At 45.1% G+C, this 245,945-nt stretch overlaps 1 protein-coding gene and 6 long non-coding RNA genes across 8 annotated transcripts; 3 read left to right on the forward strand and 4 right to left on the reverse strand.

The window, feature by feature from the left end:
- Positions 1-24,259: 24,259 nt before the first annotated feature.
- On the forward strand, positions 24,260-108,344 carry LOC137475998 (uncharacterized). 2 transcript variants are annotated; one of them, XR_011000184.1, is made up of 3 exons: positions 24,260-24,853; positions 106,084-106,170; positions 107,181-108,344. It is a non-coding gene; the product is annotated as an uncharacterized lncRNA (long non-coding RNA). The 2 variants fall into 2 exon arrangements; XR_011000185.1 differs by having other exon boundaries at positions 24,316-24,853; positions 108,021-108,344.
- Positions 107,931-118,179, reverse strand: LOC137475999 (uncharacterized). Its single transcript, XR_011000186.1, has 2 exons — positions 117,068-118,179; positions 107,931-109,912 (listed from the first exon to the last, which is right to left on the reverse strand). It is a non-coding gene; the product is annotated as an uncharacterized lncRNA (long non-coding RNA).
- A 54-nt stretch (positions 118,180-118,233) lies between these two features.
- On the reverse strand, positions 118,234-121,281 carry LOC137476000 (uncharacterized). The gene is made up of 2 exons (XR_011000187.1): positions 119,737-121,281; positions 118,234-119,595 (listed from the first exon to the last, which is right to left on the reverse strand). It is a non-coding gene; the product is annotated as an uncharacterized lncRNA (long non-coding RNA).
- Positions 121,282-123,117: 1,836 nt separating this feature from the next.
- On the forward strand, positions 123,118-133,364 carry LOC137476001 (uncharacterized). Its single transcript, XR_011000188.1, has 2 exons — positions 123,118-124,606; positions 131,041-133,364. It is a non-coding gene; the product is annotated as an uncharacterized lncRNA (long non-coding RNA).
- On the reverse strand, positions 124,594-126,558 carry LOC137476003 (uncharacterized). The gene is made up of 2 exons (XR_011000190.1): positions 126,414-126,558; positions 124,594-124,969 (listed from the first exon to the last, which is right to left on the reverse strand). It is a non-coding gene; the product is annotated as an uncharacterized lncRNA (long non-coding RNA).
- LOC137476002 (uncharacterized) lies at positions 126,731-130,329 on the forward strand. The gene is made up of 3 exons (XR_011000189.1): positions 126,731-126,794; positions 128,116-128,209; positions 129,198-130,329. It is a non-coding gene; the product is annotated as an uncharacterized lncRNA (long non-coding RNA).
- Positions 133,365-223,150: 89,786 nt separating the features above from the next.
- IGF2 (insulin like growth factor 2) lies at positions 223,151-241,697 on the reverse strand. Its single transcript, XM_068193948.1, has 4 exons — positions 240,919-241,697; positions 233,167-233,329; positions 226,213-226,379; positions 223,151-225,764 (listed from the first exon to the last, which is right to left on the reverse strand). Exons 1-4 carry the CDS (start codon positions 241,021-241,023, stop codon positions 225,522-225,524), a joined length of 678 nt encoding a protein of 225 aa, XP_068050049.1. The 5' UTR covers positions 241,024-241,697; the 3' UTR covers positions 223,151-225,521.
- Between the last annotated feature and the right edge of the window lie 4,248 nt (positions 241,698-245,945).

Below are 245,945 nucleotides of genomic sequence, written 5' to 3' on the forward strand. Positions count from 1 at the left end.
CTAAGAATGGGGCATCCACTACCTCTCTGGGAAACCTGTCCCAGTGTTACACCATCCACGTGGTAAAAATCTTCTTCCTTATATGTAATCTGCACTGACCCTCTTTTAGTTTCAAACCATTGTCCCTGGTCCTATTGCAATAGACCCTGCAAAAAAATCTATCCCCATCTTCCTTATATGCCCCCTTTCAATTCTGAAAGACTGTGTGAGGTCTCCACAGAGTCCACTCCAGGCTGAACAACCCCAACTTGCTCAGCCTTTCCTGACGGGAAAGGTGTTCCATCCTTCTAATCTCTTCGTGCCCCAATACAGGAGCAGGACCTTGCCCCTGGCCTTGCTGAATCTCTCAAGATTCCCACTTCTTGATCTTGTCCAGATCCCTCTGAATGGCATCGTGTCCCTCAGGTGTGTCAATGTATCACTCAGCTCCCATACTGGGACCCCTAAGTTATGCATCGGGTGACAGAAAAATATATTCAGTGATTTTATCTACTCTTGACCCACTGCCATTAGCTGTGCTGAGTGAATGAAGCAGTAGGAAAATTTGGCTTACCTAATCCAAGGTGGTTGTGCTGTGGAAAATATCCTTATGGCTGGGGAATTCCAGCTTCTTCCAGGTTATCCCAATGACATCAAAGCTGGGGTTTTTATTTCAGGAGATCTATTTTACTTATTTGAATTTTCTGGCTGTAGGACAGGCTATTGCTTCTTCAGTTCCGCTGTGTTTGTGGAACAACTCGCAGAGACTGGTAAGGGCTGGAGAGAGGACGTCTGCTCAGTGTGTGCAGCAGGGCAGGGTACACAAAGCAAACACTATTTTTCCTAAGAGGACTGAAAGCTTGTAAAACTATTATCTTGACAATGCTGCTTTCTCCTGAAGTAGAGTTCAAGGACTGCTCAGAGTCCAATTTAAAGCAGTTGTCTGAGAATGGCTTTCCAGGGTGGCTTATATGCCAAGGCTTGTAGGTACCATGGCTAAAAAGGAACATTGAATGACACACACCATAAAATTTCATGCTGTACTTTCTGTGCATAGGCCAGAAACTTGTGGTTGAATGTTACCTGGAATAGATTTCAAGGTTTGAACTTGACCAGCATTGCAGGACCAAGTAATTTTCCTTGAATAAGCTGGGCCCAAACAGCAGGAAAGTCACCAACATGTTGTCATTTGTCCTGTGAATTACGCAGAGTGGTGGTAATAGGGAAAACTGAGCGTTGCTGCTCAGGAATCATGTGTTTGTAGAGAAGGGAAGTAATTTCTGTAAATATTATTTTCTTTAAATGCAAAAGGTTTTAGACTAGATAAGATGACATAGTGGTTGAGCCATTTCTTCTGAAGTGATTTATGACTGTTTAGACAGCATTTAGCTCTTTGTGTATAGTATGGCTTATCAAAGTGTGTGCTGCTGTTGCGGACACACCCAGCTTTCAGAATTTGGGAAGTATATCACAGTCACTTATTCTGTGGCTTGAGAGCATAATAATTAGGGCCTGGTCCAAAACTCATTGTTTTTAATTACAAAACAGTACTAATTATCAGTCTCTTAACCTTTCCTGCCTTCTGCTATTAGAAAATGCTGCAAATAAAAAGGGATTAAGATTTTGGGGAATTTGTGCTGTGGTGAATTAGGCAGTGCATTTTCTTTTGTGGTGACTGGGATGTTGGAGAGGTCACACATAGTGATTTAGACAGGTAGGTCTTGCTTGGGGTCTAGCCCTTAGTGCTATCTATGTTTCATTTTCCAAAGTTCTTGTTTTAGGAGTCAGACCAATGTCAGTGATTCAAGGCTTGGAAAACTTCCACTCAAAAAAAAAAAAAAAAAAAAAAAAAAAAAAAAAAAAAAAAAAAAAAAAAAAAAAAAAAAAAGCTTGGGAAGCTCCCTGTGTTGATTTGTGATTTAGAAGTGTTTTGACTCTTGCCTGTCTGTATGCACCTGGAAAAGAAAAAATTCTCAGAGGCAGAGCATAGTTTAGTGTAGCTAAAAAAGTGAAATGAGCAGCCTAGAAAGGGAATGGCTGTGATGTGGGCAGGTGTTATCCTCCTAAATGGAGGGAGAAGCCAGGGAGTTGTTCTGGATCATGTCTGTGTGGTGCATTTCTCATGAGCCCGTGCTGAAAACACAGAGCTGTTGAAGGTTTCTTAGGTCGTGAATAGAGCCTGCTGCAGATTGAGCCGTGCCAGTGCTTGCACACATGGTAATCCCAGTGTGTGGTGTCTCACAACAGCTGTCAAAGACTGGTCATCATACCCAGAGTCTCTAAACATCCTGTTTATCCTTGCAAGGAGGAACACTTGATTGAAAGATAAATAAAAAAAAAAAAAACAAAACCAAAAAAACCCTACAAAATAAAACAAAACCTAACCCCAAAACTGGTGCTAGGAACAACATTTGCCCTTGGGCTAACAAACCTGAAAACAAAAGAAAATAAACATAGGATGGAGGCAAACACATTTCCACATAAGCTCAAATTCTAAAAGGGATTTAGGAGCTGAGCTTGTTTTGGCATGCTTGAAAAAGAAAAAGCCGTCTGGGTGCCAGGATTCTTAGGGCTCTGTATGTGTGTGTGTGCATCAGGGTAAGAGCACAGGAAGAGATGGGGTGTCTGTGGTGATGTGAGGGGGAAATGGCAGACATTGGAGCTGCCAGAATGCTTTATGCAGGGTCACCCTTGGGGCATAGCTTGCACTTTTTTTTTTTTTTTTTTAATTAAACAAGCCAAGAAAAAATCTTGGAGTTGGCAGCAAGATTTTTTTTTCTTCTTCTTCTCCCTCCGTTTGTTGTTCATTTGTCACTGCACTGGAGGTCTGTTTACTTTGCTCAAGAGAATGAGGGACCCAAGAGACACTGCTCTGCATGCAAGTTTTTATGGAAGGGGCTAGAGGAAGAGAAGGGCAGGAACTTTCAAGCCTTTTGAAACAGAGGTGGGCTGTTTCTTTTGCTTCTTTGCCCAGTGTATGTTGGGCCTGATGCTGCTACTGCTTGTGCAGATGGAGCTGGGCCCTGGACTTCAAACATGGGTCCTGTTGTTAAGGGTTGATCAGGCAAATCTCTACAGGGTCAGTGTGAGGAGGCCTAAGGTGTCCTAAGACTTGATGTTGAAACTCTGAGTTGCTCTAACACTGTGGTGCTCCCCACTCTGCCTATGGGATCTCTCCTGGTAGGTTGCTTTCAAACTGGAGATGATGCTCCTCTCTCCCAGCACTTCCCTGTTGACTCTACTGAATGAAGTTTGGGATGAATTCATGAAAGTGCTATTAAAATAATGTCATGGATGAAGCAAGGCAGCCCTTCATTCCAGGGATTTAGTGTTTTGAAGGGGACTTTTCCAGAGCTGTGTGGCAGCCTGCTGCTGCTGCTCTTTGTTGCTTTTGATGACTCAGTGAACTTCTGAATGCTTCAGTTTTTCCAGATGGGCTTAATAGTGATTGTGACCTGACTGGAGATCCAACACAGGAGGGAAAGTGTAGATCTGTGTTACTTTTGCTTGCTGGCATCTCAGTGGATGAGGCTGCTTTGTCTGGCTGGATCTTCTTCATATCTTACAGTTCTGAAACATCTAGAAAAGAAACTAAGGGTGATTATTCACAAGCAGGGGTGAATGTCTTTAGATTAACAGATGGGCACATCCCATATTTTTTTGCATGTACATTCTTCTAGGTTCTGGGCACTGAGAGCAGTGGCATGTGGCCAGCAGAGTTCTGCAATGTGAGGCAGGGCAAGGGAATGGCCAATGAAAGCAATGCATAATTCCACTGGAGCAGGCTTTAGAGTTAAGTGGTGTTCTGCCATTTGGAATTTTTCTTATCCTTTTGACTGGTGAAAGAGGACAGGAGCTGACGGGTCTGCCTATGGCCTCAGTCTTGTGTTAAGAGCAGCTGTTTTCAGACCCAGATCAGTTCTGTATTGCCTTAATGCATCCCAGAGCAGAGGTTTCAATCAACAGAAGGAGTTGACTCCTTTTATCTCCATGTTCCCTGTTTTAGTTGATGGGAAAGCTGCTCAGCAATCCCAGGACATCTTTCTCTGTTGCAAAGGTTCCCTTAAATACTGGGACACACCATGTTGTTTTGGCCACTTTGTCTCCAAGAGGAGGGGGAGTGAAGAAGCCAGCTGTGATTGTAGAAAGACCCCTTGTAAAAAGACATTGAAAAGCCTGTAAAATACTAATTCTAGAAGAGGGAGAAATGAGAAGAAATTATAGTTAGAGATGGACTATGCAGAAGTCCCTTTATGATATATGGGAATGGGAACTGTCAGAAACAAAAAAGAAGACAAGATAGAAACTGACATAAAATGTTTTCACTCAACAGTGGGTCAGATTAGTGTTGTGCAATTCTTTGCCACAAAATATCAGGGCCAAGAACTTTGCTAGATGCAGACACACCGACTGTTTCTGTGGATAACCAAGATATCAGAGAGCTAATGGTAATATTAAAAGAACAAGAGTTTTGGGAAGTTGTCGGTGCCACGTGCGTCAAGGCACAAGCTGACTTCAGCAGATGGAGATGGGGATAGGACGAGACTTACTTACTTCAGAAGTGAAATAATCTGTGAGCTGCCTCTTGCAGGGTTTCTTTTCCTGACCTTTGGATCAGCCTCTGTTGTGTTGCAGAATCCCAGCCGAGGTGGAACTTGGGAAAGACATCAGGCTTGGCAGCTGTCTCAGCTACAGTACTTCCAGTTATGTGGTAGGCCCTGTGGGGAGGTAGAGCACCCTTCTGCATTCTTCAGCTGCCAGTTGTGAACGTCATGATTTCCCCCTGCCCCCAAAAGAAAGCTCGTTTCTGTGGCCTGGGAATTGGGAGAGTGAACTCCCAAACTGGGTTGGGTCAATTCCATAACATCTTTCTGCCTTCATTTTGTGTCATAGAAATTATCTAGTGGTGATCACTCTCCTCTGGACCCCTCTTGTCTTTCTGGCTAAGATCTAGGTGTCCTTAGTGAAAAGTGCCCCTCCTTTCCCTCTTTGGTGGAGTATGGCACACTACACAAAATATTGATGTACTGAGGTCGAAAGCTTGTTTCATAATTTGCTTTTTTTAAAAAGTCACTCTTTTAGCTATCTGGAAAAAGTACCAGAGCAACTTTGAACACCTTAGCTGTAGAGCTGTGCTGTTCAGAAATAACTTCTCAGTAAAAGAGCTGTTTTGTTTTTATTGTATTTTCTTTTCACTGCTTTTAATAGCTATAAACAACCTCTGTATGGAGCATATCTTGAAACTTTTGACCAGCTGGGTGAGGGGCCTTCATATCAATTTCAAGCCTGTGGAGAAGAGAGCACAACAGGTCCCTGACTGCTCCGGCCACTTCCTGCCTGCCAAGGAATGCTGGAAACAGAGGTCATTATTGCACAAGTAATTAAAGGTTCATCAGCCCTACCTCTCTGATTGCTTAAGGCCATTGTAGTAAGGGACAAATACTCCTGCTTGCCCACTGTTGTTTTCTGCTTGCTGTTTTTCTTGGCTTGAGAAGAGGAATTGTGAAGACTTGAGTAGGATCTGGGAGTGCTGTGGTCTAATGCATTTGGCTATGGCCCTGGGTATGTTGTGGATCACTCTAGTACTGAGAAATAGAGTGCCTTCAGGGCCCCCTCTCTTCCTGCTTTTCCCCAAGATCCAGACACCAGAGAGATGGCTCTCAAAAGGCAGGTCTGTGTTGCCCAGGCCCTGGCACAGGGTAGGAAAAGAAGCCCAGGCTGGGGGAGGTCTGTAGAGCTGTGCCTCAGAGTAGGTGAAGTGCATCCTATTGTCATATTAGCAGACATGGGGATTTTACTCCATCTGAGCTGGACTCCAAAAATGTGAAACTGACTTATAGTGGGAGGGTTTCCTATGAATTTTCTTAAAGGGATTAATTTCTCTTTCTGTGGTTTGAACTCTGAAGTTCACATTTTTGCATGTTTTCTCTCCATTACAGTATGCAAGAAATTACTTTGTCTTTTAAATAGACACTGAGACTCACTTAGGAGCAGAGGCCTTTTGAAAAAAAAAAAAAAAAGAAGTAAGTACCAAATATTTTGTATCTTTGACAGAATCACAGGAGCAGGGCAGACTGAGCAACACACCTTTTAACCATCTGTCCCTCAAGATCTGAAGAGTCTTTAAGGAGCACAGCCCACAGACATAGGAAGTCATGTTGCTGTCCTCCAGTTTTCCTTCTGTGGTTGAATGATTGTCAGCACTACCAAAAGAAATGAGCCCCCATTGTGCTGAATCTCCTTGTGCTTCAAGAGCAGTGGAAGAAACACCCGAGAAGAAAAAGAGAGCTGACTTTTGGCCCCTTTGGTCCAGTAACATTGTGAATGAGCCTCACAGTATAGCTGGTACAGGGTGGGCATTTCCCTCCCTCCAGGGAGTGTAAAAGGGTATTGAGCTTGGACTGCACCCCAAAAGCCTCCTTGTCTGTGAAGACATTTTGCTCCTGAGAGCCTGGCTTCAGGGCCTTGGCTTTAGGCTCAGAAACAGCTTGAAGGGCATGTGTTGGGTAGGCAGATGGAGCAGGTGATGGAGATGATCTACTGAAGAAGAAGTGTGGAATGAGAAGAGGAGTGACAAAAGGGTAGCCATGTGGTTGACCCTGTGAGAGTGGAGGAGGGGAAGAACTCATCTCAAAAGGAGCAAGGACCCAGCAGCAAGATTGCCTGGAATATGAGGCTGAGGCAGAAAAGGCTTGGTGGAATGATTAGACCTGAGGTTACTCTATGTGTGTCTGCAGAGGAGTCGAATAACTCCTTGGTCAGTCTGCAGGGGCTGTCTAATCAACAGTCCTGTGCCAGTCACAGCCCAGGATGCTCCAAGATAACACTAATCCTGCTGCAGAGCGGAGGGGTGTCTCCAGAGGTCCCAGGGGCACTGCATCTCCACACGTGAACGCAGCCCCCAGTGTGGCAGCCTTATGAGAGACACTGCATAATGGCCTGTTTTTAATTTGTATTTCATTTGCCTCCCATATGGGATCAGTTTTTCCCTTTTCTTTATTTTTTTTAATAGCGTTTTTCCTAGTCATAATAATCAGTGTTTCCCTGCCTTCTCCCCTTCATTTTTCACAGCTGGCTTTGATTGGTTTCAGTCCTGCAGATGCTCCTTCGGACCCAGAAGAAGGGGCAAAGGTTCTTTTCCTTTTCAGTGCGAGGCAGACAGCCCTGCCGGAGGGCTGGGGGAGGCTGGCGCTCCCGGACTACTCTTTGCTGTAGCCCCAGCCAGCCTCTTGTGCATCTGGTGAGATTTGCCAAATTGCAAGATAATTTCTCTGCCAAAGGCCTGGGGAAGATCACAAGTCGTTGATGGTGTGCATGCCCCTTCTCTTGTGCCACTCAAAAACAACTGTTCCTGCAAGCAAGAGGGGCAGGATCCCCAAACGCCTTGTGCTCACAGGCTGTGAATACAAAGGTCCAGAGTGCATCTGCAGAGAGTGTGCCGACACTGACTCAGACTTCTGGGTCTGTGAGCCATCAGGCTTACAGCAACTGCAGCCCCACGTGTCTGACCATGCGATGGCCACGGTTCTGCGTGTGGGGCGTGAGTAACCTGCACAACCCTGTGCTGTGCTCCACCAAAAGGAGCTGGTGGGCGCAGCGTGCATAGCACCCTGAGGGCACGAATTGGCATGGGGAAAAAAAATAGTTATTGGATGGGCAGGCAGGCTTCCCTGATTTTTTAGAGCATGAGTCAAACACAAATCGCATGGCAGAAAGGAGAAACTTCCCTTGGAGGCAACTTAATCCACAGATGCCTGATGTGGGGTTTCTAGCAACTTCCTTCAAAGCAGCTTGTGCTGGTCACTGTCGGAGATGGACGGTTGAGTTGACAGTCATTCAGCTGATCTGTTATGGCTATTCCTGCATTCCAGGCATCATCCAAGAGAATGAGACATAGCATTGCACAAGACCAAAAGAAAGTAAATGTTTACAGGCACAACACACATTTCAGCTTGTTACATGTTCCTGAGCAGTGAAAGAAATGAAACAATAATTAAAACAGGTCCCAAGTCTCAGTGCGTATCTTGGCTTGCAGCACTATCCTCTTGGAGTGCTGCCTCTGCCTTTCTCTGATCCCAGACTGAGCAGTACCACTGGGTCATTGCATCCAGGTCAAGGTCTTTCCAGTTACTCCAAGTACGTCCCCTTTCTGAGAACTGCAAGAGCCTTTTGGTGAGGTGATTTTATGGTTTGTGACTTAGTTGGGTGCTTGATGTTTTCCCAGCACCCAGTCATACTGGGATCTCCCAAGAGATGTTTGCCTTGGGTGTCCAAAGTGTCAGAGTAGGGGAAGTTATAGATGGATTTATCCCCATGGGAGAAGGGTGGAAAAAGCAGAGGAGCACAAGAGAGGTGGACATTTAAATAATTTGTTCCCTGAATGATCCCTTTTTAATGGTCTAGCTTGTCTTTGTGTGCACTCAGGGAAGAAATTAGGGTGCAACGAAGCAGATGTAGTGAAGGGCTGTGTTGGCACATCTGACAGCTGTGCCAGCTGGACAGCAGCTACCTCTGCTCTCCTGCTCTGAGCACAGGGCTCTGAGCACAGGTCACAGCACAGCTTGAAGGATGGCATGTCTCCTGGCCGTGAGTCAGGTGGGTGCAGAAGAGAAGACAGCCTCTGTTCTGGCACTCTTTTCCCAAGGAGAAAAGTAGAGGGCCAGCTGGGGGGAGTTGTTTTGCATGAAAGGGTGAAGCAATGGAGTCTTTCTCTTGAGAACAAGGAAATGGGGAGAGAGTGGAAGGGTGCCTGAAACACCCTTGCCCCCAGAGTTGCTCTGTGCTTGATGGTGCCTCCTGCCATGCTGTGAAGCTCTTGCAGCATCATCTTGGCCTTCACACCAAGAGAACTTTTGTAACCCAGCAAGTCAGTCCTTGGCAAGGAAAAAGGCCTTTTTGGTAATGATCAGCCCACCATGCACATGGCACAGGGAGACAGACCTCCCTCCATGCGTGCGTTACCCTGGGCTCAGGCGTAGACTTGATATCCACATATGAGCAATAGCTGTAGCTGCTGACTCACATCACTTTTCTTGGTTCTCTCATTTCAGCAGTGAGCTGGCCAGATATTATTCATTTTATTTGAGATGTCTGCTGAAGGTATAAATGTCTAGGTTTCCTGTAAGGAACAGATGAAGCCCAAAGGGCACAAGGTAAATGTGCAACAGGCTGTCTAAGAGCACGCCTACAGCACTGACTAGGGCCACTACGTCAGGCAGAACAAATGTCCACAGCCATTGCTGAGTCTGCAAATAGGTTGGATTTGTTATTTTGTTTGCCACATAAAGGGGTTTTTAAGAGGTGGCAGCTACATGGCCTCGTGTTTTATGTGACTGAATTATTTAAAGACCTTGTTGTTAGGGGGAAATGCTGACTTTTCTGTAAGGCAGGTTACAACCTGCTTGTATGCAGAGTTCTGTTACAGTTTTTCTCTATCCTTGGGAAAACCAGGTTTTATTTTAGACTTGCCAGACCATTCTGAAGGCAAATGACAGTACTTGAGTGAAGTCAGGGGAGGGAAGAAAATAGCTCTTCAGTCACTAAGTTATGAAAAATTATTCTGATTTAAGCATCTGATATTTGTGTTTATTCTACTCAGAAACAACTTATCACCAGCTCCTTAAAGATTTTGCATCATTAAATCTCCTTATTAACTTGGATGGTGACTGCTGTTGAGGAGAATACAAAAATCTGTGCACCACTATAAACCCTCACTCACTCTTACAGAATGTGTAGGGAATCTAGCCTGGGAGTTAAGGTCCCAGAGCTAGTCCTGTCACCAATGATGGAAAGTTTCCGTGGATATAGTACACAGCAAAACAGATGGGAATGATGACATTTCTCTAACTGAGAACTATCCAAAATCTTCCAGTAAAGATTATCTGCTTTGGTCTTACTGGTGGAGTAAAGGCTTGTGTTTGTAAAGCGGAAGAGCCAGCTTTTCAGAAGTCTTTCTTTTTACAGAATGCTTGACACACAAGCCATAATTCTGGGATTCTGGTTCCCTTGTTAAGTCCTCCTGCTTTCAGATTCTTGGAGCTAATTTTCATTGACAATAGGAACATTCCTTGAAAAATGCTGATGTAATGAAGTACGTGCTACTTGAGATTAAAAGATTTATTCAGTGACTCCTTTGTGAAACTTTTGCGAAGTGTCTTAACATTTTTATGTTTCTCCAACTGCCAACAAAATCTCATTGCACCACACAGTTTGCAACATTAGTCAGATTTTGACACAGGCTCATGCAAGAGGCAGTTTTCACAGTCAGGAATCATAAAATGTTAAAGAAATAGCTATTATTTGAAAACTAGGCACAGTTCAGTGAAGCAGATGGACTTGCTAACAGTGACTTAGGAGGTCTGTAGCACAGCTGTGTTGACACGGATTATAGACAATCAAAATTGTATATAAAGCGCATGCCTTAGTTTTAGTTTTAAGCATATTGCTAACATTTAATGAACTGTGTAACCTTATATGGTTTATGTATTTTTGTACTGTAGCTGCAAGTTATGCTAAGGCCTTGACTAAACCTTCCCAGAAATATGAATTGCTATTTGTAATGCAGGCACACAGACTGAGGGTGCCAATAAGCCTTTGATTGAATCTTGATTAATGTAAATATGTTAAGCCTGTAGGTGCCATTCCAGCCCAGGGAGCTTCTTACAGCTTTTAACCATGTCCACATCAGAGTTAGAGCCCTTTGCTTCAGATAATTTCCAAAGACCATCTGAAGAATGTTTGGACTTGCTTGTGAAGGATCAGGGATAGAGACATTTTCTGAAGCCCCTGGCTGGCTTGTTTGCAACACCACCCCAATAAAAATTAAGCCCTCAGACACAAACTTAGGAAAGGAAAGAAGAAAACAGAATTCTGATATATTTCACAACTGTACTCTGATCCCAGGAGAAAGATTGGGTAAGAAACACTGATCTTTCTTACATATCTGTCTGCAAAGTTTTCAGTAGTTCTCTTTACTAGCGAGCTCTCCTGGATTAGGTGAGTAAGTTGCAGAATTATTTCAGTGGAGTGCTTTAACTAATTGGTTCTCATCTAAGCAACAGAGAGGGGATGTAGGAGCACAGCATTTAACTGACATGAAAATGGGATATGTGGAGGGAGAAGGAAGGCACCATGAAATGTGCTAAGTTGGAGTGGGATCTAGATGGCTGAGACAGATCAAAGCGCTAAGTTCTCCTCCTGGCTCTGGTGTTTGGTAACATCTGGTGCCTTAGTACCTGTTTTGATAGTAAAATTTGCAGATCTTCATTTGCCAAGGAAATGTGCTGAACATGCATACGTGTGTGGAATGGGACAAGGCAGCTCCAGCACTGGGGCCAGCTTCTTCCAAGGTAAATCTCTGTGGGAATAACCTTCCTGATCTACTTTGCTGTCAATACTTACTTGGTAGGGATTGTGCCTCTAAGCAAACACTGACTACAAAGGTGTGTGATGAGAAAGAGCAGTAACTGAAAGGAAACATCCTTCTTGGTATGGTAATGCTCTTCAGTGTCTTCTCCTTGTATATGGCTTCTTCAAAGTCAAGATAGTGGACATAAGCATGTAGGTGTGACCTATATGCAAAATTAGTTATTTGTATCTCCTCCCATACCTTACTCTCTAGACTCCATGTCTGTGGTACTACTGCTGCTCCTAGGAGTCTGCCCTTAGCACAAAGGGAAGGATTTTAATCTCCGATTCTCTGATATTACCTGATTTTAGAGGTGGACAACTCCACCTCTTTATGTAGTGTCTTGTAAGGCATTAATAGCAAAGAGTGTTTGATTTTCTCTCTTTTTTTTTTTCCCTCTCCAGTCTTCCCTTCCTTCAATCTTTGTTTTGTTCCAGCTGTCCTATTACATGTTGGAGGCCAGGAGCCAGGGAGAGCCCACTTGGCTGCTTGACTTCTCAAGAATTGCAGAATAGGCCTGTGCAACATGAACCTATCTGTTTTTAATGGGATGTGTCCAAGGTATGGTTTCTTACCATATCTGGCATGACTGGATCACAGTTACACCTACTGGTGTATTTTCTGTATCATCATTTTTCTGCTGTTTTCTATGGTTTATTTTTCTATGCTTTATTTTTCTTTCTTGTTCCTATACTCCAGCTATTCTTGCAACACATGCAAAAAAGTGAACAAAAATTATTGCAGGACTTGATGTGGCTACATGGCCATTTTGCTGCAAATATTTTCAAAATAAAGCTATTTAATACAAAAAAAATCCTGTCTGCCTTTAAAAGACGTAGTGTCTTGATTTGTGTTTCCCATAAAATCATGTGTCTTCAGCCAGTGTTAACAGATTAATTATTGCCTTAAGTGGCAGAAGAAAAGAAAAAATAATGGAACCATATCTCTGTCTAACACCTGAGTTCAGGAGGTCACGAGAGATATCATACCTGCAGCTGGGTCCCTGTGGTCCCAGCTCTTTATTTTTAAACAGAAGTATTATCTCCCAATCTCAGCAAATAATCCAGAGATTGTGGTAATTATGATAAATTTTCTATATCTTTCCCTTGACAGCATTTGCTGGGGTTCTGACTCTGCATGTCGGAGGACCACCTTGTTTTTTTTTTGGTTTTGCTCTACAGGTCTGTCCTTTTTATTTTGAGGAGAGGGGGAACAAAAAAAAAAAAAAAAGACACATTCCAACAGCCTTAGAGCATGGCAAAGCTGATGCTGCTGCAGCTGGAAAGGTATCTGATCATACTTGGTTAATAGCCTAGCAGAGTTTGCTCAACATGCCCCAGTTCCTCCCAAAGATTCAGTCCATGGCATGGTGTAGCCCAGGGAACAATACTTTTGAAGCCCTAATGTGTAATAGCATTGCAGCCTGTACTAGGGATCCTTAAAATCAGTCATCTCTGTATCATGTAGATTTTTTATGGTAAGACACAAATAGCAGAGTGTGGATGAGCTGAGTCGTCCTGCACGTGATCCCTTCTTTGCTTTTCCTGCCCTGTTCAGTGTAACTCGAGAATTTGATCTGATCTCCTCTGTGGCCTATAAAATCATAATAAGAGCTTTAGTGACGCCTCTCTAATTAAAGTTGAATTGAATTTTGTGCTTCGAGCATGACTTAAACATTTATTACTCATGAAAAATTATACCATATCCTCTCCAACTTATGCCAAGCATTCTTTGAGTACCAAATGAGAATTTTGTGAGATTTTTTTTTTTATTTCTTACTTTTGCAATAGGAATTAAAAAGGGATCTGATATGCAATCCATGCACACAGGGACAAATTTTAAAACCAGTTTGCCTTAAGCCATTAAGAAAATGTATCTCCAAACCTTCTCTCACTGTGCTATCTGTCCACTTCCTGGATTTAACTCCAGGCTTATTGACTGTGATGGGAGGACTCCCAGATACTTCACTAACTTTGATTGCATTGTCCTTCTACCATTCAGCTTTCCTTTGCTGCTGTGGAAGGAACTGCTCTAATTTCCTAGTCAAAGTCCAAATTTGAGACTGAAATTGCTGTGTGAGCATTATACTCATTAGAGGTACCCAAAAGGAGCCTGGAAAACCACGCTGTTTGATTTAGAGATGGACAGTGATATGGTTGGCAGCAGACACAAGTTCCAAAAATATCAATTTGTGTTAGATATTACGAAAAAAATGCCTGTCATTTCAAGGATTGTGGAACACAAGAGTAGGAGCCCACAGACGATGTGGGATTGGTATCCTTGGGGACATTCTGAACCTGAATGGGCAAGGTCTAGTACAAACTCTTCTTAGCTGGCCCTGCTTCAAATAGGATGTGGGACTGGACAATTTCAAGAGATCATTTGTGACTTGGAATGGTCTCTGATACTAAGGTGTACCCCTTTTTGGGGTGTAAGGGATGAATCTGCTGAGACCACAAATACTCCTTAATTGCAAAGTTATACAAGGTTCAGTCATGGTTGACAAGCATGAGCACTGGAAGGATGTGAGGGAAAGAAACTAGATAAACAGTTTTTGACCTGTGTTTGAAAAGCCTACAGTTTAGGGGTGAAAGGTTGACAAAAAAAGTAAATCTATTGTCTGTGAATTTCGATCTGGAGAAGATGTGTCTACTGGAAGAACCTTTAGCAGTCAAAAAGGACTGAAACATTGAGTAGGACTCTTCAGGCTGAGATACAGTGAAGATGCAGCCCAAATTACCTTGGTAAAGTGGGGGAGACTGTTCTTATATCCTTTTTTTCCCCGTGCACATGCCTGTCCCTGATGAGTTTGTGATTTGACTAGGGGGACAGGGAATAGAGATGAAAAAGTAGAAGGTGTGCTTTTGGCTGAAAATATAAAACTCATGAAAACTGCTCACCCATGTTTCTCTGTTCAGGGGAAGTGTGGAAGGAATTTCTGTGGCAGTGCCAGGTGGACGTAGATGCAGGAGAGAACTAAGATATTAAGATATACATGCATTAAGCATGGCTGAGAAAATGCAAGGTTAATCTGCAAACTTAAAAGATTAATTTATTCCCATTATTTCTCTTATTTTGCTAAATGCTTACTGTGTGCCTTTCTTGCATTTGGTCTCTCCTTAAAAAAAAAAAAAAAAAAAAAACAACTTGTAAATTTTTCTAGTGACCTGGAAGATTCGTAATAATTTTTTTTTTCTTTAAAGAAAACAGTCTACAGAATAATCTTCTCTTCTAGGCAAACAAATGTCGTCTTCAGAATAAGACATGCATACACGAGGAAATTCCACTGAAGAGGGGGAAAAAAGCTTACTTGGCTTGGGCCCCTTTCAGCATGATCTGATATACAGTATGTTATCCTTAGATGATCTGTTATTATCTTCCTCCCCATGAGCCACGTGTCAACAACCATATGTGTGTGAGCAGCTGAAACTGTGCTTTGGACTCTCCACTGGCAGACTGACAGCGTGGGCAAGTGGACAGCAGGCTGGAGTTCAGTGCAGTACCTGTCCAAGTGGCTGACCAGCTCTGTCACCTGAGGTAAGTGACTCCAAGTCCCTGTTCCCTTTGCTGGCCCTTGCCTGTTAGGTGTGATCCCCTGAGCGCCTCTGCCCGCTGCAATGCGATGCCAAGGTGGCTCCAGCCCTTGGAGGGCTGTGCCTGTGTCAGCGTGACACCACAGCCAAGCCAAACAGCTCAGGAGGCTGGCTGAGCTTGGCTCTGGGCCATGTGGATGTGGCTGTCCTTGCTCTTCAGAGTAATCTGGTCTCTTCACTCCAGATGGATGTCCCAGCTTCTTTGGAGTCAGCTCAGGGAATCTCAGTGAAGAATTGCTGCTCCTGTGAGCTGAGCATGTGTATCCCTGGTGGCCAAAAGTTGCTAGGTGATTCTCCTGAGCTGTTTATTTCTTGGCTTTGTCTTCCAGACACATATATATACTAGGCTTGATGCACCCGGACTCATCTCTTCCACATCTGCATAGCAGTGAGCAACATCAGGAATGTAAATTACCTTTACCCTTGTGATAACCGTAAATCATACCTGAAATTTCTCTGTATGCCCATTTTGTAAACTTTGTTTAAATCGAGAGCAGCTGCATAAAAACATTGTCCTGTATTGATGGTTAGTGGGGGTCAGCAACAAAGGCGGTGGAATGACAGCAATGGGCTCCAGCCAGACATTTGTCTAGTCATCTTTTGGTAAAAGGGGTGTGTTAAGTCATGATCAGAAAAGTCATAGCTACTGTCACCTAAAATCTACTAAAAATGATTAATAGCCAAGCGAGAGTGTTTATTGTTTTTTGTTGAGCCCACATCTATATCCCTCAGAAGCCATTGTTTTTACTGAAACCAAATTATGACAGTGGACATTGCAATGCTGCGTGTGCGTATAAAATGCTCAGCCTGGCAATGATGTGTGTCTATTCTTTGAAGAAGGCTCTCAGCTATGCAACGTACAGCATTTTCCTCACCTTCAACTGGGCAATGACTTGCATGGAGTTGCATTTATGGAGGCACTTACTTCTTCATGGACTTTCATCAGCTGCCAACAAGATACAGCCAAACTTCTCATGCTGGTGAGGTGTTTCCTTGATGGCTGCAGGCCACGTAGGTCTTTCCCAGACACTTTTGTTAGTTTCTTTCTTCAGAGCAGAACTAAGACACAGGCCCATTAAGATTGCTGCAAATTAGTCAGCAATTAAAATGTACTGGATTTTATGCTAGTAAATTAGCTGGAAGGACAATTTGGCATTTTTAACAAGTGGCAAAAATTCCTTGGATACTGGATCACTTTTATTGGCCTGGCTTGCACACATTTTCCAAAAAACAAATCAAATAATTTACTGCCACTGTTGCATGGTTGTTTTGGTTCAGGAATAATTGCTGTCCCCTACTTTCAGGGAAAGATCTGAGAGTTTGTGCAAAAATTCATAATGCTCTGGGCTGCTGCCTTTAAAGCAATATAACTTCTTTTCAAAATGCAGTAACACCAGTATTTCACTGAGAGTACAAGTGTGGTCTATGTGTGCTTGGGATGCCATCTTTATACTAGAAACAGATCTACAGCAGGGTATGCAACATGCAGAGACCTTTCCAGTCCAGACCAGGCACTGGTTAGAATTGACCTATACGAAAACTTTCATTTGTTAACTGGAAGATAGTAAAGAACTCAGTTAGATCCCTGAGTAATACTCTGTTGATGAATCAGGAAATGGTTCAGGTCAAATGGACCCTGCAGACCCTGCTTGGATCAGTCTTTGCCCTGATGTAACTGAAGCAACATGAACTTCTGCATTAAGTGGTATTTGAATTAATGGTTAGATCATAATACATGTGACCATGTTTGAACCTACCTGGAAAAACAAGGGGGATTACAAACTACAGGAAATGTCAAAGGTTTTTGGCCTGTTCAGCTTTGCACCTATGTTATGCTTTCATTGTGCTGGGACTCCAGTGCAGTTGCCTTTGCTTTGGAGCAGGGGAAGCGGTTAAAAATTTGTCTGCAATGTGTGTGTTGGGACCCTGAGGTTTAGCATTCCCCATGGACAAGGGCTGCCAGACAGAGCTGAGAGCAGAGTTGTCCAGTTCAGTGAGGACAGAGACCATCTGGGCAGGGGAGGTGACTGTTTGTGGAATGCCAGAGATGCAGGGGAAAAGCCCTCTGTGGCACAACTCCATCTGCTTCTACTTATTTCTTCCTTTCATATTCCACAGAGCTTTGGTTGGTGTTTGCTGTTCTTGTTGTCTAGACCTTCCTCTAGGCTTTTTAGGCACTGGAGATGCCACTCCCTCGGTGTTTGGGAATGCTCCTCTCCCTCCAGCTGGGAGCATGGCATGTTTCACCCACTGTGACTGGGGACGGGAACCTGCAGCTCTACCAGGGACTGGCATTCCATCCTTTCCCCGGGAGACCAGCCATATTGCCTGTGCATTTTGGTGTGCCTGGGAGGGGACATCACTCCCACACCTACAGAGCTCTGTGGCTTGCTCTTGCTGTGCCTTCTGCATTATCCTGGTCCAGTGTAATGCTCTTCCACTTGTATTTCAGGGTTTCCCCCACCTCTTCAGTCTCATGAGTCACTTGTGGAAGCTGTGGGTTCCTCACGTTTCAGTACCACTGCTTTGGGGTCCTGTACAAGTTCCACTGAAACCTGTGGAGTGCTTTACATCGATGGAAGCGTTTTCCATTGACAGCAGTAGGGGTCAGTGAGGCATTCGAGCAGCAGAGCCAGTCAAGGGAGAGCTGGTGGGTGCTTCTGAAAAATAAGATTGTCTGCATGCTTTGGTGAAGTGAGGAGAGACTGACAAGCGGCTTGAAACATTTTTGTAATGAATACTAAAGGTCTTCCCCAGACACCAGCTCTCTCATCTGGGATGAGGAGACCCTCTAGGAATGAGGAAATTCTCACAGATTGCCAGAAGCAGAGCTGAAATGTGAACAGCAGCCTGTTTTTAATCAAGGTCTCACACGCACTCTGGCCCAGCTGCTCTCGCAGGATGCAGAAACTGCCCTCCACTGCAATGCCTTTTGGGTGGGCTGTTGGAGGCAAAGGCTATTCAGTAGCTCCTGCTCTTTGTGGGCCAAAAGTTCTTGCCTACACTGTGGTCTTCACTGGACCACCCTCCATCACATGCCATATTTTCCTAAACATGTGTATTGATTACCTGCTCCGTCTTTCTGAAGTGGAGGGTGTCCAGTGCCTGGGCTTAGAAAGGCAGGCGAGACTTTCAGGAATCTCAAAACTCTTGTTGTATGTTATCTCTTTATGGGTTTCTCTTTTGTGATGGACAAGCCCACTTTGTTCAAAGCTCTCCACACAGGTGAGGTTGTCCTAAATCTTTGATTGTGTTGTTTTCCTCCAGATTATTTCCTGTCAATGAACATCTTTTTGGAGTTCACTGTCCTGAGACTAGATGAACGCTCTGGCTGGGGCCTTGCCATGTGGACCAGAGAAGAAGGGCATATGTTTTACAGGCTGGAGTCAGGCTGTGTGTACTACCCAGGACATTTGTCTTTTGACTGTAGTCATGAGACATGGCTGACTCCTATTAAGCTTGCAGTTCATCTCAAAGCTCTCCATAATTTTCTGAGGAATTGTGGACAGGTTTTCCCTATCCTTATCTGTACTGAATGGGGTCCAATTTTTTCAGACATTTTCCCCACTGTCAAGATCAGAATTCAAGCCTGTCTTCAGGCAGTTCTTCCCAGCTACATAGCAGCTGTGTATTTTACAAGCATGCAATCTATCTAATGGCTCAAGTTGTTAGAGAAAACTTTGAAGAAATCTGGACTCACAACAAACACAGTACAGCTCTGCTGGGTTAATCCCTCCATTTTGACAGTGACCCATTGATAGTTAGCGTCCAAGTATGGTATTTCTAGTCACTTTTGCATCTGCTCTGTGAAAGTTTATTTGAGACCATTTATTTAATCTCTTAGGAGGATGTTATGCATCTGAAGCTTTATAAGTCAAGACATGTAATGGCCTCTCTGCTATCCATGTGGCCTGTCATAGAGGGAAATTAGCTTAGCTGGATCCAAATTATTTCTGATTAAATCCATATTAGCCTAAGACTTTGCTTTGTTATCTTCTGTGCTTACGAATACTTTGCGGTATTTATTCATTATTTATTTATGTTTCAGACTTTTCTCCTGGGAATTGTAGCTAACCTGACTCCTCTTCCTTTTGCAATCCACAAGCTTATTTAATTTTAGGCATAAAGTTTGCTTTGTTCTCTCTGTCATGCACCTCAGAGATCCTTGATAAGAGACAAATAGGTAATTGCTAATTGTTTCAGCCAGTCCTACAAATCCTGTAAGTTAAAGTTCATCCACTCTTGCTTATTCTCCACTTTAGGGAGAGGTACAACCTCTCTGCCATGGGTTTTAGCTGTGCTTCTTGTACCTGTCTAAAGATAGCTGCTACTAGTAGTCCACACACGTTTCAGTGGATGCAGAGTGGGGGAAAGTTGCATGAAAAGTTGCATGAAGGGGGGTGCAGTGCAGCTTCTTGTCACAGTGTGGAAGTCAGGCAGCTCCAAGAGATGGAAAAACCTCTCTTGGAGCAAAGTGTATGTAAACAGGGAGTAGCGGCCTCTTCTTCCAGGCTGGAATGCAGTAAGTAAACGGGGCAATGCAGGATGAAGGGGAAACCTGTAGCAGCCTTTTAGTTGGAGGTGCTTACACATGGTAATGACACGGGAGACTGTCTAGGGCTCTTGCTCCAGTCTGGAGAGGGAAGTTGAGGCCTGAGAGTCCAGACTCGGGGATGAACAGACAGAGCTGACTTGAGTGTCTCTTACAGCAAAGCAGCCCTGGATTTTCTGTGAGAGACTGTCCCTAGTGTTGGTCTGCCTGGGCACTTTTCTGATTGCTGCAGTGATCAGAGGTTCTGTTTAGCCTGGAACTCTCGATTGGAGCCCCTAGTCAGAAGGAGTGAGAGAGCACTGGGACAGCAAAGAAGCACCTCCTTTGACTTGTCTTGCTGTTTGAATTGATCTGCACTTCCCCACCTCATTTGTTATCCAAGTCATGATGGCTGGAGCCAGATCTTTTATTCATCAGGGGATATTTGCAGGGCCAAAAACTGGATCTAAAAGGAATGAAGAGACATCTACAGAGCTCCTTCTCAAAAGGTTGTCTGGGGGTTTGCACCACACCCATTCTTTTAAGAGCTGGAATAATATATACCCTGACAGGCTGTAAATCAAAGGCCGGCACAGAGAAAATCCTACCACACACATTTCTTTTTGTAGATGTAAGAACTTTTGGCCTCTTTCTTGCCTTCTTGTACTTCCTTGCTCTTCCATGCAGCTGGTGACTTTGGGCTCTCCTCTTTGCCTCCACTGCCACATCCCAAAGCCGTCACTACCTTTGCTGTGGCCAGGCAGAGAACAGCTCTGGGGGTAAGGTGTAGGATGGCCTTTGTGGCTGAAGGCTTACAAGTCTTTCTTGGGAGTTTGACCCATCTCCAGTCTCAATTCTTGTGTTTGGCCTGTTTCCAAAGCTAGTGGGGAAGGTCCAGAAATGTGGTTGTTGCAAAGCTGAGGGCCAGATAAGCAAAATAAAGAGATAACCCTTTAGGAAGAAAAAAAAATAGAAAACAACTCAGTTCCATGATTAATTTTGCTCTGGGAATCCCTGTAGTCTTAGGTTTCTAGGCCTGGCCTTGTTTCTACTTCATCCTCCCTCTCTGAAGAGGCTTTTTGTCTTTAATTGCAACTATAAATAAATCATCATAACCAGAAGTAGTATTTTTCCAAGTCTACAACTCTAGTGGCCAAACCCTTCAGTTTCCAGGAATTCGCTTCACCTTACCCAGAACTTGCGACAAAGAAGTGAAAACCACATTCTGCCTGTATCATGTTAGCTCCAGTCTAGAGAAGTTTTCCTCTGGGTATTTCTGTTCTGGATTCAGACCTGACCTGTAAAATAGAATGAAGACCAGCTCATTAGCACCTGCCTGGACCAGTTGCACCCAAAGCTTCCAGGCATCCCTGTGGGTGTGTTCAGGCCTCTCTGCACCTCTTCCCTGTGGGCATATCCTCAGGAAGCTGACAAACATTGACCAAATGGAACAAACCACAGCAAATCAACTGAGCTGCCGAAGAACCCTGCCCTTGTGCTACCTATGTGTGAGCACATGGACTTACAGGTAAATTTAGTTTCTTACCCACTGTTAATTAAGGTGATAATGGGGGGAAGCAGTGAAAAAAAAAAAAAAAAGAGGGTGCAGTCACAGCCCAGATGCAAAAATATCCAGGTGGTCTTGAGCATCTTTTGGATAGAGCACACTGGTCTATGCTGCTCTGGTTATCTGTACCGACAGGCGTGAGTCAAAATTTGTGAGTGAGCTCTTCATTTGGCAGTGCAGGGTGCTCTGGACTGCTGCAGAAGTCAGCCAGTCTCAAAGAGCTTGTCCCAGAGGGGACAAACAGTCTTTCCTCGGGACTGAAACAAGTCAAAAAGGAGCTCAAAGCTGAGTTTTCTGTGCATGAAGCTCAGTTAAATGATCCAGGACCTGCCCTCAAAATGCTGCTGGAGCTCTGCTCTTCGGTTGGCCTTTCCCAGCTCAGAGGAGAGTAGTGAATACTGTGGACAAGACACAACCCAGCTGGGAGTGAGAGAGGAGACTGAAATCTTTTTGAGTGGTAGGTGAGTGTTTAGAGATCTTCTGGGCAAACTGGACTGATACCAGTCATAATACTTTTTCTTTTCTGCTGGTGGAATACTTCATCATTGATGCACAGTTTGCCTGCTCGTGTAAATAAGTATTTAAGTAAAGAGGGAGCTACACTAGAAGTGAAAACTGCCTTGTAAGGATAGCATATTAGTCTTTGTTTCAGCCTAATTCCCTCATTGTCACAGGAACATATGTGATGGTGGTAGTCATCCTTGTGGATTGTCTGCTTGTTCTTCAGAGATCATTAAACACAATTACAGGAAAAGAGATCTTTGTTTCTGAGCAATACTCAGCTTTTATATAAGTGTTCCACATTTTTTTCAGAATGCTTTACCAATTGTAACTAATTTTAACCGTTTGGTTGGCATGAATATAAGACAGCCCTTTTCTGCCAACTGATTCTCATTTGTTTTCATGGGAATTGAATGTCTGGGTCCTTAAGTCACCTTTAAATATGCCAGCCTCAGGTCATGTTTGCTTCATGTAGCTTTCTTGCTGTTTAGTGTCTCAGGGTGAAAAACCTCCCCTTTTGGACAGAGATGGTAAATTCCTAGGGGCCTCTGTGAGGGCTGGATTTCTTATGTCCAAATGGAGAAAGGCTCTGTGTTAATGAAACCCATCTACTTTCCCCAGCTCTCCTGATGGTCTTCTAGTTGATTGTGGACAAGTAGTTGCTCCTCCACGGACCTCAGCTGGCCCATGTGTGAGGAGGCGTGGGACAGCCTTCCCCTGCCAAGGGTCTTTCAGAGCCAAGAGGAAGATGTGTTTTGGAAGGATTGGACTTGGCAGCACAATAAAAAGGAAAAAATAGGGAGTTTCAGAGCCAGAAGCAGAGGGAGGCATGGTCTGGGCAGGGACTGGATGAGCAGAGTCAGCAGCAGCTGGGGTCTAACTCAAGATTTGTCCTGCAGCTTATATATGTCCAGGCATGGACTTGTTGCCTGTATTCATTTGTAAAGTACCTTTCTGAGCCACAGGGTTTTAGTGATGGTAGTGTTGTCCAGCAAAGGCCTCTGTTTAGACGTGGGCTTTCTAAGCTAGTTGAGGCTATGAAAAAATAATAATAAAAAGGTATTAAAAACCTGGTAAGGCAAAGAGAGGCAGGGCAGAACTGGCTGGAAAGTGGAAAATATTTTCCATGATGAATTATTAACAAAAAGAAATGTGTTCCTGTGCTTTGAAATTTCTGCAGCATTTTTTTACCATCAGAAATGCTAAAAACTAAAAGAAATTAAGTTAAACAGAAATAAATAAGATCTTAAGCAGCTCCTGCCTCCAGGAAATGAGCTCCTCCATATCCCTTTTCTATGAAAATATGTATTTAGAAAATAAACTGTTTTTCTGTTTGAAATTAAACTATCAAATATAAAAGGTTGACCAACTCTAGGAAAGTCTGGTCTTGCGCTTAAGGTACTGATTTTGGACTGAAAGACCTGGGTTTAATTTCCACTTCTGCTACAAACTTTTCCTGTGTGACCTTGGGCTAATCCTTTAATCTCACTTTGCCTCTGTTCCTCATCTGTCAGATGAGGCTATGACTTCCCCACCTCACAGGGGTGTTTTGAGAGTAAACACATCCTCCATGCCCTGCACCTCACCTTCCAGCCCGCTCCTCTCCTGGGGCAGGGGGAAGGGAGGGATATAGTCCATGCTTTGGGAGCCACTGAGATGGCTCCCTCCATGGCCATCAGACAGACTGTGAAGGCAAGGCTGAGTAGGACCCCCAGCAGATCCTAAGTGTCCTTGGAGAGTGACAGACAGGGAAGAAAAACACTAAGCACGTGTGAAATGTGGAAAGGAGAAAATTGTTGTGTTCTGTCTTGTTTTGGTTTGTTTTTTCCTACTATTTCCCTGTGCTTTTTTCCACCCCTCAAGCCAGCACTCACAAAGTGTCCATAGCACTCTAACAGCACAAAAACCGGCCCCGTGTAGGGCTGGCTGCTTCCTGAATTAGTCTACATTTGCAGCAATTACCTTCTTTCCTTTCTAGCCAAATGTTTCTCTGAGCCTGAGGCCCAGCTAATTTTTTTTGTCAGCTCTGGTTGCGCTGGGCGGCCCTCCCTTCCATACGGGAAATATAGAGATGCCATTCAGGCACCTCTAATCCTGCTTTCACTGCTGCACTCATTAAAACATTCCTTTATTTATTTTAATTTTATTCTCTCCTCCCCACCACCTTTTCTAAACAACCACTTGTATTATGCTTTTAATTGCCTTTAGATTTCCCTGGTGTAACTTCTCCGGCGTCCGCATAGCCGTAGGCAGAGCACGCAGTGCTGGGAGCCTTGCACATGGTCTGTGGGCTCGCTATTGACTCAGTGGCATGCTGTGAATGAGTCAAAGATCCATGGGGATCGCTGGGGGTGGACAAAAGGGTAGTAGGATCGAAAGCAGGGGTGGAGGGGGGACGAGAGGGAAAAGCCAGCGAGACAAACATGCTCCGCGCTCCCTGCGTGTTGGTGGAGCATCTTCCCTTGGCACAAGGAGAACAACTTCAGCTGTGGACTGGGAAGCTGGGCTGGGCTGCCTGTCCTGCCAGGGTTGGGGGGCAGCAATGTCTGCATCATGGCTCCGTGAGCATAAGCTATAATGTGGCCTTATACAGGCGTGACTTCATCTGTTTCCATAAGATTGCTTTCTCCCTCTCTCTTTCTTTGGCTGGTAATTGAGAAATGCATGAGCTCACCTCCTAGGAGCGGGAAATGAGAACCGCAAGAGGAAACGAGCTGGAAAGTATACATAGGCCGGAAAAAAAATATAGATTAGGTGGGGGGGAAGTCAGAGATGTTATGGAGAAGAAAAGGGATTCCTCCTGTGTGGGGCATTGCCATATAGGGCTCACAGCATCTTCCTCTGCACTGCAGGCAAGAGCAGGGCTGGGGCAGTCCTGTTGACATCTGTGCAACTGTGCTTATCTTAAGAGTATAGTCTGGGCACAAGGGGCCCAGAAGCAGGGTGAAAAGATGGCGCAACGTGATGGTGGTACCTTGTGTATTGTTTCTTGATACAAACACAACCTCTTGCTCATTAGTGCAGCTTAAGGGACCTGCTAACGAGGAGGAGTGTAGCCCAGGTGTAAATGGGAGCAGAGGATGAACCCACACAGGTGTAGGGCTTTAAAGTGCTTGATGGAGAAGGGGGAGGAGGAAGGAGTGGTGTTTTAGGTGGAGTTAATCACCTGAGCGAGTTCTCTTGGGCTGGCAGATCTCAGGATGAGGGTTGTAGGGTGCTGGGAGAACTTCTCAGTTAGGCTATGCTCTCTGCTGTTGGATCTTGCTCACATGCAGGTAAGCAATGTCTGTTGCCAGCATCCTATTTCTTTGTTTCTTGTCTCTCTTCTCACCTAAATTAACTTTCAGGATTCGGAGACAATGCCTCTGGAGGTAGGTTAGTCTCAGTTTGGTTTCCACTTGATTGCTTGTGGATTTTTTCTTTTGAAATGGAGATGACTGATAGAGGACGTGGTTTAAAGGGGTCAGATTGGTAAAGAAAGCCTTGCTGCCTTGTTCATTCAGCACCTTAAGTTTCTTCCCTAGTGCCCAATTTTCTCTTTCATTGTGTGTCCACTGCTTGCTTTTACTCCCTGCACTAAGGATGTCTCACACCTTTCCCCTCTGCTGCTGTCGAGATGAAGTTTGGGAAGAGACCAGCTGTCCTCTCAGGGTTACCTCTTGAACCTGAAGGACTTGTTCTTTAGTTGATGAGCCCTAATATAATGTCACCTATCAGGGGGTCCTGTCCCCAGAGGGATGTAAAATGACCACTGCTAATTATCTCTAGAAAGCTGAGTTGTTGGAAGTCCTACACACAGCCAGGTGCAGCTGAGGGCGGGAGAAAGCTAATGAACCAACTGTGGGAGCTGTGGAGGGTTTGCAGCATGTCCTGTTGATGCAGAAGGCTGTAGTGATTCACCCAAGGTGGTCTGGAGCTTTGCAAATTAGTTCTCTATTCTTGATCTATATGGTCTTGATTTCAAAGTCTAAATGAAGACAGGTCAGTTTAGGACCAGCTGTAGTTGGCATGTATGTCCATTACTGTTGACCTGGTGGGGTTTTTTTCTGGGGGGGTGGTGGGGCGGGGGTTTGGTGTTTTTTTGGTGTTGTGGTGGTTTTTTTTTTTGTTGTTGTTTTTTTTGTTTTGTTTTTGGTTTTTTTTTTGTGTATACCAGAGGAACTTCTAGCTGACGGGAAGCCTGTGCAATGTTTTAGGGCTTAGAGGATCTGTGCTGGCACAAGTGGGGACCCCATATACGTTATACACTATTTGTGTTTCCACTGGATTTTTTCCTCTTCTCTTCACATTTCTTTTTTTTTTTTTTTCACAGTTTTTCCTAAGTGAAATACTAACACAGTAATGTTCAAACCCACAATGTTTGAATGGCCTCTGAAATCAGGCAAAACAAGCTTGCCCAACCCTAGTTGAACAGACTGGACTCATTTTCTAATCCATGCACACTCTGTTCATTTTGGCCTAATAAATACATTTCTGTCCTAGACCACGAGCGCTGGGGGACCTTGGAAAATTTGACGTTAGCAGGAGAGGGGCAGGTGACCAGGGGAGAAGAGGAGAGACTGGATTGGTACCCATGATTCCTCTGGATGTCTAATAGGAAAGGCCATGTATTCCAAATTGGTGTTGTGTGCAAAGAAACCCATGTTGGAGATTCAGTAAGAATCAAGTTTCTTGGATGCCACTCTTGTTTTTCAAAGGCTTGTCTTTGACTGGGAAAACCCAGCATGTACTGAAACTACAGCAGTTTGGGGTCTCTGAGAACTAATTGAGGATGGAGTGGGTTATGACCCAGTTTTAGGTCTTGGAGCACAGGTCTCACTTGGATCTGATTGCTTTTTTCTTTAATGCAGAGTATCTAAGCACCAGCAAAATTGTTGCCTTCAATGCATGTCACTCTTGCTGTAAGGAGTGAATGTTTTTTGTTAAATTGAGTTTCTTGGGACTCTGAAAAGGATGAAAGGACTGCTCGCACTTCCCCTAAATGCAGGCGCTGTTGTAATAAGGCTTGTAGCTGTGGCTTGTACCCATGGCTGATCTTAGAAGAGGCTCATGGCCCTGAAAAAGCTGTGCATCCCCGTCCTTGTGTGTGCACTTAAACTGACCCATGGACGCCACTAGTACTTGTTTTGCTGTTCTGCTTCATGCAGGTTGCTTGGAAGGTCTGTGGCCCAGACTTTGCAGTCATCTTTCCCGCTGTTAACCTGGGAGCAGGCCACGAAAAAGACAAATTATTCTGGCAGTGGGAGATCCCTTCTGACTGACATCAATCCCATGGCGAGAGCAGGCTGTGTGTTACTGGAGTGCTGTGAGCTCATGTTCACACCTGATTGTGGAGCATTATTAATCCCATTGCGGAGCCATGGAGGGGTTGGGCTACACATTGGTTTTCTGATGTGGGGGGAATGCTGCTTTGCCTATCCTAAAGGGTTCAGCCCTGATCACAAGTGTTTTCTAGGGTTCAGATGCTTTAATTCTAGCTATCCAGCTCTCCAAGAAAGATACTAAAGGGCTCTGTCTCCCTTGACTTGAAAGCTGATATGGGTCAGTTGTTGCTGTTCAGCTCTTTATCCAGTGGTGACTTGTTTGTGGGACTTTTGCTGGAGACAGAATGCTGGTGTGTCCTTTATGTCAGTCATGAAAAATAGTGTCATTCTGGAGGTGTTTTCTCCAATGGCCTGGAGGAAGCAAACACAGCTTTAGAGTAAGGTGTAGGTCTGTGGTGTAGTCACTACTTGGTGTGACCAGGTCTAGACTGATGATGAACTTATTTGTCTCTGTCTGGGCTCATCGTGAACACCCAAACTTTTCCGTGAAGCACAGCAAACAATAGCATGGCCTAAAATAATTATTTATTTCTGCCTTCCATGCCTGTTTGCCCTGCCTTTCTACCTTCAGGCTTAAGAATATGATTCAGAACCTGTTTGCCTGGCATTTTTCATCTTTGCTTTCCTAACCAATGTCTCAGTGCTCTTGGTTTGGCCCTGCTTTCCTCTTCCCAACCTGGCATGTCCCTGTTTGTTTTTTGTCAGGCCTTTTGACTGGAAAAAGCAGGCTGTGCCTTCTCCCTTACACACCTGCCCTCATCTGTGTTGGCCACTCTGGTATTTTAATTTCTTTTTCATTGGCCCATTGCACACGTGTTGATTGGCTTCACAGCTGAGGTCAAGGAATTTCCATGTCGTACTTGGAGAGAGGGTTTCCCCTTCACAGTCACTGCCTCATCCAGGCACTGCTTCATGTAGAAATAGCTTGGCAGCTCTTGGAAACAGGTCTGTGTGAAATAATATTGTCTCTTCGAGGTCAGGAAAAAAATGCCCTTCTATACAGTTATGCGTACACTCTTAAAAAGAATTCCACAAAGCTTGGTCTGTTTCCCCCTCTTGCACTCTCCTCCTGCCTTACCTTTTTCCTAAAACACTGGAGAATCCAGTCTTGGAGTCTGACGGCACTGAGCATACAGCATGTACTGTGCCTTTTGAAATGTTGGCTGCACATAAAAGCCTTGCTTAACACTGTACTCTGTTGCTTTATTATGTTGTGTGCATGGTATTTAGGTGGTGGGGTTCCCCACTGGGTGGGGAAGGAGGGCAGGTGGGATTTGGAGTAGGAAGTGTGGAGAAAAGCAGCTGGAGCAATCAGTGATATGTGCTGGGGCTCCTGCTTCCCATTAGGAACAGGCAGCTGATGTTAAAGGTTGTGTAAGCAGCCATGGCATTGTGTGTTTTGCATCATTGTTGATTTTATTTCTGGTTGTGAGGCTTACCGTGCTTCCTGGGAGAAGGGTAGGTGGAGGGGAACCCTTGGGAGGGAAAAGCAGAAAAAAATGTCCTACTTCCCCAGGACTATAGGGCAAATTCTTACCCATCTGCTATTTCCAATGCTAAAGAGTGACAAGGGCCATGCCTTTGGGAATGGATGGTCTCATTTCAGGACTAGGACTGCTGCTTGATGTGCTGGTACATCGACTACCATAAATCTGTGTGATTGCTTGCCTGGTGTCACATTTCCAGTTTAGGCCCGTGCCTGGCTAGGCATCTACACCACGTCATGCACAGTAGAGTGAAAAACCCCAGTGCCAGGCCTGCATAAGCACAGGAAAGCCCTGCAGTGGGCATCCCATGGGCACATTGATGAACAGAGGAGCAGGTGACCCTATAATATATGAGTAGTCTGGATGGGCCCAAGTGCTGTGAGGTTGTGCTTTAATGCTTCCCATGTGTTCATGTTACCACCCCAACTGCTCTTGTACTGCAGCTGAGGAGAACTTGAGTGAAATCCCTGAACATGAAGGAAAAATTGCTCTATTTCAGTGGCCTTAAGGGTGCGTTTCTGCTGTCCTTGTCCATCTGCTTGCTCTTGAAAAGGAAATCAGAGCCATGTGGAGATCAGGATGACCCTCATAACAAACATACTGTCTGAAGACGTTTCCTAGCCCTCATAGTTAAGTACCTTCTCAGATTGTGCTCAGTGATGTGCATTTGCTGAGTTGCAGGCACCTGATGAGGCTTTGTTTCTCATAAGTCCCTGTGTGGTGGAAAACCCCTCAGCTCTACACATACTAGATACACTTAGACTCTGAGGCTCCAGGATGGCTGAGCTGGAGGCACAGTGGATATCATAGGAAAAAAATATTCTTTCCTCATGCTGCTCAAAATGTGCACCACTGCAGCTGGTCTCTCTGTGTCAGCCTAAATCAAATCATAGACTGAAAACACTCAATACTGCCTGAAATTCCCCACCTGCAGGATATTCAGATGTTTATTTTTGAAGTTTGAATGGTGAACTGGGTTGCAAAGGGAGCGCAGTACTTGGGGATGGGCCAGGATGTTGGTGTTTGGAGCGTAGGCTTGAATGGGACAGCTCTTCATGGCTTGGCTGCTCTGTCTGCAGCCCAGCTGGCTGCAGCTGTAAATATTCACCTGTGATCAGCATCTTTGATTTTTCCTTTCATCAGAGGACTGGAGCATATGCTCTGACATGGCCTAGTAGTACCTTAAAAAAATTCCCCTCTATCACTTGGAGACTGAAAGATGAAATCCCACAAAACACCTCCCTTAACCTTTTTTCCAGATTATTACATTAACTTTATCTCCCATTCACCTTTTTCTCTTCAACCTTCTCCTTGCATTCCTGCTAGTATCAAGTTCCTCCCTGGCTTTCTTCATTGCCACTGGTTTCACTGTCTCTTCCTAGCCCAGGAGTTCAGTGCTTGCCCAGGCACTTCAGCCAGGATGTGAAGAAATGTGTGTATCCTACACGTTTCATTCACTGTTTTGTGATGGCAGTGTGGTGAGAGCTTTAACTCTCAGACATCTTGTGGCATCGAGCTCCACGTGTTAACCGGGTAATCTGCAAAATATTGACGGGCTTTCTTTTTCCTGTTGCAAGAATGGTTTTGGAGTGTTTTTATGTGGCCACCATTTATTTAGCCTAAGAAAGTGAAGGTTTTTCCATTCACCCTGTCTCACTCATAATTTTATCATTTTATACACTTCTAAAGCAAGCTATTGAACCATTTGGTCCTTGATCTTTCCCATAACAACCTTGGAAACCTTTCTGTGTCTCTAACAATTTTTTGGCATCCTTCTTTGGCCTCTGTTCCAGTTATCCCTGCTCTGAAATGGGTGAGCAGGCTTCAGCTCATTCTCAAAGTGTGAATGTGTCATTGATTTATGTGGTGGCATTTATAACGTTTTTGGTATTGTTCTTTATCCTATTCAACCTAACATTTTTTGGTTCTTTTTTTCCTGATGGCCTCTGTGCACAGAGCAGATGTTTTCATTGAGCTGTCCGCAGTGACGCCTAGATCTTTTTCCTGAGTGGTTACAGTTAATTTAAAACCCATCAGTGTATTACCTCAGCAATCCCTTGATGTCACTGGTTAGAAGATCCCAGCTGGCTGCTGCTCTTAATTCTATTGCCTGTCTGTTTCCTATTATTTTTTATTATGCTTACATTTACTTGCATGCTGCGCCAGCTTTTCAAGTGAGGTGGGCACACTCATTTACAAGTGGCTAACACAGGCTCTCAAATTCTTCTGTTCACGTTCATAAAAGTAATGTTCATGCTTAGGTGTTTTCACAGCACAGGAGTGCTTCCCCCGTAGCAGGTACTACTGAATAATGCCAGTACAAGAAAACAAACGTGGCATATGTTTGCACATGTCCATTTTTGAGAGCTCCCCTCACTGCTGCATGAAAGAGAAGCTTGTCTGCTGTGCCTATCTGGATCGTGCCAATGAGTAACCTGTGCTGGGCAGCCCTGAATATTTGGCACCATGCTCTTTCATGTAAAATTGTGTGGCTTCAATGAACTAACAGGGAAGGGGAGGAATTCTGGATGCATGGCAGGTTGAAAGCTGTCAGCACAGGCTTAGGCAACATAACGGTGCCCTTTGAGATCTCTGTGTATGTGTGGTTTCATTGTTTATCTGTTGGACAGTTTTGAAGACCTGTAAAATACTGTGTGATACTTTCCAACATGTGAGATAACCTAAATAACACAAGGAGTCCTATGGTGCTGAAAGTAGCACAGCGAGGGGGTGCTGCGGTCTGCTGTGGTGCTGGTGAAGTCGCATAGCCTGGAACAGGGCATGCAGGGACATTGCACCAGGTTTGCATTAGAAAGCTCCATCCTGGAAGCCAGAGAAATTTCACTTGGCTCCCAGAGGAGCAGTAGTGAACCGGTGTTAATGAGAGATACTGGGAGACTGCAGGAAGGAGCCAAATGCTGTAACTCTGCTTACTGATGGAAACATTGTGAAGTCCCTCTTGCTTTTAATGGCTTTGTAAATGACCTTTGGCAACTGCCATCTCCTGTTTCAGAAGCCATGCAGCTCCTCTGCCACTGAGGACAGAGTCTTAGGAAGATGGGATGGTTTAAACAGGAAAACAGACAGCTGCAGTATGACCAGTTTCCTACTGTGAGGAAGCTGAAACCAGTTTAATTTTGATGAACTGTGATTCAGTTCAGTCCAAATATTCCAATACCATGCAGTAAATGTTACAAGCTCCTTTGAGGAAGGGGAAAAAACCCTCTGATTCAAAGGCAAGGGGAGGAAGTGCCCAGCAAGGGACAGAGATGAAATTGCCAGTAATGATGGATGGGGAAAGCCCAGTAGGGTATTGCCGAGCAGGACCTGCGAGCAAAAGAGATGAATGGCCCTCAGTGACCAGGCCCCACTGAAGTCTGTGATGTGGATAAGAACAAAAGCCAGCCACACTTGTCTCCTTGCTGTGAGGAGGGCATGGTGATGCACTGTTGCTTCACTCCACAGAGCTCCTAAAGGGGTGATAGATGACATTCTTGAAAGATGAAGCTGCAGTAGATTCTTCAGCTCCTGAGACCAAAACTCAGCTGTTCCCCACCTACAAAGGGCAGGTGGCTTGTCTGGCTGCATTGGTGAGGCTTGTGCCAGAAGTGATTGTGAGCAGGGTGTTAGAGAATTGCTCCTGTTGTTATTAATGTAGAGCAAAAGCAACATGTCTGTCAGGCCAGAGGTGAGGGCACATGCATAATCCTAATGAAATGCCACATTGGAGCTGTGAGTTCCTGCAAAATTTCTGAATGTGGTGGGGCTAAGCAGTCCTCTAAGAGAAACAGATGCAAAAGTTTTCTGCAAGCACTTCAGTCCTTGATGTGCCCCAGCACACAAGTGGTGAGCTTGGCAAGTGTGGCTGGTTTGTAAGAGCAACCCAAAAGGGTGGAATATCCTTTCCCATTTATTTCCAGTAAACTTGACAAGTGGGTCAATAGTGAATGCAGTGAGGACATACAGAAGCTTATTGCCTAAGCCAGATCTTAGATGGCAAAAAGCTGGAAATGGAACTGACTGCTACAAAGAGTATAGGGTTACAAGGAGCATGTAAAAAAAACCCATGCAATTCTGAAGTGCTACTGATGTGGCAAGAATGTCACTGAAAAGCTGTGTATTAGGGAGTTGAAGTACCCTGGTCTTCTGCAATGACGGAACAAGAACGGCTGTGCCTAGCAGGTAAATGAGGGAGGAAGCCAGACTCTGGCAGCAAACAGGGGGGCCAAAGAACACAGAAATTATCAGAAGAAATCCTCTTGCTCTGCTTTACAACCACATTTCCCACTTTTTCACTGCCTGAAGGAAACTAGCCTGAGCTAACCAGGCTGCCCATCCACAGGGACAGGGGAGAAACAGATATGCAGTCAAGTGTGTATGGGAAGATAAAAGGTAGTGCAGAAACTTGGAGGCAGTGCTGGCTTGTAACTGCACTGGAGGGAATAAATTGGCTTCCTTGCTGACAAAAGGCCTCCAGCAGACCAAGCAAACCTATGCAAGAGGTATCAGACCAGCTCTGGCAATGATGAGGCTAAACTATGAGGATACAAAAATCAGCTGAAACTCTCATGCAGGCCTAGACTGTGCAGTGGGAAGCACTCTGTTCACTTCCAGTCCAAAACTGGAATAAATCAATGGTCCTCTATCAGCTTCCTTTTCCCACAGACATAACTGATTTTGCTGTGGCAGTTGTTTTGCAGATATTACTGTACTGCAGCACACTTTCCAGTTCCTTGTATTAGAACATGGGCTCATTTCTCTGTGAATCAGCCCTTTGCTAACTGCTTTGTAAACTGCGGCAGAGCAGACTATGCCTAGTACAAAGCCAGACTCCTCAAGAAGTTCTCTGGTTGATGACCAAATTCAGAGGCTATTCCTTTTTGCAGCCACCAATCTCTGTGCCACCACAGTATTTATTGTCATTTTCTTGCTGAGGAACTGCTCATCAATCCATTCTGGGATGGCAGCGGCCATTTTCAGCCTGCATTGGAAAGGTAATGTAAAAAAGGTCTTGCTGTGCTGTTCATGGAAGCAATTTGTCCTTTAAGGATATCTTTATGAGCCCAAATCCACGGGAACCTCTCTTTGTTCCACACCTTTGTCCTCCTACTTGATAGGAGCCCTCAACCCCAAAACTGTGTGTGTGCTCAGCAAATGAGGGTGTAGAGATGCAATGCCACTGGGAGCAATGTGAATCAGGAATGTACTAAAGCCAGAGGCGTTGTAACCTAGAGCTGCACTGAACAATGTGGAAGAAACGTTGTCAAATCTGTGTCTGTGTGAGCTATTATATCCCCTGCTAGCCCCCCTCCAAAAGTTTGCTCAGCATGCTGACTTTCCAGGAGCTTTCTCAGTGCTTGGAACAAGTTAGCTATCTCCTGCCAGAATTGAGAGAGGAACACGACTGGCTGACGAATACCATATGTTCCAGGCTGGCCAAAGGAAACCTAATTGTGTTTTGTTTAGCTTGTGTACTTAACTGGGTTTCTGTAACAGGGCTGAGTTGGTTGGGTTTGGCTTTTATTTTTTTTCCTTTCCAGATAAATGAGGTTGATCCCTTCTACACTGTCCTGTGACAGTTCTGTATTTTGCCCTGGAAATGTAGGGCACAGCCTTCTGCCACTTCCCTAATAAAAGGGATAAGGGGAGAACTGAGCAAATGGAAACACAGTTGCCAGCAAGAGTGATCCAAACTTGCAGGACGAAAATCTCATTCTAGGCAAGGAACATCCAGTTCTGAAGAGAAAACAAAAATGCTTAGGCTGACCAGAAGGTTCCCCATCCTTTTTTACAGGTTGTTAGGCCATCACAATGGGAAAAGTGCACTTGTGACCTGGAAGTGGGAACACAGAATTCTGGATGTCTAATATCTAAATGTAGATTTGCTATGTTAAAAGCGGCTTAAAATTGGAGCTGCATCAGGCTGCAGAAACTAAAGGCTGATTTCTCTTCTGAGATCACCCTAAAAGGCACAGATTGCAGCTTGCAGAAATTGAGGTTGGACAGATGCTGAGCAAGGTTCAGTTCCTAGAGACACCTAACCTTGGATGGAGCTAGAAGAGAACTTATTCCCACTTCTTCCCTCTGTTCCATTACACTACATCACTTGGAGTTGATCAGTCCTCCCTGATGTATTTTGTTCCCTCTAACTGCCCTAGACGCTTAGGAGGAGGCCTCATCTATCACATGATTTTCCAGCATCTACCATAACCTTTACTGGAGGAGATGGGAGGGGAGACCACTGAGTTGTTGTGTTGCATATAACAGCTCTGGCTCTCCTGAGACAGGAGCTAGCTGGAAACCTTGTACCCAGTTATTCTTCTTCAAGATGTTGGAGACAACATGTATACTTTTTTTTCCCCCAGTTTCCTGGACAACCTTGGCTGTGGTGTTAACAGCAAGCTTTGCATCAGCTGGGAAAGAGCTGTAAGTAGTAAGTGTATGCTGTTCAGACAGGTGAGCAGAAAAGGGTGAGAGCCTTGATTTCTAGCTGAGGAGAAGAGGTGAAATAAAGCTAAAAAGCAGCTGCCACTTTAAATGGATGTCTTTGCTCCCCATCTCTTATTTATCTCATACCTTCCTGTTTACACTGTCATTGCCTGCAGTTCCCATTCTGCTCATTTAGAGGTCAGGTCAACCCAAGGTCTGCCCCATTTCTGAGCACCAAATCAGCGAAAGTCTCACCATCTGATACCACCAACAAGATACAGGCTATTGCCTGCTTCTCCCTGTAGGCTGCTGGGCCACAGTGAAGTGAGGGAATGTTCCAGATTTAATGGAAGACAGAAGTTGGCACAGTTCTTGACTTCTTCCTCCAAATACGTCCCCTGCTTTGCTGTGTCCTTTCACTTCTGACACACTTGTTTATCCACAGGCTGCTTGTGTCCTGATATTCTGCCATGTGCTGTGCTGCCCACACAAGCATGCTCAGCTGCGTGCTCAGCGACCCACCTATCTAGATATTCATATGTGCTGAATCACTCTTCCATGTACACTCATAGCCACGCTCACAGATGGACTTTGTGAGCCAGACTGAAACTCTCCTTCAATCTGCCACCCCTGTGTCTTCCACACAAGGGGTGCTCTTCCCTCTTGGAGGAAACATAGATCTTTGTAGTGGGTTTATTTAATTATCTGTTTATTCTCAGGTGCTTAGGGAAAAGATGGTTGGGCCACCAGCCATGTGGAGGGAAAGCATGAATGTTGACACCTCATTTCTCTAGCCTGACCCCTGCTCTGAGATCTGCCCTTCAAGGTTTGGCAATATGTTTGAGTCCAGTTTCTCCTTTTGTCAGGCTAAAAGACCATCTCATCACCTTTTCATGGCTGAGTTTCCAATCTCCTTGCTTGGCCTTGCCCCCCTGGCTACTATACTAAGGTGTGTGATGACCACCTTGATAAACTTTGAGTCCAAGCCCTTGCTGGAGGCTATCTGTCCCATACAAGAACCCAGGGCCATGCAGGGTCCTGCTGATGCTGCAGCATGAGCTTATTGGATAAGACACTGCCTGATCAGAAACATCTTCAAAGCCAAGCATCCTGTTGCATGAATGTCCCTTGTTCAGTGTGGAGTGTGTTAGCTCCCTCCCTGCCCCCCACTCTGATTCCACGTTGGACCATTTAAGCATTAATGAAGGCCAGATGCATGTTCTGCAAATGTAGGATCTCTGCATTTTGGAGTAGAAGCTGGCTTGATGCCTCTGTGTCCTTCGAATCCTTAGTACCGCTAATAACAACCAGAGGCAGCCTCCTCAGTCTGAGGTAGATCCCACCTCAGCAGTGACGTCCCTGTGACCGCAAAGGATTTCTGAGGGACCTGGAGGGGGACCAGCTTTCGACTGTGGAGCCCCAGGATCTGGTTTCATCTCTCACCAGCACTGGCGGGATGGATTTGGAGTGACTGAGCTGTCCAACAAGAAGGTGGTGAGCTAGGCCAGCACTGGATTTCTGAGGGGAAAGGAAGGAATTAAATGTATTTTGGTGGATGTAAAAATAAGGGGTGGATCATACTAGTGGGAGCTGTCCATGTGTTGAGATAATGGAGCAGTTGTGCTGCACAACTATTGCAGCCTCGTGCTACCAGGCCTCTTGTGAACTGCTAACCCTCCAGGCAGGGATGAGTCAAGATGGAATGTTGCTTTCCAGACTCAGATCTGACCTGCTAAAATGCCATTGCCACAGCAGCTGTGCTTCCTTGCTGCACAAGCAGAGCTTTTCTTCTTGCAAAGTGTCTCAGCCATCTCTGCTGGCCGATGGATCCTGGAGGTTGTTGCAGAGCTGTTCTCTGGCTGTCTTAATGCAAACACATGGCATGTGCTGGGGGGTGTCTGGCTTGGTGTGGATATCTCTGTGCATGTGTGTGAAGATATTAGAAAGAGGGTGACTTCTACTGGTTGCAAAACTGATTTTGTTGCTCCCTGGACTGAGAGAGCCGGTAAACTAAGTTTTTAGCCCTAAGATTTGTTTGTGGAGTAAGTTTTTGCACATGACTTTTATCCAGAGGGCTGCCCCTTGGCAGGATGCTGGGGATTGGTGGGCATAGATAACCAGTAGTGGAGTGTGATGCTGCATGACTTTACTCATCACATCTCTGCCGTGAGCATTCAGTAATGATTGGGGCAGTACCTCGTTATATGTTAATGACCCTAGTTTGAGCTTGCAGTGATTTATGGAAAATCCTGTGGCTGCTTGTAGCAGTTCATGAAGGATATTTCCATCTCAGCCTCTGGCATTCTGGGACTCGCACAGCTCCCTAGTAGTGGTAGGGATTTCTGCAGGAAAAAAACCTCATCCCCAGACAAGCCCAAACTTCTCAGATCTTCAGTACAGAACCTTCTCTCTTTTCCCCTTCGCTCCCCATCCCCTTCAAACATACCTGTGGGTAGAGGTGGTGTTATTGGAGCAGCCTGTTTGACTGCTATAATATTTTCCACTCAGATCCATTGACTTCTATTTCATGTTTTCTTTGGATCAACACCTTTTGAGAGCAGTTGAAGCTGCATGAATTTGCATAGTTGGCGACAGTGTGTCACACTGCTATCTCTTCTTGGTTTCACCTCTAGAAGGCAGTGATGATATGTCTACACACAGTTACCCAACTGCAGTGTGCCTCTATGTCCCTCTCAATTGAGGTTTTTTTATCTGTATACTGCCAAATGTGCCCCAAAGAAATACAGCATGATTTTAGAGTGTGTTTACAGCAAATGTATAAAGGAGGCAGGGATCACCATTTTTCTAAACCCTTTTCTAAGAGGAAACTTTGGCTACTCTGATGACAGGAGGGAAAAAAAAGAAGTTTGTTTTTCTAAATTGTTTTGTGTTTTTTTTCCTCCTTATCTATGATAGTTGGCCAAAAAAAAAAAGAAAAAACTAAAAATAAATATTTTTGGGCAGTGCTGGGAACCATGAAGCTTCCTGCTAAAACCACTGTCTTGTTCTGACCCCCTAAAGGCTGGGAGGCTCAGAAGAGCTTGGTGTTTCTCCCACTCAGGGTCTCTGTTTCCTAGGAGTTTGCCCTCCTGTCCCCTGTCCCTATATCCATCTTCTGTTGGCTCAGGAGAGAACAGCCTAGGGGCACATAAGAGCTGATTGAACAGTAGTAAACTAACAGAAAGGATAAATGTGGAAGTCTTGATGCAGCTTCTCATTAAGACCATTACTTGGGTTTTTTCTTCTGTTGAATTGTTTGTTTTCATGAAGCATCAGGGACTAAAGAATTTCAAAAGCAATTAGCAGATAGATAGTATTACACCCTCTGATGTATGGGAAGAAATTGATTTGTTTGTCTGGAAATAGAGTCCCTACAGGAACAGAAAAACAGTCATTGAATTCGAGGTGAGAAAAAGAAAATAGAACCAGATCCAGTGAGGTGGGAATTATCATTTCATGCTTCTAAACATTGGCATCCCTTCATGAATATCATCGTGAAGCTTATGGTGTTTGTGGATTTTATTTGAGACTTGTGGTCTTTATTTGAGCTCTTGGAATCAAGAGGCTGAATGAGATTCTCAGCTTTCTATTTATTTTTATTTTTTCAGACTAGCATTTCCAGCTCTCTTGATCCTAGAAGAAAACAACTTCACTTGAAAATATGAAGCCTCAAGGGTCCAAATAAGAAAACAGATGAAAAATACTCCAAATACTTTTGGGTTGGTTAAGTCTTATTATTTTGAAGCCTATATCATTCTGTTCTAGGGCCACACACAACATTTTTGAAGCTGAAAGCTGGCAACACTTATGCTTTTTATCCAAAGCATTTTAGAAAGTGGGTGAATGTTGGTGGCTATGGTGAATGAGAATGTGAGGGGGTGATCTTCCAGGCGGTGTCTCACAGCCCTGTGGGATCCTTGTGCATGGCAGTGGGAAGTCCCTGCCCTGCAGAGTTCATGAACTAGTCATGGCAGGCAAGGGTGTCTAGAGGGGCGCTTTCCCCCCCTTCTGTTTACAGTTATCTGTCTGTAAGGAGGCAGTCAGTGAACTGCCCGTGAAGCCGAGGAGAGAGGGAGGAATGTAAATCCAATTTGCCACACTTGGTTATATATGTGACCCTTGACAAAGTGCTGCTGTGGCTGAGGGAAGAGTGGGAAGGCACATAACAACAGGAAGGTGCCTCATCCTGTCCTGGGACAGGACACACGGAAGGACATTGTGCGGGGCAGAGCAAGGGTGAGAAGAGTTCCTGCACACGGATTAAAACAGGGGCTGCACAGCGTCAATCACAGACTCTCCTCCTCGCCACGGTGGTTGCTGTTGTTGTTGTTTCTGCTTTTAAAACAATATGCAAGGAACCATCCAATATCCTAGGGATTTTGTTTATCTAGATTTTTATGAGGAAAAAAAACTGAAAAGAGGAGAGAAAGAAATGAGAGAGGAAACACACGCATTCTTTCCAACCAGAAAGTCATAAGTTTTGATTCAGTCTAATTACACAAGTGATATTTTTATAACCTCTGTGAAGTCTCCTTACTTTCTTGGTGTGTCTTCATTGTTTATGTGAGAGTGGCCAGGTAGCCAAGGCAAAGTAATGTTGCGAGAAAAATTCCCTTGGTCTTCAAATATGCTGCACTCTCTTTTTGGCTTCATAAACAAGCCTGTTTTCCTGGTTTCAGACCTCTCTTAGCTTCATTTGTTACCTCTTCCTCTAAACTAGGGTTACTCATGTTCTGCCCAGCTGTGGGCCATGTTGGCAGCTTCATAGCATCCCTTAAATATGCACAAAGTAGTAGATAATGGGGCCAGACCTCCAGTAAATTAAATCACTCCTGTTCTGTGTCCCCTTCTGTTTGTAGCAATGAAACAAAGCCCATGTGGGCCCCTCTGCAGGCTGGTAAGGGCAGCACCTGCCTAGGTGTGGCTTTCTCCACTGCAGTGGAGAAAGGACTCTTGGGAGTCCTGCTTGGACACCAAGCTGTCCATGAGCCATCGGTGTGTCCTTGTGGCCAAGAAGGCCAATGGTATCCTGGGGAGCATTAGGAAAAGCATTGACAGCAGGCCAGGAAGGTGATCCTGTCCCTCTGCTGAGCCCTGGTGAAGGCTCACCTGGGGTACTGAGCTCTGAGCTCCCCAGTACAAGAGAGAGATGGAGCTCCTGGAGCGGGTCCAGTGGAGGACTGCAAAGATACTTAAGGGTCTGGAGCATCTCTCCTATGAGGGAAGTCTGAGAGAGCTGGGCCAGATCACTCTTGAGAAGAGATGACTGAGTGGGGGCTTCATCAATGTCTGTAAATATCTGAAGAGAGGGTGTTAAGAGAATGCAACCAGGCTCTTCTCAGTGGTGCCAAGCAAGGGGCAGAAACTGATGCACTGGAAGATCCACCTGAATATGAGGAAGAACTTCTTTACTGTGCAGGTGACTGAGCACTGGAACAGATTTCCCAGAGAGGCTGAGGAGTCCTCCTCCCTGGAGATACTCAAGAACCATCTGGACACAATCCTGTGGAATGTGCTCTGGGATGACCCTGCTTGAGGAGGGAGGTTGGACCACATGATCCCCTGTGGTCCCTCCAGCCTTACTCCTTCTGTGCTTCTGTGAATCCTTGTATGGGTGGGACCAGGCTGTCTGGGAGGCTGCAGGGTTAGATGGAAGGTGTGAGGCATGTCTTTCTGAGCAGCCAGAATGTAATCAAAAGGTAGGAGTCCAGCTTCTGCTCTGCCCACCCCAATCATGCATTTCTTGCTCAGTTGAGCAAGCTTCAGTGCTTACTTCTGTAGTAACAAATAGCCCAGGTGACAGTTGCACACTGTTGCCTCCTTTGGAGATCTGCTTTGGTGTTTTTGGAGATTGAGGTTTCCTAAGACAGTTGTCTGTGCTCTGAATCAGAATTTAAAGATGCAGAACAAATCAGGCTCCAGCAGTGGCACAGCAGGGGCCTAGAGAAGGCACCATGTGGAGCAAGGAATTGAAGAAGCCGCGGCTTGGGCTCATGGACAGACCTGATGGAAAAAGGTGGATTGAGCTGTCAAGTTGCCACGTATTCTGAGTGCTGGAAATAAGTTTTGTTTGCTTTGACTGGTCTCGTTTTTTTGGTGGTGTTCACCAGTACCATGAACAGTGCTGGCAATGGCTGTGAGTTGGCTCCAGCTCTTTGGCATTATTTTTTACCTTCCTGTCATGCAGGTGACTCTGGGATGTGGATGTTCAGGTGACTGGAGCTGCATTTAATCACCACAAGGCAGTGTTACTCTGTAGATGTACTGTGGGTTTCAGAGGACCTGGTACAGAGGGTGATAGGAGCTGGAAGGAAGATGTTCATCATTGCAGATAGCCAGCATTTATCCCACAGGCTGGCTGCTGCTTGTGTGATAGTAGAGAAGTTGCAAGGCTTTTGAAAAGGGTTTCAAAAACTGGCCTTGATTTTGGTTGTTCAGTTATTTATTATAAAACCAGTAATAAGTTGCATATGCTAGTTGCCTCATGATTGTTGCTCTTGAGATACTGCCTCTTTCTTGTTAAAAAAGACCTTGCTCAGAGACCCATCACTGAAATCCATCCCTCAGTCATAGAGATCCATCCATTCCTCAAGTATTTGAGCACTGTGATCACTTTGGTGATGTGCTGCTTGGACCATCCTGATGGTGTAACCAGTGTGTTGCTGGGAGATTTGGAGAGTTCAAAGGTGAACTGTGCAGTCTTTATGCATTTGTCTGCAAGGTTGCTTTGCCAGCACTGCTGTGCACCAACACCAGAGCAAGCCTCTCTGCCCCTTCCAGGTCTTGTGAGAAATGAAGCTGAGGTCCCAGCTGGTGAGTGATTAGCTCTGGTCTCTCTTGCAAGGAGACTGTCAGTTCCAGTCTAGCACTCATGAACTCTTCCCACATCCATTGATGTTTTTGTGATGGGCTGTCATCCATACATTTCGTGTTTGGAACAAGCGGTACTAACTCTTCTCTTGGGTGGTGTTTGAGATGATGTGGAAATAAGTGCATGTTCTTCAAGTGTAATTTTGTCAGCAGTCTGCCTGAGGAATGACCTGAAGCTTTTAGCAGAGACATGGGGAGCTCAGGAAAGAGACTCGGTGGTTGAATGGTTGAGCCCCACTCAAATGGTGGGCTCAGGAAAGAGACAAATAGGAGAAGAGAAAAGAGATTGGTAAAATGCCAAATATGACACTTGGGTTCTTGGGCTCAGATGTGAGATTGAAGGTGTGTGTGAAGGAAGGCAAAAGCGCACTGTGGAATATGGCAGAAGGAGACTGCTCACCTGGGAATGAGAGTGCTCACTGTGAGGGGTGCACAAATAGGAAGATTTGAAACAGGCCATGGTGGGGAAAAAAATGGAAAGGTGGTGTGAGTCAGAGGCCGGGACAGCCAAATTCAGCACCACTTTTAAGTAGAGGAAACTCCGCTGACATCTTATAGCTTCAGGCAAGGACCAGCAGAAACATCTGGGCTGGATCTTGAGCAGTGTAAATCTGCTTGGGGGCCACTGCCTTCAGTGGTGCCACACTGATCTATGCACATGAAAGCTTTGGGCCTCTGCTTGCCTTCCTGCCTTCAGTCTTGCCTGCTTTTTGGGTCCTGTGGAGCTCTCTGACTGAATTTGTGGGTGTCAACACAGGGGGTTTCCTGATAAATGAGAAAAACGCTGTCCTTCCATCCTGCTTCATCTGCCTGGGATTTCCGACAGAAAGGCACTGAGTAATTCCATCTGGCAGGCTGACCATGCTTCAAAGACTGCAAATCCCAAGACTTTTAACTTACAAACAAAACCATGCATTAAAAAAAAAAAAAAAAAGAAAAAGAAAAAAGACAGCTCTCCCCAGGGATAGTCTCTGCAAAATCCAAAACAAGGTCTCAGCTCCTGCCCTGGTGCTCTGGCTGACGCCAGTGTTTTTTCTGTCCCTTTTAAAAGCAAGCTGGAGTGTTCCTGACTCCTCCATTTGACACCTCTGGCTCCCTTATTCCCTTTGGTGAGTGGGGTGGGGGGGAGGAGGCTGGAAGGGAAAGGCCAGAGCAGAGGAGGAAAGAAATGCCTGGTATTGATCCACCAAGGCTGGCCAGACTGCAAGAAATTCCGGTTTGTGAAAAATGTTGCGGTTTAGAGCATTTGTTTTTGTTCCACAGTGGGATGAAACCAAGACTTTCTGGAAGGAGGGAGGAGCGGGGGGAGAAGAAAAATGACTTTTTTTTTTTTTCGGTGGTTGTTGTTGAGGAGGAACAGCCTCCCTGCGGTACAGATGCCCACACTGCGTGGCTGGGGAGTCCTCTCCCGACAGCCTCTTGTTTGCAGCCTGTGCCCCTCTAGTAGGGTAGTGCAGGTATTGAGATTAAGCCCCTGCAGGAATGGGTAGAGACCTCCTTCTGCCTCCGGCTCATCGCATGCTCTGGATAGAACAGAATCAAAGGGTGGCCTTCAGGACAGTGACCTCCCCTGTGACAGTCATGGTGGAGCTTGGCCACAAAACTCTGTGAGATCCCCTGCTTTGTGACAGTTCTACCCTTGCTGAGTTTTTATGCACTCAACTGGGCAAGTTTCCAGGCTGGTGTAGGGAGCAAGCTGCAGTTTCTGGAGGATGAAGAGGGTCCCTGACTTCAGCAATGTGAAGTAGGGAGGCTCTGACCCAGAATTCATACAAAGGGGAGTTTGGAGTGATTACCAAAAACCCAACACCTTAAAGATGTTGCTCTTGCCTTTTAAAATGAGTGTGCTGGCTTTCCCTACAGCCCCCTTGTCTTGCATAATGACAATTCCTCTTAGGGAAGTGTAGAAGGACATAAGAACAAGAGCAGATCTGGGAAGATGTCAAGAAGTAGGACATAGACATAGCATGTGGGTCTTTTGCTTCCAGACAACTCTAAGAGCATGGTGAAGTGTTATCTGGGCTTACCTTTAGGTGAGGGACCAGTGCCTTTGAGCAAGGCAAGTGGTGATCTAGCCTTTTTGTGTCTCTCCCAAAGCCAGGGAGAAAATTGGCCAGCAGAGCTGGGAAGAGGATGGACAGTGCTGCCCTTGAGAGTACCATGAAAGCTAAGATCTGCGGAGAACCTCTCGGTGGCCCTGTGAGGTGTTGGTCAGTTCCTAGATCTCAGCATGTGTGCTTGCATGTGCCTCCCAGGCACAGCCTGTGAGAGCTTGCTGCACTGTCTGTAGAACAGCTGTGGCATTCCAGTGATTTCCACCCTATCCCCACACACCCACACCTTGTCACTGGTTGTTGAGACAGGAATGGAAGTTATCCCATACTTGCAGCTGGCAGCCCTTGGGAAATGCCCTGTCTTCCGGGAGGTAAAAGCCCTTTTCTGAATGTTAGTCAGCAAACTATGCAGGGGAAAAGGAGAGAGAAGAGAAAAAGAAGTGTCTGCTGTCAGAAAGAGGGTTCCTCTCGAGGCTATGGGATTACAGAGAGGGTGGGGTGAGGCTGCAAAACGTGGCTGCTATAAGCAGACCCACATTCCACCAAGCCACAAGCATGAGGTATTGGAGCTCACAGGCCCAGGAGCACAGTGGGATCTTCATTAGCTCTTTCCAAGACAGGAGGGCTTGCAATAAAACCTGAAGTGTCTGGTAATTTGATTGTCAAAGGCCACATCTTCCAAGACAAATGCTTTGGACCAGATACAGAGTGTAGAGCCAAGGTTGCTAGGGGAAGGCTGCTAAAAGAACAGGTCTATTCCTCCAAAAGGGATTTCTTGGCAAAGGTTACATCCAAAGCTTTTTCACTAGTTGCAAGATTGTCATGTTGGCAGGTGTTCCCCTCTCCCTGGCATCTATGGCTTTCTCCCAGCACAGCTCTCTGGACTTTTACCCACACACCTGTTGCCTTGCTCTGTTATTCTGAAGCAGAAGTGTTTCAAACCTGCCATGAGCCAGCATCTAAGGATTTCCCGGGCTCTCCACCTTCCCCTGTAATGTTGTTGGATGTGCCTTCTTATAGAGGAGGCCTTCTTACTGAAGGAGACCAATAGTGGGTCTAAGAGCTAAGAAGGCTGGTTAGCTGAGTCTTGGCTGCCAGAGCAGCTCGTAGGCAGCTGCTGTTGAAGGTCACGGCTGTCCTGCCATGGCAAGGCATGTGTAAAGCTGTCTGATATTGGCTGATAACATCCAGAATCAGCATGTTGCGGACTTTCCATTTCCTCCTGGTAACAAGGGATGCATACCCAGTGAAGACATGGATAGGACTCACCACAGTGGCTAGGTGTTTTTCTGGGATCATGCCTAGTGCCATCCCAATGCACAGAAAGGCAGCAAAGAGGGCTCTTCCTTGCTCTTTGTCTCTTTTGAATTGACTCTAGGCGTAGATTTCCCATAGCTTCTCCTGGCTAGTGCTTGTGTTGCCAGTGGGCCACAGTGCTGCAGAGGAAGGCCAAATATCTGGCAAAGCCATTGCCAACAAAAAATCTGAGGTTAAGGCTGGAATTCCTCTCCTGGTGAAGCTGAAGGCAGGGGTGGGCTTGCAGTGTTGCATTTTGTTACTCACTATACTGACCTAGCTCAGAAGGGAGTAAGGAGGAATGTTGTTTCCTTGGTCCTAAAAAAGATAGTAATCTTTTAGTTTCATATAAGAAAAAAAAAATCACTCTTTCCCCTGTACTGAAATATGCAGATGTGCTGTGCACCTCTGCAGGCTGTGTTGGAAGGAGTCACTGTGCTCTGTTTTAAATATTTGACAACCCCCTCATTAATTGTTGGAAAGACTGCCTGATAATTTGTTGGAGTCTGGAGCCTGCAGAATGTTACTGTGAGTGATATGTATCTGTATATCCTATAGCTCTGGAAGAACTGTTGAATACTGTGAAGCTCTTGGCTTTGGAAAATTGCTTTTCAGGCACATTTTTTCCTGTAACTGAATTCCAAGTTTTTTAACAACTCTGCCTCCCCTTTCTCTTCTTCATCCCCCTCTCAAAAGGGACATTTAAAGGAAGATACAACCATCTTCACACCATCTTCTCTCTGAAGGGAAATGGAGCTGACATTGAAGAAGAATTGTAAATCAAAGCAAGGGAGAGTTGTCTCCTTGTATCCTACTTGAGGTGCAAATGGGACTAATATCTCAGGAAGTTATTCAACACTTATCATAAGACCCTGTACCAATTTACTTATGATTTTACCCATCTCAAACTGTTCTCACTGTCATTTACAGTGCCATACATGTGACTCAGGGTAGATTTTTCTTGGGATGGTGTAATCTGAAATAGTTCACTCATTTCCAGGAACAAGATGAGGAGAAAATTCCATTATTTTTCTTTTTGTGTTTAAAGAAAGACAAAATGCAAGATTATTTTTTTTCTTTTGTTACTTCACTGAGGCAGCTGATTTCTTCTTTCTGAATGAGTCTGAGACGTTGTTGAGGAATCACTAGGAGGTAGAGCTCACCTATTTTTTAGTGCTGGCTGCTTTTTAGGCATTTGTTCCATGTAATTTGTCTGAATTAAGCTTTCTTCATCCTCTGTGGAGAAACATGAGGGTGTTCAATCAGCCAATCTGAAAATAGGTACCTAATAGTAGTGAAATGAATTGCATCCTGGGGGTTCATGACAGAGGTAGTTAAGAAAAATTGTTTGAAACAGTCTCCTCATTTTTAGACAGATGAGTTCAACCCTCTGAGACTGAGGAAGAGCCTGCTGTTTTTCCTATGAAAAGCTGATTGTTTTCAGCTGTGTTATATGTTTTGGAGAAGAGAAAACCCAAAATATATCTCAGTCTGCTCATGGTGGTGAGAGTCTGGTTAATGCTTTGATGAGTCCACTTGAATGGTGCATCGCTGTGGCACTTACCCCAAAAGCAAGAGAGTGCATTTCATCCCTGAACATTCCTAATGACTCTCATGGCACCATGATTCTAGGGAGGTGGTGAAAAAGCTGTCTGTCTTTCCTGCAGTCTTGGTGGCTTCAGTTCTGGTAGTGCCCAGGAGGCAGGGAGGAGGTGTGCAGTCCAACTTCAAATGCAGAAGGACTGCTGGGAGCTGAATGTGCGGGAGAAGGCAGCAAAGGGAGCAGCTGGACACAACAAGTGTGGCATGGGAAGACAAAGGGAGAAGTGAGGACCAGCAGGAAGCCTGGGACTTGAAATACTACTGAAAGTGAGGAGACTGATACTGGGAAAGACTGTACAGATGGAAAGTGAGATGGGAATTGCACATGTGAGAAGGGAAGGCAACTGAGGCTGTTGATGGGGCAAGGAATTTCAGGATGGTAAGCAGAAGTTCAAAATTCAAGAAAGACCAAATCCTAGAGGATGAGAAACTAAGTTGTGGAGGTAGCTGCACAGGATGGGGCAAAACAAAGGCTGTGGGAGACAGGTAGAAAATTTTGGACTTGGATGGGCACCAGGGAAGAATGATTGAGGGTGTCCTGTAGAAAACACTGTGTCACAACCATGTTCAGGGAAACCAGTTACTGCTATGTGAATAACCTGGATTTTGGCACTTATGGGACTTCTAGCTCTTGGGATATAATGTTCTCTGTGGATATAATACTGTATAAACTGAATATATATTTTCAAATGGATTTTTCTCTCTGCTCTATTTCTTGTGCTAACCTTTCCTTGTTGATTTTCTCTACTGCTTTTTCTAGCCTTTCATGAGCAAACTTTGGGCCCAAGAAGGTTTATGCTGAACTCTCAAACATAAGCTGTTCAAATGGTTTGAAATACTGAGTGAAGCATGTTCATCTTTCACTAACTGGAGTAAAGGTATGTATGAAAATGATTTCCAGGAAAAATACCCTTGAAAGTCTCAGGAAGAGCCTGTCACTTCTTTACTAGGACACAGTCATTCCTTTCCAGCTGATAGCCTTGTGTTGGTTGTCAGCATTGTGCCTGGATCTTCATCTCAATGATTATCAAGCAAATGGTTAAAATCAAGGGGATTTTAAGAGAAGACCTGCCCCTGATCATCCAGCTCAATGAGACCAAGTGCAGCCTGTTACAAGGTCCAAGGTGCAGCTTGATTTTAAACATCTGCTGAAGTGCTTTTGTACTTTGAGTTGCTGGGAAAAAGTTATTGGTATTCCTGGGTGGCAATCTGTAATTCACACCCTTGCAAGGGATCAGCAGAAATGGGCAATGTGCTTCTCCTGGCCTTGGAGCCTACAACTTGATCTTGATGTCTGTCTGGCCACGCATTTTGAGCCCCAGCCGATATTGCGTGTGCTTCTTGGACAATCCCGCCTTTTTACGCACTTGCTGTTCCCTGACCCGCTGGCAGAGCCGCTTGCCCCCATTATTCATCCTGACACACTTCCTAATGCACAGAGCCAGCCTGCAGCATCCAGCCTGCAAACTTCCCCAAGGCTGCAGAAGGGGGAAAAAAATAACCTGCAAGCATAAGGACATGCACGCAAACACGCTTTTCATGTGTTTTCACACACTATGTGTGCGTGCAGACATTTCTGCCTCCTCATCTGCACACACATAAGCATTTTTTGGATACTTGTATCCCACCGGATGAAAACCCGAGAGTGGAAAATGTGTCAATAAACATAAGGGAGCTTTTCAGGGCCTTTGATTTGAAGCTGCATCTTGTAGCAGCTTTCCAGTGTTAGGATAAGATAGGAAGAGGAAAGAGAAAAGGGAAAGCAAGAGGCAAGGGAAAAAGGAACAGAGTAGAGGGAAAAGAGCAGGGGTGGAGAGAAAAAAGATGGGGGGGAGAAAGGAAAAGGAAAAGTACAGATAGCAATGCTGCAAGAGTTTGTATACCTTAAAATCTGAAAGGTCTGAAAGTTCTTGACCTATATTCCCTGTTGCAGAAGTGTAGTACAATAACACACCATGGTTTGTTTAAAACATGGAAACTTGACTTCATTCTTATGTTTTGGAGGAAGATTTCGCAATGGTGCTGAGGAGAGAAAGCAAAAAGATTTAGCTGTTCCCCTTTACAATTTCCCTCCCTCTGCCTTTTGGTGTGCTTGTAATCAAACCCACTTGCTTCTGAAATATTGTAGCATTGCTGTTTTGATGGAGCTAGGCTTGAATTAAAACTTAAAAAGAAAATCAACCTCAAATCCACCGGGACAGGATGCTGGTATTTATAATAAAGTGGGTTTATAGACTGAATGGTTTGACATCTCATATACAGTCTGGTGGAAGCACATGCTCTGGAGTGGTCTGCAAGGGGACAGCTATCACATGGTGCTCTGACTCATTCAGATGGATTTTGGTTTCTCTTTGCTGCTTTTTTTTTTTTACATTTCTTTCCTTTAATTTGGAAGGGACAGAGTCAAGTGCTCCATTGCAGGGTCTGGTGCACTAGTGGAGTAAACAGTATTGTGGAAATGTTGGCAAACTCTCAATTTGACTTGGCTTTGCTGGTCTCCAAAGAGTTTTATTATTGGTTAATTATGAGTATGCAGATGACCTTTGGGCAGTGGGGAAAATGTTTATGAATCTAAAAGGCTTTGCAAATTCTAGCACAAAAGCGTTTTTTGTCCAAAAAAATGTGAACTGTGACTTCTTCATCATTCAGCCTTGTTTGTTCTCTTATATTAAAAGTCTTTGGTCATCCATTTGCGCTGTAGAATCAAACCATGTAGTGCAGGTGAGCAGTCATGTGCCCTGAATAGCAAAAAGTAAAAATCCAAGTGAAAATGGCACGTGAGTAGCTCCAAGAGAGCAGCTGGGTTTGTTCAATGGGCTGGTGAAGGCTGGGTTATTCAAAGAAGTCAAAAGGACTTAGGTGAAGCTGACCCATTATAGTTGTGGACTTCCTAATCTGCAAGGATATAGTTTTGAAATCTGTAGATTTACTTGAGCAGAATTAGGATCCTTTTGTGAACAATCTGTAAGTGTAAGAAAAAGCCCAGCTAGTGGCTGAATTTCCAATCAGTCCTGCTGATAATGAATAAGTTCTGCAGTTCTGCTCTCTGAATCAAGCTTTGGGTTGCCCATTTTTTTTGCATGTCATGTCAGGAAGTTGAAAATAGATGGGGAACGTCCACCTCATTCACTTTCTTTTGAAAGTCATCAAGGTTATTGTTTTCCACCCTTAATTTTGTTAGTTTTTTTACTTTTCTGTTGCTAATGCCACAGCATGATTTGAGTGCTGTTCCAGGATCAGGATTTACAGCTAGAAAAACAGCTCTCAAGAAGCAATTAGTGCATCCTACTTGCAAAAGTCTGATTCCTTTTTACATGCTTTCTGAATATGCTGTCTTTGCCCATTGTATTGAAGCCCAAAGTTTGCCATACTGGGGATTTTTGTTTTGTGTTTTGCTCCCCCCAATGAAAGCCAAGAAATGCTGGCTATTGAACTTGCACCTGGCTTCAGCTCTCAGAATAAATCAGAGCAGCCTAAAGCTTATTATAAATTACTCCTGGTTATTGGTGACTCCTGTAGAGTCAGGCACAGATCAAAGAGAAACAAAAGAAACCAGTTCAGCCACAGCTTTTCTTTTCTGTGGCTGAACTAAGTTTAGGTATCACAGTGACTCTGTGCCTTTTTGGTTTGTTTTTTGGGAGGATCCTTGACCTGTGGAATAAGACAGTATCATGTGTCTGTTTTGTGCTGTCTAGGTCTTGTTACAACACTTGTCTCTAAATTTCTGAAAATGGACTGCAAAGTTTAGGCAGGGCCTAATCCTGTTTAAGGCACATAGGTGTCCTGTTTGTGGCCAGGTTTAGCAATGTTATCCAGGGCAGAGTGGATTTTATGCTCATTGTACCAGTGTAAGGCTGGACAATTTGTGGAGCTCTCTGATAGGACAGTAGTAACAGTGAGAGCAGAGTCCATCTTGATTTCTCCTGTTATCTGTGGTGCCATTGCAATGCTGAGAGGAAATTAGGCACACCCAAATACTAAGAGAATGTATGCAGTGTGCATAATCTTATCATGCATGATGTGTCTTGAAATAGCAGAAGGAGAGATACCCTTTGGGTGAGCATGTCAACTTCATTATTCTGATGTATGTCCATAAGTGTTCCTCTTCAAAACCTTGTCCCAAATGCCTTCCCCTCCTAGATAGCTGTGGCCGTATGATTAGGGCAACCTGTGACCTGCTGTCAGAAAGATGCAAAAAAATTTATTGAGACGGAAAATACCAACATGGGTTGTCAATTCTGGGGCAATCTTCCTGTGTTTGATGTTTTTTCTTCTCCAAAGACTAAGTTCCTGGGGTCAAAAGATTTATATGAGATCTGTACGTTTGAGTTCAGAAAAAAAAAGCAACCAAACCGCGCCTCTATATATGCAGAGTTAGATGGCATAAATCTTAAAACCTCAGAAAAACAGATGGCAAAGAAAGGAAGGTCTGTCTTTTGGGGTTTAAAATAATAAAGGGCTTGTGATTATTTAAAGCTGGCCTCTTGATGTTTTGAACGTGTCTTGTGACGTTTGGATGGGTGGAACTGGCAACGCTGACCAGGCACCTATAAAATACCTAGATTGCTCCCTAGAACATGCCTTGCTATAGGTAGTATAATAAAACCCAGGGTATAACCCTCACCTATGTTTCAAAGCTAGATTAAAAAACCTCTCATGTATTCAGTCATGTTTTCCATGAAGGAGTCTCGCTGTAAAGCCATTCAAGCATTGGGATGGCTTGTTTTCCCTCTTTTTTAAGGAACCATCCACTGACTCCAAGCTCTGAGAACAAGAGCAAGGAAAATCAAACAGGGTGGTGAAAGAGTGAGAAGAGCCACTGTTTCTGCTTGCTTGCAGCAGAGGGTGGCTGGAGAGGGGAAATGCCCTTTGCAGCGGTCCTTGGGGCTTGTGCCTTTGGGCTTGTCCCCTGGGAGGAGAGCTGGCTTGCTGGATGGAGGGCTTTGATCTGTTCCTGACCACTGAGATATGCTTCCTGATGAGGGGGGAGGAGAGAAGCCAGAAATGATTGGAGGGAAAGGAAAGATGTGACAATTTCTCAGGGTTGCTCTGGCTCTCCACAGCCTCTGCAGTTGGGCTGCCCAGACCTTCCTCCCTTAGCCTTCAGCTGGCCATGGCTGGGCTGTGCCTGCTGTGGGTCTGAGGTCCAGGGCAGGAGTGTAGATCAGAGCAAATTATCTGATTCTTTATTTTATGCTGGTTTTGGTGTTGCCTAGCACTGCCAATATATTGCACACAAGCCTCTTCCCCTCCTAGCCATTGTCTCCACCTCCAGGTAATGGGCAGCTACTTCTTTGCCTGTGGCCTTTGAGGGACAAGGAGCTGCTGGCTGCCCTGAGTGAAAGGATGCAGGTTCTGTGAGTCTGCTGTGTGCTGTGCAGCTGGCATGTGCTCCTAGAGCATCTCTTCTGCATTGCTGAAGTGGCTCTTGCCCCACTGGTGACTGGAGAGAGCAGACTGCTCTGGGCTGGCAGCAGTGCTTGGGTGTGTGCATGGCTCAGAGTCTTCTCCTTTCCTTCTGCCTGCCTGAGGTGGGAGTACTCATTGTCCTGCCAAGTTTTCCTGGTGCTTGCTGCTGTCTGTGCAGGTGTTCCTCACCAGGGAGGTCTTGTGACACTTGGTTATCTTGCTTCATGTTTGTGTCCCATACCACTACAAATAATTTAGAGGATGTTCTCTGCCTTGCTGATTAGCTGTCATGCATTACAGTGTCATCAGGTCTGGATTCAGCACAATTTGTTCCTCTTTTCTCCCTGGCAGATGCTGCTGAATGGTTTTCAAATGTTAAACCCAGGCCTGTAAACTTGTAGCATGGTTGAAATGGCTGTTGTCAAGGCTTTTAGTCTGTCTGACTCTGTCAAAGACTTTCTGCTGGTAGTTACTCAGGAGACCCCTGGAGGAAACCATCCCTCACTTTCCTTTCAGCCCCTTAGTAATTCTTGGTATAATAAATGTGTTAAATAGCTGGTGTCTGAGAAGCATGACATTTTAAGTGCTTAACTTAACTAAGCCTGCTTCATATGATGGCAAGGTCTTGCTGCATCATTTGTGGTGTTGTTCTAATACTGGGGTGACACTGCCAGGTGTCACATAAATGCCACTGAAGTGGCGTCTACTTGAAGCTGACTTGCATGGTCATTCAGGGAAAGATAATTCAAATGTTAGCATCTGAAATGAAAACACTGGCCTTCATAGAAAGCTTTCACAGACCAGGAGGTATCACGACCTCAGATTTACAAAGACAGCTATGCCTGCCCTCCCTGATCACCTTGCACACAGCACTAAAACCCAGGAGAAGAGAGGTTTTTCCTACAGCAGCTTGAAGTTCCTATACAGCAGCTGAGGAAGCGATCTGTCTTGTTTACAGGCGAGCGAGGGATTTGGGTGCGCATGTGTCTGACTGGCTGCTGGTGAGTGCATCTCTTGGACTGCTTGGCAGGGCCATCTTGGAGCAACGTGCTTTTCAGGCACAATTCTGCTTTTTATTAGCGCAAACTGGCAGGGAAGGAAACAGGGATGGTATGTTACGTGTTACTGGGGTAAGGCAAGGGAACTGGTGGTGATTCTTTCTTTAATCGAAACCAGCTTCTGAGCAGACAGAAAAGACCTTGATAAAACTTCCTTTCCTACAGAGGACCCTGTACAGCCCTCCTCTTGGATCCAACCCCAGGTTTTGTCACACTTGAATTCTGGAGGCTGTTTTCTCCTCCATCCACCAGGTCTCATCCTCATTCTTCACCACAGGGACTAACACCAAGGAAAATTTTATCTAGCTCTACCTTTGCTATTTAAACTTCAGAGCTCAGGGTCTGTTGTTTTAGTATTTCTCAGGGCAGTTTTCTGCTTGTGAAGTTTTGGAGAATTGCAAGTCAGGTGTCTTCAGGCAAATGCTTTGCAAGCTTTCTGCATGGATTCCCATTACCTCCCTCAGTGCTCATCCTCATGGCCAGAAGTGATCACAAAGTATGATCATTTAGTCTGACACACTGAACACAGAGGTGTGTGTTGGGATCAGGCAGTCTCCCCTCTGTTTCTACGTTTGTCCTGGGCATTTGACAGCTGGGCCTGACAGAAGGCTTTTTAAACCTCACTGTTTGGGATCCTGATGGAAGGATGCTGTGCTGTTGTAAGGTAAAAGGGAGAAAGAGGTGTGGCTGGATAGGTTACTGCTGCAGAGATGTTGAGATAAATCTGGGGATAGCAGGCACCCCTCTGCTAAAAGCCAGCATGGTTGAGGTCTTTTTATAAGGCCCTCTTCTGTTAGGGCTGCATCTCCCTGCACCTGCATGTCCATTTCTTAAACTGCTACCAAATCCTCTCCCTTTTCCATTCTTTTCACTTCCCAGGATTCTTTTTTTTTTTTCCCCTCCCCTCTGAGAGCTGTGTAGAGCTTAGCAACTGGTGTCTCTTCCCTGAGCACAGGCAGGCAGCAGCCAGGGCAGGCAGGTGAACCACTGAAAGAGAGATGGAGTTGTTCAGTCTGGGATGTTATTAGTGGAGGCAAGCAGAGAGGGTGCTCAGGGCTGAGGAAGGGGAAATGTCTGTGTTAAGATGGAGCAGCTTAAATGAATGGGTAGAACTGATTTTTCAAGGTTTTAATTTTTTTCTCTCTAAGGAGGAAAGTAGAAACAAAGGCTGACCTGTTTGTCACCTGTCCACCACTCTCTAGGGTTGTTGGAGGAATTAGGACCTGGAAGTCCTAACTCTTGTTTTAGAAGGATAGAGGGAAAACAAGGATTTTCTTTTTTTTTTCCTGGAGGGAGCTGAAGACAAAAGGGTCTCCAGGAAAACCCTTAGTGGAGAGGGAAAAAGGAGGAGAAAATTGTTTCTGGTAGGGACAGGGAGAGGTGAACTCTTATCCAGCTGTCATGGAGCTATCTGTCTTGTTTTTCTTTGTTCATTCCAGTGGGAAATCAGGGTTAACAGCACAAAGGGGGACAGCCCATTCGATGGAGTGGAGACACTCATCCAAACCTGACAGCTGCCTAAAAGGCACTGTTCAGTAAAGACAGCTGGGTGGAGAATGCAAAATCAAGTAGGAAAGGGCTGGAGCTTAGGAGGGGAGAAGTGGAAAATGCTTGAGCTAATCCCAGCTTCACCACTGGCTGCCTGTGGGATATTGGGTAAGTCACCTCTGTGCCTTTCTAGTCTGTTCTCCCTGACCTGTCCAGAGAGAAAATCAGTCTCTCAGTTTTTTGGGGTGACTGAGTATAGCATGAATGTAAGTTTTTAGAGATGCTTGACCAGAAATCTGAGAGAGAGGGCACAGAGTTAGTGTGGATTTCAAGGCAAAGTTGGTGCCCTGAGATTCAAGGTCGCTAAAGGGCTAATTAGTTATAACTGACAAGGGGTTTGTGTTCATTGGGGTACAATTTCACCTACTTCTGCATCTGAGCTCTGTCTACACAAACGTTCTGGCCCCTTTCTTAAACTCAGCTTTGCTTTGTGCTAAAGCTGCAGCTATGAGAGAGGAGCATGAGGACATGGGGTACCATAAAATTGACTGAAGTTGTGTACCTCTGGAGGCAGGGGAGCATACTGGGGGTGGAGTAAGCCCATGTGTGCTTTTTTCCTTATGGTCTTTCCTCCATTTCTGTTGTTGACCACCATGGAAGATGGATATGTAGCTAGAGGGACCTCTGTGCTGAGCCAGTGTGGCTGTCCCTTTGCTGTTACACACCAGTGCAATTGTAAAAGTCTCAAGTACTTTGGACCCTGCATGCCCCAAATCTCTAAAGCGAGTCTGCACCCATTGACCCACAAAAGGGTTCTGGCAGTCTTAGATGGAAGTGTAGATTTTCCTATCAAAACCTGAAATTAGCTGTGTTTGCTTTTCCAGAGCCCTGCCAGCCCTACTGATGGGCTCAGGCACAAGTCATGCCCCCCTAGCTGGGTTGCTGAGCTGAGCTGGCCACCCATGTCCAGTTCAAAGAGACTCTGGAGGCCCATGTCCCTTCCCCTGAGCTTGTGGAGTCCACGCTGACGTTCCAGAGGGTACTGTATGTGTGTGGGGCTCTCCAGCTGCACAGGGACCGAGCGTGGAAGAGGATCATTTTGGGAATGTAGTCCCATGACTGCAAAGGGTTTGCTGCCCCCCTATGGATTTGACTGGCGCGGCCTGGGCCAGGGCACCAGGGTGGAGGAGGTGGTGGCTGGTGGAGCCAACTGCTCCGTCCTGCCATGTCCTTCCCGTTTAGGCTCTCCCTGTGCTCTGGTGCTGCTGACAGGTTGGGGCCTGGGCTCCCATTCAGCTGATTGCATAAATGTAGCACAACAACAAGGTTTCCCCAAAGCAGCTCCATCTGTGCAGGGCACTTGTTCCTCAGGACTCCCTTGGTCATGCTGTGCTTTGCTGGAGTTTGTGCCAAACCCAATACCCGCAGTTTAAAAATAACATTTGGGTGTGACAGCTCCATTATTTACCCAGGATCCAACATTGTCTGGTAGGCAAAGCCAAACAGCTGGAAGTCTGGGGCAAGACATTCTCTTCTCATCTACCACTGTGCTGTATATTACCTCCTGCTGCCTCAGTTTCCCTGCTGATGAATCAGGGATAATGAAAAACAGCTTATGATAACTTCTGCAAGGCTTAGGTACTTTAAAGATCTCAGTTAGGACTCTCCTGCAGAACCCATGAGCAATAGAATGCCAGGGCAGACCAAACAGTTGCACTTCTTTGTTGGTGACCAAACTTTGAAAGGAGCTATTGACACAGAAATATGTAGTAAAGGACATCCAGGAAGGCCTGTGAGAGTGGCATTGATATGTTGCTGGCTTGCCCTTCACCCCTGGAAAAAAATCATTGCACACTTTATTCCCTTTAATTTTCAACACTGCTGCCTCTGTCTGTGCTTTCACTTCAATGACAGCTCAATGACAGGCTTTCTTCCTGACTCTGTACATTAATTATGTCTTAACTGTGCAAACAACTATAGCATTAATGGAGAGTCACCTTGTGTAGTCAGTCGCTTTATTGTTTGTTGTTTATTTATTTTAAGGAAGTCAGACCTTAGAGATTTTCTTTAGTGTCAGAGAATCCTCATTCAAATAATCCTTCTCATCATGGAAAAACGTGGGTTAGGAGACATGAAGGTTGTGACAGCTTCACCTGGGGCAGTACAAGCTTTAGGAGATATGAAAAAGGTGACACCGAAATGTTTTGACCTTTGACTGAAACTGTAAGTAACACAATGTGATTGGCACTGTCCTGGCTTAAAAATAGCTGCCTCAAAAGCCTTCCTTTCTCCTCTGCAATCCCCTTAAGGAAATGGTTCAATATCATGGGCATGGACTGTTTGACAGATCCTCAAATCATGCCGCTGATACAAGAAGGGGGGTTCTGTATTTCTTTTCTTCTTTATGATGTACAGAGAAATGTCCTGTAAATTGGATTTTTCAGTTTCCAGGAAAGAGAATCTATTCGCTCTCTGATGGAGACAGAGTGAGCACAACTGGGGCTGAGTGCCCAGATGATGTGCCTGGTACAAGTGTCAGGAATTCAAGCTTGCTGGAGGCCTTCTTGGAGCTCTCTCATGGCTACCAGGAATATCCTCCCACTCTAACCTGAAAGCATAAAACTGCTGAATTTTAATCAATAGCAAGTTTTCTGTCAGCTGTCCATTAGATCCTGAAATGCCATGAATTTTTCTGAAGAAGGCTAGAATCTTTGGTGATGTCAACCCAATAGTGGTTTTACTGATTCTTGCAGCTAAGCTAGTTTTCTGCCAGTTGGGAACCATCCTGAAGAGCTTAAAGTAGCCTGCCTACAATTCACTCCAACTCCCCCCATCTTGTGATGACAGGTTTCCACTCATATTTCCATTCTGCAGATGGCCAACAACTTTGGGGCCAGACAAAACTGGAGTTTCTAGGATAGCTCAGATCAGACCTTGACTTGGAGCCAAGTCCTACAGATGTATGGGGCTTAGGCTTGGGCCATCCATAAACAGAACTACCTACTCAATCTGGAAGAAGCAGCAATGTTTGAAGGGGTTTGCCACCTGATGGACAAGCAGGAGGACAAAATGGTACCCTGATATGTCCATTAACTCTAAAGTTATGGAGATGGGCAGGCCCCTGACATAGGACAAGAGATTCTTGAGGGAGTATAGATTTTTTTTTTTTTTTTTCATTTAATGTTTTTCTGGGTTCCCCACTCCCCTTTGTTTTTTTTTTTTTTTTTTTTTTTTTTCTTCTAACCAAGTCAGGGAAGGGAAAAAAAGGGAAAGAGATTCCAGGGTGAGGAGGAAACAGCGAGTAAAATTAGCCAAGAATCTTCCAAACAAATGTGTGGCTTACACTTAGGAGAGCTTGGTTTTGTTTACTGTTTGTTTTGAATTTCCACTCTTTGCCCTCAGATCAAGCCCCAGGAGAAGGGAGAGCCTGGAAGGAGGCCTCAGTTGTCTGCACAACTCTTATAGGCTGTGAAAGGTTAAGGCAGTGGGATGGATGATACCCAATGAAAGGCATGTGTAGCACTTCTGATTGCTTTTTGCTGTGGAATCCTTGTTTCCAGAGAATCTAATCATCCTTGTGATGGTCAGGAAAGGTGGTTGTGAGGGGAAAGCTAATGCCTGTTAACCTCTTCAGTGCTGTGTTTCCCAGTGTTGTCACCTGCACCATGGGGGAACTTAAAGGCTGAGACCAGGTGGTCTGTATCCATCTGTACCTTGTATGAGAGGATTCATTCTCATCTATCACAGGCATGACAGAAACATAAAAACACAGAGGAAAGTGCAAGATCCCTCTCGCTTGTTAAGCAGAATCCAGACTGGATGATTTCTTAGCAATGAACTGATAAACTTTTAACACACTCATTTCCCCATTGGAGCTGGCTGCATGTGTAAAAATAAGCATAAGCAACATAAATACTTAAGTGATTTGCAAGGCTCAGTGAAGAATTCTGATGTCTTAGAGCATAAGTCAACTCTGAGAAGACTTAGAAATAAGCAGCCTGAGAGGGTAAAATTTTGTATTGACTCCCACAACAGGATTTTTGCATCTCTTTTTGTTTACAGACTGCTTAGTTTCTGGTCTTGATGACTGCTGAAACAAGTTTCCTCATGTTGATCGCTCCCTGGTTTGAAGCCATGTGGTTGTTCCAGTATTCTCTGTCCTGTAAACATCTCTAAGAATATGGCACAACACTTTATCTGTCTCTTGTTAAGTAGAGAATGTGATTGCTTTTTTGCATGGAATTGTCAAACCAATCTGGTGTCTCTAGACTTCATCAAGGATCGGGCAGTTTCACCAAGATGCCATCTTCTTCTTTACAGCTGACATAGAGAATGCTAAGAAATTAAAAAAAAAATTAAAAATACTGTACACAAGCAGAAGTGCCAAAATGCAGGCGGAGTGCATGTCAGGGGATTATTTACAGTGGCTGAAGTTAAAATATCAGCTGGGATCCCAGCCCAAGCTTGGTCACAAACGGAACGTGTCAAAAAGTGCTCAGGAAATGAGCAGAGGCCCTGCTGAGCAGAGCCAGCTCTTCTGTGGCTGCTCCTTCCCTCCTGGAGATCCAGCAGAGAAAGAAAAGCCCTGAGAAGAGAATGAGAACAGCTGAAGGGAGCAAGTGTCATTGCAGTGCAATGTCCTCTGGAGTGCACTGCTCAGCAAGTGCACTCCAGGCAGTGATGCCCCGAAGAGCTGAGGGCCCTCGCAGCAGAGGCAGGGAGGAAATCTGTGGCAGACCTAATGTCTATCTCGCAGTTATTGTGGGCAGCAAGAGGGTCAGAGTGCATTAGAACCTCAGGTGAGTATTGCAGCTGGTGTGAATTGGTGCTTCTCCACTGGTGGTGACACTTCCATGGTGGGACAGACTGGATGATGACCTGGTTTGTTGGCAGCGCCCTGTAGAACAGCTCAGACCAGGTGGGACCACCTGAGGACAGACAGTGCAGATACAGAACTGAGAAGGGTGTGTCACCTTGGTGGCAGTGCCTTTGGCACAGTGGATGGTGCATGTAGAAGTAGCTTTACAAAGGCACTGCATAGGTGCACACCAGTGATGTAGCTTACCAAACCCAAGCAGGAGACTCTGTTGCTTGTGTGAGAGCATGAAGCAAAGGCTATATGGGGGGGAAAAAGAGCTCATCTTGTAGGTTGCCTGCCTGTTGTTAAATTGACAGAGAAACACTGACTTGTTGGTCTTCTCGGGCTTCCCTTTTCTCAGCTCTTCTCTTCAGTGTGTGTCCTGAGACAGGCGATAGCAACATTATGTTTATCTGCTGCTGCTGTTGCCTGAGCTTCTGGTGTCATCCTCCCCACAGATAAATCCCCTTTCCTTGAGAGAAAGGCAGAGATTGATAACAACCACGGACCAGCATGTGTTCCTCGTGGTGGAAAGAAGAGTGGGACCTCTTTCGTGATGACAGCACATCTGTGATTAGACCTTTCCCTCTCCAGAGTTAGGCAGGACTTGTGCAAAGCACCCTTCGTGCACAGCTGCTTGAGCTTGCCTCCTCCTGGGTCTGGGAACATGTCTTCAGGGCTAGTAATGAACAAAAGTGGGACTGTCTCCATTTCCTGGTCTGCTCTGGTCACCCAACACATGTGCATCTTTAACTGACCTGGATAAGAAGCAGGAGGTGGTCGATTCATCATGATGGACTCAATGGTGACTGCTGATGCCTTTCAACCTACTCCTGTCCTGCAATAAAGCTGAATAGAGATTCCAAAATGTCTGAACTTTACCATAGTGCCTCTGATCCGTCCAGGGGCTTTTCCTCTGTTATCTTCACCTGGAATTGGAGAATACTCTGTGTGTAGGAGGAGTCAGAGATGCCTCCCCATCCACATGCATGATGCCTTCCAAGGAATGCTAGAAGGAAGGCCATGGAGTGCGGTGCTGTGTGATATGGTGTGGAGCCCTGTGAGCTAAATGAAGCATTTCTTCTCCCCAGGGAGCACTCTCATGCTGTGAACAGCAGCAGCACTGTGAGGATAACCCCAGCGTGGGCAGGGGGCTGACTCATCTCTCCAGAAGATTAACACTGTTTATTAATCACAGCTCCTTTGAAGTGAAAAAATGGAGAAAACCTCTTGTGGCCAACGTTGTGATCAACCATCTAATTGTTCTACTGGTATGTTTGCTTAAGGGGTTTTCTTTGCTCTGTGTACACTAAGAAATAGTTTCTCATCCTACCGTTGTTTCACCCAGATGATAGTCATTAGCAGTGTACCAGACATACCCATTGTATAGGCCTTGTCTTGACCTTTTTTTCCCGCCCCCTAAGTCCCTGGGTCCATTTTCAGTGTTGGCAGAAGAATGACAGCTCTTCCAAGTAAAGTCTTCTGTTCCCAAAACATGCAGGGAGTCAGTTCATGGAACAACCAATTCCTTGTCCCTTCCAACTGACCCTCAAGTCATCTTTTTCATCATGGGAGATGGTGCCACAAGTGATGGAGAATGTCTCAACATTCTTTTCTGGGAGAAGACCCATCAGGCTGAGCTGGAAGCGCTTGCTGAATTGCAGAATCACAGCCTCTCCCACCAGCTCTGAGCATGCACGTTCCAGATAAGGCTGGTATTAGAGCACAGGATTTTGGAGGGGGCTGGCACACCTAGCCCTAGCTCTGGGGGTGTCTTCTCTTCAGTGCATGTGGGTTTGCAAAAGGGCTTAAACCTTGCTGATGCTCTGTGTCTCCTAGACTCTGCTTGTCTTTGCTTGAAATATGAGATCAGACTGAAGTCTTGGAACCTGGCAGAGGACACATGGGTGAGCTTTAGTTTGATCTGCAGTACAAATAAGTAAAAAAAAAAAAAATTACTTTTTCTTTGCCTGCTTTGATATTTATGTATCAGTGAATATGGGAAATCAGGAGATGTGCATCTTGGCTAGCAAAATGTAAAAGAAAATGGGATTTGTGGAGGACAACTAGTTCTGGAAATTTTTGTCTAATTGTGCATTCCAGACCAGGTTCAGCTAAATGTTCCATTTCAGGTACAGATTCCATGAAAATACATTTCAGTAACTTTTCAAGCCATTTCTTACTATATCCAGCAAAAAAAAAAAAAAAAAAAAAAGAAAAAAAAAAAAAAAAAGGAAGCTATGAAATGAGAAGTATCTTAAAGCCAGGGAAGACTTATTCAGTCTCACTGACATTGCTGTTTCCTTCCATGCACCAGTGCATGTGGTGAGCTTTGCAGAAGCACACATTTCCTTAACCCTGCTCCTGTGAAAGTCTATGCAAGTGTCGGTGTGTTTGACACCAGACCCCAAAGCACCTCAGATATTCCTCTAAATATTCCATTGCTGTGCACAATGCAATGTGGTTGAATTCCAGAAAGGTGTTTTCATGCCCTGGGCACCTGTGTTGCAAGCGTGGCGAGAGGCTCCTGCACTGTGTGGTGCTGCGAGGCTGTGGGCTGCAGCTAGAGGGGGTGAGCAGGCAGAAGATAGTTCCAGCTAAAATTTCACACTCAAAAGCTTTTCATCTTGCCCCTCTCTTTCCTCCTTCCCCTGATATCGGGTGGCATCTGTGTGCCTGCCTCCAGTGGACTTGTACACATGCAGGTTTATGTCTGTGTGTGTGTCTGGGCATGCCTGGTGTATCTCAAAATTATCATGACTTAGACTGGTTTGTGGCCAGGCATAATGTGAGGTCTCAGCTGGTGGCTGAGGCTGAAGTGCGTGAGGTGTTGTGCACATGTCATGAGTAAATGGCCCTTTCCTCAGAGATCCTGAAGTCCAAATGTATGGTTAGGAACAACAGATGGATTCCACAAACACACAGGCGCTGTGGGTGGGGGAGGAACACAAAATAACACTGAGATATTAAGATGAATGATTAATGACTCAAATGGGTAAGAAGGGGCCAAAACACACTCACTGAATATTTGCTGGTGATGCTTCACAGGAGCCTTGGCAGAGGTGGACAGTGGATATACAGTATTTTGGACTTGCTCATCATTCACGCAGCTAGATTTCTCAGTCCATGCTCATGGCAGTTCAGCTGTAACATTATGTTGTAGTTATGCTGTAAGGATGGCATATTCTGTATGGAATGCAAATCCAGCACACTGAAACACTGGTCCTTAAAGGAATTTTGATCTCGTAGGATTTGGCCCAACGCCCACTGAAGTCAGTGAGCTCTCGACCCTTATGGGATTTGGGACAATCCTAGAATATTCAAGTGGACTCCAAACTGGGCAAAAAAATTGAGATATGTATTTAAAATAATAAGAAGAAATGCTTTGTATGAAATGCATTTAATATATTTGTTTGCACGTATGTATTTTTACTGTATGAAATCAGATTGGGTTTATATCTGCTGCATCTATCTTAACATGTGGTGTATGTTACACTGGACTGATCAGTTATGTGATTAAAGTACACTGTAAATACACAGTGTGCTTAGCACTAGCAAGGTTTTGAAGGGATTTTTAACTCCACTCTCTTTGGTTTTGTTGATGTTTGTTTCCTGAGTTGGCTTGGTTTGTCTCATGAAGTTCCTTCCATTATTTTTGTGGTAGTTGAGTGGCCAGCTTGTGCTAGAGATTGTCCCCACTTGGACAGGTTGGATGTTGGTAGAAGAGGATCACACATGTCAGCTCCCCTGGGTGTGGATGAATGCAAAATGTCAATGTTGCTGGGCTGGCAGGTTCTACCACCATGGTGTTCCCTCAGAAGTAAAGAAAGCGGGGAGGAAGGATGCAGAAGGTGCCAAAGCAAGATTTCCTGCTTCATCACACACAATTTGGTTGTGTGTCTGCTCTGTGTGAAGGCTTGTATAGATGGGTGACCAGGTGGGATTTCAGATCATTTGACTCCGCTCTGGAGAGGGTTGTGTATGCACAGCTTTGGACTGCTCTCCTGAGTGAGCTCAAATTATTATAAAGTCATTTCCAGTAAGTCTTTACCTCTAAGGCCAGGGTTGCTCTGACAACCACTCTGGGTGGATCATCTGTGGGAACTGAACCTGGAGCCTATGGATCTGAAAGGACAAGACTCCATTGTTAGAGCTGGAAGTGAAGTCCTTTCCTATGGCAGTAGCAACTGCCTCATTTGTGAACCCCTCTGACATTCAGAAGGATGAAAGCTCCACCTGGGCAGCATGAGTTATGCTGCAATAGTTTACAGGGACTGGATCCAGCCTGATGTCCACAGGTGCTGCATCTGTGCTCACTGTTTGGATGGCCAGTTGTCTCCGAGGTGAAAGCTTTGTGTGTAAAATGGGTGCATGTCCTCACAAGGAGCTACTCTGACTTGCACACTTTCTTCAGTGTACTTCGTGTTTGTTGAATCTATTATCACAGCTTATATTTTCACATACCTGGGGGTCAGTGGAGATGGATTTGTGTGCACATGATATACCAAAGGGGAATATTTACAGCTGTTGTCACACACATGCAAAAAAATCTTGCGCTCCTTTTCAAGCAGAGCTTTTTAGACAGCCAGACTCGGCATGAGGATTCAGAGAACGATGCTGGCTCTGATGCCAAACTTGTGGTTTCCTTTAACTCATTTTGCAGGGCCTCTTTCTGCTGGCTGGAAAGCCTTCACTTGAAATGCAATTACCCAGATGTAGAGAAGAGGCAAAGCCCAGCCATACTAGAAAAGGGGAAATTTCCTCACATTACCCCTTCACCATCAACAGTGGCACATTTTCAAAGCTTTCCAGATTCAGGGGGAAAGCCTTGGGCTGGACACCTGTGTAAATGCATGGCTGCAGATATCCACTGACTTGATCAGAGCTTTGTTCTGAGTCCTCTGCCATAAGGAAGAGTAGGTAGATATATGGTCAGGTGTAATCTCAGTGCAGTGCAAATTAGGAGTTTCATTAGAGTCAATTGAGAAAAATCAGTGGAGAAGCTGACTTTTTGTATGCACCTAATTGATGGTAAGAGTGTAGTGAACTTCCTCCTAAAAACTGCCTGCTTTTGTTAGCTCTTATATTCATTCTGATCTGCTATACTTTAAAAAAAATCCTAAAAAACTCTATTTTTTGTGATGCATAGAGAGGCTGGTCTCTTTTGAGATGTTTTCGGCATTTCTGGTTCTTTCTTTCACCTGGTTCTTTCTTTCACTTGTTCCATTCATTCAGAACTTCACTTGTGTTGTGTCTTAATTTTTTCCCATGCTTCTCAGTACCTCTTCATTCTTTTACAGCATTCAGAAATGCAAGATTCTGGAATTAATTTAAGTGAAATATTTCTATAGAATGGACCAACACATAAATCTTTGTACTGCAGAGTTTTTCTTAACCCCATCATTTTTCCTCTCTGAATCCTTCCTGGGTCTTCATTCAGCAATAAATTTAGTGGTTACTTCTTCACTGGGGCTGTCTAAGTGCCCATCCACTCTCAACCAAATCTTGAGAGTAGGCTGTTGACAGTGGAGAGCCATGCCAGGAATCGGGAGCCAGGGTATCACTTTCTCCTTTTCTGTCTGGAGATGCTAGAAAAATAAGTACTGACTATGATGATAGTATTGAATTCTGAGTATGAGTCAAGAACACCATGGAGCTGGAAACAGTCATTTTCCTTCATCTCTGTAAACAAGAAAATCAGTCTAGTTCTGAACTTCTGGATGATGGAGTGGGTTTGAGCTGGTGATCATGGTGGATGATGGTGCTCTGTGGTCTGCAGACAGCAGCTGTTAGTGGAAGCAGAGCTGGTGTCACTTGTCCTCATTCATTCACAGGGGCAGCTCTGAAGGCCACGTAGAAACATGGTGTGCACAAACTTGTGCCTGTTTGCTCAGGGAAGAGGTGTCCCTATCACAGAGGGTACTGCTACCTTTCTGAACCCTTCACTCCCTGCCCCCAGCCCAAAGGGCCTGTGAAGCACCTCGTGAAACAGAGGTACCTCCTTGTGAAAAGGGACTGAAAGTTCCCATATATCATCCCAGCAGACTTCAGCTTTTCTTGCCTTTTCTGTGGCAGTTGGAAGTAGAAAGATCTCCAGCCCATGGGAGCCAATGAGCTGGTTAGGAAGTGGTGCAGTGTTTGGGAAGGGGGCTGGGTGGTCTTTGCTCTTGGGAGCAAGGAGACCATCCTAGTTTAGGGGGTTAGACAGGATTGTCACAGGTCTGTCTGCCAAGTCTTTGGAGAGGGACAGCAGCCTTACTAGTGAGGGACTACTTTTGCTCCTGAAATGAGCTTATTTAAGTGGTGGAGCTGACCCACATTAATGTTTTTCATCACTGACTAGCCAGAGGTCATTGAGGGTTTGTGGCTATGGGAGTAGTAGTTGAAGAAGAGGATGATGTGGCTGTACCTCTGTTTTCAAGAGAGGGAGGTAATGGTTATTGGGACAATTGAAAGGCTGGTGAAGCACACAGGCATAACTGGAGAAAGGTACTGTGAATGGATATTCCCTCCTACTGAGGGTCTCTGGAAGAGGCCATGTAGACCTGGAACAGCTGGAGCGCATGGGAGAGATGATTTGTAGGCTGGAGCTGCAGCTGAGACAATTGTCTTCAGCTGATGTATTAGAGAGGCAGTGGGGCTGCCAGTGTGATGGAGTTCTCCAAACAAATAGGAGACTACAAAGGGTAGGTGTGCACCTTGGGTGAAGGACCTGTACTTGTGTAATTATGGGGGAAAGGCATTGCTAGGAGAAGACCTAAAAATAAAAACCGGTTTTGCTGAAGAAATGAAAAAAATGGAAACAAAAGAGATGTCAGTAGAGAGGAGCAACTAGTCTCCACAAGAAGAAAGGTGTAACCCACAATGAGTGCTGAAGAATGGTGCTAAAGAAGGAACACAAACACAGAGAAACTGGGGTGCTGGAGACAGAGCAGAGTATCTATAGTTTCAGGAAAGAAAATCAAGTAAATAAGCATATAGTAATGAATATGTGTCAGCAGGTAGAGGAGAGAAAGAAAGGACTGATGCTTATTTGCATGGGTGATATGTAATAAAATAGTGCCTGCTCCTCTTGGGATATGGAGTTGGCGCAGCTAGAGACAGCTGAAATATTCCTATGTAAAATGTTGTGAGTCTGTAAAAAAAAAAGTAGGAGCTTGAATTAATCATATCAGTTGCCAAAGTGAGCATCTTGGGGTAAAAGAAAGCAGGGTGAAACATAAATCCTGTTGAATCTGATTGCTTAGTCAGGAAAGGCAGAGATGGAATATAATCATATCTGTGTATGCAGAAATATTGCTATATTTTGATGAAGAATCTGTTAAGGATAGCATAGGTTAAAACAGGACATGTGTTGGTCAAAATAGTTTTGGCTATGAGTTTCTAGCACTGAGGGTGTGGTGGCTTTGATTTCTCAGGTATAGATTGAAAAATTACAATAAACTGTTAGCAGTAATGGCTGATGAATTATTTCTTCAGATTGTTCTTCCACCTTCAGTCAGCTTTGGTACTGCTTCTTTTTGGTGCAGAAACTAGAAAGTTGTAGAATGGACCATGAGTTGATTGATTTTTAAATTAAATGGAAGAGTAAATAAAACTATCCTTGCAGCTCAGTTTATTGATTTCAAAAGGATGAACTTCTCAGAGAGGTTAATGTGCTCAGCTGGGCTAAGGGGATTAGCCACTCAGATGTGGAGGACTTCTCTATGTACAGGGTGCTGCAGCTATTGGGAATCTGTGCATCAGGAAAGGGCAGGGGGCCAGCCAAGCAAGGGTTTCTGTGCTTAAATTAACAGAAAAGGAAAAAGCATGTGCTGGTTAGCTATGAAGAGTATTTGCCCAAGACAAAAGGATATGCATGAGTTTCCTAAACAGTCAAGAAATCAGATTCTGGGATTGTTTGTTGACACCAAAACCAGTTTTTCATTTGTTCTTTGAAGAAAATAAAAATCAGGGAGGATTATATGGTAGTTGGTTCATACAATAGACTTCATACAAAAGACAGAATTTAATGACCCAAGACCAATCTGTCTGTCTGTGGTCTTAAGATGAAGAGATGTTTGCAAATATGCAAGTTGTATGGTTCAGGATGGAGACAATGTTTAGGCTATTGTGTACAAGGGGGAGATGAAAGTAGACATGCATAAATAAAATCTGTTGGGGGGTCCTGGCTGAGCATTGCCTGCTGCAATCATTCCTCAGCCGCAGGCAGCAAGGCAATGCTCAAGACTCAGAAGTCTCCCTGGCTAGCAGCCATTTTATTAATAGATGGGGCCCTCAGCTCTACTCTATCTGCACAGAATTTTTTTTCTTGATCCCCTTTTCGTCTGTGTTTGCTGTGTGACTCAGTACCCCACATCTGAAATGGCTGCAGGTGCCCCAGACATGCTGTGGCTGTTTGAAGTCAGGCAGTCTCTCAACAGACTATACAAAGATGAAGGCACTTCTTTTACAGAGAGCAGTTTGTTCCCACTCTCCTCACCACAGCAGGGTTTTCCCTCTGGGAGGAGCTTTAAGAGAGTAGTCCATACAGGCCTCCTGCGAGGAATGGGTGATGAGTTGTCTCCCACGAACGTCTGCAAAGTAGCAGTTGTGGCATCTTCTGGATTTTTCTGAGCAAGGCCTTTAATGTGACAATGATGCACAATGTGAGATGGCAGAAGGCTAGAGGAAGCTGTTAGCCAGTCACTGTTTGGTCTTGTGGTCCCTGTTGTCATTGTTTATTCACACATCAACTTATTTTGGGTGAAGAAAGATCTAACTCATGTGAGTGCAGCATGTGCCAACAGGGGAGCAGAAGCTTGCAGTGTATTTGTGCTGTGTTTGCATTTTAACTTCTTGCACTAATCTTTCTTAAGAGGTTTCTATTCTTCTCTGCCCCGTTTTCTGGTTCCTCAAGGAACTACTTTAATAAAATACATGACCCAGAGTCAGTCCTACATAGAGCAGCTCTGGCTGCTCTCCATGAAAATCTTCATTTCTCGTGAACTGTCAGCAGGGGAGTGTGACAGATACATCTGTCACAGGGAACTGGTCTGCTCCTGGCAGCTGCTGCTGGTGGCTGCCATGGTTTGGATCAAGTGCTTGTTCCTCTGACTTGTGCACCCATGTCTATTGTGTAGGTGTTTTCAGCATACTGAAGTGAGATTCAAACTGCTTGTTGACATCTGGTAAAGAATTATGAGAATGGGGAATAATTTCTTGGGAGAATCTATATTCTTGGAGTTTTCCTGGGCTCAACTCATAGTATTGCACCTCTTGCAATTGTCTTGTAGTATTATTACATAGCTACAATGACTCATCAGGGGAGATCTTGCTGCAAGTCCTTGGTGTTTCCTGGTCCAGCTTATTTTCTGCTAGAAACCATTTAGAAGGTGAATAGGGAACATGCGCCAAATATCCAACTGTATCCAAGTCGATCACTGATGGGGAGAATGGCCGGTGTGAAACTTGCCTGCTATCCCTAAAGCTCTTGTGGATTTCTGATCTAACTTGGAGTGCGGAGGCTGTTCAGGCATGTGCTTTGGGCTCCAAATTGGTAGGAACTGGCTTTAATCACCAACAAAGTTTCCCAAATAGTGGAATAGGTGCAGCAGAGGACTTGCCACTCTACAAGTGTGTTCAGCTAACAGCTGTGACTGTGTGTGCCCTAGAAGTAGGTCATGAATACATCTGCTGTGTTGAAGTCTCCCAGGAACATAGATTTTTGTGCTGCTTGCCTTGGAAGAGGTGAGGTAATGTATCCTATTTGTGTCAGCCAGTCTAGTTTGTAACGTGTACCATGGTGCTGGAGTCCAGGTGTCCTGACTGGAATTCAAAGGCTGCTGTTCCCCAACAGGTCAGCAGCACAGAAGCACAGTTTTGATCCCTGTCTTGTGCAGAGAGAAGTTGATTATTTAAAGCATTCTCCTGGGTCACAACAGGCTCCTTTTGCTGCAGCTCTCTTCTGTGCTGTTCTCCTTTGGCTTTGAATAACATTGCTTGCAATTTTGCTGGCCTTCACCTTAGTGCTTCACAGACTGTCACATTAATGCTTGGCCTTTGAAAAATATAAAAAAAAATAAAGTCCCTCAGTGTTTCTTATCTTTTTCCCTTTGATTGAATTCTAGCTAAAAGTTACACTGAAAGTTTAACTGGAAGAAAATGTGTATGTGCTTATGCAAAAAGATGGCAAAAAATAGCATTATTGATAGATTTGCTGTCTTCCTCATGTTAAGGTTGTATTAGCAATACTTCGTATCTTTAAATCAATGAGGAGTTTGAATGCATAGTCTCAGAACAAACCTGTATTCTCCTGCCAAAACACCAAAATGTGGAATGTGTTCCTGCCAGTTACATGATTTCTTTCTGTGTCTTTGAGCTTTATAGTATCACTCATTGTCACGATATGGTATCCTATTCAATTCCAAATAATTTGGCAGGCCTGTAATCACTGGCTTTTCCTCACTCTTGGATTATAGTGATGTTGCTTGGAGAATGTGCTCTGTCTAGTAAAAGTCAAGTACTCCCTCCTTTTAGTTTGTCTCCAGATGTGATAAGAGATGGTTTTCTTTTATGTTCCTGCTTGCAAAAGTCATTCTGTGGTGATGGTGGTGGTGTGGGGGAGACCACTGAAAGGGTTAAGTGGCTTTGAGTGCTCGACGAGATCCCAATTCTAGGTTGTTCTAAGTGACGAATTCTGGGTCACTTACAATGGGAATTGTTCTGAATAATCTGATAATGCTCTCCTCGGTTGTATTGCTTTGTTTCAGGGTGTTGTCACTTCATATCTGTCTGGAAGTGAGGTAGTGGAAGGAGTTCTGGAATAATTCAAAACTTTTCCTTTGCTCTTTATCCAAAATCTTTGGCTTGTGCTGTTGTGTGCTGGGATGCCCAACCCTCCTGAAATGCAATGGGAATTCATTCTCCTTTCTCCCCTCAAAGAACTCAGGCATCTGAGAGGTAGCTTTTTATTGAACTTTCTTTTCATTTGCATGCATCTGGCCTGTCAAAGCAGTCTGTGAATGACAATGTTCTGTGCCAGAGAAACATCATCTCTGGGAAGGAACATAAAACATGTGGTAAGTGCCACAAACATCTACTAGATCAGACAATTCGTATGACAGTCCTTTAGGGAATACTTCTCATAATTTGACTCTAAAGAATATGTCTTTGTTACTTGGAACCATTTGATATCTCCTCTAATCCAATGATTGTTTTAAACTTCAAAAGCTCTTATATTCCACCTGTATGGGAAGGGTGGGAGTTTAACCCTTTTGTCTTTGTGCAGCACTTAAGGACAGTCAAAATGCTTCCCCTGTAACCTCTCTCTGAAACCACTGGCTCAACCAGATGCATCTTGAGTCTTTTATTTATTTTTAGTTCATGTGACCCTGAGGCCTGGTGGCTTCACAATGGGCAAAGGTTTTGGAGTTCAAAAGGCAGACCTGTGACTAGGGAAAAAACCTGTCAGCTGAAGGCCAGATTTTTCCCCTGCCCTAGATGAATTTTGCACAGTAGACACTGCCAATTTACACAATAGGTTTGGATCTAGGACAAGTTGTTAGCCATTGCACTCAAATTGCTGAGAGCTTTTGCAGCCCTTCATGGAGTGTTTTCAGGATATATAACTGTTTTTTGATGTAATTATCTGGGTGTGCAACTGAGAGAGTTCAAGTTTTGCTAGGGAGAGGAAAATACAGGAGAAGCAATCTGATTTACAGGTGGTTTTGGCTGTCCTAGACATGAATTTTGAGTGCATTGGAGTTGTTGCATCTGAATGCTTTATTGCTTGTCAGCTGAGCAAAGGTAACTGAGCCCCAGGGGTGAGGCTATATGCACTAACTCAGTTCTCACCAAAGCCCCTTTCCTCCGAGTTCCCTTTAGGTTTGTGTTAGAAGCTCTAAATCTTTACTGGTCTATCTGCCCTCCCGCACGCTGCTTTATGGCACTTAGAACCAAATTCTGCCCTTGATGCTACATGTGAGCTTACTACAAACTTAAGTTTCTCTTAGCTTTGCTCGCTGGAAGCTTGGCAGATTATGACCTGCCAAGAGGCAATATGAACAGACCTCAAAGCTTGGACTGTGCTTTTTTCTTCTCTCAAGAAAGCATAGAGTATGGAAAGACAAGGGGGAGTCATGGATCTCATAAAATATATCTCCCCTTTGGCTTGGATTATAATAACAACATGTCTGAGTCACCACATGGTACACTGATATGAAGCAACTGCCTGCAGAAAAACCAAAGCCATGCATTTTTTCTGAAAAATGAGGGGAAAAGAAGAAGAAAAAAACCATTTATTTTCATTCTTTTGGCTAGCCTAATTTTCTTCTATTTCTCATTAACCTTTAGAAAATAAAGCTAGCTTTCCTGAGGGAAAATAGCACTTCTTTGCCTCACCCCACTAGAGCTGCCCTTCAGCAGCCAAATTTAGCTAAAGGCATGCAGTGGTTTCTAGGCCCACTGAGTTGAATCTTGCTTCTGGTCTGCAGGGGTCCTGCCTGTGTGCCCCACAAAAGCTATTGCTGAGGTTATGGAAAATTGTCCATCTCTTGAGCCGGATGCAAAGTCCCCTGGAGGACAATGTAACCACTAGGAGTGCTGAATGGATTTCTTGTTCAGATCCCAAGACCAAAAAGATATACCATATCCCTTCCACATTCCAAGCATGGAGTTCTGTTCTAGCCTCAAACTTTGAAGTTGCTTATCTGGGCTCTCTGCCCTCTGAGGAGAAGGTGATGTGCACCCCCAGAGGTTGATTTGTCCCATTTTGCAGGAAGCATCTAAGCCAATTTCCTTCCGTTGGACTTCATTTCTCCAGAGCCTGTAACGGGAGACAACCATAAATACATTTATCACCTAGAGATAGCTGTGAATGCCATACAAATTTGGTGGCTTCTGAAAGTGGTTTCTCTTGTGGCTTAGTGATCAGAGGTCTCCTTATTTTGTATCTTCACAGAGGAACATGGATTTTTAAACTCCAGTTTCTTTATCTCCAGATAACTACAGGTGTGTAACAGATGGCTGGATTTTCATCTTGGGTAATGCAAAGAAATCAAAGAGTAGAATCATTTGGGTTAGAAAAGATCTGTAAGGTAATTGAGTCCAACCATTAACCTAATACTGCCAAGTCCACCATGAAACATAAGTGCCACACCTGCATGGCTTTTAAATACCTCTAGGGATGGTGACTCCACCCCTTCCCTGGGCAGCCTGTGCTTGATGACCCTTTTGACAAAGAAGTTTTTCCCACAATTTACCTTAAACCTCTCCTGGTGCAACCCAAGGTCATTTTCTCTCATCCTATCACTTGTTAGATGGGGGAAGAGGCTGATATCTATATGTAAGCTTTAAAGGAGGCCATCAGAAACATGCAATGTAACTGTGTTTGTGTACAGCAGTGTGAACAAGTCTGTATTTTGTGCTTGAGATTGTGTAGAGAATTTCTCTTCTCCCCAGAACAAAGCAGCATGTGTTTCGACAGCCTAGAAATTTTGGAATGTGCCATGAAGATGTGCCAAAATGACACTTTAGATATATGATTTGGTTCTGGTACTAAGCCATCATAATGGCTTGGTTAAAATGGGGAAAGCTGCTTCTGGAGTACCTGGAGAATGCAGTCTAGAGTTAAACTGTGTCCTCTGTTTGCTTCAAATCTGGCCTTGCCTGGTGGCATTCAGTGTCATGCACTGGTAGTACTTCATCTATTTGCATGTCTCTGAAGTGTGTGGTTGCATGTGATATTTTAGGAATGGCCTATGTGGCCCCAGCACAAAGATTTGAAGAAGTGCTTGGGCTCAATTGTGGTCTAGGAGCACCACAGCCATGTTAGTGGAAGACCGTCCCTGGGATGAGTAGAACTTTCCAGAGGTACCCATGTTGATGTCTCTCCCCATCTTTTCTTGAAGAACAGGATGTAGAGCTCATCAGAAATACTTCAGCAAACAGAGGTTTTGTCAGAAATAGCAGACCTGTCTTTCCATCGAGGACCATTTCAGGACTATTTCAACCTGAATGATTTCCAGTGAGGCAAATGGAAAAGGGTTGACATAGGCTATCCCAAGGGCTGCTTACTGGCCAAGCTTTCCAGAGGCTTTCATGCTTGCTGGGTAATTGGTTTTCCAGGCTGTGGGATCTCATAAGTAGGATTCATCCTACCTGTCTTTCTCCTCCATGCAAAATGATGGGATGCATCAACCTCTGGTTCTATCTGTCTCCTTATACTAACTACACTAGGAATTTACCCGGTTTACAATAGTCACCTCTTTTCTGGGCCTTAAAGTAAATCACAGATCTCTCACCATGTGCTCAAATCCTGCATAGGATTGGAGATGGGGAAAAGGGGGATGAGGAAGAAGTCAGTATTTGCTTGCAAGGAGGGATGAACCTCAGTTTTCTGTGAGTCAGAAACTTGTCCATGGTTGTGGTTGTGTAGGTGCCTAACTTGCTTAAGAGCTGAATGCAAGAATAATTTGTAATATGTTGTAACAACAACTTTATTGGTCATCAAGCTTGCAGATATATGACAGATGGTATCTTCCCTGTAAGCCACTAGATGGTGATATTTATATTTGTTAGCCACGTGCCTAGGTAGGCGAAGACACTACTTTTTATAGAAAACCCTTTTAAATTTTTTTTTTTTCACCACAAAGAGACCTCAGTGCACTTCCTACAAGGAAAGTGAACATGGGCTCATTTGGCTGAAACCAAAACAATCTGCTCTTACTGTAAGAATGGAAAGTGAAATTGCTTTTGTTCAAGGTTTGAATGGAGATGAGACTGGTGATCTGCTCCCATCCTTCATCTGCAAATCAGGCTTTGTCCATTTAGAGTGTCAGAGTCATGTGAAGTGTGCTGGTGGTGGTCTGCTGGGTTCAGCCATCTGGACTGCCCCTTTACAGGGTCTGTTTGGGTGCATATGGTGGTTGTAGGTTCACACACAACACCTGGAGATTTAATGCATTCAGAATCTCTTATTTTGGCTTGCCTGGGTAGTTACCCTTGGGAAGCAGACAAGTAGAACTGAGTTTGTTTTAATCAAAAGGTAACCATGGCAATGTTTGTATTGGAAACACCTCAACAGGGGTGCCTCCATGCTGATGTTTGTACTCAGACCTGAGGTGCTGTATGTATCTTGGGCAGATTCTGATGTGGCCTTCTTGGTCACAGACTAATACAGGTTGGAAAGCAGCTCCAGAGGTCACCTGTTCAAACCCCTGCAGAACAGGGCAAAATTAGTTCAGGTTGCTCAGGGCCTTCTTGCCCAGTCCAATTTTGAGCTTCTCTTGAGGATGGAGATCCCACATCTATGAACAGCCTGTTCCAGTGCTTGACTGGCCTTAAATGTGAATCTTTTTTCCTAAAATCTGTCTAGATTTTCTCCCATTCTGACTTGCACTGTTCAAGCAGAAAACTACCTCTGAGTAACCAGTGCATAAATTTTAGTGTCTGATGTAAATGAAATGACATCTCATTTCAGTACCGTAGTCACTTAAGTTTAAAAGTAATGTTGAATTATTGGCCCTTCTTAATGGGAGGCTAAGGATCTAATTTATCATCACCCTGTACCTTGAGGCATCATTCGTAGCAGTTGAAAATATTTGTGGTGGCAGATTATAAATGCACCATGTGTCAAGGAGACAGGGCAAGAAGCCCTGGGAGAAGCTGCGGCAACATTTGAATCCGTACCAAATTTCACAAAGCCTTGGGGTGGGGGGGAGTTGAGGGTTCCTTTGTAGAGTGCAGTGCTGTTTGCTGTATTTTTCCATGATGTCTGCTTTTTCTGGTTCTGGTCCAGGCTGTATGTAGAAGTTGCAAAGTAGCACAAATGTTATGATGCATCTTCTTTCCCCAAACTGGTGGCAGACAGTAAAGGGACTGAGAAGGATGGTGCCAGCTAGTCTTGTAGCACAAGAGGACAGTGAGGTTAGCAGGAGTGCTTGTCTGGGGAGGCCTTTATTTCAAGGCAGCAACACTGAGTAGTAAGCACTTGGAGTTCCTGTCTCTTGACCAACCTGTCCTGTCAAGCACTCCAAGGGTGCTGAAGCCCAGCCAGAAGTGTGGCTGCATCACTACACTCCCATATGAGGTGAAAGCCAAGGTTTGCCAGGGCTTGCAGCAGTGGCCTTAAGATTTGTGTTGTTTCTTGGAGGAGAGGGCAATTGCTGGAACACTTTAGAGAACACATCAACCTGCGAGATGCCTGACTTCTCTGGGTGTGAAAGGTAGTGGAAAACTTGATGGGCAGCCCAAAGAACAGGCTGGCCTGATCCTTGTAAGGTACATTGTCTCTCCAGAAGCTTTCCAACTGTATTTCTGCTGAGGTACATGTGTAGACATCTATAAAGGAAGGCTTGTTAGCTCTTCCCAGGCAGATGGATGTTCCAAAAAGCTTGCCTCTCCCTTCCCCCACACTAAGATGACTAACCTTATTCCAGTGAAATCACGGTCAGTGTGACCAGAGGAGATGTAACACAGCCAGAACTAGTCTGGTGTAGGTAAATCTCAGCCAGCACCCAGAGCCAGTCTGTGTGAGAAGGGCTTGTATGGGCCTGCACCAAACTGCATCCAGTTTGTGGCCTGAGCTGTGGCACACAAAAGATTTGGCCCTCCAAAGCACCAGCCAGTTATGACTCTGTTTTCTCCTATACTGTCAAACCAAAATGCTGGAGAAAGGCACTAGCTTAACATTAAACTGCCTCAAGCCAAGCAGGAGCATGATTCCTAAAGCCAGCTGACAGATAAGCCGAGCCCAAGTCTGTTGTGCCAGCTGGGAGAGCATCAGTCACTCCATTTTAGTCAGGGCCTGCCTGCCACTTTCTTGTCCCTTTTGGTTTTGAGGATGCAGGACATGACAAGGCTAGAAGTGCTGTTTCTAGGCCCTGTGGTTTTCCTTCCCTCCGTCTTGAGAGAGGAGAACAGCGACGCTTCAGCAGCTGCTTGGAAATGCTCATAGATGTATTTACACTGGGATGATGACTTTGCCCCCAGAACCTCCCCTTTCAAGCTGTTCTGCTCTGTGATGGACCACAAGGTATGGCTCCTGAAACCCTGGGCTTCCAACCTCATCCCTTCCTTTCCTTGCTGTAGGTTTGCTTCGCGCACTTTCAAACACGCGTGCACACACACATGGACACGCTGTGTGTCTCTATACACACCCCTCTGGGTTCTTTTTTCCTTTTTGGCTTCCTCTCACTGTATTGTTTTAAGCTGGTGCCTGGGCTGACCGCCAGTTTAAATTTCATCTGCCTCTCTCCTCCTCCTCCTCCTCTGCCCCCCTCCTCCTCTCCCCCTCCATCCCCAGAAGTGATACTGTTTACTTTCTCTGCTGCTTTCTCAGTGTCTTTGTATGCACTGCAAGGGATATAATCACCAGCTGTGGAGAGCTTTCTGAAACTCGAACTTACTCCTCAGTGCCCCCAGTGAGCGACCTCGCCATTAAAAATAAATAAATAAATACAACAATGCTGTAGTTAAAGACAAGAAAATGCATGTTTTACATCTCGAGCTGGATCTTGAACAATCATGCTTCTTTTCTCCCTCCCTCATGTGGAATCAGTGGGCTTATATATATAGAAGGACAGCTATTTTGCTAGGCGGGAAAAAAGGCAACCAAAAAAAACCCCAACTTCCCCTCCCCCCCAAAATAAAAAAATGACAAAACCCAGCCCCTGCGAGCAGCATTTTCCTTTTTTTTTTTTTTTTTTTTTAATTCCGCCCCCCCCCCATTTTGTTGTGCTGGTGTTTCACTTTAATTTTCTCCTTGGACAAGAGGAGGAAGAGTCCAGCATGGACGTGTCAGACTTCGAAGGGCACTTTGTCTGCCGGACAAAGCCTCTACAGCACTAAGGCGAAGAAAGATGAGAGGATAAAAGTGTTTGCCAGGATCCCCTCTTCCTTTTCTCCTTCCTCTGTGTGTGTGCGTCTCTCCCTTTCGGGGAGGAGGTGAAAGGGAGGTCAAACCGTGCCTACTGACCTCTGCCCCTTGCCCCCTGTGAACCAGAGCGAAGCCTTTGAAGTCGTAAAGTGCCCACAAAAACAGCAAACCAAACATGCCGCTGGCTTTTCCCTCCCCTTCTCCCGGCCGCCAGCTGCTTAATGGAAGGTGACAGTGCGGAGGCAGCGAGACGGGGGCTCGGCGCGCCGCACCTCCAGCCCAGCCCCGGCGTGCACTTAATTGGCACCGTAAAAAGCCCACACACCCCGCACAAGGGAGAGCAGGCACCACCAAAAGGTGAAAACAAGCCCTTGCTGTCTCTCCTGCTGGCACTCTGTGCAGCCGCGATGTGGCCGAGGGAGAACTCATGCCTGGGAAGTGTTGGGTGGGATGTGCTGGGAGGCCACTGGTGGCTGGAAAGAGGTGGGAGAGGTTCTGTGTCCCTGCTGGCCTTGTTGTGGCTTCTGCTGGCACAGGCAGCAGCACCTTTGTGGGTGCTGGTGTTGCTCCTTCTGCTGTCACAGCTGTAATAGGAGAGTCAAGGTTCCATGAGAAACAGGCAGAAGAAACTGAAAAAGTACTGGCTTCTCTTTCCCTTGAAATTTGGGCCATTTCTGAAAGCTGTCCCAATGCCAACAGCAAGTCAAAGTTTGTCGTGTGTTGTCTTATGTGGCAATAAGTAGGGCCCCTGAGTACAGAGTATATTAGCCTTGAATTAGAGGTGGGATTTTTACTCTAATACTTGGGCCATGGCACCTGTGTTATTTTTGTTGTTATCTTTGAGGTCTTCATCTTAACTCTGGGAGGTGTGACCTGAAACATTTTGGATGCTTTGAAAGGATAGGGAGTTTGTTCTCTTTTATGCGTGAACACCTTCTCTTGTTTCCTCCTGGACAGAGGGTTGTCCCTGTTGGGAGCTGGGTGGCCAAGCCCCAGCAAGTGGGGTCTGTGAGCCTCCACCTGAGGGAGACTGAGCCTGGCAGAGTTCTGCTGTGAGCCCTGATCTTCCTTCTAGCAAGCCAGTGCCCTGTGTGAGATGCCAGACTATTGCTTTGGCAGATTGCTGCTTGCTTTTAAAATTTTATGATTTGTTCTAGCAGCTCTTTTTTGATTTGTATCTAAATTTTATTATTTGTGTCTAATAGTGCTTTCCTCTTGGTGTATTGCTGGGGTTTGCTGTTGCCCCTCACTCACATGACATGGGGCTCCTGCCCCAGGACCTTGAGAACCTCCTCCAACAGCAGGCAAGTTAATCTCTGTTGCTTCATGCACAGGGTAACACTCTCATATACCAAAAATGATCCCTAAACCCCCAAAAGTCTGGCTCTAAACCTCAGAAAACAAGGCAGGCTATAAGCTGAAGAAAAAAAAAAACAAACCCTAAAAAACCCAAAAAAAACCCAAAACACAACAAAAAACCAAACCCAACCCCCAAAAAAACACCTCAAAAAACAAGAGAAGAAAAACCACCAAAAAGGAAAAAACCCAAATTGCCCATCAGCCACCTTCCTCATCTACTGCAGGTATGCTTATGCTGGCTGCAAAACAATTGCAATCATGAGCCATGCACAAGTTCAGTAGTTTCAGCTGCCTTTTTCCTGTGCTTAGTGTAGTTTTTACCCTTGGATGCTAGGCAGGAAATCCCAGCCCAAATGAAGTCAAACTGAGATTTGTCATTGACTTTGTGGAACTTGGGACTTTGCTCCTTATCTACAGCAGCAGCATTCAGGGATTCATATAGAATAAAACCCCTCTGGCTCTCGTTCTTCCCATGCTTCTGAGTGCCCAGATAAGCCCTGTGGGTTCCAGCTGGCATTTCTGATCTCATTCGTTTGGGGCCTGATAAGGTGTTACAATGTCCAATGTGCAAAATCCTGTTCTGTAGCTTTACCTTCTCTTTTCCTGTATATATATATATATTTATATATATATATTTTTTTCATACTGGACGAGAATGTGGCATTCGTGGCTGATAACCTGCAAAGAATGCAATGGTTAACTACAGCAAAATAATTAATGTGCTGTGTGGTACTAGTAACTGATGCTCGATACATCCAGAACTGAAACTGCTCTTTTTTAAAATATAGATTCAACCATGTCCACCACAACTGTTTGTATGGGTTTAGTCAACACCTTTTAGTCCTTTTGAGCTCAGTACAATCTTCTGTTTCTTGTGTATAGTTATTGTATGATCTCTCCATAGCACCTCTACAGGGGATCTGATTTTATCATCTGGACTAGCAGAGCTTTTACTCCCTCTCCTTTTGAAAACAGGGCTGTTTTATGTGCATGTTTAGTGATGCAGAATCTAGAAGTAGATTCTCTCTCTTCCATCTTTAACGTGTGCTAGACTTCATCCAAGTTCTAAAATAAATTCTTTTAAAAATAAAGAAAAGTAGTGTTTGTTACAGCTTTGCCATTCCAGTCTATGAGGCAGCATCAGGTTCCCCATCTCAGATTCTGTTATTTCCCTCTGGGCTCATACCATGCTTACCACATAGAGAAGATTTCAGGAATTTGCTGTCATTGTGTAATAGTCACCATTTAGTGTAGGGAACTTATGTCCAGCTGCCTAAACATTGAGTGTGGACTAAGAAGAGGGGAAGCCACCTCTGGGGGTGGTTTGGACCACATAAGTAGAACAGGAGCTAGGTTCCTACCCTCTGGGCTCTGAATCATGTTCAAAAAATGACTGCCCGCCTCTCTGGAGTTTGCAGGGAGTCTCAGTTTCTAATTTGGCTATCTCAGTGCGGTCCACATGGTGAAATAGTGTGAGGACCCCCCTGCGTGTTTACTTGAACATCCATTAGAATAAGGCTGTGCTCCCAGTGTCCTCGGGCTCCTCTTTGAGGGGAGCTTCTCTAGGAATGACTGCTTCTAAATGTATTTTTCACCTCAAGGTCCAACTTTGAAGTAGGACCTGCTTTCACAGATCTGTTTATTTGTATTTGTGTCTTTGTTTATTTAAGGGGTAGCTCTTTTCTGTCTCCTCTTCAGATTTGGTTCTCTTTGCATATGATGAAGAACATTTTTTTTTTGCTTGAGTAAGTCACTTTAATTTCTGTAACTGCCTGCTCATTGCAGCATTGTCAGGAGCCAGTGTCTCCGTGGGTCTCTGCTCCACATTTACCCTTGTGCAAAGTTTGACTTTGCTTCTTGAAGAAATGTCTCATGCTTTAGTGCCAGGTGTGCTTGAGTTCCTTCCCTGCTTGCCAATACCTTTGTTTAGGGAGGGCAGACAGTGCTGGCCCTCGGAAGGTTCTGCCCATGAGGAAGCCAAGTCCATCTTCTGCAATGACTTAGTTTGAGCCTGAATTTGTGTTACAAATTCACATTCCTAAAGAGTCTGAGTATTCCCACTTTTATGACCCCAAATTGTGGCCTAGGATGCCAGGAGACTAAAGGGCCGCATTTTTTTCTGAGATCAGAATGTCAAAGCTCCTCCCTACTGGTCTCTGGTTTTGCTGGGTACTCTTAGGTAAAAGATAAATTCACCCCTGCCTGTCTTTGTGTGGCTGGCTGCTGTGCAAAACAATAACATTTCCTTTGCAAAATCCCCTATGGATTACAGCAATGCAAGTATTTTCCATTTAAAGAGTTTTCTTAGTATTATTTCATAGTTTTGCCTGCTATGACCATATTAGAAGGTGAACATTGCTGTGAGTGAGCTAACTCCCCAATAAGAGAATGGACACCTTATTTTCCAAATGTCTTTGTTTGGCAGCTTGTGATCCCCTCAGTTGTCCTACAGTATGGGCACCCCTGCACTGAGGGTCTCAAGGGTTAGCTCCCATGCCAGTTCTAGTCTGCATGGTTTCATGTAGCACTTCCTTCCATTTGCTGCCCTTTTCCCACCCAGGCGTTTAGGCAGCTTCTCTTGTTCCCTTTTCCTTAAACACTGATTTCATCTCGGTAGCCTGCTAAATAAATAGAAGTGCTGCAAATAACTTGCCTTTGGGGGATTTTTTTTTTTTTTTTTTCTGGGAGGGAGGCTGTTTGACCAAGCACTAAGCTAAGGATGTTAATCTCAGATAAAATCTCTAAACCATCCTGATGATGATCACATCAGTATCTCCTGATTCCAAAAGGCTTTGTGTAGTCTTTGTCTTTGCTACTTTTGAGGAGTTTGAGAGATGAAAAGACAAGCACCAAAACCTGCTCTTCTGATTTTAGTTCCTTCAGATGCTTCTTCTAGTGTTCTAGAGACTGTGTGATGTTGCAAAATGCTCAAATATTATCCAAAAAACATGAAGGCCACATGGCTGGGGAAACTGGATGCTGATCTGTGATGCAAAGGCATGTTGTGATGGTATTATTTTAGCAGGTGTTTCTCAGCTGCCTCTCACTTACCATTTTGGTACCTGTGGTGTCATAAGAATGTAGTGGGTGGGATAATGTTGTCAATGTTGTCGTAGTATGACTGCAAAATCTCCAAACACCGGACGTTTTATCTCAGTGGACCAATGAGACTCCTGCTAAACAGAGGCCTGGCAATCTGTTTGCCTTGCCTGATACACACTGCAGTCTACCTGGCATGAGTCTTGGTGTTGTCATGCTACTGCATGATTTGTTTTTCTTCAAGTTTGCAGCTGGAAACCAACCCAGAAAAGCACATTTATCTCTGCTTTGTATTTTTTCCTGCAGATGACATTGAATTCATAATTGACAGCTTTTGTAAAATAGCTTTATTAAGCACCAGATTTCGCTATCTCTTTTCCCAATTTATATCATGATCATAAGGTAGACAACAGGGGTTGTAACCCCAGCAGAGAGCTTATATTTCAGTATCTAATGCTGGAATTCTTGTGCACCAGACAAACAGTGCAAGCTCTGGGACCAGCTGTAACGAGCACAATTCTGGGAAGCATTGACTGCACCATTTTTAGTGTCCCTGAATTTAAAGGGCAGGTTGATTTCTGCTGCTCGGCATTTAAAGGACAGATTGATTTCTGCTGCTTGAGATCTATCAACACGTAATCTGGTCAGCCCGTTCTTTGCTGAAATGTACATTTTTATTTCAGGTCTTCTCTAAAGGGAACTTCAGAGTATGCAGACACAACAATGGTTTCACTGCCACACAGGTTCCCACTATGTGCCACTCCTGTACTGAACATAAATCTTTAATTCCCCTTCTAGGAGTGACCTAAGCAAGCCAGAGCCCTGTGGTTGTACAAACATTCATACACACAGTCTGAAACAAGCCATCAAGGATTATTCCTGGAGTGATTAGGGACAAGTCCTAACAAGCCTTCATAATAATGCAGACTATTTAAAGCTTCTGAGGGCCAGGATCATATGGCAAAGGGCAGGGTAAATGAAAGCAGGGTAATTTCTGATGCCATGAACATGCTAAAATGGGAGGTGGGGAATGTTTCTGTGAGTCTGTAGGGGGAGTTGACTGGAAGGAGGGGAACATTATAATAATAGTTAGCATTTATGTAACTCTTCACGTATTTAAACCACTGCACAAACACTGACTAGGGAGGAACTGGAATGCACTGCATGATACCCAAGGCAGAGCTATTTTATTTTTTTTCTTTTTTAGTGTTGATCTAGGGTAACAAGTAGCTCTAGTGAGGGAAGCAGCAGCATGGCTTGCCTGGCACGTGAATGGGTGCCACTTTTTGCAGCAGGGCCAGAGGGATGCAGAAAGAAATGGGTGTGGCTGTGGTGAGTACAGCTCTGGGGAACAAGGGGGAGAACTGTCTCTGCCATGCCTTCTTGTGTGCCCTTACAAAGGTGTGAAGGCCTTAAAGTGATATGTAATTCTCCTTGACTGACCACATTTTGCCCTTGACTCACTATTAGCTTGGAAAAAGTGAACCAATAGATGCAGTTATCAACAGTTGTGATTTCTCTCCCCATTGGGTCAAGGCCAGGTTGGGGGATTTGAAGTCAGATGGAAAAAGGCATTTCCCCATGGTTATGGTGGCACAGTGAGGTGAGAACAACTGCAAGTCCAGCCCTACTAACAGCAGGCCTGTGGAGGAGCAGCAGGATGCTTGGCCACCCTCTCTTAGGACATGTGTGTCCATCAGGCTGTCTGCCCTGCACTGCTGGGAGAGAATCTGTGATGGTACAGCCAGGGAAGCAGCAAACCCTAGCACCTACAACAGGCTTTGCTTGTGCCTCATTTCCCAGAATTAACCCAGGGTTTCTTTTTGTTACCTGCAACCTCTTACACATTTCCCAGAAGGTTTCTTTTGGTTGAGAGGCTTTTGTGAGTTCTCTTGTGCATCCTCAGTTCCAGGATGCCTGGATACAGGTGCATCTGCTTTTGAGATGACTGGGAATTGGGTGGATGACTGAAATGGCAGGGAAGTTGGGAGGAATCAAGCAACTTTTTCTGGCTTCCTCGATGAACTGAAAACTTTGAGGACTTCTTTTTATTTTTTTTTTCCCATGCAGAAGTATTCAAGGCTCTAGACTTAACACAAACAAAAAGAAAAGTGTATAGCAAGATAAAAATCTCATTTCAAATGGAAAATTCAGCTTTTCTTAAACAAAACTGAATGGCTTGATTTTTACTCACTTATGTTTATTTTCTTCCAGAATGAACCAAGTCACCAGAATTACTAAGGTGGTTGTGTTCATCCACTGTTTCAAACCTTTGGTCAGTGAAAACATTTCCCTGAAATATTTCTCTTAGTGCTCCCTCTGAGCATCTCTATGTTCATCATGCTTTCTTCGTGTAGGATGCAATACTGGGCTCATGCTACCCACTCCTTCCAAGATCCTTCTTTTGATTTTGATTTTTCTGAAAGATTTTACAAAGGACTGCCAAAGGAGTTGGGAGAAATCTTCTCAGTTCCAGTCTCTCCAGAGGAGAGGAGAAACCATCAATTTAATTTTCTGTTTACAGCTCCCATTTCTTGTGTTGTCTCCAGGGTGGAGATGGATTGAGAGGGCTGCTCTGGTGTACAGTCCTGGGTGGAGGTTCCTGTATCCCATGTGCCTGGATTTATGGTAGATCTTCCTTATTCTTCCCAAGTGTCATCTGAGTGCTATTTTACATAATGTTTCCTCTTCTCATTCAGGCTGTTGTGCAGCACTTGGCTGTTCCTGCTGACTCTCAGTTATGAAATATCTTCTTCTCTCTAAATAGAAAGTCCTGTCATGGTTCTTGAGAACTTTCTGGGATGTTCCTACTTGTGGAGTTTAAGTGCTATGCAGAGGCCTTGCTCTCTGCAGTCCAGTTTTTTGGCTGTTGCCAGAGAAGAGCTGTTGCCTCGAGTGTTTTCTTGTGCCAGTGCTCTGGGCTGTTGCACACATGAACTGAACATTTGAGGGCTGCCTTTTCGTGCCTTCTCCTGTGTGCTCCATTGTTTGATACCCAACCTAGTGGCTTGGAATCCTCACAAGAAGTGCCTTTGTCTTATTGATGGACTTGGCCCAGGTTGCAAATGTCAGCCCAAGGTGTCAAAGTGAGTCACTGCACACACGCGCATCTAGAGAGGATTTTCCATGCAACATGATGAAGTCATTGACAGCCGTGTTGTGCAACTGTCCATTATGAATCACAAGGATCAGTGGCTGAGGAAGGCTCAGGCTGTGGGACCAACTCTTGTAATTATCTCTAATGACATGAATATAGACCAAATTAATTAATAAATGGCATGTTCTTTCCACTCACTTGGCCCCAGTTGTCCCATTGGGCAGCCTAATGTTTTGTGTGTGTTGCTGGCAGGCTCTGTTAGGTCTCCACTTCTTTTGTGGGAGAGGTGAAGGAGTCTGTTCCTTGCCTAAGGGAGATGTCAATGAATCTGGCTACTGGTAGGTAACTATGGAGCAGCAAGTCTTCCTAGTGTGAACTGCCTTTCATCCCCCTTGCTTCTTTGTTTTTTGTTGTTTTCTTTTTGCATCAGTTTCCTAATCCATATTCCTCTCCTGCTTGTTGTCCCCTTTCTTTCACCCTGCCTTCACTCTTCCACTTTCCTTCTTCTGTTTCCTTTCCCTTTTATTCTGCACAAAAAAGAGTTGTGCTAGAAGATAGTTTTTGTGTTTGTCAGCCAAAATTCTGTGCTCTCTTCCTGTAAATATTTCAAATTCATCATGAGACAGCATTAGTTTGTTAGCATTTTTTTTGACTGAATGGGCAACATATTCTTCTAATGTTTGTTTCTTCTGAGAAGTTTTTCTGGTGTTTTTTAATGCCTTAGTATTTTATTAGCATTTCCTCTTGCCAATGTTTTGCTGTGGAGTGCCGCCTGGGCTTACTATGAATGTTTTGGTATGAGGCAAAGAGAAATCATATTTCTAGACTATTTATTCCCTTGGTATGTGTTTTGGGCAAAACCCTGTCTCCATGAATATGCCAAAGGCAAAAATTCTCATGGATTCCTTTGAGGAGGAGGACTGAGCCTTGCTTTTGCACCCGTGGAGGATTGCTGTGCCCCACATGAGTCCTTGAGGGAGAGGGCTGGCTTGGGCAAGAATGGGTGGGACAGGGCTCTGCTGAGACACACAACAAACCTGACCTGCTCACAGCACTGAAAAGCTCAGCATCACAAGCTTAAGCCCCCACTTTTTGTGTAGTAAATCCTCAAAACTTCTCAGAGCTCACGGTCAGTAATGCCAGCCTTGGCAACATTAAAAAATAATGAGTCAAGTCTTGAGAAACAGTGATGCTGAATGGAAACAATCACGAGACTGAAATATATACCTGCTTCTTCACAGCTGCTGCCTGGTTTGGGAGCCTATAACTGCATTTAGATGTTATCTCTGAGTTTCCCTTAGCATGCATGAAGGCAAGAAAATGTTTTTCATTAATAAAAATTGTACATTTCCCCTGATTTCAAGACCTGGAGTGTAAGAAATGGACTGGCTCTTGAAACAGTTGGGGTAAAGCAGGGAGGGCTGCCATGTTCTGAGGTGAGCTGGCATCCTGGGTGGAACACCAGTAGTGCAGGGAAGTGATGGAGAGATGCAAGACCTTCTCTTCACCTGTTTAACTTGGTTCTTTGGGATGGAAACCAGGGGGCTGAGTATGTGTTTCAGCTGCTGATAAATGAGAGAAGGAGACTGAAGACTGTGGAGACCTGAGGCTGAGCATAATCTCTGCTGAAGTTGCATTGCTCTGAGCAGGGTGACTATGAAAGAGGTAGGGCTGGTAACAGGAGGTTGTGGCCATGTGTTATGGAGGCTGATGGCTCCTCTGAGATTCAGCATTAAAATGTTTTACAGAAAAACAGATAGCATGGGGTATTCAGTGAGCTGAGCGCTTGGACCACACCTGGGCTGGAAAGAATTTCTTGCATGCATTGTGTTTGTGTGTGTGTGTGTTAAGCTTATCTAATAGTGTTTCCTGCTTTTGAGCCCAGTTCAGTTTTCTCATTTGACAGTAAAATGCAAGCAAGGCAAAAAATGAAAACCATCTCAGAAAAGCAGTAGAAAACAGCTCTGAGAGCTTCCATTTTTAAAAGACACAAATGAAAATATTTGGTAAACTATTCTTTATTTTTTTCACACACCTTCTCATCATTTTTTATTCTGTTCTGCCATGGAAAGTGAGGCAACAGAGGAAGAATGTAGAAAAACAAAGCTGGAGAAGTTTCTTGCATTTGTGGGAGTTTTTACTTAAAAAGTAGAAAAATTTGAGGAAGGGTAAGAGAAAATGCTTGTAAATTTATTTTCTTTTGAAGAAAAACTACTGTTCATTTTTTAAAAAATGTTTTGAACAATTCAGTTGTTATTTGAGTAATTCCGTGCATGGAGAAAGAAGATTGATTTCAGAATTCAAATTCTTCAATTCAGAATTTGAGTTTAGGATCCTTGGTTCTTTTAAAATACAAATGTAGGTAAACATATATGAGCTAGAGCAGTTCCTGCAGAATAATGAGACTATTTATTTGGAATAGCCCTTATTCCCCAGCTACTTATGATGTGTTTAGTTTTCAGTGCCTAACTGGAATAATGATTAAAAGCTCTGTCTGGACAGCAGCCTCTTGCCTTCAAGGCTAGTCTAACTTCCATCTTCACCATAAATAGCTATATACAGTTTGCCATGTTTCTTCGAAGAAGTTTTTTGGACAATCTTAACCTGATTTTCCAGGAATTTCCTCTCCCTTGTACTTGGAAAGTGTTATTAAGTGGTGCCTTTCTCTTTCCATGGCTATAATGCATCCCAAGGGTCCAGATGAAAGGCGCGGTCCAATGATTCAGCGCTGAACATAAGCACAGTAACATCAAAGAAAAGAGAGGAGCGAGGAAAGAGTTTATAACCAGAAGGCTGCTGAACAATGTAGACTCCTTCATGTGCATCCAGGTGTGTTGCCTCTTCCTAGGTCACTTTGGCTTGGAGCTAGATGACAAATTCATGGCGTACATGAGGACAATCCTAGCTTTTGGTGTAGTGCCAGTATGTTGGGTTACCATTCAGGAGGGCCGAGGTGGAAATGGAAGCCAAACTACACGTGGCTCTTGGGTGTCTCTCTATATGAGAATACAGGTTAGAGAAGCATCTGCTTTTGAAGCCCTCAAATAATCATCCTCTCCTCCACAATTCTCAATTAATAATCCTTTTCTTTCTGTCCCAGTGGGGTGCACTGCACCATTTCTCAACAATGCATGTATTTTCTTTCCATTGAAATGCTATGGTTGGTGTTACAGTTTTCAAATTAAAAACTGAATGTGTTTGAATATTTTTTCCCACACAAACATTTATTTGACTTGCAAAATTCTTTTCTGTTAAAAGTGTCAGAGTGGATTTTTAACCCATTCTAAGAAAATTTCTGCTGTCAAAAATGACTAATGTCCTAAGCTCTCTTAATAATTGTTTGTCCCCATTTTCCTTGCTGAAAAATTATGATTTCTGGAATTGTTTATTTTCTTTTTTCTCCCTTTAGTATCCCTGTATAGCACTAAACTATACAGGGATGAGAAAAGAGTGATTTTTCTGAACATGGAAAGCAAAAGAAATGGCACAGTAGTTCAGCTGGGATTAAAGTAGTGATTTAAGCCAAGCCTGATCTATAGGGAGAACTTTTCTGGAACCAAAATGCTCCTACAGGTTTTTCTTGCGCTTAATAACTTTGGAAGTTCAGCGTACACTTCTACAAGGACTTCCAAATGGATCTTGTTTGCTAATAAATTCCAAATAATTCTTGCTGGCTTTTGGGCTTTTTCTCCATTAGATTTTATTATAGGACTTTTTACATAATGGGAGAACACAAACGGGAGATTTGGAGCCACAATTTCAGAGCTCTTTGTTCCGAGGTTGGGAAATCAGTTTCCAGATGTGGACCATGTTGGAGTGTTTTTTTTTTTTTTCCTTTTCTTTTGTGTGTGTATGTCTTTCTTCCTCTTTTGGCCAGGAGTGAGAGAAAGAAATTAAGATGATGAATGAAATAATGAAAATAATAAAATAACAATGGTCAAAATCTCCTTTGTTCATGAGTCGTGACTCAGCTGAGGGCAGCAGCAGGAGTGCTGCTCTGAGCCTCCTCTGATGTCAACAGCAGACATCACTATAGGACACATTTAGGTACTTTGAGTGGAAGAGGTGGCATCTGGGAGATGCATGGAGAAATATGCTATGGACTTAGAAGGATTCTTAGGTTCCTGTTCTCTCCCACGCTCTAATTTCTTTGTGCCACTCCGCAAAGACAGATCTCCCCAGCTGAGGGTTTTCCCAGCATGGGGTAGTCCACAGATGGCAAAGTTGGCTTCTAAATTAAATTCCCACAGCACAGGGTGTGGAGGGGGTGGGCTGTCACCAGCCGATGGGGGAGAGAGCCACTCTGAAAAGGACTCCCAAAAGTCATGACAAACCCTTCTTGTGTTAGCAGCTCTCTAGTATTAGCTCTGGAGTCAATGCTCCAGGTGTTGGTGTGAGTCAGGCTCAGGCCGTCTCCTTTCTCCCTCCTCCTTTTGTCCTCCAAGGGAAAATTAAACGCCACACAGAAGTGACATTGTGTGCTTACCCACCACAATCCCCATGACTGGCCACTGAAAAGGCACCCCCAGTCTGGCTACTGAAGAAGAACCCGGGGCTGGAGATGTCTCTGTGACAAAGCCCTTTGCCAGGGCTGCATGGGTGAGGACACTAGGAGTAAGACACATGAGTGTTGTACGTGCTGCTGCATCTGTCGAGGCAATCAAATCCTCGTCGATGCTGTCGCTTCTATTGTTCTGTTTCATTCCAGCAGGGGGAAGGACACCAAAATGACTTCTTGTTAGATATCCATTAGCAGGGCTTTAGCCAAGGATCTCTAGGAGTAAATTCTGAGACAGTAAGCTGAGACTGAGGCTTTAAGTGTAATGGGAAGGAGCTGCATTGTGTCTCTAATCCATCCACGTGCAGATGCTTCCGTGGGGAGCTATTGAGTCCCCTGGAACTGCTGGGTGTTGCCTGAGTTGATGACCTGGACTGATGCTGAAGGAGAGGGAGGAGAAGGGGGACTTAGCTCCACTAGCTCTAAAGGTTTTTTCCCTTCTGAAATCGCTGCTTTCAAGTTGTGGACACATCTGGAAGTAACAGCAAACATGTGCAGCCTGTGGTTTTTGAGGATAGGAGATGAGATTCATATGCAAGGGTGGGAGGGGTTTTCCATCCCTGTCCTGACAGTATGACCTTGGAGACAATTGGAGACAAACTGGAGGTAGAGGAAGAACTCCCCAGATCAAAGAGAGGTGTCCATCAATCGCTGCCATTCCCTCGGGAAGAGCTGGGAAGTTATTCTTGAATGTAATGGACATGCACAAAAGATGTAGCACATGACTCACTCTGGTGGTTATAATGAGATTTGCACCCCCTACTTGGGTGATGAGACACAAGGCTCAAGTCAGGTGGGTGATGAATGCCCAAAATAATCATGTGTCTTTACAGCTGTGGTTGCAGCTAGGATATTTGTCATAGTCTGGGAATAATAAACTCTTTTACCTACACTGGTCATTTAAGAATATGGCCACAAAGAAAGTACAGCTCTAAGCCCCTTCACTGACTGTAAAGATTGTTGAGCTTGGGAGGTATCAGGTAGCTTTGATTTATCATTAGCTTTTTTGTTTTAGTCCTTTGTGGGTTTGGTTTCCAGGGTTTGAACCAGATTTTGGCCATGACCAGACTGCTATCTATCTGCCTTTACATTAGTTTGACTTGACTATCCATCTTTACATTGTGTGAAAAGCTTTCAGCTTCAACAGTGGGCTGAACTCTGCACTGAAGTCCCTGGTCTGGTCCTGCTTTTGGGGGATTTTAAACTCTGTTTTGTAGAAAATTGTATTAGTATGCTGACTTTTTTTTTTTTTTGTACTTATATTCTGTTTAGACAGGATTCTTTCAGGAGGTGTCTTTAGGATTGTAATTTTTGTGATAGAGGAGGGAATGTGAGCAGGACATCCTTGTTCTTGCAACAAAATATTCATTAAATAACAAAGTTTTTCTCATGTCTCCTCCTGATGCTTGAATTAAAGGGGGCATAAGGATGGAGTAAAAAGTAAAAGGGAAGATAGTGTTTGACCTTTCTGTCCCAACCTTTCTCTGATAGGGGTACATGCTATCTCATGATAAGATGGACAAGTATCATGAAATGGAGAAAAATTTTCCTTTAAATGTTTCTGTTGGAATAGCAAGAGTATGCTTCTGGGTTTGGTATCTTAGTGTCTTGGGAACAAGGAGGAACCTGATTTTTGCTGTGTCAACGTCTGTGTTTATTTGAGTTCTTTCCTTGACGTTGTTTCCTTTTGATTTTCCAATGCTATGAGAGAAGCCAAAATAGCAAGGGAAGCAGAAGTGGCAATTCACGAGGTTGCCGCTGGTTTCCAGCTGAATTTTTGCGCCTGGTATTTCTTACTTGACAGGCACTTCCGAAGAGCTGTTGCCAGCAACTGGGAAACTCTGCTTACATGGAGTTTGGTAATATTTAGGCAGGCTGAATCTGCATTTTCATTTGTGAGGATGAGCTGACTCCTAGAACTGGACTACTGTGAGTTTCAAAGGTTTTTGAAAATTGGGCCTTAAAACCCAGGAAGAGATGCCAGGTTTCCCTTGCTGTCTTGGTCGTGCAGCAGTCAGAGGAAGAACAGGTGATGCTTACAGACCTGGGTAGGTAGGAGTAATTCTTGAGCTGGAAAAAAACCAGAAGGCATCTGAGCAAAGATATTCATGTGGCATGGGCCTCCTTGGATCTGTAGCCAAAAAGGAGTTGTCTGCATTTCATTTGTCTCATTTGTATCCCATCAGGGCACATTTCCTGAGAATCTGAATGGAGAATGATTTCTCAGAGGAGCTACTATTCCCTAAGTCATATAAAACAAGACACACAGTCCGTGTCGATGAGCAACCCAGCTTGCCCTTTAAGCATTTTCATGAATCCTTTGTATCTTTGAGTTGAATAGCTCCAATTGCATGGCTGAACAGAATGCCAGAATGAATGAAGAGAAAAAAGGAGGAACAATAACCTAAACCAAGCACTTATATTGAAAACAGGACCCAGGGAAGAGCAAGTAACTGCTGGCTTCATAGGCCAGCTCTCTCCCTCCTGCAAATCTCTTTCATTGATGAGACAATGTCAGAATAGAACAGAAACATCTTTCAGATTGCAGACAGCATGTTGGCAGAGGAATGGACATAAGTATCATAGATTACATAACTGGCCTTAGCCTACAAATGTTACCTACAGGCTCATATTCATAAACAGACTGCTGGTAGTTTGTTTAAGCAAGGAAAGTGAGTACATTTGTCACTCCACCAGCAGTGCAGCTGTGCAGGGCTTGCATGGGGTAATTGTCCTAGCACACAAATCCCAGATGCTGTCAAAGCCCTGTGTTAACTGACTGAAAAACTGTGGTAGCACTGCTTAAGAAAACAGAAAGGGAAGGGGAAAAAAAAAAAACCCAAGAAAAACGAACTAATTGTCTTTAAAAAAGATAATTACTTTTGATGTCTGCATGGCCAGCTGTGACATCCGTCTGCTTTTCTCCTTCACAGCATGCTCAATGCTGCTGAAGGTATGGGTGAGAAATCCATGTGGTGGTTTCAAATTCAGCATGTGCCTTGAAATGAGAACTCAGATGGGCAATATCAATGTGGTTGTAGAAGCATCGTTTCTTTAGCCTCGGTAATGGGAAGACAAAAACCTCATGTGTTTCAGTAACCAATTGCTAGTTAACAACTACTTAACAGTCTTATTTAATCCTCGAGTGCTACTAGAGGAGCAGCGGCATGATTGTTAAAAAACCACAGTCTTTAATTAAATATATTTTCTGAGGTTTATTAATTGAGAAACAAATGCATCTAATGGGTCTTAAATAATGAATCTGGGCATAAAACATACAAAATAAAATGTATAGGCCAAATGCCACCTCTGGTTGTATTGTGTAACCCAATGGAGAAGATATGTGTAAATGAGAACAAGACACAGCCCTGTAATTAAAATAATATAGAGTCATAGAGAGCTCTGACCACAGAAAAGTCACTGAAATTGTCAAAATCCTGACTTCATGCCAGAAACCTTGGGGCTGAATTTGACAACCACTGTGATGTGTTGTTTAGGGAGAGAACTCAAAGGAAGAAATGTACCTCTGTCCCGAAAAGCCCTGCCTTGAGCTAGGCCAGCTGCCCAAAAGTGGTGTGCTGTATCACAGCATCTCAGTCTATCCCACCGCATTTGTGCTCCCATGGTTTTTATTGATGCTTTGCCCTTTTTCTTCCTCCCCTCAATGACTCAGTCTTGAACCTACTACGATGGTGGTGCTACCGCCTTTGAAGTTGAAGCAAGTCCTCCTTTCTGTCAGTTCAGGCATTTTATGCACAAGGCACCTGCGGGTTTCATGCCAATCCGGTGCTTCCTCTGCCTGTTAGGGCACTTGAAGTTTGGATCCCTGAAACCACAACCTTTGCTCATTTGTCTCAGTATAATGGTAGGAAAAAATTTGTGGTGCTACTCCCTTAAAGGCTGATGCTGGCAATGAAAAGAAATTCCTGGATTTGAATGCTTGTCTGTTTACTTATTTATTTACTTTTGTATTCAGCAGTGGGAAAATATTTTCATCTTTCTCCTTGTCTTGTCAAAAACACTTTATTCATCACAGCAGGCACCAGAGTACATAAGAGGACTGCAATTATTTCTCCTCGTCCTGGATCACTCTTGGTCCTCAGTGAAATGCTGCAAGGCTGGCAGAAGACCTATGAGGCATTTCTGAGGATGAAATGGCCACCCTCATTCTGCAAGGCCACCCCAGCCAGCTCATTCCTGCCTTGGGATGTCGGCTCCCTGCCCCGGGATGCCGGTGTGCCACACATGGTGGATGGAGCTGCCAGCGCTTGCCTTGCCTCTCTGAATGGAGAGGGCATGCCCTGCCACTTCTCCTGCTCATCCTGCCTCCTGCTTTATCCTGTCTGTGAACTCCTGACCTTGATTGCTCCCTCTCCTGCCCGTGCTGCCCTCCCTCTTCCAAGCTCCAAGATGGTTTCATGTTTCTTGGAATCCGGCAGCATGAGGGCTTCTTGTTGATTGGTATAAACAATCTTAAAGGTCACATTTCCCCCCCTCCCCCTGCAGAGGGAGTTGGGGTGTGTGTGTGTCTAAAATAAAAGGCTTCTCTCAAATTAACCACAAGGATGTAAACATGGAAGCCAAAGGGAGCTGTTCACTACCAGTGTGGACTGTGCCAAAGAAGCCCCTGAGGGCTTCCTTAGGAAAGAAAATGTGGGCACAAGATGTGGCATACTCTTGCAGCTGGCTGGGAGGGAGAGGTCAGGGTGCCAGGGGATGGTGGCAATCATGCCCTGCGTGAGTGGTGACATTGGATTTGAGCAGCTTTGTTTGTGCCAGGGCTGGCGCTGGTCATCCCGCTAAGCTGGGGGGGAATGCAGAAGTCAGGGTGGCTTTGAGCTGCAGGGGCAGGAGCCTGGAGCTGTGAGACAGAGGATAGCATTTCACTCAGGCAGGGTGCCATCCAGCTCCTAGAGCCGGTCGGCTGCCTTTGTGGGCTTCAGTGAGAATTGGGTCAGAGCCCTGTCTGGGGAGAAGCTTGTGGGAAACAAGCAAAAAGCAAATGTAGGTGCTCAGAGCTCGTGTCTGCTTTGTGACTGAATCACAGCCAGGTCTCTGCTCCAGAGGTTTACGCGCTTGGTTACGTGCGTTGAAGTCCAGCAGGGAGTCGCAGTTTCGACCAGCTTGGTTGTGCCAGGAAAACGCTTTGTAGGTGCAGGCTACATTGGGATGAGAATCCTTTAGCTGCTTTAGTTTGTCTAATCCAGGGAAAGAATTTAAATACAAAAGGGCAGCACCTATTCACATCTTCATAAATTGTCAAGTGTCTGAAAGACTGTGGAGGCTTAATGCTTTCGAACCCAGTCCAGCTTTTGAGGGTTGTTAAAGCTGCTTTGCTCTGTGCTGCCTCTGAGATTTTTCTCCTGTGCTACATTGCAGGAGACATAGCCCATGTCTTCAGGAAACACAGCAAAACTTCATATCACAGCAAACCTCTCTGTCTTGCAAGTTGACATAAGCTCATTGAAGAGAAATCTGTAGAGATTGCTGTTTTTGTAGTGATCTCATTCTTAAGAAGTTGCTGAGTAAAAATTGTTGGAAGTGAACCCTGGAGAAAAGTAGCAAATATGTCTGCTGAACTTTATTCCTCCTCTTGTGGCCACTTCTAGAGACAAGATACCCAGTTAGCTAAACTTTCAGTCTGGCTCAGTAAGGCCACTCTTTATTTTCTACATCTACCTCAGCTTTTTGATCAAGGGCCTGATCCCCTTTCTGAAGAAGATAACCAGGCACAACTCACAGCAGTGTGCATTAGTGGGCATGTTCATAACCCTGTCACTTTGGGTGGTGAATGTAGGCAAACAGAACAGATCTAATTCCAGCACCCAAGACCTGAGAAAGTATTTTGCATGTTTTTACTGGCCAGTTTTCTAAGGAAATAAGTTTAATGTGAATGTGTATTGTGCATGACCTCGTGATCCTGCTTGCTCCTCTATCTCCTTCCTAAGGACTCTTTAGCTGATTCCGTCCTAATTTGTGAAGGGAGTAGAGATTTCAAAGATAATCCAATTTCTACAGACATAATGAAATTTGGAGCTGATGAAGAGACATTTCCCTCTAATGGGCACTAATCTCAGAACTTACTCAAACACAAAAAATCATAGAGAGAAGATATTAGGAAAAACTCATGGGAAAAGCTTCCTGGTCTCAGCAAACATACCAAGGATACCATGTTTCATTAGATCTTCTGCTTTTTTTTTCTTATTTGTGTTATTTCCCTGAACTTCTGCTTATCCCAGCTCAAGTCTCAAATCAGAGCAGAATCTCAGAAAAAGCAGAAAAACTTTTTTATTTTTTGAATGGTATTACAATAGATCTTAAGATGCCCAGAGATCAGGTTCCCCTTGTTCTTTGCATCTCACACACAATAAGAGACAATCCCTGGTCTGAAAGGTTTAAAATATCACATGCAGGCTGATAAGTGAAACTGGATCACCAGCTCACACTCCTGGTGTGCATCCAGGCTTGAATTTGCTTGCTCTTCCTGATCAAGACTCCTTGGGGCCATGTGGTTCCAGCTGCCCTTCTAAGAACTCCCCAAAATCTTGTCCAGATTGTAATTGAGCTTATGATGATCCTGGTGATACTCTCATCAAGTTAATGTTTAAAAAATTATGGGCTGAGTATTTGCCTCCATGTCTAAATCAGAAATGATTGCCCAAATGCCTCCTTCTGCTTCACATAACTTTTATTAGATGACAAATAGTCCACTTTTATCTTCTGTAGGGTGGGAAAGGAAGGGAGGTGGCAGGTTTGAGAGATATATTAGTGTTTTAAACTGTATGGGTATTTTAACTATTGTCTACTATGTTGGTCTGTTGCTAAAGGACAAGAAACTTCACGCCTGTTCCCAAATGTTGCATGGCTGGGAGATGAGATCACACTGTGTGAGAGTCATTTGCTGATACACCACCTTTGTTTAAATTCCTAGCATGTTATGTTTCCTAACCAAAAAAAAAAAAAAAAAAAAGAAAAGTTTCTGAAAGAGCTACTGGTGTCCCAGAGTGATTGTAAATGTTGAGTTTGTCTCAACACAAGTTTGAAAACTGGGCCAAAATTCCTCAAATTTGAAGTTTTGCTACAATTTCAGGCCTGACAAGGACTTTGTGGGTTCCTAAATGACAAACTTTTCTAGTACCTGAAATACTAACCCCAGTCACATAAGCACATGTCAAAATTTGAATTAGTTTCAGCCAAGACTGCTGAAGTGCTTTTTATGTTTTCTGAGTCAAGCCCTTGTAAGATGCTCCAAAGTGAGATCCATAAAATGGCAATTTTCCATGTGAAGGAAAAAAAAAGAGGAAAAAGACCAAAAACTGCTTTTGTGAAGCACCAGTGTATTTTAAGAGATATACAGAGAAGAAGACTAGTCTGAGATCCTTCTCCTAAAGGATATGCTGGCTCTGTAGAGGAAAGAAGGAAAAACTTCATGCCCAGATGATATGAACCATTGTGGGGTTTTTTGCCATTATTTGAATCTTCAGTTTCAAGCAATCAGGATAGATGATACTTTCTGTGACACATCTCATCAAACACTTTATTTTCTTTGTGTCAAAGATTTCCACAGGAAATCTCCAGCCAAAATGTAATATTAGGCATGATTCTTCCCTCGTTTCCACTGCACTAACATGGCTTGAGTGGCAGGGCTAAACCTATTTTTTGTTAACATCTCAGACTGTCAAGAACTGATCCTTCTGCCAGAGTGGAGCAGGAAGCAGTTTGGAGAAGTCTGCATGCATATTTTCATAAGAGATGTCACGCTCAGGGGGAAGTTTGGATCCGCAGGATATGGAGGCAAGGCAGTCCACTTCCCCCATGGCAAAGCTTCTCTTTTTTCTGAAAGTGTCCCTCCCCTGTGTCCTGGCAGGACTTGGGTCATGCTCAAAATTCCATCCTGTCCCTCTGCTTCCTGCCTTTTCACCCATCATCAGAATGATAAAACACCCATCCGAAGGCACTGTGGAACTGATTGCTCTGTTATATTTGCAGAAATTAAAAGTAACGTTGCAAAAGCCAGTTTTGTGGGAAGTTCAAAGGGACCATACTGGTGCAAGCTGCCCAGCATGTCAGGACTTCTGGTGTCTGAAGTCTTTTATTATTTGATGAAAATTCCAGCCTCAATGCTTAGATTTTGATTTTGCATATGTTGCTGTTTAGCAACATGAGAAATGGTCAGAACCATCATGTTTGCACTGACAAAAATGTCCCTCAAGGAGCGGATCCTTCAGATTTGAGGTTTTGGATTGATAAACTCAAGCTGAGAAACTGGACTGCTGGCTTGATGGGAGCAGAGGATGCTGTCCCTAGGAACAGATCACCACTCAGATACAAAAAAGCTGCTCACTTTGAACAGCTGTCTCTTGAAGTTCACTGTATTGATCTGGGCAGCCTGCTCTATGTGACTCTGCTTGAGTAGGGCAGATTGATACCCTCAAAAGGTCCCTCTCCACCTCAACCATGCTTGATCTAGTCCCTTAGCATGGAGTGTATTTCTTAATCTGCAGTGAGTTTATCTGGCTACTGGAAGCAGTGTATCTCCAGGAGTACCACAGAACTACCTTTTATTAACCTTTTTATGTTCTACCTACCTAATTTCCATTTTTTCTCATTCTATGCTTCAGTTCTAAACCAGGCAGCTAAGCAGCGTTAGGAGGTGATGTCCTGCAAACATATCTGGCAGCCACCCCTTCCAGGTCATCCCTTTGGAGCAACTCCTGCCTGTTTCTCAGTGCCATCCTGTCTGTGGCCCTAGTCGGGCTCAGCATGCCAAAGGAGACAAAGCCTCCTCCTGCATAGCTGGGGCATAGCTCAGCCACATTCTTCAATGGCTGTTTTTCCCCAGTGACCTTACTCTACAGCTCTGGTGGTCAGTTGACTATTATGCTGCGAGCTTGCCCGCATTCCTCCACCCACTCAGGCAAGCTCAGCTCACTGGGAAGGGGCGGTGAGGCAGGGAGGAATCCGACCGTCTGGAGACTTATTCAAAGGAAACAGAAATTTCAGGCCTCTGGGGCTGTTTTGCCCATCACTTCTCCAGCAACAGGGAAGTTGGAGTAGCTGTGTGAAGAGGGTCTGACCACTGTGGTTGCCACACACCCTGCAGTGAACAGGCATTCCCGTGGCAAGCCAGCAGGCTCCGCTTGTTGCCACACTACTTGGCCCTTTCCTCACGCTGAGAGGAAACACCAAGGAAAACAGCCTGGAGAAACCTTCTCAGAGCAGTTGCCACTTGTCATGTTTGTGTGAGCCTTGCAGTAACAGGTTTGGGTGCTCAGCTCCTCTGCTTTGAAGGCTGTGAAGATTGCTAAGCTAAGGATCTTTAAACACAGTAAATCATGCAGCTTGTCGGTTTTGAGAACCTTTTAATTTTGACCACTTAATGTGCAACTTCTAAAATAACAGTTTCAATTTCTTATATATGTGTGTGAGAGAGAAAGAGAGACTAGACATGAGCTAGATAGGGAGTTGCAACACATATGGTTTTTCAACTCTGGAGCCAACTTAGACATATTACAGTGGGAGAAAGGTTTGTACAGTAAGAGGAGAAGGTTAGAATCCTGCTAGTTTATTACTGCAGTGGTTAGATTAGAAATGTTAAGGATTTGTGAAGAAGTGGCTGTCAGGAAAATTTATGATTCTCATCGCTCACTCAGCCACTCTGCACATCCTGTATATTTTCTGACATACTTCCAACAGCATAAATATTAATAGAGTAATACTGACATTTAGGCCTGATCCAAGTCTCATTAAATTCAGTGGAAATGCTCCCATTGTCTTCAGTGGAAGATGGATCATGGTCTTGAAAAGGAACAAAGGAGGTGAAAATACTAAGTGGGGCTTCGTGGGGCTAAATAATGTTGTTATTAAATCAGAACTCCTCAGCTTCCTGACTGAGCATTTCAGTCTGTGACCTTTAACGTTAAATTATTGCCAAAACAGGAAGAAGAAATTAAGGCTTGATAAGGGTTGAGATGGTCACAGATTTTACCAGCCTCACTGATGGAATGTGACAATTTCTTCAATGGGAATGAGTTGGGCGTGAATTGTTCATCAGTCGTTTTGATTTATTCAACCTTTCAGCCCCAGAGTTTGCGGCGGCAAGGATTACTAGAAACTCGGCAAAAGAAATTCTTTCTCCCACTTAGTTTATAACCTCTGCAGGTGCATGAAGTGTTACAGAGAGAGGATTAGGTATTGCAAAATGGCTCCATTTACTTCATTGACGAGATAGCCCAGAATTGGCTGTGTGGATTCCATGTGAGAATCTATTGCAAAAGCTTTTTTGGCACTCAAATATCTCTCTCCTTTTCTAGATCAAAATCTTCCCCCCAAACCTTTCTGCATAGCAATTAGTTACAGCTGTGTTTTGCAAAGCCACCTAGGGAATTTGGATGTCCAGTTCCCATAAAGTTTTATGTGAATTAGGTTTCCAAGCAGCTTTGAAAGTTCAGCTGAGTTAGGACTGGAACTTCATGGTTTTGATACGGTTCTGTGCATGGAACCCCTACATCTCTGGATGAAAAAAAAAGGATATTTTGAGTTTTTGTCATCACCTTGCAGAGCTCCAGTGAAAGAGCTGCACTGGAGCTTGCAGGACCTGCAAAAGCTACAATTTGTGTCAAAAGAAGCAGAAGTAATTTTTCCAGAGTTTTTCATGATTGTTAAGACCAGATTTCCAAGAGAGTCCATCTTTGCAAGAAAATATATGCCAGGTTTCCAAAGGATCCTTTTATGAAACCACAAATGTTACATCTGAGTGCACTGAGTTCTCCTGAAAATCTGGTCAAGGATGAAGGGATGCAGAAGACTCTGTACTCAGGAGTACCTGGCAAGTTTCAGGCCAGAACAAGCTGTAGGGTACATTTTCCTGGAAAGCTTATCAGTGAATGTGTGAACTCTGCCAACAACTGTGGCCACCCCCAGAATTTCCAGTTCTTCCTCATGTCAATTAGGAGGTTCCTGTCTGATCTGTGAAGTACAAGCACAGGCAGACATCTACTGCTTGAAGAAAATATACACAGGAAGTAACAAATAGAAATCCAAGTGAAACAGCTCAAGAATTGCAAGGGTGAAAGTTTGACTTGCGCTATGCATCACATGACAGTCTCCTTGCTACCAACACCTACAGAGGTGATACCTTCTTTATCACCAAATTATGGCTTAAGAGAGGTGGGGAGAAGGGGAAGAAGAGAGAAGCCAACTAGCTGGTGCAGAAGCCTCATGGAAAGAGATTGGTTATTTAAGCTGCAGATTTCTCAGCAAAGGAACACTTCTGAAATATTTCCTGTAGCTACACCAGGGGTCTACAAATCTTAGCCAACAATCTGGAGCCACACTGGTAAACAAACATGTACTGAAAAAAACCCCAACCCAACATATTTTGAGAAATAAGTCCAAGGCAACTTGGATGACTAGCTCTCCAGTGCTAGTACTCAGTGGCCACAGAGCAATAAACCAAAAAGATTCCCCTCTTAGTTAAAAACAGAAGCAGCTGTTTATGATCAGTCCTATTTGGAGCCTCCAACACTGTAAAACTAAACCTGCAGTGACCTGAGTGAATGTAAAGATTTTATGGGGCCACAAAGTATATGCATGTTTGCAGTGGTGTAGTAGAAAGGAGAAGCCAAACTGGAGGATTTGAGCCAGTCTCCCCACATCTTCTGTTTAAAAGTTAAAGTGCACATTAGCTGTCAAAGAACAGGAACAGAATGCTGCATTTTTTGAACTCTTGTCCCACTGTTTGCAATACTTGTCTTCCAGACTTTTTACTTTGCTGTATCTCTACCCCCTGAGCCCTGGAGAAATCATGGAGTTCCTCAGCTGCTGTGAAATCAGCAGGTACTGAAGGAAATGGTGTTGGGTACTCAGGGGTGGCTTTCTATTCAGGCATGACCTGAGTAAAACAATTTTATGGTGCTGGTCAGTCAGATGGAGTACACCAAAGAAAGCAGAAGACTTGGACCCCCTTTTTTGTCATCTTTGATGACACCAAGCTATCACCTACTGATATTTTAGAGGGAAGGAATGCCCTCCAGAGTCACCTTGAGAGATTAGAAACCTGGGCTTATGTGAACCTCATGAAGTTCAGCAAGGCCAAGCATAAGATCCTGCATCTGGACCAAGACAATCCCAGACAATGCCTGGACAGGGCAATGAGTGGATTGTGAGCAGCCCTGCAGAGAAGGACTTGGAGGTGCTGGTGGATGAAAACCTGGACATTAGCTGGCCATGTGCGCTTCCAGCCAAGAAAGCATCCTGGGCTACATTAAAAGCATTGTGGCCAGCAGGTCAGGGGAGGTTATTCCCCTCTCTACTCTGCTCTCGTGAGTTACCACTTGTTACCATTGTGTTCAGCTCTCAGGTCCCCAGTGTAAGAAAGACATGGACCTGTTGGAGTGAGTCCAGAGGAGGCCATGAAGATGACCAGAGTGCTGTAGCACCTCTCCTCTGATGACAGGTCGAGAGAGTTGGGGTTATTTAGCCTGGAGAAGGAAAGATAAGCCTCTGGGGGAACTTGATAGCAACCTTCCAATACCAAAAGGAGATCTACAGGAAAAATGGGGAGGAACTCTATGTCAGGGAGAATTATGAGGAGTAAAGGTTTTAAACTGAAAGAGGGTAGATTTAAATCAGATCTTAGGAAAAAAATCTTTACAATGAGGGTGGTGAGGCATGGGAACAGGTTGTCCAGAAAAGCTGTGGATAATCCAAACAGTTTATTGATTTTGATGGCCTTCACATAAATAATTATGGTTGGATGATGTTGGCCAAATCCTGACTTTGATCATTTGCATTATCAAACACTGTCTTACCCTTTAGCTCTGAAAAATGTCTTTTTTGTTCCCTGCAATTTTATTTTTTTCAAAATTCTTTTCTTTTTTTTTCCAAAATGTTTTCAGAAAGTTGTTTTTTCTGTTTTGTTTTGTTTTATTTTTTCTCTGAAGTGCTGCTTAATGTGATCTGGAAGTTGTCAGGTGAGTCCAAGTGCTTGTAAGGCTTGACCTACCACAGAAAAAAGATAAGTGTGTCTTAGGTAAACACACATGTCTAGCTGAGGGACGTGGTGCTCGGTGGCTTTTTGTTCAATTTTCCTCAACTAGGAAAAGCTCTTTAGTCTTTAGAGAGCTAGGATGGAGAAAAATAAGTGGAGTGGTGTAAGGAAAAGGTGCTCACTTCCTGAAGGTGAAGCTCAGTACAGCCCAGCAGAGGTGAGCTATGGCTTCCTTTGCCATGCATCCCTTTTCCTCTGCATGAAATAAAAATTCCCTCTCCCCATCCCCCTTTGCTTTGTTTCCTCTCTTCTCTTTTTTTCTCTTCCTGTCAAATATTTAAGCAGATATTTCCTTTTTGGTGGTGTGCCAGGGAGCATTCCAGCTCTGCCCCCTTTGAAAATAAAAAGGCTGACCCCCATTTCCATAACCAAGGAAGGGACAGGTAGCCTTTGTTTGTGTTCCAGAGCATGACTGTTTTTCTTAGATTTGCACCAAAAGAAGAGAAATGATGCTGTTATTCAGAGGAGGAATTGGTCAGTGACCCCAGCAAATGCAGTAGCAATTGCAGCAAAATGGGTGGTATGAGCTGAACGCTTTTTGGTGATGAACCTTTGGCTTTGGCCAATTCCTTTTCTTGCCCTCTTCCTCTCATCTCTTTTCTCTCTCTCTTCAAGATTTCCCTATTTTCTTGTGTTTAAGACACGTCAAACCCTGGAATAGCCCTCACAGGCGTTAGTCACCAGTGATTAAAATAGCCACTAAGCAGGCAAGAGCCTGCAATGATTTGTGCTAAATTGGGTGTATCACTGTTTGTAGCAAGGGTTGCTAATTTACAAACCTCCCTTGTTATTATCGTTGTTTTTATTAATAGCACCAAGGGGCTCCAGCTGACATTAAAATTCCATTTCATCCTCTGCTATACAACAGTAGGGAATAGAAGAGTTTGTCACCTTGATGGGCACTGTAAAAATCAGGAGAAATGAAGGACTATCTGGTCCATACAGCTGAAGAACAGAGGTCCAGTTGGAAGAGAGGGAGAGGGAAATGGCAGACCTGAGAAAGGGGCTTAGGTCCCCCTGGCGCTGAGCAGGTTCTCAGCTGGGTGACTGTTCATTGGCTCTCTGCTGGCAGCAGGGGACTTGGTGGCCTGGTGGTGCAGACAGAGCAGCTGCCAGAAATGGGTGCTGTGCTGGGAGCGAAGAGGGTATTGCTGGGAGGCCACAGAGTAAGCAAAGATGGAAAGAATTCAAAAACACCAAGCAGAAAGGCCACTTTGCTGGGGATTTGTGACAATAAACTCAATTGAAAGGCTGGATATTTCACCTTGATCCAGAGAAATATATCCAAAACTGCAATTGCAGTTGTATACTTGCCTTTTCTTACTTACAGAATGATGACAGTAGTGCAACCTCACAGGAACTGTGTGTGGTTTAAGGCTCCAATTTGATACGTGTGCATGACCTTGGACTGCTCCCGGTGACCTGAGTGCAAAGTCCATTTTCTACTAAGGATGACTGCTGTAATATAGTGACTGAACTTATTGATGTATTCATTAAATACATCAGGCTTCCCTCTAGTCGAAAGTATCATTAGTGGTTCAGGTTTTCACTTCTAGCACCTAGAGGAATCTGTAAGGATTTACCCCAATTTGGAGCCCTTTAACTTCAATAGCAAAAAAACCCCAGCCCTGTGGTTTTATTGCTCAAAGTCTTGGGTTCTCTCCCTGCCAATGGCTCGTGGATAATACATGACTTTGATGCAGAACAGAAATTGGAAAACTTGTAAGAACTACTGGGGTCAGGCTGTGAGTATATCAGAAGGAGTTTTCCCTCTATGTATCTGCTTCCAGCTGAGAGGAAGTAACAAAGAATGTGTTTAAAATCAATGGAATTAGACAAACTTCTTTGACACATAATAAAGATCTGGATTTTTGGAGATTTTAAGTGAAGTTTTGACTATGATTTTGTCTGCAGTAATCATGAATATTGTCTGCAGTATCTCCAAGTGTAAGATAAACTACAAGATCTAAGTAGGATTGCTAGAGGTTTGTGTTGCTCTGCAGCAAGCAACACTCCAGCTGCCCACACTGACAGTTACAGTGGTGGCTTTGCAGACAGGGCACATTCTAAGTATTGGCTGTCAACTTGTGTGTTAATGTGTGGTGAGTTGAGTTAAGCAGAGAAATCAACCTGCAGTTAGTTTTAATACAGCAGTACATAATTTGGGGCAGCTGTCACCAGATTAAAACCGTAAGCATTTTTGCTCCTAGTGAAGGGGATCCCTGGTTTGGGAAAGCTGCTAATGAAGCATTGAATGCTGTGATGTGATTAGTCTCCTTGCCATTGACAAGGCTTGAGCACTGAACTTCAACTAAAGTGTGGTTTTGGAGTGAGGGGAGAGTGCGTGGGAAATGTTGTACCAAGCTGTGAGTGTGGAAAGCCAAGGAAGTTGAGTGATGAGGTTTAGGAAGGCTTCAAAGTGGCTGTGGATGGATGTGCAGCGGAAGGATGAAGTGAGGGTGAGCTGTGAAAATTACTCTCAAACATCTCTTGTCTGCAGCCAATTTATTTTGGTTTTTCTGAGAAAATGTCGTGGAGATAGAGAAAGGACATTTGGCTGCTGGATTCTCCAGCAAGGAGTGTGGTGGTTTGGGTTTGGTAACTCCAGGGGGCCAGAGGTGAAAGTGGAACTGCTGGGGCTGGCTTTTCCCAGCTGTAGGATCTGGGGGGACAGTGCTTTCCAAGGCACTACACTGATGCACTGACACTCTTGCCAGGTTGTGCTATTGTACCTTGGACTGTCCCTTTTATCCTGCTTGGTGGTTTTACCTCTCACTTGATTACTGAGAGGAAAGGATGCAAAGAATCTGTGAAGCAGCAAAGCTACCTTTCATTTTCAGTTCCAAAGAGACAACCTCAAAATATTCTGAGAATCTGCCCTGGGGGAAGGAACTCTCCAAACCTCCTATTAAGATACCACCACAGTACCTCATTTTAGTGAGGTAAGAACTCTCATTAGATCCTTCCTAAGCCATGTCTGAGCTACAGGCTCTCTTTCGTGGGTGCACTAGATAGAGGGGAGAGGGAAAAAAAAAAAAAAAGAGAAAGAAAAACCCAGCCCAACTCATTTTCCAATGCTGTTCAGTCTACACTGATTATATAATGTGATTGATAAAGTTGAGGAGTGAGCTGAGGTCAGAGCCCCAGGATGCCAGCTTCTCATTCCATGAAGGAGCTTTTTGTGTGTATGTGTATGTGCATGGCGGACGAAGGTTGTGTTTGTTTCTTGAAAAACCCTCAGACGCTCTCCAAAGAATTCCAAATTTAAAGCAGTGTAAAATGCTCCATCAAACATGTTTTACAGTCTTGACATTGCTGCCTGTGAAATCTACTCCAGTGACTGTTTCTGAGACTTTTTGAATAATTTCCTGATTGTGCTTTACTTGCTGTTGGGCAGAGTCATTGTGGAAAATGGGGCAGTTGTTTTATAGTCCTGTCTGGATGGGGAAAACTTGGAGGAAGACTGTTTCACCCAAGGTCACTCAAGACATGAAAAATATATTCTGCCTCCAAAAAATAAACAAGATAGATACGTATGGCTGGGCTAGGGGATGAAGCAGGAGAAAATGAGACCTCTGAGGCTGAGGACTTGCTATCAAATTGAGCACAAATCACAGCGTAGTGGTCACATAGGGATGTTTTTCTGAAGCTTTTCTTGTTTCTCCATAGTGCCCAGGAGTGGGACCAGTCACAGTGGAAGCCACAAGGGAGATTTCTGTAGATCAGATGGGAAATCACCGGATGCCCTGAGGACTGGTGAGTTCCTAGAGTTAGTAACAATGCTGTTAACTTACACAGAGCTACTCCATCCTGGGCCCTTGCCAATTGTCTACTGTTCGTGTACTAAAGGGACACTCTAGTGGCTCATTAAAGGCAGCTCCATTGTATTTCAAACATTTTTTTTCACCTGCTTTGCATCATGTATGAAATATCCAAGACTAGGACTTTCAAATCTGCCCAAAAGACTAGGGATCAGAACTGCCACTGGTTGATTTGGTGTAGGTGTGGTACTGGTGTAGCAGAGTACAAATGCACTGTGATAGGACAAGATCTCATCATCACTATGCCCAACAGGAAAATAAACATTTTGTCTCTGTCTCACTAATAATTTGTGTATTTGTTCCAGTAATATCTTGACTCTGGATTAGCCTTTATGTAGCAGCATAAACCCATTATTCTGTGGCATTTCTTCCTTTCTGCAAATAAACAGAATGGAAGAGAGAGAAAGAGTGGCAAAGCTATAAACTATAATGTTAGGAGCAATAAGACAAAATTAGACATGGCAAAATCGCAGTTCAGTCTGAAGGAAGAAGAGTGTAGCACTTTGCCTGTGGCCAGGACTTGACAGTACTGTCCTCATACAGAGACAGTTCCTGCCTTGAATCATTTACAGTCCAGAGAGATGACAAGTGATATATGACAAGCAAGCCTTCCTTTCCAGAGGAAGAATTTGGGCACACAGGGTTAATTGTTTTCCTTGGTAAGTCAGCAGGATCTTTGCTGCAGCCAGGAATAGAGTTTCACTGTAAGTTGTTTGGCCAAAGTGTGTGTTGCAGGTTTGTCTCAGTGCCTTATTCATCCTTCTGCAGTCTGGTCTTCACCTCTAAAATGTGAGTGATCATTGTAAAGTTACCTAAAGTTACCTAAAACGAGGTAACCCAGGCTTGAGCATTGTGCCTGATGTTGTGCATTTCTATGTTGTCCCTCCTCCCTTTGTGTGCTCAAGCACTATGGCGCTGCAGGCAAAACCGGTGGATGTGCTACAGCCGGCAGCAGATTGTCACTCCAGGGCAGAGACACCCTAAGCCACCCTCAGCTCTGAGGAACAGGACATGCTCTGGGAAAGCCCGTGAAATATGGGTGCAGAAGGGCAGGATGGCTCTCACACTTGCGGCCAATTCGACCCTTATGTGTTGTGATTGTGGTCAAGTCCTTATGCCAGGGAGCAGGCTCTGAGCAGCACGGCAGCTGTTATCCGAATAGTTTGGGACATTTTCATGGAGAAGTGTCTGGTGGGAATATGGAACTCGGATCTTGTCTTTCAGCACTAATGCTCGCTCCCGGGCTGGCTGGCTTGAGGCTGGAGCCAGACTGCAATTGCCCAAGTTATTTCTGCAATGAGGAATATATGCAGAGTCAAGCAGAAAGCATCCCGGAAGAAATGAATTACCAGCCAAATATAGATTATTTCATTTTGAGGGACGTCATCCAATCTACTCAGGTTCCTAGTCATTCAGCAACTTTTAATGTCTATTAATGCCTATATTTATTATAATCATGCATACTGAAAGCTCAGCCTGAATTACATCTTTATTGCTTGTTCCTGGCACATAATGTTAGACAGGGCAATACCATTTCTTTTTCTTTGAGGCACTGAGTGCACAAACTCATCATGTGTAAGTATTTCCCAAAAAATTTACCTCCTTTTTGTGTAGCAATAGGGTAGGAGAAGTTGGAGACACTGGGGTAATTTTCAAAGGGAGCTACTTTCTTTTAAATGGATTTTCTGACACTGATTCAGTGAACTGTACATGTATTTATTTATGATAGATTTGATGGCATTTAAGCATGGGCTTGATCTTAAAGGTAAGCTTTGTACTTTGCAGAATATTTGTTCCAATGCCCCGTTCGATGGTGCAACAGTCAAATGGCACAATTGTGCATGCTGCTTGGGCCAAAGTGGTATGGAAGAAAAAGACAGCTGAACTCCACTAATTACAAGCCCTGCATAAGTACAGCAAAATTCACAGGCTCCATAATAAACTTCTTAGAAACCTTGCTGAAAATTGGTAGTCACCAAGTGATAAAATACGGAAACCTTTTCTTTGATAAAGTTAAAATGCGGTGATTTTTCTTCTGAAATACTCTTGCAGAAGCACTGACGAGATAAATGTATTTATGTCGTGAGTAAAACGCCTGATGAAAACTAATCTGAGAGACGGAGTAACTGATTGAAGAGGGCCAGGATTGTCAGTGCTTCCCATCTGCTTTGCATCACTGAGCCGGGCAAAACATCAGAGCATATTGGTGAATCTGGCAGATGTCATGTTATTTTTATGTCATCCTTATTCTTCCAGGGCCTGATCCAAGCCTCACTGAAATCCATAGAAATGAGTGGACTTTTCCTTTACATCAGCGAGCTTTGAATTGGCTCCTTCCTCGCTCACTGGTAATGTCAGAAGCTTGTGATGGATCTTGGAGGCATTTTGACAGAGCAGTCGGGCACAATGGTGCTTTCCTTTTTAATCCTGCCCTCTGACGATCTTGTTATTGATGTATGGTGATGGCTGGAGTCCCGAGATAAAATGAAATGGGGAGGGGGAGCATAACAAACTGGAAAATGCATACTGATTTAGAAGTGAATGAGACCATTCCCAGAAGTGCTGAAATTCAATGGGATTTAGAATCCCAAGGACCCTATTATTTAGGAAAATGGACCACATGCTTTCAAGACATTTGGGCAGCTCTGAAAACTTCATCCATCACTTCTATGGAGAGCAGTGTAGACCTTATGTAATATCACAGGCAACAGCCAGAACTGTTGAGAGTAAAACCCACAAAATGGCTTGATCTTCTATTGTTTCTGAAGGTGTGAATTCCTCTTTTCCTGATATTAAATAACTTTTGGGTGTTGTCCTTTTCTGTTAAAAAAGGAGTCTGCTGTATATTAAAAAGATGTTTATAAATTCCCTCACATGCCTGTCAATCCAGACATCCCTCCTTATTCTCATTATGTTTATTTATATAGACACATAAAAAACTAACAATCTTCCACTTATTAATCAAGGTGATTCAGCCATGCCTCCCACTGTCTTTCTCTGATTCCAATCTTATTCCAAAATACAGCCCTAAATGTCACTGAGGTTACTCATAAAACACAGTGTTGCTCTGCATGAGTAAGACTATTTGAATCTGGCCTGGAGTAAAGTTACTAATTCTCAGTGAGAAGCAGAGCTAGACAAAGATTGCAAAATATTGTCCACTAATCTGTTCTTGAATTTTTAAACATATTTTTTGGTCTCTGTTCACTCGTGGATCTCTGAGCTAATGAACTTGCTGACAGGAATGTTCACCATAACAACCCATTTACAGCAAATATTGCAAGATCTTTGCACTCTTCCCTTCATTCAAAATAATACCAGTCTCCCTCCCCAAGAAATGACCTTCCTGTTTCAGAGTTTTGTCATTAATTGTGAATATGCACATTGGTAAGATGTTTTGTTTGTTTTACTAAATCCTCTTCCAGCAAGAAAACAAAATTAAACAAATTGAAGTAGAATTTAACAAAGAAAGACCTCTGAGCTCTGATGCTAAGAGAAAGGATAGTCATGAAGCTGGAGCTGCAGGGAGGTGTGGAGGTCAGTCCTCAATCCACCAAGGGCTTCACTGCTCTCTACCTTGCAGCACACTGAAACGTGAACAGCTTCCAGGACCTCAGATACGCTGGGGTGTGCACGAGGGATGCATAATACTGACAAATCATCCGCTTGTGACCCATCTATAAAAAAAAAGGTGTAGAAATGATTTAGTTACAAGTTCTTTACCTAAAGATGTCCTTTCATCTGCTGGTGGATATATTCTTCGAGGAGATTATTCATGGAGCAAGGTTCTAAAATAAAAATTGAGGAGGATGGAGCAAAGCTGGGCTTTGGTGAATACATCTAAACCCTAGACACATTGCAAATAAACTGAGCTTGTTCCCAGGCAACTCCCAAGTAGAAAATAGGCACAACTGTTCTGAACGATTTTCTCTACGATTTGTTTACCTAGCTGTAGGTTCTTCTTCAAAGGCAGGCAAAATCAAGGGAGAGACAGTTATTGAACTCAGCTTTCTTTGAATCTGGTTTGTAATGAGAGCTATAGCCACACCAAGTTTCAAATTCCAAGCAGCTTGATGTGGCCTTTTACAGAGAAAAAAAATGGTTAGAATTTTTCTTACAATAAGAATATGCAATTTTTCATTCTCTCCTCATTTCAGAAGGTCTGAAGGGATTTTACTCAACTTCCTCTTCTACCTTCAGGCAGAGACCAAATCTGAGAAATTGCAGCTCAATTTTGGAAAGTTCTCAGGATGTGAAAATCAGGAAAATGGGAAGCTGCTGTTCAATACAGTTTGTTGTCATGAGCACTTATGGGAATCCTCTGCAGACCAGGTGCCCCCTTCACCCTCACTTGGTCTTGTTTTATATCCTTCCACCCTTTGATCAGAGTGATTTAAAAACAAAAGTGTCTGATCAGAACAGTAGGTTTTGCCCTGTTGGGACCAAGATGGCTAGAAGGTAGTCAAGATCTGGCCTTGCAGAGACTGCGAATTATCTAGCATCTTGTAGAGTGTAACATCCAGCAGATGCCTGAAACTCGGCAAGGTCAAATGCAGTCTTGCTGTTACTCTGGCACTGAATTTAGTAGCCCCAGACAAGACTGCAGGGGCAGTTCAGGGGGGAGGAGAGAAATAACACCTAAATTCAGGGGTTCTTCCTTTAGGCAAAGTCTTGAAACTATTGTCCAGGCTTTTGATGATGCAAGGTGTAATAGAGTTAGTATTGATCTGTTCTTGCAACGTTCAGTGTTTAGAAGAGTGTGGTGTGCCCTTATCAACTGCAAATGTGAACCTTGTAAATATCCGAATGCAGCGGGTATTATTTTCAAGCACAATTTAGGTACCCTTGTTAGACATTTTAGCAATATTCATCAGCAGAATGGAAGAGAGTCCATAGAACTGGAAAATTTTGCTGTGAATTCTCTGTTTTTATATCCACCAATTTGGAAAAAGTCAGCGCAAAGGCACAATCCTTAAAATAAATAAAAGAAAATGTCTCATAGCTGCCGGCAGGCACTGGAGCTCCCCAGCAGAGGCTGCCTGGGAGCAGCACAAACTGCGCACAACTCCTCAGCCCCAGTAAACAGCAGCTTGGTGTTCTCCCTCCCTGGGAGAGATGTGCTCTTTGCCATCAGGTTGCTGATGCTTCGATCTCTTCCCTGGCTATAGACACCTACTCCTAATTTGTGGTCCTGTGCTACTCCAGGAAGAGCTGGAGGAGACAGAAGGTGTGAATGGACGGCCAAGACCGAGCAGAGCCAAGGGACTGGCTTGGCTCTGGAAGGCAAAATGCAAGCTGAGCCATTGGAGCCGGCTGTACACAGATGAGAAGGAAAATGCACAAAGTGATAAATAACTTTGCTTAGGCTGCCAGGAAGGGCTGCCAGAACATTCTCGCTTGGCTATGCTCTGACTTGGCTCGCCTGCCGCCGCCAGCCCCCCTCCTGCACAGACGAAATGCCGGGCCAGAGCCACGCATGCATCTCAGGGCTGGCTCACCCCATCCACCCACTGGCCAGCCAGCCCCTCGGGCAGCCGCCTCTGCCTGTGCTTCTCCCGTTTGGACCCCACCCTCTGCCTGCAGAGGTGCACATGGCAGGAAGGCACTGAGAGAGAAAATCGTGAGGTGTTCCATTAGCTTGGGTTGTTTTTGGAGGAGCCACCTCTCCCAATGCCTCCCCAACAATCTGGATGGCATCTGCCTCTAGTGTCATCCTCTAGTGCTGCCTCCATGGGCAGCAAAATCCTTCTTTCTCCAGGGGTCAGCTCTACACCCTTCCCTCCCAAGCACACATGGGTGGTACGGATGGTTTCATCAGAGGTGATCAGACACCTGCACTCCCACCCATGAGTGCTTGGCAGTTTGCAGAGCAGCCTCAGATGAAGGGCTGGAGTCACAGCAGGGGATGTGCGGAACGGGGATGAACTGCCAGTGCCACGCACGGCAGCATGCAAATCAACACAACGCTTTCTCCAGTGCTGTGTGGTGCTACCAACTTCATGCCTCATTGGAGTGGAAGGAGAGATGGATATTTTAGAGGATTTATCAGGCAAAAAGAAGTGTCGGCATTTCTCAGTTTCAACTGGCAGCTCCAGCTTGAGGAAAGCTATTGTTGCAGGATTTCCAAAGTCTTGTTGCCTTTCTGATCTGTGGTGCACATTGAACATATGTCTCTGTTTAGTTGCCCATTATTTAACCTAGATTTTCCCCCCCTTGAGAGATTACAGTGAATTCAGGACAAATGAATGGTGTAATTTATCATTTTCCAATATAGACTGTCATGCACTTACATATAGTGCAAATAATTTGTTGTCAAGTTATCCAGTTACCACCTCATTTTATATGCTTCATAATAAGCTATTTGTAATGATCCATGCTCGTCAGAAGTCTAAATAACCAAAATATTGCCATCTCACTACAGATAACTACTATTTCCAGCAGCACTGAATCATCCTGATCCCTGGGAGATCTATGTCCACATTTTTACAGAAATGGTTTGCTACCAGAAAATCCCTTTTCAAGAGTGCCCAGTTTTCTTTTGAACCCCTATAGACTGTGGAAAAATTCATTTGAGGGGAAAATGCTATTTTATTGTTTGGTTTTTTTTTTTACGCTTGTTCAAAGTTACATTTTTTTTCCTGTTTTCCTCTTACTGTCATGTATTCCCTTCTCAAAGGGTATGTCTTTATGTGTGACCCTCCTCATAGCACTAGCACGGTGAAGGTTATGGGCATGCCCTTGTGGTACATGCAAGCTATTTTTCTAAAATATTAGAATGCCTAGAGTACTCTGATTAGCACCCTCCTTGTCACAAAATCCCCAAGATCCTTGTAGTCACTGTTAGAAAGCGGTTCATCCCACTCCGGGACCCAGATGACCCTTGGCTATACCTGTCCCACCTCCTGACAGCTAAGGTGTGTTAGCCTCCTACTTAGAAGATGCCTTCAATTAGGCAGATCAGTTAGGTGCATAAAAGTGGCTTAAGCTGAACCTGGCTCAAACCCTTCTTTTGTTCCTCTGTTGCTTGGTGTTAAACCATTTTCCTCCCCTGCAAGCCGGAGAGCCCAGCACCATTTGTGCTTTAGCGTTGTGTTGTGTTCTAATCCGCCAGCCTGATGGGGTAGCTGCCCTCAGGGATTTCAAACCTAAGTTATTTCTAGTGTTATTTTATGGCATGACTTCGCACGATGTGACATCCCTGTTAGGCTTGAACAGGGCCCAGTGGCTTGGACTGCCTGACAGACGATAGTCAGAGACTAATGACTGCCTGCATACTGCTAGGAGGAACCCCCTGGGGCAGCAGGGGGACCGCTGCCAGCTCTGCTCTGAATTAACATCTTCACTAAGGAGCAGGCAGGGAGATTAGGCAGCCGAGGACAGAAGGACAAGTAACACCAACCCCCCTGGTGTTCCAGCTGCTGAGAAGTCAACCTTTTGAAAATACTGCGAGTAGGTTGTTCAGGTCGATCAAACAGATAAATAATCAAGGACCCACACTGTTCCCCAGGGGGTTTTAATGTTTCAGATGGATGTAAACATGGCAAGTTGTTATCAGAGAAATTGCAGTAGCTGAAACTGGACTGAAACTGTTTGTACACAGAAATGATCTCTAGAGCATACAGTTAGGATGTTTATAAAGTGATGAGCTGCTAGCTGCAGTTTCTGTGGCTTCCTAAACAAAATGATGGGCTTAGGTGGAAAAATCCCTGCCCTGCATATTCTCAAGCTGCTAAAACAAGGCTGCAGGATAAAACAGTAGTGGAGAAAAAAATGGGGGGGGGGGGGGGGTGGTTTGAGAGCTTCTTTGAAGCAACTCTCTGGAGGAGGAGCACCTCAGAAAAAAACCCAGGGGACAAAAGAGCAAAAACTTAACACAAGATAAACTTTAAACTTGAATCTTTCTGGTTTTCTAGCTCTTCTTTTGCAACTGTATTTCAAATCTTGCAATTAAAAAAAAAAAAAAAAAGCTTTGTTCCATTAGAACATTAGAATAACATTGTTTTTCTTCTTTAACCTTGAGTGGGCTTTTGAAGGAATTCAGATAACTCTGGAAAGCAATAGGAACACTGGGTTTTTTTTAAATATTTCTGAAACCAGAAACACTTTAAAGGGTTTTTCTTTGCAGAATACATCATTATTCAATTTTCTGAAAAATGGGTCTTTTGAACCCTTTTGAATTTGCTGTTGTTTGTTATTGTTTTTTTGGTTTTTGGTTTTTTTTTTTTTTTTTTTAGTTGGCTGGATGGGTTTTTTTTTTTGCTTTCCAGATATTACAGTCAAATTACATCACTTGACACCGGAGGGGGACATATAGCCCTCCAAAGGTTTGCTTTGGGAAACCTGGTGTGCATTTCTGAAGAGTAACAAATGGTAATACAAGTGAACATAGGAGATAAACCAGGGATCTCCTGTTGTTTGATCAGCTGTGGAGCACTGGCACAGAACACCAGCTCAGGGGTGTTGTGGCTTTCTTGGGCATCAGTGCCATTGGACAGGAAAACAAACTTGGACTGGAAACATCTTCAAGAAGTGCCATGGATTTGCTGTCTTGCTGATACTACACAGGAGGTCATGCTCCAGTAAATCAATGCTGAGGCTTTGCAATATGGTGTCCTGGAAACTTGGGCTCTTTTTGTCATTTTGCTTCTGTTTTTTTTCTCTGTCCATGGTCCAGTTACTCCATCAGCTATGGGCGTGGTTACCTCTGTCCTTTCTTTGAATTATCTGACCAGGAAGTGTTCCTAAACTGTTCAGGGCTGGAAATGCTTTTTAACTTCTTCAAGTTATGCACATCAAATTTTGATACTCGGGAAGCTGATGGACTTTTACAGGTGGTAGTTGGGCTGTTGCTCCTAATTTTGTCAGGTATTTTTCTCACTGCCTGCTCACATATCATGCCTTCCCCCAGTCCAGCCCTCCTTGCAGGGTTCATGAGAGGTGTGGGGTTAGGGATGCTGTAGCCACCACCTTTTTCCCAAAATCTTCCTTAGGAAGATATGTACTGTAGTTGAGATAAAGGAGAGATGTCACACAGCTGGTCTGCACCTATGAACCCTGGTCAGTCTCTGTGTATTTATTTTAAAACTGTAGCTTTGTTTTTGCTTGACTTGTCTTCACTTTCAGGCAGAAGTGCAGTTAACATGACCTCTGTTAAACTGAATGTGGGTGTTATTCATATATCAAATTGCACTCAATTAATGAAATCACTATGAAATAATGTCTTGAGTGATAACGGTATGAACTGGGGTAGCCCCAGAGTGATGTGAAATAACCATAGCAATAGTTAAGAATTCTGTGCTGTTGCCGTGGCTACTAGCCTATTTGACTTACCATTGCAGTGGAAGAATATTAGCCAGGAGACAACTCATTTCTGAGACTCCCACATGACAATAACACTTTCTGCCAAACCTCCCTCCCCCCACCCCGCTGGATTGAAACAAGGCAGACATCAAACTGTTACTATTGTTGATTCTTGCAATGTGCCCCAAAGGGGAAGCTAGATTTTCAAATGCCATTAGAAGGGGTATTTGAAGTGATATTTGAAAATTTTCACATAGGTTGCTCTTTTCTTAAAAAGAAAAAAAAAGGTTTTTAAATAAATTGATTAGTTGTATATAAGGGAGAAAATTGTTAACTTTCTACAGAAATTATTTATATTTTCAAAAATATAAACTATCCCAAACTGAACTATTTTAATCAAAAATCTTAGCGTATGTTCTACAAAGCAGCACTGTGGTGCCCTTTTGAAATTCAGTCTGAACATTCCCCTTATCTCTCATGCATCTGACCAGGTGATCTGAGGAGCTCTCCCAAAGTGCACTGAGATTTGGTGGTTCTTTATTCACACTGTCAAATGGTTCCTGTTAAATTACAACCTAGAAACATGTCCAGTCTGCTCCAGTAGTTCAGAAATCCTTGTGATTCTGGTGGCTTTTTCCACTCTTGGTTCAAGATGCCTAGGAGGAAAGCTAGTAGCAGGAAGGCACCCAACGTAATCTGAAAATAATGTCCTTTGGATAAGTAATAGGGAACCCACTCAAACCACTACCTGCTGTTGAAAATCTAGACCAGGATGTTATCTTGCCTGTCTGAAAGGACTTCTCTTTCAAGAACAAGTCACCATGCTTTGGACATCAGTTATGAGGATTTCCTCAGATGATACTGATGGAGATGATGTTGAATATATGTAGTTGAATATACATAGTTAAATATATGTAGTTAATTTTTTTTGGCATAAGACCATGTGCATCACTGTAGCTATAAAGCCTCACAAAACTGCAGGGCTGAAGTTCCAACAGCAGCATTTTAGGGATTTGAAAGGAAGAATGAGAATCGCAATGCATCCTAGTATCCCAACATTTTTACCACAGATAGGTCTTGTGCTTTAGATACTTTGCTTGGCCCAACTTGTGAGATATAGGTACACAGCCATAGAGTCCTGCATCCCAGCAGTCAGAGGGCTGGAGTTTGTACAGAAATGCCTCCAGCTCATGGGCATTTGCAAAGCAACTACTGGAAAAGACAGCAGTCTTCAGCTTTCCCCTTTCTGGCTGCTCCTGCCATGGAGACCTGTAGCTGAGATGTTCCTTGGTCTGAGTGAGGCTGAAGCAGGTGCCTGGTGTGGAGGCAGCAATAGAAGAGCTGCAAAAATCCTCCTCAATTAGCCACTCAACATATCTAGTGCAACTTCTGAGGATGCCCTGATCGAGAGCCTAAAGACAGTGAGTACATTTGGATGACTCAGTGAGGTGGGACAGGGTGGAGAGGCTAATCCCTGTCTGCTCCTAAACAGTACAAAAAGGAAGATCCAAAACAAGCAAATCATCACCAACCTCCAAGGAGTCAAGGAGACTTGCTGGTGGATAGCTGGTGCCTCTCCTCCTTCGTGTCCTTGCAAGGGATCCTGGACTGGGTACTTGGAACGCACATCTTGATGCCTGCTGATGGCCTGGCTGCTTGGACACGGTGAGTATGCAAGTGTGGGGAAATAATTTTTACTTTAAAATGCAATCATTTCCCCCTCCTTCAAGATCCTGCAGTGAACTTTGCTGCACTGTTGCAACACTATTTCCTACATTTGTTCAAAGAGGAAAAGATAGTTCAGGACCCTGCTTTAACCCTAACATGAGTCAGTCTAGTGTGCAACCTCGGTCACATTGACTGGTGAATCCAGACCAGCACTCCGGGAGCTGGAAAGAGGGGAGCAGTTCAGGAAGGAGCTGAGAAGAGAGGATCTGATAGGGGGAGGATAAAGCTACTCCCAGCCCTTGAAGTGCCTGCAAGGAGGTGAGAAGGTGAGAGATGCTTAAAATCCAGCGGTCAGCTCTCTATCCCAGTGATAGCTTGAGAAAACTGGTATGCTAGGGGTGGTCTCTGCTACAGCAAAGAGCGTGTCTGGAGCCTGCTGAGGAGGAATGGCAGCTTGCATGTAGATTTGTGGTGGTGGTGTTGTATAGCTGAATGAAAGCATAAATCAGCTCTCCCCTCACCCTGCCTCCCCTCCTCTTTCCATGTCCCTTAATACATAAAAATAAGGATCCTTTATGTGAATAAAAGTAGAAGGCGCCTCCCCTAAGTATGTTTTACAAAAGCCAAAAATAGTCCCGAAGTCTCAACCAAAAGCGAACATAGCCAGAATTTCTGTGGAAAATGTCTGTAGCTGAAGTGGAGTGTGTGTGTGGGGGGAGGAATTCACATTCAAGCAGGGGCTGCCTGTGCAGCTGGGCATTTCTCCTTGCCCCCAGCCCGGCTGCCTGCCCTGCCCCCCAGCCTGCCGGGGGGGCTGACCCAGCGCGGAGCCGGGACGGGGTTCTGGCCGGGCGGGCGGACCCCGGGAGGCAGCAGAGCCTCCGCTGTGGGATTCCCTGTCCTTCCTCTGACAGTTCTTGGCAGCTCTGGCGCAACGTGTTGTTAACAGCAGTCCTAATTAATGGGGAACATGTGTGTGTTGCAGAGACCTTTTTTTTTTTTTTTTTTTTTTTTTTTCCTTCCCCCCCCACTTCTTCTGTTTGGTGGAAATACCGTAAAACTGTTTATATCCACTATAAAAGGGGCGGGGGAGGGATTTACTATCTTCCTATCCCAAAGGTTTCCTTTACCTCAGATCAACCCATTTTGGGAACAGGCACTTCTCTAATCCCTGGGTGCCTTTTCCTAAATGCTTTCACACATCTGCACCACTCTGTCCTGCATTCCTGCCATACCATCATCTTGTCCTAATGAAAAATAGCAGACTTCAACCCTGCCAAGTCCCTCTTTTTTTTTTTTTTTTAGGACAAAATCCTGTTTATAAAAAAGAATTTCAGAAGTTTGTTGATTTTTTCCATTCATTAACTTAAATTTTTGAAAAAAATTAAGAAACTTTTGCTTTCCCAACTGGTTTCCCTTCTTGAGTAATAAGAAAACAAATGTTTATATACCATCTGCCACCAGCATGTTCCACAGATGATGTGGTAGACTCGTGTCTTCAGTTCACCCCTAGCTCAAAAATAAGGGTCCCATGTCATAGGTGACTTTTTCTGGAGCTCAAAGAGTGTTTTGGTTGGCTTAGGAATAAACACAGGAAGAGCAAAGCAAAGCAAAGCATAGATCTGTCCTCATCTGGTGCTGAACACTGAGAGGACAAGTGAGCCCAGTGCAATGCAGGATTTCTGTAATGGCTTGTGAGGGTTGTAGGGCTCAGGGGACAGAGGTACAGTGTGGCAGGGCTGTGCTGAGATAGTGTACTCTGAGTGAGCTGGACCTTGGCAGCCCTTTGTGGTGCCCTGTTATGCAAAGCACACAGACCCACAGAGTTTACTGCAGCCAGGCCTGGAGCAAGGACCACTTCCAGACCTCTCCAGGGTACAGGATGATGCTACAGAACACCCCTATAAAGCTGTGCTTGGCCTTTCCTTGATGCTCAAGCTATAGTGACACCTGTAGGAATCCTTTCCTAGAGGGGTGTAAGTAAAACCTAAGACATAGGAAGAGAGCCCTAATTAATCTGATCTTCTTAAGGGAGGCAGATATTCCTGCTCTTGTTTTATAAATGTTGAAGAAGAAGGAGAGATGGACTAAAAAAAGCCCAGCTGGTGGAAGTCTGTGGAGAAATCCATACTCCACACCCATCTTTTGAAGTTTCCTACTGCCAGGATGAGGAGAAACAGCTGATAACCTTCTGGATTTCCCCGAGATCTGGAGAGGCTTTCACATCTCCCGTACTGGAGCGTCATCCTTGGGTGGGTTCTCCTGCAGCTGGATAGATGAGGTGGGCTGCAGGATCAACAAACAGCACAAGGGCTGTGGAGTTGTCCTTTGGACTTCAGGTTGTGTGCGTGCACTGGTAACTTGGAAAAAAACCTGTCATATCCTGACAAGTCTGGAAGGAAATATTATCCTAGACTGTAACCAGGTTCCTGAATGTGTTTGCCGAAGGTCCTGGGAGACTGGATATCAACAAAGAACAGCTGTCCAGTCTCTTCTGGAGAAGGGCATTTCTGAGCAGAGATGTGGGGAATACCTGTTTTGGGAAGAGTGGCTTCATCCAGCCACTCCTTGAACTTTGATTGCCGTGGTAAGCTTTTGGAGACGTATAGAGTACATAGGAGGGGAGCAGAATGATGAATAGCAATCAGTATGCAATTTTGGCTTAGGGCAAAGTTAAATCTTACATTTTCCAGGAGAATGTTATTTCTGGTGGTTTTGGTGTTTTGCGTTAAAGAACAAGTTCTGAAATTACATAGATAACACTTTTTCCTACATTTGCCCCAAAAGGGGGAAAAAAGAGAAGGCCATTCATAAAGCCTTGCCCTTTGTTTCTTTGGAAGACAGCAGAAAATTTGAGACCAAAGCATCAAATGTTTCACTTCTCATCAAACCCATGGAAATGTCATTTTTTCCAGGTTTACCAGAGCCACAAATATGTTCACATAAGCCGATACTACCAGTACAGCTAATGGGCAGGTCCACAGCCAGAAGTAGTTGGCACTGCCCTGGGGTATACTTGTTACCTTAGCAGCTTGCCAGCCAGGGTATCATTTTCCAGATGATTTGCATGGAGCTATGGCAATTTGTATCCACAGAGGACCTGGCCAACTTTGGTCATACCGACCCAAGAGGACTTGCTTTTGCAGAGCTTTACCCTTATCTTCTAAACCAACTTGCCTGAAGTGACTCACCTTTTTGTCAGGTCCTCAGCTGACCTGACATTTCCTGCATGAAATTATATATTTATATACGTGACATTTCCTCCATGGCAATGCATTGTGTGGCTTTGTGACATATCTGGCAAAGCCCCACTGGAAGAGTCCAGTCTTGGTGAAACTCCTGCGAAGGAACATGGCAGGGGTGCTTTGTTTTCCAGGATGAACAGGAAAAAAAAAAAAAAAAAGGAAGAAAAGCAAGCAAGTGGATGAAACCAGTGGAATCCTCAGATGAAAGAAGAGATGGGGTCATTGCTGAATGACTATAACAGACCTTGTCTGAGGTTACTGATCTGTGACAACATTGAAATCTTATAGATACTCTGTTTTTTCCCCACAGTCTGCCAAGACCTTGCTGACATATTCAGCATAAAAAAAGAACCAGCAAATGCTGGTTTCTGGATAACCCTCCTTTAATGTATTTAGTGCTTTAGCATGCAGAAAGAGAAGGCTCCATCTTTTTGTCTTTTATGAGAAACCAGTTAGTCCTTCTTATCCCCTTTTGGTCCACAGACTGAACCTATCCAGTTCCCATCCTTTGTGCCTTTCAGGAAAGGGAAGCTTTTCTAAGTTTATTTTGCCTTCAGGGCTCATCCCAATACACATATACATGTAGTCTGTAACAGCTTTCAAAGAAATACCCTTACCAGCATGACCCATTGTTTTCTGGACACTGGTGTCTAAGCAGATAGTGTTGCCAACTTCAGGTAAAACAAACTGCATTTGCCTTTAGGAGAACAAGGCAGGAAAAGTTGCTGTAAAGTTGGGAATTAAAAGATAAGTACCACTGGTGGGCTGAGAAAGCCACAGCATCCTAGTTCTCAGAAATGTCCACAGCCAAGCCTAGGTTCATCTCAAAGAGGGTTAATGTCCAAAACGGGTGGATCTGGGGAGGGTGTACTCAAAGAGCAGAACAAACCCACCCATTCTGGGTTTTCCCACAGCTGAGAGTGTCAAATCATGTGTGTGCAGAGTTACTTCTCATCACCATCCCACACAAGCCTGCCTGTCCCCCCTGGTGCTTCCCTTCTCCATCAAGGTGTCTCTGCTGCGGCTGAGGAAAAGCTCAGTGGGGTGAGGGACCTGCTGTTCACAGTGACCATGCACACCAGGGGTTGTGCTGTAGCATTTTCTCACCAAGTTTGGCTTGTTTCAGCTATGCTTGTAGCCACACATGCCTTTTTTTAGTGTTTTGCTGGACACTCACCTGGAACTCCACATTATTTTTCTACTTCAATTCTCTTGACAAATGACTGTTCAATCTAGGCCTCCCCGTATCCCCTCTCTGTTTCTCTTTCTCTTGGATCTTAGCCACTATTGGGGTTTTAACCAGGGTCTTTCACAGACATCTTCAAAGCAACCTGTTTCCATATTCAGCTTGAGATCAGTTGTAAGTTATTCTGTGGCCAGCCTTTTTTTTAATGCAATCTCTGCTTTAGAGCATAGTGCTTATATGTTTCATCTTTGTGGGTAGAGAAAAAGGCATTCTTCTGATTTCTGGCCTGTGGTATCAGAGCTGGATTTCTCCCTGCCAGGCACCTCAGGACTAGCAGCTGTCAGACATAACTTATGTCAGACATAAGTCTTATGTCAGCCAGTCTGACTTGTCCCACAGTCATCCTATAGCTTTCTAGGTGCAGCATGGAGTACTATAAAACTGTCCATATTTTTAGTATTTCAGCCTTGGTAAAACATCTGACTACTTTGTGCAGCCACCAGCTATAGCTTTTTTTTTTTTTTTTCCCTCTTTATTCTGGTGTTCAGCAACCACCTAGCACTTTTCATGGTCTTTAGATAAACCTGCCTCAACTACATCTCCTCCAAAAAAAAAAGCAACAGACCTTGCAAAGGCAGCTCCCTCTTTGAAAAGAGAGGTGTAGGGACCCTTTGAGAACCTGGTACATCCCATCTGGACCTGTTTAGGGTGGTGAGAAGGGGTGGCACTTGGCATTAATAAAAGGTGAAAGAGGCACTCAGCAGGGCTTTTGGATGCCTATGTGATCTCCTATGAAGGAGGGTGTTAGATAGAAGTGGGGTAGAGGAAGAAAGCAGAGGAAGGTCTTTGCTGGGAAAAGGATGAGGGGTGGTGCTGTGTCAGAGGTGTTTCTCTGAAAGCTTCCAGAAATCAGGGCTGAAGAAGACTGTTACAGTCAGTAGAAGTATTAGGGTATTGTCTTTCTAAATTCATATAGGCAGGTGAGGAAAGGTAGGGAGGAGATCTCCAAAAGTTGCCTGTTTCCCTCTACCATGAGAGGAAATATACAGGGAGGCTGGATGTTATAAAGAATTAAAAATAAGGAAGGGCTCTTCCATTATTTCTTTTATGCAAATCCACAAGGTGAAGGCTGAGCCACTGAAGGCAATCTCTAGGTAAAGTATTTAAGGAAATTGTTGTAGGGAAGAGCTGAAGTGACTGATGGCACAAGAGATGGCAGATGAATTTGGGAGATAGCAGGAGATGTGAGAAAAGTCAGATGTTCATCTTAATGCACACCAATTGGAAGTTAAGTAACACAGGATAGTGAAGTACCATGTTTCTGGCTGAGGGCTGTCAGTACTCCTCTGCAGCCCAGGGGCAAATCAAACTCTCTGATTTCCTGTGCTTAGAGGGGAAACTTTGGACAGATGGCAGGAGGGGTGAGAATTGCAGCAATTCCAGCAGGATTGAAAAACCGAGTGACCTAGGAAAATTTGAGAAGGCAAATTTCTGAACCTCTAAAAGCCTATGTGATTACTGATTTTCCTTCATAAGTCTGATTCAAACCTGCTTGAATTGTGTTAGCTCTTGTTATTTGTAGTCTGCAGCTTGACTTACCAAAAAAAAAAAAAAAAAAAAAAAAAAAAGGGAAAAAAAACAAACCCTGAGGAGAAGAGGAACAGACCCAAATCCACAACACATCAAGTGGCCGTGTAATACCACATTGCAAATGGGTTCACCATGGGCTTGCAGATGACTTAATAGCATATAACGGCCCACAATGCTCCAGTGACTCATTGCATTTGCTATATCTGTTCAAACTCACCATTCTGAGTAAGAGATCTGCCTTCAAAAACAATCTCTAATAAATTCTGTTGCTTTGAAATATCCCTGGTGCTTTCGAGAGTATCATGGCATATCTCATCCTCTGAGAACACCTCAACCCACTCTGTGGGGCTCTGGTAGGACATGCAGGCAGTTCAGCCTCCTTCAAGCCAGATTAAAACACACTTTGAGCCAAAAGGAACTTGAGAGGGTACCCCACAATCTTCCTGATGTGAGCGAAATAGATGATTTGGGATAGAAACACATTGAGGTGTACTTTTCATCTCCTCCTGCTAGCCAAGGGATGGGAGATGCTGCATTTGTTGATTCTGGGCACTGGGCAAGGAGCTGTAGAGCAGTCCCATGCCAAAGATGCCCCCATGCCTGTGGGCAGGGTAATGTGTGAACCATTACCAACATCCAGCCTGTTCCCCTGTGGGGCTTCCCACTGCATTGCTTGTGCTTGATTACCTTGGACTTCAACTTTAGTAAGGTTGTATTGGTACAGCCTAGTGCAAACTAAGATCCTAATTTCCCTACCTTCCTCTCTGCCTCATAAATCCATTTACCTGTATTTATTGGATGTATAGCAGCAAATTAGTCTGTCAATAAAATAATTGCACCGGTAGCATTGGTGGAAAGAGCACAAAGTCATGTCAGTCCTGCTGTGCATGATGCTACAGATACATGCACAACAGGTAGGATGCCCTGATCTACAAGATCTTGGCTGTGGAAACAAACTTCCTAAAATAACTTTTAAATTAAATGTTTCATTTTCACAATTCAGCCCAGACTTCCTTCTGCCAGCTTGCTTTTTTCCCAGTAAACTCTTTAGCTGCTCAGCTGAATTAATTATCACAGCTTACCACAGGTTCTTAGTTTTTGCTAATTACCAAAATTGGCATTTTCCCTCTGATGTCAGTATGGCTTTTGCCTGTGGAAGGACTAAATGAGACCCTCAGGATTACAGTGCTCCGTAGGTTTTAGGAGAGGGGCTTTTTATGTTGCTTCAGTGAGGGTGTGTGAGAGGGTTTGATAGAAAACTTTCTAGCTCAGCTCTCTTTGGTTACTTTTTCCATGAACGGTAACAGATGGTCATTGTGACGTGAACGTTATTCCAATATCCACAGAGGAGGAAAAAGGACCAGTGTGATCCAAACTTACAGGTTAGTTTATTTTAAGTTATTTTTTGACGTCAATAGGCAGTGGTATATATAGCAAAATATTTTTCCTCCTTACTGCAGGGCCTTTAAAAGGATATCTTTGTTGTCTTAGTTGCCATAGCAGTGACAAATGTGGATATATATCCATATGCACATATATACAAGCGAGGAGGGATTCCCCAACCCTGGGGCTGATTGTGTTGGCTTCTGTGCTTGTATTTCCTCTTCCTTCCATTGCTTTAGGTGCTCCAAGGCACTAAGACAGCTTGTGAAACGTCCCCAAGTTGGAAAATGAGTATTTTCAGTCAACCATCTTGAAGCGTGGGCCTTATCATGTTTTGCAGGGCTACATTATTTTGTGCTTATCTCTAAAAACAGGTAGCAAAGGCTGGGTAGAGCAGAGCTCCTCTGGTGCCAGGTGATTGGTGTGTGAAGGAGATGGCGGAGATTTGTGGTGTGATGGGGCTCCATAAATAAATTAGGAGGCTATTAGTAGTAAATGTGCTGTTTACTATTTAGATGGTTCACATGTGCCCAGATTGTGCTGAAAGGCCTTTGATGTATTTAGCTCATCCTCACCTTGGAATAGATTTTTATCTCTGTGCTCATGTTTCAAAACTGTTCCTCCCTTTCAGCAACCTACTAACATACTCCTGAGATATTCCCTCAGCGATGCCTGTCACTGTTCTTCCCTGCATTTTCCCTGCCCTGAGCTCTGCATTGTGTATACAGCAGGACTGTGATCCAGACCTGAAATGGTCTCTGAGTGCAGCTCTTAGGAAGTGAAACACTTGCAGAAGGTTTCTTGGTCTCCTTCTTACCAAGTTCAGTTTTCCCTTAACTTGAGGCCCCCCTGTGTTGGTGAAGGGAGAGGATTAATACACAACACCATCCCAGAAAGCAGAAATAGGGGAATCTAAAACCCCAACCAGCCTACTTTTTTTTTTGTTTTAAACTCTTGCTTCCTAATGTTTCTATTTCCCCAGTGATTTTCATACTGGGCCTTTTTCACTTTACCTATCCAAACCTACATTTCTGAATGCCCACAGCCTGCCAAAAATCAGCTTTTCCCTTTTTGCCTGTTTTTGTTGTTACCAACAAGTAAGATGCTGGAATGAGAACTTGGCTGGCCACTATGTTGATGACAAATGAAAGAGAAGCAAACACAGCTTGCTTGTCTGCAGCTTCAGTGGTTCAGCAGGGCTGGCAGTAGTAAAGACATGTTATTTGTTGATAAAACACACAGCACCAAACTCTGAGAAGGAGCTGAGACAATATCTCAGTGCAATCATCTGCCTGTCCTGCCTGCACCTTTGGAAATCCCAGCTTCTTGTGCTGGCTGAGCCTGGCGAAGTCATGATGGGGCACGGTTCCTGCTCGGTCAGGTCAGGAGGGACACTCCATGAGGAGCTGTGAGCTCCTGACAGGTAGCACAGGGCAAATCACAACGTGCCACTTGCAGCCGTGATGCGCACGTGTGTGCACATTCAGACTTTGTCACTTTAGCCTGTGTGTCCACATCCATCTTTACACATATATAAACATGCACACACATATGTGTGTGTGTCCGTGAACATGCATGGAAATGCCATGCAAGGAGTGAAAGCACCACGTGCCCCGGTGTGCAGTGCAGCTAATTGGTGCTCTCTGAGTTTTAATCCCACCTTCACCAGTTCTCTACCTGGTGATCTCACTAATACCATTTAATCTTCTCCCCTTTGTGTCACTTCCCTGTTGAGACCGAGAAGTCTTCCTGCAGGGACTGTCCTTCCATGTGTGTATGTCCAGTGCCCAGCATGGGAGGCCTTACCCAGAGATAATTTTGCAGCTACTGAGCAAGCTGCTGCCTGAAGGCATTTGAGGATCAGCCTTCAATGACATTTTGGAGCTGAAGCATGACCTGTGCTCTTAGTGGTGTGGTGGCTCCTGGAGTTAAGGATCCTTAGAGCAAAACAGGGAAGGTCTCGTACTTTGTAGAAGTCCTGCCTCTGGCACAGCTCCTTTAGAGAGGTTTAACTCCTGTTAAGTAAAAGGGTGCTAGTGTCACACCCAGACATTCTCTTGTGTTTTGGGCTATGCTGGTCAGAAAGGACCCTATGACTGCATGCAGTACAGTACTGCTTGCAAAAAGGTGCATGCATGCCAGGCTGCAAAGTCAAGGCATTGCCAGAAAGTTCAACAGCCTTCTGAGGTCAGGGATAAACCCTCGCCTTACTCAAGCAGTCATGACAAATGCATGCTGGGGCAGAGGTGCACCTCAGGGCAAACCCCTCATATTTATTGTGCTTTGAGAGCATACCTTTGCATTGTTACTGCTAAACAGTGACTCCCTGGGTTGTAGTCCCTTTGAGGTGCTTCTGGTGGGTGATGGGGGCAGATTGTCCTTCACAGTGTGTGTATGTCCCAGGAAGGGATGGTAGAAGCTGGCATGGTGTCTAGCAGAGGTCTGTGGGAAGGGGTGCTGGAATGCAGCATATATCAAATTCTCATAATTATGGTGGTATCTAGAGCAGTAGGAGACAGGCTTGGACCATAAAGCTGGCAGCCTGAATAGCCAAGAGGCGCAGGATGGCAAGGAATGTGGAACCATGGAGGGGAAACGTGACTTTCCAAGGTTACGTGGTGGGGTGGTGAGATAGCCATGAAGAGTGGCCTGACTCCTAGGCTACTATCTTAGCAACATGACCACATTCTCCTCAGTAACAGGAGCCACGCTGAACCTTTGCCAAGAACCATCTTTGTTCTGCTTTGAATGGTCACCATTTTTGAGGGTTTTTGAGGGGGAAAGGAGTTAAACAGTAAATAAACCCATTCTTTTCTACTTCTAGAGGTAGTAAAAGCAGTAGTGTTGGAAGCCAGCAGTATTACTGGTTTTCTTAATTGCCCCAAACCTTCTGGGAGGCACAAACCTTCACCTCTGCTGGAGTTTCTTCGAGGGCTGCTGTCTTTGCTTTGAAGCATCCCAGTTGCTGGGTGCTTCTACAAGACATCTTTTTGCTTTTTGGTTTGCTTACTAGACTTAGTGGTGGAAAATGGGACCATAATAAACCTGGTTCCTCACCTGTTTAAAAAGTTGCTTTATAAGTCAAGGTCCTCCAATATGCAGAAGTCAGTAGTATCCATCCATCCATCCATCCATCCATCCATCCATCCATCCATCCATCCATCCATCTGATTTTACTGACTTGATAATACACAGCAACGACCTCTAACTTGAAAATAAAGCATCAGACCCTCAATTACTTTTACATGAAGATAAATAGATTGGTATGGAGTTTATGGATGTTAGGGACACTGGTCCAGGCTCTGAACAACAGAGCCCATTTAATTTTGAGAGCTGAATCTCCACAAAATATTCACAATAAAGCCCCAAACTAGGTGCAATAAACCTAACACCAGCCAAGTTTGCAAACCCAAGCTGAATTGCAGGGAAGCCCAGGGCCAGGTTTCCAGTCAACTTTGAAGCCACAGTTTTAAAGAGGGTCCTGATCATGATTTTGGTCTTCTCACAGGCTGTACTTCAAGCGATTTCCACCAGCCAGGATTTGAGCTCACTGCTGCCAAATCCCAAACTTGCTTAGGATGGAGTAGTGGCACTGTCCAGAGGTGAGTTTTAGCCATTCCTAGCACGCAGTTTGGTGTAGGACTGGTGCCCTAGGGAAGGTGCTCTCAGTCCAACCAGCAGCGTGGGCAGGGCTGAATGGCAGGCAGCTTCCCCTATAGATTGTAATGGTTTCATTTTCACTGGGTTTCAGCACTTGGCATTTTGGGCTGAATTTCACGCCAAGTTTTAAAATCCAAGAGGCCCACAGGCCTTGTGGACATGCAAAACCACCAACGTAATGAAAATTGGTTTAAAATTGATTTAGTTAAAAAGGAAAAAGAAAAAAAATAATTCAAGCCACCATGTGGAAACATTTAGAAGAGTCAGTTATGAAGTTTAACCAAATGGAAGTGAATGCCTTTGAATGTGTCCATACAAAACACTGGCACTGGTGAAAGGAAATCTATTTACCATGAATTTTAATTAAACCAGTTGAGCTCTTTTTTAATAAGAAGTATTGAGTAAAATTTAGCAAAATACCTGTACCCTTTCTTAGACTTCCAGAAATGCATCAGTCTCGCAGTCACCTTTGTAAACTTTTTCAGACGCGTAACATATTTTTTTAGGGGGCTGGGCATTGGTATTTCAGTCCAGGTCCTTGAATATATTTGCTAAAATGCCCAAGCAGCACTGATTTCTAAGAGGATCTAATGCCTCTGAGGATCTTGGCTTGCAGACCTCATGCTGGTTAATCTGAGGAGTGGTTTCTGCCCACCTTGGTCAGCTGAAAAGCTGTGACTGGACTGCAGGATCCTAAATGACTTAAGTGCAGTGGCAGCTTATTCTGTCTTTAAGGTTTTGAGGCTATGAAGGACTGTAATCAAAACACATAGGGCAGGGAGATGCACTGTAATCCCAAGGTTTCCAACCTCTCATGGGCTTGTGGAAATCATCTTCGGGTTTGGCACTTAATGGTCCTTAATGGTCGAACCTGTTTGGTCAAGGCATAAGGTTGAGTGAATATCTTTATTTTGGATTGTTTCTGTGCAGACTGGGTAATTTCCCATTGAATAAAGAGAACTCAGCAGTCCCTGTACTAGGTTTCAACACAGCAAAGAGCCAGCTTCAAATTTCCAGGTGGGTTGTCCTGACAGCGGCATGGAAGAGATTTGTGGCTGATGTTGCTGAACTCTCACAGCAGCACCAGTGGTCTTTGTCCCACAGTTGTTTTGTTCTGTGTATTGTGGTTTCTTGTTGGGTTTTTCGCCTTGCTGGAGTTGTCCTGCAAACCCTATCTGCAGTGCCACAAGTGCAGGATACTTTTGCTCACTGTCTTTCCCTTCAGCATCTGCCCATGCGCACAGCTCTGCACATAAACACAGCAGTCTCAGAAGGGATGTGATCAAAAGGTTTTAGAAGGGCTCTGCATGTTATGAAATGTTTTGAGGCTCAGAGCCCAAAGAGGGAACTCCATCATGAATTCCCCATGTATAACTAATTTGGGAAAAGGGATTAAAATGCGACAGAGCCTTCTGATTTTTCTCCTCCCTCCTCGATGGCCCCTTTCAGAAAATTAGGGGGCCCCTCTCCAAGGAGAAACTGTTGAAAATTGCACACTGCTTTCCCTTCCCCTTCCTCCTGAACATAGCCAGAAGAGCAATATACATTTCTGAGGTTTGGCAGCAGCATCTGAAAGCATGTTTTTTTGCCAGAGAGGACTGGCTCATGGGGGCCAAAGTGCATGTGGGTTGGGGGGACACTTGGGGAAGAGAAGGGAAGGCACCTGTACCCTCTCTTCCTGCCACTGCTACTACAGATCTTGTTCCCACCATTTCCCAGTTGGTACCTGATGATCATGTTTATTCTCTGGATTGTATCATTGGCTGCTGGAATGAGACCCATCAGGCAAGATTTGTGCCTGAACTTCAGTTTCATAACAAAAGCAGAGACAGTTGTTCTTGCGACAGACCTCTCTCGGACTGAACAAAAACATGTACGACCCATGTGCAGTCCATACAACTGAGAAATATGTTAGCTAAGCTAGTCCAGAGCTAGTGATGATCCTGTTTTATGTTAAGCTTTCCTCTGCTGTAACATCACTGCCTTCCTCCTGCCAGCCCCATCTCCCTCCTGCCTGATGCAGCACCAGTCCCAGCAGCTTGTTGAAAGCCCCTTGGTCTGCTTTGGTTCTGGTTAACTGCAATGTCTAGACTGGTAACTGGTGCTGCAGCACACACTCATGTTTTTAGCACCATGCTGAAGTGTAATGATGTCATCTCTTGTGGCTCAGAGGAAGAAATTTCTATATAATTTCAGAATTTTTATGGAAGGATTTGAAAAGTTCGGAAGGGGGGTGTGTGGAAATTTTGATGCCCAATGAATCTGAAACCCAAAGTGTTTTCATGGCTCACAAGCTCAAAAGCCCTTCCTGCACTTCCTCCTCTGCACCTTTCTTTTCTTTAAAAGGAAAAGGGAGAGGAAAAACAGAAGAGGACAATAAAAGAATTTTTTCCCCTTCTGAACTGCACTTTTGAAATGTCATAAATGAAACCTTCTCTGACCATTTTGTTAGCATTAAAAAATGATTATTTAGTTAGAAAGAAGCCTTTATTTGGCAAGAAGTCCAGACTATTTCAAATTATTAATATTTACTATAAGGGCACAAACCTGTCTTTTGTTGTGCATTTTTGATGTGGAGGTTCTAGGGCATGCTCAAAGCCCATGCAGCAGCAATGCAAACTTACAAATGTTTCCTTATTGTCTGCCGTCATAATTAAGAGAACAAATAGGTACATTTAGCTTGCCACCTTCCTTAGCTTGGGATGGGAGGAGGCATTCATGCTCCAGTGATCTATTGTCCTGTGGTTAAAGTCTCCTAAACTTCCTCTGCCAGTCCACAGCAGAAGGGTAGATGGAGTTATTTCTGCTGCCCTCAAAGTTCAAGCCCCCATCAGAGGAGCTGCAGCCATCAGCGTGGGAGAGGAGAGAGGGGCTGCTGTTATTCATGTTTTTCACATGGCTGGGTTCCACTCTGGCAGACGGGAGAGACTGAAGTCTGAAAGCTGTGGGCTGATAAGTGGTTTTTGAGAGATAAGATATGAAATACTCTGTAATTCTGGAAGAGAGTGTTGAGTAGTTTATATGTGTAAGTCCAGATGTTCAATAGAAGGAGCTGTTCCAACCCTTCAGCTGAGAATGTCTGCTTGCACGTGTATGGTCAGATGTGCTCATGGCAATGGCCAAGCAATGTGGTCCCCAGCAGCAGCAAATGGAGCACTGAGATCCCTGTGGAACTCAGGGAAACCACAGGGTTAATTTTCAGGTAGTGTCCCATTTCCATTTTGCTTTGACAGATGTATTCCACTGAGAACATGAGGATCACAGGAGCTGCACACCTCTTGGTCTCAGGGGCTGCCTTGCTGGTCCCATGGGATTCTAATTTACTACTGGCCCATTAAATGCTACCCACATGTAGCTGGTGTGAATGCCTAAGTCTTCCAGAACACAGAGAGGCTCAGGGATGGACTCCCTACTTTCTCCCCTGAGTAATGAGCAAGGTGCAAAGTAGCTCTCCACTCACATCTGATGGAGCTAAGGTGAGAGTGGCCACTGCAAGTCAGAAAGAGGGTCTGTCCTTGCCTCTAGTGTCAGGCTTTGGAGCACAGTTCTGGGATTTCGGTATATAAGCCGCTTAGCATCAAAGCTGTGTGAGATACCTCTTCCAGAAAGTGCTTTTCTTGCAGAGGGAAGGCTTGTGTCCATAACAGCTGGACCACTCAACTGCTCTTGAATGTGAATCATAGCTGAAGGAGGGCTGCATTTAACTAGAAGCGTATCTTATCAGCAGCCCATGTCTCAAACATGCAGTCACAGGGTAAAGGCTGTTTGAGTCAGAGAGAGATTCAGGGCCAGGTTCCCAGGATCTGTCAATTGGGGATAGCTTCCCTAAAATGGATATAGCTGTATTGATTTAAATAGGGTGGTAATTTAGCCCTGAATATTCTGCAAGTACATGAACTGTCATTTGCCACAATTTTTCCAAGGAGGCACATCGTTTTTTATCGTGAGCAAGATCATTGCAGACAGGGAAACAGATAAGCAGTTGGATTTTCCTTTGGGCTGTGATTTTTGGAATAGATGCATTGGTTCATCTAACATGGGCTTGCGTAGTTGGTGTTTGAACAGAAACAGAAAACATCCGTACTTAATGAAGCCTCTTCAGAACCAGACTCCCATAATTTATCTATTTGTCTCTTAGAGGAAATTTTATGTGGGGCCCTTGGACATTTTAATTGGTAGGCATCACCATCTTGTTCATATGTGCTCAAGGGCAGGTTATCATTCACCTGGAAGATCTAAGTGAGGTGGTGGGGATCCCTGTCTTCTCTGCAGGGTTGGATATCCCCCACAGGGGCCTTTCCAAGTTTTGCCTGCTGCTTGCATGCACAGCCTGCTGACTGTCCTGTCCCCACTGGTGGAATGGTGACCCTGACGGGTCGTGTGGTGAGCAGGGGGGGGTAATGGCCTCTTGAGCATGCACTGTGTGTTGGACACTCACATGTCATGTAGGGGCTACTCTTTGCCTGTGGGGATGCCCTTATGAGAGCCAAGTAAAGCATGGTAGGCTCATGTGGTAAAGAGATGTGTCTGCAGGAGCTAAGGCAGGAATGGTTAAAATGGGGTGGGGAAAGACTCTTGGCCTGAGAGTGACCTGGTTGCTGGAGCGTGAGCAGCTCATGGTGCTGTGTCATTGTGTCCCTGTACAGCAGTACTCTACCTACCTCCTAAAATCCTCCTCCCCTGCCACAATGCCTTCAGGCACCACCAGCTGCTCCTGCAAGCTGCAGCTGCAGAGGAGCCTGACCACAGCACTCCTCTGTTCCACATTACAGCCCGGGATCCACCTCTGTTGCCATTAGCGTGCATTCCTCACTCTGATTCACAGTGGCATCTCTCTCTGCTTCTTATTCATTACCCAAACATCTTGGCGAGCAGCAGCCTGTTAGTGGCTTTGGTCACTTGGCACAGGCATTGGAATCTCATGGTAAACCCAGAGACACTTTATGGAGGTGTAATATCTTGGTTTTGGTTCCCATTGCATTTTTGTAGCACAGAGGCCAAAAACACATCAAAGAAGTGAGTCTGGCAGTGAGCACCAACCCTAAATTCATTACACTCCAATTAGGCTGTTAAGAAGAGATAAAAGAAGCAGCAAAACTGAATGTCCTCCTCAATTTCTGTTTGCTGAGGTTACTTCTCTCTTTTGTGGTCTGGGTCCCTGGGTATCTTTGTCCACCAGGACCAGTGGTGGTGTGTGCTTAGGGGCAGCTGAGGCATCCTTCTCATTAAAGCCATGATTGAATCAAAGTGCTTTAGACAGTCCCCAAAGAAGAGTAAAAGATTTTTCTTTTTGTGCCTCCCTTTGGGACGAACAGCTTTTTCATTATTTCACTTCCTTGTCCTGGTCCTCTTCTTCTCTCTGCAGTTTGTGATGGATGTGGATTCCTTGCTGCAAAGCACGAAGGCCAAGACTTTGGGCAGCTGAGGCAATGGGCATTGTCTCTTGCAGCATCCTTTGCTTGGATGGAGTGTCTACAGCTGTCCCTTGGTCAGGGTCAATCCTCTGAGGACAGGAACAAAGCAACAATTATTAAGATAGGGATATCAAGAAAGAAAATCAGTAGCTTGGTGCAGCTTGGGGATTTGGGTGATGAAATATCGCATTCCAGTAGCCCCTCTCAGTGGTTTATTAAATTGGCAGATCTCTTTAAATTGTGAACCACTGCTTCTTCCCATGGCACCAAGTACCGGAACAACCAGGGCTTGAATGGCAACAGCATCTATGGCAAAAGCTGCTCTTGCTATTAGCTCCTGGCAGAAGTAGTTGCAAATAAGGCAATCTTTTTTATATTTACCAACATTTTATTTATTATCTAGATACCTAAATAATGGTCAAGTCTTCTGTAGAGAAACAAAAAAGTTTTACAAGCAAACAAAATTGCACCTTTTAACAAACATTGATTTTTGCTGTTGAAAGTAGTGTCAGTTTCCCCCCACATCTTGAAATGTGAAAACTCCCTATAGTCAGGCAGAAAAATTAGGATTTCCAAAAACATTCAGAAGTGATTTGTTCAGTTCAGGAAACCTGATAAAACCTGTGAAAATTTCTTGACAGCTTTATGGATAACACCAACTCTATCCTCAAATGGATCTGGCTTTGATGGATAAAGAATATTTCTGTTTGTTAAAGTGATCTAAAAGTGCCTTTTCATAAAAAGAGAAAAACATCACAGTAGGTCCATGGTCTCTCTGTGGGACCATCTGGGATGTCCAGAACTTGACTAGGACAGGGAGGTAAGGTCATCAGTGGTCCTCAATAAACTCCTGCATGTAAATTATGCATCCAGATGAATCTCTCTTAACTAGATGGTGTGTGACTGTGCCTCAGCTCCCTGACTTTTCTTCAGGGCACAAACCATCTTCTCCTGCACATGTCGTAGTGGTCATGGGAAGGAAACCTGTGCACATGAGTTAGTCTTCAATCGTATCCTCTCTCCTGGCTGTCTATCATGGCAATGACCTCAGGCGACAGCACAGCATGAGTGTGCCATGCAGTTTAGATATGGCCCCAAAACCCATCTCTGAGTCCAGGGACAGTCTGTTCTTTCTGTTCTTACTGTGTGACAATAAGGTAACATATCCACTGCATGAAACACGTTGGGTAACAGTTTCCTTAATGGCTGGGACAACTGTCAGTTTGTCAGATCTTATTAGGCAAAGAAAATGAACAATCCTTCTCTCCTTTTCTTTCTCATCCCTTCCTTTACTGTAGCCTTGATGACAAAAGCTGGCTTTGTCTTCACTGGGAGAAAATGGGGTGCTAAGTAGCAGGTAAAACAGAACTAAAGCTGTAACTCCAGAGAAGTCACAGGAATTGTATTTTTGCTTCATTTTCCAGATCAAGAAAATGCTGTCTTTGAGCTGCCCTGTTAGCTCATCTGAAAATGTGTAAATCATCCTGTCTTTCCAAGGCATTTACTTTAATATTTTGTTTTCATTAATCTTAGCTGATGCTCTTTATTCCCAGTACAGATCAGTGTCTATTGTCCTTCTGGCTGGAGACCACAGACAGAGGGACCACAGATGTCAGCAGGCATACAGGTGATTCTTCTCCCTGCAGACACAACCAGCTCTTTCCTCTGCACCACAGAAGGTTTATAGAGAACCCTGGTTTAGGCCCTGGTCACCAAGAAGTGGGCAAACCTGTGCCCTCAAATAATAGAAAGCAGTTGATGTCTTGCGGGGAGCCAGCACCAGCAGTTTTCTCTTAGCTGTCTGACAAGGGAGGAAAAGGCTGCAGGAAGCCAAGAAGCCTCAAAAAGATCCCTGAGCACAGCTCAAAAGGGATTTCCTAAGCTCACCGCAAAGCCACAGGGGAGGACAACTGTTCAGATGCTTTTGATTCAGCACACTGTGGTCCAAATCCCACTCCCTACATGTGCTTTTTCCAGAGCAGCACTGAGCTTCTCCACAGTGTGTAGAGCCTACCCTGCCAGGACTGGCCTCTGTGGTAGCATCAAGGCTGAAGGAAGGGGGCTTTGGGGTACCTTTCGCCTCGCTGAGGAGAGAGCAGGGTTCAGAAATGGGATTGAACACTTCCTTGGATGGCTTGCAGTATGGCAAGTATCTCAGGACAGGAGCTGCTGACTAGCTGATAAAGGGAAGAGGTGGGAGAAAGCTTACTTTTCCTCTTTGTTCCTGGGGCCACATGATGAGCTAATATACAAAGGCACATTTTTCTCCCTCTTGCCCTGATCTTTGCTGTGCAGGGAAAGGACAGCTGCTATGAACAGGCACCAGAATATGTTCTGGGTGCGTGGGGGCCCTGGACCCTCATGTGGATAGGGGCATTTCCCAATCATTCCATTTGTTACTGGCTCTCTGAAAGTCTGCAAGACAAGGAAAGAACTTCTCTCTTCCACCCCATAACCTTTTTGTCTTTGAAGCTTTCAGCCTTGTTGTTGTTGTTGTTGTTTGTCAAAATGGTCTCTGAAGAATCTCCCCTCCACATTCACATACGTGATCAATAAAGACTTCCAGAAGAAATTTGAGTTTGGCTGGAAATTTTTTTCAAAACCTTTCCGTGTGGAGGAAGATGAAAATATTCCTACAGAAGGTTTTCACCTCTTCTGCCAGGAACTTCTTTGGATTCACTTGAATGACCCATCAACTTCCCGTACTCCTGGCTCAATCTGTGTCACCATTTTCCAGCTAACAGGCATCCAGTGCTCCAAGAAAGAGCTGTCAGCTGGGTTGCAGCAATGTCAGGAACTAAGGACAACCCCTTATTGGTAAGGCATTTCAAAATCTGTGCCTCACATGTTGATAGTCAGAAGCTTCCTGATAGGCCCCCGAGGTAGCTCTTCTGCACGCACCTTGACGTAGCTCTGCCCACAGTTGGGGAAAGAGGTGCCAGGGCATCTCCTGCCCTGCCAGCAGCAGCCAGTTTTAGCCCCAGCAATGAAATCATTAAGCAGGTGTAAGCCTTGCTTCTTCCTATTTGTAATGTCTATGCTAGAATATTTCATTAATGAAATCACTGATGTTTATTACCTACTAAATGATCTCTCTCCCCAGCAATCTCTGAGGGTTATTACCACAAAGACTTGCACAACAGATGTTAAAAGCCATCACTTTAAATCAACATATACTTTTATTAAAAACAAAACCAAATGTTTTTTGTTTTTTTTTTTTCTAATCCTTGCATTCCAGTCACTAAAGCTGAGATAATCTTCTGGAGAAGCTAATGGATATTGTTAATATCTGGATTGAATTTATAAAGAGCTAGGAGAGAACAAACAGGAGAGCAGAGACAACCTTCAGCAGCAGCAGCAGCAATGAAGACAATCTGTTGTGCTTTGCTAGCAGAGCTTTATTTGTGCCAGCCATTTCATCCATTCAGGATGAAAGTCAGGTATTTGTAATTATGCCTTGCACTTTTTTTTCCTGACTCAGGATCCCAGATTTAAGGAGTTAAGCAACTGTAATGTCAAGAGTGTGAGTTTTTGTCAGCCATTTTTCATTCCTTGTGGTTTGCTACAGAAATCTAGACAGGCTGTTGTTTGTGGTCAGTTTAATGCAATTTGAAACTTTTGTAAAGGTGACTAAAGGTCTGACATCTTCAGTCGAAGCTTATTTTTTCCCCCTGCTCATGAATGGAGCCAAGTCTAAGCAAGAACAGCCTAGGTTCAAATCTTTCTAATGTACTGGTAACTGCTGAGGATGAAGGATTTGCTTAACTGCAGGAGTGACATGAGGAGCAGATAAAAAGCTTTGGATCCTGATTGCATTGAGTGGAAATTGTCACTAGTGAGCTCTAAAAAACCAGCAATACCTCACAAAATTGAAACAATTGCACTTTACAGTGCCAGTGGTGGTGCATAATCCATGCTAGTGTGAATGGTGATACAAGATAAGCAGGGCGACATAAATGTTGGTCCAGGTGTGCCCTTGTTCTCCAATTTCCATAAAAAGGTTTCAAGTTCGGACTTATTTATGTAGGCGACTTTCTCAAAGATCTCCTGTGAATTGACATGTTTCCAGTTGATCTAAACTCAGAAATCAATTCTAGCATGCAGACTTCAGTGGAAAATTTTGTAATAAAACCCATTTTATGACATTTCATCAGGTACTGGAGAAGAACTTTCTCCAAGAGACTATTGCCCTGATGCTTTCTTTTCCCTCACTTTGGGTAATTTTGTTTTAAGACCTGCCGTGAGTCATGTCCATCGTAGTGGATTAGGAATGGTGCCTTTGGCATGTTTCAGAGTACTCGGTTTGGAAATAACGTTATGGTTTCTGCAAACAGTGTAAACTGAAGATGTGCAGAGCGCTCATTCCTAGAGCTTCAGAGTGCCCCAAGGGATGGCAGGGCTGGCAAACATGCCTCCCTGATTTCAAAACACAGGGGAGGCAATCTAAACCAAGGGTGCTCTTCCCACCACTCTATCCATCTGTAATCACATCCCAGTCTGACTGCCCACCATTTGCAATAGCCATCCAATCTGCCTCCCAAGAACCTCCTTCATTGTCTTCACCTTTCTTAGATTAAATAACAAGTGGCAAACACTGTTTTTCTCTTTTTGTCCTCTTTTCTTTTTTCCCCCCCTTTCCCTTCTCCATTCCTTAGCAGAGCCTGATGTCACTCTCTCAACAGATATGTGGGAGGTTCACGCTGGGATTTTCCTCCCTGGGATAACGCACAGTGTTTACTGTCTGTTGGCTTTCCGGTGGTCTCCCGGCCTCCAGCAATGGGAGTCACGAGGTCCTTTCCCCCCCCCTCCCATGGTCTGTGGTATCTGTTGTTTTCTGAGCGCTGGAATCTTTGTCCCCGTTACGTAGCCCCAAACCTGACCTTGTTGGAGACCACACACGGGTGTCTCTGGATGAGAGGGGAATGTATGGAATGTTTTTCAATGAGCAGTTTATGAAATTCCTTTCCTATATGTTTCAGAAATTCTTTAAGTTAAAGAGCACAAACATTTCTCCAAGGAAACTAGAGTTCGCAGGAGCTCAAATGCAGGCACTTGTTTTTAAAAACATTCTTTATTAAGAAGGGGGGAAAAAAGGAGGGGGTGAAAGAGAAAAGAGAAAATGTAAACAAGAAAGCCTAATTCCCCGCTCTGTAATGCACAGGCAGGAATAACAGCACAGTGGGGCTGCACTCCTCTGAGGCCTGAGGGCCTTCCCTCCAAGTGATAGAGATGAACCGACTCTGTGTATGCCAGAGAGTGCAAGGGGTGAGACCCACAGAGCCTCATCCTGACCCACAAAATGTGGGGAAAGAGGAAGCAGGCCAATGCTGATTGTGGAGATGCCCGAGATAGGCAAAGGCAATACTGAGGACAAGGGGATGCCTTATATGCAGAAGACTCTCTTGAAGAGGAAAGCATATGGCTTTTAGGCATGTTTTCCTCAGACTGTTTTATATATTCACACATTGAAAATAGCAAAATCAGGTATTTATACAAAACTTGACAGAGGAAACCAGGGCCAAGATCTATTTTTTTTTTTTTTTGCATGCAACTGAAGTGCAGGGGGAAGAAGAGGAAGGGCTCTGGCCAGGGCACCCTCTGTAGTGCAGGGCTGAGTGCTCACGAGCTGAGGGAAACCAGCTTTGCCTGGGTGTGTGCTCCAAGCACTGAGCTATTGTATGATAAGGTGGTACCACCTCTTCCTCTGTTTGTGCTTTGGAAGAAAGTGGAGTTGCCGTTGCATATTTGAAGGGCCCTGGCTTTGGTGGCCATGCTCCAGGAGAGCCTGGGGAGGTATGGATGAAGGTGAAGAGGGGATGTGGGCATGGAACTGCATGTCAAAGCTGAGGTGCTTTCAGGCATTCTCCAAAGTATAATTACTGATTTTGAAAACTCAGTGGTTTCCAGGGACTGAGGAGGACCTTTGTCTGGGCCTCACATACCTCAGTCCCACTTTAAGTACCTAGGTACCTTTTTGGATCTGGGCCTAATCTGCTAATTCAAATCCAGCTTGCATGCGTCAGAACTGTAAGCCAATATAGAGTTGGCAGGAAATGGCTTTCCTATCCTGTGAATATTTTCAGGACTTTTTTAACCAAACTTGGGTTTAAAAATTGGGCCAACAGCCAGAATTTTGAAAATTTTTGCAAAATGAAAACCCAAGTTCTGAATCCTTTTCCTCTAACATCAGCTAAAACATTTGATTTCAATATTGACTTCTGCTTTGTGTTTTGTTCTTTTATTACCAGTGGTTTAATTTTAAAAAGAAAAGTGGAATTCAAAACTGGAGGGAGTTGGTTGAACTCTCTTGCCCCATCAAAAGTCTTGGGTTTGACGGACTGGCATGTTCTGATCTGAGAGGCACTTCATCAGAAACAACCGTAGGCCGATGAGCTGCAGCTGTTGGCATCTGGTGGCAGTGGTCTGCAATAAATGAGTATGTCAGTGTAGTGCAACAGATGAAAAACATAACAGCTGGTGTACACTGGCTATTTCAGCAGAGGCACCATCTCATAGACACAGGAGATGATTTTCCCTCTTAAGAGGCGTAGTTTCTTATCTGCTGGTTGAGGAACTGGTGCTGTGGCTTGTAGCATCACTGTATGGATCATGGTGTGATGAACAGGGTTTGGATCTGGGACATTGCACCACTGTATACCATTTATGCAACAGATCCATAACAGTATCTCTTAACAATTTGCAGTATGGCTAGGACTTCTCCTGCTGTAAAAAAAAATTGAATTTTACTTTCTGTGCCTTCTTTTATGTTACCCTCTATGCCTGGCGCCAGTTCTTTCTCCCTTGGTTCTGATCCAAAGACCACTGGAATCAACGTAAGTCCTTCCAGCAGCTTCAGTGGGCTTTGGAGCAAATCCTTTGCACGCTAAAGAACCTTTGTCTCACCTTTCAGAATCACAGAACATTCTGAGTTGGAAGGGACCCACAAGGATCATTGAGTCCAACTCTTAAGTGAATGGCCCATATGGGGATCGAACCTACAACCTTGGCATTATTAACGCCATAGTCTCACCAACTGAGCTAATCTCAGGCATTTCCTGGAAAATACACTTCTTTAACAAAGATTTTAAGCATGGCTGATCCCATGTAACTTTTGCATTACTTTGCAATAGACTTTCATCCACTAAACTGTATGTGGGTCAACTGAAGGAAAACCAGGGTTCACTGATCAGGGTTGCTCTGTGTTTGCTCTGTCAGAGCACACAAGCAAGAAAATAGGTTGTTTATCAGTGGATCAAACTGAGGATGAGTTTAAAAATGTGGTAAGTGCTATCTAGAAACACGTGTCATAACTCTTTCACTGTCATATAATATTCTTGAAGAGATTTGCAACTTCTTTCCCCATGATATTGAGAGGCTTTTGGAACTAGAGTATGGAAATGTAATAAAAATGTGTGGGTGTGGAGTGGCTCACTTCAGTGTCTTCTTGATTCCACTGGCCAATAAATTAGAAGTATATTGCAGTTTAAAAAATCCTGTGTGCAGTGAAAGCCAGAGAGGTGTCAGATCTGTAGTCTTCCATCATACCAGGTGTTATCTTTCCTTGGAGGACAGTGAATGCTGTTGGCTCGCCATACAGCAGTTCTTATCTGTCCCTGTATGACATTGTGCAAACAGACCCGTTCAGGCTGTGCTGACAGTTTTCCACCATGTCTTTTCTATTATTCTCCACCCTCAGCTGTTCTTAATCCCACAGACACTCACTTTGTGTGCCATTTTTTCCCCTCTCCTGCTCTCTGTCCCTTCTGTCTCCATAATGAGTGCTAGTCCTACACGATGTTAACTGGCCCAGAACAGCCTTTTGGGTAACACTGATGACATGCAAACACAAAATAATTGTCCTTGCCCTGAAAAGACTAGACAGCTGGAGAAGAGGCATCAGATTCAGAAAGGTGCTTGTTCAGGACTGAATGTCAGGTTGAAGAGAGAAGCCCAACCCAGTGACATGGTCACCTTCTTTTACTGTTACCTAAGTGATGGTTCACCGTACCGTGGTCAGTAGAAATATGAATCAAAAGGATTCTTACACCTGGGGCCAGCCCCTTTGCACCTTCACGGTGTGTCGAGCAGACATGAGGCTGATATTCCTACCTTGAGCAGCTGGTGATCTCCTCAGGTGAACCACAGACAGTGACGTGGGGAGCAGAGCAGCCTCCAAGAGCAGGAAAGAGCAGGCAGGCATTCCACTTCAAGGGAAGGTGTGGAGAAAGATAGTTATTCAGAATTTCCATAAGAAATAGAGCTGTTAGGAGGACTTTTAAGAATGGAAGGAGGCCCCGAAGAGGGTACCGAGCCTGACCAACTGTATGGAAGTAATGGAAGGGGCAGAGAACAGAGACTGACACTGTCTGGGACCCTGCTGAGTTTAAGTTCCAAGACCAAAGCAGAACATCCTGGAATTATTGAAATAAAGTATAGTAACTGATATAACTATATTTGCTGGCTTGAAAAATGTTGGAGGTTTAGAAATTCCATCTTCTACATGGCAGGAAGGGGGGGAGGGGGAAGGAGTGGGTGGGGGTTGGAGTGGGTGTGAAGAGAAATCAGAGATACTGGAAAAAACCCACAACCTACTGATCTCACAGAATAACATCATTTTTGAGGGTGACAGAAATTTTGTTCTCACTGAACTCCTACCATACAAAAGTTAATCTTGTGGACATTGCAAGAGCAGGAAAGGCAATTGAAAAAGCCCTGTCCAGACTTGTCTCTCCTCTCCATCCTAATTTGCTTTCAGATCTAGCCAGTTCTGTCCTCAGTATGCCCTATGTCACTGCAGTGGGATTTTTGCTGTACAATGAAGTTGCAAACCTGAAGAACCGTGACTTCCATCCAGTTGTCTCTGCAGTTTTCCAAGCCAAAAAAGAACATAACGTGACCATCAGTCTATCTAAGAGAAGTGAACACAACTTCACTTTTAAAGCCATCTGTCAAACAGCTGGCTTCAGAAGGAAAATTTACCAAGCAGGAGTGTGGAGGAACTCATGATTATTGTTTTGTTTTTTCCCTTCCTTTCATCTGGCTAGGATTAAGTATTTTGTTTTCCTCTTCTATATGTATCAACATGCCACCATGGAACTATATTACTTTATACACAGATGAACAAAAGAAAAAAGAGTTACCGGTGCTTATATGGAACATCAGTTGGGTTGAGGTAGAAACTGCTCAGGGCTGAAGCAGAGGTGTGAGAAGCACAGCACTGGCTCCTAGGAAAGGGAGTGAAGTCAGTGGCTTTTTCTGCATGTTGGGGGAGAATGTGAAATTTCAGGTCATTCCAGAAGCACGGGGGTGAGTTTAGAGAAGTGTTAGAGAATATGGAAGGGAAATTTTGCTAGCTGATTCAGGGTTGGCTTATTACAAAATCATGGGAATCAGGGCTAGAAAAGAAAACATGTTCTATTAAGTCATTCTATCCGGTCCCTGCAACCAACCAGTGTACACTTCCTCCCATGGGCTTTCCAGGCAAGGTTAACCCTTAGAGAATAATGAATGATCATTGCTGAAGTACAAAAGGAAATTGGCTTCTGGATTTCTTCCCCCTCACTCCCCTGGAAAGGTATCCTTTCCTCTTTCTGATTCACATCTCCTCTGCCCTTCCCACCCTGCTGAGAGTCCTCAGACAGATGTCTTCTCCCAACTCAAAAATAAAGGTCAAGAAATACTAGTATCAGAAAAAAGAAAGATTTAGGAGGTGACTTAAAAGATGGATGGTCATAGAAGTTCTTAATCCCTTAAGAGAGATGTTTCTTTCTTTTCCTATTCTAAAGAAATCTCCTTCCTGCCCTCCTACCTGCCTTTGCAAACACTTAGAAAAGATGATGATTTACCAGTTGTTATCTAACTTGGAGCTGTCGGTTTCCTGAGGACGAAGGCCCAGTGCACAATACAACAACAAGGTCTTACATTTAACTGCAAAGTCCCTTGACACTGCAGCATTCCAGCACAGCAGGCTGGAAATTTTGTTGCAGCTCTGTATAAATTGAAGGGGGGGGGGGGGGGGGCGGAAGGGGGAAAAAAAAAAGAAAAGAAGAAGAAACATAATTAATTAAATATAGAAATGAATAATATACACAAGTATAATCTCCTGTGTGTCATCTTGGTATTTAATTCCATTTATTTTATGTTGTCCCTGCATGATTGACTTGCACAGATTTATGTGTAATAAATATGAAACTGTTTTGTTGAGATTATTCAAAATAAAGCTGGAGGCTCAGCCATGGAGGAAGAGAATAGGAAGGGTTTGTAGGGCTTGGGAGGGTTTAAGAAGCAGCCCAAGAACAGAGGGAAGCATGTAATACTGGCGTTTGTTGCTGGGGTAATTGCAAGGATGCACCAACTGCAATTGAAATAAATGCCTTTAGGTTTTGCTAGACCACTGGCTCAAAAAAAGGAGAGATCCCATCCATCACAGCTGCTTTTTCAGGCTGACATTATTTTAGTGTTTATGAGGATATCTAAATCACAAAATGAAGTTTGAGGTTTTCAGAAGAATGTAGAGCTTCTGTAGTGCAGAAGACTCAGCTTGGAGTAATGGAGCTGTCCACCCTCATTCTCCATATGTGACTTTTACTACTTTGACATAAAGATGTGCAGCTTGATTTTTCTCTTCTTCTTAATATCCCATTATTTCTAGTGTAGGCTTCTTTTTCTTTGATGCCTAGGTGAGAACAGACTGTGGTGAATCTCTGTATTTTTCTTCTCGGGTATAGTTAGGTTGCAAAATGTTTTTATAGAAGCTGCTGTGGAGTGAATTCTTTAGGAAATATATTGATCCAAGAACAGGTTAACTTTAGCTGATGAGTTACCATGCATCAGCTGCTCTGCAGTAACTGTCCAAGCACATGCTTTTAAACCTAAGCACTCCCATGTAATCATGTGTGCCAAAGTGCTAAAATGTCAGTTTGTGTTTGACAAACTCCAAATGTTTTGTGATTTCATTACATGTCTAATATTAACTACCCGCACAGTGAGGAAATCGTATCCTGCTTCACAGTTGCATTTGTTTAACATTAGCCTGAATTCTCTCTGCATCTTTTCGTGTCTATTGGTGAAAGACTTGAAAAGTCTGTAAGGCATCTTTTCCTACATATAAAAATATCAAGCCACATTTTGACTAACTGCAGCAGATTAAAGGTTTATACTCATAGCATTGCAAGACTTTTTTTCTCTTGCAAGGTCATTTTTGTGACTTTACTCGAACATTGAATGTCCATATCCTTCCTGAACTGGGGATGCCAAGACTGAAGATATAATTCTTCTAATGAGTTTAAAGTGGCCAGCTCAGGGACAAAACCACTTCTGTTTCTACTTGGTAAAGCCTTTTTTTTACACCTGAGTATCATATTAGTCATCAAACACTGTACTGAGATCTCATGCTGAGGTGGTTAATTTTGATGTTCTTTATGCACAGATTTGCAAGACAGATTTTTCACCCTAAACACAGGGCCTTGGCTTCAACCCTTCAAACTTCAGTCAGATTTTCCTGCTGGAGGTGCCATCTTTTCTTCATTGACTACAGAGGAAGCCTAAGCCAACTACGCTCTCACTTTAAATGCTTATAGGGGCAGGAGATGGGTGGAGTTGAATCTCAGCCTTTTTTGCCAGGTGTGATAAGTTTCACTTGCCTTTAGTAAAATGCACATATTGCATTGTGATAATTTAAGCAAGTACTTCTTGTACCCCCTCCCCAGTCCAGCCTGTTCTCTTTCTTCTTTACTATCTCAGTAATTTGTATACTACCTGCAAATCTCACTATCATAGATTTTGTGTCATCTAGGTTATTACTGAAAATACTAAATCTTATTGGGCTAATAACCAGTTTTTGAAAGTATCTTGCTAGTAATGGTCCTATTTACAATAATGCTTCCCAGTTAATAACAATATGTTGAAAGCTGTCACTGAAACATATGTTGGTAGGTCTAGTACATGCCATACTATTTCCATATACTGCAAAGTATTTGTGTCTTAAGGTCTCATGAGATATCAAATTACACGCCTTGGAGCAAAACAAATATTCTCTACTATTGCCATTGCCTTTACCAAGATAAACCTTTGTTCAAAGAAAGGTGACAGTCCGTGTTTCTCATGAGTACCAGCACATTTTCACACCTCTGTAGGTCTGTTTCTAAGAGACATTGAATTTGCTGGCAAATGGTGTTTAGCAAAAGTCCCATGGCAAACCTCTGGAACTCAAATTTACTGCCTTTATTCCCCTCAGGACATGTTGGCATTCATGTCCTGTTGTTGTTGGCCAACATCTCCTCAGTTGTCCATATCTTGCATTTCAAAGAATGTGACCCTTTCTTTGAGGAGGTATCATATATCCTTGAAATCAAAGACTGTTCCTTTCTCAAGGTCTTGAAAAGTTCAGCCCATGCTTCAGATACTTGTGTGATCTACCACAATTCCCAAAGCTGAGGGATTTTCTTATTTACTTCCAGATACTCAGTGCAGGATGTGTTGGCAGAGGACAACCTGGGAGGGCAGCTTGCTCCCACTAATCAGTGCTGGATGTATTTTACCTCATGTAGAGCCATTACTGTTCTTCAAAATGATGTACAGGCAATAAGGAGTTATCTATGTGTCATTTGTCAGATGTTGTTTCTCTTGGAGCCCATCTTCCCAGGGTTTGCCTGTCTCTCTCTGTCATGTTTAATTCTTCTTGTAAAGGGCTTTGGGATGGGGACCTGTGATTATTTTTTTTTTCTCATTGTAATTGTAAGGGCCCATAAAGTTGCAGACCTCTTCTAGTATTGAGTAAATAATAAACAATGCTAATTCTTTTCACTCAAAAACTCAGTCCACCGATTCTTAAGAGGGAGAATAGTGTCAATGCAATCGCAAAAGTGCACATCATCACCAGATGGAAATCAATACATGGCATCACTGTGAGAGTCCACATGGTAGTATTTGTCAGTAATTTTCTTCAGTCTGTCAACACAGTACTCCATCACACAAACAGGAGGAGCACGTTGTGGGTTTATGTATTTGAACCTCTCTGGGGACACCACTAATATAAAAAGCATTGCCACCAGAGGTTTCTTCTGCACTTAATGAAAGGAAATACATTTTCCTTCATTCTCTCCTTGAGCTTGTGGGGGCTTGGACTCACAGAGCACAGCTATACTTTTCTTTTGTGGACAGCAGCACTGCAAGAGTTACTAGCAACTGTGATAAGACTCCTACCCCTACAGGCTGAGCTAGGACCAGGCTCTTGGTTCCTGTTGGCAACATCTGTAAAAAGCTTTAATACCAAGCCTGCAAATCCAGGCACTGGAGCAATGGGATGATATTGCCCATGCATAGGACCTCTAGGCCTTGCCTGGTGCTCCTGTGCTTCGCCCCTTGGAGAAGAAATAACTGCAACTTGTAGCGGCCCATTCGGTCACAGCAGGGGCACAAGTGCTCAGCCAGCCATGGGCACACAGCGATGGAGAGACATTCTGGCAGCCCACAACTTACTAGTCAGCCATCTTTCTCCACTGGTCTCCAGTGGGAGCTCTCCACAAGGTGGCAATGTAACACCATGTATCCCATCATTTCTGCTGGCACGTGAGGCCTGGTTGAAGTTTCCCTCACCCCAAGAGTGGTGCCCTTGGTTCTGTGCACCCATTGCAGGCATGAAGGCAAGCCCAGCTCAGATTGAGGTGAATACGGGTGGTCTTTCTGAGGGTTCTCTGTCATGTCTTCAGGGACAGAGAGCCAAGTCCAACTTCATGGCTTTGACACTACTGTTGGCCATGGGAAAAGGCAAGGCATGAGCCTCTGGAGTCACGAGGCTTGGAAAACTATGGTCGTGCTCTTTGGGCAAAATGACAGACTTTTAAGAGACCAATTCTGGTATCTCTGTCTTACTAAATTGTACCTTCTTGAAAAAGTAATCCTCCTGCAATATGTAGGATATCTGTGAAGCACAAGACGACCTTGACATGAATAAGCAAGCCAAAAAGTGTCTCTCCTAGCTTATACCTGTTTCCCATTAGTTTAAAAGCAGCCAGGAAACACGGTAGCTGAAAATGAGATGTGATCATTGTTAGGTTGCTTATATCTGCATAAATCTAGCAGGAGTAACAAAAGAATTACAAATGGTAGATACATAATACTAGCTTCCTTCTACACCACAGGCCAGGATTTTGTGAATTATCCCAAGATTTCAGTACCTCCCCTCCAGCTTCTGTTCTGTCTCTTACAATAAAGATTTGCTTGCCAATTTCTTTGAACAAGGGAAGTGAGCCAAGCCAGTCCTGGAAGGGATTGATCTGTGTTTGTTGTGCTATGTTTTGGGAAGCCCTTTTTTGATACATGCCAATGTACTTTGTCCCCCTTAAGTCTCTTTATCCTTGTTGGGGGGTCTCTGTCCTTTAGCTGGCTGATGCCTTGAGAAACCCTCTCAGAAAACCTGGGACAGTTCAGGGTGGAAGTGGGAAGGATGCTTTGTCAGCTCCTCACAGAGAAAGGACACTGTGTAAAGCTGAAGTGTCCTGTAGCTACTGTGCAGTCGTGTTGTCCTCTGAAGCAACAGGTATTGGTCATGGATGGCAAGAGGAGAGCAGATTAGATGGATCCAATGAACTCATCTGGTATGGCAGGCTTTAAGCAGTTTGAAGCCTACAAGGGCATTTCCATTTCCAAACCACAAATTATTTCCAGAAACTGGGAAACAAGAGGAGGGAAACAAGAGGAAGGAAAGCTTGCACATGGCAAGCTCAACAGAGAAGAAAAATCCTTTGCAATGAAGTCATTGGACAGAAAGTAAACTGCCCACAAGCCTTTTTACCAGAAGAGTTTGGATCGAGAGTCCAGTGAATAGGAGAATTATATGTAACATGCAGTATATGAACTGTCTGAACAATAAAGAAGTATTGTCCATGGATTGGTCTCAAAACTTCCACTGAAGCCTTTATTGCATGAGTCAGTCCCAGTGAAGATTGGTATATATTACCAGAGCTAGGTTAGAGGAAAGGTGGAATTTTTCACAGAAAATAGTTAACGCTTTGCTTAATCAGGCTTGCTAAACTTTGCTTAACTTGTGCAATGATTCCTGGCTCCTCCATATGGCCTTCACCTTTGAGTGCTATTGATTAACTAATACCTAGTTTACCATATGATCTGAGTTCCTCTTAAACACCTTTGTCTTCTTTATTCAATGAAGTTTGTTTTTTTAACCCTTTGACTGGGAATTTACTCACCCAGTAGGTAGCTGGTACCTCTTCTGAAAAGCTTTGTGTTAAGGAAGTGAGTGAGAGAGACTGAAGATCCTGTCAATGAAAGCCAAACTCTTTTGAACTCTTTAGGCTCTGAACTCTTTGTGTTGTGGTAGGATGTAGTAGGAATTCTTCAGCTAGGAGAGGGGGGCCTGCTCTGAGACACAGGACCAGCACGAAACGAGAAGGCTGCTCCCGCTCTAAAGAACTGCAGCCTGAATAGAAAATACAAAGAATGGGAAGAAAACTAGAGGAACAAAGAAAAGAGATTACTTGGCCAAGATTGAACAGTAAATCAGTGGCAAAACTTCGAAGAGTTCCCTTGAGTCCTAATCTGGTGACCTTTCCAGTGGGGCAGGCTGCCTCTGGCTTTTCACTGAAGTGTGCAAAGCGTTGGCTTTTGGTTTGCAAATAGATTAAAGCATACAGCACCTTATGCCAAAATACTTCAGCACAAAGGTAACATTGCCTAATGGTGTCTCGTATTGTTCCAGAATGCATAGAGGATTAATCCTCAGCACAATGTGAAAAATCAATGCAAATTTAAACTTCTGAAAAGTAGGAAATATTGGTACACTGTCAAAATAATCTTAACTCTTCCCTCTTTGAGAATTGCTGCTATAATTGCTTGTACAGACCAAATCTCAGGGAAAATTCAAGAAACAAGGCACATGAAGGCATCCAGTACAGATTAATATTGTCTTTGTCAAATCCCATAATGAGAGACGGAACAGGCAGCAGAGAGTTCTCTTAAATTTCTTCATAGTCACTTCCTTTAAGTTCACAGACTTTACAGCCAGGAAGACTTCCCTAGAACATCTGACCTTATCTATAACAACTCTCAGACTCCTTTTAATTCCTTTGTATTGAGCCAAATGTACTGACATTGTCCACAACATCTTCAACAAAGGCAGGTCTTGAGTGCTGAAGTAGTTTCAGACAGAGAACCTATTGTCTGGGGGCCTTGGCTCGGGTCCTCCCCTGCACAACCATTGTAAGGTTGGCTGGCTAACCTTGGCATGCTCAGCTGAGAGGATGCATTTTGGGGTGTTGAGGCACACTGCTTTGAGTGCTTAGAATAGTCCACCTAAAACAGGAAAGTGATGCTTGGTATTATCTATAGCAGAGCTGGGATTCCTCTAATACCTGGATGAATTTAATCTAGTGTCCCTTTTCCTTTTGGGGTAAAAGGGGTCTAGCAGTGACGCAAATAGGTTACAATTTAGAAAACCGTTTGGCTCTTTGGGCCTTACAGTCCCTCCCACCTATCAGCAAGGTGCTAACAGCTCAACTTCCAACACCAAGGGCAAATAAATACATTTATTTAGTCAGGATGCTTTCCCACAGAGGGAAAGGGCTAGTAGGGGTCTGGAGATCCAGCAGCACCTGCAGAGATGCTGTCGGTATATGGCTGCAGGGGACCTGGTGCTGGTAGGGTGGCCAGTGCTCCCATCATAGCAGTGAGGGACTGGGTGTGGGACCCCCAAATCACCCTTGGACCTTGCTGAAAGCACTGAAGCCCCATGTATGCTTCAGCTCCTCACTTAGCAACACTTCTGCCTTTGCCTATCTTAATTATTCAGCTTATAAGCAATTTGGGCAGAGCGTGGGGCTCACTCCATATGCTCTGGGTGTTACATTTAAGTGTAAGATGCTCAAGTCTGCTATGCTGTGTATATAAACCCTGGTTTTACTGAGCTGGGAGGAAGAAAAATCCTCTTTTCTTATCTGCAGCACACCAAACTCTTCTTACCCTGTGAGTAAGAGCTGGGAAGGGAGAGCTCAGGTTCTTGCGCCATTTAATCACATCTGATCTTACAGCCCAGTGAAATGTTTATGGGGGGGCCATTTATTAGATGTCTTTTCCCTCTATGTGCTCAGGTGCTTTGAGGAACTTCCTGAATTTACCCCTTTGCAACACTCAGTTGAATCATTCCTCCAGACAAGTTTCAGCCCCAGATTAATAGCAACTTGAGTCCAAACATGATTCACTCTTTTGACTGGATGCTGAAAGTCTGGTATTCTCTTGCCTGGACAAGGGCAGCTGTTTGTATCTTTCTTAAAAAGAAGAAATAATGAGTAAGGGAAAGGAAATAATGTACAATGAATTGCAGTCAGGAGTTATTTGTGTAATGAACAATGTCTTTGCAATGCTTCCATGACACTGGGACTAAAATCCAGACGCCAAAGGGAAAGTGGCTGAAAGGGGACGCCCATACAGCCTACCCATCTGGAGTGGTCCCATCTGGTCCTCATCCCTCACACCTCAGGATTTGTCAGTCATGACATGGTTTCATTTTCTCCATCCTGCAGTGATGCAACATCTGTATGTCATGGTGGGAACTGAGGCACAGGCTAGATGAAATGTCTTGCCCAGTGGTTAGTGGGAGGCAGACTCCAAGTCATTTATAATGTTTTCTTCACTTCCACTGGGCACATTCTCCCAGTGACTTTCTTTTTTTTTTTTTTTTTTTTCTTCAGGGTGGAAGGAGGTTCCCTTATGTGCCCTGGTATCTCTAAGGGACATGGACACCCCTTTTGTTTGGTCTCTATATTGCTGTTTTCTAGAGGCTAAATATCTGTCCATGCCCTGTTCTTTACATTTGTCCCTGAATACCTGTTACCAGTTACTGTCACATCCAAAAGACTGCACTGCTTGGACATTTGTTCTTATGTAATGTAGCATTCATGTTCTTATGAGAATTGGGCACTTCCCTGTTTTTCATTGTGGTCTCCACTGAGCAGGTAGCATGCAAAACGACCCCAGAAAATTTGGTGTCAGTATCTTTCAGACATTTTCTTTCCCATGCAGTCCTACCTCCAGTGGGGTTGGCAGTTGACTGAGTTCTCTACCACTCCCCCAGAAGGATTTTACCAGGTATATATTGTGTGTTCAACAAGGAACTACTTTTTCCAGTAGTGTAACTAGGAGTTGTGCAAGCAAAACATGTCAGATTCTGGAATCCTGATTATTTTTAATGGCCCAAGGAGCTGCTACCATCACAGAACCTGGACCTTCAAACCAGCCTGAAAAAGTTTTACTCTAATTGTTGCTTTGGTCTCAGTCACTTTTGGTTGTGAGTGAGAAGGCACACAGGTGCCTCCTGAGCAGTTGCCAGGAGATGGGATAGGTGTCTGGCACAGGAGAGGGCAGCAGAAAGGAGCAGAACCACATTGCAGAGCCAAGGTGATACAGTAATGGCCTTTTGACAGGGATGTGTCTTCCAGAATCTCCCTCTATTTCTGGCAGAAGATGTCAGGGCCAATGAATTCTGGAAGCTCTTCAGTGCAAGTCTGGATATGTTCTGCCTCCGTGTGCCAGCTCTGCTGAAGGAAAAATGACTGCCACACCACTGTCCCATCCCTCAGCAGCTATTTGGCAACCTCACCCCTCCATAAACACAGCAGCTGGCTTGTCTGCTATCTGCTGACCCTTTTCTTTTGCTCAACCCTTGTGCCCTGAATGGATAAATTTTTTGAATTTATGAAGAGTCAGATGTACAGCTGAGAACTGAATGTGGATTAAAAACTTCTGGGAAAACAGGTGGGGGTTGCTGGAAAACAGCATTATTTATCCCCCATGGCAAGCATCAGGTCAAGTAGCACCTCTCCTGTCTCCCTTGCAGTCCTTTGAGCCCCTGCTGAATTTGATGCTTGTTCAAGGTCAGCTGGCCACTTTTGGCTCCTGGCTCTGTGCCTCAGCCCCATGATGGGTGTGTTCTGCAGCATGATCAGCCAGGAAAGAAGGGGCAAACCACACAAACCTCCCTCACTGGCACAAGTATTTTTGTTCAGTTCAGACCCTCTCTCTTTCCTCCATCAACAATCTTGGATCCACCAGTTTCTTTGACAACATCCTTGGCTCCAAGCAGTTTCAGGGGCTGGGCAAAATCAGAATTTTGTTTTGGTGCATATCTCACCTTGAAAAGTGTTACAAAAACATGAAGTCACTGCTAGAAAGGGTTAGAAATTTAATTTCACTTTTTTTTTTTTTTCTGTCACAAAAGACAAATATATTCAAACTGCAATTGTTTGTGGTAAATGGGATGGTTTTAACAAATTTTCCAGCTTATAAAACTGTTACAAGTCTTCTAAACCATTTTTTTAATGATTAGAAATTTAGAGGTTTTCTACATTGAAATAACATTTCATTTTTAAATTTAATTTATAGTAGAAGAAAGACATTAAATAGCAAGGAAAAGTCCATATCAAATATTTCAGAATTATTTTTATCTGTACCAATTTTTGGTTTGCCTTGCTTTGTTTTTTTGGGGGGCTTTTTTGGTGTTTGGTTTTTTTTTTTTAATTATTTGCTCATGGTCTGTGAACAGTTCTGAGATTTCCTTCCAGTTTTCTTTCTGATGTGGAGAGGAACATCAATTGAAGTTTTGAAAACTTTTATAAGTAAGGGAAAGTCTTCCCTGCCAAGCTCTAGCTACAGCTTGGATATGTCTGAAAACACTGACTGTCAAAAGCTGTGATCTGATTTTACCAGGAAGAGTTTTCTTATGTTGTCACACCCCTGTGTAGCCTCCGAAGAGTGAGTAACAGGGAGCTATTCCTGACAGTTTCCACCTGCGCAAGCTCTTAAACTTTTCTAAAATAGAGTATATCATGTTTTGGAGATGGAGATGTGTTTAGATGCTTGGAGACAGCCAGAAGGATTTGTAAACAGAATTATGTGAGACAGGAGTCAATGGATAAGAATAATGACATGTAGGAAAGGATTGGGAAATAAGTTAGGGATGACTCAGTGTGAAGGTACACAGCAAACAATCACCCATCACTGACAGAAAATGCATGAGAGAGCTTTGAAGCAGAAGATTATCTCCAGTAGAGACTCCAGCTTCTACAGGTTTGCAGCTCAGGGATTCCTTGAGCAAGGAGCTTCATCCCTTTGTTTAAAGGCATGGCTAAGGCATCTTGAAATACAGTGTGAATGCACTTAAGAATCTAATAATTGTGACTTTTTCAAAGTTGAGTGGAACTGCTCACTGGAGCCTGTGGAAAAGATCCTGTGTCACCTTGTTTGTTAGAGCATCTTTCTTTTCCCCACATTTCATTTATCCATTGTTTGATTTCTAGAACAATCATGACAGTCCTGTGTTTTTGACTTTTACTTTTGCCTGAACATATTGTTTTTTTGTATAGTAAGCCTCCACCCTTTCTTCCAACAAAGTTTCAATTAAAAAAATAAAAAGTCAAACTGCAATTTAAATCTTTTATTCCACCACAGTTTTAGCCTTAATTCGCTCCCTAGCAGAGTAGTTAATTGGAGAGATTAAGCACTCGGGTGGCTTTGACCCTGAAGAACATCATCTACTCTTTCTTCTTCTGCACATAAATCTCAGTGGTGCACCTTGCCCTTTGCAGCACGATAAGACTGAGTGACCAGCACACACTCAGCAGAGGAGATGAGGAGGGTGTAAGTGCAGATAGTTTCCAAATGACCCCAGAGAAGTGTACAAATTATGTTGCTAACAACCATTCTCTACATGGCAGGGATCCAGGGCTATGGAATTAGATATGAATATTACAGTTGGCTTCAAAACACTATAGAAATAGGAAATTGCTGTCTTTTGGGGAATTGGAACATCTTTTTATTGGATGTGGGGAGAGCAGATTGGTGGCAGGCTCGTTGCATGTTTTTGTATTCCAGGCAGTTTGCCTGCTTGAGAGGAAGCTATTTATTGATCTCTGACTGTGAGGGTTAATAAATCTCTGTTCAGACTAGTTCAAACTCTGGCCAGGTCAGTCTGAGGCAGATGATAACTGCTTCTTAACCAGAGGCACTCTCTGAAACTGCCTTGGTCTGGTCTGCAATAAGAAACCAGGGGTTTCTTGATCTTCCCTCAAGCCTCTAGTATTCAGGTAGTTCGGATTTAATTCACATGGAGTTCTTTTGTTTTTTTTATTGCATGGCATTGAGGCCAACAGCATTTTTTCCCATCCCTTGACATATTCCATTATATATCCGTGCCACTTTCAGTGGGGGTGAGCGTCTGCTTGGCAGACAGGCTGGTTTCATTACCCTGTCTCCTCCCCTCGCCTCCTGAAGGACATCTTCATTAGGAATCTCTGTGTGTGGAAATCAGCTTATGCTCCACACAATATGTGAAAGCCCCCTGGAAGGATTTTATGAGAGGTCACACGCTCGAGCACTGCCCACCCGGGGGTGGCCACCCCACCCCGCCGCCTCCCCGGGACTTGCCCTTTGATTCCTCACCCTGAGCAGCGAATGCCTCCGCTTCAATAGACCTAATTTCCAATTGTCTCCATGCGCTTTGGAAGTCTCTCTATCACACCCTGAACAAATATGCCTTTTTTTCCCCCCTTTTTTATTTGTTGTTCTGAGCTCTCTGCTGAATAATCGGTTCTTTCCCCCACTTCCATGTTTCTGTTTTAATCAAGGACAGTTCTTGTGAAAATAGATTGGTCTTCCCACCCCCCAATGTGTGTATGTCTTTTTTTTTAATAATTTCCTAGAACTGGTAGATTTGGCTGGCCCTCTGGTCTCTTCTGCTGTAGGAGGGTTAAAGGGAGAGCTGGGTGGCCTGTTTGCTTTCAACTTTAACTCTTTCATCATTTTCAGAGAAAACCCTTTCTCCTACCCCCCTCCTTAAGAGGGTCAATCTAATGTGGTGTAGGAATCCCCACTGAAACCTTGTCACCAGCTTTGGGCTCAGGTAATGCCTCCTACCGGCTGCCTTGAGCAGCTCTGAACTATGGGTTGATCCTGAGAGGTGCTGGATGTCTGTTGGATGCTTAGTGCCCTTGGCTCTCACTGGAAATGCCAGGACTAAAGTCAGGGACCTTCTTCTCCAGGCTATGAGCACACCTTGAAGTGTGGGAGCTCTTAATGTTGAGTTTCATAATTGAGGATATTGCATTCCCTGAACTTCTCAATTTCCCTGGCTTGGCCTCCCACTGAGTGCGGAAAGCACCAATTCTCACCTTCCCTCCAGGATGCTGGATGCCTGGCAGTGGAACGGCAGGGCCAGATCAGTCGCACATCTAGAGGAAGGTGAACTTCTGCAAAACCTGATGAGGGCACTAGAGAAATGCAGAAATGTCAAGATGGGGACTCAGTCAGCCGGTGCATGTGGCTGCCATCTGCAGAGCCCACCGCCTCTTCTGCTAGGCTTTTCCTGGGAGGGTGAGGTGAAGAGGTGGGGGGGAAAAGGGTTCTCAGACAGTTTTTTATGTTGTGAAGCATCTAAGGTCTTATCAACACTTTCCTCCCCGTCTGATCTGTGATTACTGAGCCTTCATGTGTACACACTGGCTGTGTGTGCATATAAAAATATATGGCTGTATAATTAGAACCAGCCAAGAATATTTGGCTGAAATGGTGGTGAAGGGGGGGTGGGGATCAGGGAGTGTCCAAATCCGATTTACTGAGGCCAGAACTCTTCATGGGAAGTGTCAGGTTTGATGAATTTCCCATTCAAAAAAAAAAAAAAAAAAAAAAAAAAAAAAAAAAAAAAGTTTTGACATATTTTAAACATTCCAGTGCAGTGTTTTTAAACCATCACCTCCCAGCCTCATTTTTTTTTTCTACTTGCAGAGGTTTTTGAGATCATTCAGAATCAGGCAGAATAGGGATTTAAAGTGTGGCCAATGTCCTAAACACTAGGTAAAGAGCATCAGTCAGTCTCTTTCTCTCCTTTTCACCAAGAAATTCTTCCTTTTAAAACTGATTGAAACTGAAATGGTCCACAGGAATATGTCATCTTTAGCCAAATAGTATATCTGACTAGTGAAGGGATAGCCACCTCTATTTAGGATGTTTCCATTGTAAAGTTTAGTGTCTCTTCCCCCCTTCAAGATGCACCTACCCTATAGCAGCTTTTTGACTCAGTCCCCTAACTGTGCTGGTTTTTCCCTACTCTCCTCGTACGCCCACATCTTTCCGTCTTCCCAGAAAGGCTCCCTGCTCCCTCACTAATGCTGCAGAACCTCAGCCTCACCTCAGCAACTGGAGCTCAAGGGGGTGGCAGCTCTGGCAAAGGCAGAGACTACCATATATCAAGATGGTGTGTGAAACCCACGCAGTTCAGAGAGACTCTGAGGAACTGGGACCCACCTATTGAGGATCTAAGCCATTATTAGAACCACATCCATCAGGGGAGCTGGCCTGAGGGCCACGTGGCCCGTACTTTTGCCCAAACTATTCCTCATGCTCATTTAGGTAGAAAGTCCTTGCACTGGAGCCCAGATCTTCAAAGGTTTGGTTTGAGCAGAGAATCAAATGCCTAAATACCTGTGAGGATTGCAGCTTTAGTCACTACATCGACCGCCAATTTTAAATCCACTCTGGAGAACTTATAAATGCTCCTTTAGAAGCCTTTCAAGCTGTACCTGACTCTGACTGGCTTTGTCCTGGTGACACTGAGCACCTCAGCTCACATCCTTGCTCTCTCTTCCCCTTGCAGCAATTTCTCTGGGGTCATGGCCACTGCTCTTCCCTTCCTCCAAGCCCTAGAGCAAAGCAGTCACCTGAGCCACTGTTTCAGTAGGTCACTGTGGGTTGGACTAAGCAAAGGTTGGCAGCTGAACAAAAAGGTAATGTAAATTTACACGTCTGTTCACATTTAAATAATACATAGATAGCCCTATATGCTTATACATATTTAAATATACATATTATTCTCATGCTGCTGTTCCAATACCTTGAACTAATTTAAAGTCAGGCTGAAGAGCTGGGGACAAAGGACCCATTCCCAGTGTTCTTCCCACAGTGTTGTCTTCTGAGTGACACCACCGTGGATGACAGCAGCTTGTCACTGTACCAACACCTGCACTTGGGAGCAGTGGGAGGGACACTCAGCATCTCTGTTTCCTTACTTGGGACATTGGAAAATAGTTACTCCTGTGGGTCACATAGGAGCTGCCATCTGCAAGGTTTTCCGCACTTTCCTTGCCACCATCAGCCAGAAGCTCTGGAACTCCAGATTTAATTCAGCTTGAATATCTATTATTGTCCTTTTTTTTCTTTTCTGTGCCATCCATGTCACCTTCAAAGGCTATTTATCTCCCCCATGTTCTTTTGCATTAGTTACAAAGGGCAATCTTGTTAGATATGGTGATAAATAGCAGCAAAAAATATTGCAAGCAAGAAATTATGAACTGTTAAGAGGGCATTACACTGTAAAGTATTCAAATGTTAATGGAATACTCGTAAGTGTTGACAACCCTTCACAATCCTGGGAGTATTTGAGATCAAAGTTTTAATTTATCTATTTTATATTGTGGCAACTCAAATCTAAACCCAGACAGAGGTCAGAGGATTGATCTGGTAGCATCTGAACTGAGAGCAAATCAAAGTGTTGCCATACTGGGAAGCATTCCCATGGGAGTACCTGACTGAACCCAGCAGAGCAGAGCTTGCCCCACTGATGTGCTGGCAATGGTGATGCTTCCAGGGGAGCCTGGCCACCAAACCTCTGCGGGTCCCACAAGCCAAATAAGCTCAGCATTGCAATGCCAGCTAATTGTGTCTCCATACAGGAGTTGGACTCAATGATCCATGTGGATCCCATTCCCACTCAGAATATTCTGTGTTTCTGTGAATACCTCCCCCAAAACACCATCAGTCTCTGACCTACTTTTGTCTCCAACAAAACCTTTTCTATTCTTATTTTTCCTGCTCTTTGCCCTGGTTTTCAGCTTGCTTTCCATGCCATGACTCTGCATGTACATTCAAGGCTTATACAGCTTTTATTGACGTTTTCTTGTAAATATAGGTTTGGGCTGCAACCCACCCATTACACATTCAAAGGGTGCTTGATTGACAAGTCTCTCCAAATCAACAGAAAAATCAGCTGCACGCTACTTTTTTATTTTCTTCTCCAGAGATCTGCTTGGACTCCCTCCTGTACTGTGCCAGTGCTCAGGCCTGCCTGCTCCCCACAGACATTTTAGGGGAGCTTTAAGGCTTGCCTGCATTGATTTTTATGTCCCATGAGCTGTGTGAAGCAGAGGGCTGGCATTGCACTTTACAGTGGGGATGCGAGGGCTGCCCTGGAGCTCTCCTGTGAGATCTGTGGTGGGGCTGTCTGTGCCAGGGGTGGTGCAGCCCTGCTGTTGGCATGCATGCAGCCACACCAAAGAAAACACTGCAGCCAACTCTGTCTCCAGAGCAGGAGAGCATCCCCTGAGCTAGCAGAGGCAGCAGCTCACATCTGTTCAGGCGGCCACACGAGCTGCACAGCCTTAACACTGCTGCTTCTCATTTGTTCACCTGCCTTTTTTTTCTTTTTCCCCCTCCACCCTCTTGCAGACAGATTTCCCTCAGACAGGACCTCCCCGTGGCTGTCTCTGCATGTGTTCTTCCCTCTGCTGAGTTCTAGGCCCTGCACAGGGGTGGGCTGGGGGCTGAGTTTGCCCGAAGGGCATGGCTTTGTACCTACCAGATGTGCTGAATTTCTCACTCTGGCTCCCTCTGAGCAGCCCCCTGCTTCCTATTGACCTTGCTGCAATTTAGATTCTCAGCCTTTTGCCAGTCCCTGCAGCTGATTTATTCCCCTGGTGTTTAATGTTGGATTTGCCTCTTTGGAGAAAGGTTATAACCACCTTGGAAATACTTGAAGAGCCAACCTTCTCTCTTTTTTGTTACTTTTTTTCCTCACTCCTTGAGAGCAAGCTCCTGTTACGGTGTGTGGTAGCCTGCAGTTTCCCCACTAGCAAATTCTCTGCTGGTCAGGTCTCTATGTGAGCATTTGCGTTCTATCATTAAGCCTTTAGAGATCTTGCCAGCCACTGGTTTGGCATGAAGTCATTCTCAGCAGGACTGGTTGCCTGTATCCTGTCTTTAGCTAATGCTCTGTCAACCACAGGGGAAACTCAGCCAACAAGATCTCTATCAGCCTTTCAAGGACCAACCGTTCTGCCATGTGGACTGAAGTCGTACGCTCTGGCCTGATCTATTTATTAAAGAGCTCTGCCAATCAGCAGACCTTGTCAAAAATAATGTTTCCCCTTATCCTCTCCCTCCTTCCTGGAAAATGTTGATGTGAGTGACAAAATGTTTGTTTTCATTGACTTATTCCATGGAAATTTACAGGTTCTGTTGGAAAATGAAAGATACTTTTTCAGCTGCTGAAGATCTTTTACTTTAAGGCTTTTCAGATTTCCAGTTGAAAATTTTCAAGGAAAGGCACTAATCACTTGTTAAGACATGGATTTCACTGAATCTCAGCTTTCCACCAAGACTGCTCTTTGCTTAGGTTGACCAGTGATTGAAGAGTTTTCCTATCACAGAGGTGCTCCTGCGGGATGGTGCTGAGGCTTGCTGTGGCACACATTGCCACTTGCTCTTCTAGGCAGTGTTGGCTACCTCTTACCACCCCCATTATTGTCCTGCATTGCTGGTTGACTTGACAGTTGTAAAAATGGTCTTTTTTCTTGATGGAGTCTGCTGGCTGTCTGATCATCTAGATGGCTTTCAAGCATTGTTTCAGAAGAAGTGGTTTTTGTTTGGAAGATAGGTGTAGTTGTGTGGCTTAAATTCTTCTTTGTGTGGCAAAGATCTTGATCTTGTTACCATTTCTTTCTTCCTGTGTGGACTAGATGAGCTATAACCAGAGTCTTGTTCATTCCTTTGTGTTTGGGAGACCATGTCTGAACGGAGGGGGAACTCTCTTAGACACTTCAGACCCAAGACAGGGGGTTTCACTTCACTTCACTTCACTTCACTTATTTTTTCGATGTGTAGAAATCTGTGACAAAACCAAGCAGTTCACACAGGTATCTTGCATTTTGATGACTACATGATCCTCTCTTGCTCATCTGAACACATCTGGTCCTGCCTTCCCCTCCCATCAGATATTTACCTACTGTTAACCTTCCAGACCTAAACACACACACGGGATCATGTCTTTGTTTCTATTCAGGCCATGGGCTTCCTACGTTGTGGATCAGAGAGTGAGGCATTGCATCACATCCAGCTCATTAGGCTCTGCTCTGCTGTACAAGCATGAAGGAAAGTGGAGAGGGTTGACCAAATAAAGCCTGGAACTGCTCCATTAGTGAGATGTGCTCACAAAGCCACTGTCATCACTGGAATTAAGCTTTAAAGTACTCTGAGCAAATGCTGTATTAGCTGAGCTCTGAGAATTGCTGAGTGTGCATGTGTGTGTGTGTGTGTGCACATCCGTGTCTCAGCCAGATATTCTCAAGCTCAGCCTCCCTGAGCTTGGCAGAGAGCTCTTTCCAGAAACTTGGGCTTGTGACTTCAATGCCTAGTTGATTCCTCTGAGCTGGCCTCCAGTTTGTCTGGCACATACTGCCTTGCCATTTAACCACATCTGGATTGGTAGGAGAAAGCTTTGGAAATCAAAGAGCCTTGCCCATCCTTGTTGGCTGGGGGAGATGAATCTCTCCCTCTTGCCTGCCCAGCTCTGGAGGTGCTGTCACTCTGACACCTCAGTAGTACCACGTAAAAAATCACCAAACAGCTGGTAGGGCAAACACAGGAAGAGAGGGTTTTCCTTTGGAGAATGCAGCTCTGTCAAAACTCCAAATATCTTGAAATATTTTCAGTATGAAAAGTGCTATTTTTAAAATCTTGAAACAACTTTTTTAAATGTGATGTAATAGGTTATATGAAATATAAAGTAAGTCCAACTAGTCTTGTCCAGTTTAAAAAAAAAAAAAAAAAGGTTTGTTTATCATAGAGAATTTAGTCATATTCATGCTTTATCCTGGCTTTGAAGAGAAAACCCTTCTCATCTTGAATGAGTCCAAATTACAGTACCCCACTTCTTTTGAGAAACAAAATACTGGTTCACAGTTAAACTTAATGGGAAGATTTTTCTTTAGGATCAAACCCTATTTATGCTGCACAGCTGAATCATTCAGCTGGAGTTCTCTTACAAATGCCTCAGTCCCTCACCTGGAAAACAGGAAAAGCCCCATGTAGCTAATGTGACCGATCATAACACATGCACATTGAATTAAGCATGATAGCAATGAGGAAAAAGAACGACCCTGTGGGTAGGGCAGTGGTCTTGGACATGAGATCCTGGTTCCTTGATCCCTGCAAGTGCTCCCTGTGGCCATGGCCCCGTCACCTGAGATCATCCTTGTTAGATAGCAGTTATGGCTTTGGCAGTGGCTCTCAGGGTGCCATTAGGACCGATCAAGTGCACTGTGTGCGCAAAACCCCAGCCCGATGACGAAGGTGGCCCGAGGTGATGGAGGTGATTTGGTGCTAGGTATCAGCTCCTTGGTTATAAGGAAACATGCAAACCTTTTTCCTCTTGGCTTCTATTGCAATGCATTTTCCTCTTGGCTCCTTGAGGGGAGCCAGAAAAATGCCACAGTTAGAAGTCTGCTGGAAGTTCACCAGTTGAGGGGCTGGTGGCACACAAGACCTGACAGACTTGGGAGTGAATAGGAGTAAACCCAGCAAGGGTTAGGTGAGGCCAGCAAGCTTTATTTTTGAAGAGGCACAGAGAGAGAGAGAGAGGGAAGAAAGGAAGGAGGAAACAGCTGTAAGGACATTTTTGTTGCTGACTGGTCCAAAGGAATGTGTATAAACAGCTTTAGATGTATTTTCCTGAGCATGCTAAGTGTATTTACTCCCTGCTCTAATTGGTCCTGCCTGAAGTTAGCCAGGACTAAGAGTTCCCATGGGAAGTACGCCTCACTGACTCAAACTGTCTGCAGACTGACTGGTGTTCACAGTGCAACCTGTGTTTGTGATGGCTCCCGAGCTGTCCTTTCTCACAGCCTCCTGCTGGAGTGCCCAGGGCCAGTGCAGATTTGGCCCTGCCCAATGGTGCACAGGCCAGGTGTCTTTACTGCAGGGCAGCAGCAGGGCCTGGCTGGCACCAGTGCTGGATCTGGCAGCACAGGAATGAAGGGCTGCGTCTCCCTCCCGAGGAGGCCAGTCCACATGGCTGAGGCAGAGGATGCTTGAGTTTATTTCATGAGCTGGCTGCAGCTCAATTCTTCACTCAGTCCAAGCAAGTTGCATGTGAAGGCTCCATGAGCAGGAAGCCTTTCCTGGTGTGTGCATTGCCATGCAGGCACCAACAACCAAAGGCATTTTTGCACGTGCAAATGCCCCTGGATGCACACAAAGTGTTTGTTCCCAGTAAAACCCAGACAGACACTTTTTCTGAAGAAAGTGCAAACAGTCAGCAAAAGGGGGGGGAAGCATAAACCAGTTTCTCATTGCAAAATGTCGTTTTGATGGAACTGACATTTTTAGCAAAGCCAGTATAAATTTCAATGTTTTGTTTTGTTTGTTTTAAAAAAACAAATACAGAAAATGTCCAAATATGTAATATTGACATTTTCAGAACCAAATGTTTTCCTATTCCATCCCAGCACAGTTCTTAAAATTTGAGTTAACTTTTTCTCAAAAATACTACAAAGAGACCAAAGGAAAAAGAAGGTTTAAGTTCTTCTGAAGTATGTGGGCTTTCCACAAATATTATCTTTTCATTCTGACTCAACACTTGAGCCCATCCATCAAAGTGAAAATGAGATGCCCTCTTTTGGGAAATGCATATTTTACTCCACTATCTAAGCCAGTTAGTTGTGAAAATGTTTCCAAAGAGCCCTGCCCACAACTGGTGATCTTTTGGGCTGCTGGCATCCTCCAGCCAGCAGACACCTGTAAAATGCATCCTTGGCAGGGTAGCAGCACAACTGCCCTTCCCATGCAGGGAGCCTCAAGGCAGAAGCAGGTTACAACCTAGGCTATCACCTTGTCCAAAAGAAAGATAAACCAAAAATCTCATCCAGCTGCTGGATTTCTAAAAATTGCTTTCCCTGAAGGTGCTTGAGGGCAAGAGATCTTGAGGGAGAGATATTTGGGAAGTGGTGTAGGGCGGGGACAGGGAGGTCCTGGGTGCAGAATGATACAAAATTAGGATGTGGGAGCTGCCTCTGCCTTGCTGTTTGCCAAGCTGTGGAGCCAGCAGAAGTTGTTGACAGGAAGGGAAGCACTGGTGTGGTTCTGACAGTTTTTAAGCACTGTGTAAACACTGGTGATAAGGATTGATTATAACTGCAATTCTCCTTCATCCATTAGATTGCTTTGGATCTACACAGAGAGCCTACAGTGAGTGAAAAACTGAGCAGTGGGTTTGAGTCTGGTGATCTTGGATGTTGAGTTGGGCTTGGGATCTCCAGCAACATTTGTTTCATAAACATGCTGAGCCTCTGGTTTCCCTTCTCTTTCACTTCCACCTTTCCTTTAAAGCTCTCTTTCCTTCAGTGTTTCCTAAATCCCACCAGCCTCTGATGGGTTGGACACAGCTCTCAGGACCTGGCAGCAGAGCCTCCCCATGTGCCCAGTCACATCTGTCATTCAGAAGAAATTGCCTACAAATTTACTAGAACTGCTGAAGGGAACCAGTAGCAGAGGAGAGATGGAAAAAATCAGCCCCCAGAAGAGACCAGATTGCTCCCAGCAGGAAAGCTGACCTTCAGGGGGTGCGAGGTGTAAAACACCAGCAACATGCAGTGTCATGCATGATACACGTGCCAACTCTCTAGGAGTTTTCCAGAAGCATTTCCATTTTCCAGGAGGTTTGCCAGTTGAAGTAGAAGTTGATGCTCTAAGCCCCAAAGACCTCCTATTCAGTCCCTCAGGACATAGGCTTGCTGCCCATGGCTCAAAAATTCTCACATTTTACAGCTGGCTGGAGGGGTTATGAAAACCTGGATTAAGTCCAATCTGCTTTTGATTTCTTTTTCCTTGAGATGGCTCTTTCCATGGCTCTTTCTTTATCTTGCTGTCCATCCCATGACATCTCTCTCCCCCTTCTCCTGTGGCCCCACACCAAAACCAACTCCACCCTTCCCATAGTGTCCCAGTTAGGAAGCAAAGAGGTAACTACGTGCCAGCTAGTACCTTCTTATCTAGTCACAGTATGTTCCCCTAAGGGAATTTTTGGCCTGGGATTGTGTGTGTGTGTGTGTGTGTGTGTGTGTGTGTGTGTGTGTGTGTTTTATATGCTTTATTTTTATCACGGAAAGGATAGACAGTACATTATGTCTTCAGTCCAGGAGGTTACACACTAGATAAGAGACAGACAGACATACTACAACTGCTCCAGTCTGTGGAGTTGTGTTCCTGAGATAGCACTGGCAATGTAACAGGTAAACTATTTCCAAACCCCCACATTTGGGCAGTGGATTTTGTGTCAACAAATCCAGATCCAAGCAGAGATTTCAATGTTGATGTTCCTGCAGACAGAGAATAAAGTCCACAGTGCTTCCTCCATTTCTGCCACAATTGAACCTTCTCCTAGGCATCAGTCTCTCATCACCCCATCCTATCCGCTCCTCCTCTGGCTTCATTCTCACCCCCTCTGTCCATCTCCAGTCTGGGTGTGTTATGTGGTTCAGTGATCCCCTCGGGTTCCTCCAAGAGTACATCCAGATTCAAAAGGAAATGGGGAGTGTGTGTGTTTAGGCAACAGTGGTGTCAACAACCTCATAGTAGCACCTGTAAACCAAAGTTGGGAAAGTAAATAAAACAAAAAAACGGTATTTTGGTATTAAAAGCTAGAATCGGAGATGGTTTATCTGTGCCTACTTCTTGCAATTTTTTAAACCATCTGGGCTAGTTATAATGCTGGAGACTGTACACTAGTTTTTAAAGGGTGAAGGGTGAGCCACAATAGTGGGTGATCCCCTCTACAGTGATCACCCTAAAAGAGTGATCCCTTTTTATTCTATCGTTTCAATAACAGTGTCCTTGCCACTGAGCCACAGCTGTGGCAGGCTCCAGTGGGCATCCAGGGTCTGATTCTCAAGCATCATCACTCCTCACAAAGCTCAGGTGCACACAGCCACTTCCATGAAGCCATTCAGCAAGGGAGGTGTTGCAGAGCCTTTGAGTTACCCCACAAAATCCTGCCCTCCTTCACCTCCCCCCCAAAGCCTTTGTCTTATGTTGTGAAGGGTAACAGCATACTGCAGCATCACGGTCCTCCTTTGGGGATGGTGATGCTGTGTTTATTTTCTCAGGAGAAACAGATAAAGGTGGCACCAGCTACTTCCCAACACTAAAGCTAAATTAGTAAATTTATTGTTCTTTCAAACCTGATGGACGTGACAGGGACTGTTTTGGATTTTGATCCAAAGCTTAGCAAAGCTGTGACCTTTGTATCAGCCTGACAATGAGCAATTGTGGCCGTGCTGCCCCAGCATCCATCAAATGCAATGATTTAGTGGCTTGACTGGCATTGCAGAGATAAAAGTCACTGTAACTAAACATTGTCACAAGATGGATGTCTCCCACTTAGAAAATATTGTCTTAATTTAGGCTTTAGTTTCTGGATGTTTCTGTGAGGTCTTATCCCAGTGTCTGCATCCTTTACAAACATTATGCAGACTTTAATGAATGTATCTTTTTGGTTTACCTGTGAGATAAGAGCAAACCATCATCCTAATTTCAGAGTGAGGGAAATAAGGCACCAAGAGATTATTAGCAAAGTGCAACCACTCCTTGTGTTACCTAGCAAGAACCATATAAATTTCAACTTTCCTGATTAGCTTTTTTGTAGCTCTTTATGCATATTCAGCGTGGCTCTGGCTGGCCCCAGGTCCAGTCCAAAAGGCTGACAACCTTCACACATCCTATCTCTCATGTCTTGCACTTGGCAACTTGAAATGAGACATATACAACACACATCTCAAAGCTCGAACTCCCTAACTGTGGGATCTTGACATTGCCTTTTGGGTGTCCTGATGCTTCTGTTCATGCCACAGATATTCTGTATACACTTAAGTTTAAGGTAAAGCTGACATCACCCCTGCAGTATTATTTTCAAAGACTCCTGTGGTAAGGCTAATTAGGCCATTAACAGTATCTTGCAAGATTTATAATCACTGGCTATATCAAAGGAATGTATCAAACAAATATCAGATTAAGTTGTACCTACGTCTCCTTCACCTTCCACAAAACTCCACACTGATTGTTCTAGTGCTACTCATGCAATATAACTGCAGGGCAATGTGTTTTCTCAAGGTTTCAGATGAGGAAAACCAGAGCTGCTGGAGCCCAAGTCAGCAAAATCCATGTAGTTCTTACAGCCTTCTGCATCTGCATGTGTCCTCAGCCTCAGCCATCTGCTGGGAGTTTGCGGGTTGGGGAGGTGAGGCAGGAGGATGGTCCCTGCCTCATCACACTGATGGGTCCAGTTGAACTTCTCTGCAATAGCTACACTTCTACTTGAGCCCTTTAGCAGCATCTCACCTCCACTTCCAGGAGATGTGGACAGAAGGAACTGATTTGTTTTTGATTTTTCCTTCCTACCAAAGTGCCCCTTTCTGGTTCAGCTTTTGGCACAGTTTTTCGTTGGCTGATGATCAGCTTGGATACCAGAACACTTTCAAGGCACAAATGAGGTTCTGAGCAATGGCTTCTGCTACTCTTAATGCTGGCAGCTAGTCAGAAGCTTCTTCCAGGTCCCCCAGCCTCCCAAAGATCCTCCTCACCCACTGTGAGGTTCCCTGTTGCCAGCTCTCACTGTATGGCAGGGCTTTGCTGGGGCAGCATTGCAGAGCTGACAGGCCCACAGCCCAGGGAAGCCTTTCTCCTCCAGTACTTTACAGCTCTGAGACAGTTAAAGCTTGCACATTCCTGAGGCCCAGCATCTCACAGTGGTTTTGGGAACAGGTTATTCTGCCTGCCTCTGGCTTGCTTTTATATTTCCAGGTTTCCCAGCTGCTCTGCATGGGCAGTAGGAGGGCTGGGGTCTGCTTCTTCCAGTGTGTGTGGTGGGACTGGGTCCCTGCTCTGCCATACAAGCAATAATTTATTGCTCTCCTGGGTGAGGAGAGGCTGGCTGTATGCCTGGGCCGTGGGGCTGGGACCCAGTGGGTGCTCTTGCCAGCCAGGGTGTCAGGCAGGGTAGCAGAAATGCTTTCATTCCAGCTAAGTGGTGTTGGAAAAGTGTTTTCTTTTCATCCTCTTTCTAATTTTGGGCTCTGAACTCAGTGCCCAAAACACACATACACCCGAGTCTAAAGTCCAGCAGGCCAAGATACATGTGTCATTATGGGGACTGTACAAACAGGAGCAGGATGGGAGGGAAGGAGCCAAACAATGGTGTCTCCCTTCTTTCTGCCCAATATTTATTGTGATTTCCATGTGCCTGTTCCTGGCTACCCTCAGGCATGTCCATGGCAGGTAGGGTTGAGCTGCACCTTCCTTATTTAAGCCAGACCTCCTCTATCCACTCCATTTGACTGTTTTTTCCCTTTTTAAATTCATTTATCAGATTTTCCATGATGGAAGACAACACAGGGAGCATCACTGTGGCTGCAACACAGCACACTCCTGCCTGTTTCCAGGCTAAAGTCACTACACCTCCCATCATCTGTGCAGCACAAAAAGAGGACCAGAAGCACAAAAACAGGACCAGAGTCCTACATGGGGATGAGATGAGGAAACAGCCTACCCATCTACAAACACAGCCATCTCTGCCTGAAGGATGTGGCCCAGGACAGGATGCAACCAGGCAAGTAAAAAGCCAACAATTCATAAATATTTTGCAGACAGACTCAAAGACATTTTTAAGTTCTAATGGAAAATAATATTTGATACATTGCAAGTTTGTAATAATGTTTTATCTATGTGACTTTTTCTGCAAGACAGGCAATGATATCACATTATCGATGGTATTCTTTGTACTCTGTCCAATGTCCTTATTTGCCCCATTTTCCATCTCTTATCCCAAGCACTCATGAATTGCTCATTCATCCAGCCACATAGTTAAATGGACAAGAATACAGATCAGTTGGACCTTGAAAATCAAGGGGTTTGTATTTAATATATTTTCACCTTTGAAACAAGACGGTGATATTGGCTGAAAGTGGGTACTTCCACAGTAAGTTTCCTTTCTCCATATTCCCAAAGAGACCCCTACCCACCATATTTCACCACCTTGTGTGTCTGCACAGGCACTGGGTATTGAACAGAGGCTGTACTTGGAGCAGTGCACAAAATATTATATTCAGCACATACAAAAAATTAAATTATCATGTCATGAGAAGTTCCCTAAACATTCTTAAAATAGATTTTTCCATCATTTAGGGTCTCATGCAGAACCCTGGTTGATGAGATCTGGGAATCTGCTGTTAATTTGCTCATTAGGAGGTGTTTTTACAACAGCTTTCAGCACTCATGAGTTTTGTGCGCTTTCTAAAGCACTCACTAAACCTCCAATAGCAAACTGCATGAGGAGACGAATGTCCTCTTGGTTGATCCCACTGATCCCCTAAAATCAGCACTAAATCCATACTCCCCCATGGTCTCCTTCTGCCAATATGGTGCCAAGGAAAGAACCAAACATGTTCACATCCCCAGATATGCCATGACTGGAAAGTCCTGGGTTCAGAATGGACCTGAAGGAGCTTTTACCTGTCTATCCCAGGAATGCATCCACTGCCTCTGCCAGCCTGCATGTGCGCCAGCAGTGAGTCCTGGGCCGTGACGTACACGGAGCAGCAATGTGGCTGGGAGTGTGCTGGGGAATGCCGAGGATGCCACAACAGGAAACACGGAGACATAACATGTCCAAGTGGGGTAACTGAGGCAGACGGAGCAGGAATGCGATTACATGACCCCCGCGGGATTTGGCTGAGCCGCCAGGGCGTGCTGAGCTCATTCCTCCGTCAGAGGGAGGAAGAGAGTAGAGCAGGTCTTGCTGTTTGTGTTTTATCAGATAGAACCAAACGGCATCAGCAAACATTGTGGTTTGGGGAAAGATGGATTCCAGCACATTCCCCAGTTCCCACTCTGTGTCCCAAAGTACAGCGAGAGCAAGTGAAAGTTTCCACTGGTGTAGGAGAGAGATCCACCTGCCAAGGCTTGCCAGAAAGCCAGCAGATGCCAGAGGGTCAGGTTAATTCAGTGTACAGGCTACAGGGCCCTTTTATGTGCTCATTCTTCAATGTGATCAGGAGTTTGCCTTTGAAAGAGTTTCAGGTTTTTAACTTGAAAATACCACTTTCTCCAAAATAAAACTGTCCGTGGGGGGGGAAAAAGTTTCAGTGTCAGCTAATGCAAATAGTCCCTTGTCAGTGGTTCCAACTCTGGGGAGTCCTGCACCAAAAATATTTTAGGTTCAGTAATAGTATTATGAATATAGAGCACATGGAGTAAAAAGACCCTGAGACCCTATTAATAAATCATCTGAGTGTTCTTTTCTAAGTTTTTCAGGTATCTTAAGTGTTTTATATGAAGCTATGAGAAAACAGAGCTACCAGTCCATCTGTGTAACATGGCTTGCTCATTCTTCTTTCTGAGCCCAGTTTGGGATTATTCCTATCAGTCCCTTTGCATTTTATGCACAACTTCTCAAGTTCCATCACTTTATTAGGAAACAACCGTGCCCAGCGACACTGGCAAGAGCAGGAGCAGATCTGAGGTGCTCACAGAAAAGCTGGGAACAAAATTTTCAAAACTTTGGAAAACAGTTCTCATAGCAACTAGTTTGGACCAGTATCTGAAGCATCCCTCATGGCAGATCAGAATCAATAAAGGGGACCTCATCAAAACTACTTTGCCTCCCAGATATATTTCCTTTGAATGTTTCCTGCTCTTCCAAGGTTGAACACAGCTTATAGGTTAAATCAAGGTAGCTTTTTTATCCTATCTGGCAATACTGCAAGTCTCACATGGGTATCTGAGCAAGAAGTGAGATTGCTTTCAGTCTTCTATGCAATCAGAAGTCAGGATGTTTATTTTAGTTTCTAAACTATATGGACCATGTCAGACCTCTAAACTAGGCTGGTATTTCTGAAATGGTTGATTTTGGGTTTCAGTTCACATTGGAGAGGAGGATTTAGGTGACTCTTGGTGCATTTGGTGCATTAATATTCCTGTCCTTGTCCTTCCTGGTTTTAAACTGTCACCTGCCAAAAACATGCTGAGGTAAGGATTCAGCTGGTGGCCTGGCTGGTGGGAGAAGCAAAAACTGGCCTGAACTTCCCTCTTTTAGCTTAGCCTGAGATTGGGAGTGCTGACTTTAGTGAAAACTTGTTTTTATCAGTCTTCAAAGCTGCTTGCTTGTTACTCAAGGGGCAGAGAGGCAGTAGACTCCAGCTGGTTAAAGTCACTTCTCTGACCACAGACTTTGACCCCTCCCCAAAATGCTAATTTCTAGTGCCAACCCAAAAAGCATTGCTCAGCCCCTCTTCCCCATCCCCACCCCTGCTCTTTGACAAATGTAGATATTGCAAGGTTTTTTTTTTTTTAAATCAATCTATTCAACAGTCTCTCTTGTTATGTAACTATCAATACACATACAATCCAGAAACACCTCAGAGTACCTTATTTATTTTTGTTTTACTAACAGGCTGACATTCCTAAACAGATGGCTGAAGAACAAACCCAGGCTCCAGGCTTTAGTGCTGAGTTTTATTGTATGGACCCTGGGATGTTTCTGAACTGGTTTCTTTGAGAAATGAGGGAAGTGCCAGGGGTGGTTCTGCCTGTGACCAGTTCTGCTGGCTGTCCTCCTTCCTGTGCAGCCACAGCCAGGCAGCCAAAGGATCAGCCACGAGTACTCTGAGTCCTTTTCCCAGGAGGGACTGACGCAGGTGGAGGTAAAGGATGGCAGGAGAGGCTGCAATGTGCCTGTGTCCCCAGTAGCCCTCAGCTGAGTTCAGCTATGCAGCTGGATGTGCATGACAGTAGCCTGAAATGTCTCTTTCTGCTGACAGTTGAAGCTGATGATGCACTGGGCCAGACATTGCCTTTGCCCAAGCACCAGTCAGTTTGGCCAAGATCTAAGGCAGGCCTTGAGGCCAGGCTGAGAGAAGAGGCAGGGCAGTGCCCAACTGTGCAGCCCTTCATCAGAGAGCCAGCATTTACCACCCTGACCACAGCCGTGCTCCTGCACACAATAGCCAAGAAAACCTGCAAGAACCATAGGCTTGAAACATGCCCATGGGGAAGATGATTCTCCTTTGGCTCATTAACTCCTGAAAAGACTTTAACCAGGGCCAGCTTGCAAAAAAAACCCAACCCAAGCTAAATAAGACAGGGACAAGAAGACAGCTGGTTAGCTATAACTAGTGTATTTAGCTACTTCCCTAACCATTGTCCACCCTTATTAATGGTTAAACACTTTCTGTGCCATTGTTTGCTGTTTCTGACCAATTCAAACTCTTTCAAGTGGGAAGAAGAGTGAAGTGTGGAGGGAAACCAACACCAAAGGCCTGCTTGCCCAATTAAATGGCACCTCAGGTTACCTGTAAGTGTCACTTGCTTTCCTGTTAAGGGATATTTATTGGAATTCAGAAATGCATGAATGAGCAGAGTTCTTAACCTTGCCTTGAGATTGGTGAATGCGTATTGTGCCTAACTCCCATCCTTCGTACTTATATCTTATCTCCCTTATCTCCACAGTATCAGAGAGCTTCAGTTTTCTGCTTATTTATCTCCATAGTGTCCTGAGGACTTCTTAAAAGAATGAGCTCTGACTAACTTGTCCAAAGTCACACAAGAAACTAGTGGCAGCACAGAGGATTGATGATTTGTTGGCATGGCAGGTGGGTGACCATGAAGTCCTTCTAGAATACCTCAAATGTCACAGCAGCCCTATGGCCTTGGGCCCCTGCCCTTCTTGCATGGGAAGGGTTGAAGCTCTGCTGGCTTCAGGCCCTCGTGGCTGTCCATGCATGGCACAGCTGGAGTCATGGGGGCTTTCCCTGGCCATGGGGCTAAGGCAGGTAACTCACGTCCCTGCTCAACCACTGATGTCTTGGTCCTCCACTGAACTGAAACTGCTGAGAGTGGCAGATCTGCTAAACCATGTATTTTTCCTCTTGCAATCAGATGTTCAATAAGGATTAAGCTGAATTTACTACCTTAATTTCTTACTTCCTCACTTCCTACTCCTGCCCAGTGGCCATGACATTGTGTTTGAACCAGGGTTGAACCTCCTCTGGCAGATGAAGCCCCATACCCAGCCTTTGCCTCAGACTTGAACCAGACTTAACTTGACTCTTCAATTAAGTTTGAAAAGTTCTTTCAACATTTTTTTCAACTTTCACATTCCTCTGCCCTCTTTGGGATTTGACTGGAGGTAGAGGCACCAAAATACCCTGAGGAATGCTGTCTTACATTAATTTCTGACCCTGCTGATTAACCAGTCCTTCTGATCCTGGTTAGCTCTGCTCATTTACAGGCCAAAAACCCACTTGGGCAAGATTCAAACAAACATCCAGGCCAGCAGCTTCAAGTGCTCTCATTCACAAGCGATCAGTCAGAAATCTCTGCAGAGTTTGGTGGCACCAACATCAAAGGTACAGCACTTTTCATTGCATGACCACACTGACGTCACCACTGCAAAGCCTAATGGAGGATGGAATGAGCAGATCCTGCCAGTTTTCACTGCCTGGATTTGACAGCACACAGAGGTTTTGTGATGAGCTCCACTGGAGGTGAGGTGATGTTGGACAGCTGTGACAACCCCTCTGTCAGATGTGGCACTCAATAACCTGACCTCAGGGACAACACTCAGACTGTCTGGGAGTCCATTACTAAACTGTCATGCTATGTAAATAGCTCTGTGCTTTCTGTTTTTTGTTTTTTGTTTTTTTCTTCTTCTTGCTCTTTTATCTGACAGACAGCCTGGTTCACAGAACAGTATGCTGGGAAGATGGGCTGATATTTGCTCTTCCATGCAAAGACATCCAATATTTTCTCTTGGGCTGTCTTTCCTATTCCAGTGCTGATCTACTACCATACGCTTCTGCAGATGCTGCTGTGGTCCTTGTCTTGCCCTGAGAACTTAGTGAGGCTTGGATGGGCTGAGGGAGGTATGAGGGCATCAGGACCGCCCAGTGCATGGCTGGCACATGTCCTTACAGCACTCAAGCATCCGAGAAACAAAACATTATGCAGGAGATAATGAACCTTTTGCAGACAGTTTAAAAAAATCAGCCAGTGGCATTTCAGCCAGCCAGGATGGCTTGAGCAGCTTCCACCTGCCTAGATCTGCCATTGAAATAAGGCCCAACTTGCACTGCACAAAAAGTAATTGAGGGGCAAGAGGGAAGTGGTGGTGAACATTGTTATGTTTAACATCTGTCAATGAACCAACTGCAAAAGCAAGAATGGTCACTACCTCAGCTTCCTAAACCCATGGTGCCACAGCACTTCTCAGAATTGTGCTCCCTGTAGGACAACACTGCCAGGATGAAAGGGAGTTTAGTTTTAAGCAGATTACTGCTTCATAGCACAGGGGGTACAGGGACTTCAGGGCTTGAGTCTGAGCTTGACAGCCCCTCCATACACATATCAGATGTCCTAGTCCAGCCTCCAGCCCTCCTTCCCTACCACAACAGCACAAGGACAAACCAGCCAGAGTTATTGCTTAAAGGGAGAGCTGGCTGATACAATTTAGATGGTGAAGTACATGCACCTGGATGGATGCTGTGTACAGCAGGACCCTCCGTTTCCTGAGAAAGAGATGAAAGGTCAGTTATGGGGCATGAAATTAGTGATGCCTCCAGTGGGACTGAGAGAGCACTAGGTTCCACAGCTCTGCCTCAGGCAAAGAACAGGCGAGCCCTTAAGGAGGCTGCTTTGCTTCCTTGTTGGTTTTTTCCCTACTTCTCAGGGGAGACAGGGTGAGGTGAGTCCCAAGATTATCATCTCCCTGCAAGCAGCAGCCACATCACCTCCACCATGCTCTGAAACCAGATGAAGATTCCAAGTGCATTGCCTGGTTACCCTCACAGAAGTTGCCTCATAGAAGCCTCATCAGCTCCTTCATTTCACTCCATAGGAAAATCATGATTTCTTTATCACACAGCTGTTTCTTTATCTCAACTGACTTCTCTTTCTCCCTTCTCCCTCCTGCCCAGGTTGTTTGTTGGCATCTGCACCGTAGTGTCAGTGCCAGTGTGCAGCAGAAGGGCATCTCATCTCTGAACCATGCTGGATTAGGAGGTGGGAGTCAGCACTTTTCTTCCAGCATATACCCTCCAACCTTGACCTCCACCATCCAGATCTGCAGGTCAGTGCCCCAAAGCAATCTTCCTCCTTGACTCTGATACTTCTACCCAGATGATCATTTTAGCTGGTAAAGAATTTTTCTAGCATATGAAGAAACAAAGACCTAGAAAATCAAAATATAACTAGTGCCCAGCTGCCTCTTTATCTGGCTGTACTTTATTTGCACAAGCTGAAGAACTTCATGGTGCCAGGAGGGATGTGATAGAAGTTCTTTGTCTCATAAATTATTTCGGTCCAGTCTTCCCCCGGGAGATAGGACTTGAGAGCAAGAGCTGGCAGCATGGGTTTTGCTCCCAGCTTTGGCACTGACCTGCTGCGTGACCTTGGACAACTCACTTCACCTCCCCTGAGCTTCTGTTTCCCCTCCTCTCCTTTGTCTGCCTTGTTTATTTGGACTGTCAACTCCTAGAGAAAGGAATTCAGCCTCCCTGGCAGCTTGAAGATTGCATAGCGTGACAGGAGCCCAATCGGACTCGCTTCTGGGAGGTACTACAGTAAAAAAGTTCATAATGATGACTAGAAACTAGCATTTGCTAAACAATTGTATGGGAGTTTTTGCTTATTAAGGGGCATACATGAACTAGCAGAACATCTCTGACGGTTCAGAGAGCTTGTCCAGGGACAGCAACTGTTTTTGTTCCTTTTCCATGGCCACACTGAAGACCATATCTACCAGCCCCATAAATATTGACATCTTCTCCCTGTCCCAGCTGCATTGTGAGAGGAGTGGGAAGCATCTGCCAAAGAAAAGGGAATATTTGTTGGAGGTATTGAAGAAGGCTTCTCGTGGAGTCCTCCCCCTCACACACATCTGGACAGATAACAGCTCTTGTGAGAAAGGTTGAAAGAGCTGGGGAGGCCTCCTGGAAAGGGCAGGGAAACATTCCACTTTGGAGCTGGTTAGCACCAAGGGCAGAAAGGTGGAGAGAAGCTGTGGGGTCTAACGCAGGCCCTGTCACCCAGAAGTAAGGGATGGAACAGACAAGACCAAGGCCACCAAAAGCATATGGGGTAGATCATCTTTAGGTGAAACCACAAGAGCCTTGATTCCAGAATACACCACTTTCAGGCAAGTGCTGCAGCTTTGAAATTCATTTTACGCTCTGGATGGTATCAAAAGGCGTAATGAAGGGCTTGCCATTGCATTTGTGGCTCTTGAGGAGACTCCATGCTCACCCACTGCCTTCTACTCTGCTCAGAGTCCCCCTGGCAGTTCCACGGCTGTCCCTTAGCCAAGAGCACGGCCTTCTCTTCCCACTAAGTGACCCACAACTGATACACAAGGACATCATGGTAGGACAAGAATCACATTGTTTGTGCTACACGCCACTCCACAGATATAGCTAAGGGCAAATTGTTTCTTTAACATACCAAGGATGCTTTCAAAAAACATCTTACCTCACTACCCCTTTGGCAGTAGCCCTGCAGCTTGATAAACTCCACTGGAACGTTTGTCTGCTTTTAAAATGTCTTGAATATATTGCATGTATTGGCCTGTCATTGGTTTTCTCAAGCCCCAGTGATACAGAGGGGTCTGCTGGGAGCAGCGTGGAAAGCAGCTCCTTAAGTGATGCTTTCCAGTTGACAGGACTGGAGGGCAGGCGCTACCTGCTGTTAGGGGAGAAAGCCAATCCAGTTATTAATCCATCAACCAGAGGCAAATGCTAAATTGTTCCTTCCAGTGCTGCTTTTCAGTGCTTTGTCCATTCATGCCTGTGCTGGTGAAGGTCCTTCCACTGCCTACCCCCTCAGAAGCATCCTTCTGGGATGAGTTCTTCCTACCCTGGCAATGCCTGGGAGTGCACAGAGGCTTTTTCTGTCTCCAGATGTAGCAGGTGGCATAAAGAAGGCACAAAAATAGGAAAGATGATCTAAAAGAATAAACTCCACCTGGCCTTAATTCCCTACTCCCCACTGCAACAGGAGCTTTGGAAACTCAAGAGACAGATAAGCACACATGGAAGAGTGATGTTCAGGCTCAGAGCAAGCAGGAGTGAGTGAGCAGTGTGCATTACCACTGATACTGTTTACAGATCTGTGTTCTGCCACTGCATCCATCTTGCTGCACAGCCCGAGGCCATCACCACATGGAGCAGGTAAAGTGTAGTGGCTGCATATTTAAGGGAAACATAATAAGAGAAGAAAAAGTCTGTTTTTCACAGCTTGCAGGTTGCGGTTAAGTAGTTACTCCTTTCCATGGCAATCACTGGGGCTCAGAGACCACCACAGACATGCAGTTGCCAGGGTCTGAAGGGTGAAATTCCTATGTCTCAGTCTCCAAATTCTTCAAATAGTCCCTCCAATTTTTATGTTTTCATAAAGGCATGGCCTGCTGCCGGGTGACCTGGAAGAGGCATTGCAGTGCTTTGTCAGCACACTCGCCTCACTGCAGAAGCTAAGGACCAAGTTGTCTTATTAATCATTTAAAAAGTGGGGAGGAAAAAAAAAATAAAAGGCACAGTTCTGGCTAATTGTAGGGGGGGAAAATGAGGTCAGAGTTCATTTTTTTCTCTGCTGTCACTTCACAGTTCACTGGCTGACAAGGAAAGCAAGATAAGAGGAGACTGGAGATAGTTCAGGGAACTGAACTCCCTCTCCCAAGGAGAAGTGGGGGAGTTCAGGTTTCTGATGTGGATGGAGAGGCAAATGTGCTGGATGTTGAGCCACAGGACTTGGCAGAGGGGATGCCATAAGCTACTCCAAGAGGGAGCGGGGGAGTTTGGCATGGTGCTCATGGAGCAAGCATTTCTCATTTTTTGCCACCCCATAAACGTACTGACATTGGTGCTGCTCGCAGATAAGTCTGACCTGAGAGAAACTGAGAGTCTCCTGCACTAGCAGCCATGCAGCATTTCAAGCAGATTAATTTGATTCAAACTAAGCCTCGGGGTTTATCCACTCTCTGTTTCTTTTTTTATTTCTTTTTAATTTAATATTTATGCAAAAGTATAGATTGGAGGGGAGAGCAGAGCCCTGGTGCTCCTTCCTGCTCTGACACTGAGCTAATGATACAGCAAAGCCTGCCAAACCACCCTTCCCTCATTCTGTCCCCTATAGTTGCTCCCGCTATGAGCAGCAACTGCTGGAGTAAGCGAGACCTCCTCAGGAGCGTGAGATCCAGAATCATTCATTTTATGGGGCCCTCCTGCGAGAGCAAGGGATTTGTTACCCTGATTCCTGCTGGGGAAGCACTCCCACAGCCACAATGTGAAACACAATACGGCACGGACTCTGACATTCAAGCTGGGTTATTTGAGGCAAGTTTGTTACACGGGGCCTATGCAGCACAATTCCAGCAGTAATTATCCAGGCTCCTTGCACCATTCTGGCCAGTTCAATGCTAACTCTGGCCTGAAATCGCAAAGTCACGGGAAAACCCAATGTGCCGTGCTTGGCTTTAGGGATCTAGAAGAAGAAAAGGGATCAGGAGAAGGAATCACAACCAGGGGCTGGCTGTTTAGTGAAGACCCCAGTGATGAGGACATGCTCTAGGGATGGGATGTTTGCCTCTGTGAGCATGAGCAGTGGACTATGGCAGGTGGCCTGGGACTTTCTTCAGCAGTGCACTCATGGAAATTCCAGTGTTAATGAGAGACATAAGCTTTCTGCTTACAGAAATTGAAGTGATGCCTACAACTCTGAAGGTCAGGCCAGGGGCTCACAGCAGCTTGTGAGTCTCTGTCCCAGGGCTATTTAGCTTAAGGAGACTTATCTGCAAGATGTTGCCTTAAGGTAGGATCAAAACTTTTTCCTTCCTCAACTGAGCACGTGCCGAGCAAGCAGGGATTGCAGGGGAAGTGTGAGGTGAGAAAGGTGTTGTCAAACTCTTGTGAGAGGTTAACCTGCTTCCTGAAGGTTGCACAAACCCCCATCAGCATCACCGGTGGTGTGGCAGAGCTGAAGGCTGAGCAGGTAAAAAGCAGGTGGGCCATTTGTGCCAGTCCCCAGGCAAACATGAATAACCTCCAGCACAGCCAGTTCCACCATGCTTCGAAACAGAAAACAACTTCAGAAGAGCCTTGGAAAGCTAAGACATGTAAGAAGGAATAGTGGATAAAAAGAGCTGAACAGAGGACTATAAACATCTACAAAGATATGTTCCCTTGCCTCTCCAGCCAGGATACCCATCCCTTCCCAGCCCTATTTTCCACTAATGCAGGATAATTCCTAATTGCTTTTGCTATGGAAGTAATGAGATGTCAGGGTGTTTTCCTTTTTTCTTTTTCTTTTTCTTTTTTTTTTTTTTTTCTTTTGGCAGGGACAACAATCAGGACCCTTCTGCATTTAGACGTGAAGGAAGAGAAGGAAAACAGTCTTGTTTTCAATAAGACAGGGTCTCTTCCTCCATTGCTCAACTGCCCATTTGCACAAGGCTTTCTGGCCCCGTAGTAGCCTGTTTCCCTGGAGAATACAGTCAACATGGGGAGGCAAGGCAGTGTTGGAAGGTAGCCTGAGGATAACAGGCGTTATAAAGAGGAATTTTTTTCCCTGCTGTTTTTGTTTGTTTTACCACAGAGGCTCAGAGGAGCTGGCCAGGAGCCTCACACAGCAGGTGCTGCCTGGGAATGCAAGGGGAGCAAAATTCCTACTAAATGGAAGCATTATTTGACACCACTGCCTTTCGCAATCTTTTTCTTTTGTTTTAGACAAACTCCAAGGCCTCCTGGGCTTTGTGGTCAAAGCTGAGTTGGACTCTTCTGCAGGGGAGGAAAGGGAAGTAGTAAGGGTGTCCCCAAACATGCCAAGCACTTGGGTGACAGAGACCAAGCCTTCTGGAAACAATGCTGCTGGGTTCCCACAGAAGTAGCAAGAGGGCCAAGAAAAAAAGAAAAATCACCTTTGGCTCCCTCACAGCAGTGTTATACTTTTTTTTTTTTTTTTTTTTTTTTTTTTTTTTTTTTTTTTTTTTTTTTTTTAGTGAAGGAGAGGCTGAGCCTGCACACCCACACCAAAATGCTTTTGATATTTGGAGATCTACAGGAATGGGTCACTACTACTCTGGCCAGCTTGCTATTGTCTACCATGGCTGTTGCAAGACTCGAAGAGAGAGTAAGTGTGGCTAAAGGAAAGCAGGATAACTCCTTCCTTTACCAGAGGCTTCCCCTGTGGCTCAGTCCTTCTGCTCCTCTAATTTTCTTTTGGACTTCAGCTCTTTCCCAGTAAAACTGGCCGAATCCATAGGGGAGGGGTCATATATCAGCAGCATGGGATGTGTAACTATTTCATAAATGATGGAACAGTGTTAAAACCCAGAAAGAAGGAAGTCAGAATCTTCCAGAAATGGCAGGCTTTGCGACAGACTTTACATTCTTCTAGTTTTTGAAAAGCAACCAGGGTGCCTCTGTCCAAATGCTCTCTTCCTACCAGCAAAAATTTAGTTTCAGAGAAAGCCTCATTTTTCATAGCCTTTTGGATACCCTCAGTTACCAGAATGACCCCGAGGAACTGATAGCTCGTTTCCAGAAGCCTTCAAAAGGTGCAGTAACTGGCCATGCCTGTGTGTCCATGGTTGTCCTCGAGCAAAGGGACGGTGTTCTGGTTTGCTCCACACCTTGCATGCTGACATTGTCCTCCCTGATGGAGCCCTGGGATGCTCCTCCAAGGCTGGTGCTATTAATATGAATTATTTTATCCCCCTTCCACACTCTGTGGTTCCTGGGGGGCCAACAGCCCCAGCCTGGATGCTTTTAAACAGTGCTGTGTGAGACACAGCCGCATTCCTTAGCTGTAAGTCCTTAGAATCAACCAGCAGCTCTCCAAAACAAGTTCAGAGCACAACTTGCAGCCACAGTTCAGAGCACAACTTGTAGATGACGTGGCTCTTCAGGCCCAGAGGTAAAACCTACAATATTAGCAATACAGTGGATAGGTGGTACCCACATTCCACTGGCATTTCTCCCTGCCAGTGTCCAGCTGTTGCATTCCTCAGCCCAAAGAGCAGCTTTCTTGAATTTCTGGTACTGCAAAAGATGGAGAAATCCATGTGAGACGAGTATCTGATGCTTCCCTGTTCTTCCACTGCTATTTATTGAGTACCCTAAAATTAATGAAAACCAAAGACACTTGAATGGAGTGCAGAAAGTCATAGAGTTCAGAAAATGAAAATTGAAATGAGCCTCTTTCAGAAGACCATTTTTATATCATTAAAATTTCTTCCCACTTAGAAAGGGGAAGGAAGCAAAACTTAAAAGCTTCTGTTGTAAATTTGCAATGGTGAGAAAAGTATGTCCTCGACAAATAGCCAGAAGGACAAGCTGCTGCCAGGATCAAGCTCTTCAGGATCAGGAGTTCCAGTGAACGGTATAGCTACAGAAAAATAGAAAAGATGCAGAATAAGGCTGTACAAATAGTTTCAAAGATGAAAAATATGCCTTGATGGTGTGAAACACAGATCTATCTCCATCTCCATGTCTAAAGGGGATAGGGAGAGTGTAGTAATATGCAACACATCTGTGCAGAGAGATGAGTGAAGTGTTCAGAAGTCCTTTGGCAAGGCTGGTCAGAGCCCTTGTTTCAGCAAGAAATGTCTGTCTGGTTTTTACATCAGCAAGTTCAATTTCTCTTCATTTTTCTAAATGAAAGTAATTTGAAAAATATTTTTAAAATATCCCAAGTGATTTTTTTCTGTATTAGTTAAGGACAAATGATAATGCAAACAACAGTGCAAAAAGTTTTTAAATAGCTAAAATTGCAGTAAAATTGACTCACAAATACTTCTGATATATCAGCTTTTTGTCCAGATGTCAGGATTAAAAAAAAAACCCAACTCCAACTCTTTGAAGGCTGTAGGGTGCCAGGCAATGCCACTCAGGTATGAAGCAGAGAAAAGCTGATGGCTACATGTGAAACCAAACAAAAGCGGATTAGAAATGAAGAACATTTTTAAATTAATGTGAGCTTCGAAATCAAGTAATTTGATGAGTCTCCAACTTCTGATGTGTTCATATTCCAATATATTGGTGTGTCCGGAGCTGGATGTTTTTCTGGAAGATGCAGCAAAGCTACTGGGCTCGGTACTGGGCTAATTGACTGCAACTGAATGGCTTTGAAATATAGGAAGTCATACCAGATGTTCTCTTGGTTCCTTCTGGCCTTAAATGCTGTGATTCTATGAATGAGTTTCTGAATCTGCGAAATCCGAAGTCCTGAGAATACAAACATATGAGTAGAGTTATACTTCTGGCCTCCACATCAGAAGAAAGATATTGAATGTGCATTGTTGCGATAAATCAAAGAAGCAGCTAAATCAGAGCTGTAATAAAAGTCAACTGCAGATCTTTGTGCAGAAATTGGTCATATGTCATGTGAGGACAAGTTTTGGAGATGAGATTTCTCAACATTTGAAATTACTTCTTCTGGAAGCAGCCCCTTCCAAGCACTGTGGTGGAGATCCTTCAGACTCTCCACAGTTTTCTGTGCCACACAGGAGCTTGTTTGACAAGTGGCAATCAGTGAGGCACTGAATGCTGCTGACCACAGAGTAATTGAGATGAGCATCCCTGCCACGAAAACCAGCAGCGAGACATTCAAGCCAAGAGAAAGGGGTTTTGTTTTGCTGGGCTTCCTTAAGGGGAAGCATATCAAAACTGGGGAAACTGAAATCCATAGTCAGCAAGAAAGCTTACTCGGCCATGGTCTAAGCACAGTCACACCAACCATGTATCCACCCACTCCAAAAAGTGTTTTGAAAAAGGAAGAAGAGCAGCAACAAAAGGAAGAAAAAGGAAGAAGAGCAGCGGCAACAACAACAAAAAGTCTCAGAAGAATTATGATACTTCTGTGTGATTTGAAAACATATCTAACTGATTTGATTAATTCTGGGAGGAAATCCTCTGTATACCCCCTAACTGGATTCAGATGACATGAATGTGCATATCACCACTGAAATTCCTTCTTGCCAGGCTCTGAGCATTTCTGGTTTCCTGCCCTCACCATCTCTCTCAGCTGTATCTCTGGCTCTTGCTGGAGAAGGCAGCAGAGTGGGCAGGACCCACCTGGGAACCAACATGTCTCAGCAGCACAACATGAGGTGATAAGATGCATGGTTGATCACTGTGATGCAAATCTCCCTCCTTCATGCATAGAGGGTTCTGGACTCTTGCAGCATGGGCCCATTGCTTTAAAGAAAACCTTTGAGAAACAGAGACTCGGTTTGAATGAAACGCTCAGAAAAAGAACACGTGCTGCCAAAATTCACCAGTGAAGCACACTTATTATATAATACCAGGCTACATGTGTCATGCAAAGTGCTGTCTGTCATTTGCAGAGGGGTCGTTGATGCTCTAACGTCACCACCAATGTCACGCAACACTGGGTGAAGCAATGAGCGCAGCGATGTCACCGGGAAACACATAATGCCAATGACAGTGGAACTAATGTAGAGGCGATTATCCTTACATTATTCAACAGTTCCAATTGCTCTCTGGTTTAAGTGGCTATATGATGTAATAATATATTAATACTGTAATGAAGGGTTTATTTATAGCCATCCTCAGCGTTACTGGTGAAAGTATTAATGCGTTTTTCCCACGCTATGCTCATTGACCGCAGCCGTGCAACCCATTTTCAAGGGACTATGTCAAAAGAGTGTTTAAGCCATTCCTCAGTCAGAGGAACAGGTGAACAGCTAATGCAGCAAGGGAAGTAATCAGCTTCAAAAATGGGAATTAAAAAAACCAAAAACAAAGCAAAGAAGTGTGGGTGAAGAGAGGACATACCTCAAATGGAAAAAGAGGGTTAAAATGTCTCTAAAGCTGGCAACTACTTTCCAGCCAGGGGACCAATGGACTCCATGGAGAAAAAGACAGTTGCACCTAGCTCTCATTTAAGACATGAGAACTGATGGAGGGAGCAGGGGAGAGTGATCAGACCTTGGACCAAAAGCAGCTTCAAGTCTTAGAAATATGGAGTGATGCCATTCACACTGCCAGAGTTGCTCTCGATTTCAGTGTTGGCCTTAACTGATCTTGTATTTATGTATAATCCTTCACATCCTTTAACTTTCTAAACCACCCTGGAGCCACCAGTAGCTTCCAGATGGTTTTTTTCCTTCTCCCTGAGGACGGCGTGGAGAGAAAAACAGCAGGTCTTGAATGGTTGAAGGTGCAGGATTTCAGAAGGACTATGTAGCTCTTTCAGAGACACACAGCTCTCCCATTCCTACGCCCCATCTGCAAAGAGACTTCCCTTTCACTGTAAACACAGTAAAAATGGGAAAAAGCAGAAAGGAAAATTTTTACTTGTGGGAGAAATGTGTGATTTCATCATTGCAAAGTGTGGGTTTCTTGGGGTGTGTAGAAGAATCCACAATTACCTGGAGAGACAAAGTGGTAGAGATGGGGCTTCTGGCTCTCTGGCCTGCTTTCCTCCTGTACTGCAGCAGGTCCTGACTCACTCCTGAGCCCCTTCTGTTACTGCAGCTCCATTGCTGACCTAGGAAGAGATGCTTTTCAGAAATTCATCTGATACCTGCATTTCCCCTATTTAAGGAGGGGCTTTCCCTGTCTTTGACTTGGCTCATCATTCCTTGCAGGGTGAACCACATATTTCCTTTAATGGCTCTTTGAGTGGTGAAAACAGAGCCAGGCTTGTAGAGAAAATGTCAAAATTTCTCCACACAGATTAGGACTTCCCCATTCATCTTTCTTAAAATTTGCCATTCCCAGAGCATGAAAATCCTGTGTATCCATGTGGGCTTTGAGTGTGAAGCAGAGCAGGAAATGGGGCAAGAAATGGAGTGACAGCAGGAGGGGATGTATCTTCCTCCACTGCATTGGCATGCTGCCAGCAAGTGCAAGAATCTGCCTTTTTTTTCCCCTGTTTCACAACAGAGCTGTGCTGTAAACAGCATTCATCACACAGGGAGTTCCACTTAGAAATGGGTGAATGCTAGAAAAATACTATTTACAAGTCCTCCCTCAAATAAAAACCATGAGTTTATTTTGGCACTGGCAGTGATTCTCCAAGTGATTGCTTCTGGCAAGCACTCAGGCAGGTACAACAACACTTGCTGAAATATTCAGAGGATGGGGACATGTTGCAGATAGTGTAAATGTGAACTGTGGGACAAACGCTTGTGCAAATCTGTGCAGTGAGGGGTTTGCATAACTGGTTTTGATTGCTGCTTGTGGGTTCCAGACTCCTCGAATCAAAGCGGAGAAGCTTTGCCACATGACGGAGGTAAACAGGGACACACGCAGAAACTCATCAAGAAGAGTACAAATAAAAATTAACAAAAAAAAAAAAGGCAACAACAAATAGTTGAACTGCAGTCAGGCAGCATAGTTTACAACCAGCCCAAAGACTGAGAAATGGCCAAAGAAACCATTCACGTAATAACGGCATGTCAAACACATCTGTAAAGTTCCTGTAGCATTTGCAAACAAGCGGCCTAAATTCAACAGGATTTACTTGGAGCAGTTCATGAGATTAAAATCAAGAAAGCATGCAAATATCTTACTGGAACAGGTCCAGGAGACAGGACTACAATTGCATGGTTAATTGAATTTGGCAAGCAGTCACCCAGATATATTTCCCCGGGATTGACATGTGGAGTAGATCGATTGATACTGGAAGAATTAAGGATGGGGATTGCAGTAAAAACGAAGATCTGACTGGGTGGGCTCACCAAGGTGGGCAGATGGGCTAATGTTCAATAGGTGGCACCTACAAGCAGAGATCCAAGGCTGGTGTCATCTCAAATTGCCCCCCAACCTCCAAACACTTCTCCTGATGCAGACAGATTTAACCATATGCTGGCTGTAACTGGTGTGTCCACATGTGAAAGCAATTGCAAGGCTGGAAGGGCTTGGGTTCTGTTTTGTTTGCGTTGCTCATTATCTACAAATGCAATTACCAAGGGATAAATTAAATTAAGTTGTAGCATTATTTTGAACATCTTTTCTGGTTTGCTTTACTTGAGATTTTCTGAGAGGCCAGTATTTATAGTTAAAAGTACAACTTGGCAGAAGTACAATCAGGAGTGAGCAACACATACCACAAACAAAACCATTAAGACCATTTAGAAAAATTTTGCAAAAGACAATCAAGTATTACGGGCCTAATTTCCCACTTGGTCACCATGATTTTATGTCAACATTAACACCATTGACTTCAGCTGAGCCCTACAGGCACAAAGCTTGTGTGATGGGGTGGGAAACTGGCCCAGTTTAGGATTATGTATATCATATTATTTAAAAGACAAAGAAACAAATCCCAGGAGAGTGTAAGTATGCTGAAGTCTCTGAATGTAGACTTTTCCCACTGAAATCAAAAGCAGAACATCTGTGTACTGGGAGGAGTGGAATCAGGTGTCCTCTACCTGCTATTGGCAAGGCATGACCATCAACAATGAACATTTTGGGGCTGGATGTAGAGTGTAGGACAGGATGGATACTCTGGAAAATAGAGAGATGACTAAAGAGAAAGGTGTGTCTTCTTCCCTGAGAACCTCCTCCCCCAGTCCTAAATACCTTCTTATTTCTCATTACTTCATACAGTAGGATCTGTTTTTAATGCTTCTCAAATTAGTAATTTTTTTTTTCCATATGTGTACAAATATAGAGATACATAAACCCAAAGAAAGACAGGAGGTGTTTTTTTCTACCTGGTTGATCATTGTTTTGTGTTTTTTTCATTTTAGGTCTTTTGGAAGCACAGTTATATTAGACATGCTGGGCTGGCCACTAGGATGAGTAAAACAGTTTGGGAGAAGAAAAGGTTTGTGAATATTTCAGGATAATTGCTAACAGTTAGTCCCAGATCCAGAAAAAATATTAAAAAGAAAAAGAAAAGCAAAGAAAAAAGAGAGAAAAAGAGTTTCGCCTGTTACTGATTTCCTTTTTGGTTTCAGGGGCCATTGTTTGTTTTAATGACAGGAAAAGAGAGCTGTCAGAAGACATTTGCATAGTGCAAATAGGGTCACAAATCAGAGGGGCTGTGGAGATCATGTAGCAGTGAGCCGGCACCCATCAGTGTGCAGCTACGAGGACGAGGTTGTTTTCTGTAGTAATGGGAAAAAGCTGATAGTTTTTCCACATGCAGTTGAGGGCTCAAGCAATTTTGGGGAAGAAAAGCTTCCCACTTGCAGCAGGGTCTGCTGGGCTCTCATGAAGGCGTTGCTGTTTGTTTTTTTTCCTAGCTGTGTTCTTAAGATGCATTCTTTGAAAATTTAGCTGATGGGTCTGTTTGTATAGACTGCACTGCTGGTGAGTTAGACCAGGGGTTTGTGTTCATTTGGGAAAAGAGAAAGAATCCTGGCCATCAGAAATGTTTACTATATCAGGAAATGAATTCACTACTTGAGGGTTCCAGTGGATATAAAACAAAAATTAAAACAAGAGCCTTGTATAAACCCACTTTGTATTGTCTCCTCCATAAACAACCCCATACATGACAAAGCTCGGAGTGAGTGAGAGAGGTAGTTTTATTAGGGCATGTGGAGGTGAGTTAATTGCTGTTGTTTTTTGATTGGTTTTTTTGCACATATTGGTGAGTTTGAAGTGAAATCTGGTTGTCTTTTCTTTCTCCCATTCCAGGGAGAGCTGAGCCTTTGCTGAGAAATAACACTAGGCAAAATGACTTCAAGCTGTCACCATTACACAACCTAAACTTTATTTCTTCATTAATGCATTACAGAGCAAAAAAACAATGAGAGCATTCCTCTGGAATGTGTGTTTACTGAGCACAAAATGATATGTTTACTGAAATAGCAGTTGCTGCCGGGTTACCCAGTGGGAGAGAGCTCTCTCTTACCACACCGGTCCGAGATCCTGGTGTCGCTCTGCTCCCCGGCCTTCGACGCCGGTGACTTCCCCCTTGCCAAGAGAGTCCTGTGGGAAAAAGCATTGGTGGTGCTGGCCAGAGCTGAGGCTCTGCATCATCCAGTGGCACCTTTCTGGTGGCTCCTGCAAGCCCTGGAGGAAAGGGGGAAAAGGAGGGGGATTTCAAGGCATCTCTTTCTGGAAAAAGCATGAGTCAGAGGAGAAGGGGAGTGGGAGAAATGCCTGGGGCAGAGGACAGATGCTGGTGCCATGTGGATGAAGACTCTCTCCCCAAAGAATGGGCAGAGGTGGTGGCTGGGGAGTGGCAGAGCAGCTCCTGGGTACAGCATCATTGGGGGGATGTGCCACAGGAGGAAGGATGATATCCTTTGTGGTCACAGTAAGGAGAACACCATTCCTGATGGCCGGGATGAGATGGGCATGTTGCAAATGCCCCAAACAAAATCAGCCAGGGAAGGGAAGAAAGGGAGTTAGACAAAGGCAAATAAAATCAATGAGGGAGGTTGCTCCTTTTTCCCAAGAGTTAAAGCAAACCATGTGTCTATTAGTACATGTGTACATATGCAGGTGAACACACGCACGCCCTCCTATGCACCCAGTCTCCTAAATTCAAAGGTAGTTTGTTCTTTTCTCTTTATTCCACTAGGATTCAGACAGCAAAAAAACCCAATAATTAAGAAGCTTTTGCTCAGTACAACTGCCAAGCAGACATCAGGTTGGCTGCAGCACTGTTTGGTGTGGATATGGCTCTCCAGTGATTCATAACCAGCCCAATCGGAACAGGGTTCATCAGTGCCCCAACCAACAAAAACACAACTGCAATGTTTTCAGTTCTTTCCCTTCTCCTTTAAAGAGAAATACACACACACATGCAGAGGAAAAACAGAACTAGAGAATGCTTTCTAACCTGGTACAGCATATTACACTGATTTGGGGATGCTGTTACTCATGCATCATTCGTGACCCTGCCAAAAGTGGGAACAAACAGTCCCTATAATCTTGATCGGACTGTCTGAGCTGAACTTTGTAAGTTTTCCAATCTGAAAGAGCCCAAATAGGAAATATCCTTCCCCACTGCTAGCTCCTGTAATTGGCAGCATACCAGGCAGTGTCCTTACCCTGATCTGCTTCTCTATTGATATTTTTGTTCAGTGGTGACTGCAAGGCAGATGAAGGGATCTGCAAATGTCATGAGCTGTCATCTTTCCACTGGGTTGCATCAGAGACTGCAGAGTCTCCATGTTGGGTCAGCTTCCCCCACGGTAGCAAAGTCCCTGGAAACGAGGAGGAAGTTGAACCCGGACATCACCTCTGCCCTGGAGGTAAAAGCATCTCCTTGCTGAGAAGGCCTTTGTTCTGGTTACTGTGTTGTGCATGCTTTTTGGCACCTTGTTCGACACCACAAGGGCAGGGAGGCATTGCTGCCAGGAGAGCCAGAGGCATCTTCTCCCCCAACATTTCTTGGTGAGGAGAACAGAGGAAGTCACAGAATCAAAGAATCATTAAGATTGGAAAATACCTTTAAGATCATCAAATCCAACTATCAGCTCCTTCAAGGTGTCTCCAGCCGTGGCTGAGAGGGGCGAGGAAAATGTGCTATTTGTATACGTGCCATGAATGCATCTCGGCACCACACTGAGAAGGATTGACAGGAACTGCAGAAAGGCTGAGTAAAATTTTCCAAAATACCTAAGTGATGTGGAAGCCTCCTGTCCTATTTTTGAAATGTGACTGTAGCACGTGAGACCCAGAGCCTTAAAGGTATCTCCCTCTGCAGATAGATCTTTAGAGCTGGACACCTAAAAGAGCACCTCCATCCCATTGCCCTAGTGATCCATCCTCCCCAGTCTGGGGTCCTATCCCCTCTCAGTCACATAATTTCAGACTCTCACAACCAACAGGAGGTTGCCTCTTCTGCAAGTCCTGCAGGGACCTGCACAGACCTCTCTGTCCATCCCACAACAGAGATCTCCTCTCTTTCCTTCACTAGTCCCACCAGAGAGGCATTGTACTTGGGTTTTGCTTCCAGCCATGCTGCCCCTGGGGTTTTTTTCCACCTTCTTTCCTTTGCTTTTGCAGAAACCCCTGCCGGGTCGTAATTCCTCTCCAGCCCAGCCAACTTCCAGCTGGGACCCAATCCTCCCAGCTGCTGTGTGTAGGCACATTGCTCACAGCAAGACTTGTAACTCCACAGTAGAAAGCAAGGTGACTTTAGCTGTGTCTTTTCCTGCTGGCCAGTGGGGTCTGTGAGCTCAAGCCCGGATGGCTTGGCCCAAAATATCTCAGGCTGCTTCCTCAGCAATGAAATGTCTCCTATTTATTGCTGCTGATTATTGCTAATGACAAAGACAGGTGGCTGGGGACAGCAAAAGGAGAATGGCAAGGCTCAGAGAGATTGGAGAAGATAAAAAGGTCAAAAAACAGTTATTTTAGCTGCCGGCTTTGTGCAATTTTGGAAGCAGAGGACTGTTTCCATTAGATGTAGAAAGCACAGGTTTTAGCTGCAAGAGCACACTCTTCCCACTCCATGTTTTTGCAAAACTTTCTGCCTATTTGTAGCACCTCCTGCTGTATTGCTCACACCAGCCCTCCTCACTCAAGAAATGTACTGGAGCCATACGTTGGAGCCGTATGTCTCATCGGCATAGTGAGACTTGAGCAGAATCTACTGCCAGAGGCAGAAATATTCTCATGGATGCAGCCAGTAGAATAGGTGGAAATTTTCCAAATTTCTTTTTGCAGAGGGAACATTTATCCCCGTGAAAAATGTGGAGGGACTGAAGGGAAGGCTTAATAATGACTTTTATGACATGTCCTTTCCCATTTCTAACTTTTTTAAATTGTCTTTTCTATCTTACAATGCCCTTGTAGAGCCCCTACTCTCTCACTGATGTCAAAGCAGGAACAGTGAGGAAAGAAATATTGTCACCCAAGCTGCGGTGCTGAAAGCTCCTTCTTGTCAGCACTGATACAAATAACCATATAGATACCAGGACGTGCTCCTAAAGTTTCTGTCATTGCGCAAGGGCCCTTCTGGCCTCTCAGCTGCTTCTGCAGTGCAGTGCTCCTGACATTCCCATGTTTCTCCTGAGAAAATCCTTTCCCTATGGACCAGGAGATGGCATGGAGGGTGCTGCTTCACAATGATGCTGCTGTTGGTTAGGGTAGAGGGAGAGGTAGGTAGGAGAAGATGAAGGTTTGCAGAGCACCAGCAAAAGGCAGGCTGGGTGCTGGGAGCCTGGATACTTCAGCTGGCACTCAGCAGGGGTGCCCTCCAAACACCATCTCTACAGTGCGAATTCACCTAACTTTTAAATGCCAGAATGTCTATTTTGCTTTTGTTTGAAGTTGCATGATTCTGTTAGAGCCATCAGTGATTTGAGCTTGTTTCTCTGCCACCAGTCACCTGCTGAAACCTGGGGACCACCACACACCCTTCAGGTACCATCAGGTACCATCAGGTACCATCACACCTTCTGGTGTGATGCAGCACTGGCCCTCACACCAGGGAGCTGCGGACATGTGGAAGCCGCGGCTGCTCAGATGAAGGCCTCTGATAATTATCCACCCTCCCACTTCCCTGCTGCATGGACCAGATAGCTGCAAGCCAAGGCCATTACTCAGCGTATCATCAGGTGTGTAGCTGTGTCCTGAGCACTCCAAATTGGCAGGGAGATGACTATTGGAAGGAAGCTGAAGCCAAAAGGGCTGTGGAATCTGGCCAAATCTGCTGTCGATTTTAAAGCTGATTCCGCTGTTCCTCCCATGGAGCAAAACAGCCATAATTTTCATTTTGCAAAGGACAAAGCTCAACAGGGCTTTAATTTTTTTTTTTTTTTTTGCTTTTTTATTTTTGGTTGCGCTTGCTAGTAATTTATTGAATGCTGTTTCATTATTCTTCTTGATGTCAGGAAAGAGGCTGACTGCCCTCCCAAAGTTTGGCTACTGAGCAAGTAGGCTGCATGGGGCTTTCTGGCTACTGGTGAGGCTACTGTCTTAGATGGTGGCCTATGAGTGTCCTTCAAACACTTGGCATTGAAAAGCTTTGCCATCAGCCTCTGGAAGTTCCCCTATCAGTGGGAGGTGAGTGGGTAGTACAGCTTCTGGGCCCAAAGAGAGCAAAAGACAACTACCATAAAATCTGTAACAGAACATCTGCTTTGGTTTATACTTGCTTTGGTTTGCTGGTCTGCATTTCAACCTTGGAGAGTGGCCTTGAGCTGCTCGGGATGTGTGCTGCATGGGCCAGGGCTCTTGGGGAAGGTGCCCCATTCCCTGGCACTGTCAGCTCATCCCACAGGCTGAGAAATGCATTGTCCTTTGATGGGAAATTTGTAAAGCTGAAGCCTCCTTCCCTATTCCTTCAGTGGCAGGCATGGGAGGAAAAAGCCTGCAGTATTTTCTTGGGATGGGGATGAGCAGCAGAAACAGGTTGTGAGAAAGGACAGTAGCATTAACAGAGCAGCAAATTGCACTCGTCTTTTACTCCTTCCTCCTAGTTATCCACCATGATTTTGCACCTGACCCATCCACCTCTATATGTAACAAAAATTTTGTGCTTGGCCACCTGCCAGCCATCCTCTTTCTGTGCTGGAGCTGGTCTCATTCAGGGGAAAATTCCCCTGCCCTGGAGAAACCAGAGCGAGAAGCAGTTTCCCTGGGTTTGTTCCATTATTCATTGTTATCCTCCCTTCAGGCCGCCCTGAACAATTTCCTTCCCCTCCCCTCCTTGTACACCCTTCAAATGGTTTTAGAATATGGCACTGAAAAATAAAGTTTAAAAAAACCCCACCAAATACCCAAGGCATTGAAAACATTCAAATATATTGCTCAGCTCTTTCCTCCCTGCACCATTGTCTTAGGAGGGCTGGCACGGGACCAGACTTCTTTCTTATTACCAATCTTAACTATTCCACTGGGCATCGAAAAATAAAGCCCTATAAAAGTCACTAATTAAATAAGTTCTCCCATCTGACCTAATACAAGCAACATGAGAGGTTGCATGATTTTTTTTTTTAGTCTTTTTTTTTTTTCTTTTTCCCTCCTTTCTGTAGAGCCCACTTTTCTGATGGGGATTCGTTGTTTTTTCTAGTAGGGGAGAGGGATTTCAAGGTCATGGAATGAATAAATGATGATAATGCGTGGCCACGGGGAGAAGCGAGCACAGCGAGTGCGCGACGAGCACGGCAGCAGCCGAGGTGCTTCCTGCCTACCCGGTCCCTTCCAGCGAGGACAGGCCTGCAGTTGTCCCTCCCTGTGGCTGCTGAGAGTGTGCTTGTCCTCCCTGCTTTTGTTTGCCATGGTGGCTGCTTGCTTTTCTAATTATCATTATTATTTTCTTCTCTTGAGACTCAAGAGTGGATGATTATCTCATCTGAATGTCGCCCGCCCCAAGGCTCTGTGGGGGTCCTTGGCTCCGGGCCTTGTGGGATGTGGGCTCGCCCCAAAGCAAGCAAAAAAGAAAATGAACGGCTGTATGTCCTGTTATTCTTGGGAATTTTAGATGGATTCTTGAAGATAGATACTCGCCATGCTCAGCCGTGGTGGTTCCAGTGCTGTGTGCCCATGCTCACTCTTTTTCTCTGCTCCCTGGGCGTGAGCCTATAGGGGGATGAGTTGGGCAGCTCCATCTCACTGTCCACGGCCAGGGCTGCATGGGGCAGTGCTCTTTCCTTTTCTCCTGACTCACTTGCTAATGAGCTCTCCTCTTGTGAGAGCATCCTGAGGTTTTCTAATAACAGGAAGCGGTGCACTGCCTGCTCCGGGGTCCGGCCGCATGTGGGAAGAGGTGTGGCTGCCTTCAGTTTCGAGGAACACCAGTGTCATGACCTGCCCCAATCACAACGTGCTCTCCACTTGGCATCTGCCTTGCTGCCTCCAGCACTGTTGTTTCACTTACTACCTGAGTAACCCATGGGATTACAACCAGGATTGGCCCTGCAGAAACAGCTTGGGGGACAGGGTTGCATCTGATGAAAAGTGACAGGTAGGGGTGGGGATGCTGAGTCCAGGGAAATGTACAAATGTACATTTCTGCTGTGGCTACCCTGGATCAGGTTACCAAAGGTCCTGAAGTCTTGTGAAACAGATGTTGAAGGGTTCAATGACCACCAGAGGATTTCCAAGTTCTCTTTCCCTTTTTAAATGGAGGATCTCTGGCAGTGTAGGGTCTCATCCTTTAATGAAGTGATGGATGGGATCTGCCCAGCCAGACAAGCTCTTCATCTGGAGAGCCAGGCAGCGCAGATCCCTGGGGACGCCTCCCAACAGTCCTGATTTAGCTTATTCTAGGCCATGCAGGGAATTATTAGCTGCAGAAATCTGCCTCTCTCCTCTCCTCATTGAGACTCCTTTTCCTGTTTTAACTTGGTGCTTCGCTTTCCCCCTACATGAGCTATTTATTCTATAGCTTTTACACTATAAAATCTAGGAAAAATAAACAGCAGCTGAGAGGGGGTTGTGGCTATCAGGGAGGGCAGGGATGTGTGCATGGAACTCAGAGAGGGTGGTAGGAGCCTTCCCTAATGCTACCTCATGGAGTATGATCCCTGAGCCAGGGATGCAGCATCTGCCTAGCTTTATTCCTGCAGCTGTCGTGGTTAAGCACAGCTGTTCATTTCGAGCCCAAGGTAGAAAAACAAACCAGAGTCACCTCATGGAGCCAGCAGGCTCATTGCTTAACCCATGGAAAGACTTCACATGATTTTTCTGTGACCAGTCACTTCAAATCTTCCGTGAAATGCCCCCTGGCCATTAGCGTTACGTGAATATTCCTGTGTACTCATTTATTAATGAGAGGCCCGTGGAAATGACAAACCCTAAACAAATGCAGGAGGCTGTTCATAGAACAATTATATTTGCTTTTCACCAGCTTGTGGCCTGGAAAAAACATTGCTGAATTTGGATCATGTCAATCTAGTCATGAGACAAATATGTTGTGTGACTTGGCTGAAGTGATGGGGCTCTCCACTGGCTTTCCAGGGGTTGGTGGTCGCTTTTGGAACTCAGCAAGTTCCAATTCAGTTGACACTTCACATGAGATGCATTATTTTTCTCTGTGCACCATCTGTAATCTCAAAAGGCTTCCTGCCTCATGGGTCTTGTGCTGAATATGTGGTGGGAAAAGTATCAAAGATACCTGCCCAGGCCTCTTAGGAGATGGTTTCCAGAAACAAAAAGCAAATAAGCTGCAGACCTAATGCCAGGATAAGGACAGCATGGAGCAAGCTCATTGCCAAGCTTCTTAAGACATCCTGGTGAAGGCATTAGCAGGATCTACGTGGCGTCTTACCCTGCAACTCATGGGAGGAACCCTTCAAATTTCCATGTTCTTCTCTATGAAAAATAAGAGACACACGCACTGTTGCCAATTCGTTGCCTCAGGAAAGTTGATTAGGAGAGAGGCCAAGTCTTCAGCACAGAGAGGAACAGTCCTCCATCAATAGCAATGATCACTGATTATTTAATATGATGTTCAGCATCGTAAGATATCTCAAATGTGAAGATCTGTGGACTTGGCCCTCTCTCTGGTGACTTTCTCTGGACAGCTGAGGACTCTTGTTGCTATCTTACTTTATGAAGTTCCCTACCAATATCTGTGTTCCTGCAGGCTACCCAGTGGGAATGACTTCTATTTTTCCATGGGCTTAAGACTGACAGCAAGAATTGGTGTTTGGAGGCTGTTCTGGGAAGAGGTGGAGGAAAGTCACATCTCTTCTCTAACCAAGAAAGGCCATGGATAAAAGATAACAATTCACTTTTCTGCAGGTGATTTCTTTGGGAGGCACTGCCTGTCTCCTGCAAGTTCTTGTGCTTCATGGTCAGTGCAGCTCAAGCTGAAATCTTTTTTGGTGGGAGAACCTGGCGCTGGGTGGGGTGGAATGAATTAGTGTTCTGCAGAGCAGGAGAGGGCTGCAGGGCTTTTGGTAAGTAAATAAACCATTTGTTATTGAGCAGTAAAGAAAATTTTAATTGTCACAAAGCTTTTTCTGCAGGAAAACATTGTCAGCTCATGATGGACGGCCAGGTTTAAGGCAACAGGGAAACTAAGTGGATCATAAATATATTCTAGCTTACCCTCTAACAACAAACCTCTAGAAACAGCTTTTGGGTGGTTGGTGCTTAGGGACTTTAAAAGACAAAATAACTGAGATGTCTCCTACAGAAGGCATGCAGATGAATCAAACTATATTACAGTTGTGTTTAAAGACCTCCACAGAGAGTACAGAAAATGGGGTATTGTCTGGTATTCATGCATACCTTAAATACATCAGTTCAGCTGTGTATTTGCATCCAAGTAAATCTGTAATCAAAGGCTCGGTAAAAGGGGCTTGTCTTGTCTTCTTTTTCTTTTTTTCTTTTTTTCTTTTTTTTTTTTTTTAATGCTTCAATGAAAATACCCCCATGTTTCTAGCTTGTTAGGACACAGTCAAGAAGGGAATAACTCATTACACACTTCATTATTTTCTAGATAGCAGAGGAAATCTCCTAGGAATATTTGAAATATAAAGGGTAGTATAATGTCTAAAATCAAATTACATGAAATTTGATAAAGTGTCAGCATTTGCAACTGATAATGCTAATGCTGATTTTTGGGGAGCCATTACTCAATCTGCATCTCAGTAGCAAATTAGACCAGGACTGCCTTATGAACAGAGCAGCTGCTTTGTTCATTTTCTAAATAATATACAAAATATGGTATAGATGGATCCTTCTTTTTTACCTTTCCTTATTTGCAAATCAAACCTTTAGAATTATCCCTGATATTTTGCAACATGAGCCTCTGAGATACAGAAATGCTGAAGCAAATCCCTACATGCAAGCAGCATTTGATGGGCTAAAATATTCTTTATGATAGTCTTAAAACTAGAATTACCCAGTCCAGTACCTGCTGAAATTTACAGTGGTGCATTAAAGCTACGACAAACAACCTCAGACAAATAATTTGGTCATAACTCTTATTTCAGTACACATTATGGTGGAGCAATGTAAGTGGAAAAAGATGCTGTTGGGTAGCAATGGCACCATCTTTCAGTACCAGACTCCATATTTCAACTTCAACAAGCAAAATGATCTTAACCTACTTTATGCTTTTTTTTTCTGAAAAATAAAAAAAAAAAAAAGAAGAAAATAAATTCCTGTTCATTTTTTTTCAGAAACTCTCTATTTTATAATATGTTTGAAACTTGAGAAGAGACTGGATATGCTTTGTCTCCATGAGAACTACTTCATTCTGACAGATTTAGTGGAGAATGTGTCTATGGTCCATGAATCTTCCCCTAAGAAATAGCTGAATGTATTGTTTCCAAACACTAATTCTCTCAACTTCTTAAAATCCCTTGGCACTTATTATATTCATTCCTCACAAGCAGTAGTGAAAACAAATGTTCTTTGTGTAAACAGATTTTGACAGAATGTGGGAAACTTAAATAAATATGGTTATAATATGGTATAAAAATCAACTTCAAATTTGAAGCAAACTGAAAGTGCATGGGTAAAGAGTCTTGTCACTCATCTTCAAAAAATATCCAAACCCAAATATATCCCGAGATATATTAAAACAGGTAAATATCAGCTCTGAGGCTCCCAACTGCGTCATATGTTTGAAGACATATTTACATGAGAACTGTGTAAATATACAATGTTAAGTAAAACAGTTGCTCCAAAATGTCCTTTCACATAGAACATGCTCTCATATGTGTTATTCCGCTCCAAGAAAAATGAGCATCCTACCAGTGGTGTTTTCCTCAGCTGGCCAGAGGTGTGGGGCGTAGCTCTTCCTTTGGGGTGGGCAATGATGTCATAGGACTGATGGAAACTAAGGATATTTTGAAACATTTACATGGCTTATTTAAGTTAGAGGGAAAAAAAGAAAAAAGTACTCAATCCAGAAAGCACAACTGGCCACAAAGAGTTTCTATGAGATTGGATACCCTGGGTGGTTTTCTGAGGCATGAGGCCAAAGGCCAAAAGAGCAAAGCCACCCAAAAAGTGTCATAATTACCCTTTGGGGCAATGGCTGCATGAAATGGAACTTATGAATAAAGACAAGGAAAACCCATTAAGTAATATTATTGACATGTGTCTGACATCGCCGATAGCCAATCAGCACTTGCCACTTGTGCTCCGGATTTCTGAAATCATTTCTTAATGGAATAAGGGGTTTCTAATTCATAATGTCTTTCTACAGATGCTAGAGGATGCAGGTTTGCCAGCTATTCACGTTGCCAGCCTACATGCTGTTAATAAATTCAAAATGTAGTTGAAGCAGGGTAGTAGTCCTCTGTTAAATCAGCATTGCGAACAAGTTTCAGCTTCATGCAATAACATAAAATTGCCATATATCAGCATTTCCTAAGCACCTGTCCCTGACAGTGCCAAGCCACTTTGAGAATTACAGGGGAAGAAATGAGAGAGACCATTTTCCATGTGAGATGTAGTGCTGTGGCGACAAATATACCTTTTGATTACATAGTGCAAACAGACTTCAGTGCCAATTTCAGAGGCAAAATGAAGGAAAATAGGGTTCAGACGATGCTACAAGCCTGAAAAATGTGTCTGGACCACATAAGAAAGGCATAAATGGAAGATTTGTGACTCCTGAGGTTTTTAAGCTTTAGGGTCCAAACAGCTGCTTTACTTCCATGTTTAATAGCAAAGCACTTTTAAGGGGAAGTGAAATCAGAGCTGAAAGAGGATCAGCTGAGTAATGCAGTTGTAGAACCAAAGCTGGATACACATTTACTGGAGGGTGATATGGTGGTCATGAAGAGGGAGGTAGTCCTGAAACAGGCCATATCTCCCCTCCAAAAGCCCTTCTCCTCACCTGTGTCATGACATGGACACAGGTTCTGTTGGGCTGGATGTGGAGAAAACATTTTTCTAGAGGACAGCATATAAGCAAATTATGCTCCCGCTGCCTGGGCTTAGGTAGGAAGTGGACTCTTCTCTCTTTTTATGTACAATGAGGTGTGAAGATGCTGATGGCTCTAGAGAGTTGAACCTTTTATTTGAATTTTTTTTTTTTTGCAACAATGAGACTCTGCTCCTTTAAAAATATTTATTTTCAGAACTCAGAGCAAATCTACATTTACTTAATTTAAGGAAGTTGACTGCTTTTGAGAAGCAATAGAGTGTTAGTAACTCCAAAATTCAGATATTAATCACAGCTAAAAATGACACTTCAGAAAGTGCATGACTGTTAATCTTTCGGAGGTGTTTTGGATGTGCATCTGCTGGATGAGTTGTACTTTACAACTTGAGTTGGGATGGCCAGTGAATCACAGATGCTATTTCCGAGACTTTTACTTAGCCTTCCTTATACGTATGTTATACCCATTTTAGCACTTATCCTGATGGCTTTACTGTGTCTCCTTTTGATCACTGAATCAGGCTGCATGATCTGATGATGTGTAACTCACCAAGAGCAGCTCAAACACAACCTTTCTGTCTTGCCTACACAGTTGTGGTTGGTGAGATGGCTGCAGATTGAGTTGGATGATATCTGGCATTCTTTGTGGGAATTTCTGCTCTTCCCTGTGTGCCAAGTAAAACAAGCTAAGGTCCCTTCATGTAGTCAGGCATGCAAGGACTCAAGGAGGGACACAGCCCTGCAGAGCAAAGCAGATGTGGGTGTGAGACCTTCCCTTTTCCTCCACAGGGATGCCCAAGCAGACATGGATCCCAGATTTTCATGCCAAGACCCTTCTCTGCCTTTCAGGGACTACACAGTGAAAGGTGGCAGCTGCTCACCCATCAGTACCCCAAAGCCATCCTTCCACAGGGTTTCATGAAAGGGAAGGGTCCCTTGAGGGAGAAGGCTAGGGCTGCCTGGCAAGGTGAGGAAAGCCAGCTCTTGAACCACCTCATGGTGGGAGGTGGACTTGTTTATCAGCAGAGCTTGCTTGGTGTCTCCCCTTTTCTTTTTGGACTGAGTCAACCCTCCAGACACCAATGAATATGCTCTTGTAAACAAACACAATGGGTTGTTCAGTTTTTGTTGTTGTTGTTGCTGCTGCTGCTGCTGTTAAATGTTTTTCTTCCTTTTCCAGATAAAACTGCTTTGCCTTTAGAAAACAGGGCAACATAACCTTTGCAGACACTTGAGCAACTTTTGAATGTTCTTGGTTGGGGTTGGAGCCTTTGCTTTCCTGGTGAAAAAGGCATCACCATGTGCAGTAAACAGCTTTGGGACACTGGAGAGGACACAGTGAAAGTGCATTAAAAATACAGAGACTCAAAACTCTTCCTTGGCCTCACCATCTTTGGTGACGTGTGGGAAGAGGTGCAACAGGGGTGTCTAGTGAAGTCCACAATGTCTTGTCTGTCTCTTTCATGTTCCCACTCTATTTTCCTCTTTGTTAAGTGAGGTTTTTTTTAGTTAATATTCTGCTCTTCTCATGCTTGTGTAGCCCTGGTTGTACTGATAGCTTCCCTTTGCCCATGGTTGAGCATTAGTTGTTAACAGCACAGCGTGTCCCACCAGCTGGTGTATGGTTGGCCATGGAACTGATGGCTTTTGAGGGATGTAGTGTCCCCTTCACTGTCACCAGAATGGATAGTTGGATGCCTCTGGCAGCAACATTAGTGCAAGTCTTTGGTTTTCCCATTTTGTCCTTTCCAGCTCCCTCTCTCTGATCTGGTGGCCCAAGAAAAGAAGTAAAAGCTGTGTCTTGCTCACATGCCAGAGGCTGCTCAGCAGGGGGAAGAACTTGGTTTTGTTTCCCAAAATGCCTGTGCATGCCCTTTGCTTGGTCAGAACAGCAAATTGGAAGTGGTGGGGCCATCTCAAAAATCAGAGGGGATTTTGCCTCTGCACATCAAATTTTGGGGGTTGAGCATTATGAAACTGCAGATGACTAAACTGATCTCATGGGATATTGCCTTCCCTTGGGTGAACATGCTCCCAAGGGCTTGTTTCACTCATGCATTAAATTGAGTGACTTCACTGTTGTTAACTGCAAAAATACAAATTTTTCTGTGCTTACTGCAATAGCTCAGCCACACACTGGGAGTTTTAGTAAAGAAGAAATTACATTTCACTTTAGGGTCAGCCAGAAAAGCTTCTTTGCCACCAGCTTTCCTCTTTTTCTTTTTCCAGTTTTTCCTCTCGAAGCCATTGAAGACCAAGATCCCCAGTTCACACAATGCTTTTGGCATCAGTGGACTCCTCCTTGCCACGCATCAAGCAACCCTGCAGCAGCATGGCAGCTCTGCATCCTGACATAATTAAGAGTGAAGGTGAAGGGACATTGAGAAAAGCAAGCTGCATGTTTCTCCCCCTTTGCTTGCCTCTCCTAGCACTACAAGACACAGAAGTTGAAAGTTAAGCTTTTGAGTTACCAGAAATTTCCACTTTGGTGCATTATTTACTTTGCTGCAGCACTTTTATAAGCCTGTTTATAAGACAATAGACAATGGGAGAAGTTGCTGAGGCTCCCAGTGGACATATGTTGACAATAAACCCCTGTAACAGAGGTCAAATGTGTGTTCCCAGAATAGCAGAGGGTGACTTGCTGCCTGATGAGTGTCACAGTGCAAACGAACCAATACAGAAGAGAAGTCTGATTGTTTGAGCCACTGAGTCAGCTTGGCCCAAGAAGACTAATTTTCCAGAAGATCTGATCTCTTTACTTGCTGCAAGGATGTGACAACATGTCTCTCCCATTGGTAATGCTTATGTGTATGCAAAGGTCCCTGTAGTCATAGATATAAAGGTGCTTGAAACTATTTGAAGTGTAAAGAGGCAGCACCACCCTGAATGTCATGTTCTTGACCAGGTGCCCCCGTTGGTGGAAAGCCTCTCTCCAAGTGAGACATTAGAGTGAATCAGATAACAGTTTCATGCGGGTGGGATGGTTCTGCACAGTATTGAGGGAGTGAAGAAAATATAAAATGCTGTGTCCTATTTTTAAGAAGTTGTAACTTAGCTTTACTTTTTCCTCGTATGAAGTTTCCTTGGGCAGGAAAGCATTTTTCACACATGGTTTCCAAAAACAAACAAAAACAAACAAACAAACAAACAAACACCAAAGACAAAAACAAACAAAATAAACCAAACCAAAACAAAAAAAAAAAAGGCTGACCTAGTGGAGATTTCATCTTTTGTTGGCCCCTCCAGCTCCTTGCAGTTTCCAAAAAGAATTCAGAGCTTCTTTTTTTCTTCCAGTGGCTGCAGGTACACTAACTGTGCTCTGATAGCCAGAGGAGGTAGGATGGCTGCCTGAATAGGACAAGCCATAGTCATTTGTGTCAAAGACTAATTGCTGGCAGGCAGGCTGCTCAGATTGGGTTTCATGTTTTGGAAGCCTGTCACACCAAGCTCTCCCTGGTGCTACAGGAGCTGTGCTGTCTGCAAGGTGTTTTGAGTAGCAATGTGAGCACATATGTGAGCACTGGGTGGATGGGATGGTCTGCACAGGCTGCAGAAGCATTTTGGCAAACAGAAACGCTCTCCTCAAAAAACATGGGTGTCAATCTACAGAAAATACATCTACAAAGTGATCCAAAACTGTCTGTGGGACAGGCCAAGTCTCCTCTATGTGCCATCTCCACAGCAGCAGGGAAGTGCAGTTGCTAGCATGCAATGAAAACAATTGTCCTATGTTTAATGCTTATTTTTACTCTTCTTACCTCAATTTTTCCTGGCATGTGAATGGCTGAAAGCAAAGGCACTCCACCCTGGTGTGGTGAGGGATATTACAGTGGGAACACATGCCAGGGTTACAATTAGATCCTAGGTCTCCCTTGATTGCACCACAACAATTTTGTGACAAACTTTGTCTTGCAAGCATCCAAAGCTCTGGGCCAAGAAACAGGTGTTGGTGTCTTTTCGTTCTGGAGCCCTTTAGTGAGCAGCAAGCAGTGGAGATTGGAAGCAGCTGCACTGTAAAGGTCATGTTGGTGGGCTAAATACATTCTCTTTTTCAGAATATTGTGTTGCTAAAGCCAATGGAGTCACTTAAAGACCCTGAGACATGTAAACTAGGACCACATGGCCAAGCTAGCAGAGGCCACTGCATCATGGCCAATCCCTCATGCTGTTGCAAGGCTACATTCCATTCATCTTGCAGACTGGGCCTCCAGTTCAAAAGGGGAAGGATCAGGGTGTGAAGAGTGACAGGGTTAATGGTACCTAGCAGAAAAACTGGAGGGATAGTGTCTCCAACCAAACGTGTGACTTCACTATTTCCCAACCAAAATATTGGTTCTTCCTGGTTATTGAATTTCTGCAGCCAAATTCACAGCTCACCCATCCAGCTCAGTACATTGACATCTTCACAGCAAATGGCTCATTTTGAGCAAAGCTCTTTGAGGGCTTTTTTAAAAATTATTTTCAACTTTCTGGCCTAGAATATATAGGTAGTAAAATAATGATTGCATACCTAGAAAGATGCATTTGTTTGCGGAAATCTTCTTATAACTTCATGAAGTCCACTGCCAGTGGTAAGTTTTGCCTAAAAAAAGGAAGCTAGCAGTGCCAATCATGACCAGGACACTCTTTTGCTGGTATAGTAACACCCTGAAGGTCTTGATTAAGGAACCATTTATTTAGGTCTTTTAAATTATCTACATGTCTGTTTGATGGGGTCATTCACTTCCTTGAAGGTTTTGCTGTCCAGCCACATAACACACTTCTCCACTCTGTGCAATCCATGGGAGAGGAAAACTTTTACAATGCCATGCAGTCTAGTTACAGCAGGTAGCTGACAAGTCTTCACATCCTCCTTAGTTTTTATGTCAAATCCTTCACAAAAATGCCAGAATTCTAGGAGGAGTGGGAAAAGTACCTGTTAGAAGGTCAAACAAAGCAAGCAAATTAGCATAGCAAAATAGCAAAATACCATCTGAAGATCCAGCTAAAACAGTGTCCTGAAAAGGGGTTACCCATCTTCATCTTGTCTGAGTTGGAAATAATATCGAGATGTTTCTTCTCCATTCCCTAGCAAAGAGGTAGCAATGAAAATGTTTTGCAGTTATTTAGACATTAATAACCTAGAGAATAATAGAATTGTAGTATGGTTTTGGTTGGAAGAGAACTTAAAGATCATCTAGCTCCAAACCCCCTGCTGTGGACAGGGGCTTCTTCCACTAGAGCAGGGTGCTCAGAATCCATCCAACCTGGTCTTAAACACTTCTAGAGATGGGGCCGGAAGTGAAGCACCATCAACAACTTCTCTACAACTTCTCTGTGCTTTTCCAGTGTCTCACCATCCCCCAAGTAAACAATTTTTTTGCTAATATCTAATGTAAACCTGCTCTCTTTAAGTTTGAAGCCATTGCCCCTTGTCCTGTCTCTACAGTCTATTCTAGAAAGTCCCTTTCCATCTTTCCTGTAGGCTCCCTTCAGGTAGTGGAAGGCTGAAATTATTCATCCCGAAGCCTTCTCCTTTTCAGGTTGAACAACCCAAATTTTCTCAGCCTTTCCTCATAGGAGAGATCCTCCATCCCTCTAATAAATTTGGTGGCCCTCCTTTGCACTTGTTCCAATAAGTCCAAGTCTTTTCCTGTGCTGGGGACCCCAGAGCTGGATGCAGCACTTCAGGTGGGGTCTCAGCAGAGCAGAGGGGAAGAATCACCTGCCTCACCCTCCTGGCCATGATTCTCTTGATGCATCCCAGAACACGATCCCTTCACCTGTGTCGTTAATGAAAATATTAAATAACCATTGTCCCCATAGCGACCCCTGAGGGGCATTACTTGCCACTATGTCCCTTGGGACTCTGAGCCACTGATGCGACCATACAGTCATCTTCTTATCCATTTTACAGTCCACTCATCAAATCCATCTTTCTCCAGTGTAAAGAGAAGGATGTTGTGGGGGACCGTGTCAAAGGCTTTACAGAAACCCAGATAAATGACACCTGTATCCCTTCACTTGTCCAGTCACTCCATCATAGAAGGCCACTATGTTGGTCAGGCAGGAGTTCCCCTTGGAGAAGCCATGCTGGTTGTCTTAATCACCTCCCTGTTCCCCATGTACCTTAGCATTTTCAGCAAGGAGTTTGGAACGTCTTTGCAACCATCTTGGAGGGGAGAGGTGAGCAAAGAAAAGAAAATTGGTAAAATCAGCACTGCATCATCTACTTTAGCCACAAGCATTACACTCACAGGTCTCTCTTCTTGCATCCAAAATGGACTCCACAGATATTTTTGTTTCTGGGACACTGCTATGGGCAGCAAGTGCCCCACAAAAGCTACTGATTCAGTTGCCTCGTTGGCTGAGCTGCCCTGTAAATGAGAAAAGCAAAATCTTACTCTACCCAACCAACGCTTTACAAAGTTGCCCAGGAAAAGTTGAAATGTAAGAGGCGGCAGCAGTCTCATGTTAACTCGCAGATACAGATATTATACAACCTGAAACTTTCCTTGCTGCCCTCAATAATTCCTGCCTACACTCACACATCGAACACTGTTGCACACATGTGCAAAATCCAGGGTGATTTAGCCTTTCTTTTATCAAAATGGAATGTTTGATTTGCAGTCAGGTAGGAAAAAAGTAGTTGCTCCTGACAGTAGCAATTACTTCAAACCCAGATCACAGGTCTCTGATATTCAGTCTCTTGGAGAAGAGGCAAAGGGACCTGGTGTTAGTGAACACCTTGCTGAAAACCAGCTTTGTCCACCACTGGTCAAGACTGAATATAAGTATGCCATTCAGCAGTGACCAGTGACCTCATCTTCAGCTGCCTATTTGAATTTTGCTTAAGAAAACACAATTCTTGGCTTGTTCAGCTTAGATGCTCCAGTACATTTAATGTAAATTAGCTGATCTGTACCCATCTATGTCATATTATCCCAAAACCTGTGTAGCTGGTTATGATAAGGTGATCCTCCCAGCTGATCAGACTAAGCTGTTCCTCTTTTCTTCTCCTCCATTAGTAGTGGAAAAAGTGAGGAAGACGATGGGTAAGGCTTTCTTACACTTATCAAGTGAATATGAAATATTGTTTCTTGAGGAGTTTTGCAATTTGAACATCCTAAGTTGTGGCCTAAACTGGTTCTGCATTGCCTCTCATAGGAGTAGCTAAACCTTGGTTAAAGCAGATTCTCCTTCCAGGAAACTGAGCTGGCAGCAAGGTTTCCACAGATGGAAACTGGAATGCTTCATGGTCCATGAGCCATGATATATTTGGGTGAACTGGTTCCTATTGGTTCTTTTGCGGCTGTCTCAAAATCATCTAGTTGCCTGCTGTGTTAGTTAGCATTTGGCTGAAGGCATTAGCCCCTCTATTCTGTCCTCACCTGCATCTCACCATTGCCTGTTGGAAGTTATTATCCTTTTTGATGTCTGAACTGCCTGGGTGGTTGCTTTCTGAGCTACTTTCAGTTCCTTGCCAACCAATCTGAAGGGGCAGCATCCTGCAGCAGGAGAGTGGTTCAAGATAGTAAGTTGTCCAGCTGGCTCAGTTGCTTTTGGAAGATGTGTGATCATGCTGTAAATAGAACCATTTCCTGTGTTTTTCCTCCCAGACTTTATCTTGTTTATTCATGTGAAAGGTACCTGGGGAATAGCTGTGCCTGGCCTTGGCTTTAATTTGTCTGTAATTCAGCAGTGTCATGTCATTATATTGGTGCAACATCAGAGCTGGAGGAAATTCATGTGGGCGACCTATTCTTGATAGCCCTTTAAGTGTGGCCAGATGGAGCGTGACCCGCTGGTGGCCACACATTGCACAGTGAGGAGCAAAAGTTACTGTGCGTGGCCGGGAATATATCAGAACTCTCATCACAGCTTGCTTAATAGAGGGTTTGAAGCATGAAGCATAAGGCAGAGCAACCAGCTAAAGAGCTGTAGGGTGTTTCTTGGAGGTTCTGGCACCCTGATCAAGTGAGGAGCTGCTCTCTGCCTCCTTTCTTCCAGAGATGTTTGGGGAGGCTTAGGTTAAGCAGATGAGCTGGAAGCATGACCCTCTATGGCATCTGCAGTGTGGCTGCATGTGCATGGAATTTCTGCTCTACTTTCTTGTCCCCAAGACAAGAAAGGCTTGTCTTGTGGCTTTGGAAAACTGCATTTGACTGTGCCAGTTCCCCATGTGTCACCTGTAGCACTTGGAGCAAGAAGTAGCCTTGCATAGCCATATCTAAGGCACCCACTTAATTAGCATCTTTCCCGCAAGGATCTCAAAACACTTAATACAGGGAAATTTTCTCAGGTTTTGCCAAAGGGCTGCCTAGAGCCAAAGGACAAAGTGATCTTTACAGGAACACTTTCAAACCAAGCTTCCTGAATGCTTTTCCAGGACCTGTTAAGGAATAGTGCTTGCATCCATCAGTCTCATCTAGTTCTGGTTCTTGTGACCACTAAATATTTTTTCAGTGTGTGACTGAGAACCCTCCACTTTAGGACTTAGGAGAATACTTAACTCATTACTGCTTCCATGTCACTGTGTATCACCATTAAGTCAAGGCAGTACAGGAAGAAAATGTTCTGAGCCACTCAGATGGTTAAGTGGGAAGCTTTACCAAATATTTAACAGGGGCAACCCAAAGAGCCAGAGGATGGCCACCACCCACTTTGGGAGGCAGCAGTGGGGTGGTGAAATGCCCAGAGCTGCTGAAGGGTGCCCCAGTACTGAGGCAGTTAGGAATGCCTTCACTTAATATTAGAGGCTCAGTGTTAGAAGCAGGCTGGTTTATGGGGGTGGTCCTTGTGAGCATGAGACATGAGATAGACTTGGATCACTGTTTCCCATTTCATTACCACCTCATATAAAATGTTTTTAAAGAAAACCTAGTTTTCTCACAGCCATTTAATAAAGCTGTAGAAAGGAAGATAGAGTCTTGCAGCATGTTGGGGAGATGGGATTAGCTGATATTCAACCACTCCAGCAATCCACTTGGCTCAACACCTCTCACAGCCTTACATGATTTCCAGGGCCTGAAGATCTCCTACAGCTGGACCTATCACAGAGGCTTGTCCCAGGTGATTGTAGCAAAACACGATTTCACTTTCTAGGATTAAACTCCGTGATTTCCTTGCTCTTAAACAAGTTGCAGCTCTCTGGGGTCAGCAGCAACTCGGCCAGATCCTGCTTTCAATTGCATACAGATGTAAAATGCAGGGTAACGTGGTGCTCTGCTATTCCCCCTGGGCTGAGCTGCTCTGCTGGATGCTGTGCCTTTCCCTACCCATTGGGAGGCCGGACAGATCCCCTCAAAACAGCAGTGACCCACTCCCCAGTGTTGCACTGGGACACTGTGCGCCTCCATGCTGTCTGGCCTGTCCACGGCTGGGAAAGACTTTGGATGGAATTCATTCATTGCAATCAAAACCCAACAAGTACTGGAAGAAAGTTCAAATGTATGTGAAATAGCTTGTCCAAAAAGCTGGCAAAGGCAGCTTATTTTTCCTGTCTTACAAGAAGTTATGCAATCAAGTGATTAATTACCCGTGGCACAGTCTGAGGGGTGAAAGATTAATATTCCTGGAGACTGCTGCTGTTGACCTTGCGTTATACCCAGCATGGGAATAGCCTGAGCTTCCCAGCAGAATAAACCTTGCCCAATGGTGAGATTGTCTTCTCACTGTAGTTGAGTGAAGAGGTTAAAGTTTTATTTTTCTTCTAAATTCTGTCCATCCAGCAGGAAATAGTACCATCAAAAGTCTCCCGCCCATCTCCTGGAGAAAAAATAAAGCTCAAGTCTTTTATAATTCCAGGGCTGTGCCTCAGCCATCTGCAGCAGTGGAGTGGGAGCCCAGCCTTGGACATGGGTGCAGTTGGGGAGTGTTGCAGCAGCATTGTATGTGTTAACCAGTGTCCAGACAACGCTGGGAACCACCACAACTGGTTGCAGTTAGTCCTGGGGGGACAAACCTCAAATTCAGTCACAATTGTAAACACTGCTTCTTGCCTGCACAGAATGCTCATTAATGCACATTGTAATATTATTTCTTTCCTGGGGGAAGAAATCCTGGTATGTGACAGAAGTTAAATCTGTGTGTGGTTGCAGCACTCATTCATTCATGCTGCTTGTCATGTGCAGCCCAAGGGTGCCACGTTTCTGTGGCGTAGGAGGATGTGCCTTCTCCAGCACATTGCTCATTCCACCTTTCTTCCTCTACGCAAGCCCATGTGCAGCAATCACTTTCTGCTGGAAATCCTGCACTGGCTTGCTGTCAGCAATCTTAGCTTACACCAAAAGTTATCTGGGACTTTTCCTAAAAGGTTGCTTTTCAGTAGCTTTTAACTTTGCCAGACTAAGCATTCACTTCAAGATGAAGTTAATTCACCAGGGAAGGGTGCAGTAAATTGTCAGTCATTTTAGTCACTTGATGTGCAAGGAATAAAGTAGCTTTCCCTATATACAAAACCTTGTCCACTTTGTTATTAAGTGTTTTCAACACCATTCTTTGGAGTATATCTTATCATATTCTGCCTCTCATGACTGAATTTGCAGTGTTAAATACTCTTCTAAGAAAACAAATGCTCATTATTCAATTTTAAGCTAATCTCAATATAGAAAGAGGGAGTAGAAAAAAGAGCTTGTACAATTTTTCTTTCTAAAGTAGTGGTTTCCATCAAAGTAGCTGTGCATGTGAAAGCTCTTAGTGAAGGAGAGAACCAAGCGTAAGAAGGGAAACCAGAAAAAACAGGGCAGGGGGCAAGGGGTTACTTCATGTGCATTAAAAAAAACCTCCCATAATCTTTGGTCTTGTGAAAAGATCTATAGTGCTGGTGCCAAATAATTCCTCCCAGCAGGAAGACTGGACAGCAGAGGGGCTTCTGAGGCCAGTGGGCGCCTCTCAGCTAAAACAAATGGAAGGGATGAGGCCAAAACAGTGAGATGGTGACTGGGGGCTGGGTGGAGGGCTTAGTGTTAACAGCCTCCAAAAATGATGTAACAGACCTGACTTGGTGCAAAGTGGAGCTCACAGCTCCTCACGTAGTCAAGGATGGTGTTGGTGGCATGACTTGAGTCTCACTGTCAGTCTAGGAGAGCTTGTGCCCATGACCTCTTATCCTGCCACTGGGCATCACTGGGAAGAGTCTGTCTCCATCTTTCTCCCCCATCAGATATTTATTCATAGTGATAAGATTGCCCAGAGCTTTCTCTTCTCTGGGCTCAGCAGCCACAGCTCTCACAATCCCTCCTGCACATGATAGATGTTGCAATCCCTTAATCATCTTTAGGGCTCTTTGCTGGACTTGTTCCAGCACATCCATGTTTTGTACTGAGACACCCAGAACTGGACACAACTCTCCAGGGTTGGGAGTGGTCATCATAATGAAGCCTAGGATGTTTTTGGCATCTTTGCCATGAGGCTATGTTGCTGGTTGACAGTCAGCTTGTTGTGCACCAGGACATTAAGGTCTGTTTCTGCAGAGCTGTTTTCCAGCTGGCTGATCATCTCCTAGTCCATACTTCTGCCTGAGGTTATCCTTCGCCATGTTCAGGACATCACATTCCCCTTTAAACATTGTGAGATTCCTGTTGACCCATACTTCCAGTCTCCTGAAGTCCCACTGAATGGCACCATAGCCAAGTGCTCTGATCCCATAATTTCAGCCAGATTTCAAGCCACCTCACTATCCATTTATGTCATCCATATTCCATCAGTTTGTCTGTAAGGATGTTATAGGAGACAGTGTTGAAAACCTTGTTAAAATTGGCATAAATAACATTTACTGCACACCGACTCCCTTATCTCTTTGTGGAAGGCTATCATGATGGCCAGGAATGATTTCAGTATATCAAATTCACCAGAACATGAGGTTTTGAGAAACTGGAGAAAGGGAACCGCACCTCATCTGACTCCGGCCTTGGTTTTCATAATAGTTGGAGGGAAATTAGTGTTTCAGCTTTTGTTGTAACTAAGAATGTCTGCCTCCTTTCTGGGGAGTTTTGTAGGAAAGGCAGAATTTACTGTAAAAGCTTAGTTAAGTGTGCTAGAATTTTAGTCTCTGCTTTGGCATGGATTTAGAAAAATAATAATCATTTAAAAATAAACCTAGCTATTGTATTTAACCTTGGCCCATGCAGCCAGTAATATTTTGTAAGACGTTCCAGCTATCCAAAGACTCTTTTCACCAAAGCTTCCCTTCAGGAAACAAAATAAATTAATGATACAAACAGGAAGCAGCTGTCTTTTCCTAAATAATAATTAAAATGGGGTCCCCTTAGTAGAGAGAGGAATAAGTGGGAGGGGAAAGACCTGAAGTATTGTCGGTTTAATTTTGACCAGCCTTCAGAGGACAGGCTTAGAATAATGACACAACCTGTAAGGCTGGGAGGACTTATTTTCTTATGAGCCATTTTTAGATTTGAAAAACAGATAAAGGTCTTTGCAAGGGGCAGATGGGCAAGACAAAGGAATGTTTCTCTCTCAAGGCACATAATCTGTCCTCTTTCGGTAGTATTCACATGGAAAGAAACTTTAATCATTGTAATCATCGATGCTGTTCTTCAGCGGCTTTCATCTGCTATCAGCAATCACTAGGAAATTCCAGAGTGTTCCTGGATGTGCTTTTTTTTTGTTGGTGTTTTTTTTTTTTGTCTTTGTCCCAGACTGTTGACTTGACACAGTTCCTTGAAATTCCACTTTAAGAAGGAAGAAGGACAAGAGAGATGGAAATTCTTGTCTCCTTCCAGCTGGCTGGGATGAGGAGGTGGTGGCAAAGACTGTGGTGGCTCCTGCTGTGGCCCCAGAGCTTGGTCTGGTCAGGGCTTCCAGATGTGGAGGGCCCCTGCCCCTGTGGGCTTAGCAGCTGAGCCTGTGGGTGACCGCAGTAACATATTGGCCAGAGAAAGCTATGGCCAGCAAAAGCCACAAGCAGCACAAGAGCTGCCACTTTTTATCTGTCATTACGACTGGGTGAAGCAGTACATTGATAGAACATGGCAGTGTTGGGGAAGGTGCATTTCTTAACACGGTGAAATCACACTTTATTAAAAATTGAGTTTCTGTTTGCTCCGTCTCGGGAAATAATGTTGGTGTGTAACCATGCAACATGGCCCTGAGAGATGACTTGACATGCACCTGCACTTGGTGTTCTGCAATTGGCTTGAGTAGGTGGGACTGGGTGACAAGTGGCTCTGGTTATAAAAGGAGTAGCTTAATGCCAGTTTTTATGGCTGCAACCAGAGAACCAATGCTAGAGATAAAACCTGTGCCATTAACCCAGTGAGTTAGCCAGTGTTACCGCCCAAAACAGAAAGTGGGTGGAATAAACAAGGCTTAAGATTTATTTATAAGATTTCAAGAAAGAGCCTTCTGTCCACTCCCAAACACATCATGGAGTTGCTGGATGAGGCAGGAATTTACAGGTGAATAAAGAAGATGGCAGAATATGGGTGACATGCCTTAAGACTCCTTCTGGTATTTGAAGGTACCATCAGACTATCTTAGATCTTTAGAGGCATGGAAACTCCAGAAAGGCCTCATGCCAGAGGCTTTTCTCCATTAATTAGAGTTGCACCAATTTTGACTTAAAATGTTTTAAAACTGTTTGCTTGTAAAATGGGAGGGCAATAAAGCGTCTGGGCCTGAAGAAGATTTTGACGTGGTCTGTTTACTCTGCATTTAGCTACCCTAATATCTATACAACTTTTCTTCCATCTTTTTCTCATTGTATCTTGTCCGAGAAGCTGGTATTCTCTGAGTGAAGTGAGCAGTAGTATATGTTCATTTTTAACTGGGCACAGCAATCTCCTGCCAGTCATATGCTTTTGACACTAATGGGACAGAGCTAATCTTGTGGCAAAATTGCAAATGCTTCTTTTAGCAGCACAGAACTTAAAAGTGTAAGAAAGTTCAGCCAGGACTGTCCGAGACTCTTAACAGCCTTCACTAGTTTACAGGGAAAACTTTTCCATGGAAAAATTTATCTTGAGTTACTTTCAGATAAAGATGGTGTATTCAGTCACCAGGAAAATTCCCATTGATGTTCCCTCTGTGAGAAGGGAAACCTGTTATGGGCCTCTGAAGGAAAACATCACATTTCAGCAAGAGGTTTTTGCGATTCTCTAATGGCAGTACAGTCCTGTCGCTGCTGTAATATCCCATAGTAGTTAAGATACAGACTCTGCATCTTTCCTGCCGTGAGGCACACTGGAAGAATAACACAAGCCAGGGATTCTCCTTCAAGTGCTCAGAAGGAAGGCAGGTGAGCTGATGTGTTATGGGCAAGCACAGTTGTTAAGTCAGAAAACTTCAAGGACAACAAAAGAAGGAGTTAATATTTCCCTATTGTTATGGCAGTGCCTCCACAGGGGCCCAAGAAACTGAGCAGCTGGCAACGTGATCACCTTTGGTTTTGCAGATGCTTGCACATGGCACCTGCACAAGTGAGATTCCTAGTAGTGGTAAACTTCTAAATTTTGGGAGGAATTTTCGAGAAAACACATTTTAATCAATGTTTAGATTCACACAGCACATACACCAAAAAAAGAATAGTATTAAAAGGGAGACATATGTCATTTGAGGCTTCTCGACTCCCGACAGTACATATGCCCTCATTTTTAATTTAAACTAAATTAATCTATTAAGGTACAGGAAACCTAATTTCAAATCTGACTCTTCTCAGGCAGATGCTGGAATACCAGAAAAGGCAGCTAGGTCTTTATTACAATGTACAATTCAAGGGAAGTGAGAGGTATTATTCATATGGGTGTGACCTTATGGCCATGCTGATTCACTCTTCCACTCCAAAACCCTCCCTGTCCTTCCTATGCCTTGCAGTCCTTGGCGCCTGCCCTTACAAGGGTCCTTATTTGGTGAAGAGGGCTACATATTTTGGCCTACTCTCTTTCCTCCCTGTTACAAGTTATTGTTGTGGAAATGGCTCACAAAGGGGTTGGGTTTTGTCTTTTTTTTTTCTTAAACCTTAGGGTCCAAGCTGCTAAGAATACCTTCTGCCAGCAGCAAAAAGTAATAGGAGTATCAATAATGTGAATCTCACCTGAGGCAAGAATCCCACTACTCCCATTGTGATAGTAGTCCACCTTTGGAGATCTCCAAGTGGTGCTTGGCTAATTTTGAAACTTCCTCAGTGGGGATCCACAGTTGGTGTGATAAAAAGGATGGCAAAGTTAGGACCATAATTCTGCATCAAGTAATCCCTGCAGTGCTGCATACATGCTGATACTTGGACATCATCGACCCCAGCAAGTTTTGAATTGCAAGGGAGCTAGGGGTTTTTTTTTTTCCACAACAGATGGCTTGCTATGAAATCCCAAAAATCTTCATGTATTCATCTCAGAAGATAGTTCTTGCTGTAGCCATGCATGCTTCTCCCTCTAACTGACTGGGAGAGAGAAGAGGGTCAGCAAGCTACAGGTTTACATATTTTCTCACGTTCTTTCTTTTTCTCCAGACCATTTTTTCCTAATTCCCCTTCAGAAGTAACTGCCGTTCTTCTTGCTTTTAGTTTACAGCAGTTTCTCAAAGCCATAGTGAGAGACCCAGGACAGGAGAGCAGCTGAGAAGAGGTGAAGGGAAGGCTAACAAGGCCACTTGGTTGTTATTCAAAGACTCATCTTTCAAATACTGTTTTTCAGGGAAGAGAGGGGTGAGAAAGGCTCTGACTGTTATTGCTACAAATAAAGCCTTTAAAACATATCCCAAGTAGGATGAATAAAGTCCTAAAGCAGTTCATCTGAGATATGTGCAGATTTACATGTCTTGGCAGCTTCAGCAATTTTTAACACAGGTGTCAATAAGGACTCAATTTCCATAGCCAAACTTGGTACCAGGTGGTGACCAGAGCAGAATTATATTCACTGCAAACAAAGAGTTGAGTTCAGAATAGTTTTGAAACTTTTTGCTAAGGTGGGAACAAACAGGGCATCAAGGAAGTGAGAGAGGTAGCAGTGACCAACATTGATATTATTACCAAACACTTGATAGCCTCAAACCCCGAGAGCAAGTGCATTTCAGGCATACAATCCTTAAGCTGTTCAAAAAAATCTGTCTGCCAGCAGTCAGGATCTTCAGCTGCTCAGTCAAATGCAACCTGGAAAAAGGTGTGCACAGTGCTTGAGCTGTGGTGAACAGTGGGTAAGGGTGCTTGAGGGTGGTGAGCTTTGGGAAGGCACCATGCAAGAACCCATCTTGTCCATATATGAAGTTACATAAGGACATAAAAACAGCTCCACTGGGTCAGACTAAAGGTCTGTCTAACCTAACATCCAGACCCCAACAAAGCCCATGAGTGGAAGCCTAGGGAGAGTAAGAACAAGAGCAAGCATATACAATACTTCCCCTCAGTGTTGTCCCAGACTCCAGCTATTTTCAGCTCAGGAACTTCCTGAGCCAGAGAGAGTTTCTATGTATTTAGTAACTCTCAGAGGATTTCTCTTCTGTGAACTTTCCTTGAATCCATGTGAGTTTCTCATATCCACAACATCCTTTAGTAAGAAGATTCACAGATCTACTGTCTGTTGCATGAAGGGCCATCTCCTTCTGTTTGTTTTTCAGTCGACTCCTACTAACTTCCTGTAATGCTGCCTGTTCTTGTACAGGAAGGGACAGCAAAGCTTCACCCATCCCTGCTCCCAGGCCACTCACAAGCTCAGAAACCTGTCTCATATACCTCCCAGTCATTCCTTTTCCAACCTGAAGATACCTGGCTGAGTTGGGAAGGACACTAAACTGTAAGGTGGAACTTGTGAAGGACTTGGGCTATTTTATTTTCCAGCCTCATTTGCCTTCAGACTCCAAAGGATCTTGTTGCATCTTGCAGATGTGAATGAAAGCCTCCAACTTGCTCAGGGCTTGAGTTCTAGCTCTAATGCTGCAAGCACCATGCACTGGCAGATCTTTGAGAATATAAATAATAGCCTGCACTCAAATTCCAGGCAGGAACTGTTCCTAACCATGCCGTACACATGCACAAGCCATTCCTGGAAGTTTTCCATGATCCCATCCTCCCTTACACCTCCTCAGTTTTGCCAGCAACCCATACTCCCAGCTTCTCTTCCAGGGGTCTTGTGAGGTTAATCATGTCTACAAGCTGCACTTTGTAGACAAAATTGTGGCATTTCTGGCAGTGACCAGCAACTTATCCTTTTCTGTCATTGTGCTGGCATGTAAATCCATGGTGAGTGCCCAGGGAAACCAAGAGCCTGCCACCTGCATAAACATTACAGAATACCTACCAAAAGCATAGCATGCTCTCCCCTCTGTGTGTATGTCACAGTGACCTCTGAGCACACCATCTAAAATAACCCCATGCATGGAACCAAAAATAGAAAGAAAGGAAGGATGCATTTTATGTAAATGTAGTCAGAAAGTCTGCAAGACAAATTGCTTGAAGTGGTTCGAAAGATGAAGAAATATGACTCACTTCCAGAAGGAACTGTTTTTGCTGGGCTGGACTGAGCATAGCATTGTGTCTTAGGCATGTACATGGTTGCCGTTGGGGCTTTACTGACATCCACAGGGACAGGTTGGACACCCAAGAAATTATGTGATGGACATGCAGAGCAGGTGTGCTTCGTGAACAGGAACATGAGGGAGCTCTGCAAGCAGAGGATGCACTTGTTTATCTGCAGTGCAGTTTTACACATAATATTGCCAACCAGTGGTACTAACATAAGGATTCTTGTCATGCTCTTGACAGAAAAATTTCTGCAAAGCACCTTTGTCTAGGCAAGTAGAAACCGCCTGAATGGTTCAGAGCGGTGCTGTATTTAATTAAACACTGTAGAGGATGAGGTAAACGTGTTCAGAGACTAACAAGCTGCTAGCAGAAGTCTCCTCTGCCCCCTAAGTTATCATCACTTAGCTCCCCTGAAGCATGAGGGTTTAGTGTTGTTTATCAACACTTCCCCTGCGAAACACAGCTCTGTGTACCCTTATTTGTCACACAGGCAGCGTTCTCTTCCCAGTGTTTTTCTTTCACTAACTCCTTGCAGCAACGAGCGATTTCACTGAATTAATCTGTGGCTGTTGACGACATTGGGTATTTTATTTCAGACCATCTTTCCTCTCCATGCGTCACTGCCTGCTGAAACCAGGGTTGCTGTTGCATGTAGGAGAGCTGAGAGTTCTTCATGTGCAGCTCCATGGCATGTCCCTGCCTCACTGTGCCAAGGGGACAGCAGGGGCAGGTCCTTCCTCCCTGGCCAGGCATGCGGTTCTGGAAGCCTGTTTTGGCTCAGGTGCGTGTCTGAGCAGGACCCAGCTATCGTTAATTGCCGGCTGCCTTGAAACAGACCAGATTCTGAATTTTCCAAAGTCGTGCTTCCATCCATATCCATTGAGTACAGGAATGCAAGTTCACCTGGAAACTGCCTTTCCCTTTTAAGTGAGCGCATTTTTGAGCTGGTTAGGTATTTCCCATCTCTAGATGGGAAATTTTTTCCACTGACTCCCCAGACAGCGCCAGGAGTTTCAGTGAAAGCCTAAATCCATCAGCGCACCAGGAAGTGCAGGAAGCCAACCACCGAAGCTTCTCATCCCATTTTCAGCAGAGGGGTCAGAGCTGTCTCTGCCCTGTGGAGCGACGACCGATTTACCGTCATGCCTTCGGTGCCGGGACAGGAAAGCGCTCGCAGACGGACTCCGTCCCCGGCGCCCCCATCCCTCGCAGGAATCCCCGCCCTGGCGCGGGCGCAGCCACCGAGCTGCCGGCGCTGCCTGTCTGAGCGCGGGGGTTTTTCCTTTCCCTCTTCCCTCTGCCACCTCTGAAGATGATGGGTGAGCCAGGCTGTCCCGCACATGCCGGGGCCGGTGGCAGGGTGGCACAAAGCCGGCATTGTGCACGCTCGCCGCCCTGAGAGGCGAGCTAATTGTCTTTCCCAGCTCGGAGCAGCAATTTGCTGGCAGCCAGGCTTGTGGCATTATATAACTGGAGATAGTCCGACTTGTAAACGGATCTCCAGAACATGTCTCTCTTCCCTTATTTTGGAAAAACAATAAACTCGGGGCTGGCTGACACCTTGATGCTGCTTGCAGGGTCTCTCCCTTAAAGGAAGAAATTCGTCCAGAGTATCACCTCCTCTTACCCGAGGCAATGGGAAGTCAGCAGGGGAATCCCAGGAAAGGCAGGAGCTTTAAAAATAAACCTGGAGATCTGCAGGGCTCCTTCAACTGCACCTCATGCAATGCAGCATGCTTTCCTCCGGCTGGGAAAGGAGCTGTGCAGGGAAGGCTTTCGTTAATAAACCTGGAGGAGCTCCGAGAGCTGAAGAGGAGGAATCTGATTTCCGTGCTCACTTTCCCTCCTCTCCCTGCCCAGCTCTATCCTATGCTAACCGGCTGGCCATAAGCAGGTGAGAGAAAGACAAAAGCCATCCTCACCTACTTGCATTTGCATTTCTATGCATGACTTCCACGATGGTGAGAAATGCCCAAAGGCATCTCCTCCCAGTGTCTGCCAGAGTTGAAGGGCATCATGTTGTCACGGTCACTTGTGCTCCTTAGGTTCCTTTACCTCCCACATTGTGGTTGCTCTGCACTGGTGCCTGTATCCTCCTCGGGGAAAGAAAAAAAAACTGGTCTCCCTTTCTGAGTTTCATCTTTCTGTGCTTCTGCACATGGTGATATTGGTGGACAAAATTTATACTCTGAAAAACTGTTTCTCACTGACTTCAGGAAGCAAATTAATCTTCAAGTTAACTTCAGTGGTGGGCTCCCCAAACAGCCGTTTTGCTGACTGAGCCTGAAACAGGGAATGAGGATGGGGTGTCATTATTTATTCGGCTGGAAACTCTGGATTTTCTGTGTAAAGACTAAAATGGTTGAGAGAAAAGGGCTGCTGGAGCCTGGTAAGAGCCTGCCTGAAAACAGGTGTCTGCGTAAGGACTACACCTGAGCATCCCAGCACCAGAAAGGGGCTATGTACCTTGCAATGATTCCTCCTTGTCACACCTTTCCCCTGCTCTCGATGCTAAAGCCTATCTCTACTGTTTCTCTCTTCTGCCTCACTTTCCCTGGGCCTCCAAAGCTCTGATCATCACATCCCTCCCCCAGGAAGAGGATAGAAAAATACTGGGAGACTGCTCCTCTATTATAACTTGGCAGCTGCTAGCTCTGTGCGTCCATCTTCCTCCACTCCTCTCTCCCCCACTGTTTGATTCAATTTCATAAATAAATACCCTGCGTATTGACGTCAGCATAGGCCTTGAGAAATAATACTCCTGCCGCTTTCTCTGCTACGCACTGGGAACAGAGGGGACAGGGAGGAGGAACAGAAGCAACAACGTCTTGGAAGATGAAGTCTTAATATTGTCTTAATTGCCTTCCTCCCTTTTCAGCTATGCCCCAGCTGTGAAGAAAACAAAGATTATCATTATCAGTGTGCCCTTCTGGCTTGAGACAAGACAATCAAGTATCCAAAATTCCAGTTCCTTGTGATTTTTTTTTTTTTTTAAGTGAGGGGGGATAATGAGGAGAAATCTGTCCTAGAAGCTAGAAAACACCATAGGTCTCTGTGCTCCTCACATGGAGCTTAAGAAAAGTGTGCCCAAAATGCTGTCACCTTGGTGAAATGAAGGAGTTGTTTCCTTCATCCAGGGAGAGAAGAAAGAAGACAGGGTTGCCATTGGAATAGGTGTGATCATAGGTGGCTTCATCTGGCATTTAGGAAGTAGTTTCTTCCAACCAGAAGTGATAAGTCACCATGGCCCTGCCAGTAGAGGCAATGAGACAAGAAACTTGGATGCTTTGGGGGAAGACATCTATTAATAAATTAGTTTTCAAAATAGTATTTGTTTGCAATGACAAGCTTTGTAATAAGCTCTGGACTGCCTTTCTAAATCAGTTGCTTTCAAGTTCGACACAGCTGAAGGATGTGGTTGTGTACAGAAGGAGCACAACCTTCATTTAAACAAGCTGGTGAGGGGACAGGGAGGCAAAGAGCCTGTGCCAGTACTTCTCCCATCGAAATGCATACAAATACATTGTTTTACATTGTAATCATTGGTATTATTTCACCTCAGGGACTTAAATTTGTGAACTATGCTCTTTATAAAGCTGGCCAGCAAGGAAACACAAGCATGTTCAAGAACACGATGCAAGAGCATTAAAAAGTCAGCAGAAGCTGAATTAATTCCTAGTAATTTTGAAAAGTGAAACAGGTATTTTACCGCCGGTGACAGGGTACAAGTTCTGCACTTACCTTGGTTGCTCTACCTGTGAGTTACTCAGGTATTGGAATAGTGTCTTTTTGCACCTAAAACTGTGATATGCTTAATACTTTCTGGTCAAAGCTGTGTGTCATGTTGCCCTTTGCAGAACACACATGAAGATGGATGTTCTACCATGAGGCTCTCCTCTGATCACTGTTGCATGCTGTGCCTGTCCTGAAAACCTCAATCCAGAGCTGCAAGCAGCCAGATGAAGACCAGAACAGCCCCTGCTCTACTAGAAAATGGTAATTTTGTGTGAGCCTGTGGAGGTGAACACAAGAAATACCACTTCTGTTTCAGAAAAATCAAATATAAACTACACAATTGGACTTAGATTTAAATACTTCTCTGTGTTACAGGTGACAGCTGAGAGTATACATAATGTAGACAGAGAGCACCATTTTGCATGTCAAGTTTGACCTCCCATGCTGCCTAAGTCAAAAAAAACCCTAGTTCAGAAATCTCCTGCCTTCAGGCTCTTGCTGGTCCCTGAGCCAGAGCCTGGCAGGTTGGAAACCTCAGCTTTCAGTCTGCTGTTGGCAGGTACAAGAAGAAGGCAGGGAAAGAGGCTCTCGCAGGGCTCTCTGCAAACTCTGACATGATTTTAATGAGCAAGTGCATTCCTTGGGTCGTGCACTGCTGGGAGTGCAGCAGCAAAGCAGGCCAAGATTCCTGTGAGGACTTGTGCCTTTCCAGCAGGTTGAAGTTAGGTCTGCCACTGCACACTGCCTGCTGGCAGTCAGGGCATCCTTCAGCAACCTGGGGGAGGGAGAGCCAATGCTGGCACCTTGGTGGCAATGACAGACCCCTCCTAGGACATGGGATCTATTTATCTTTGAAAACCAGACTTCCCTCTTTGTCTGCACTGGGAGCAGTGGAATTGCTCTGCTATCCCAGCCTCAGGGTAGTTTATGACTCACCTGCTCTTCTGAAAATAAATAAAGTGGAAGGGGAAAAGTTGTCAGCTGCCAGGAGATTGTTAGAAGTGCTTTGCTTTATTGATGCTGTGTTACAAATGAAAAGCACAAAAGGTGCAGAAAGCATCTGAGTCTTGCCTACTGCTGAGTGCATGAATGAAATAATCCGTGGTACAACAGTACCTTTCTCAGGTCTCCTCCCAGCCACGTAAAAAAACGGTGGACAATTATAGATGCAACAAAGAAATCAGGTGATTTAAAAAAAAAAAAAAAACATGTTTTTTCCCCTTTGCCTGGTGCAGGTAGGTCATTCACTTAGTGCAGCTAGGTACATCACTGAGAGACTTCTGAGAACAGGCAGGATTGAAGGGATGAAGTTGCTCTGGGACACAGAGGAACCAGTTTGGAGGCTCAGTCTATTATGATGGCACTAGTACAACTCACTGAACGCTAGGTAACAGCTCATCTGCATTCTGGATTTAAAAAAAAAACACAAACCATAAAAACCCTAAGAAATAATGTAAAATGGGGAAGAAAAGGGAAAAGTATCTGTTGGTTAGTGGTGGTTTTTTTCTCCTGTGTCTCCCTCTATCCAGACAAATCCAGAGACACTGATTCATATACCTTGAAAATACTGTAGCCACTGTGAAAATAGTGTAGCCACTATTGTAGCCACTAGTGTAGCCACTAGTATACCTTGAAAATAGTGTAGCCACTTCCACACAGCAAGTTGGATCTTACCTCCTTCCCAGTATTCCTCTGGGTATCACCTGGGAAAATGCCCTCTAAAGATGTTTTATGAAAAAAAAAAAAAAAAAATTGTGCTTTGCTGCCTGCAGAGCTACATAATAATACTGAGACCCAGGGGTCAGAGCTGGGGCTGGGCTAGGATGCAGGGTTAGCTCTACCAGTTGTTCCTGGATCTCTAAGCAGCATTTAGAACTTCTCTGCTGAAACTATCCTTTGCCTCCCCACCCTCTTGCACGTCAGCAGGGCAGTGGGTGGAGGTCCCTGGACCAGCTGGGCTGGATGTGGAGGTGCATTAAAGCTCAGACATGCCAGCTGTGCTTCCCCAGGGATCACTGCCCCTCACTGCTGCAGACTGCCATGCTCCTGCAATCCAGCAGCTAAGCACTCAGAGCTGTGCGTGAACACAGAGGCATCATTCCAAAAACCAGTTCTGCCCATCCATCTGAGAAAACATGGCAGGCTTGGGTTTGTTCTCAAGCCTGCTGTCTGAGATTCCCAGACTAAGCCCATGACTTACCTCCCGCCTTGAAAAGAGCCTTTGCAGGCAACAGAAGACACTCGAGACAAAGCAAAGGTGCAATTTCATCCAGACTCCCACCCTCTGGCCAGGATGATGTTCAGAGGCAGCTTCTGCCTTTCCTTGCAAGTAAAGGCAGTCCTTGACAAACCAAAAGGCAAATTGGCACATTTTGAAGTCTCTTGATATCCAAAGAAATTAGCTGCTCTGGTCTGGCCCCATGGTGACTCCTGATAGGATAAGGCAAAACAGAGGGTTTAGGAAGAGCCATGCTTGGAAACATCATCATCCTTATGGTGCTTCCAGCTTTGCTGCTTTCCTTCCTGCTTCCCCTTATGACAGTGGCTTACACAACAAAGAGCAGAAAAAGACCAAAGTTCCCAAAAGCAAAATTTCCATCAGTTACAACCAGAAGCCATGATTAAATCAGTCCTCACTCTTCATAGGGACACATTTTAATATGAACAAAACCTGTGCCAGGCCTTGGAACACGGTCAGAAAGGCAGACACATCTTTTCTCCACCTGCAATAAAGTACATGTCCAGAGGAAGCAGTCAGCCCTACATCTGTGCAAAACCCTCCCTGACCAACCACAAAAATCCCAAAAGGAGAAACTGCGTGAATTTTTTTGTTGTTGTTTATTGCAAATTTTTAAAAGAAATGGTGGGAACTGTTTTACCTACAGTTGTTCTTTTACCAAACTGGAACTTCAGTGTTCTACCTTCTGTTTGCAGCGGTGCATGATGGTTGTATGTGATGAAAAGCAGATCTTTGGGATTTCTAAAAATGTCAAGAGAGGCTGTATCTACCCCGAGAAACCAGAGAAGCTCCATCTATCAGGAAATCTAACCTAGACACTTAGTTCTTTGTTCTTTTTTGCCATCTTCAGTTCCTATCCAGCTTTCAGGGCTCTGGGAACAACCCAAACTGGTAAAAGCTAAGCAAAGCCCAACAGCTGCTGGGAAACAACCCCAGATCTCACCAAGAATCACTGAGCAGATGACTGGGGGCTTCAGGGGGGCATCTGCCACAGGACCGAGGTTTCATGTTGTGTTTAAGGGTACTGCACGCTCTCCTGCAGTTTTGAGCTCCAAAATAGGAGCTGCAGCGCACCCTGCTCCTCCACAGGGAGTGGCTCTTGGCGTGGCCTTCTTCCCACCCAACTCTCACCCCAGGAGCAAAAATAAATGAAAAGTAAAAGTCAGGCTTCATATTCTGGATGGATATTTATTTGCTTAACAGGTTTTCTTTTTTTTTTTTTTTTAATTTTTTCTTTTTTGGTACAAAGCATCCAGGAAAGCTTTTACTTCTCTTTTTAAAAAATAAAAACTAAGTTTAAAAAAAAAAAGACACATGAAAAGGAAAAAAAAAAGTCAATTATTTGCAATTTCTCTGTTTTTATTCTGCCTTCCCACCCCACCCACTTCCCTTCCCCCCTCCCTAATTTGGACCGATTTTCATTCTTTTCGATATATATTTAATAAAATAAATAAAGGATTTTCTTTGTTGTGTATTGCAGTGCCATTTTTTTAAACAAAGGCTTCATGGCTCAACATTGCAAGGTAATAACAAACAAAAGGATTATACATTAAAATCCTCCCCCTCTCAAGACTCCCCTAGCCCTCCCCTCCAAACCACGAAGTAGAATACAATTCAAGTAGTCTTTTTTTTTTTTATGTTTTAAATGTATGGATATATAAGACAAAGCAAGTACAGAACTGGTTAACAGAGTGTCCCCATTTTATTAGCAAGTGAGAGTATATTAGGGAGATGTAATTGATTCTCCCCCCTTTTTACGGTTTCTAGACAGATAATATATACCATTTTAAACCCAACCTATTTTACAGCCCTCTGCCCACCTCTCAAACCCATCCGCTCACCGAGTCCCGAGCCTCAAGGCAGAGACTGGCCTTTCCCCCCACCCCGTGCAGCAGTCCCAGCCCTGCAGCCGCCCGGGGACAGGTGCAGCCCTTCCTCCTGCGCGGCGCCGCGAGGGCAGCAGGGCAGGGACGCGAGGGTCCGGCGAGAAGAACGCAAAGGGCAAGAGAAGGAAAAGGAGGTGGCAGGGCGTGGAACTGCTGCTTCTGCAGGGGCTCGGTGTGAGGGCTGCCTGCCAGCCTGCTCGCTGGACCATCGGCACTCCAGCAAGGACACGGAACAGCAAGATTCCCCTTGGCTCAGGAAGCCAAGCTCCAGGGGGTCCAGGGGGTCTCCATGGCCAAGGGGTCTGTGCAGAAGCAGGGCCTTGAGTTCTAACTGGCAACACCTTCACCGTTCAAAATAGTTAGTCTCCAGAACAGTTCCCTTTCAGTCTAAGTTGCGGTGGTTGTGTTGTTTTTGTTTTTTTTAAACAAAAAAAAAGGATGCGTGTCGATGTATTCTGTGTGTGCGTGCATCTGTGTACATGAGTAACAGCCAACTAGCTCATATGGTCATGACCAAGCTATATTTCAGAAGAGAAAAGAAACACATTTATCACACTTTTCCTAAAACGAAAAGCTAAAATTTCAAGTTCAGTATTCGCTATCTTGTCCTTCCCTCCCCACCCTCCCTTGCTATTTCTGGGTTTTTTCCCTTCCAACTTACTTTAGCACCATAACACATTTTAAACATTACAATCCCTCTTCAGATACTACACAAAATGTCCCATAAAAATAGTGCTTTTTTGCCAAAAAAGTTATATAATATATTATATATATAAATCAACTAAATCCGTGGCAAATGTGCAATGCAGACGCCTCCTCCATTTAAAGTGAGCATCAGCTCACTTTTTTCTTTTTTTCTTCTTTCCCCTTTCCTTTTCCTTCTCTCTTTTTTGCTTTCTCTCTCCTCTTCCTCTCTTTCTCCCGTCATCGGTGATTTCAAAAAAGGTGCAAGTCGATTTGGAATCTTGTAATGAAGCACACACACAAAAACGCAGATGGGGGCTCCTCGGAACATCTTCTCAGGTACGTTTTTCTTTTAAAGGTGCAAAAGAAACTTATAAAAATAAGAAAAACCGAAAGAAAAAAATAAACAAAAAAAAAGAGGAAAAAAAGTGGGATGGGAATGAGGCAAAAAATTTTTATCCCTCAATGTTTCTCCCCGTTCTATTGTTTTTTTCACTTTATTGTCAAGAAAGACATGGAATGGACGCTTCTTGAGAAAAAAAAGATTAAAAAAAGGATTTGACTTCATATCCTTTTTTCCTCTTGCTCTTTCTTTTGTCTTCTGGCGTTGACACCGGGGATGTCATGCAGCACCCAGCAGCAAAAAGTTCAAGTGCCAGACTGTCCCTTCGCAAGTACAGGTTTGGAAATACCAGGGGCACAGGGAAACGAAACAGGTGTGGGAAACGAAACGACCCTCCCCCCCACCCCACAAGGAAGATGCCGTGGGAGCGGTGCTACTCGCCACCGCCGCCGCCATCCCCTCCTTGCTGTGTCAGTTGTTCGGTTGGGGCCGAAGCGGCGTGAGGGTGCCCCGCCGCCCCACTCCTCGGCTCAGCAGCCCTGGGGACGGAGGGGCTTGGGGGTCAGGAATCGCCAGTCCTCCTGCCCTCCCCCAGGAGATCAAAAATCGAGACAGCTGGTCAGGGTTCATTTCTGGGGGCCAGCCGCTTCTGGGGAGGCTTGCGCCGCTGGGGGCCTCTGGCTGGGCAGGGAGATGAGGGGACGGTGCAGCGCCTTGGCTTCCTCAGCCGCTTGCAGCCCCTCTGCCTGCCACCGGTACCGGCGAGCTCGCAGGATGTTGGGCGCGTCCCGCTGCCGCCGCTGGGAGCTCTTCTTCTGCCACACATCGTACTTGGAGTACTTGCCATGCGAGGGCTTCTGGAAGCTCTCCTGCAAGGAGAGGGACAGCAATATTAGCCTCCACTCAAGCCTGCCCACTCTCTAGATAGGGATTCCCTTCTTGGACCTCCATCCCTCCCATGGAAATATTGCCTCATCCCTGGAAACAGTCACAGAAAGGTTGGACAGGGCCCTGAGCAACCTGATCCAGCAGATGCTTATTGCAGGGCGGTTGCACTAGATGACCTTTAAAGGTCACTTCCAACCCAAACCATGCTATGACTCTGTGACTCAGCCCACCTCTGGTTCCCCACCTCACTAAGAGCTGACTTTTGGCAGGCTATTTCACGCGACTTGCCAGTGGTGGCTGTTTCTCAAAAGCTCTGCAGAAACATCAGACCCTGCAGCTGGGGTTTGTTCTCTCCACCCACGGCCTTCCCATCTTTGCTCTCTCTGTTTATTTCAGAGGAAGGCCACCAACCCTGCACAGCCTCCTCACCTTGCTGAGTGCCGGCAGGCCTGCCAGGGAGGTGGCAGAGAGGTCACGCTCTGACTTGACGGATTTGGCGCAGTACGTTTCCAGCAGAGCCAGGTCGCAGCTCCGAAAGCAGCACTCCTCCACAATCCCTCGGTTGAACCGCCGGTTATTTCGTCCCACTGGTCTACCTGCAACAGCAGAGATCCTGGCATTAGCCATCAACCTGGGGTGGACCCTCTCCCCATTTCCTTGTAGGCATCCCTCCACCACCAGCCACCAGAGACCGGTGGGCTCCACGTCCTTCAAACACAGCAGCGCTTCTCCCAGACCAGCTGACACATGCCCGCAAACCAGCCAAGTCTCATGTTAAGACTTTCCCAGACAAATGCTACTGATGCCAACACATGTCTCCAGCAGCAGTTTAAAGGCACTTTAAATGATGGGGGTTTATCTCCCTCCTCTATCTCTGGCACGGGTGGCCTTCTTGGGCCCAGCTGAGATGAGGAAGCTCAAGCCCAGCCTGACTGCCAGTGCTATGCTGATTACTGCGACCATCTTTGATGTTGATCCTGGCAAGCGAATTTTATTAGAAAGAAGCAGCACAGCATTGTGGCTGCCAACCTCCCTCCGCCGGATCAACACTCAGGCAGGTGAAGCGAACCAAGGCAGCTAAATTTTACCAGATGGGACAGCTCTGAGACAGCTGCAGAAAGAATACAGGCTCCTACACCCGCCAAGAATAGCTATTAAACTTAATCTTTTAATAAGGGTTCCTCTCCCATTTCTGCCTGAAGAAGGATGCAAAAGCCCATGTCTGGTGCAGCAATGACCAAGTGCATTTCATATCACTGCTTAATGATGGCCAAACTGCTCCAGAGGAACAGCTTACATCAGTTTTACCATGTTTCCTCCCCCTCTCAAAATAAAAGAGATGGGTAAAGTTGAATTTCTGATGCAAAGCAAATTTGCTTAGGAATTGTGCCTTCCAGAATGTAAACTGGCCCAAAACAAAAGGATTTTCTCCATGCTTTTGCACGTAGCATGTTATACTCTTGTGCTATTGTGGGGTTTGCAGCCAGGCTTCTGCACACTGCCACAAGCACCTCTTCCCAGTGCAAGGTGCTCCGAGGGAGGGAAGCAGAGGCCAGCAACAGTGGGGCTTGCAAACAGGATCCAGTACCACATCCCAGCCAGGAGATTTTGGGCATAGGGAAAACAGAGTGAGTGATGTAAGCGCAATGCCTAGCACTGCTCACTGTGGCATGCTGAGCCCTCACCTCCCAGCTGGCCTGCAGGAACGCACACCACTGTCCACACCAGCCCTGTTCATGACCCATGATCCACACCCCTTGCACTCCCGATGAAGCAGGCACCCGAGCCTTAGGCCTTGCCGAAGACCTAAGGCTAGCTTACATGGAACTGACCACTTTCCCTGGAGGGTATCCCACCCTGGATGCCCACCCAAAGTGCATGGGGACAAAGGCTGTAAAGCACAGTTCTCTAGGCATACAGGGCAACCCCACATGTGAGAAGCAGCCCCAGATATGCAACACATGACTGCACGTGGGATGCAATTCTGTGGATTCAATGCAGCCCCGCATGTGCAATGGAAACATGCATATTCAACACAGTTCTCCATGCACAACGGAGCCCCATGTGTACAATGCTGGCATGCAAAACACCACAAAAACACCTCGCTGCTGCCTCTGTAATAACCTGACAGCAGAGCACCTGCTCTCTGTTAAAATCAGTCGTGTACCCATAGGCCAGGAGCCCTCTGGTCCATGCTGGTGCATTTCCACCATGCTCAGAAGTCACACAAACAAAACACAGCATCAGTGTGCTGCTGGATCGGGCAGCTGACCCATACCATGAGACCTGCCTGTGGGAGTAATTTCAAATGCTTTGTTGTCCACATTCATCCCCCTTGTGCCACCACCTTCCTTTTCTTTTTCTCTAGAAGAACTTCAGGCATGACCTTTAACAAGCCCCACAGGGAGATAAAAAGATTGGTTCACCCTTGGCAAAGATTCATTGAAGGGATCACTTTTAGGAGTTTAATTTGCTCTCTTGTGGTCAATAAATACTGGATTGGGCCCTCCCTTGAAAGGTAGGGCAGATGTGTTGGGTGCCCACAGCTCAAGTGATGCCAGAGTAAGCAGTTGGGGTGGTGATGGCCAAATGAGACCGGGACAGGAGCCAGCTTAGGGCCAGCTGCATGTTTTCTTCTCTGTGCATGCAATGCCCAGTGAGATACGTGATAGAGGTGCACTCCAGCAACACCCCACACCACACATGGCCCCTGCTTAAGTCCTAACAATTCCAGTGCCCAACTCAATCCATGGCAGGCTGCTGAAGCATTAAGCTGCTCCACAAAGGCATCCTGATATGGGCAGAAGGAGAGTTCAGAAGGGAAAAAGAAAAAAATTAAAGTCACCCCCTCTTGCTAGCACATTCCCTAAGGGCTACATTCACACTCCCGCTGAACAGAAGGTTGCACAAGTGATGACACACATGGTTTGAGGAGAAGTTGAGGTTTTCAAAGGTTACATATATCCTCTCAAAAACAGAAGTTTCCCACTTGCAGTTATGTGTTTGTTTGGAAAGAAGAGGGGAGGAGAAAAACAATAAGGAAAACGGGACTATATTCACCGCTGCGCCTTCAAGGGCAATTTCTGGCGTAGGTACACACAGGAAGATCACGACAGCATTTGTTTGCAAATGCCCGTGTGTGCCACCACCAGGGTGAGCTCCCAGCAGGGACCACCACAGTGACACAGCCTCTTCCTCCCTGATTGCTGCCCCTGCCTGGCCATCGAGTACCTGTGTGGCCCCCAGCCCCAATGTGCTGCCCTTTCTCTCCTGCACGAAGTTGCTGCAAGCTGTTCCCCTTGCCGGCACCACTGCCAGCTCCACCGTGACTCTCTGATAGGGCACGTTTCCATTACATAATAGTCCGTACAGACCTTGCCAAATGCCACTACAATCCTCCAGGGAAGAGTTACTTTAGGAAAAAAAATAAGCAAACATAACAAACAGGGATTTAGTCTCAGAAAGCACCTGGAGACAACAGGACATTGCTGGCTAACAGCAATATTGCTGCTGACCTGGATTGGGAAGAGCGTTTGTTCTGTAACACAATTTACACAGGGACTAAAGGTTGAATTTCCTGGCTTTTGCCCATGGGTGGCATCTCAATGTATCACACTGCAAAACCCAGGGAGGGTTTTGACACTCTGTCCCTTGCCCGCAGGGGAGAACTGTGTGGGCAGCAGGCTGTGGCATCACCGGGGCACGCGAGCCACTTCCCATCACAGCAACGACCTCCTCCTCCTGAGGAAATGCGCTTCCTCTTGGCCTTCAATGAATGGCTAGGCTCCCTTTTTCCCAAAACTGTGCTTCACCGAAACCTTCTACAGCACTGCTGAGGGGACAAGCCCTGAGATGCAAAGTCCTGTGATGCAAAGCCTGGCAGTGTGAAGCCCTCCAGCTGCCTGGGGTTATTCCTGCCTAGGTACAGGCTCTCTTGACAGGGCATCCCAGAAGTGGCACAAAGCCAAACCCATTCCTGGGAAAACCCAGAGGCCGTGTACCTGCAGCTCAGCTACGCCACTGTGCCATAGGAGGCACAGTGCCCACTGCCATGAGGAACAGGAGGGTCCCTTCCCTAGCATGAACACCCCACTGCTCCTGGCTCCCCACCCTCACTGGGGTTGAACAGATGCTGCAGAGAGAGGTGCACGGTGCTGGTGCCACCCTGGCTGGGTCCCCTCTCCTCCGGTCAATCAGGCGATCAGCCGAGTGGAAGGGGACTTTGGGTGTAAACAGTCCCCATGCCCCTGTCGCAGGAATGTTGGGAGCAACAAGGGGGCCTTTGTGCAGCACCAGGCCCCGTCCCAGTGCCCCCGGCCTGGCCCTCCCCCACCCCGGCACCGCACTTTCCCCCCTGCTTTTTCCTAGTATTATTCGCAGGAGCGGCGGGTGCACAAGAATGTGCCCCGTCAGCACAAGCGGCTGCAAAGAGCTAAATTCTTATCAGCTGTTGGAAAGGAGGAAACAGGAGCTGTTGTTTACAGAAAAGTCGGCCGCCTCTCCCCCTGAAGCCCCTTCTCCCTCCCTGCCAGCGCTGCATGACAGCAACTTCAGGGCTGAGGCTTCCTCTTGACCTGCCCCGCTTTTCACTCCCGGCTGGACTCGGCATCCCTCCGTGGGCTGTGCCGCTGTCCCTGGGTGGGTGCTGGGGAGCAGGGGTACCAACCCTGCCACAGTGCCAGGACAGGAAGCCACCATCTTGACAGCAGCTACCAGCCAAGCCAAAAGACTTAAAAGGCACAGAGAGGAAGCATCACCAGTGCAGAGTAAAGCGTGCTCAGATTCAGCTCTAGCTTGCCCATGCATGCCTGGGATAGAGCTGGCATCACCATGTCCACCATGTCCCATGGCTAGGTAACCAGTGCTGCCGGCCCTGCCCCTGTTAGTGCGGCTCTTCTGCAGCCCCAGCTCTTGAAGGCAGCCTCATCATTCTTGGCCCTAAGCACCTGCCAGCGTGGTGCCTCCCAGGACCACCATCTGTGCATGCATCCCCCTTGCACTGATGCAAAGATCACTGTATTTCACAGCCAGCTTCGCTAGCAAAGTGCTCTCTTGCAAGAATGCAGAGCATCACAAGTTCTTAAATAATTGCTTCAACAGAAAAAAAAAAAAGGATTTTCATACCATTTTTGTTTTTTTCAATATTACCAGCCTGTCCAGCAAGCGGGCCCTTGGGTTTGCACAGGACGAGGCTCCCCAAGTCATTTCTTTCCTGTGTGAACAGCTGCTTTAGCACAGGCTGCTCATCAGGTCATACATCCCAAGCTGTGAGATACTCAATACAAACCCAGGCCCAGTTTTAAGATGTAAACCCACGATGGTGCAACACAATTTTGACCTATTGCATCTACATGGTCGCAATAGTGCAGCCATGTGGGTTTAGGCGTGAAGATGAACATGGTCAGAAATAATCACTGATGAGACCAACTGATGGAGGTAGACGGGGAAAAATTAAGTGAAATGGGGATGTCCAAAACCTTCATCAAGTAGAGGCATTGCCCAAACATCTTCAGCCCTGCATAGCACAGGCTGGTCAGATCCTGAAAGGGCTAAAATATTGGACTGTGTTTCACCCCCAGTACCTGGTCTCACCAGAAATATTCAGAAAGGTGAAGACTGGAGAGGACAAAAAGAAATAAAGCAAGAACCCCCTTCCAAGCACCCGACTGGCCACTTGGCACCAAGAGACTTGTCTGCCTTCAAAAGTGTTTTTATTTTGGCCTGGGCAGCTGGGTTATTTGAGGTGAAAGGAGGTCAGTTTGACCTTAAAACAAAAGCCCCATTCCCTTTCATCCCCAGAGAGGGGGAGGAGGGAAGAGAAAGCAGGGAGGGAGACAGATGCTCCTCTACATATAGAGGGAGAGGGAGAGCTGTGAGAGCAGGAGAGGCACTTGCCTCCTTGCCATGCTGGTAAGGGAAGGGGAGATGAAGAGAGGAAGGGCAGCTGCCACGCAAACCCTCACTGCTTGGCTCCATCACAGCGAGGAAGTGCACCTAGAGCACCCAAAAGCACTGCCTGCCCACAGCGCCCAGAGAGCCGTGAGAAGATCCCGCTGCTCAGCTGGGATGGGGCAGGGGGGTTGCTCCCTGAGGGCTGCAAAGCCACCTGCAGCCCGACCAACTGCCCAAAACTGAACCTGAAGCCCTTCCCAACCTGAACCCTGCTGTGGCTGAGTGTGGGATCCCTGTACCTCTCTCTACTCAACATCAGCAAACAGCAGGATGCTAGTAAAGCATCCAGGTTGAGAAGGGACACCCAGGTTGGAAAAGGACATCCAAAGTCGTTCCCTAACTTTGCAGTACCCCGTTGTTCCCTGCACAATCAGACTGGAACACAACGGAGGCTGGCTCTCAACCCCTACTCCTCCAAAAAAACACCCTGTTTACTTGAAAGTGACTTTTTAATTCCTTTTGCCAAGGCAGGGACAAGATTGCCAAAAACACCATGTGCAGCTGGTATCTCCATCTTCTTCCCCTCCATTTGGCTTTCCATCTTTCCTGTAGTCAGTCACCCTGTGGCTCATTCCTCAGTGGGAAGCAAGACACAATGTCTTCCCACTACCAAGCAGAGCAGGGCACCGAAACACCAAAACAAGGTTATCACACTCGAGGCACCTTTGCCCATAGATTACTGAGATGACCAATAAACCATTGTCACTGGTTTACTCCTCATCCTCCCTGTTTACCAGCTAATCCATTGTACTGCCAATGGTTCAAAGACCCAAAGCATCCTGGTGGAAAGCCCGCTGCAGTCAGCTGGTCTGAAGCCATCTGCATGCTGCACACAACAGCTGCGCTGCATTTTTTTGGATTAGCTGCCCTGCAAAGGGTTAAGATATCACTCTTCAGCAACAACTTCACCAGTGGTAGCTCGGAGGTCACAAAGCTTTGTCACAAAGTTTTGGGAGCAGCCTAGAACGTACTGCTATACCCAAGCAAAGCCTACCCGAGAGGGGAGAGTGCTCAGCTTCCTGTCTGCTGTCAGGATGCAATGCTTAGGCAGCAAAGTTTCAAAATAAACCAGGACCCAAGCTCAGCAGAGCACTGGCTGCAGACATCCTCGTTATTGTAATGACTTGCCCTTATCTCACTGGTGAACCAACCACATATGGTTCCCCAGAGACATTTGACTATCCTGAGCATCGTATGCGGGACCCAGCTTCCCCATGGTACCAGACAGTCCCCAAAACCAGTGCCAAGTGCATGTCACCCTGAGCATTTCCATTTTCTTGCTCCTCTCCTGGCCTACTGCCATATACAAAGAAATCAGGGAAAGCATCAGGCTGGGAAACCCCTCCTTTCCCTCCCGGCCTGGCTCTGCTGAGGCAAGGTGTGGGGTGGGGGCAGCCTCCTGCCCGCCGCTGGCAGCTGCCCAGCACTTACTGAAGTAGAAGCCCCTGTCCCCACAGACGAACTGCAGCGTGTCCACCAGCTCCCCGCCGCAGAGGGTCTCCGCCGTGCCGTAGGCGGCAGCCGAGTCCAGCGTGTAGGCCAGGAAAGCCAGGAGCAGCAGCAGCATCCGCCTCGCCGCGCACATCCTCTGCACCTGGGGACAGAGGCACAGCGTTAGCACTGCGGGACAGACCCCTCTCTGCCACCTCCCTGGCCCGTGCCCCCGCCCGCAGCACGCCGCAGAGGTGATGCCCAGCCATGTCGGGATGCTGCTGCTGCAGGGAAGGAGCGGCAGCGCTGCGACAGCCGCTGGGGTGAGGCCAGCTCCCTGTGCTCGGCCCGCCAGGCAGCAGCTCCGGGCACACAAGGTTTGCATTGAAGCAGTTTTTCCATTGGAAAATCCCATTTCAGCCTACCTCTTAAAGGCTTTTATTCCCCCTGCCCTTTCAACAGTGTGATTTTTCTTTTCCCCTTTTAAAAGGGAATTCATTCAAATTATTATCAGTAGGTGGTTTTTTTCCTCTTCTGATGACAAGTTTTTGTGTCCTGTCTGAAAAGATATCCACGCAAAGCAAAATCGAGTGAAGCTTCAACCTGTCCTAGAGCTGCTTTTGAGGAAAGCTGGGAAGAAGAGCTTTTGTCCCGGGCATGTGAGAGAGATGAGGCTCAAGCAATCAAGAGGCTGATTGCACAAGCTGTGTTTGCTGACAAGAGCTGGGACTGAGAAGACATCCCCCAGGAATAATGTGGTCCCATGGGAAACACACCTGAGGCATCACTGGGGAGAGTAAAGGCAGTGTCAGACAGTGCAGAGCATTAAAAAAGAAGCTCCCTGGATATTTGCTAACTAGCCCAAAGACTTGGCTCCAGCAAACAGCTTTACCTCCATGTCAACCTCTGCAGGTGTAAAGCAAGGGTGCTATCGCCCCACAGGATGGGGCAAAACCCATGAATGGCTCAAGGCATTATAGTCCCTCAGTGATGAGCCTCACAGTACATATACAGCCAAATAACACTGGGTTTTGACCAGACAGGTAAGCTCAAAATGAAGAGATGTACATCAAAATAGCAGACAGTGGGTGGCAGCCCTAATCTCAAGCAGAGCATCCTCTCTCCTTGCTAATATTCAACCAAGACACTAGGTCTCACAACCACCTTTCATCACCACAGCATCTGAGCAATTTGAGAATAATATCAGTTAATGAATATTACCTCACCCCCCCGGGATGCTCGGAGATGGAGCCGAAGCCCAGGATAGATTAAATGACTCACCCAAGGTCACAGGGGAAGTCTGCAGCACAGCCAGGAAATTAGCCCAGGTCCCCCGAGGCCCCACTATGGTCCTGCCAGCAATAAAGACACCCTTGCTCCTGAATTTTTAGTAGCACGTAACTCAAATTGTCACCGCTATAAATGCATCATGCTTACAAGTCATGAGCTCTACTGAGCAGCGGGAGGACAGGGATCAGCAGCAGGAAAAGCCAAAACAGAGGTTTCAAGGTCTGGGTGGGCTGTGGGGGATGTTCCTCCTGCTTGAGTTTTGATGGCCATAGTATTGCTCAGCCTGTGCTGGCAGAGATCAGCACGACTGGCAGAAGCCCTTGAAAGCTCTAGACATAAGAGGCAGCAGCCCTGGGAACAAGCTGGTCTCAAATCAGCCAGTGATGGGACCAGGATCAGCTTTTCCAGCCGCAATGGTCCCTTCAGCACACTGCAGGGACTTTATTCTGTATTACAGTAGGAGCAGAGGGATGGCACCAGGCTCTGACACCATGCTGCCAAGCTGCAGTGTTTTACCACCAGCACCTTTTCACCTCATTTTTTTTTTAATCAAGTGGCCCACAGTTGTTTATTGGGCCTCTCCAACATGAACACAGCATCACTTTCACTGTTGGAGTCATGCCCCTGTTGCTGCAGCGTCAGGAGCCAGATCTGCAGCTGACAACAGACCAGCCACCCTGCTCCTGTCCTTTTTTCACCCCTTTTTATGCAGATCCCAATTGCTTGTGTTCCCAGGTCTCAGGTAGTGCCAGCGCTCATTGCCAGGGTGACGGATCTGCCACCAGCCAGTGTTGCCATCAAAGGCATCATATGGGACTTCAGGATACCCACATGATCGCGTGCCCCGTTAGGCTCATGCTGGCTGTGGGCACTGTGGCTAATGAGCAGGCTGCATGCTGGCCTCCCCATGCCAGAGCCAGACCCGACACGAAGGGGTTGATCGGTGGCACAGGTGACAAACACCACTCTTCCTCCACATTCAGTCTAAAGTAAAGGGTGAGATGCTCTGAAGCAAGGGGAGAGTGAGATTTTGTCAGCAGGTGATATTTGATGCTGGGGAGACCTGATACCTTCTGTGGAAAAACACTTGCGCTCCTCAGAAAATACCTGCTCCTGCACAAGCCGCACTGCAAGCCCCTGGCAGCCTTCCCTGCCTCCACTGCAAGCTCTTTCCAGGTGCCAACACGCCCCATAACTCCAGCCAGGAAATGCCCCTGAAGCAGCAGGAACAGGCAGCGCCCCAGTGCTGTCATCCAGAGCACAGCTAATGTGGAGGTGTGAAATGCAACCAAGTCCACCTTTGACCATGCACCAGACACCAGCCTTTCCCTCTGCTGTCACCTTGGTGTCTCCCTGCTCCTTCCAGTTGAGCTGTGTAATGAGAAACCAGGCAGCAAAGCAAAGAGCATCTTTACTTACTACCCAGTGCTGCAGTTTCCCTCCAGCTTGATGGAGCTGCAACCCAACTCAACCCCATAAACCCTTCCCTGTCCCTTTGGCCCTAATGTCTCTGCAAATAAAAAGCCCCAGACTTTACAAAAAGGCTACAGAAGCTCCCAGGGTGCCATCATTGGCTCAAGATGTCCCAATAACCTTTCAATTGATCCTTCCCTCCCTCACAGGCAGGGATGAGCAGACCCATGCAGGAAAGCCTGCACCCGCCTCACCATGGCTGCCAGAGCAGTTGCACCCAAAGGAGGGTGTCATGGCACAGCTGGGTACCTGCAGCCCACGACCTGGTTGGTGCAAACACCAGGCCAGCTGCACTGGTGGCAGGAACTGAATGGCTGCTCAGTATGATGAGTCTAAGCCCTGTGAATACCTCCAAGACTTCATTCTTCACTGGAAACATGAGACAGCACAGCTTTCGGTTTCTAGTCCCAAGCATTAGGATAGGCATGGTCTCCTCAGCTGTTGAACAGGAGCAAATTCACACCAATGGTTGGAAGAACCTTCATACTTTATTAGAAAGCCTCTCTTAAATGAAATGGAACAGGAATAAGGCAGCACAAGGGAAGTGGGACACTTCCCTAAAGGACAAGGTCCTATCTCTGCTAGAAGAGAGGCTACAGCTACCACTGCCACATTCTTGCCAAAGCAGGTTCAACCAGCCATGCTGACTGCTATTGCTCCTCATGTGCCCAGGTAGAGCTCAAAGGCTTTAGGATGAAGTGGGATGGCAGTGTGAGATGCGCCAGATGCCCAACAACCTGAGCACCAAATTCCTCCTGAAGAGGGCTTGGACCCCACACAGCGCACAAGAGGGTGATGCAGGAGGAATCTCTTGGCTGCACAGGTGACCTGTACCATCTGGGAATCATACCTGAAGCTCCTCTGAGTAACTCACATCTGAAGCAGCATGATCAGTGCAGAACAGGCTCAGACAAGGTATCAGCACACACTGCTGGCCTCTCCCTCCCTGGACAGGGTCTGCTTTGCTCTCCATCCTTCATGCCCCTCTCATGCCTTTCCCAGCATCCCCAGCACCGCACACAAAGCCAGGCTGCCACTGGAACCAGTTCAGCTGCAGGCTGCCATGTGCAGGATGTTCCTACCTTGGAATTCCTGTGCATTCCTGCCTTGTGGCACACGTCACTGCACCCATGGCCAGGGACCCCCAAACACCTCTTGGCAGCCCCTAGCCAGCAGAGAGGGTTCTCTCTGAGAGGCTGTGGTGTGCTGGGAGTGAGCCTGAGGGCAGGTCTGCAGTGCAGTCACCCTCCCACCCAAGACTGTTAAAAGATTTTTTTCAGGATCTGCTGCTGAATCAGCTGGATCGACAGTTTCTGTCCAGCTGCTGGGGAGTCGGGGGCCAAGAGGCCACAATGTGCTAAAAGGCCCAGTTGCCAAGTCTCAGAGTACAGCCCAGGCATCCCTTGCATCCAGGCTTGTGCTGAGCAAACCAAACCATGATGCCTCTTGGGCAACAAATATCTCCCCAAAAACACAGACAAAACCTCCTGTCTGACCTAATTCCTTCTTCAGTCTGGCCTTCATTGCAATTTAATATGAACAGAACAACGTAGGAGGGAATTGACAGATGGCCCAGACTGTAAAATTTGGATTTGGACAGCAAAAAGAAAAAAAAAATATCTTGCTTCTTTGTGGAGCAGTGCAGCATTTAAAAGGGAGCATGGCAAAAGAAAAGTCGTCAGCCCAAACCCAGTGGCACATGTCAGAAGGGAAAACCCCAGTTAACACATCCCAGCATCCCTCATACTCCATCCCTTAAAAAAAAAAAAAAGAGCAGACTGATGTTTCGCTACTCTGATGATTTCCTGTGAGAGATGCTGAGCATCTGCCTCTCTGCATTATTCCTCTCCATGGACAGCCCCAGGAGAGTGGGGAGCTGACCTGGTTCTGAGCGTGGCAATCCCAAAGGAGCAGGATGTAGGCTTGTGCCAACCTCTCAAGCACCAAGTGAATGCTGCCCCTGCCCATGGGGCAGCCCAGCCTCGCACAGGGCGCTGGGCCATGATGCCCCGAGGTGCCAAGGAGCAAAGGCATAATGGAAGCCAGTGTGAGAGGCAGGTGCCTTGGCAGCTGAAAACCACCCAGGAACCACATCTTGGGCAGAGGCACAGGGATGAGGTGTCCAGCAGTACCTGAAGGCAGCGGAATCACCTCATGCTGTGCCACAGAAGAGCCTCTCTTTTCATCTGAAAGAGAAAGATTTCCAACCACCCACAGCTTGGAAGAAGCAAGCTTCAAAACATAAAACTTTTGACCAGTGAGTTGTCAGGCAAATAAGAACTACTTAGGAGGACCAGGGGTTTTGCTGTTTAGCTCAGGCTCGAAAAAAAATAAAATACCTTCTGATTCTTGGCACCTGGCTTGCATGACATTCATATGGCTGAGGCTGGCAATACTGCTGCTATTTTTAGCCCTCACTTTTTTTGTCTTCACTGCTCGTCCCCATCAGCAGCCCACTCTGCCCCACACTGGGGGGTCACCTTTCTGCTTTCCATGCCGTGAGCTCGGAGAGGCACCTGCCTCCTCTGGCTGTGGGACAGGGGCCGGGGCAGGAAAGTGCTGCCTGTACCCCATGTCTGTATGTGCTGCAGGAGAACTACTGTGCCTGTGGAAAAATCAAGCTGAAAAAGGTGAATGGGGTATTCAGTACCATTTACTCACCCCACTGGGGAGTAAGAGTGTATTGCATAAATTTTGGTATGCAGCCCAGAAATATTTGATTTATTGTATTTAAAAAAAAAAAAAGGAAATGCAATCTTGCTTAACTCTTTTAAAGACAGCTGGCAGGACCCAGTGAAGGGATTTAAGTCTGTTTTAGTAGCCTCACTTAACTCCTTTCTTTATTGTTCCTCTCTCCCTTCTGCATTCCCTTCCAAAACCTGGAGTATATCAGGGAAAGTTAACAGCAAGTTAAGCTGTTAAATCAGGAACTGTGGTGACTGGAGTCTACTGGCAAATGATATTCCCACAACACGTTGAGCTTGCTTTATGTCTTGGCAGAGCAACTTTAACCCCTTCAGAGCCAGGCTGTAACACCAAGGCAGACTTCCTTCCCTGGTGCCCCCCACCTCTCCTGACCCCTCACACCACCATGCCGAGGGAGGCCGATATCGCTTTCCCTGCTAAGACACTCATCAGCTTTTAAAAGCAAAGACAATCCAAAGAAGGATCGGAGAGGTCAGCCCCAGGACACGAGCTGGGAGAGGGTGGGCCACTTAGAGTGCTCGTATGCACTGCTGGAAACACACCAACTCCTCGGTCCCTCTAAAAATAAGACCTCACCTGCTGTGTTTGCTTTATTTAAAAAAAGAAAAGTACAGAAATGCTTTTCTCTGGTGCTCCGTGAGACAAGCTGGACTTGTGCTGAAGCCTATAGGAATCAAGGGGAAGACACACACTGACAACTCCGGGTTGACTGGTCAGGGCAGCAGCCCTCCAGCCGGGCTGAAAAAAAGATCACCTGTCAGAAAGAGCGCTGGGACACACACGCAGACACATTTTGGCTCTCAAATTTCATGCAGTGGTGGGAGGGGACCTGCGGTGTCAAACCTTTTATCCCTTAATGAATTTTCACAGGAGCTGGGATAGCCCCTTTGAAAGGCTGAGTGAACTTGTGTGGGTGTCAGCAACACGGAACAAGATTTACAGCTCTGACCCATTCACCCCCACCAAAATTGTCAAGTTGGGTCCAAAACAGCACAGTGGAAGTCAAATCAGAAGTGTCAGTCAGTTTTATACCTCCAGATGTCCTTAGCACAAAGTCATCCTTAACAAAACCCCACGACCCAGGCTCCTCAACTCCACTCTAAATCAAGGCACGAGGAGGAATAAAAATCCCAACACATTGAACCCTGCAAAGTAAAAGGAGAAAAAAAAAAAAAAAAAAAAGCCTCCCACATACACACACAATCTGACAATAAACAAACCCAAAGAAAAACATGCCTTAGCCTTCCAAGCACATCACAGCATATCCCAGCATTTGGAAGAAAACTACGGATTTTGTATAGGAAGGCTGGGTTGAAAGCAGAGGCTCTCCCGAGGTGTCTGTTTAAAACCACCCACACAAACCTTGTTTTACACTTGATTGCTCCACACCACCCTAGCGAGACCTGGCGTATCAGCAACACCGCTGAAGTACCCTCGGCTGGAGGGGAGGCAGCCACATCTGCTGGTACAGCCACGCTAAATCCGAGTTCCCTCATGTGCCCCAATTCCCTACTGCTCAACTGAGTGCTAAAACCTTTCGAAGTTGCGCTCTTAAAACAATTACTGTAGGGAAAAACAACTGGGAAGGAAGAAGAAGAAAAAAAAAATTTAAAAATCACACAAAGTCGAAGGCTGCACGCCAACCATTAACTCTCACTCCATTTTGGCTGCGCTTTCTTGTTTTTCTTCTCTGTATTTTTATCCCTCCCGAGACCAAACACACCGCAGTGTTTTGCAGAAGAGAGTTTAATAATGTCCCCGGTCTCCGGAGCCGGAGAACCGCCGGTCCCTTCCCCGCGCGTCTCCGCGCTCCCGCAGCCGCCCCGCGCGTAGGGAGCGCCGCGGGCAGCCGGGGGCCGCTCAGCCCTGCGTGACCTCGCATAGCCCCGGCCCGGCCCCCGCACGGCCGCGGCCGCCCGCACACGCGCGCTGCCGCCCCTCCGCCGCTCCCCACGCGGGACCGCGCCGGCGGCCCCGCCGGCAGCATCCCCGCCGGCAGCATCCCCGCCGGCAGCATCCCCGCCGGCAGCATCCCCGCCGCGCGGCGCGGGCGGCGGGAGGGACCCCCGGGGATACCCCGCGCACCCCACCGCAGCGGGGCCGCCCCGCCGGCCGCGGCTCGGCCGGCGCTCGGGGTCCCTCTAGTGACACGCGTGGGGACGGCGGGGCCGGCGCGGCTCGGGATGGCTCGGCGGTGCCCGGCGCGGCACGGCTCTGCCCGCCACGGCGCGGGGAATCCCACCGTGCTCTGCCCGCGGAGGGTCAGCGCGGAGCGGCGCTTACCTTGGCACTGCCGCTGCTACTCTCAACTTCTTGCGGCGGCGGCGGGCCGGGGAGGAAGGCGGGCTGCCGGCAGCGCTCATCCGTGTGTGCCCCGGCGCTTGACATGCTGCTCTCCTGCCCTGGCAGCGATCGCGGCTTTGGCTTGCCTTCCTCGCGCCCTGGCAGGTTCTCCTCGCCTTGCCTTTTTGGTATGTCAAGTCCCTGCTGGATTTTGTCTGAAGGATGTTATTTTGTTACGATCAGGTATTCTGTTATTCTAGAGAAACAGCGAGTGAACGCTTTCTTTTCCTCTCCTTTTTTTTTTTTTTTTTCTGGGTTGTTTTTCGCCTTTTTTTTTTTTTTTCCTTCCCTTCTCTTTCTCTCCTGCTTTGGCTGCCCCTTGGGTGGCTCTCACTTTTGTGTTTACTGAGTGCGTCGCCTTGGTCGGGGCGAAGGGGCCAGCTGCCTCGCTGCCTGCTGCTACTGGCTGCTGCCCCACGAGCGAGGAGACAAGCAGGGCGCTCCGGCTTTTATACCTTTTATACCCCCCCTCAATGGGCATGCTCTCCCGGCGAGCACCAGCCCGGCCACGCAGCCAATAATGTTGCAGAGCGGTCTAACCCCCTCTCTTCCCTCCCTCCCTTCCTTTCTTCCCTCCTTCTCCCTCGTAACCCTCCGGAGTCCAGCTCGGGAGGGAAGAGGGGACAGAAAGTTTTTGCCGCACGGTTTCTTTGCGTACTGCTACCCGGGATGGGAGCTTTACCCCTTCTGCCGGCCCCGGGTGGAAGGGGGGCTACGCGTATCCGCGGCCGGCCCGCAGGTGAGGGGAAGAGCTGTGGATCCGCACTCCGAGCCCCTGCCCAAAATACCGTGGGGAGCACCCCTTGAGCGCCTCTCGCTGCGAGGTGGCGAGCCCCGGGTCCCTGCGGGGTGGGAGAGGGGAGATCGCCCAGTCCGTCCTCTCTCGGGTCCCCCTCTAGGTGCACACGGGCACAGGTGTCGGCGCCAGTCGCCGCACGGTTCGGAGGAGCTCCCTGGTAAAGGCACGGGCATTCCCGCCCGGCCGCCGTGCCTGTCCCGCTGGGGGCAGCGAGCCCCGCCTGGGTGGCAGCGAGCCCCCGCGGCCACCCCTGCGTGTCCGTGTGGACAACATGGACGCTGCCCCTCCGCACCCGGATCTTGCACCTCGCAGAGCACCTTCCCGCCGCGGCTCCCGCTGGCTGGGTCGCCTCTGCTTCCCGCCGGCTGCTGCAGGCGAGCACTGCTGCCTCTAAGCCAAAGGGACTTTTCCCAGGCTTTGCCGTGCGTGTGCAGCAGCGCGGGTAGGACGCGCTCCCGCTGCTCTGCGCTGCTGCCTGGCAGGCACACCGGGCTGCATCGGCTCGCGAAGATCTGCCTTCCAAGTCTGGCCCGGGAAGGATCCCCGCTGGCTTTCAAAGGCAGCCCCCAGGCAGCCTCCGGTGCCCGCACCCTCGCCGCTGCCCCGGAGGGTGCCGCTCTGCAGGGGCACGCGTATCAGCCTCCGCCACAGGCGCGCTCCCTTGTTGGAGCAGAGAAGAGCGGGGCTACCTGAGACCTGAGCGGCAGGTTGGCCCACCTCAGGTAGTGCTTGCCATAGCTAGTGGTGTGAAAGGGCAAGGATGCAGCAGTCCTCACCCCAGCCTGCAATTAAAAACCCTTTTTTTTTTTTTTTTTTTTTTTGCTTTTTTTCAAGTTTGTACTTTATTTTTCCCTCCAAGGATGGGAGGTTTGCTGCATCTCTCAGCAGTCAGAATTGCCCTAAACGTGCCCAAAAAAACGTGGGCAGGATTTTCCTTTCTCACTAGGCTTTGGGTATCCCTTCCTTTCCTCCCTAGCATCCTTCTGTTTGCTGTGCTGTTCTCTGGGATGTGTCGCTGCACATCACACCCAGCAGTCCTGGTGTCAGGTCTGTAGGCTGCAACCGAAACATCGGCACATCTGGGAGGTGCTGAGGAAGCAGTTCCGTGCGCATCAGTCTCAACCACAGACATCAATTCTTAGCTCCTACACTGATAATTAAACATGTAAAGAAGTGACCTGGCCGTCAACGAGATCTGCCGGCGTGTGCCAGGGCTCCAGATTTCTCCTTACCCTGGGCTTCTGGAGTTTCTCCTAGATGCCCAGGACTTAGTAAATCCGAGTTGTGTGTCCTCGCAAACTGGTCAGCAGAGGTGGTCTTAACAAAGGCAAGCCACCTTTCCTCCCTGCAAAAGCAGAACCCCATCAAAGGAAAGGACCCAACCTTGGCAGGGGGTTCAGCAGGGCTGTAAGCTACTGTTAATAGCTGAAGGAGCCCAGCTCCCTTCCCCCAGCTCACCGCAAGGACCTCCTGAGAGTAGACAAAAGAAAGCTTGGAGGGTTAATCTCCCTGAGAAAAACAAGTGATTTTCCAGTAAACAACTGCAATAGCAAACAATGGGGGTGAAAAATAGCGATCATAAAAAAGTCGGTTTGGAGGAAGAGGCGACCCAGTAAGGTAGATGTCCTTTGGCTGGGGGAAAAACACGGCAGCAGTTTGATGAAGATTCAGCAGCAGCAGCAACCACAGCAAAATAAACCCCACAAGTTGCCACTGGATCTACTTGTGTTTGTGCCTTTTGATCTTTTAATTGCTTCTTAGTTATCCTTCAGTGCAAATAAATAGTGCATTGTGTCAAGAAAGGGGAGGGGGCGGGGAAGGGAAGAAGGAGACACAAAAGAAAGAGCTGTCTCCCAGAAGAGAAAAGGAACAGGTTCTTTCCCCCCACCTTTAAAGGAGTGAATATATCTGTATTGGGGGGGAGGAAGGGGATAGGATTAGAAATCAAAGCGAAATTGGAGAGAAGCACATTAAGCCTCGGGCATCCTTACAGTAGGAAGGAAAGAGTGAGGTGGTAAAACCCTGGGGAGTTTATTCGGTGAGTTATGAGAGGATCCACGAGTGTAATATTGTTAAAGGTCAGCCGAAACCTAATTTAAACTAGGGATGTGTGACCTCCGCCCTTCATTTAATACAGTCATAAGGAACATTACACTGCAGATAGCTGGAACAATAGCTGCCTCCACCCCAAACTCCAGCCCTTGGCATTGCCTGCGAGGAGGGCCGGCAAGGGGGAGCGGGAGAAGGACCAATAAAGCCATGGACGCAGCAAACCTGAAGACAGGGAGGCAGAAAGAGAGGGATATGAAGGCCTCTAGAGCACGGCACTAACCACCAAGGGTTTTGCAAAATCCCAGGAAGTATTTTGGTTTGAAAGTGGATGGGGCTGCAGCAAAGCATCACCTGAAAACGTTGATAATACAGTAAAAATAAACCACTGCCTCTTGAATTTGTCTGACCTCTGTGATCATCAGCACAGCTCAGGAGAGAAATTACAGTTGTAAGTTCCCATTAAATTTTCAAGGAGTGAGGACAGTGTTCACAAAGCAAAGTCAACCAAAGAAAGCTGAAACTAAGCGAAGCTAAAGACGGAGCTGAAATAAAAGCAATATCTGAAAGGTGCCCTGAAACGACCAGGGGATGTCAGGGACTCAGAGGAAAACCTCTGCTGCTGCAGCAGCAGCTCGGAAGCGTTGGGGCAGACTGCAAAGCCTCCTGGCGGCACTGCCCATCTGAGCTGATCAAAGCGTCTCGTGGGTGGCCACCAACAAGTGGCATTGGGCCAGAAAGCTTTCCAGGGAAAGGGGGAAAAACCGGAAAGCTTGGGCCAGCCTGGACCTCGCAGACAGGGATGTGTGCTTCAGCAAAGGCAGAGGAATGTAAATAACTGCAGAAATGCAGTGGTCCAGGGCCAGGATGGATGTTAGAGATGCTGCTAGGGAGGTGAGCCAAGCAGATGCCTTCAGGGAAGGAAGCATTTACATGACTTTTCCCTTCATCTCCCACCTAGAATCCAAAGAGGGAAGAGGTCACCTAATCGCAGCCCAACCAAGACGCTCTGTGATGCTAGTTTGGTTTATTTCACAATTACAGCCCAAATGACAAGGTGGGCAGAGTGGGGATTTGCGGTATGTGGTTCAGGTGCTGTACCTCCAGCACTACAGAGGTACCCCTGTTTGTGTTCTCATATGGCCTCCTAAATTCTCCTATGCCAAGAGTGAGGACAGCCAGGAGAAACCAGACTGCTTTACTGACATGCCCCACAGATCTGGGTTGAGATGTCCAAGATGAGCCAAAAGGAAGGTGAGGGTGGGCTGTAGGTCACTTCTTCACTAGAAGTCATCCATAGTGAGAGTGGAGAGGGATTAGCCAGAGTCCTATATGCAGCTGTTTAATGGCTGAGAAGTAACCGTACTTGGCCCATGGCATCTTTCAGGGGCTTTAAGAAAGTGATACCTTTTGCTTTGTACAACCCAGGAACCTGACAATAACACCGTGTCCTTGCATGCTGAGATATATTGATCCCAGGGCACACTGAACTGTTGGAACAGGAAAGATTCACTGGCAAAGAGGGATGTGATATATGGAAGGTCCCTGCAAAAAAATTGAAGTCAAAGAACTAAGAGTGAGAGAAATAATTCACCTGGGGCCTCTGGTCAACAAGGAACAAACAAAAGCAGAAGCTGAGCAGGTCTGTTTTAGGACTCCTAGCACCTCTGGGTAGCAAGAACATTTTGAGGCCATACTCCCAGCCCAGAGAGTGTCTGCTGCAGGATTGTTTTATGGGCAGTAAAAAAGCCAGTTGCCCTTAGGCATCAGCAGGGCACCCTTTTTGGCATGTTCAGAGAGAAAGAGGGACTCTTATATCAACTCCTGCCCAGACCTACCGATGCCTTGGAGCACTTACTGGACTGAGGTGTTCAGGAGGGGTGTTGGCATTTGCTTCCTAAGGACATGAAGGTTGCTGAGCAAAGCAAAAATGAAGTTATTCCACTGTAAGTTATTGCACCGTGCCAGAGGAATTTGTGACAGTGGTAAAAGGCACTGTCAGTGAAAACAGGGTAGTGTTTTCACCCCTGTTTATATGGAGGACAAACTATGCATTTTTTATGGGCTGGACAGACTTGATATTCCTGTAATGTCTTTTAAAATTCAATGTCCCCAGTGA

Source organism: Anomalospiza imberbis, chromosome 6, assembly GCF_031753505.1.
Source record: "Anomalospiza imberbis isolate Cuckoo-Finch-1a 21T00152 chromosome 6, ASM3175350v1, whole genome shotgun sequence".
NCBI classification, from domain to species: Eukaryota; Metazoa; Chordata; class Aves; order Passeriformes; family Viduidae; genus Anomalospiza; species Anomalospiza imberbis.

Bases quoted from the DNA above. Each gene is read 5' to 3' on its own strand.
- IGF2 (XM_068193948.1), bottom strand. From the start codon at position 241,023: ATGTCAAGCGCCGGGGCACACACGGATGAGCGCTGCCGGCAGCCCGCC. The intron at 233,330-240,918 runs GTAAGCGCCGCT...CTCTGTCCCCAG, and splicing joins GTAGCAGCGGCAGTGCCAAG to GTGCAGAGGATGTGCGCGGC. The intron at 225,765-226,212 runs GTGAGGAGGCTG...CTCTCCTTGCAG, and splicing joins GCCTGCCGGCACTCAGCAAG to GAGAGCTTCCAGAAGCCCTC.